General features: G+C 54.2%; 2 protein-coding genes across 2 annotated transcripts; one reads left to right on the plus strand and one right to left on the minus strand.

Annotated features, from left to right (window-relative positions):
• Nucleotides 1–11188: 11188 nt before the first annotated feature.
• adprhl1 (ADP-ribosylhydrolase like 1) lies at nt 11189–221484 on the plus strand. Its single transcript, XM_087992419.1, has 7 exons — nt 11189–11453; nt 100562–100726; nt 100830–100955; nt 208500–208640; nt 214249–214376; nt 219974–220106; nt 221106–221484. Exons 1-7 carry the CDS (start codon nt 11240–11242, stop codon nt 221267–221269), a joined length of 1071 nt encoding a protein of 356 aa, XP_087848545.1. The 5' UTR covers nt 11189–11239; the 3' UTR covers nt 221270–221484.
• A 2591-nt stretch (nt 221485–224075) lies between these two features.
• LOC122547860 (pleckstrin homology-like domain family B member 2) lies at nt 224076–241844 on the minus strand. The gene is made up of 5 exons (XM_087993092.1): nt 241704–241844; nt 238102–238248; nt 230193–230412; nt 228521–228606; nt 224076–225512 (listed from the first exon to the last, which is right to left on the minus strand). The coding sequence occupies exons 1-5, from the start codon at nt 241758–241760 to the stop codon at nt 225372–225374; spliced, it is 651 nt and encodes a 216-aa protein (XP_087849218.1). The 5' UTR covers nt 241761–241844; the 3' UTR covers nt 224076–225371.
• Nucleotides 241845–254277: the final 12433 nt, after the last annotated feature.

Raw genomic sequence — 254277 nt, forward strand, 5'->3', positions numbered from 1 at the left:
TGAAACAGCCCACTTTCACATACAGCAAGATTTGGAAAACATCCAAGCTTGGCTTTAAAGTGGCAAATATCTTTCACATCACGCAAGTGCCAGGCAATGATCATTTCCAAATTGCAGATCCTATGAAGGAAATTTTCCCTTAACATTTTTTGGCATGGAATTCTGATATTAACAAGTCCATTAAAGCGGTCCATTGGTGGAAAATCCCATTCAAAACTATATACTGTTTATTAAACTACAGACAGTGAATGTAGAAGTGATGAAATTGTTGGGGCAGTGCATTGCCAGTGCACCGCAGAACAAAAGGATCACTCCAAATACTATTAATAACCATTACAAGGACATTATATGCAGTGAAACATAATCCACATATTTAATTAAATAAAAGCAAAATCTGTGAATGCTGGATAACTGAAAGAAACACAGGGAATGCTAGAGAAACTCAACAGGTCTGGGTGCATGTGTGGAGAGTGAGACAGAATTAACATGAAGAACTAAAGAATCTGAAAAAGAGTCATTTTGGACTGAACAGGTTTCCTCTATTCTTTTTTCCACAGCTGATGCCAAACCAGCATTCTCTACATTTGTTCCATGTATTTTCAATTGCTTGGTAATGACTGATCAGGAATGCAAACAAGAAATGAGGAATGGGTAATAAACGCTTTGGAAATCGTAAATTAGCCGCATCATCTGAAGCTCGAGTGGAATAATCCAGGGCATGGTTTGACTTTCTGTGACTAATTTGAGTCACCCAGTGATATATTAAACATTCCCAATGGAAATCTCGAGTGAGACAATTAAATTGCACTTTCATAGACACGAACAATAGGCAATGAGCAAGCTAGATGACATAATCTTTCTATTCATCATTTCATATTGCAGAATATCTTGAAGAAAATGTTGCAGTCAAATCCAGTGAACTGATCCAAAGACAGGAACAGCAGTGCAGAAGATTGAGTGGAAAATGGAATCAGGCAGTCTTACTTACAGCATTGATGCTACTGAAGGGTATTATGATATTTACAGTCAGAATATGAGACCTTGACAGATTTTCAATCTACTTGGTGAGGTGAATTTGGCACCAAGTGCAAAGATATTAAGAATGGAAGGAAACAGGTTAAGTAATCAGATACTGATACAAGGTGACTGAAATTGCAATGGTTTTTTTGTTTTATTGTATCATGTAATGTGGGTGTCACTGTCAGAGCCACCATTTGTTACTCACCCATAGTTGGCCTTAAATTGTATGGCTTGCTCGGAAACTTCAGGATGCAGCTAGGATTTAATTACATTGCTGTAGGTCTGGAGTTGCATATAGGTCAGACTGACCCATTATAACATGAAGCACATATCACATTTCTTTGCTATCCCCCAACTTCACAGACTCTTTAGCCCTGGAATGGCAGCGTGCTTAACCAGAAAGCAGATGTTTGGATATTAACAAGATCAGTACTGGGAATTGGTTCCAGCAAGTCTGAGAGGGAACACAATGGTCGAACAGAGGGAGGTGCTGGAGATTTTTGAACTGTTTTCAACTAGGATTTTCTCAGAAAAGGATTCTGGCTGGTGGTGCTACAGCAGAAGGTTCGGAGGCTCCCTGCCTAACCTCCCATTATTAGCTGTTGCAAGTTCTTCAGAATTAACTGCAAAAGGTGCCATTGATCGACGATATCAGAAAATCAATCAAGGGACAATCCTGTGTACCTGTGAAGCAGCACATCACAGGACCTGCTTAAGAATTCTGGCCAGTTTTGTTGTTTTCATTTTTAAAACAAAATCCCTGTGTGTCTTTAGGTGTGAATGGGCCTGAAAACAAAGGTTATTGTGTTTAAATCATAGGCATCAATTAGATTACTTGGTTGCTTAGCTTTGCTCTGTTTAAAATACTATATTAATAATTGAGTCATAGAATTGTACAGCACAGAAACAGACCCTTTGGTCCAGTTCGTGCATGCTGACCAGATATCCTAAATCAATGTAATCCCATTTGCCAGCATTTGACCCATATACCACTATTGTAAACCATCCTATTCATATTCATAGTATGGCTCAATGGTTAGCACTGCTGCCTCACAGTGCTAGGGTCCCAGGTTTGATTCCAGCCTCGTATGACTGTCTGTGTGGACATTATCCCTGTGTCTGCGTGGGTTTCCTCCAGGTGCTTTGGTTTCTTCCCACAATCCAAAGATGTGCAGGTCAGGTGAATTGGCCGTGCTGAATCGACCATAGTGTTAGGGGCATTAGTCAGAGGGAAATAGGACTGGGTGAGTTACTCTTCGGAGGGTCGGTGTGGACTGGTTAGGCCGAAGGCCTGTTTCCACACTGTAGGGAATCTAATCTAATCATATACTCATCCAGATAGCTTTTAAATGTTATAATTATATCAGCCTCCACCACCTAACAGCTCTAGCACCTAATGAGCTCTAACAGCTCATTCCATTCATGCACACTGGTTTAAGCTATAAACATGGTGTCTAGAATCACTTATTCATAAAGTCTGGGACTGCTTATTCAAATGTATGATTAGGAACCATTTGGTTCCATTTTAGGGTCTTTGAAGGTTTTAACCCTCCTGTGTTGTGAATATAGAGATAAGGAGTGTGATTTGCCTTTGCTGTCCACCTCTGTCTTATAACACAACAGAAGTATTGTTCACCACTAATAGGATGCTGCTGTCAAGTCAAGAAGGCATTCTTCCTGTCTCAGTACTGACCAATATTGGCTATGAATTTCACTGCTGGTGTGATGACACATACTCAAAGACTGGTTGATCATAACAAATACTACTGACCATACCTGAACACTTTTGCTTGAAAAACTCAAAACGGTATCCACCATTAGATGTGATGCTGCAATTCGGCAACATTTGGCAAATAATCCTGACCTTGCTAAGAATTGCACAGATAACCAATGTAGGATTGTCAGTCGGGCTTGCAATATTTCACACCCACGGACACTGGAAGCTACATATGTTGTTACATGGCCCTCTTCTTTGCAGACATTAAGAATAGATATATTATATATATATACTGCGCATGTTTGAATTGGACAAAACAGGTGACAGCCATTTCCTAGTACATTTCTCAGTCTTGGCCAATCAGAGTAAACTTGCCTGGTTTAGCTTTTTTTATAAATATTTTTATTAGAAATTTAACATTTTTACAAGTTTACAAAAATAAACAAAACTAAATCAAATATATAATAGCCAAAATTTAACAAAAAATAAAAAAAAAACGAAAAAGAAAAAAAAAAACAAAACTCAACTATCTACTAACCTAACCTACAACTAACCAGAGTGTATATTTAAGTCTCTTACATGCTCGGAATGTGTTAACATCAGATGTAATAAAACCCGTATCCGTGCGGGATTCCTCTCCGAAGGGCCCCCAGACCAGCCAGGTTCGTAATCTCAATTAAATAAAAGCACTTGTTAGGATAGCCGAGATATCTGTATTTATATAATTCAAAAGGGCTGCCAAATTTTATAAAATAATTCAGTCTTTCGGTGCACCATATTTGTAAGGAAGTCAAGGGGAATACATTCCATAATTAATCTGTGCCAATTTGAAAGTCCAGGAGAGCCCTCAGCCACCCAGTTCACCAAAATATTTTTCCTTGCACAGAAAGAGAGAATAGAAAATAGTCTCTTCCCGTGCATATCCAGGGAGGGAAAGTTCGAAAAGCCCAAAAGGAGAGATACAGGGTCTACTTTAATTTCCATTCCTAAAATTTCTGTCAGGGTACTTGCTACTTTAGTCCAATATCTACGGATCTTATGACAGGTCCATAGGCAATGTACAAGAGTGCCCACCTCTATTTTACATTTGGGACACATTGGAGGTGCTCCTGCCTTAAATCTTGCCAGTCGAACCGGTGCTATATGGGCCCTATGAAGTATCTGCAGCTGGATAGCCTGGGTTCTGTTACAGATAGTAATTCTTCTAGAGTTTTCCCAAATATCATTCCACGTTTCTGTGGAGATTTCTAGTCCCAAATCCTGATCCCATGTTTTAAGCAGATTATCCATATCTCCCGATACTTCATCATGTAGTAAATGATAAATAGTACTGACGGAAGATACCCTCACTGGTCGTAGGACACTACATTCTCTATCTGATTTATAAATACTATCTAATAACGTAGTCTTCTTCTGTATATAATCTCGAATTTGGAAGTATGGAAAGAGGTCTCCATTAGGTAATCCGAATTTCTGACGCAGCTGTTCAAAAGACATCAGGACCCCATCCTTAAATAGGTCCCCTAGACATGAGATACCCCTGGATCTCCAGAGTTTAAAAGTGGCATCTGTAAATCCCGGTTGTAATCCCCATGCTCCCACTATCGGTGCATAGGGGGATGTTTTATGTGAATTGCCCTCATTTTGCAGCATTATATTCCAAGCCTTGATTGTATTTAGTATTATAGGGTTTTTACAGTGATCTGTAATGATTTTCCTCTTGTCTGAAAATAAAAGGTTAATAAGTGGGTATTTTACTTGAGAGGCCTCGATGTCCAACCAGATTGATTGTGGATCAGACAAGACCCAATCAGCTATGTAACTTAATAGGGAACTTAACTGATATTTCCTAAAGTCTGGGAAGTCCAATCCTCCCCTTGTCTGTGGAAGCTGTAGCTTCTTCAGCTTAATGAGGGGCCGTCTATGATTCCAGATAAAGGAACCCAGCCAGCCATATAATTTACGTAGAGCCGTCCTCGGCAGCATTACCGGAAGCATTCTCATAGGGTATAGGAGAGGGGCAGGACATTCATTTTGATTAGTGCTATTCTACCCAGCCAGGAAATTGGAAGGTCTCCCCATCGCTGGAGGTCCTGCCTTATCCTTTCCAGTAAATGCACAAACTTAGCCTTATACAACTGACCAAATACTGGGGTAATAAAAATGCCTAAATATAAGAAGCCCTCCAGGGACCCAACGAAAGGGAAAATTGGATCCGTCCACTAAGTGGGGTATCATAGCAAGGCCACCCATTGGCATAGCCTCCGATTTTGAAAAATTAATTTTATAGCCTGAGAATGCGCTAAATGTATAAATAACTTGGATTAAGTGAGGTACGGACATCAGAGGGTTACTGAGGAATAGAAGAACATCATCTGCATAAAGGGTAATTTTATGTTTACCTGTACCAATCCTCGGGGCCGTTATATTAGGATCAGCCCGTATAGCTTCTGCTAGTGGTTCAATTATTAGCGTAAATAACAATGGCGAGAGGGGACATCCCTGACGGCAGCCCCTACCCACACTGAAGCTATCTGAACCTAATCCATTGGTAACAACAACTGCTTTGGGATCACTATACAATGTTGAGACCCATTTGGTAAACACCTTTCCAACGCCAAACCTTTCCAATGTTAAAACAAATATGACCATTCAACCCTATCAAATGCCTTTACCGCGTCTAATGAAACCACTACTCCTGGTATCTTTCCCTGATGGCAGGCTTGAATCAAATTCAAAACCCTTCTAATATTATTGGATGATCTACGGCCCTTAATAAACCCCGTCTGATCCTCCTTTATGATATGTGGCAGTACCCTTTCTAGTCTCAATGCTAACGTTTTAGAAAGGATTTTAAAATCTACATTTAGCAAGGATATTGGTCTGTATGACGCACAATCTTCTGGATCCTTTCCTTTTTTAAGGATAAGAGAGATATTTGCCTCTTTCAGCGAAGGCAGGAGACAGCCCTGACTATATGCATAGTTATACATGTCCATAAGTGGACCAGCCAATATTTCTGTAAATTCTTTATAGAATTCAGCTTGAAAACCATCTGGGCCCGGTGCCTTACCGCTCTGAAGTTGCCTGATTGCATCAAGTATTTCTTGGGCTGTTAGAGGAGCATTTAGGACCGATACCTGTTCTGGAGTTAGGCCTGGAAAGGTCAAATTTTTAAAAAATGATTGCATCCTCCTAGTCCTGTCTTCACAATCCTGCGATTTATATAACTCAGAATAAAATTCTCTAAAGATCGCATTAATCTTTTTATGATCATGAGTCAGAATGCCCGTACTTTCCTTGATAGACGTAATAATCTGAGATGCCTTTTTTTTCTTTGCAAGAAATGCTAAGTATCTACCCGGTTTGTCGCCATATTCATATAAATTTTGTTTTGCAAATAATATTTCCCTCTTAGCCGTTTGAGTAAGCGTAGTGTTTAGAGCTGTCCTCAGAGCCGTAATCCTTTGCAATTTAATAATAGAAGGTCTATCAGTGTATGCTGTTCCAGCTGCTTTTAAGCGAGCTTCGAGCAGACGCTGTTGTTCTCCCTTCAATTTCTTCTGGGTCGCTGAGTAGGAGATGATCAAACCTCGCGTGTAAGCTTTGATGGTCTCCCACATCATTGATGGGTTGCTAGCCGTACCTAAATTAATTTCTAAAAAAGTTTTAAATTCTTGAGAGAAGTGCTTTACAAATTTACTATCTTTCATTAGGAAGGGGTCCATACGCCAATGCCGAGGGGATGTCCCATTGTTCCTCGCCTTAGTTTCCACATATACAGCAGCGTGGTCGGAAATTGGTATACTACCTATTTTACAGGATGATATGGAATTTAAAAAAATCAAGGGGACAAAAAACATATCAATTCTGGTATGACATTTATGTGGATTGGAGTCGAAAGAAAAATCTCTGCCCTGTGGATGAAGACATCTCCACACATCTACTAATCCTAATTCTTTGTTCAGATCCATCAATTGTCTAGATCTGGGAGATACTCCTGCAGTACTCTTGGGAATCCTATCTATTTCCGGATCCATAATACAATTAAAGTCTCCCCCTATAATTGTATGACGGGCACCAAAAGCCATCAATTTTGAAAAGGCTTCCGTTATAAATTTAAAGGGGTGTGCCGGGGGCAGTACAAATTTAAAATCCCATATTCCTCTCCATTTATAAGGGCTTTAATCAAATTATATCGTCCAGATTCGTCTTTTATCTGCTTTAGGATTTTGAAAGGGAAATTCTTCCGAATAAGAATAACAACTCCCCTGCTTTTTTGAGCTAAAAGAAGAAAAAAAGGCCTGATCAAATCCACCCTGTCGTAATTTCAAGTGTTCTTTATCCAACAGGTGTGTCTCCTGTAGGAGAGCTATATCGACTCTTTCTTTCTTAAGATTTGATAATATTTTCTTCCTTTTGACTGGCGAATTCCTCCCCTTGACATTCCAGGTGCACCACTTAACCGACTGATCAACCATAATCATCCGGGCAAATCCAAGACCCCTCGGGAGGGGAAACCCTATCCAGAACATCCCGAGCATAGAGCATATAAAATTTACAAAAATAAAGGCTCTCTAATACACTCACACCAATACAATAAAAAAAACTATTTCTAAATAAAAAAAATATAAAACGTATCTAAGTGGAGATTTTCCCCCTTGTTCCCAGGGGGTGTCACTTCCTCTCCAAAAGTCCATCATATCCTCTCCCAACCAATGCCCCACCCTTGACCCAGGCGCTCCTCAATAAAATTAGGAGAATTCAGATATAATACAAAGCTCGAGTTAACAGTGAGCACCCTACCCCCACCCATACCAACACATGGATATATTTGGTAATATTAATACTATATATAAACATTTTAACAATAAAGTTACAACCTCAACAAATAATAATTCAATATACTAATACAAAATAACAAGGGAGAAACAACCCCGTTCCTAAAAACAGAGGTAAAATTGAATAAGGTAACCACCTCCCCCCACCAACATTAACCAAACCCCCCAGCTTATATATATATACACACATATATACATACATCCCACATATATACATAAAATAATAAAAGAAAACAACCCCAAGGCGGGGGAGAGAAAATCGAAATCTCTCTCCCCACCCCCCATAATAATATTAATCAGTAAAATAAGAAAACAAAATGGGGGAATATAAACCAAAGCGGGGAGAAAGGCAAACCAACATCCATTATGTCTTACAGTTTATCTAAGAGAGTCCAAGAATTCCTTAGCCTTTTCTGGCGATCTGAAGTAATACACGGATCCTTCATGGTTAAAGCGTAGCGTCGCTGGGTAGCGTAAGGGGTACTGAATATTTAAGTCCCTTAAACGCTTCTTCGCCTCGTCGAATGCCTTTCTCTTTCGGACTAGAGCTGGGGAAAAGTCCTGGAATAACATGATCTTGGATCCTTTATAGATCATAGCTTGGGGGTCTTTTCCAAGATTTCTAGAGGCTTCTAGGAGTATCTGCCTCTCCCTGTAGCTCTGCAGCTGGAACAGGACCGGGCGTGGGCGTTGGTTCGAGCCGGGCCCGCGTATTGCGACCCGGTAGGCCCATTCCACCCTTACCTGGCCTGATCCAGCTTCCAGATTTAAAAGCTGTGGCAGCCACTGCTGGAGGAATGCTGTAAGCTGACCTTCCTCTTCCCGTTCGGGAAGGCCCAGCAAACGAATATTTTTTCGGCGACCTCGATTATCGAAGTCGTCAATGTAATTCTCTAAGGTCCGGACTCGCCGTTCGAGAGTCCGGACCTGATCCACGGCTGATTGCGCTGTAGTTTCGGAGGTTGCAGCCTTTAACTCCGCCCCTCCGACTCGGCGCTCAATTTCCTGGATGTCTCAGTCGTGCTTCTGCAGCGCGGCCGAGTGTGTGTCCCATCGACTTCGGGACTCCTCAATAAAAGCGTCGATCTTCGCATCCAGTTTAGAGATGATTTCCACAAGGCTTGTCACTGTAGGTAAGTCCCCCGGGGCGGCTGTGGATGCCTCTGCTGCAGCTGGAGAGGGTGGGGGAGGGGTTCCTGCTTGCTGAGAGCTGCGGGCTCCCTTCCCTTTGGTCATTTTTGCTAAATATTAGACTGTTTAAATGTAATACTAAGCAACTAATTAAATTAAACAGCTGTTATGAATGATTTGGTGAGTGTGATGGGGGTGGGTGACCCACTTTACCCAAGTCTTGGTAAGAGCACTATAGACTCAGACTTGCTGGGTCGCCGCCATCTTGGATCCCCGCCTGGTTTAGCTTTAAACAAAGCCTGGCAGTTAACTGGCAGTTATCCTCCAAATAGTGCATTCTCCATGACAACGCCTCAACTAATCAGACTCCACTTGCCAACCAATCAGCATTCTCTTCTCGTAAAATGTAAAAAAATGTTGTCACTCTTTACACTGGTATTTCTTCAGAATTTTCCTGATGAAGTCAAGATAATGAGTTTTGACAAAGTGTGTTTTTTTTCAGTAATATTCAAAGATATTAGTGCATTAGCAACAGTTCAGAGAAGTTTTGCTAGACTATTATCTGGAATGGGTGAATATCTCATGAGGGAAGGTGGACAGGCTGGACATATAATCAGGCTATGTTGCCAATATGTTTCATTGAGCCTATATGTAGATTGAAATCACTAAGAATTTTTGTTGTATCTTTCACAAAAGCCCACATTATTTCTTCCAGATACCCCTCACGGTTACCATTCAGAGCCAATAAATTACTTCCACAAATGACTTCTTCCCTTTATTATTTCACATCCCTTTCCCAAACCATTCTGCACTTTGATCTCCATAACCAGCTGTAAGATACTCTCCAAGCCACACGACACTCTGATTTGGAAATATATCACCATTCTTTCAGTGTCAATCGGTCAAAACGCTGGAAATCCCTCCTGATCAGCACCGTGGATCTGCCTCCAGCACATGGACTGCAGTCAGTTCAAGAGGGTCGCTCACCACCACCATATCAAAGGACAGTTAGAGATGGGCGATAAATGCTGGACATTTAATGTCCAACATTCCATTAAAGAATTCGGAAGGAAAAAGAGAATGAAGTGCTGCCATGTCAGATTTTGAACGACTGAAGGGAGCAAAGTAGTTCTCACATCGGCAGTTCTCAATAACAAGGTGAAGAGAGGATGTGAGGCCACGGGGAGAGTTCCAGGTGAAGGGACGATATTGGACATGGAGGAAAGGGTCTGTTGATCAGGGTGAAGATTCCAGGTCAAAGAAGAGGCAAAGGCAATGGAGGAAGAGCTGAATGTCACACCTAATAAGAAATTAATGAAGGTGGTGAAGTAACGGCAGAAAGCCATTGGTAAGTATAAATTCTTCCGGGTCAGAAAGAGGAAGGTCAAAGGATATTGTGAATAGGGTCATGGGGTATAAAATATAAAGTAGGGTCAGAGGAAAGTGAAGAGAAAGGAAGATCCAGTGAGGGGCTTAATAGCATAGGAGCTGTTGCTGCTTTGTAAAAAGACCAAGAATGCGAAGGCATGGGTTTAAAGAGATTTTCAACAGAAGCAAATAGGATGTGAGAAAAATATTTCACACAGTGCGTAGCTATGGGTCTGGAATGCACTGGAAGTTTAGTGGAGGTATGTTCAATTGAGGCATTGAAGAGGGCATTGGATAATTATTCAGATAGAATTGGAATGAAACTGGAGCAGGATAATTTTAAGATAGAAAAATAAGATACTTTAGGTATTACAAATCTGAAATAAAGACAGAAAATGCTGAAACTATTCAGCAGGCCAGGCAACATCAGTGAAGAGGGAAGCAGCGTTAACATTTTAGGTCAGTGATCTTTAACAAGCGCTGGGAAAACTTAGCAATGTAATAATTTGCGGAAGTGCAGGGGGTAGGGTGAGCAAAGCTGTCAGACTTGCTGAGTGGAAGCGAGGTCCAATGGCAGGTGCTGGGGCAAAGAGGGTGGAAATGAGAAGTAAAGGAATTAAAGATGTGTCCAGAGGCGGTGTGAATGGTAGAATTGTGAATTGGTGCTGAAATGCTTTATTCCGTATGCTCACAGTGAATCTATTCCTTTGCAAGTTCTGATGGCCTGTGACCAATCATTGGGACATGTTCAGGATATTACGTGATGCTGAGTGAACTGATGTGTCTGTACTTGGTATTGTTCCTAATGGTCTGGCTCAAGTGGTCAAGGAACACTAAATAAAAATGAAATGACAAATAACAGTAATCCTTGATTCATGGCTTAATGTACGACTGTAGTACCATGCCACATTTGGTTTCCGAGTTGTTAAGGAATATAAAGTGTGTATAAACTAATTGTTATCTCCTGAGTTGCCATTTCCAAAAATACACCAGCAGCCTGCAAAATCCAGAGATAACAACAGCTAATCCACATAAGGTTATCATTGCCTTTGATTGAGTCACTGCATATAATCAGCTAAGCAGTAACAGAGCTGTTCCTGAGGGACTGGCTGTACTGTCTAAAGCAGTGGCCAAGGCAGGTCTCAGCACACATCCACTTACAATGGAACATTACAGGGCTGCCATGGTGCTGGGGGGAGTTGGAGATGCTCTGGGCTACAGGAAGTCCATGTGGGAGAACTGCCCTTCAGGTGTGACGATTCTAGAAGAACTGAAAGTTCTGGGTGGATTGGAAAGCATTACCTTAACAGAGGACAACTGGCCAGTCAGTGACGATACAGTTATGCACATAGTAACAGCAGAGGCACTTATATCCGGTAAGAATCTAGCAAGCGTTTGACGTTTTATTACAGTGCCGCTCTGAAGGAGTGCTGCACTGTTGGAAGAGTAAACCTGAAGGAGTGCTGCACTGTTGGAAGTGTAGCCCTGAAGGAGTACTGCTCTGTTGGAAATGGAGCCCTGAAGGAGGACTGCACTGTTGGAAGTGTAACCCTGATGGAGTACTGCACTGTTGGAAGTGTATCCCTGAAGGAGTACTGCACTGTTGGAAGTGTAGCCCTGAAGGAGTACTGCGCTGTCGAAAGTGTAGCCCTAAGGGAGTACTGCGCTGTTGGAAGTGTAGCCCTGATGGAGTACTGCGCTGTTGGAATTGTAACCCTGATGGAGTACTGCGCTGTTTGAAGTGTAGCCCTGAAGGAGTACTGCACTGTTGGAAGTGTAGCCCTAAGGGAGTACTGCGCTGTTGGAAGTGTAGCCCTGATGGAGTACTGCACTGTTGGAAGTGTAGCCCAGAAGGAGTACTGCACTGTTGGAAGTTTAGACATGAAGGGGTACTGCACTGTTGGAAGTGTAGCCCTGAAGGAGTACTGCACTGTTGGAAGTGTAACACTGAAGGAGTACTGCACTGTTGGAAGTGTAGCCCTGATGGAGTACTGCACTGTTGGAATTGTAACCCTGATGGAGTACTGCGCTGTTGGAAGTGTAACACTGAAGGAGTACTGCACTGTTGGAAGTGTAGCCCTGATGGAGTACTGCACTGTTTGAAGTGTAACCCTGATGGAGTACTGCGCTGTTGGAAGTGTAACCCTGATGGAGTACTGCACTGTTAGAAATGTAACCCTGAAGGAGCACTGCACTGTTGTTAGTGTAACCCTGATGGAGTACTGCACTGTTGGAAGTGTAGCCCTGAAGGAGTACTGCGTTGTTGGAAGTGTAGCCCTGATGCAGTACTGCTCTGTTGGAAGTGAAATCCTGATGGAGTACTGCACTGTTGGAAGTGTAACCCTGATGGAGTACTGCACTGTTCGAAGTGTAACCCTGATGGAGTACTGCGCTGTTGGAAGTGTAACCCTGATGGAGTGCTGCGCTGTTGGAAGTGTAGCCCTGATGGAGTACTGCACTGTTGGAAGTGTAACCCTGATGGAGTACTGCACTGTTGGAAGTGTAGCCCTGATGGAGTACTGCGCTGTTGGAAGTGTAGCCCTGATGGAGTACTGCACTGTTGGAAGTGTAACCCTGAAGGAGTACTGCACTGTTGGAAGTGTAACCCTGATGGAGTACTGCGCTGTTGGAAGTGTAGCCCTGATGGAGTACTGCACTGTTGGAAGTGTAGCCCTGATGGAGTACTGCGCTGTTGGAAGTGTAGCCCTGATGGAGTACTGCGCTGTTGGAAGTTTAGCCCTGAAGGAGTACTGCACTGTTGGAAGTGTAGCCCTGATGGAGTACTGCGCTGTTGGAAGTGTAGCCCTGATGGAGTACTGCACTGTTGGAAGTGTAACCCTGAAGGAGTACTGCGCTGTTGGAAGTGTAACCCTGAAGGAGTACTGCACTGTTGGAAGTTTAGCCCTGATGGAGTACTGCGCTGTTGGAAGTGTAGCCCTGATGGAGTACTGCACTGTTGGAAGTTTAGCCCTGAAGGAGTACTGCACTGTTGGAAGTGTAGCCCTGATGGAGTACTGCGCTGTTGGAAGTGTAACCCTGAAGGAGTACTGCGCTGTTGGAAGTGTAACCCTGAAGGAGTACTGCACTGTTGGAAGTTTAGCCCTGATGGAGTACTGCGCTGTTGGAAGTGTAGCCCTGATGGAGTACTGCACTGTTGGAAGTTTAGCCCTGAAGGAGTACTGCACTGTTGGAAGTGTAGCCCTGATGGAGTACTGCGCTGTTGGAAGTGTAACCCTGAAGAGTACTGCACTGTTGGAAGTTTAGCCCTGAAGGAGTACTGCACTGTTGGAAGTTTAGCCCTGATGGAGTACTGCACTATTGGAAGTGTAGCCCTGAAGGAGTACTGCGCTGTTGGAAGTGTAACCCTGAAGGAGTACTGCACTGTTGGAAGTGTAGCCCTGAAGGAGTACTGCGCTGTTGGAAGTATAACCCTGAAGGAGTACTGCACTGTTGGAAGTGTAGCCCTGAAGGAGTACTGCGCTGTTGGAAGTATAACCCTGAAGGAGTACTGCACTGTTGGAAGAGTAACCCCGAAGGAGTACTGCGCTGTTGGAAGTATAACCCTGAAGGAGTACTGCACTGTTGGAAGTGTAGCCCTGAAGGAGTACTGCGCTGTTGGAAGTATAACCCTGAAGGAGTACTGCACTGTTGGAAGTGTAACCCCGAAGGAGTACTGCGCTGTTGGAAGTGTAGCCCTGATGGAGTACTGCACTGTTGGAAGTGTAACCCTGAAGGAGCACTGCGCTGTTGGAAGTGTAGCCCTGAAGGAGTACTGCGCTGTTGGAAGTATAACCCTGAAGGAGTACTGCGCTGTTGGAAGTGTAGCCCTGATGGAGTACTGCACTGTTGGAAGTGTAACCCTGAAGGAGTACTGCGCTGTTCGAAGTGTAGCCCTGATGGAGTACTGCACTGTTGGAAGTGTAACCCTGAAGGAGTACTGCACTGTTGGAAGTGTAACCCCGAAGGAGTACTGCGCTGTTGGAAGTATAACCCTGAAGGAGTACTGCGCTGTTGGAAGTATAACCCTGAAGGAGTACTGCACTGTTGGAAGTGTAGCCCTGAAGGAGTACTGCGCTGTTGGAAGTATAACCCTGAAGGAGTACTGCACTGTTGGAAGTGTAACCCCGAAGGAGTACTGCGCTGTTGGAAGTGTAGCCCTGATGGAGTACTGCACTGTTGGAAGTGTAGCCCTGATGGAGTATTGCACTGTTGGAAGTGTAACCCTGAAGGAGCACTGCACTGTTGGAAGTGTAGCCCTGATGGAGTATTGCACTGTTGGAAGTGTAACCCTGAAGGAGTACTGCACTGTTGGAAGTGTAGCCCTGATGGAGTACTGCACTGTTGGAAGTGTAACCCTGAAGGAGTACTGCACTGTTGGAAGTGTAGCCCTGAAGGAGTACTGCGCTGTTGGAAGTATAACCATGAAGGAGTACTGCACTGTTGGAAGTGTAACCCCGAAGGAGTACTGCGCTGTTGGAAGTGTAGCCCTGAAGGAGTACTGCGCTGTTGGAAGTATAACCCTGAAGGAGTACTGCACTGTTGGAAGTGTAACCGTGAAGGAGCACTGCACTGTTGGAAGTGTAACCCTGAAGGAGCACTGCACTGTTGGAAGTGTAACCCTGAAGGAGCACTGCACTGTTGGAAGTGTAACCCTGATGGAGTACTGCACTTTTGGAAGTGTAGCACTGAAGTAGTACTGCGCTGTTGGAAGTGTAGCCCTGAAGGAGTACTGCACTGTTGGAAGTGTAGCCCTGAAGGAGTACTGCGCTGTTGGAAGTGTAGCCCTGATGGAGTATTGCACTGTTGGAAGTGTAGCCCTGATGGAATACTGCGCTGTTGGAAGTGTAGCCCTGAAGGAGTACTGCGCTGTTGGAAGTGTAGCCCTGATGGAGTATTGCACTGTTGGAAGTGTAGCCCTGATGGAGTACTGCACTGTTGGAAGTGTAGCCCTGATGGAGTACTGCGCTGTTGGAAGTGTAGCCCTGATGGAGTACTGCACTGTTGGAAGTGTAACCCTGATGGAGTACTGCACTGTTGGAAGTGTAGCCCTGATGGAGTACTGCGCTGTTGGAAGTGTAACCCCGAAGGAGTACTGCGCTGTTGGAAGTGTAGCCCTGAAGGAGTACTGCGCTGTTGGAAGTATAACCCTGAAGGAGTACTGCACTGTTGGAAGTGTAACCGTGAAGGAGCACTGCACTGTTGGAAGTGTAACCCTGAAGGAGCACTGCACTGTTGGAAGTTTAGCCCTGATGGAGTACACCACTGTTGGAAGTGTAACCCTGAAGGAGCACTGCACTGTTGGAAGTGTAACCCTGAAGGAGCACTGCACTGTTGGAAGTGTAACCCTGAAGGAGCACTGCACTGTTGGAAGTGTAACCCTGATGGAGTACTGCACTTTTGGAAGTGTAGCACTGAAGTAGTACTGCGCTGTTGGAAGTGTAGCCCTGAAGGAGTACTGCACTGTTGGAAGTGTAGCCCTGAAGGAGTACTGCGCTGTTGGAAGTGTAGCCCTGATGGAGTATTGCACTGTTGGAAGTGTAGCCCTGATGGAATACTGCGCTGTTGGAAGTGTAGCCCTGAAGGAGTACTGCGCTGTTGGAAGTGTAGCCCTGATGGAGTATTGCACTGTTGGAAGTGTAGCCCTGATGGAGTACTGCACTGTTGGAAGTGTAGCCCTGATGGAGTACTGCGCTGTTGGAAGTGTAGCCCTGATGGAGTACTGCACTGTTGGAAGTGTAGCCCTGAAGGAGTACTGCGCTGTTGGAAGTGTAGCCCTGATGGAATACTGCACTGTTGGAAGTGTAGCCCTGATGGAGTACTGCACTGTTGGAAGTGTAGCCCTGATGGAGTACTGCGCTGTTGGAAGTGTAGCCCTGATGGAGTACTGCACTGTTGGAAGTGTAGCCCTGATGGAGTACTGCGCTGTTGGAAGTGTAGCCCTGAAGGAGTACTGCACTGTTGGAAGTGTAGCCCTGATGCAGTACTGCTCTGTTGGAAGTGAAACCCTGATGGAGTACTGCACTGTTGGAAGTGTAACCCTGATGGAGTACTGCACTGTTCGAAGTGTAACCCTGATGTAGGACTGCACTGTTGGAAGTGTAACCCTGATGGAGTACTGCACTGTTGGAAGTGTAGCCCTGATGGAGTACTGCGCTGTTGGAAGTGTAGCCCTGATGGAGTACTGCGCTGTTGGAAGTGTAGCCCTGAAGGAGTACTGCACTGTTGGAAGTGTAGCCCTGATGCAGTACTGCTCTGTTGGAAGTGAAACCCTGATGGAGTACTGCACTGTTGGAAGTGTAACCCTGATGGAGTACTGCACTGTTCGAAGTGTAACCCTGATGGAGTACTGCACTGTTGAAAGTGTAACCCTGATGGAGTACTGCACTGTTGAAAGTGTAACCCTGATGGAGTACTGCGCTGTTGGAAGTATAGCCCTGAAGGAGTACTGCACTGTTGGAAGTGTAACCCTGATGGAGTACTGCACTGTTGAAAGTGTAACCCTGATGGAGTACTGCGCTGTTGGAAGTATAGCCCTGAAGGAGTACTGTGCTGTCGGAAGTGTAACCATGAAGGAGTTCTGCACTGTTGGAAGTGTAGCCCTGAAGGTGTTCTGCGCTGTTGGAAGTGTAACCCTGATGGAGTACTGCTCTGTTGGAAGTGTAACCCTGATGGAGTACTGCGCTGTTGGAAGTGTTGCCATGAAGGTGTTCTGCGCTGTTGGAAGTGTAACCCTGATGGAGTACTGCGCTGTTGGAAGTGTAACCCTGATGGAGTACTGCACTGTTGGAAGTGTAGCCCTGATGGAGTACTGTGCTGTTGGAAGTGTAGCCCTGAAGGAGTACTGCACTGTTGGAAGTGTAGCCCTGATGGAATACTGCGCTGTTGGAAGTGTAGCCCTGAAGGAGTACTGCACTTTTGGAAGTGTAGCCCTGAAGGAGTACTGCACTGTTGGAAGTGTAACCCTGATGGAGTACTGCACTGTTGAAAGTGTAACCATGATGGAGTACTGCGCTGTTGGAAGTATAGCCCTGAAGGAGTACTGTGCTGTCGGAAGTGTAACCATGAAGGAGTTCTGCACTGTTGGAAGTGTAGCCCTGATGGAGTATTGCACTGTTGGAAGTGTAACCCTGATGGAGTACTGCACTGTTGGAAGTGTAGCCCTGATGGAGTACTGCATTGTTGGAAGTGTAGCCCTGATGGAATACTGCGTTGTTGGAAGTACAGCCCTGATGGAGTACTGCGTTGTTGGAAGTGTCGCCCTGATGGAGTACTGCACTGTTGGAAGCGCAGCCCTGATGGAGTACTGCGCTGTTGGAAGTATAGCCCTGAAGGAGTACTGCACTGTTGGAAGTGTAACCCTGAAGGAGTACTGCACTGTTGGAAGTGTAGCCCTGAAGGAGCACTGCACTGTTGGAAGTGTAACCCTGAAGGAGTACTGCACTGTTGGAAGTGCAGCCCTGAAGGAGTACTGCGTTGTTGGAAGTGTAGCCCTGAATGAGTGCTGCACTGTTGGAAGTGTAACCCTGATGGAGTACTGCACTGTTGGAGTGTAACCCTGATGGAGTACTGCACTGTTGGAAGTGTAGCCCTGATGGATTACTGCGCTGTTGGAAGTGTAGCCCTGATGGAGTACTGCGCTGTTGGAAGTGTAGCCCTGATGGAGTACTGCACTGTTGGAAGTGTAGCCCTGAAGGAGTACTGCGCTGTTGGAAGTGTAGCCCTGATGCAGTACTGCTCTGTTGGAAGTGTAGCCCTGAAGGAGTACTGCGCTGTTGGAAGTGTAGCCCTGATGGAGTACTGCGCTGTTGGAAGTGTAGCCCTGAAGGAGTACTGCGCTGTTGGAAGTGTAGCCCTGATGGAATACTGCGTTGTTGGAAGTACAGCCCTGATGGAGTACTGCGTTGTTGGAAGTGTCGCCCTGATGGAGTACTGCACTGTTGGAAGCGCAGCCCTGATGGAGTACTGCGCTGTTGGAAGTATAGCCCTGAAGGAGTACTGCACTGTTGGAAGTGTAACCCTGAAGGAGTACTGCACTGTTGGAAGTGTAGCCCTGAAGGAGCACTGCACTGTTGGAAGTGCAGCCCTGAAGGAGTACTGCGTTGTTGGAAGTGTAGCCCTGAATGAGTGCTGCACTGTTGGAAGTGTAACCCTGATGGAGTACTGCACTGTTGGAGTGTAGCCCTGATGGAGTACTGCACTGTAGGATGTTTAGCCCTGAAGGAGTACTGCACTGTTGGAAGTGTAACCCCGAAGGAGTACTGCGCTGTTGGAAGTGTAGCCCTGATGGAGTACTGCACTGTTGGAAGTGTAACCCTGAAGGAGCACTGCACTGTTGGAAGTGTAACCATGAAGGAGCACTGCACTGTTGGAAGTGTAACCCTGAAGGAGCACTGCACTGTTGGAAGTGTAGCCCTGATGGAGTACTGCGCTGTTCGAAGTGTAGTGCTGAAGGGGTCCTGCACTGTTGGAAGTGAAACCCTGATGGAGTACTGCGCTGTTGGAAGTGTAGCCCTGAAGGAGTACTGCACTGTTGGAAGTGTAGCCCTGATGGATTACTGCACTGTTGGAAGTGTAGCCCTGATGGAGTACTGCGCTGTTGGAAGTGTAGACCTGATGGAGTACTGCACTGTTGGAAGTGTAACCCCGAAGGAGTACTGCACTGTTGGAAGTGTAGCCCTGATGGAATACTGCGCTGTTGGAAGTGTAGTCCTGATAGAGTACTGCACTGTTAGAAGTGTAGCCCTCATGGAGTACTGCGCTGTTGGAAGTGTAGCCCTGAAGGAGTACTGCACTGTTGGAAGTGTAGCCCTGAAGGAGTACTGCGCTGTTGGAAGTGTAGCCCTGATGGAGTACTGCACTGTTGGAAGTGTAGCCCTGATGGAGTACTGCACTGTTGGAAGTGTAGCCCTGATGGAGTACTGCACTGTTGGAAGTGTAGCCCTGATGGAGTACTGCACTGTTGGAAGTGTAGCCCTGATGGAGTACTGCACTGTTGGAAGTGTAGCCCTGATGGAGTACTGCACTGTTGGAAGTGTAGCCCTGAAGGAGTACTGCACTGTTTGAAGTGTAACCCTGATGGAGTACTGTGCTGTTGGAAGTGTAGCCCTGATGGAGTACTGCACTGTTGGAAGTGTAGCCCTGATGGAGTACTGCACTGTTGGAAGTTTAGCCCTGATGGAGTACTGCGCTGTTGGAAGTGTAGCCCTGATGGAGTACTGCGCTGTTGGAAGTGTAGCCCTGATGGAGTACTGCGCTGTTGGAAGTGTAGCCCTGATGGAGTACTGCACTGTTGGAAGTGTAGCCCTGATGGAGTACTGCACTGTTTGAAGTGTAACCCTGATGGAGTACTGCGCTGTTGGAAGTGTAGCCCTGATGGAGTACTGCACTGTTGGAAGTGTAGCCCTGAAGGAGTACTGCGCTGTTGGAAGTGTAGCCCTGAAGGAGTACTGCGCTGTTGGAAGTGTAGCCCTGAAGGAGTACTGCGCTGTTGGAAGTGTAGCCCTGATGCAGTACTGCTCTGTTGGAAGTGTAGCCCTGAAGGAGTACTGCGCTGTTGGAAGTGTAGCCCTGATGGAGTACTGCGCTGTTGGAAGTGTAGCCCTGAAGGAGTACTGCGCTGTTGGAAGTGTAGCCCTGATGCAGTACTGCTCTGTTGGAAGTGAAACCCTGATGGAGTACTGCACTGTTGGAAGTGTAACCCTGATGGAGTACTGCACTGTTCGAAGTGTAACCCTGATGGAGTACTGCACTGTTGGAAGTGTAACCCTGATGGAGTACTGTGCTGTTGGAAGTGTAACCCTGATGGAGTACTGCGCTGTTGGAAGTGTAACCATGAAGGAGTGCTGCGCTGTTGGAAGTGTAGCCCTGATGGAGTACTGCACTGTTGGAAGTGTAACCCTGATGGAGTACTGCACTGTTGAAACTGTAACCCTGAAGGAGTACTGCGCTGTCGGAAGTGTAACCATGAAGGAGTTCTGCACTGTTGGAAGTGTAACCCTGATGGTGTACTGCGCTGTTGGAAGTGTTGCCCTGATGGAGTACTGCACTGTTGGAAGTGTAGCCCTGATGGAGTTCTGCACTGTTGGAAGTATAGCCCTGAAGGAGTACTGCGCTGTTGGAAGTGTAACCCTGATGGAGTACTGCTCTGTTGGAAGTGTAACCCTGAAGGAGTACTGCACTGTTGGAAGTGTAGCCATGATGGAGGACTGCACTGTTGGAAGTGTAGCCCTGAAGGAGTGCTGCACTGTTGGAATTGTAACCCTGAAGGAGTACTGCACTGTTGGAAGTGTAGCCCTGAAGGAATACTGCACTTTTGGAAGTGTAGCCCTGAGGGAGTACTGCACTGTTGGAAGTGTAACCCTGATGGAGTACTGCTCTGTTGGAAGTGTAACCCTGAAGGAGTACTGCACTGTTGGAAGTGTAGCCATGATGGAGGACTGCACTGTTGGAAGTGTAGCCCTGAAGGAGTGCTGCACTGTTGGAATTGTAACCCTGAAGGAGTACTGCACTGTTGGAAGTGTAGCCCTGAAGGAATACTGCACTTTTGGAAGTGTAGCCCTGATGGAGTCCTGCACTGTTGGAAGTGTAGCCCTGAAGGAATACTGCACTTTTGGGAGTGTAGCCCTGAGGGAGTACTGCACTGTTGGAAGTGTAACCCTGAAGGAGTACTGCACTTTTGGAAGTGTAGCTCTGATGGAGTACTACGCTTTTGGAAGTGGAGCGCTGAACAAGTACTGCACTGTTGGAAGTGTAGCCCTGAAGGAGTACTGCACTGTTGGAAGTGTAGCCCTGATGGAGTACTGCATTGTTGGAAGTGTAGCCCTGATGGAATTCTGCGTTGTTGGAAGTACAGCCCTGATGGAGTACTGCGCTGTAGGAAGTGTAACCTTGAAGGAGTACTGCACTGTTGGAAGTGTAGCCCTGATGGAGGACTGCACTGTTGGAAGTGTAGCCCTGAAGGAGCACTGCACTGTTGGAAGTGTAGCCCAGAAGGAGCACTGCACTGTTGGAAGTGCAGTCCTGAAGGAGTTCTGCACTGTTGGAAATGTATCGCTGATGGAGTACTGCGTTGTTGGAAGTGTAGCCCTGAAGGAGAACTGCACTGTTTGAAATGTATCCCTAATGCAGGACTGCGTTGTTGGAAGTGTAGCCCTGAAGGAGTACTGCACTGTTGGAAGTGTATCCCTGATGGAGTACCGCGTTGTTGGAAGTGTAGCCCTGAAGGAGTACTGCGCTGTTGGAAGTGTATCCCTGATGGAGTACTGCGCTGTTGGAAGTGTAGCCCTGAAGGAGTACAGCACTGTTGGAAGTTTATCCCTGATGGAGTACTGCGTTGTTGGAAGTGTAGCCCTGAAGGAGTACTGCGCTGTTGGAAGTGTAACCCTGATGGAGTACTGCGCTGTTGGAAGTGCAACCTTGAAGGAGTACTGCACTGTCGGAAGTGTAGCCCTGAAGGAGTACTGCATTGTTGGAAGTGTAGCCCTGAAGGAGTACTGCACTTTTGGAAGTGTAGCCCTGAAGGAGTGCTGCACTGTTGGAAGTGTAGCCCTGAAGGAGCACTGCACTGTTGGAAGTGTAGCCCTGAAGGAGTACTGCACTGTTGGGAGTGTAGCCCTGATGGAGTACTGCGCTGTTGGAAGTGTAGCCCTGAAGGACTACTGCGCTGTTGGAAGTGTAGCCCTGAAGGAGTCCTGCACTTTTGGAAGTGTAGCCCTGATGGAGTACTGCGCTGTTGGAAGTGTAGCCCTGCAGGAGTACTGCACTGTTGGAAGTGTAGCCCTGATGGAGTACTGCACTGTTGGAAGTGTTGCCCTGATGGAGTACTGCACTGTTGGAAGTGTAGCCCTGAAGGAGTACTGCGCTTTTGGAAGTGTAGCCCTGAAGGAGTACTGCACTGTTGGAAGTGTAGCCCTGAAGGAGTCCTGCACTGTTGGAAGTGTCGCCCTGATGGTGTACTGCGCTGTTGGAAGTGTAACCCTGATGGAGTACTGCGCTGTTGGAAGTATAGCCCTGAAGGAGTACTGCACTGTTGGAAGTGTAGCCCTGAAGGAGTACTGCACTGTTGGAAGTGTAGCCCTGAAGGAGTACTGCGCTGTTGGAAGTGTAGCCCTGAAGGAGTACTGCACTGTTGGAAGTGTAGCCCTGAAGGAGTACTGCGCTGTTGGAAGTGTAGTCCTGATGGAGTACTGCACAGTTGGAAGTGTAGCCCTGATGGAGTACGGCACAGTTGGAAGTGTAGCCCTGATGCAGTACTGCACTGTTGGAAGTGTAGTCCTGATGGAGTACTGCACTGTTGGAAGTGTAGCCCTGATGCAGTACTGCACTGTTGGAAGTGTAGCCCGGAAGGAGTACTGCACAGTTGGATGTGTAGCCCTGATGGAGTACTGCACTGTTGGAAGTGTAGCCCTGATGGAGTACTGCACTGTTGGAAGTGGAGCCCTGATGCAGTACTGCACTGTTGGAAGTGTAGCCCTGATGGAGTACTGCACTGTTGGAAGTGTGGCCCTGATGGAGTACTGCACTGTTGGAAGTGTAGCCCTGAAGGAGTCCTGCACTGTTGGAAGTGTAGCCCTAAGGGAGTAATGCGCTGTTGGAAGTGTAGCCCTGAAGGAGTACTGCACTGTTGGAAGTGTAGCCCTAAAGGAGTACTGCACTTTTGGAAGTGTAGCCCTGAAGGAGTACTGCGCTGTTGGAAGTGTAACCCTGAAGGAGTCCTGCACTGTTGGAAGTGTAGCCCTGATGGAGTACTGCGCTGTTTGAAGTGTAACCCTGAAGGAGTACTGCACTGTTGGAAGTGTAGCCCTCATGGAGTACTGCGCTGTTGGAAGTGTAGCCCTGATGGAGTACTGCGCTGTTGGAAGTGTAACCCTGAAGGAGTCCTGCACTGTTGGAAGTGTAGCCCTGATGGAGTACTGCACTGTTGGAAGTGTAACCCTGAAGGAGTCCTGCACTGTTGGAAGTGTAGCCCTGATGGAGTACTGCATTGTTGGAAGTGTAGCCCTGATGGAGGACTGCGCTGTCGGATGTGTAACCTTGAAGGAGTACTGCGCTGTTGCAAGTGTAGCCCAGATGGAGTACTGCGCTGTTGGAAGTGTAGCCCTAAAGGAGCACTGCACTGTTTGAAGTGTAACCCTGAAGGAGTACTGCGCTGTTGGAAGTGTAGCCCTGATGAAGTACAGCTCTGTTGGATGTGTAGCCCGAAAGGAGTACTGCACTGTTGGAAGTGTAACCCTGAAGGAGAACTGCGCTGTTTGAAGTGTAACCCTGAAGGAGTACTGCGCTGTTGGAAGTGGAGCCCTGAAGGAGTACTGCGCTGTTGGAAGTGTAGCCCTGAAGGAGTACTTCGCTGTTGGAAGTGTAGCCCTGAAGGAGTACTGCGCAGTTGGAAGTGTAGCCCTGAAGGAGTACTGCACTGTTGGAAGTGTAGCCCTGATGGAGTACTGCGCTGTTGGAAGTGTAGCCCTGATGGAGTATTGCACTGTTGGAAGTGTAGCCATGAAGGAGTACTGCACTGTTGGAAGTGTAGCCCTGATGGAGTACTGCGCTGTTGGAAGTGTAGCCCTGATGGAGTATTGCACTGTTGGAAGTGTAGCCATGAAGGAGTACTGCACTGTTGGAAGTGTAGCCCTGATGGAGTACTGCACTGTTGGATGTGTAGCCCTGATGCAGTACTGCACTGTTGGAAGTGTTGCCCTGATGGAGTACTGCACTGTTGGAAGTGTAACCCTGATGCAGTACTGCACTGTTGGAAGTGTAGCCCTGAAGGAGTACTGCACTGTTGGAAGTGTAGCCCTGATGGAGTACTGCGCTGTTGGAAGTGTAGCCCTGATGGAGTACTGCACTGTTGGAAGTGTAGCCCTGATGGAGTACTGCGCTGTTGGAAGTGTAGCCCTGAAGGAGTACTGCACTGTTGGAAGTGTAGCCCTGATGGAGTACTGCACTGTTGGAAGTGTAGCCCTGATGGAGTACTTCGCTGTTGGAAGTGTAGCCCTGAAGGAGTACTGCACTGTTGGAAGTGTAGCCCTGATGGAGTACTGCGCTGTTGGAAGTGTAGCCCTGATGGAGTACTGCACTGTTGGAATTGTAGCCCTGATGGAGTACTGCACTGTTGGATGTGTAGCCCTGATGCAGTACTGCACTGTTGGAAGTGTTGCCCTGATGGAATACTGCACTGTTGGAAGTGTAACCCTGATGCAGTACTGCACTGTTGGAAGTGTAGCCCTGAAGGAGTACTGCACTGTTGGAAGTGTAACCCTGAAGGAGTCCTGCACTGTTGGAAGTGTAGCCCTGATGGAGTACTGCACTGTTGGAAGTGTTGCCCTGATGGAGTACTGCACTGTTGGAAGTGCAACCCTGAAGGAGTCCTGCAATGTTGGAAGTATAGCCCTGATGGAGTACTGCGCTGTTGGAAGTGTAACCCTGAAGGAGGACTGCACTGTTGGAAGTGTAACCCTGAAGGAGTACTGCACTGTTGGAAGTATAGCCCTGATGGAGTACTGCGCTGATTGAAGTGTAACCCTGAAGGAGTACTGCACTGTTGGAAGTGTAGCCCTGAAGGAGTACTGCACTGTTGGAAGTGTAGCCCTGATGGAGTATTGCACTGTTGGAAGTGTAGCCATGAAGGAGTACTGCATTGTTGGAAGTGTAGCCCTGATGGAGTACTGCGCTGTTGGAAGTGTAGCCCTGAAGGAGTACTGCACTGTTGGAAGTGTAGCCCTGATGGAGTACTGCGCTGTTGGAAGTGTAGCCCTAAAGGAGCACTGCACTGTTTGAAGTGTAACCCTGAAGGAGTACTGCGCTGTTGGAAGTGTAGCCCTGATGGAGAACAGCTCTGTTGGATGTGTAGCCCGAAAGGAGTACTGCCCTGTTGGAAGTGTAACCCTGAAGGAGTCCTGCACTGTTGGAAGTGTAACCCTGAAGGAGTACTGCACTGTTGGAAGTGTAACCTTGAAGGAGTACTGCATTGTTGGAAGTGTAGCCCTGATGGAGTACTGCGCTGTTGGAAGTGTAGCCCTGAAGGAGTACTGCACTGTTGGAAGTGTAACCTTGAAGGAGTACTGCATTGTTGGAAGTGTAGCCCTGAAGGAGTACTGCGCTGTTGGAAGTGCAGCCCTGATGGAGTACTGCACTGTTGGAACTGTAACCCTGAAGGAGTACTGCACTGTTGGAAGTTTAGCCCTGATGGAGTATTGCGCTGTTGGAAGTGTAGCCCTGATGGAGTACTGCACTGTTGGAAGGATAGCCCTGATGGAGTCCTGCACTGTTGGAAGTGTAGCCCTGATGGAGTCCTGCACTGTTGGAAGTGTAACCCTGAAGGAGTACTGCACTGTTGGAAGTTTAGCCCTGATGGAGTCCTGCACTGTTGGAAGTGTAACCCTGAAGGAGTACTGCACTGTTGGAAGTTTAGCCCTGATGGAGTATTGCGCTGTTGGAAGTTTAGCCCTGATGGAGTACTGCACTGTTGGAAGTGTAGCCCTCAGGGAGTACTGCACTGTTGGAAGGATAGCCCTGATGGAGTCCTGCACTGTTGGAAGTGTAGCCCTGAAGGAGTACTGCACTGTTGGAAGTGTAGCCCTCAGGGAGTACTGCACTGTTGGAAGTGTAGCCCTGAAGGAGTACTGCACTGTTGGAAGTGTAGCCCAGAAGGAGTACTGCGCTGTTGGAAGTGTAACCCTGAAGGAGTACTGCGCTGTTGGAATTGTAGCCCTGATGGAGTACTGCACTGTTTGAAGTGTAACCCTGAAGGAGTACTGCACTGTTGGAAGTGTAGCCCAGAAGGAGTACTGCGCTGTTGGAAGTGTAACCCTGAAGGAGTACTGCGCTGTTGGAATTGTAGCCCTGATGGAGTACTGCACTGTTGGAAGTGTAGCCCTGAAGGAGTACTGCACTGTTGGAAGTGTAGCCCAGAAGGAGTACTGCGCTGTTGGAAGTGTAACCCTGAAGGAGTACTGCGCTGTTGGAAGTGTAGCCTTGAAGGAGTACTGCACTGTTGGAAGTGTAGTCCTGATGCAGTACTGCACAGTTGGAAGTGTAGCCCTGATGGAGTACTGCACTTTTGGAAGTGTAGCCCTGAAGGAGTACTGCACTGTTGGAAGTGTAGCCCTGAAGGAGTGCTGCACTGTTGGAAGTGTAGGCCTGATGGAGTACTGCGCTGTTGGAAGTGTAGCCCTGAAGGAGTACTGCACTGTTGGAAGTGTAGCCCTGAAGGAGTACTGCGCTGTCGGAAGTGTAGCCCTAAGGGAGTACTGCGCTGTTGGAAGTGTAGCCCTGATGGAGTACTGCGCTGTTGGAAGTTTAGCCCTGATGGATAACTGCACTGTTGGAAGTGTAGCACTGAAGGAGTACTGCGCTGTCGGAAATGTAGCCCTAAGGGAGCACTGCGCTGTTGCAAGTTTAGCCCTGAAGGAGTACTGCACTGTTGGAAGTGTAGCCCTGATGGAGTACTGCACCGTTGGAAGTGTAACCTTGAAGGAGTACTGCATTGTTGGAAGTGTAGCCCTGAAGGAGTACTGCGCTATTGGAAGTGCAGCCCTGATGGAGTATTGCACTGTTGGAACTGTAACCCTGAAGGAGTACTGCACTGTTGGAAGTTTAGCCCTGATGGAGTACTGCGCTGTTGGAAGTGTAGCCCTGATGGAGTACTGCACTGTTGGAAGGATAGCCCTGATGGAGTACTGCGCTGTTGGAAGTGTAGTCCCGAAGGAGTACTGCATTGTTGGAAGTGTAGCCCTGATGGAGTACGGCGCTGTTGGAAGTGTAACCCTGAAGGAGTCCTGCACTGTTGGAAGTGTAGCCCTGATGGAGTACTGCACTGTTGGAAGTGTAACCTTGAAGGAGTACTGCATTGATGGAAGTGTAGCCCTGAAGGAGTACTGCGCTGTTGGAAGTGCAGCCATGATGGAGTACTGCACTGTTGGAACTGTAACCCTGAAGGAGTACTGCACTGTTGGAAGTTTAGCCCTGATGGAGTACTGCGCTGTTGGAAGTGTAGCCCTGATGGAGTACTGCACTGTTGGAAGTGTAGCCCTGATGGAGTACTGCACTGTTGGAAGTGTAGCCCGAAGGGAGTACTGCACTGTTGGAAGTGTAGCCCTGAAGGGGTACTGCACTGTTGGAAGTGTAGCCCTGAAGGAGTACTGCACTGTTGGAAGTGTAGCCCTCAGGGAGTACTGCACTGTTGGAAGTGTAGCCCTGAAGGAGTACTGCACTGTTGGAAGTGTAGCCCAGAAGGAGTACTGCGCTGTTACAAGTGTAACCCTGAAGGAGTACTGCGCTGTTGGAATTGTAGCCCTGATGGAGTACTGCGCTGTCGGAAGTGTAGCCCTAAGGGAGTACTGCACTGTTGGAAGTGTAACCTTGAAGGAGTACTGCGCTGTTGGAAGTGTAGCCCTGATGCAGTACTGCACAGTTGGAAGTGCAGCCCTGATGGAGTACTGCACTTTTGGAAGTGTAGCCCTGATGGAGTACTGCACTTTTGGAAGTGTAGCCCTGAAGGAGTACTGCACTGTTGGAAGTGTAGCCCTGAAGGAGTGCTGCACTGTTGGAAGTGTAGGCCTGATGGAGTACTGCGCTGTTGGAAGTGTAGCCCTGAAGGAGTACTGCACTGTTGGAAGTGTAGCCCTGAAGGAGTACTGCGCTGTCGGAAGTGTAGCCCTGATGAAGTACAGCTCTGTTGGATGTGTAGCCCGAAAGGAGTACTGCACTGTTGGAAGTGTAACCCTGAAGGAGCCCTGCACTGTTGGAAGTGTAGCCCTGATGGAGTACTGCGCTGTTTGAAGTGTAACCCTGAAGGAGTACTGCGCTGTTGGAAGTGTAGCCCTGAAGGAGTTCTGCGCTGTTGGAAGTGTAGCCCTGAAGGAGTACTTCGCTGTTGGAATTGTAGCCCTGAAGGAGTACTGCACTGTTGGAAGTGTAGCCCTGATGGAGTACTGCACTGTTGGATGTGTAGCCCTGATGCAGTACTGCACTGTTGGAAGTGTTGCCCTGATGGAGTACTGCACTGTTGGAAGTGTAACCCTGATGCAGTACTGCACTGTTGGAAGTGTAGCCCTGAAGGAGTACTGCACTGTTGGAAGGATAACCCTGAAGGAGTCCTGCACTGTTGGAAGTGTAGCCCTGATGGAGTACTGCACTGTTGGAAGTGTTGCCCTGATGGAGTACTGCACTGTTGGAAGTGTAGCCCTGATGGAGTACTGCGCTGTTGGAAGTGTAACCCTGAAGGAGTACTGCACTGTTGGAAGTGTAGCCCTGATGGAGTACTGCGCTGTTTGAAGTGTAACCCTGAAGGAGTACTGCGCTGTTGGACGTGTAGCCCTGAAGGAGTACTGCACTGTTGGAAGTGTAGCCCTGATGGAGTACTGCGCTGTTGGAAGTGTAGCCCTGATGGAGTACTGCGCTGTTGGAAGTGTAGCCCTAAAGGAGTACTGCACTGTTGGAAGTGTAGCCCTGATGGAGTACTGCGCTGTTTGAAGTGTAACCCTGAAGGAGTACTGCGCTGTTGGAAGTGTAGCCCTGAAGGAGTACTGCACTGTTGGAAGTGTAGCCCTGATGGAGTACTGCACTGTTGGAAGTGTAACCCTGAAGGAGTCCTGCACTGTTGGAAGTGTAGCCCTGATGGAGTACTGCATTGTTGGAAGTGTAGCCCTGAAGGAGTACTGCGCTGTTGGAATTGTAGCCCTGATGGAGTACTGCATTGTTGGAAGTGTAGCCCTGAAGGAGTACTGCGCTGTTGGAAGTGTAGCCCTGATGGAGTACTGCGCTGTTGCAAGTGTAGCCCAGATGGAGTACTGCGCTGTTGGAAGTGTAGCCCTAAAGGAGCACTGCACTGTTTGAAGTGTAACCCTGAAGGAGTACTGCGCTGTTGGAAGTGTAGCCCTGATGAAGTACAGCTCTGTTGGATGTGTAGCCCGAAAGGAGTACTGCACTGTTGGAAGTGTAACCCTGAAGGAGTACTGCGCTGTTTGAAGTGTAACCCTGAAGGAGTACTGCGCTGTTGGAAGTGTAGCCCTGAAGGAGTACTGCGCTGTTGGAAGTGTAGCCCTGAAGGAGTACTTCGCTGTTGGAAGTGTAGCCCTGAAGGAGTACTGCACTGTTGGAAGTGTAGCCCTGATGGAGTACTGCGCTGTTGGAAGTGTAGCCCTGATGGAGTACTGCACTGTTGGAATTGTAGCCCTGATGGAGTACTGCACTGTTGGATGTGTAGCCCTGATGCAGTACTGCACTGTTGGAAGTGTTGCCCTGATGGAGTACTGCACTGTTGGAAGTGTAACCCTGATGCAGTACTGCACTGTTGGAAGTGTAGCCCTGAAGGAGTACTGCGCTTTTTGAAGTGTAACCCTGAAGGAGTACTGCACTGTTGGAAGTGTAGCCCTGATGGAGTACTGCGCTGTTGGAAGTGTAACCCTGAAGGAGTACTGCACTGTTGGAAGTGTAGCCCTGATGGAGTACTGCGCTGTTTGAAGTGTAACCCTGAAGGAGTACAGCGCTGTTGGAAGTGTAGCCCTAAAGGAGTACTGCACTGTTGGAAGTGTAGCCCTGATGGAGTACTGCGCTGTTTGAAGTGTAACCCTGAAGGAGTACTGCGCTGTTGGAAGTGTAGCCCTGATGGAGTGCTGCACTGTTGGAAGTGTAGCCCTAAGGGAGTACTGCACTGTTGGAAGTGTAGCCCTGATGGAGTACTGCGCTGTTGGAAGTGTAGCCCTGATGGAGTACTGCGCTGTTGGAAGTGTAGCCCTAAAGGAGTACTGCACTGTTGGAAGTGTAGCCCTGATGGAGTACTGCGCTGTTGGAAGTGTAGCCCTCAGGGAGTACTGCACTGTTGGAAGTGTAGCCCTGAAGGAGTACTGCACTGTTGGAAGTGTAGCCCAGAAGGAGTACTGCGCTGTTGGAAGTGTAACCCTGAAGGAGTACTGCGCTGTTGGAATTGTAGCCCTGATGGAGTACTGCACTGTTTGAAGTGTAACCCTGAAGGAGTACTGCACTGTTGGAAGTGTAGCCCTGATGGAGTACTGCGCTGTTGGAAGTGTAGCCCTAAAGGAGCACTGCACTGTTGGAAGTGTAGTCCTGAAGGAGTACTGCACTGTTGGAAGTGTAACCTTGAAGGAGTACTGCATTGTTGGAAGTGTAGCCCTGAAGGAGTACTGCGCTGTTGGAAGTGCAGCCCTGATGGAGTACTGCGCTGTTGGAAGTGTAGCCCTGATGGAGTACTGCACTTTTGGAAGGATAGCCCTGATGGAGTCCTGCACTGTTGGAAGTGTAGCCCTGATGGAGTGCTGCACTGTTGGAAGTGTAGCCCTAAGGGAGTACTGCACTGTTGGAAGTGTAGCCCTGATGGAGTACTGCGCTGTTGGAAGTGTAGCCCTGATGGAGTACTGCGCTGTTGGAAGTGTAGCCCTAAAGGAGTACTGCACTGTTGGAAGTGTAGCCCTGATGGAGTACTGCGCTGTTGGAAGTGTAGCCCTCAGGGAGTACTGCACTGTTGGAAGTGTAGCCCTGAAGGAGTACTGCACTGTTGGAAGTGTAGCCCAGAAGGAGTACTGCGCTGTTGGAAGTGTAACCCTGAAGGAGTACTGCGCTGTTGGAATTGTAGCCCTGATGGAGTACTGCACTGTTTGAAGTGTAACCCTGAAGGAGTACTGCGCTGTTGGAAGTGTAGCCCTGATGGAGTACTGCGCTGTTGGAAGTGTAGCCCTGAAGGGGTACTGCACTGTTGGAAGTGTAGCCCTGAAGGAGTACTGCACTGTTGGAAGTGTAGCCCTCAGGGAGTACTGCACTGTTGGAAGTGTAGCCCTGAAGGAGTACTGCACTGTTGGAAGTGTAGCCCAGAAGGAGTACTGCGCTGTTGGAAGTGTAACCCTGAAGGAGTACTGCGCTGTTGGAATTGTAGCCCTGATGGAGTACTGCACTGTTTGAAGTGTAACCCTGAAGGAGTACTGCGCTGTTGGAAGTGTAGCCCTGAAGGAGTACTGCACTGTTGGAAGTGTAGTCCTGATGCAGTACTGCACAGTTGGAAGTGTAGCCCTGATGGAGTACTGCACTTTTGGAAGTGTAGCCCTGATGGAGTACTGCACTTTTGGAAGTGTAGCCCTGAAGGAGTACTGCACTGTTGGAAGTGTAGCCCTGAAGGAGTGCTGCACTGTTGGAAGTGTAGGCCTGATGGAGTACTGCGCTGTTGGAAGTGTAGCCCTGAAGGAGTACTGCACTGTTGGAAGTGTAGCCCTGAAGGAGTACTGCGCTGTCGGAAGTGTAGCCCTAAGGGAGTACTGCGCTGTTGGAAGTGTAGCCCTGATGGAGTACTGCGCTGTTGGAAGTGTAGCCCTGATGGATAACTGCACTGTTGGAAGTGTAGCACTGAAGGAGTACTGCGCTGTCGGAAATGTAGCCCTAAGGGAGCACTGCGCTGTTGCAAGTTTAGCCCTGAAGGAGTACTGCACTGTTGGAAGTGTAGCCCTGATGGAGTACTGCACTGTTGGAAGTGTAACCTTGAAGGAGTACTGCATTGTTGGAAGTGTAGCCCTGAAGGAGTACTGCACTGTTGGAAGTGTAGCCCAGAAGGAGTACTGCGCTGTTGGAAGTGTAACCCTGAAGGAGTACTGCGCTGTTGGAATTGTAGCCCTGATGGAGTACTGCACTGTTTGAAGTGTAACCCTGAAGGAGTACTGCGCTGTTGGAAGTGTAGCCCTGAAGGAGTACTGCACAGTTGGAAGTGTAGCCCTGATGAAGTACTGCACTTTTGGAAGTGTAGCCCTGATGGAGTACTGCACTTTTGGAAGTGTAGCCCTGAAGGAGTACTGCACTGTTGGAAGTGTAGGCCTGATGGAGTACTGCGCTGTTGGAAGTGTAGCCCTGAAGGAGTACTGCACTGTTGGATGTGTAGCCCTGAAGGAGTGCTGCACTGTTGGAAGTGTAGGCCTGATGGAGTACTGCGCTGTTGGAAGTGTAGCCCTGAAGGAGTACTGCACTGTTGGAAGTGTAGCCCTGAAGGAGTACTGCGCTGTCGGAAGTGTAGCCCTAAGGGAGTACTGCGCTTTTGGAAGTGTAGCCCTGATGGAGTACTGCGCTGTTGGAAGTGTAGCCCTGATGGATAACTGCACTGTTGGAAGTGTAGCACTGAAGGAGTACTGCGCTGTCGGAAATGTAGCCCTAAGGGAGCACTGCGCTGTTGCAAGTTTAGCCCTGAAGGAGTACTGCACTGTTGGAAGTGTAGCCCTGATGGAGTACTGCGCTGTTGGAAGTGTAGCCCTCAGGGAGTACTGCACTGTTGGAAGTGTAGCGCTGAAGGAGTAATGCACTGTTGGAAGTGTAGCCCTGAAGGAGCACTGCATTTTTGGAAGTGTAGCCCTGATGGAGTACTGCGCTGTTGGAATTGTTGCCCTGATGGAGTACTGCATTGTTGGAAGTTTAGCCTTCAGGGAGTACTGCACTGTTGGAAGTGTAGCCCTGAAGGAGTAATGCACTGTTGGAAGTGTAGCCCTGATGGAGTACTGCGCTGTTGGATTTGTAGCCCTGATGGAGTACTGCACTGTTGGATTTGTAGCCCTGATGGACTACTGCACTGTTGGAAGTGTAGCCCTGAAGGAGTACTGCGCTGTTGGAATTGTAGCCCTGAAGGAGTACTGCACTGTTGGAAGTGTAGCCCTGAAGGAGTACTGCGCTGTTGGAAGTGTAGCCCTGAAGGAGTACTGCGCTGTTGGAATTGTAGCCCTGAAGGAGTACTGCACTGTTGGAAGTGTAGCCCTGAAGGAGTACTGCGCTGTTGGAAGTGTAGCCCTGAAGGAGTACTGCACTATTGGAAGTGTAGCCCTGATGGAGTACTGCACTGTTGGAAGTGTAGCCCTGATGGAGTACTGCACTGTTGGAAGTGTAGCCCTGAAGGAGTACTGCGCTGTTGGAATTGTAGCCCTGAAGGAGTACTGCACTGTTGGAAGTGTAGCCCTGAAGGAGTACTGCGCTGTTGGAAGTGTAGCCCTGAAGGAGTACTGCACTATTGGAAGTGTAGCCCTGATGGAGTACTGCACTGTTGGAAGTGTAGCCATGAAGGAGTACTGCGCTGTTGGAAGTGTAGCCCAGATGGAAGACTGCGCTGTTGGAAGTGTAGCCCTGATGGAGTACTGCACTGTTGGAAGTGTAAAGCTGAAGGAGTACTGCGCTGTCGGAAGTTTAGCCCTGATGGAGAACTGCACTGTTGGACTTGTAGCCCTGAAGGAGTACTGCACTGTTGGAAGTGTAGCCCTGAAGGAGTACTGCGCTGTCGTAAGTTTAGCCCTGATGGAGTACTGCACTGTTTGAAGTGTAACCCTGAAGGAGTACTGCGCTGTTGGAAGTGTAGCCCTGAAGGAGTACTGCACTGTTGGAAGTGTAGCCCTGAAGGAGTACTGCACTGTTGGAAGTGTAGCCCTGATGGAGTACTGCACTGTTGGATGTGTAGCCCTGATGGAGTACTGCACTTTTGGAAGTGTAGCCCTGATGGAGTACTGCGCTGTTGGAAGTGTAGCCCTGAAGGAGTACTGCACTGTTGGAAGTGTAGCCCTGATGGAGTACTGCACTGTTGGATGTGTAGCCCTGATGCAGTACTGCACTGTTGGAAGTGTAGCCCTGATGGAGTACTGCACTGTTGGAAGTGTAGCCCTGATGGAGTACTGCACTGTTGGAAGTGTAACCCTGAAGGAGTACTGCACTGTTGGATGTGTAGCCCTGATGGTGTACTGCACTGTTGGAAGTGTTGCCCTGATGGAGTACTGCACTGTTGGAAGTGTAACCCTGATGCAGTACTGCACTGTTGGAAGTGTAGCCCTGAAGGAGTACTGCACTGTTGGAAGTGTAACCCTGAAGGAGTCCTGCACTGTTGGAAGTGTAGCCCTGATGGAGTACTGCACTGTTGGAAGTGTTGCCCTGATGGAGTACTGCACTGTTGGAAGTGTAACCCTGAAGGAGTCCTGCAATGTTGGAAGTATAGCCCTGATGGAGTACTGCGCTGTTGGAAGTGTAGCCCTGATGGAGTACTGCGCTGTTTGAAGTGTAACCCTGAAGGAGTACTGCACTGTTGGAAGTGTAGCCCTGAAGGAGTACTGCACTGTTGGAAGTGTAGCCCTGATGGAGTACTGCGCTGTTTGAAGTGTAACCCTGAAGGAGTACTGCGCTGTTGGAAGTGTAGCCCTGAAGGAGTACTGCACTGTTGGAAGTGTAGCCCTGATGGAGTACTGCGCTGTTGGAAGTGTAGCCCTAAAGGAGCACTGCACTGTTTGAAGTGTAACCCTGAAGGAGTACTGCACTGTTGGATGTGTAGCCCGAAAGGAGTACTGCACTGTTGGAAGTGTAACCCTGAAGAGGCCCGGAACTGTTGGAAGTGTAGCCCTGATGGAGTACTGCACTGTTGGAAGTGTAGTCCCGAAGGAGTACTGCACTGTTGGAAGTGTAACCCTGAAGGAGTACTGCGCTGTTGGAAGTGTAGCCCTGATGGAGTACTGCACTGTTGGAAGTGTAGCCCTGAAGGAGTACTGCACTGTTGGAAGTGTAACCTTGAAGGAGTACTGCATTGTTGGAAGTGTAGCCCTGAAGGAGTACTGCGCTGTTGGAAGTGCAGCCCTGATGGAGTACTGCACTGTTGGAACTGTAACCCTGAAGGAGTACTGCACTGTTGGAAGTTTAGCCCTGATGGAGTACTGCGCTGTTGGAAGTGTAGCCCTGATGGAGTACTGCACTGTTGGAAGGATAGCCCTGATGGAGTCCTGCACTGTTGGAAGTGTAGCCCTGAAGGAGTACTGCACTGTTGGAAGTGTAGCCCTAAGGGAGTACTGCACTGTTGGAAGTGTAGCCCTGAAGGGGTACTGCACTGTTGGAAGTGTAGCCCTGAAGGAGTACTGCACTGTTGGAAGTGTAGCCCTCAGGGAGTACTGCACTGTTGGAAGTGTAGCCCTGAAGGAGTACTGCACTGTTGGAAGTGTAGCCCAGAAGGAGTACTGCGCTGTTGGAAGTGTAACCCTGAAGGAGTACTGCGCTGTTGGAATTGTAGCCGTGATGGAGTACTGCACTGTTTGAAGTGTAACCCTGAAGGAGTACTGCACTTTTGGAAGTGTAGCCCTGATGGAGTACTGCACTTTTGGAAGTGTAGCCCTGAAGGAGTACTGCACTGTTGGAAGTGTAGCCCTGAAGGAGTGCTGCACTGTTGGAAGTGTAGGCCTGATGGAGTACTGCGATGTTGGAAGTGTAGCCCTGAAGGAGTACTGCACTGTTGGAAGTGTAGCCCTGAAGGAGTACTGCGCTGTCGGAAGTGTAGCCCTAAGGGAGTACTGCGCTGTTGGAAGTGTAGCCCTGATGGAGTACTGCGCTGTTGGAAGTGTAGCCCTGATGGATAACTGCACTGTTGGAAGTGTAGCACTGAAGGAGGACTGCGCTGTCGGAAATGTAGCCCTAAGGGAGCACTGCGCTGTTGCAAGTTTAGCCCTGAAGGAATACTGCACTGTTGGAAGTGTAGCCCTGATGGAGTACTGCACTGTTGGAAGTGTAACCTTGAAGGAGCACTGCATTGTTGGAAGTGTAGCCCTGAAGGAGTACTGCGCTGTTGGAAGTGCAGCCCTGATGGAGTACTGCACTGTTGGAACTGTAACCCTGAAGGAGTACTGCACTGTTGGAAGTTTAGCCCTGATGGAGTACTGCGCTGTTGGAAGTGTAGCCCTGACGGAGTACTGCACTGTTGGAAGGATAGCCCTGATGGAGTACTGCGCTGTTGGAAGTGTAACCCTGAAGGAGTCCTGCACTGTTGGAAGTGTAGCCCTGAAGGAGTACTGCGCTGTTGGAAGTGCAGCCCTGATGGAGTACTGCACTGTTGGAACTGTAACCCTGAAGGAGTACTGCACTGTTGGAAGTTTAGCCCTGATGGAGTACTGCGCTGTTGGAAGTGTAGCCCTGATGGAGTACTGCACTGTTGGAAGGTTAGCCCTGATGGAGTCCTGCACTGTTGGAAGTGTAGCCCTGAAGGAGTTCTGCACTGTTGGAAGTGTAGCCCTAAGGGAGTACTGCACTGTTGGAAGTGTAGCCCTGAAGGGGTACTGCACTGTTGGAAGTGTAGCCCTGAAGGAGTGCTGCACTGTTGGAAGTGTAGGCCTGATGGAGTACTGCGCTGTTGGAAGTGTAGCCCTGAAGGAGTGCTGCACTGTTGGAAGTGTAGGCCTGATGGAGTACTGCGCTGTTGGAAGTGTAGCCCTGAAGGAGTACTGCACTGTTGGAAGTGTAGCCCTGAAGGAGTACTGCGCTGTCGGAAGTGTAGCCCTAAGGGAGTACTGCGCTGTTGGAAGTGTAGCCCTGATGGAGTACTGCGCTGTTGGAAGTGTAACCTTGAAGGAGTACTGCATTGTTGGAAGTGTAGCCCTGAAGGAGTACTGCGCTGTTGGAAGTGCAGCCCTGATGGAGTACTGCACTGTTGGAACTGTAACCCTGAAGGAGTACTGCACTGTTGGAAGTTTAGCCCTGATGGAGTACTGCGCTGTTGGAAGTGTAGCCCTGATGGAGTACTGCACTGTTGGAAGGTTAGCCCTGATGGAGTCCTGCACTGTTGGAAGTGTAGCCCTGAAGGAGTACTGCACTGTTGGAAGTGTAGCCCTAAGGGAGTACTGCACTGTTGGAAGTGTAGCCCTGAAGGGGTACTGCACTGTTGGAAGTGTAGCCCTGAAGGAGTACTGCACTGTTGGAAGTGTAGCCCTCAGGGAGTACTGCGCTGTTGGAAGTGTAGCCCTGAAGGAGTACTGCACTGTTGGAAGTGTAGCCCTGATGCAGTACTGCACAGTTGGAAGTGTAGCCCTGATGGAGTACTGCACTTTTGGAAGTGTAGCCCTGAAGGAGTACTGCACTGTTGGAAGTGTAGCCCTGAAGGAGTGCTGCACTGTTGGAAGTGTAGGCCTGATGGAGTACTGCGCTGTTGGAAGTGTAGCCCTGAAGGAGTACTGCACTGTTGGAAGTGTAGCCCTGAAGGAGTACTGCGCTGTCGGAAGTGTAGCCCTAAGGGAGTACTGCGCTGTTGGAAGTGTAGCCCTGATGGAGTACTGCGCTGTTGGAAGTGTAGCCCTGATGGATAACTGCACTGTTGGAAGTGTAGCACTGAAGGAGTACTGCGCTGTCGGAAATGTAGCCCTAAGGGAGCACTGCGCTGTTGCAAGTTTAGCCCTGAAGGAGTACTGCACTGTTGGAAGTGTAGCCCTGATGGAGTACTGCGCTGTTGGAAGTGTAGCCCTCAGGGAGTACTGCACTGTTGGAAGTGTAGCCCTGAAGGAGTAATGCATTGTTGGAAGTGTAGCCCTGAAGGAGCACTGCATTTTTGGAAGTGTAGCCCTGATGGAGTACTGCGCTGTTGGAAGTGTAGCCCTGATGGAGTACTGCACTGTTGGAAGTTTAGCCCTGAAGGAGTACTGCACTGTTGGAAGTGTAGCCCTGATGGAGTACTGCGCTGTTGGATTTGTAGCCCTGATGGAGTACTGCACTGTTGGATTTGTAGCCCTGATGGACTACTGCACTGTTGGAAGTGTAGCCCTGAAGGAGTACTGCGCTGTTGGAATTGTAGCCCTGAAGGAGTACTGCACTGTTGGAAGTGTAGCCCTGAAGGAGTACTGCGCTGTTGGAAGTGTAGCCCTGAAGGAGTACTGCACTATTGGAAGTGTAGCCATGAAGGAGTACTGCGCTGTTGGAAGTGTAGCCCTGATGGAAGACTGCGCTGTTGGAAGTGTAGCCCTGATGGAGTACTGCACTGTTGGAAGTGTAAAGCTGAAGGAGTACTGCGCTGTCGGAAGTTTAGCCCTGATGGAGAACTGCACTGTTGGACTTGTAGCCCTGAAGGAGTAATGCACTGTTGGAAGTGTAACCCTGAAGGAGTACTGCGCTGTTGGAAGTGTAGCCCTGAAGGAGTACTGCGCTGTCGTAAGTTTAGCCCTGATGGAGTACTGCACTGTTTGAAGTGTAACCCTGAAGGAGTACTGCGCTGTTGGAAGTGTAGCCCTGATGGAAGACTGCGCTGTTGGAAGTGTAGCCCTGATGGAGTACTGCACTGTTGGAAGTGTAGCCCTGATGGAGTACTGCACTTTTGGAAGTGTAGCCCTGAAGGAGTACTGCACTGTTGGAAGTGTAGGCCTGATGGAGTACTGCGCTGTTGGAAGTGTAGCCCTGAAGGAGTACTGCACTGTTGGATGTGTAGCCCTGAAGGAGTGCTGCACTGTTGGAAGTGTAGGCCTGATGGAGTACTGCGCTTTTGGAAGTGTAGCCCTGAAGGAGTACTGCACTGTTGGAAGTGTAGCCCTGAAGGAGTACTGCGCTGTCGGAAGTGTAGCCCTAAGGGAGTACTGCGCTGTTGGAAGTGTAGCCCTGATGGAGTACTGCGCTGTTGGAAGTGTAGCCCTGATGGATAACTGCACTGTTGGAAGTGTAGCAATGAAGGAGTACTGCGCTGTCGGAAATGTAGCCCTAAGGGAGCACTGCGCTGTTGCAAGTTTAGCCCTGAAGGAGTACTGCATTGTTGGAAGTGTAGCCCTGATGGAGTACTGCGCTGTTGGAAGTGTAGCCCTCAGGGAGTACTGCACTGTTGGAAGTGTAGCGCTGAAGGAGTAATGCACTGTTGGAAGTGTAGCCCTGAAGGAGCACTGCGCTGTTGGAAGTGCAGCCCTGATGGAGTACTGCACTGTTGGAACTGTAACCCTGAAGGAGTACTGCACTGTTGGAAGTTTAGCCCTGATGGAGTACTGCGCTGTTGGAAGTGTAGCCCTGATGGAGTACTGCACTGTTGGAAGGATAGCCCTGATGGAGTCCTGCACTGTTGGAAGTGTAGCCCTGAAGGAGTACTGCACTGTTGGAAGTGTAGCCCTAAGGGAGTACTGCACTGTTGGAAGTGTAGCCCTGAAGGGGTACTGCACTGTTGGAAGTGTAGCCCTGAAGGAGTACTGCACTGTTGGAAGTGTAGCCCTCAGGGAGTACTGCACTGTTGGAAGTGTAGCCCTGAAGGAGTACTGCACTGTTGGAAGTGTAGCCCAGAAGGAGTACTGCGCTGTTGGAAGTGTAACCCTGAAGGAGTACTGCGCTGTTGGAATTGTAGCCGTGATGGAGTACTGCACTGTTTGAAGTGTAACCCTGAAGGAGTACTGCACTTTTGGAAGTGTAGCCCTGATGGAGTACTGCACTTTTGGAAGTGTAGCCCTGAAGGAGTACTGCACTGTTGGAAGTGTAGCCCTGAAGGAGTGCTGCACTGTTGGAAGTGTAGGCCTGATGGAGTACTGCGATGTTGGAAGTGTAGCCCTGAAGGAGTACTGCACTGTTGGAAGTGTAGCCCTGAAGGAGTACTGCGCTGTCGGAAGTGTAGCCCTAAGGGAGTACTGCGCTGTTGGAAGTGTAGCCCTGATGGAGTACTGCGCTGTTGGAAGTGTAGCCCTGATGGATAACTGCACTGTTGGAAGTGTAGCACTGAAGGAGGACTGCGCTGTCGGAAATGTAGCCCTAAGGGAGCACTGCGCTGTTGCAAGTTTAGCCCTGAAGGAATACTGCACTGTTGGAAGTGTAGCCCTGATGGAGTACTGCACTGTTGGAAGTGTAACCTTGAAGGAGCACTGCATTGTTGGAAGTGTAGCCCTGAAGGAGTACTGCGCTGTTGGAAGTGCAGCCCTGATGGAGTACTGCACTGTTGGAACTGTAACCCTGAAGGAGTACTGCACTGTTGGAAGTTTAGCCCTGATGGAGTACTGCGCTGTTGGAAGTGTAGCCCTGACGGAGTACTGCACTGTTGGAAGGATAGCCCTGATGGAGTACTGCGCTGTTGGAAGTGTAACCCTGAAGGAGTCCTGCACTGTTGGAAGTGTAGCCCTGAAGGAGTACTGCGCTGTTGGAAGTGCAGCCCTGATGGAGTACTGCACTGTTGGAACTGTAACCCTGAAGGAGTACTGCACTGTTGGAAGTTTAGCCCTGATGGAGTACTGCGCTGTTGGAAGTGTAGCCCTGATGGAGTACTGCACTGTTGGAAGGTTAGCCCTGATGGAGTCCTGCACTGTTGGAAGTGTAGCCCTGAAGGAGTTCTGCACTGTTGGAAGTGTAGCCCTAAGGGAGTACTGCACTGTTGGAAGTGTAGCCCTGAAGGGGTACTGCACTGTTGGAAGTGTAGCCCTGAAGGAGTGCTGCACTGTTGGAAGTGTAGGCCTGATGGAGTACTGCGCTGTTGGAAGTGTAGCCCTGAAGGAGTGCTGCACTGTTGGAAGTGTAGGCCTGATGGAGTACTGCGCTGTTGGAAGTGTAGCCCTGAAGGAGTACTGCACTGTTGGAAGTGTAGCCCTGAAGGAGTACTGCGCTGTCGGAAGTGTAGCCCTAAGGGAGTACTGCGCTGTTGGAAGTGTAGCCCTGATGGAGTACTGCGCTGTTGGAAGTGTAACCTTGAAGGAGTACTGCATTGTTGGAAGTGTAGCCCTGAAGGAGTACTGCGCTGTTGGAAGTGCAGCCCTGATGGAGTACTGCACTGTTGGAACTGTAACCCTGAAGGAGTACTGCACTGTTGGAAGTTTAGCCCTGATGGAGTACTGCGCTGTTGGAAGTGTAGCCCTGATGGAGTACTGCACTGTTGGAAGGTTAGCCCTGATGGAGTCCTGCACTGTTGGAAGTGTAGCCCTGAAGGAGTACTGCACTGTTGGAAGTGTAGCCCTAAGGGAGTACTGCACTGTTGGAAGTGTAGCCCTGAAGGGGTACTGCACTGTTGGAAGTGTAGCCCTGAAGGAGTACTGCACTGTTGGAAGTGTAGCCCTCAGGGAGTACTGCGCTGTTGGAAGTGTAGCCCTGAAGGAGTACTGCACTGTTGGAAGTGTAGCCCAGAAGGAGTACTGCGCTGTTGGAAGTGTAACCCTGAAGGAGTACTGCGCTGTTGGAATTGTTGCCCTGATGGAGTACTGCATTGTTGGAAGTTTAGCCCTCAGGGAGTACTGCACTGTTGGAAGTGTAGCCCTGAAGGAGTAATGCATTGTTGGAAGTGTAGCCCTGAAGGAGCACTGCATTTTTGGAAGTGTAGCCCTGATGGATAACTGCACTGTTGGAAGTGTAGCACTGAAGGAGTACTGCGCTGTCGGAAATGTAGCCCTAAGGGAGCACTGCGCTGTTGCAAGTTTAGCCCTGAAGGAGTACTGCACTGTTGGAAGTGTAGCCCTGATGGAGTACTGCGCTGTTGGAAGTGTAGCCCTCAGGGAGTACTGCACTGTTGGAAGTGTAGCGCTGAAGGAGTAATGCACTGTTGGAAGTGTAGCCCTGAAGGAGCACTGCATTTTTGGAAGTGTAGCCCTGATGGAGTACTGCGCTGTTGGAATTGTTGCCCTGATGGAGTACTGCATTGTTGGAAGTTTAGCCCTCAGGGAGTACTGCACTGTTGGAAGTGTAGCCCTGAAGGAGTAATGCATTGTTGGAAGTGTAGCCCTGAAGGAGCACTGCATTTTTGGAAGTGTAGCCCTGATGGAGTACTGCGCTGTTGGAAGTGTAGCCCTGATGGAGTACTGCACTGTTGGAAGTTTAGCCCTGAAGGAGTACTGCACTGTTGGAAGTGTAGCCCTGATGGAGTACTGCGCTGTTGGATTTGTAGCCCTGATGGAGTACTGCACTGTTGGATTTGTAGCCCTGATGGACTACTGCACTGTTGGAAGTGTAGCCCTGAAGGAGTACTGCGCTGTTGGAATTGTAGCCCTGAAGGAGTACTGCACTGTTGGAAGTGTAGCCCTGAAGGAGTACTGCGCTGTTGGAAGTGTAGCCCTGAAGGAGTACTGCACTATTGGAAGTGTAGCCATGAAGGAGTACTGCGCTGTTGGAAGTGTAGCCCTGATGGAAGACTGCGCTGTTGGAAGTGTAGCCCTGATGGAGTACTGCACTGTTGGAAGTGTAAAGCTGAAGGAGTACTGCGCTGTCGGAAGTTTAGCCCTGATGGAGAACTGCACTGTTGGACTTGTAGCCCTGAAGGAGTAATGCACTGTTGGAAGTGTAACCCTGAAGGAGTACTGCGCTGTTGGAAGTGTAGCCCTGAAGGAGTACTGCGCTGTCGTAAGTTTAGCCCTGATGGAGTACTGCACTGTTTGAAGTGTAACCCTGAAGGAGTACTGCGCTGTTGGAAGTGTAGCCCTGATGGAAGACTGCGCTGTTGGAAGTGTAGCCCTGATGGAGTACTGCACTGTTGGAAGTGTAGCCCTGATGGAGTACTGCACTTTTGGAAGTGTAGCCCTGAAGGAGTACTGCACTGTTGGAAGTGTAGGCCTGATGGAGTACTGCGCTGTTGGAAGTGTAGCCCTGAAGGAGTACTGCACTGTTGGATGTGTAGCCCTGAAGGAGTGCTGCACTGTTGGAAGTGTAGGCCTGATGGAGTACTGCGCTTTTGGAAGTGTAGCCCTGAAGGAGTACTGCACTGTTGGAAGTGTAGCCCTGAAGGAGTACTGCGCTGTCGGAAGTGTAGCCCTAAGGGAGTACTGCGCTGTTGGAAGTGTAGCCCTGATGGAGTACTGCGCTGTTGGAAGTGTAGCCCTGATGGATAACTGCACTGTTGGAAGTGTAGCAATGAAGGAGTACTGCGCTGTCGGAAATGTAGCCCTAAGGGAGCACTGCGCTGTTGCAAGTTTAGCCCTGAAGGAGTACTGCATTGTTGGAAGTGTAGCCCTGATGGAGTACTGCGCTGTTGGAAGTGTAGCCCTCAGGGAGTACTGCACTGTTGGAAGTGTAGCGCTGAAGGAGTAATGCACTGTTGGAAGTGTAGCCCTGAAGGAGCACTGCGCTGTTGGAAGTGCAGCCCTGATGGAGTACTGCACTGTTGGAACTGTAACCCTGAAGGAGTACTGCACTGTTGGAAGTTTAGCCCTGATGGAGTACTGCGCTGTTGGAAGTGTAGCCCTGATGGAGTACTGCACTGTTGGAAGGATAGCCCTGATGGAGTCCTGCACTGTTGGAAGTGTAGCCCTGAAGGAGTACTGCACTGTTGGAAGTGTAGCCCTAAGGGAGTACTGCACTGTTGGAAGTGTAGCCCTGAAGGGGTACTGCACTGTTGGAAGTGTAGCCCTGAAGGAGTACTGCACTGTTGGAAGTGTAGCCCTCAGGGAGTACTGCACTGTTGGAAGTGTAGCCCTGAAGGAGTACTGCACTGTTGGAAGTGTAGCCCAGAAGGAGTACTGCGCTGTTGGAAGTGTAACCCTGAAGGAGTACTGCGCTGTTGGAATTGTAGCCGTGATGGAGTACTGCACTGTTTGAAGTGTAACCCTGAAGGAGTACTGCACTTTTGGAAGTGTAGCCCTGATGGAGTACTGCACTTTTGGAAGTGTAGCCCTGAAGGAGTACTGCACTGTTGGAAGTGTAGCCCTGAAGGAGTGCTGCACTGTTGGAAGTGTAGGCCTGATGGAGTACTGCGATGTTGGAAGTGTAGCCCTGAAGGAGTACTGCACTGTTGGAAGTGTAGCCCTGAAGGAGTACTGCGCTGTCGGAAGTGTAGCCCTAAGGGAGTACTGCGCTGTTGGAAGTGTAGCCCTGATGGAGTACTGTGCTGTTGGAAGTGTAGCCCTGATGGATAACTGCACTGTTGGAAGTGTAGCACTGAAGGAGGACTGCGCTGTCGGAAATGTAGCCCTAAGGGAGCACTGCGCTGTTGCAAGTTTAGCCCTGAAGGAATACTGCACTGTTGGAAGTGTAGCCCTGATGGAGTACTGCACTGTTGGAAGTGTAACCTTGAAGGAGCACTGCATTGTTGGAAGTGTAGCCCTGAAGGAGTACTGCGCTGTTGGAAGTGCAGCCCTGATGGAGTACTGCACTGTTGGAACTGTAACCCTGAAGGAGTACTGCACTGTTGGAAGTTTAGCCCTGATGGAGTACTGCGCTGTTGGAAGTGTAGCCCTGACGGAGTACTGCACTGTTGGAAGGATAGCCCTGATGGAGTACTGCGCTGTTGGAAGTGTAACCCTGAAGGAGTCCTGCACTGTTGGAAGTGTAGCCCTGAAGGAGTACTGCGCTGTTGGAAGTGCAGCCCTGATGGAGTACTGCACTGTTGGAACTGTAACCCTGAAGGAGTACTGCACTGTTGGAAGTTTAGCCCTGATGGAGTACTGCGCTGTTGGAAGTGTAGCCCTGATGGAGTACTGCACTGTTGGAAGGTTAGCCCTGATGGAGTCCTGCACTGTTGGAAGTGTAGCCCTGAAGGAGTTCTGCACTGTTGGAAGTGTAGCCCTAAGGGAGTACTGCACTGTTGGAAGTGTAGCCCTGAAGGGGTACTGCACTGTTGGAAGTGTAGCCCTGAAGGAGTGCTGCACTGTTGGAAGTGTAGGCCTGATGGAGTACTGCGCTGTTGGAAGTGTAGCCCTGAAGGAGTGCTGCACTGTTGGAAGTGTAGGCCTGATGGAGTACTGCGCTGTTGGAAGTGTAGCCCTGAAGGAGTACTGCACTGTTGGAAGTGTAGCCCTGAAGGAGTACTGCGCTGTCGGAAGTGTAGCCCTAAGGGAGTACTGCGCTGTTGGAAGTGTAGCCCTGATGGAGTACTGCGCTGTTGGAAGTGTAACCTTGAAGGAGTACTGCATTGTTGGAAGTGTAGCCCTGAAGGAGTACTGCGCTGTTGGAAGTGCAGCCCTGATGGAGTACTGCACTGTTGGAACTGTAACCCTGAAGGAGTACTGCACTGTTGGAAGTTTAGCCCTGATGGAGTACTGCGCTGTTGGAAGTGTAGCCCTGATGGAGTACTGCACTGTTGGAAGGTTAGCCCTGATGGAGTCCTGCACTGTTGGAAGTGTAGCCCTGAAGGAGTACTGCACTGTTGGAAGTGTAGCCCTAAGGGAGTACTGCACTGTTGGAAGTGTAGCCCTGAAGGGGTACTGCACTGTTGGAAGTGTAGCCCTGAAGGAGTACTGCACTGTTGGAAGTGTAGCCCTCAGGGAGTACTGCGCTGTTGGAAGTGTAGCCCTGAAGGAGTACTGCACTGTTGGAAGTGTAGCCCAGAAGGAGTACTGCGCTGTTGGAAGTGTAACCCTGAAGGAGTACTGCGCTGTTGGAATTGTAGCCCTGATGGAGTACTGCACTGTTTGAAGTGTAACCCTGAAGGAGTACTGCGCTGTTGGAAGTGTAGACCTGAAGGAGTACTGCACTGTTGGAAGTGTAGCCCTGATGCAGTACTGCACAGTTGGAAGTGTAGCCCTGATGGAGTACTGCACTTTTGGAAGTGTAGCCCTGAAGGAGTACTGCACTGTTGGAAGTGTAGCCCTGAAGGAGTGCTGCACTGTTGGAAGTGTAGGCCTGATGGAGTACTGCGCTGTTGGAAGTGTAGCCCTGAAGGAGTACTGCACTGTTGGAAGTGTAGCCCTGAAGGAGTACTGCGCTGTCGGAAGTGTAGCCCTAAGGGAGTACTGCGCTGGTGGAAGTGTAGCCCTGATGGAGTACTGAGCTGTTGGAAGTGTAGCCCTGATGGATAACTGCACTGTTGGAAGTGTAGCACTGAAGGAGTACTGCGCTGTCGGAAATGTAGCCCTAAGGGAGAACTGCGCTGTTGCAAGTTTAGCCCTGAAGGAGTACTGCACTGTTGGAAGTGTAGCCCTGATGGAGTACTGCGCTGTTGGAAGTGTAGCCCTCAGGGAGTACTGCACTGTTGGAAGTGTAGCGCTGAAGGAGTAATGCACTGTTGGAAGTGTAGCCCTGAAGGAGCACTGCATTTTTGGAAGTGTAGCCCTGATGGAGTACTGCGCTGTTGGAATTGTTGCCCTGATGGAGTACTGCATTGTTGGAAGTTTAGCCCTCAGGGAGTACTGCACTGTTGGAAGTGTAGCCCTGAAGGAGTAATGCATTGTTGGAAGTGTAGCCCTGAAGGAGCACTGCATTTTTGGAAGTGTAGCCCTGATGGAGTACTGCGCTGTTGGAAGTGTAGCCCTGATGGAGTACTGCACTGTTGGAAGTTTAGCCCTGAAGGAGTACTGCACTGTTGGAAGTGTAGCCCTGATGGAGTACTGCGCTGTTGGATTTGTAGCCCTGATGGAGTACTGCACTGTTGGATTTGTAGCCCTGATGGACTACTGCACTGTTGGAAGTGTAGCCCTGAAGGAGTACTGCGCTGTTGGAATTGTAGCCCTGAAGGAGTACTGCACTGTTGGAAGTGTAGCCCTGAAGGAGTACTGCGCTGTTGGAAGTGTAGCCCTGAAGGAGTACTGCACTATTGGAAGTGTAGCCATGAAGGAGTACTGCGCTGTTGGAAGTGTAGCCCTGATGGAAGACTGCGCTGTTGGAAGTGTAGCCCTGATGGAGTACTGCACTGTTGGAAGTGTAAAGCTGAAGGAGTACTGCGCTGTCGGAAGTTTAGCCCTGATGGAGAACTGCACTGTTGGACTTGTAGCCCTGAAGGAGTAATGCACTGTTGGAAGTGTAACCCTGAAGGAGTACTGCGCTGTTGGAAGTGTAGCCCTGAAGGAGTACTGCGCTGTCGTAAGTGTAGCCCTGATGGAGTACTGCACTGTTGGAAGGATAGCCCTGATGGAGTCCTGCACTGTTGGAAGTGTAGCCCTGAAGGAGTACTGCACTGTTGGAAGTGTAGCCCTAAGGGAGTACTGCACTGTTGGAAGTGTAGCCCTGAAGGGGTACTGCACTGTTGGAAGTGTAGCCCTGAAGGAGTACTGCACTGTTGGAAGTGTAGCCCTCAGGGAGTACTGCACTGTTGGAAGTGTAGCCCTGAAGGAGTACTGCACTGTTGGAAGTGTAGCCCAGAAGGAGTACTGCGCTGTTGGAAGTGTAGCCCAGAAGGAGTACTGCGCTGTTGGAAGTGTAACCCTGAAGGAGTACTGCGCTGTTGGAATTGTAGCCGTGATGGAGTACTGCACTGTTTGAAGTGTAACCCTGAAGGAGTACTGCACTTTTGGAAGTGTAGCCCTGAAGGAGTATTGCACTGTTGGAAGTGTAGCCCTGAAGGAGTACTGCACTGTTGGAAGTGTAGCCCAGAAGGAGTACTGCGCTGTTGGAAGTGTAACCCTGAAGGAGTACTGCGCTGTTGGAATTGTAGCCGTGATGGAGTACTGCACTGTTTGAAGTGTAACCCTGAAGGAGTACTGCACTTTTGGAAGTGTAGCCCTGATGGAGTACTGCACTTTTGGAAGTGTAGCCCTGAAGGAGTACTGCACTGTTGGAAGTGTAGCCCTGAAGGAGTGCTGCACTGTTGGAAGTGTAGGCCTGATGGAGTACTGCGATGTTGGAAGTGTAGCCCTGAAGGAGTACTGCACTGTTGGAAGTGTAGCCCTGAAGGAGTACTGCGCTGTCGGAAGTGTAGCCCTAAGGGAGTACTGCGCTGTTGGAAGTGTAGCCCTGATGGAGTACTGCGCTGTTGGAAGTGTAGCCCTGATGGATAACTGCACTGTTGGAAGTGTAGCACTGAAGGAGGACTGCGCTGTCGGAAATGTAGCCCTAAGGGAGCACTGCGCTGTTGCAAGTTTAGCCCTGAAGGAATACTGCACTGTTGGAAGTGTAGCCCTGATGGAGTACTGCACTGTTGGAAGTGTAACCTTGAAGGAGCACTGCATTGTTGGAAGTGTAGCCCTGAAGGAGTACTGCGCTGTTGGAAGTGCAGCCCTGATGGAGTACTGCACTGTTGGAACTGTAACCCTGAAGGAGTACTGCACTGTTGGAAGTTTAGCCCTGATGGAGTACTGCGCTGTTGGAAGTGTAGCCCTGACGGAGTACTGCACTGTTGGAAGGATAGCCCTGATGGAGTACTGCGCTGTTGGAAGTGTAACCCTGAAGGAGTCCTGCACTGTTGGAAGTGTAGCCCTGAAGGAGTACTGCGCTGTTGGAAGTGCAGCCCTGATGGAGTACTGCACTGTTGGAACTGTAACCCTGAAGGAGTACTGCACTGTTGGAAGTTTAGCCCTGATGGAGTACTGCGCTGTTGGAAGTGTAGCCCTGATGGAGTACTGCACTGTTGGAAGGTTAGCCCTGATGGAGTCCTGCACTGTTGGAAGTGTAGCCCTGAAGGAGTTCTGCACTGTTGGAAGTGTAGCCCTAAGGGAGTACTGCACTGTTGGAAGTGTAGCCCTGAAGGGGTACTGCACTGTTGGAAGTGTAGCCCTGAAGGAGTGCTGCACTGTTGGAAGTGTAGGCCTGATGGAGTACTGCGCTGTTGGAAGTGTAGCCCTGAAGGAGTGCTGCACTGTTGGAAGTGTAGGCCTGATGGAGTACTGCGCTGTTGGAAGTGTAGCCCTGAAGGAGTACTGCACTGTTGGAAGTGTAGCCCTGAAGGAGTACTGCGCTGTCGGAAGTGTAGCCCTAAGGGAGTACTGCGCTGTTGGAAGTGTAGCCCTGATGGAGTACTGCGCTGTTGGAAGTGTAACCTTGAAGGAGTACTGCATTGTTGGAAGTGTAGCCCTGAAGGAGTACTGCGCTGTTGGAAGTGCAGCCCTGATGGAGTACTGCACTGTTGGAACTGTAACCCTGAAGGAGTACTGCACTGTTGGAAGTTTAGCCCTGATGGAGTACTGCGCTGTTGGAAGTGTAGCCCTGATGGAGTACTGCACTGTTGGAAGGTTAGCCCTGATGGAGTCCTGCACTGTTGGAAGTGTAGCCCTGAAGGAGTACTGCACTGTTGGAAGTGTAGCCCTAAGGGAGTACTGCACTGTTGGAAGTGTAGCCCTGAAGGGGTACTGCACTGTTGGAAGTGTAGCCCTGAAGGAGTACTGCACTGTTGGAAGTGTAGCCCTCAGGGAGTACTGCGCTGTTGGAAGTGTAGCCCTGAAGGAGTACTGCACTGTTGGAAGTGTAGCCCAGAAGGAGTACTGCGCTGTTGGAAGTGTAACCCTGAAGGAGTAATGCGCTGTTGGAATTGTAGCCCTGATGGAGTACTGCACTGTTTGAAGTGTAACCCTGAAGGAGTACTGCGCTGTTGGAAGTGTAGACCTGAAGGAGTACTGCACTGTTGGAAGTGTAGCCCTGATGCAGTACTGCACAGTTGGAAGTGTAGCCCTGATGGAGTACTGCACTTTTGGAAGTGTAGCCCTGAAGGAGTACTGCACTGTTGGAAGTGTAGCCCTGAAGGAGTGCTGCACTGTTGGAAGTGTAGGCCTGAAGGAGTACTGCGCTGTCGGAAGTGTAGCCCTAAGGGAGTACTGCGCTGTTGGAAGTGTAGCCCTGATGGAGTACTGCGCTGTTGGAAGTGTAGCCCTGATGGATAACTGCACTGTTGGAAGTGTAGCACTGAAGGAGTACTGCGCTGTCGGAAATGTAGCCCTAAGGGAGCACTGCGCTGTTGCAAGTTTAGCCCTGAAGGAGTACTGCACTGTTGGAAGTGTAGCCCTGATGGAGTACTGCGCTGTTGGAAGTGTAGCCCTCAGGGAGTACTGCACTGTTGGAAGTGTAGCGCTGAAGGAGTAATGCACTGTTGGAAGTGTAGCCCTGAAGGAGCACTGCATTTTTGGAAGTGTAGCCCTGATGGAGTACTGCGCTGTTGGAATTGTTGCCCTGATGGAGTACTGCATTGTTGGAAGTTTAGCCCTCAGGGAGTACTGCACTGTTGGAAGTGTAGCCCTGAAGGAGCACTGCATTTTTGGAAGTGTAGCCCTGATGGAGTACTGCGCTGTTGGAAGTGTAGCCCTGATGGAGTACTGCACTGTTGGAAGTTTAGCCCTGAAGGAGTACTGCACTGTTGGAAGTGTAGCCCTGATGGAGTACTGCGCTGTTGGATTTGTAGCCCTGATGGAGTACTGCACTGTTGGATTTGTAGCCCTGATGGACTACTGCACTGTTGGAAGTGTAGCCCTGAAGGAGTACTGCGCTGTTGGAATTGTAGCCCTGAAGGAGTACTGCACTGTTGGAAGTGTAGCCCTGAAGGAGTACTGCGCTGTTGGAAGTGTAGCCCTGAAGGAGTACTGCACTATTGGAAGTGTAGCCATGAAGGAGTACTGCGCTGTTGGAAGTGTAGCCCTGATGGAAGACTGCGCTGTTGGAAGTGTAGCCCTGATGGAGTACTGCACTGTTGGAAGTGTAAAGCTGAAGGAGTACTGCGCTGTCGGAAGTTTAGCCCTGATGGAGAACTGCACTGTTGGACTTGTAGCCCTGAAGGAGTAATGCACTGTTGGAAGTGTAACCCTGAAGGAGTACTGCGCTGTTGGAAGTGTAGCCCTGAAGGAGTACTGCGCTGTCGTAAGTTTAGCCCTGATGGAGTACTGCACTGTTTGAAGTGTAACCCTGAAGGAGTACTGCGCTGTTGGAAGTGTAGCCCTGATGGAGTACTGCACTGTTGGAAGTGTAGCCCTGATGGAGTACTGCACTTTTGGAAGTGTAGCCCTGAAGGAGTACTGCACTGTTGGAAGTGTAGGCCTGATGGAGTACTGCGCTGTTGGAAGTGTAGCCCTGAAGGAGTACTGCACTGTTGGATGTGTAGCCCTGAAGGAGTGCTGCACTGTTGGAAGTGTAGGCCTGATGGAGTACTGCGCTTTTGGAAGTGTAGCCCTGAAGGAGTACTGCACTGTTGGAAGTGTAGCCCTGAAGGAGTACTGCGCTGTCGGAAGTGTAGCCCTAAGGGAGTACTGCGCTGTTGGAAGTGTAGCCCTGATGGAGTACTGCGCTGTTGGAAGTGTAGCCCTGATGGATAACTGCACTGTTGGAAGTGTAGCAATGAAGGAGTACTGCGCTGTCGGAAATGTAGCCCTAAGGGAGCACTGCGCTGTTGCAAGTTTAGCCCTGAAGGAGTACTGCATTGTTGGAAGTGTAGCCCTGATGGAGTACTGCGCTGTTGGAAGTGTAGCCCTCAGGGAGTACTGCACTGTTGGAAGTGTAGCCCTGAAGGAGTAATGCACTGTTGGAAGTGTAGCCCTGAAGGAGCACTGCATTTTTGGAAGTGTAGCCCTGATGGAGTACTGCGCTGTTGGAAGTGTAGCCCTGATGGAGTTCTGCACTGTTGGAAGTTTAGCCCTGAAGGAGTACTGCACTGTTGGAAGTGTAGCCCTGATGGAGTACTGCGCTGTTGGATTTGTAGCCCTGATGGAGTACTGCACTGTTGGATTTGTAGCCCTGATGGACTACTGCACTGTTGGAAGTGTAGCCCTGAAGGAGTACTGCACTGTTGGAATTGTAGCCCTGAAGGAGTACTGCACTGTTGGAAGTGTAGCCCTGAAGGAGTACTGCGCTGTTGGAAGAGTAGCCCTGAAGGAGTACTGCACTATTGGAAGTGTAGCCATGAAGGAGTACTGCGCTGTTGGAAGTGTAGCCCTGATGGAAGACTGCGCTGTTGGAAGTGTAGCCCTGATGGAGTACTGCACTGTTGGAAGTGTAAAGCTGAAGGAGTACTGCGCTGTCGGAAGTTTAGCCCTGATGGAGAACTGCACTGTTGGACTTGTAGCCCTGAAGGGGTAATGCACTGTTGGAAGTGTAACCCTGAAGGAGTACTGCGCTGTTGGAAGTGTAGCCCTGAAGGAGTACTGCGCTGTCGTAAGTTTAGCCCTGATGGAGTACTGCACTGTTTGAAGTGTAACCCTGAAGGAGTACTGCGCTGTTGGAAGTGTAGCCCTGAAGGAGTACTGCACTGTTGGAAGTGTAGCCCTGATGGAGTACTGCACTGTTGGATGTGTAGCCCTGATGGAGTACTGCACTTTTGGAAGTGTAGCCCTGATGGAGTACTGCGCTGTTGGAAGTGTAGCCCTGAAGGAGTACTGCACTGTTGGAAGTGTAGCCCTGATGGAGTACTGCACTGTTGGATGTGTAGCCCTGATGCAGTACTGCACTGTTGGAAGTGTTGCCCTGATGGAGTACTGCACTGTTGGAAGTGTAACCCTGATGCAGTACTGCACTGTTGGAAGTGTAGCCCTGAAGGAGTACTGCACTGTTGGAAGTGTAACCCTGAAGGAGTCCTGCACTGTTGGAAGTGTAGCCCTGATGGAGTACTGCACTGTTGGAAGTGTTGCCCTGATGGAGTACTGCACTTTTGGAAGTGTAGCACTGATGGAGTACTGCACTGTTGGAAGTGTAACCCTGAAGGAGTCCTGCAATGTTGGAAGTATAGCCCTGATGGAGTACTGCGCTGTTTGAAGTGTAACACTGAAGGAGTACTGCACTGTTGGAAGTGTAGCCCTGATGGAGTATTGCACTGTTGGAAGTGTAACCCTGAAGGAGTCCTGCAATGTTGGAAGTATAGCCCTGATGGAGTACTGCGCTGTTTGAAGTGTAACCCTGAAGGAGTACTGCACTGTTGGAAGTGTAGCCCTGAAGGAGTACTGCACTGTTGGAAGTGTAGCCCTGATGGAGTACTGCGCTGTTTGAAGTGTAACCCAGAAGGAGTACTGCACTGTTGGAAGTGTAGCCCTGATGGAGTACTGCGCTGTTGGAAGTGTAGCCCTAAAGGAGCACTGCACTGTTTGAAGTGTAACCCTGAAGGAGTACTGCACTGTTGGATGTGTAGCCTGAAAGGAGTACTGCACTGTTGGAAGTGTAACCCTGATGGAGTACTGCGCTGTTGGAAGTGTAGTCCCGAAGGAGTACTGCACTGTTGGAAGTGTAACCCTGAAGGAGTACTGCGCTGTTGGAAGTGTAGCCCTGATGGAGTACTGCGCTATTGGAAGTGTAGCCCTGAAGGAGTACTGCACTGTTGGAAGTGTAACCTTGAAGGAGTACTGCATTGTTGGAAGTGTAGCCCTGAAGGAGTACTGCGCTGTTGGAAGTGCAGCCCTGATGGAGTACTGCACTGTTGGAACTGTAACCCTGAAGGAGTACTGCACTGTTGGAAGTTTAGCCCTGATGGAGTACTGCGCTGTTGGAAGTGTAGCCCTGATGGAGTACTGCACTGTTGGAAGGATAGCCCTGATGGAGTCCTGCACTGTTGGAAGTGTAGCCCTGAAGGAGGACTGCACTGTTGGAAGTGTAGCCCTCAGGGAGTACTGCACTGTTGGAAGTGTAGCCCTGAAGGAGTAATGCACTGTTGGAAGTGTAACCCTGATGGAGTACTGCGCTGTTGGAAGTGTAGCCCTGATGGAGTACTGCACTGTTGGAAGTGTAGCCCTGATGGAGTACTGCGCTGTTGGAAGTGTAGCCCTGATGGAGTACTGCGCTGTTTGAAGTGTAGCCCTGATGGAGTACTGCACTGTTGGAAGTGTAGCCCTGATGGAGTACTGCGCTGTTGGAAGTGTAGCCCTGATGGAGTACTGCACTGTTGGAAGTGTAACCCTGAAGGAGTACTGCACTGTTGGAAGTGTAGCCCTGATGGAGTACTGCGCTGTTTGAAGTGTAGCCCTGATGGAGTACTGCACTGTTGGAAGTGTAGCCCTGAAGGAGTACGGCGCTGTTGGAAGTGTAGCCCTGAAGGAGTACTGCACTGTTGGAAGTGTAGCCCTGATTGAGTACTGCACTTTTGGAAGTGTAGCCCTGATTGTGTACTGCACTTTTGGAAGTGTAGCCCTGATGGAGTACTGCGCTGTTGGAAGTGTAACCCTGAAGGAGTACTGCACTGTTGGAAGTGTAGCCCTGAAGGAGTACTGCGCTGTCGGATGTGTAGCCCTAAGGGAGTACTGCGCTGTTGGAAGTGTAGCCCTGAAGGAGTACTGCGCTGTTGGAAGTGTAGTCCCGAAGGAGTACTGCACTGTTGGAAGTGTAACCCTGAAGGAGTCCTGCATTGTTGGAAGTGTCGCCCTGATGGAGTACTGCGCTGTTGGAAGTGTAGCCCTGATGGAGTACTGCACTGTTGGAAGTGTAGCCCTGAAGGAGTACTGCACTGTTGGAAGTGTCGCCCTAAGGGAGTACTGCACTGTTGGAAGTGTAGCCCTGAAGGGGTACTGCACTGTTGGAAGTGTAGCCCTGAAGGAGTACTGAACTGTTGGAAGTGTTGCCCTCAGGGAGTACTGCACTGTTGGAAGTGTAGCCCTGAAGGAGTACTGCACTGTTGGAAGTGTAGCCCAGAAGGAGTACTGCGCTGTTGGAAGTGTAACCCTGAAGGAGTACTGCGCTGTTGGAATTGTAGCCCTGATGGAGTACTGCACTGTTTGAAGTGTAACCCTGAAGGAGTACTGCGCTGTTGGAAGTGTAGCCCTGAGGGAGTACTGCACTGTTGGAATTGTAGCCCTGAAGGAGTACTGCACTGTTGGAAGTGTAGCCCTGATGGAGGACTGCACTGTTGGAAGTGTAGCCCTGAAGGAGTAATGCACTGTTGGAAGTGTAACCCTGAAGGAGTACTGCGCTGTCGTAAGTTTAGCCCTGATGGAGTACTGCACTGTTTGAAGTGTAGCCCTGATGGAGTACTGCACTGTTGGAAGTGTAGCCCTGAAGGAGTACTGCGCTGTTGGAAGTGTAGCCCTGAAGGAGTACTGCACTGTTCGAAGTGTAGCCCTGATGGAGTACTGCGCTGTTGGAAGTGTAGCCCTGAAGGAGTACTGCACTGTTGGAAGTGTAGCCCTGAAGGAGTACTGCGCTGTCGGATGTGTAGCCCTAAGGGAGTACTGCGCTGTTGGAAGTGTAGCCCTGATGGAGTACTGCGCTGTCGGAAGTTTAGCCCTGATGGAGTACTGCACTGTTGGAAGTGTAGCCCTGATGGAGTACTGCGCTGTTGGAAGTGTTGCCCTGATTGAGTACTGCACTTTTGGAAGTGTAGCCCTGATGGAGTACTGCACTGTTGGAAGTGTAGCCCTGATGGAGTACTGCACTGTTGGAAGTGTAGCCCTGATTGAGTACTGCACTTTTGGAAGTGTAGCCCTGATGGAGTACTGCGCTGTTGGAAGTGTAGCCCTGAAGGAGTACTGCACTGTTGGAAGTGTAGCCCTGAAGGAGTACTGCACTGTTGGAAGTGTAGCCCTGAAGGAGTACTGCGCTGTCGGATGTGTAGCCCTAAGGGAGTACTGCGCTGTTGGAAGTGTAGCCCTGATGGAGTAGTGCGCTGTTGGAAGTTTAGCCCTGAAGGAGTACTGCGCTGTCGGATGTGTAGCCCTAAGGGAGTACTGCACTGTTGGAAGTGTAGCCCTGAAGGAGTACTGCACTGTTGGAAGTGTAGCCCTGAAGGAGTACTGCACTGTTGGAAGTGTAGCCCTGAAGGAGTACTGCGCTGTCGGATGTGTAGCCCTAAGGGAGTACTGCGCTGTTGGAAGTGTAGCCCTGATGGAGTAGTGCGCTGTTGGAAGTTTAGCCCTGAAGGAGTACTGCGCTGTCGGATGTGTAGTCCTGATGGAGTACTGCGCTGTTGGAAGTGTAACCCTGAAGGAGTACTGCGCTGTTGGAAAATTAGCCCTGAAGGAGTACTGCACTGTTGGAAGTTTAGCCCTGAAGGAGTACTGCACTGTTGGAAGTGTAACCCTGAAGGAGTACTGCACTGTTGGAAGTGTCGCCCTGATGGAATACAGCACTGTTGGAAGTGTAGCCATGAAGGAGTACTGCACTGTTGGAAGTGTAGCCCTGAAGGAGTACTGCGCTGTCGGAAGTGTAGCCCTAATGGAGTACTGCGCTGTTGGAAGTTTAGCCCTGAAGGAGTACTGCACTGTTGGAAGTTTAGCCCTGAAGGAGAACTGCACTGTTGGAAGTGTAACCCTGAAGGAGTACTGCGCTGTTGGAAGTTTAGCCCTGAAGGAGTACTGCACTGTTGGAAGTTTAGCCCTGAAGGAGTACTGCACTGTTGGAAGTGTAGCCCTGATGGAGTACTGCACTGTTGGAAGTGTCGCCCTGATGGAGTACAGCACTGTTGGAAGTGTAGCCATGAAGGAGTACTGCGCTGTTGGAAGTGTAGCCCTGATGGAGTACTGCGCTGTTGAAAGTGTAGTCCTGAAGGAGTACTGCACTGTTGGAAGTGTAGCTCTGAAGGAATACTGCACTGTTGGAAGTGTAGCCCTGATGGAGCACTGCGCTGTTCGAAGTGTAGTCTTGATGGAGTACTGCACTGTTGGAAGTGTAACCCTGATGGAGCACTGCGCTGTTCGAAGTGTAGTCCTGATGGAGTACTGCGCTGTTGGAAGTGTAGCCCTGAAGGAGTACTGCACTGTTGGAAGTTTAGCCCTGAAGGAGTACTGCGCTGTTGGAAGTGTAGCCTTGATGGAGTACTGCACTGTTGGAAGTTTAGCCCTGAAGGAGTGCTGCACTGTTGGAAGTGTTTTCCTGATGGAGTACTGCCCTGTTGTAAGTGTAGCCCTGAAGGAGTACTGCACTGTCTGGAAGTTTAGCCCTGAAGAAGTGCTGCACTGCAGGAATTGTAGCCCTGATGGTGTCCTGCACTGTTGGAAGGATAGCCCTGATGGAGTACTGCACTGTTGGAAGTGTAGCCCTGAAGGAGTACTGCACTGTTGGAATTGTAGCCCTGAAGGAGTACTGCACTGTTGGAAGTGTAGCCCTAAGGGAGTACTGCACTGTTGGAAGTGTAGCCCTGATGGAGACCTGCACTGTTGGAATTGTAGCCCTGAAGGAGTACTGCACTGTTGGAAGTGTAGCCCTGAAGGAGTACTGCACTGTTGGAATTGTAGCCCTGAAGGAGTACTGCACTGTTGGAAGTGTAGCCCTGATGGAGACCTGCACTGTTGGAAGTGTAGCCCTGAAGGAGTACTGCACTGTTGGAAGTGTAGCCCTGATGGAGTCCTGCACTGTTGGAAGTGTAGCCCTGAAGGAGTACTGCACTGTTGGAAGTGTAGCCCTGATGGAGTACTGCACTGTTGGAAGTGTAGCCCTGAAGGAGTACTGCACTGTTGGAAGTGTAGCCCTGAAGGAGTACTGCACTGTTGGAATTGTAGCCCTGAAGGAGTACTGCACTGTTGGAAGTGTAGCCCTAAGGGAGTACTGCACTGTTGGAAGTGTAGCCCTGAAGGAGTACTGCACTGTTGGAAGTGTAGCCCTGAAGGAGTACTGCACTGTTGGAAGTGTAGCCCTGAAGGAGTACTGCACTGTTGGAAGTGTAGCCCTGATGGAGTTCTGCACTGTTGGAAGTGTAGCCCTGATGGAGTACTGCACTGTTGGAAGTGTAGCCCTGAAGGAGCACTGCACTTTTGGAAGTGTAGCCCTGATGGAGTACTGCGCTGTTGGATTTGTAGCCCTGATGGAGTACTGCACTGTTGGATTTGTAGCCCTGATGGAGTACTGCACTGTTGGAAGTGTAGCCCTGATGGAGTACTGCACTGTTGGAAGTGTAACCCTGAACGAGTACTGCGCTGTTGGAATTGTAGCCCTGAAGGAGTACTGCGCTGTTGGAAGTGTAGCCCTGAAGGAGTACTGCGCAGTTGGAAGTGTACCCCTGAAGGAGTACTGCACTGTTGGAAGTGTAGCCCTGAAGGAGTACTGTGCTGTTGGAAGTGTAGCCCTCAGGGAGTACTGCACTGTTGGAAGTGTAGCCCTGAAGGAGTAATGCACTGTTGGAAGTGTAGCCCTGAAGGAGTACTGCACTGTCGGAATTGTAGCCCTAATGGAGTACTGCGCTGTTGCAAGTTTAGCCCTGAAGGAGTACTGCACTGTTGGAAGTTTAGCCCTGAAGGAGTACTGCACTGTTGGAAGTTTAGCCCTGAAGGAGTACTGCACTGTTGGAAGTGTAACCCTGAAGGAGTACTGCACTGTTGGAAGTGTCGCTTTGATGGAGTACTGCGCTGTCGGAAGTGTAGCCCTGATGGAGTACTGCACTGTTGGAAGTGTAGCCCTGAAGGAGTACTGCGCTGTCGGAATTGTAGCCCTAATGGAGTACTGCGCTGTTGCAAGTTTAGCCCTGAAGGAGTACTGCACTGTTGGAAGTTTAGCCCTGAAGGAGTAGTGCACTGTTGGAAGTGTAACCCTGAAGGAGTACTGCACTGTTGGAAGTGTCGCCTTGATGGAGTACACCACTGTTGGAAGTGTAGCCCTGAAGGAGTACTGCGCTGGCGGAATTGTAGCCCTAAGGGAGTACTGGCTGTTGGAAGTGTAGCCCTGATGGAGTACTGCGCTGTTGGAAGTGTAGTCCTGAAGGAGTACTGCACTGTTGGAAGTGTAGGCCTGATGGAGTACTGCACTGTTGGAAGTGTAGCCCTGAAGGAGTACTGCACTGTTGGAAGTTTAGCCCTGAAGGAGTACTGCGCTGTTGGAAGTGTAGCCTTGATGGAGTACTGCACCGTTGGAAGTTTAGTCCTGAAGGAGTTCTGCACTGTTGGAAGTTTAGCCCTGAAGGAGTGCTGCACTGTTGGAAGTGTTTTCCGGATGGAGTACTGCCCTGTTGTAAGTGTAGCCCTGAAGGAGTACTGCACTGTCTGGAAGTTTAGCCCTGATAGAGTACTGCACTGTTGGAAGTGTAGGCCTGATGGAGTTCTGCACTGTTGGAAGTGTAGCCCTGAAGGAGTACTGCACTGTTGGAAGTGTAGCCCTGATGGAGTACTGCGCTGTTGGAAGTGTAGCCCTGATGGAGTACTGCGCTGTTGGATTTGTAGCCCTGAAGGAGTACTGCACTGTTGGAAGTGTAGCCCTAAGGGAGTACTGCACTGTTTGAAGTGTAGCCCTGAAGGAGTACTGCACTGTTGGAAGTGTAGCCCTGATGGAGTACTGCACTGTTGGAATTGTAGCCCTGAAGGAGTACTGCACTGTTGGAAGTGTAGCCCTAAGGGAGTACTGCACTGTTGGAAGTGTAGCCCTGAAGGAGTACTGCACTGTTGGAAGTGTAGCCCTCAGGGAGTACTGCACTGTTGGAAGTGTAGCCCTGAAGGAGTACTGCACTGTTGGAAGTGTAGCCCTCAGGGAGTACTGCACTGTTGGAAGTGTAGCCCAGAAGGAGTCCTGCGCTGTTGGAAGTGTAACCCTGAAGGAGTACTGCGCTGTTGGAATTGTAGCCCTGAAGGAGTACTGCACTGTTTGAAGTGTAACCCTGAAGGAGTACTGCGCTGTTGGAAGTGTAGCCCTGAGGGAGTACTGCACTGTTGGAATTGTAGCCCTGAAGGAGTACTGCACTGTTGGAAGTGTACCCTAAGGGAGTACTGCACTGTTGGAAGTGTAGCCCTGAAGGAGTACTGCACTGTTGGAAGTGTAGCCCTGATGGAGTACTGCACTGTTGGAAGTGTAGCCCAGAAGGAGTCCTGCGCTGTTGGAAGTGTAACCCTGAAGGAGTACTGCGCTGTTGGAATTGTAGCCCTGATGGAGTACTGCACTGTTTGAAGTGTAACCCTGAAGGAGTACTGCGCTGTTGGAAGTGTAGCCCTGAGGGAGTACTGCACTGTTGGAATTGTAGCCCTGAAGGAGTACTGCACTGTTAGAAGTGTTGCCCTGATGGAGTACTGCACTGCTTGAAGTGTAACCCTGAAGGAGTACTGCACTGTTGGAAGTGTAGCCCTGAAGGAGTACTGCGCTGTCGTAAGTTTAGCCCTGATGGAGTACTGCACTGTTTGAAGTGTAGCCCTGAAGGAGTACTGCACTGTTGGAAGTGTAGCCCTGATGGAGTTCTGCACTGTTGGAGGTGTAGCCCTGAAGGAGTACTGCGCTGTTGGAAGTGTAGCCCTGAAGGAGTACTGCACTGTTGGAAGTGTAGCCCTGATGGAGTACTGCACTGTAGGAAGTGTAGCCCTGAAGGAGTACTGCACTGTTTGAAGTGTAACCCTGAAGGAGTACTGCGCTGTTGGAAGTGTAGCCCTGAAGGAGTACTGCACTGTTGGAAGTGTAGCCCTGATGGAGTACTGCACTGTAGGAAGTGTAGCCCTGAAGGAGTACTGCGCTGTTGGAAGTGTAGCCCTGAAGGAGTACTGCGCTGTTGGAAGTGTAGCCCTGAAGGAGTACTGCGCTGTTGGAAGTGTAGTCCTGATGGAGTACTGCACTTTTGGAAGTGTAGCCCTGATGGAGTACTGCACTGTTGGAAGTGTAGCCCTGAAGGAGTACTGCACTGTTGGAAGTGTAGCCCTGAAGGAGTACTGCACTGTTGGAAGTGTAGCCCTGAAGGAGTACTGCACTGTTGGAAGTGTAGCCCTGATGGAGTACTGCACTGTTGGATGTGTAGCCCTGATGGAGTACTGCACTTTTGGAAGTGTAGCCCTGATGGAGTACTGCGCTGTTGGAAGTGTAGCCCTGAAGGAGTACTGCACTGTTGGAAGTGTAGCCCTGATGGAGTACTGCACTGTTGGATGTGTAGCCCTGATGCAGTACTGCACTGTTGGAAGTGTTGCCCTGATGGAGTACTGCACTGTTGGAAGTGTAACCCTGATGCAGTACTGCACTGTTGGAAGTGTAGCCCTGAAGGAGTACTGCACTGTTGGAAGTGTAACCCTGAAGGAGTCCTGCACTGTTGGAAGTGTAGCCCTGATGGAGTACTGCACTGTTGGAAGTGTTGCCCTGATGGAGTACTGCACTTTTGGAAGTGTAACCCTGAAGGAGTCCTGCAATGTTGGAAGTATAGCCCTGATGGAGTACTGCGCTGTTTGAAGTGTAACACTGAAGGAGTACTGCACTGTTGGAAGTGTAGCCCTGATGGAGTATTGCACTGTTGGAAGTGTAACCCTGAAGGAGTCCTGCAATGTTGGAAGTATAGCCCTGATGGAGTACTGCGCTGTTTGAAGTGTAACCCTGAAGGAGTACTGCACTGTTGGAAGTGTAGCCCTGAAGGAGTACTGCACTGTTGGAAGTGTAGCCCTGATGGAGTACTGCGCTGTTTGAAGTGTAACCCTGAAGGAGTACTGCGCTGTTGGAAATGTAGCCCTGATGGAGTACTGCGCTGTTGGAAGTGTAGCCCTAAAGGAGCACTGCACTGTTTGAAGTGTAACCCTGAAGGAGTACTGCACTGTTGGATGTGTAGCCTGAAAGGAGTACTGCACTGTTGGAAGTGTAACCCTGAAGAGGCCCGGAACTGTTGGAAGTGTAGCCCTGATGGAGTACTGCACTGTTGGAAGTGTAACCCTGATGGAGTACTGCGCTGTTGGAAGTGTAGTCCCGAAGGAGTACTGCACTGTTGGAAGTGTAACCCTGAAGGAGTACTGCGCTGTTGGAAGTGTAGCCCTGATGGAGTACTGCGCTGTTGGAAGTGTAGCCCTTAAGGAGTACTGCACTGTTGGAAGTGTAACCTTGAAGGAGTACTGCATTGTTGGAAGTGTAGCCCTGAAGGAGTACTGCGCTGTTGGAAGTGCAGCCCTGATGGAGTACTGCACTGTTGGAACTGTAACCCTGAAGGAGTACTGCACTGTTGGAAGTTTAGCCCTGATGGAGTACTGCGCTGTTGGAAGTGTAGCCCTGAAGGAGGACTGCACTGTTGGAAGTGTAGCCCTGAAGGAGTACTGCACTGTTGGAAGTGTAGCCCTGAAGGAGGACTGCACTGTTGGAAGTGTAGCCCTGAAGGAGGACTGCACTGTTGGAAGTGTAGCCCTGAAGGAGGACTGCACTGTTGGAAGTGTAGCCCTCAGGGAGTACTGCACTGTTGGAAGTGTAGCCCTGAAGGAGTAATGCACTGTTGGAAGTGTAACCCTGATGGAGTACTGCGCTGTTGGAAGTGTAGCCCTGATGGAGTACTGCACTGTTGGAAGTGTAGCCCTGATGGAGTACTGCGCTGTTGGAAGTGTAGCCCTGATGGAGTACTGCGCTGTTTGAAGTGTAGCCCTGATGGAGTACTGCACTGTTGGAAGTGTAGCCCTGATGGAGTACTGCGCTGTTGGAAGTGTAGCCCTGATGGAGTACTGCACTGTTGGAAGTGTAACCCTGAAGGAGTACTGCACTGTTGGAAGTGTAGCCCTGATGGAGTACTGCGCTGTTTGAAGTGTAGCCCTGATGGAGTACTGCACTGTTGGAAGTGTAGCCCTGAAGGAGTACGGCGCTGTTGGAAGTGTAGCCCTGAAGGAGTACTGCACTGTTGGAAGTGTAGCCCTGATTGAGTACTGCACTTTTGGAAGTGTAGCCCTGATTGTGTACTGCACTTTTGGAAGTGTAGCCCTGATGGAGTACTGCGCTGTTGGAAGTGTAACCCTGAAGGAGTACTGCACTGTTGGAAGTGTAGCCCTGAAGGAGTACTGCGCTGTCGGATGTGTAGCCCTAAGGGAGTACTGCGCTGTTGGAAGTGTAGCCCTGAAGGAGTACTGCGCTGTTGGAAGTGTAGTCCCGAAGGAGTACTGCACTGTTGGAAGTGTAACCCTGAAGGAGTCCTGCATTGTTGGAAGTGTCGCCCTGAAGGAGTACTGCGCTGTTGGAAGTGCAGCCCTGATGTAGTACTGCACTGTTGGAACTGTAACCCTGAAGGAGTACTGCACTGTTGGAAGTTTAGCCCTGATGGAGTACTGCGCTGTTGGAAGTGTAGCCCTGATGGAGTACTGCACTGTTGGAAGTGTAGCCCTGAAGGAGTACTGCACTGTTGGAAGTGTCGCCCTAAGGGAGTACTGCACTGTTGGAAGTGTAGCCCTGAAGGGGTACTGCACTGTTGGAAGTGTAGCCCTGAAGGAGTACTGCACTGTTGGAAGTGTTGCCCTCAGGGAGTACTGCACTGTTGGAAGTGTAGCCCTGAAGGAGTACTGCACTGTTGGAAGTGTAGCCCAGAAGGAGTACTGCGCTGTTGGAAGTGTAACCCTGAAGGAGTACTGCGCTGTTGGAATTGTAGCCCTGATGGAGTACTGCACTGTTTGAAGTGTAACCCTGAAGGAGTACTGCGCTGTTGGAAGTGTAGCCCTGAGGGAGTACTGCACTGTTGGAATTGTAGCCCTGAAGGAGTACTGCACTGTTGGAAGTGTAGCCCTGATGGAGGACTGCACTGTTGGAAGTGTAGCCCTGAAGGAGTAATGCACTGTTGGAAGTGTAACCCTGAAGGAGTACTGCGCTGTCGTAAGTTTAGCCCTGATGGAGTACTGCACTGTTTGAAGTGTAGCCCTGATGGAGTACTGCACTGTTGGAAGTGTAGCCCTGAAGGAGTACTGCGCTGTTGGAAGTGTAGCCCTGAAGGAGTACTGCACTGTTCGAAGTGTAGCCCTGATGGAGTACTGCGCTGTTGGAAGTGTAGCCCTGAAGGAGTACTGCACTGTTGGAAGTGTAGCCCTGAAGGAGTACTGCGCTGTCGGATGTGTAGCCCTAAGGGAGTACTGCGCTGTTGGAAGTGTAGCCCTGATGGAGTACTGCGCTGTCGGAAGTTTAGCCCTGATGGAGTACTGCACTGTTGGAAGTGTAGCCCTGATGGAGTACTGCGCTGTTGGAAGTGTTGCCCTGATTGAGTACTGCACTTTTGGAAGTGTAGCCCTGATGGAGTACTGCACTGTTGGAAGTGTAGCCCTGATGGAGTACTGCACTGTTGGAAGTGTAGCCCTGATTGAGTACTGCACTTTTGGAAGTGTAGCCCTGATGGAGTACTGCGCTGTTGGAAGTGTAGCCCTGAAGGAGTACTGCACTGTTGGAAGTGTAGCCCTGAAGGAGTACTGCACTGTTGGAAGTGTAGCCCTGAAGGAGTACTGCGCTGTCGGATGTGTAGCCCTAAGGGAGTACTGCGCTGTTGGAAGTGTAGCCCTGATGGAGTAGTGCGCTGTTGGAAGTTTAGCCCTGAAGGAGTACTGCGCTGTCGGATGTGTAGCCCTAAGGGAGTACTGCACTGTTGGAAGTGTAGCCCTGAAGGAGTACTGCACTGTTGGAAGTGTAGCCCTGAAGGAGTACTGCACTGTTGGAAGTGTAGCCCTGAAGGAGTACTGCGCTGTCGGATGTGTAGCCCTAAGGGAGTACTGCGCTGTTGGAAGTGTAGCCCTGATGGAGTAGTGCGCTGTTGGAAGTTTAGCCCTGAAGGAGTACTGCGCTGTTGGAAAATTAGCCCTGAAGGAGTACTGCACTGTTGGAAGTTTAGCCCTGAAGGAGTACTGCACTGTTGGAAGTGTAGCCCTGATGGAGTACTGCGCTGTCGGATGTGTAGCCCTGATGGAGTACTGCGCTGTTGGAAGTGTAACCCTGAAGGAGTACTGCGCTGTTGGAAAATTAGCCCTGAAGGAGTACTGCACTGTTGGAAGTTTAGCCCTGAAGGAGTACTGCACTGTTGGAAGTGTAACCCTGAAGGAGTACTGCACTGTTGGAAGTGTCGCCCTGATGGAATACAGCACTGTTGGAAGTGTAGCCATGAAGGAGTACTGCACTGTTGGAAGTGTAGCCCTGAAGGAGTACTGCGCTGTCGGAAGTGTAGCCCTAATGGAGTACTGCGCTGTTGGAAGTTTAGCCCTGAAGGAGTACTGCACTGTTGGAAGTTTAGCCCTGAAGGAGAACTGCACTGTTGGAAGTGTAACCCTGAAGGAGTACTGCGCTGTTGGAAGTTTAGCCCTGAAGGAGTACTGCACTGTTGGAAGTTTAGCCCTGAAGGAGTACTGCACTGTTGGAAGTGTAGCCCTGATGGAGTACTGCACTGTTGGAAGTGTCGCCCTGATGGAGTACAGCACTGTTGGAAGTGTAGCCATGAAGGAGTACTGCGCTGTTGGAAGTGTAGCCCTGATGGAGTACTGCGCTGTTGGAAGTGTAGTCCTGAAGGAGTACTGCACTGTTGGAAGTGTAGCTCTGAAGGAATACTGCACTGTTGGAAGTGTAGCCCTGATGGAGCACTGCGCTGTTCGAAGTGTAGTCTTGATGGAGTACTGCACTGTTGGAAGTGTAACCCTGATGGAGCACTGCGCTGTTCGAAGTGTAGTCCTGATGGAGTACTGCGCTGTTGGAAGTGTAGCCCTGAAGGAGTACTGCACTGTTGGAAGTTTAGCCCTGAAGGAGTACTGCGCTGTTGGAAGTGTAGCCTTGATGGAGTACTGCACTGTTGGAAGTTTAGCCCTGAAGGAGTGCTGCACTGTTGGAAGTGTTTTCCTGATGGAGTACTGCCCTGTTGTAAGTGTAGCCCTGAAGGAGTACTGCACTGTCTGGAAGTTTAGCCCTGAAGAAGTGCGGCACTGCAGGAATTGTAGCCCTGATGGTGTCCTGCACTGTTGGAAGGATAGCCCTGATGGAGTACTGCACTGTTGGAAGTGTAGCCCTGAAGGAGTACTGCACTGTTGGAATTGTAGCCCTGAAGGAGTACTGCACTGTTGGAAGTGTAGCCCTAAGGGAGTACTGCACTGTTGGAAGTGTAGCCCTGATGGAGACCTGCACTGTTGGAATTGTAGCCCTGAAGGAGTACTGCACTGTTGGAAGTGTAGCCCTGAAGGAGTACTGCACTGTTGGAATTGTAGCCCTGAAGGAGTACTGCACTGTTGGAAGTGTAGCCCTGATGGAGACCTGCACTGTTGGAAGTGTAGCCCTGAAGGAGTACTGCACTGTTGGAAGTGTAGCCCTGATGGAGTCCTGCACTGTTGGAAGTGTAGCCCTGAAGGAGTACTGCACTGTTGGAAGTGTAGCCCTGATGGAGTACTGCACTGTTGGAAGTGTAGCCCTGAAGGAGTACTGCACTGTTGGAAGTGTAGCCCTGAAGGAGTACTGCACTGTTGGAATTGTAGCCCTGAAGGAGTACTGCACTGTTGGAAGTGTAGCCCTAAGGGAGTACTGCACTGTTGGAAGTGTAGCCCTGAAGGAGTACTGCACTGTTGGAAGTGTAGCCCTGAAGGAGTACTGCACTGTTGGAAGTGTAGCCCTGAAGGAGTACTGCACTGTTGGAAGTGTAGCCCTGATGGAGTTCTGCACTGTTGGAAGTGTAGCCCTGATGGAGTACTGCACTGTTGGAAGTGTAGCCCTGAAGGAGCACTGCACTTTTGGAAGTGTAGCCCTGATGGAGTACTGCGCTGTTGGATTTGTAGCCCTGATGGAGTACTGCACTGTTGGATTTGTAGCCCTGATGGAGTACTGCACTGTTGGAAGTGTAGCCCTGATGGAGTACTGCACTGTTGGAAGTGTAACCCTGAACGAGTACTGCGCTGTTGGAATTGTAGCCCTGAAGGAGTACTGCGCTGTTGGAAGTGTAGCCCTGAAGGAGTACTGCGCAGTTGGAAGTGTACCCCTGAAGGAGTACTGCACTGTTGGAAGTGTAGCCCTGAAGGAGTACTGTGCTGTTGGAAGTGTAGCCCTCAGGGAGTACTGCACTGTTGGAAGTGTAGCCCTGAAGGAGTAATGCACTGTTGGAAGTGTAGCCCTGAAGGAGTACTGCGCTGTCGGAAGTGTAGCCCTAATGGAGTACTGCGCTGTTGCAAGTTTAGCCCTGAAGGAGTACTGCACTGTTGGAAGTTTAGCCCTGAAGGAGTACTGCACTGTTGGAAGTTTAGCCCTGAAGGAGTACTGCACTGTTGGAAGTGTAACCCTGAAGGAGTACTGCACTGTTGGAAGTGTCGCTTTGATGGAGTACTGCGCTGTCGGAAGTGTAGCCCTGATGGAGTACTGCACTGTTGGAAGTCTAGCCCTGAAGGAGTACTGCGCTGTCGGAATTGTAGCCCTAATGGAGTACTGCGCTGTTGCAAGTTTAGCCCTGAAGGAGTACTGCACTGTTGGAAGTTTAGCCCTGAAGGAGTAGTGCACTGTTGGAAGTGTAACCCTGAAGGAGTACTGCACTGTTGGAAGTGTCGCCTTGATGGAGTACACCACTGTTGGAAGTGTAGCCCTGAAGGAGTACTGCGCTGGCGGAATTGTAGCCCTAAGGGAGTACTGGCTGTTGGAAGTGTAGCCCTGATGGAGTACTGCGCTGTTGGAAGTGTAGTCCTGAAGGAGTACTGCACTGTTGGAAGTGTAGGCCTGATGGAGTACTGCACTGTTGGAAGTGTAGCCCTGAAGGAGTACTGCACTGTTGGAAGTTTAGCCCTGAAGGAGTACTGCGCTGTTGGAAGTGTAGCCTTGATGGAGTACTGCACCGTTGGAAGTTTAGTCCTGAAGGAGTTCTGCACTGTTGGAAGTTTAGCCCTGAAGGAGTGCTGCACTGTTGGAAGTGTTTTCCGGATGGAGTACTGCCCTGTTGTAAGTGTAGCCCTGAAGGAGTACTGCACTGTCTGGAAGTTTAGCCCTGATAGAGTACTGCACTGTTGGAAGTGTAGGCCTGATGGAGTACTGCACTGTTGGAAGTGTAGCCCTGAAGGAGTACTGCACTGTTGGAAGTGTAGCCCTGATGGAGTACTGCGCTGTTGGAAGTGTAGCCCTGATGGAGTACTGCGCTGTTGGATTTGTAGCCCTGAAGGAGTACTGCACTGTTGGAAGTGTAGCCCTAAGGGAGTACTGCACTGTTGGAAGTGTAGCCCTGAAGGAGTACTGCACTGTTGGAAGTGTAGCCCTGATGGAGTACTGCACTGTTGGAATTGTAGCCCTGAAGGAGTACTGCACTGTTGGAAGTGTAGCCCTAAGGGAGTACTGCACTGTTGGAAGTGTAGCCCTGAAGGAGTACTGCACTGTTGGAAGTGTAGCCCTCAGGGAGTACTGCACTGTTGGAAGTGTAGCCCTGAAGGAGTACTGCACTGTTGGAAGTGTAGCCCTCAGGGAGTACTGCACTGTTGGAAGTGTAGCCCAGAAGGAGTCCTGCGCTGTTGGAAGTGTAACCCTGAAGGAGTACTGCGCTGTTGGAATTGTAGCCCTGATGGAGTACTGCACTGTTTGAAGTGTAACCCTGAAGGAGTACTGCGCTGTTGGAAGTGTAGCCCTGAGGGAGTACTGCACTGTTGGAATTGTAGCCCTGAAGGAGTACTGCACTGTTGGAAGTGTAGCCCTAAGGGAGTACTGCACTGTTGGAAGTGTAGCCCTGAAGGAGTACTGCACTGTTGGAAGTGTAGCCCTGATGGAGTACTGCACTGTTGGAAGTGTAGCCCAGAAGGAGTCCTGCGCTGTTGGAAGTGTAACCCTGAAGGAGTACTGCGCTGTTGGAATTGTAGCCCTGATGGAGTACTGCACTGTTTGAAGTGTAACCCTGAAGGAGTACTGCGCTGTTGGAAGTGTAGCCCTGAGGGAGTACTGCACTGTTGGAATTGTAGCCCTGAAGGAGTACTGCACTGTTAGAAGTGTTGCCCTGATGGAGTACTGCACTGTTTGAAGTGTAACCCTGAAGGAGTACTGCACTGTTGGAAGTGTAACCCTGATGGAGTACTGCGCTGTTGGAAGTGTAGCCCTGATGGAGTACTGCACTGTTGGAAGTGTAGCCCTGAAGGAGTAATGCACTGTTGGAAGTGTAGCCCTGATGGAGTACTGCACTGTTGGAAGTGTAGCCCTGAAGGAGTACTGCACTGTTGGAAGTGTAGCCCTGAAGGAGTACTGCGCTGTCGGATGTGTAGCCCTAAGGGAGTACTGCACTGTTGGAAGTGTAGCCCTGAAGGAGTACTGCACTGTTGGAAGTGTAGCCCTGATGGAGTACTGCGCTGTTGGAAGTGTAGCCCTGAAGGAGTACTGCACTGTTGGAAGTGTAGCCCTGATGGAGTACAGCGCTGTTGGAAGTGTAGCCCTGATGGAGTACTGCACTGTTGGAAGTGTAGCCCTGAAGGAGTACTGCACTGTTGGAAGTGTAGCCCTGATGGAGTACTGCACTGTTGGAAGTGTAGCCCTGATGGAGTACTGCACTGTTGGAAGTGTAGCCCTGATGGAGTACTGCGCTGTCGGAAGTTTAGCCCTGATGGAGTGCTGCACTGTTGGAAGTGTAGCCCTGAAGGAGTACTGCACTGTTAGAAGTGTAGCCCTGATGGAGTACTGCACTTTTGGAAGTGTAACCCTGATTGAGTACTGCACTGTTGGAAGTGTAACCCTGATGGAGTACTGCACTGTTGGAAGTGTAGCCCTGAAGGAGTACTGCACTGTTAGAAGTGTAGCCCTGAAGGAATACTGCACTGTTGGAAGTGTAGCCCTGAAGGAGTACTGCGCTGTCGGATGTGTAGCCCTAAGGGAGTACTGCACTGTTGGAAGTGTAGCCCTGATGGAGTACTGCGCTGTTGGAAGTGTAGCCCTGAAGGAGTACTGCACTGTTGGAAGTGTAGCCCTGAAGGAGTACTGCGCTGTCGGAAGTGTAGACCTGATGGAGTACTGCACTGTTGGAAGTGTAACCCTGATGGAGTACTGCACTGTTGGAAGTGTAGCCCTAAGGGAGTACTGCGCTGTTGGAAGTGTAGCCCTGAAGGAGTACTGCACTGTTGGAAGTGTAGCCCTGATGGAGTACTGCACTGTTGGAAGTGTAGCCCTGAAGGAGTACTGCGCTGTCGGAAGTGTAGCCCTAATGGAGTACTGCACTGTTGGAAGTTTAGCCCTGAAGGAGTACTGCACTGTTGGAAGTGTAACCCTGAAGGAGTACTGCACTGTTGGAAGTGTCGCCCTGATGGAGTACAGCACTGTTGGAAGTGTAGCCCTGAAGGAGTACTGCGCTGTCGGAATTGTAGCCCTAAGGGAGTACTGCGCTGTTGGAAGTGTAGCCCTGATGGAGTACTGCGCTGTTGGAAGTGTAGTCCTGAAGGAGTACTGCACTGTTGGAAGTGTAGCTCTGAAGGAATACTGCACTGTTGGAAGTGTAGCCCTGATGGAGCACTGCGCTGTTCGAAGTGTAGTCTTGATGGAGTACTGCACTGTTGGAAGTGTAGCCCTGAAGGAGTACTGCACTGTTGGAAGTTTTGCCCTGAAGGAGTACTGCGCTGTTGGAAGTGTAGCCTTGATGGAGTACTGCACTGTTGGAAGTGTAGTCCTGATGGAGTACTGCACTGTTGGAAGTGTAGCCCTGAAGGAGTACTGCACTGTTGGAAGTGTAGCCTTGATGGAGTACTGCACTGTTGGAAGTTTAGCCCTGAAGGAGTTCTGCACTGTTGGAAGTTTAGCCCTGAAGGAGTGCTGCACTGTTGGAAGTGTTTTCCTGATGGAGTACTGCCCTGTTGTAAGTGTAGCCCTGAAGGAGTACTGCACTGTCTGGAAGTTTAGCCCTGATAGAGTACTGCACTGTTGGAAGTGTAGCCCTGATGGAGTACTGCGCTGTTGGAAGTGTAGCCCTGATGGAGTACTGCACTGTTGGAATTGTAGCCCTGAAGGAGTACTGCACTGTTGGAAGTGTAGCCCTAAGGGAGTACTGCACTGTTGGAAGTGTAGCCCTGATGGAGTACTGCACTGTTGGAAGTGTAGCCGTGAAGGAGTACTGCACTGTTGGAAGTGTAGCCCTGAAGGAGTACTACGCTGTTGAAAGTGTAGCCCTGAAGGAGTACTGCGCAGTTGGAAGTGTAGCCCTGAAGGAGTACTGCACTGTTGGAAGTGTAGCCCTGAAGGAGTACTGCACTGTTGGAAGTGTAGCCCTGAAGGAGTACTGCACTGTTGGACGTGTAGCCCTGATGGAGAACTTCGCTGTTGGAAGTGTAGCCCTGATGGAGCACTGCATTTTTGGAAGTGTAGCCCTGATGGAGAACTTCGCTGTTGGAAGTGTAGCCCTGATGGAGTACTGCACTGTTGGAAGTGTAGCCCTGAAGGAGTACTGCGCTGTCGGAAGTGTAGCCCTAATGGAGTACTGCGCTGTTGGAAGTGTAACCCTGATGGAGTACTGCGCTGTTGGAAGTGTAGTCCTGAAGGAGTACTGCACTGTTGGAAGTGTAACCCTGATGGAGTACTGCACTGTTGGAAGTGTCGCCCTGATGGAGTACACCACTGTTGGAAGTGTAGCCCTGAAGGAGTACTGCGATGTCGGAATTGTAGCCCTAAGGGAGTACTCGCTGTTGGAAGTGTAGCCCTGACGGAGTACTGCGCTGTTGGAAGTGTAGTCCTGAAGGAGTACTGCACTGTTGGAAGTGTAGCTCTGAAGGAGCACTGCGCTGTTCGAAGTGTAGTCCTGATGGAGTTCTGCACTGTTGGAAGTGTAGCCCTGAAGGAGCACTGCGCTATTCGAAGTGTAGTCCTGATGGAATACTGCACTGTTGGAACTGTAGCCCTGATGGAGTACTGCACTTTTGGAAGTGTAGCCCTGATGGAGTACTGCGCTGTTGGAAGTGTATCCCTGAAGGAGTACTGCACTGTTGGAAGTGTAGCCCTGATGGAGTACTGCACTGTTGGAAGTTTAGCCCTGAAGGAGTTCTGCACTGTTGGAAGTTTTGCCCTGAAGGAGTGCTGCACTGTTGGAAGTGTTTTCCTGATGGAGTACTGCCCTGTTGTAAATGTAGCCCTGAAGGAGTACTGCACTTTTGGACGTGTAGCCCTGATGGAGTACTGCGCTGTTGGAAGTGTATCCCTGAAGGAGTACTGCACTGTTGGAAGTGTAGCCCTGATTGAGTACTCCACTTTTGGAAGTGTAGCCCTGATGGAGTACTGCACTGTTGGAAGTGTAGCCCTGAAGGAGTACTGCACTGTTGGAAGTGTAGCCCTGAAGGAGTACTGCGCTGTTGGAAGTGTAGCCCTGAACGAGTATTGCACTTTTGGAAGTGTAGCCCTGAAGGAGTATTGCGCTGTTGGAAGTGTAGCCACGATGGAGTATTGCACTGTTGGAAGTGTAGCCCTGATGTAGGACTGCACTGTTGGAAGTGTAGCCCTGAAGGAGTACTGCACTGTTGTAAATGTAGCCCTGAAGGAGTACTGCACTGTCTGGTAGTGTAGCCCTGAAGGAGCACTGCACTTTTGGAAGTGTAGCCCTGATGGAGTACTGCGCTGTTGGAAGTGTATCCCTGAAGGAGTACTGCACTGTTGGAAGTGTAGCCCTGATTGAGTACTCCACTTTTGGAAGTGTAGCCCTGATGGAGTACTGCACTGTTGGAAGTGTAGCCCTGAAGGAGTACTGCGCTGTTGGAAGTGTAGCCCTGAACGAGTATTGCACTTTTGGAAGTGTAGCCCTGAAGGAGTATTGCGCTGTTGGAAGTGTAGCCACGATGGAGTATTGCACTGTTGGAAGTGTAGCCCTGATGGAGGACTGCACTGTTGGAAGTGTAGCCCTGAAGGAGTACTGCACTGTTGGAAGTGTAGCCCTGAAGGAGTACTGCGCTGTTGGAAGTGTAGCCCTGAAGGAGTACTGCACTATTGGAAGTGTAGCCATGAAGGAGTACTGCGCTGTTGGAATTGTAGCCCTGATGGAGTACTGCACTGTTGGAAGTTTAGCCCTGAAGGAGTTCTGCACTGTTGGAAGTGTAGCCCTGATTGAGTACTGCACTTTTGGAAGTGTAGCCCTGATGGAGTACTGCACTGTTGGAAGTGTAGCCCTGAAGGAGTACTGCGCTGTTGGAAGTTTAGCCCTGAAGGAGTACTGCACTGTTGGAATTGTAACCCTGATGGAGTACTGCGCTGTTGGAAGTCTAGCCCTAAGGGAGTACTGCGCTGTTGGAAGTGTAGCCCTGATGGAGGACTGCGCTGTTGGAAGTTTAGCCCTGAAGGAGTACTGCACTGTTGGAATTGTAACCCTGATGGAGTACTGCGCTGTTGGAAGTCTAGCCCTAAGGGAGTACTGCGCTGTTGGAAGTGTAGCCCTGATGGAGGACTGCACTGTTGGAAGTGTAGCCCTGAAGGAGTACTGCGCTGTTGGAAGTGTAGCCCTGAACGAGTATTGCACTTTTGGAAGTGTAGCCCTGAAGGAGTACTGCACTGTTGGAAGTGTAACCCTGAAGGAGTACTGCGCTGTTGGAAGTGTAACCCTGAAGGAGTACTGCGCTGTTGGAATTGTAGCCCTGAAGGAGTACTGCACTGTTGGAAGTGTAGCCCTGAAGGAGTACTGCGCTGTTGGAAGTGTAGCCCTGAAGGAGTACTGCACTATTGGAAGTGTAGCCATGAAGGAGTACTGAGCTGTTGGAATTGTAGCCCTGATGGAAGACTGCGCTGTTGGAAGTGCAGCCCTGATGGAGTACTGCGCTGTTGGATGTGTAGTCCTGATGGAGTACTGCGCTGTTGGAAGTGTAGCCCTGATGGAGTACTGCGCTGTTGGAAGTTTAGCCCTGAAGGAGTACTGCACTGTTGGAAGTGTAGCCCTGAAGGAGTACTGCGCTGTTGGAAGTGTAGCCCTGAACGAGTATTGCACTTTTGGAAGTGTAGCCCTGAAGGAGTATTGCGCTGTTGGAAGTGTAGCCCTGATGGAGGACTGCACTGTTGGAAGTGTAACCCTGAAGGAGTACTGCGCTGTTGGAAGTGTAGCCCCGATGGAGTATTGCACTGTTGGAAGTGTAGCCCTGAAGGAGTACTGCACTGTTGGAAGTGTAGCCCTGATGGAGGACTGCACTGTTGGAAGTGTAGCCCTGAAGGAGTACTGCGCTGTTGGAATTGTAAGCCTGAAGGAGTACTGCACTGTTGGAAGTGTAGCCCTGAAGGAGAACTGCGCTGTTGGAAGTGTAGCCCTGAAGGAGAACTGCGCTGTTGGAAGTGTAGCCCTGAAGGAGTACTGCACTGTTGGAAGTGTAGCCCTGAAGGAGAACTGCGCTGTTGGAAGTGTAGCCCTGAAGGAGAACTGCACTGTTGGAAGTGTAGCCCTGAAGGAGAACTGCACTGTTGGAAGTGTAGCCATGAAGGAGTACTGAGCTGTTGGAATTGTAGCCCTGATGGAAGACTGCGCTGTTGGAAGTGCAGCCCTGATGGAGTACTGCGCTGTTGGATGTGTAACCCTGATGGAGTACTGCACAGTTGGAAGTGTAACCCTGAAGGAGTACTGCGCTGTTGGAAGTGTAACCCTGAAGGAGTACTGCACTGTTGGAAGTGTAGCCCTGATGGAGTACTGCACTGTTGGAAGTGGAGCCCTGAAGGATTGCTGCGCTGTTGGAAGTTTAGTCCTGAAGGAGTACTGCACTGTTGGAAGTGTAGCCCTGACGGAGTACTGCGCTGTTGGAAGTGTAGCCCTGAAGGAGTACTGCACTGTTGGAAGTGTAGCCCTGAAGGAGTACTGCACTGTTGGAAGTGTAGCCCTGAAGGAGTACTGCACTGTTGGAAGTGGAGCCCTGAAGGATTGCTGCGCTGTTGGAAGTTTAGTCCTGACGGAGTACTGCACTGTTGGAAGTGTAGCCCTGACGGAGTACTGCGCTGTTGGAATTGTAGCCCTGAAGCAGTACTGCACTGTTGGAAGTGTAGCCCTGATGGAGTACTGCACTGTTGGAATTGTAGCCCTGAAGGAGTACTGCACTGTTGGAAGTGTAGCCCTGATGGAGTACTGCACTGTTGGAAGTGTAGCCCTGATGGAGTACTGCACTGTTGGAAGTGTAGCCCTGATGGAGTACTGCACTGTTGGAAGTGTAGCCCTGATGGAGTACTGCACTGTTGGAAGTGTAGCCCTGATGGAGTACTGCACTGTTGGAAGTGTAGCCCTGAAGGAGTACTGCACTGTTGGAAGTGTAGCCCTGATGGAGTACTGCACTGTTGGAAGTGTAGCCCTGATTGAGTACTGCACTGTTGGAAGTGTAGCCCTGAAGGAGTACTGCACTGTTGGAAGTGTAGCCCTGATGGAGTACTGCACTGTTGGAAGTGTAGCCCTGAAGGAGTACTGCACTGTTGGAAGTGTAGCCCTGATGGAGTACTGCACTGTTGGAAGTGTAGCCCTGATGGAGTACTGCACTGTTGGAAGTGTAGCCCTGATGGAGTACTGCGCTGTTGGAATTGTAGCCCTGAAGGAGTACTGCACTGTTGGAAGTGTAGCCCTGACGGAGTACTGCGCTGTTGGAATTGTAGCCCTGAAGGAGTACTGCACTGTTGGAAGTGTAGCCCTGATGGAGTACTGCACTGTTGGAATTGTAGCCCTGAAGGAGTACTGCACTGTTGGAAGTGTAGCCCTGATGGAGTACTGCACTGTTGGAAGTGTAGCCCTGATGGAGTACTGCACTGTTGGAAGTGTAGCCCTGATGGAGTACTGCACTGTTGGAAGTGTAGCCCTGATGGAGTACTGCACTGTTGGAAGTGTAGACCTGATGGAGTACTGCACTGTTGGAAGTGTAGCCCTGAAGGAGTACTGCACTGTTGGAAGTGTAGCCCTGATGGAGTACTGCACTGTTGGAAGTGTAGCCCTGATGGAGTACTGCACTGTTGGAAGTGTAGCCCTGATGGAGTACTGCACTGTTGGAATTGTAGCCCTGAAGGAGTACTGCACTGTTGGAATTGTAGCCCTGATGGAGTACTGCACTGTTGGAAGTGTAGCCCTGAAGGAGTACTGCACTGTTGGAAGTGTAGCCCTGAAGGAGTACTGCACTGTTGGAAGTGTAGCCCTGAAGGAGTACTGCACTGTTGGAAGTGTAGCCCTGATGGAGTACTGCACTGTTGGAAGTGTAGCCCTGATGGAGTACTGCACTGTTGGAAGTGTCACCCTGAAGGAGTACTGCACTGTTGGAAGTGTAGCCCTGATGGAGTACTGCACTGTTGGAAGTGTAGCCCTGAAGGAGTACTGCACTGTTGGAACTGTAGCCCTAAGGGAGTACTGCACTGTTGGAAGTGTAGCCCTGATGGAGTACTGCACTGTTGGAAGTGTAGCCCTGAAGGAGTACTGCACTGTTGGAACTGTAGCCCTAAGGGAGTACTGCACTGTTGGAAGTGTAGCCCTGACGGAATACTGCACTGTTGGAATTGTAGCCCTGAAGGAGTACTGCGCTGTTGGAAGTCTAGCCCTGAAGGAGTACTGCGCTGTTGGAAGCGTAGCCCTAAGGGAGTACTGCACTGTTGGAATTGTAACCCTGATGGAGTACTGCGCTGTTGGAAGTCTAGCCCTAAGGGAGTACTGCACTGTTGGAAGTGTAGCCCTGATGGAGGACTGCACTGTTGGAAGTGTAGCCCTGAAGGAGTACTGCGCTGTTGGAAGTGTAGCCCTGAACGAGTATTGCACTTTTGGAAGTGTAGCCCTGAAGGAGTATTGCACTGTTGGAAGTGTAGCCCTAAGGGAGTACTGCACTGTTGGATGTGTAGCCCTGATGGAGTACTGCACTGTTGGAAGTGTAGCCCTGAAGGAGTACTGCACTGTTGGAACTGTAGCCCTAAGGGAGTACTGCACTGTTGGAAGTGTAGCCCTGACAGAATACTGCACTGTTGGAATTGTAGCCCTGAAGGAGTACTGCGCTGTTGGAAGTCTAGCCCTGAAGGAGTACTGCGCTGTTGGAAGTGTAGCCCTAAGGGAGTACTGCACTGTTGGAATTGTAATCCTGATGGAGTACTGCGCTGTTGGAAGTCTAGCCCTAAGGGAGTACTGCACTGTTGGAAGTGTAGCCCTGATGGAGGACTGCACTGTTGGAAGTGTAGCCCTGAAGGAGTACTGCGCTGTTGGAAGTGTAGCCCTGAACGAGTATTGCACTTTTGGAAGTGTAGCCCTGATGGAGTACTGCGCTGTTGGAAGTGTAGCCCTGAAGGAGTACTGCACTGTTGGAAGTGTAGCCCTGATGGAGGACTGCACTGTTGGAAGTGTAGCCCTGATGGAGGACTGCACTGTTGGAAGTGTAGCCCTGATGGAGTACTGCACTGTTGGAAGTGTAGCCCTGAAGGAGTACTGCACTGTTGGAAGTGTAGCCCTGATGAAGTACTGCGCTGTTGGAAGTTTAGCCCTGAAGGAGTACTGCACTGTTCGAAGTGTAGCCCTGAAGGAGTACTGCGCTGTTGGAAGTGCAGCCCTGATGGAGTACTGCACTGTTCGAAGTGTAGCCCTGAAGGAGTACTGCGCTGTTGGAAGTGCAGCCCTGATGGAGTACTGCGCTGTTTGAAGTGTAGCCCTGAAGGAGTACTGCGCTGTTGGAAGTGTAGCCCTGAAGGAGTACTGCACTGTTGGAAGTGTAGCCCTGAAGGAGTACTGCACTGTTGGAAGTGTAACCCTGAAGGAGTACAGCACTGTTCGAAGTGTAGCCCTGAAGGAGTACTGCGCTGTTGGAAGTGCAGCCCTGATGGAGTACTGCACTGTTGGAAGTGTAGCCCTGTAGGTGTACTGCGCTGTTGGAAGTCTAGCCCTAAGGGAGTACTGCACTGTTGGAATTGTAGCCCTGAAGGAGTACTGCGCTGTTGGACGTGTAGCCCTGAAGGAGTACTGCACTGTTGGAAGTGTAGCCCTGAAGGAGTACTGCGCTGTCGGAGGTTTAGCCCTGATGGAGTACTGCATTGTTGGAAGTGTAGCCCTGATTGAGTACTGCACTTTTGGAAGTGTAGCCCTGATGGAGTACTGCGCTGTTGGAAGTGTAGCCCTGAAGGAGTACTGCACTGTTGGAAGTGTAGCCCTGATTGAGTACTGCACTTTTGGAAGTGTAGCCCTGATGGAGTACTGCGCTGTTGGAAGTGTATCCCTGAAGGAGTACTGCACTGTTGGAAGTGTAGCCCTGATGGAGTACTGCACTGTTGGAAGTGTAGCCCTGATGGAGAACTGCACTGTTGGAAGTTTAGCCCTGAAGGAGTGCTGCACTGTTGGAAGTGTTTTCCTGATGGAGTACTGCCCTGTTGTAAGCGTAGCCCTGAAGGAGTACTGCACTGTCTGGAAGTGTAGCCCTGAAGGAGCACTGCACTTTTGGAAGTGTAGGCCTGATGGAGTACTGCGCTGTTGGAAGTGTATCCCTGAAGGAGTACTGCATTGTTGGAAGTCTAGCCCTGATGGAGTACTGCACTGTTGGAAGTGTAGCCCTGATGGAGTACTGCACTGTTGGAAGTTTAGCCCTGAAGGAGTTCTGCACTGTTGGAAGTGTAGCCCTGATTGAGTACTGCACTTTTGGAAGTGTAGCCCTGATGGAGTTCTGCACTGTTGGAAGTGTAGCCCTGATAGAGTACTGCACTGTTGGAAGTGTAGCCCTGATGGAGTACTGCGCTGTTGGAAGTTTAGCCCTGATAGAGTACTGCACTGTTGGAAGTGTAGCCCTGATGGAGTACTGCGCTGTTGGAAATTTAGCCCTGAAGGAGTACTGCACTGTTGGAAGTGGAGCCCTGAAGGATTGCTGCACTGTTGGAAGTTTAGTCCTGAAGGAGTACTGCACTGTTGGAAGTGTAGCCCTGATGGAGTACTGCACTGTTGGAATTGTAGCCCTGATGGAGTACTGCACTGTTGGAAGTGTAGCCCTGAAGGAGTACTGCGCTGTTGGAAGTGTAGCCCTAAGGGAGTACTGCACTGTTGGAAGTGTAGCCCGGATGGAGTACCGCACTGTTGGAATTGTAGCCCTGAAGGAGCACTGCGCTGTTGGAACTGTAGCCCTAAGGGAGTACTGCACTGTTGGAAGTGTAACCCTGAAGGAGTACTGCACTGTTGGAATTGTAGCCTTGATGGAGTACTGCACTGTTGGAATTGTAGCCCTGAAGGAGTACTGCACTGTTGGAATTGTAGCCCTGATTGAGTACTGCGCTGTTGGAAGTGTAGCCCTGATGGAGTACTGCACTGTTGGAAGTGGAGCCCTGAAGGGAGTACTGCGCTGTTGGAAGTGTAGCCCTGATGGAGTACTGCACTGTTGGAATTGTAGCCCTGAAGGAGTACTGCGCTGTTGGAAGTGTAGCCCTAAGGGAGTACTGCACTGTTGGAAGTGTAGCCCTGATGGAGTATTGCACTGTTGGAATTGTAGCCCTGAAGGAGTACTGCGCTGTTGGAAGTGTAGCCCTAAGGGAGTACTGCACTGTTGGAAGTGTAGCCCTGATGGAGTACTGCACTGTTGGAATTGTAGCCCTGAAGGAGTACTGCGCTGTTGGAAGTGTAGCCCTAAGGGAGTACTGCACTGTTGGAAGTGTAGCCCTGATGGAGTATTGCACAGTTGGAATTGTAGCCCTGAAGGAGTACTGCGCTGTTGGAAGTGTAGCCCTAAGGGAGTACTGCACTGTTGGAAGTGTAGCCCTGATGGAGTATTGCACTGTTGGAATTGTAGCCCTGAAGGAGTACTGCGCTGTTGGAAGTGTAGCCCTAAGGGAGTACTGCGCTGTTGGAAGTGTAGCCCTGATGGAGTACTGCGCTGTTGGAAGTGTAGCCCTGAAGGAGTATTGCGCTGTTGGAAGTGTAGCCCTGATGGAGTATTGCACTGTTGGAAGTGTATCCCTGAAGGAGTACTGCGCTGTTGGAAGTGTAGCCCCGATGGAGTACTGCACTGTTGGAAGTGTAGCCCTGATGGAGTACTGCACTGTTGGAATTGTAGCCCTGATGGAGGACTGCGCTGTTGGAAGTGTAGCCCTGATGGAGTACTGCACTGTTGGAAGTGTAGCCCTGAAGGAGTACTGCACTGTTGGAAGTGTAGCCCTGAAGGAGTACTGCGCTGTTGGAAGTGTAGCCCTGAAGGAGTACTGCGCTGTTGGAAGTGTAGCCCTGATGGAGTACTGCGCTGTTGGAAGTGTAGCCCTGATGAAGTACTGCGCTGTTGGAAGTGTAGCCCTGATGGAGTACTGCACTGTTGGAAGTGTAGCCCTGATGGAGTACTGCGCTGTTGGAAGTGTAACCCTGATGGAGTACTGCGCTGTTGGAAGTGTAGCCCTGATGGAGTACTGCACTGTTGGAAGTGTAGCCCTGAAGGAGTACTGCGCTGTTGGAAGTGTAGCCCTGATGGAGTACTGCGCTGTTGGAAGTGTAGCCCTGATGAAGTACTGCGCTGTTGGAAGTTTAGCCCTGAAGGAGTACTGCACTGTACGAAGTGTAGCCCTGAAGGAGTACTGCGCTGTTGGAAGTGCAGCCCTGATGGAGTACTGCACTGTTGGAAGTGTAACCCTGTAGGTGTACTGCGCTGTTGGAAGTCTAGCCCTAAGGGGGTACTGCACTGTTGGAAGTGTAGCCCTGATGGAGTACTGCACTGTTGGAAGTTTTGCCCTGAAGGAGTACTGCACTGTTGGAAGTGTAGCCCTGATGGAGTACTGCGCTGTTGGAAGTGTAGCCCTGAAGGAGTACTGCACTGTTGGAAGTGTAGCCCTGATGGAGTACTGCGCTGTTGGAAGTGTATCCCTGAAGGAGTACTGCACTGTTGGAAGTGTAGCCCTGAAGGAGTACTGCGCTGTTGGAAGTGTATCCCTGAAGGAGTACTGCACTGTTGGAAGTGTAGCCCTGAAGGAGTACTGCACTGTTGGAAGTGTAGCCCTGAAGGAGAACTGCACTGTTGGAAGTGTAGCCCTGATGGAGTACTGCGCTGTTGGAAGTGTATCCCTGAAGGAGTACTGCACTGTTGGAAGTGTAGCCCTGAAGGAGTACTGCACTGTTGGAAGTGTAGCCCTGAAGGAGTACTGCACTGTTGGACGTGTAGCCCTGATGGAGTACTGCGCTGTTGGAAGTGTATCCCTGAAGGAGTACTGCACTGTTGGAAGTGTAGCCCTGATGGAGTACTGCACTGTTGGAAGTGTAGCCCTGATGGAGTACTGCGCTGTTGGAAGTGTAGCCCTGATGGAGCACTGCACTGTTGGAAGTGTAGCCCTGAAGGAGTACTGCACTGTTGGAAGTTTTGCCCTGAAGGAGTGCTGCACTGTTGGAAGTGTTTTCCTGATGGAGTACTGCGCTGTTGTAAGTGTATCCCTGAAGGAGTACTGCACTGTTGGAAGTGTAGCCCTGATGGAGTACTGCGCTGTTGGAAGTGTAGCCCTGATGGAGTACTGCGCTGTTGGAAGTTTAGCCCTGAAGGAGTACTGCACTGTTGGAAGTGTAGCCCTGAAGGAGTACTGCGCTGTTGGAAGTGTAGCCCTGATGGAGTACTGCACTGTTGGAATTGTAACCCTGATGGAGTACTGCGCTGTTGGAAGTCTAGCCCTAAGGGAGTACTGCACTGTTGGAAGTGTAGCCCTGAAGGAGTACTGCACTGTTGGAAGTGTAGCCCTGGAGGAGGACTGCGCTGTTGGAAGTGTACCCCTGAACGAGTATTGCACTTTTGGAAGTGTAGCCCTGAAGGAGTATTGCGCTCTTGGAAGTGTAGCCCTGATGGAGGAATGCACTGTTGGATGAGTAACCCTGAAGGAGTACTGCGCTGTTGGAAGTGTAGCCCCGATGGAGTACTGCGCTGTTGGAAGTGTTGCCCTGAAGGAGTACTGCGCTGTTGGAATTGTAGCCCTGAAGGAGTACTGCACTGTTGGAAGTGTTGCCCTGATGGAGTACGGCACTGTTGGAAGTGTAGCCCTGTTGGAGTACTGCGCTGTTGGAAGTGTAGCCCTGAAGGAGTACTGCGCTGTTGGAAGTGTAGCCCTGATGGAGTACTGCACTTTTGGAAGTGTAGCCATGAAGGAGTACTGAGCTGTTGGAATTGTAGCCCTGATGGAAGACTGCGCTGTTGGAAGTGCAGCCCTGATGGAGTACTGCGCTGTTGGATGTGTAACCCTGATGGAGTACTGCACTGTTGGAAGTGTAAACCTGAAGGAGTACTGCGCTGTCGGAAGTTTCGCCCTGATGGAGTACTGCGCTGTTGGAAGTGTATCCCTGAAGGAGTACTGCACTTTTGGAAGTGTAGCCCTGATGGAGTACTGCGCTGTTGGAAGTGTATCCCTGAAGGAGTACTGCACTGTTGGAAGTGTAGCCCTGATGGAGTACTGCACTGTTGGAAGTGTAGCCCTGATGGAGTACTGCGCTGTTGGAAGTGTAGCCCTGATGGAGTACTGCACTATTGGAAGTGTAGCCATGAAGGAGTACTGAGCTGTTGGAATTGTAGCCCTGATGGAAGACTGCGCTGTTGGAAGTGCAGCCCTGATGGAGTACTGCGCTGTTGGATGTGTAACCCTGATGGAGTACTGCACTGTTGGAAGTGTAGCCCTGATGGAGTACTGCACTGTTGGAAGTTTAGCCCTGAAGGAGTTCTGCACTGTTGGAAGTGTAGCCCTGATGGAGTACTGCGCTGTTGGACGTGTAGCCCTGATGGAGTACTGCGCTGTTGGAAGTTTAGCCCTGAAGGAGTACTGCACTGTTGGAAGTGTAGCCCTGAAGGAGTACTGCGCTGTTGGAAGTGTAGCCCTGATGGAGTACGGCACTGTTGGAATTGTAACCCTGATGGAGTACTGCGCTGTTGGAAGTCTAGCCCTAAGGGAGTACTGCACTGTTGGAAGTGTAGCCCTGATGGAGGACTGCACTGTTGGAAGTGTAACCCTGAAGGAGTACTGCGCTGTTGGAATTGTAGCCCTGAAGGAGTACTGCGCTTTTGGAAGTGTAGCCCCAATGGAGTATTGCACTGTTGGAAGTGTAGCCCTGATGGAGTACTGCACTGTTGGAAGTGTAGCCCTGATGGAGTATTGCACTGTTGGAAGTGTAGCCCTGAAGGAGTACTGCGCTGTTGGAAGTGTAGCCCTGAAGGAGTCCTGCACTGTTGGAAGTGCAGCCCTGATGGAGTACTGCGCTGTTGGATTTGTAGCCCTGATGGAGTACTGCACTGTTGGAAGTGTAGCCCTGATGGAATACTGCACTGTTGGAAGTGTAACCCTGAAGGAGTACTGCGCTGTTGGAATTGTAGCCCTGAAGGAGTACTGCGCTGTTGGAAGTGTAGCCCCGATGGAGTACTGCGCTGCTGGATTTGTAGCCCTGAAGGAGTACTGCGCTGTTGGAAGTGTAGCCCTGAAGGAGTACTGCACTGTTGGAAGTGTAGCCCTGAAGGAGTCCTGCGCTGTTGGAAGTGCAGCCCTGATGGAGTACTGCGCTGTTGGAAGTGTAGCCCTGATGGAGTACTGCGCTGTTGGAAGTGTAGCCCTGATGGAGTACTGCACTATTGGAAGTGTAGCCATGAAGGAGTACTGAGCTGTTGGAATTGTAGCCCTGATGGAAGACTGCGCTGTTGGAAGTGCAGCCCTGATGGAGTACTGCGCTGTTGGATGTGTAACCCTGATGGAGTACTGCACTGTTGGAAGTGTAGCCCTGATGGAGTACTGCACTGTTGGAAGTTTAGCCCTGAAGGAGTTCTGCACTGTTGGAAGTGTAGCCCTGATGGAGTACTGCGCTGTTGGACGTGTAGCCCTGATGGAGTACTGCGCTGTTGGAAGTTTAGCCCTGAAGGAGTACTGCACTGTTGGAAGTGTAGCCCTGAAGGAGTACTGCGCTGTTGGAAGTGTAGCCCTGATGGAGTACTGCACTGTTGGAATTGTAACCCTGATGGAGTACTGCGCTGTTGGAAGTCTAGCCCTAAGGGAGTACTGCACTGTTGGAAGTGTAGCCCTGATGGAGGACTGCACTGTTGGAAGTGTAACCCTGAAGGAGTACTGCGCTGTTGGAAGTGTAGCCCTAAGGGAGTACTGCACTGTTGGAAGTGTAGCCCTGATGGAGTATTGCACTGTTGGAATTGTAGCCCTGAAGGAGTACTGCGCTGTTGGAAGTGTAGCCCTAAGGGAGTACTGCACTGTTGGAAGTGTAGCCCTGATGGAGTACTGCACTGTTGGAATTGTAGCCCTGAAGGAGTACTGCGCTGTTGGAAGTGTAGCCCTAAGGGAGTACTGCACTGTTGGAAGTGTAGCCCTGATGGAGTATTGCACAGTTGGAATTGTAGCCCTGAAGGAGTACTGCGCTGTTGGAAGTGTAGCCCTAAGGGAGTACTGCACTGTTGGAAGTGTAGCCCTGATGGAGTATTGCACTGTTGGAATTGTAGCCCTGAAGGAGTACTGCGCTGTTGGAAGTGTAGCCCTAAGGGAGTACTGCGCTGTTGGAAGTGTAGCCCTGATGGAGTACTGCGCTGTTGGAAGTGTAGCCCTGAAGGAGTATTGCGCTGTTGGAAGTGTAGCCCTGATGGAGTATTGCACTGTTGGAAGTGTATCCCTGAAGGAGTACTGCGCTGTTGGAAGTGTAGCCCCGATGGAGTACTGCACTGTTGGAAGTGTAGCCCTGATGGAGTACTGCACTGTTGGAATTGTAGCCCTGATGGAGGACTGCGCTGTTGGAAGTGTAGCCCTGATGGAGTACTGCACTGTTGGAAGTGTAGCCCTGAAGGAGTACTGCACTGTTGGAAGTGTAGCCCTGAAGGAGTACTGCGCTGTTGGAAGTGTAGCCCTGAAGGAGTACTGCGCTGTTGGAAGTGTAGCCCTGATGGAGTACTGCGCTGTTGGAAGTGTAGCCCTGATGAAGTACTGCGCTGTTGGAAGTGTAGCCCTGATGGAGTACTGCACTGTTGGAAGTGTAGCCCTGATGGAGTACTGCGCTGTTGGAAGTGTAACCCTGATGGAGTACTGCGCTGTTGGAAGTGTAGCCCTGATGGAGTACTGCACTGTTGGAAGTGTAGCCCTGAAGGAGTACTGCGCTGTTGGAAGTGTAGCCCTGATGGAGTACTGCGCTGTTGGAAGTGTAGCCCTGATGAAGTACTGCGCTGTTGGAAGTTTAGCCCTGAAGGAGTACTGCACTGTACGAAGTGTAGCCCTGAAGGAGTACTGCGCTGTTGGAAGTGCAGCCCTGATGGAGTACTGCACTGTTGGAAGTGTAACCCTGTAGGTGTACTGCGCTGTTGGAAGTCTAGCCCTAAGGGGGTACTGCACTGTTGGAAGTGTAGCCCTGATGGAGTACTGCACTGTTGGAAGTTTTGCCCTGAAGGAGTACTGCACTGTTGGAAGTGTAGCCCTGATGGAGTACTGCGCTGTTGGAAGTGTAGCCCTGAAGGAGTACTGCACTGTTGGAAGTGTAGCCCTGATGGAGTACTGCGCTGTTGGAAGTGTATCCCTGAAGGAGTACTGCACTGTTGGAAGTGTAGCCCTGAAGGAGTACTGCGCTGTTGGAAGTGTATCCCTGAAGGAGTACTGCACTGTTGGAAGTGTAGCCCTGAAGGAGTACTGCACTGTTGGAAGTGTAGCCCTGAAGGAGAACTGCACTGTTGGAAGTGTAGCCCTGATGGAGTACTGCGCTGTTGGAAGTGTATCCCTGAAGGAGTACTGCACTGTTGGAAGTGTAGCCCTGAAGGAGTACTGCACTGTTGGAAGTGTAGCCCTGAAGGAGTACTGCACTGTTGGACGTGTAGCCCTGATGGAGTACTGCGCTGTTGGAAGTGTATCCCTGAAGGAGTACTGCACTGTTGGAAGTGTAGCCCTGATGGAGTACTGCACTGTTGGAAGTGTAGCCCTGATGGAGTACTGCGCTGTTGGAAGTGTAGCCCTGATGGAGCACTGCACTGTTGGAAGTGTAGCCCTGAAGGAGTACTGCACTGTTGGAAGTTTTGCCCTGAAGGAGTGCTGCACTGTTGGAAGTGTTTTCCTGATGGAGTACTGCGCTGTTGTAAGTGTATCCCTGAAGGAGTACTGCACTGTTGGAAGTGTAGCCCTGATGGAGTACTGCGCTGTTGGAAGTGTAGCCCTGATGGAGTACTGCGCTGTTGGAAGTTTAGCCCTGAAGGAGTACTGCACTGTTGGAAGTGTAGCCCTGAAGGAGTACTGCGCTGTTGGAAGTGTAGCCCTGATGGAGTACTGCACTGTTGGAATTGTAACCCTGATGGAGTACTGCGCTGTTGGAAGTCTAGCCCTAAGGGAGTACTGCACTGTTGGAAGTGTAGCCCTGAAGGAGTACTGCACTGTTGGAAGTGTAGCCCTGGAGGAGGACTGCGCTGTTGGAAGTGTACCCCTGAACGAGTATTGCACTTTTGGAAGTGTAGCCCTGAAGGAGTATTGCGCTCTTGGAAGTGTAGCCCTGATGGAGGAATGCACTGTTGGATGAGTAACCCTGAAGGAGTACTGCGCTGTTGGAAGTGTAGCCCCGATGGAGTACTGCGCTGTTGGAAGTGTTGCCCTGAAGGAGTACTGCGCTGTTGGAATTGTAGCCCTGAAGGAGTACTGCACTGTTGGAAGTGTTGCCCTGATGGAGTACGGCACTGTTGGAAGTGTAGCCCTGTTGGAGTACTGCGCTGTTGGAAGTGTAGCCCTGAAGGAGTACTGCGCTGTTGGAAGTGTAGCCCTGATGGAGTACTGCACTTTTGGAAGTGTAGCCATGAAGGAGTACTGAGCTGTTGGAATTGTAGCCCTGATGGAAGACTGCGCTGTTGGAAGTGCAGCCCTGATGGAGTACTGCGCTGTTGGATGTGTAACCCTGATGGAGTACTGCACTGTTGGAAGTGTAAACCTGAAGGAGTACTGCGCTGTCGGAAGTTTCGCCCTGATGGAGTACTGCGCTGTTGGAAGTGTATCCCTGAAGGAGTACTGCACTTTTGGAAGTGTAGCCCTGATGGAGTACTGCGCTGTTGGAAGTGTATCCCTGAAGGAGTACTGCACTGTTGGAAGTGTAGCCCTGATGGAGTACTGCACTGTTGGAAGTGTAGCCCTGATGGAGTACTGCGCTGTTGGAAGTGTAGCCCTGATGGAGTACTGCACTATTGGAAGTGTAGCCATGAAGGAGTACTGAGCTGTTGGAATTGTAGCCCTGATGGAAGACTGCGCTGTTGGAAGTGCAGCCCTGATGGAGTACTGCGCTGTTGGATGTGTAACCCTGATGGAGTACTGCACTGTTGGAAGTGTAGCCCTGATGGAGTACTGCACTGTTGGAAGTTTAGCCCTGAAGGAGTTCTGCACTGTTGGAAGTGTAGCCCTGATGGAGTACTGCGCTGTTGGACGTGTAGCCCTGATGGAGTACTGCGCTGTTGGAAGTTTAGCCCTGAAGGAGTACTGCACTGTTGGAAGTGTAGCCCTGAAGGAGTACTGCGCTGTTGGAAGTGTAGCCCTGATGGAGTACGGCACTGTTGGAATTGTAACCCTGATGGAGTACTGCGCTGTTGGAAGTCTAGCCCTAAGGGAGTACTGCACTGTTGGAAGTGTAGCCCTGATGGAGGACTGCACTGTTGGAAGTGTAACCCTGAAGGAGTACTGCGCTGTTGGAATTGTAGCCCTGAAGGAGTACTGCGCTTTTGGAAGTGTAGCCCCAATGGAGTATTGCACTGTTGGAAGTGTAGCCCTGATGGAGTACTGCACTGTTGGAAGTGTAGCCCTGATGGAGTATTGCACTGTTGGAAGTGTAGCCCTGAAGGAGTACTGCGCTGTTGGAAGTGTAGCCCTGAAGGAGTCCTGCACTGTTGGAAGTGCAGCCCTGATGGAGTACTGCGCTGTTGGATTTGTAGCCCTGATGGAGTACTGCACTGTTGGAAGTGTAGCCCTGATGGAATACTGCACTGTTGGAAGTGTAACCCTGAAGGAGTACTGCGCTGTTGGAATTGTAGCCCTGAAGGAGTACTGCGCTGTTGGAAGTGTAGCCCCGATGGAGTACTGCGCTGCTGGATTTGTAGCCCTGAAGGAGTACTGCGCTGTTGGAAGTGTAGCCCTGAAGGAGTACTGCACTGTTGGAAGTGTAGCCCTGAAGGAGTCCTGCGCTGTTGGAAGTGCAGCCCTGATGGAGTACTGCGCTGTTGGAAGTGTAGCCCTGATGGAGTACTGCGCTGTTGGAAGTGTAGCCCTGATGGAGTACTGCACTATTGGAAGTGTAGCCATGAAGGAGTACTGAGCTGTTGGAATTGTAGCCCTGATGGAAGACTGCGCTGTTGGAAGTGCAGCCCTGATGGAGTACTGCGCTGTTGGATGTGTAACCCTGATGGAGTACTGCACTGTTGGAAGTGTAGCCCTGATGGAGTACTGCACTGTTGGAAGTTTAGCCCTGAAGGAGTTCTGCACTGTTGGAAGTGTAGCCCTGATGGAGTACTGCGCTGTTGGACGTGTAGCCCTGATGGAGTACTGCGCTGTTGGAAGTTTAGCCCTGAAGGAGTACTGCACTGTTGGAAGTGTAGCCCTGAAGGAGTACTGCGCTGTTGGAAGTGTAGCCCTGATGGAGTACTGCACTGTTGGAATTGTAACCCTGATGGAGTACTGCGCTGTTGGAAGTCTAGCCCTAAGGGAGTACTGCACTGTTGGAAGTGTAGCCCTGATGGAGGACTGCACTGTTGGAAGTGTAACCCTGAAGGAGTACTGCGCTGTTGGAATTGTAGCCCTGAAGGAGTACTGCGCTTTTGGAAGTGTAGCCCCAATGGAGTATTGCACTGTTGGAAGTGTAGCCCTGATGGAGTACTGCACTGTTGGAAGTGTAGCCCTGATGGAGTATTGCACTGTTGGAAGTGTAGCCCTGAAGGAGTACTGCGCTGTTGGAAGTGTAGCCCTGAAGGAGTCCTGCACTGTTGGAAGTGCAGCCCTGATGGAGTACTGCGCTGTTGGATTTGTAGCCCTGATGGAGTACTGCACTGTTGGAAGTGTAGCCCTGATGGAATACTGCACTGTTGGAAGTGTAACCCTGAAGGAGTACTGCGCTGTTGGAATTGTAGCCCTGAAGGAGTACTGCGCTGTTGGAAGTGTAGCCCCGATGGAGTACTGCGCTGCTGGATTTGTAGCCCTGAAGGAGTACTGCGCTGTTGGAAGTGTAGCCCTGAAGGAGTACTGCACTGTTGGAAGTGTAGCCCTGAAGGAGTCCTGCGCTGTTGGAAGTGCAGCCCTGATGGAGTACTGCGCTGTTGGAAGTGTAGCCCCGATGGAGTACTGCGCTGTTGGATTTGTAGCCCTGAAGGAGTACTGCGCTGTTGGAAGTGTAGCCCTGAAGGAGTACTGCGCTGTTGGAAGTGTAGCCCCAATGGAGTACTGCGCTGTTGGATTTGTAGCCCTGAAGGAGTACTGCGCTGTTGGAAGTGTAGCCCTGACGGAGTACTGCACTGTTGGAAGTGTAACCCTGAAGGAGTACTGCGCTGTTGGAATTGTAGCCCTGATGGAGTACTGCACTGTTGGAAGTGTAGCCCTGAAGGAGCACTGCACTTTTGGAAGTGTAGCCCTGATGGAGTACTGCGCTGTTGGAAGTGTAGCCCTGAAGGAGCAATGCACTTTTGGAAGTGTAGCCCTGATGGAGTACTGCGCTGTTGGAAGTGTAGCCCTGAAGGAGTCCTGCACTGTTGGAAGTGTAACCCTGAAGGAGTCCTGCACTGTTGGAAGTGTAGCCCTGAAGGAGTCCTGCACTGTTGGAAGTGCAGCCCTGATGGAGTACTGTACTGTTGGAAGTGTAGCCCTGATGGAGTACTGCACTGTTGGAAGTGTAACCCTGAAGGAGTACTGCGCTGTTGGAATTGTAGCCCTGAAGGAGTACTGCGCTGTTGGAAGTGTAGCCCTGAAGGAGTACTGCACTGTTGGAATTGTAGCCCTGAAGGAGTACTGCACTGTTGGAAGTGTAGCCCTGATGGAGTACTGCGCTGCTGGAAGTATAACCCTGAAGGAGTACTGCGCTGTTCGAAGTGTAGCCCTGAAGGAGTACTGAGCTGTTGGAATTGTAGTCCTGATGGAGAACTGCACTGTTGGAAGTGTAACCCTGAAGGAGTACTGCGCTGTCGGAAATGTAGCCCTGATTGAGTACTGCACTGTTGGAAGTGTAGCCCTGATGGAGTACTGCACTGTTGGAATTGTAGCCCTGAAGGAGTACTGCGCTGTTGGAAGTTTAGCCCTGAAGGAGTACTGCGCTGTTGGAAGTGTAGCCCTAAGGGAGTACTGCACTGTTGGAAGTGTAGCCCTGATGGAGTACTGCACTGTTGGAAGTGTAGCCCTGATGGAGTACTGCGCTGTTGGAAGTGTAGCCCTGATGGAGTACTGCGCTGTTGGAAGTGTAGCCCTGATGGAGTACTGCGCTGTTGGAAGTGTAGCCCTGAAGGAGTACTGCGCTGTTGGAAGTGTAGCCCTGAAGGAGTACTGCGCTGTTGGAAGTGTAACCCTGAAGGAGTACTGCGCTGTTGGAAGATTAGCCCTGAAGGAGTACTGCGCTGTTGGAAGTGTAGCCCTGATGGAGTACTGCACTGTTGGAAGTGTAGCCCTAAGGGAGTACTGCACTGTTGGAAGTGTAGCCCTGATGGAGTACTGCACTGTTGGAAGTGTAGCCCTGATGGAGTACTGCGCTGTTGGAAGTGTAGCCCTGATGGAGTACTGCGCTGTTGGAAGTTTAGCCCTGAAGGAGTACTGCACTGTTGGAAGTGTAGCCCTGAAGGAGTACTGCGCTGTTGGAAGTGTAGGCCTGATGGAGTACTGCACTGTTGGAATTGTAGCCCTGATGGAGTACTGCACTGTTGGAAGTGTAACCCTGTAGGAGTACTGCGCTGTTGGAAGTCCAGCCCTAAGGGAGTACTGCACTGTTGGAAGTGTAGCCCTGATGGAGTATTGCACTGTTGGAAGTGTAGCCCTGAAGGAGTACTGCGCTGTTGGAAGTGTAGCCCTGAAGGAGTATTGCACTATTGGAAGTGTAGCCCTGAACGAGTATTGCACTTTTGGAAGTGTAGCCCTGAAGGAGTAATGCACTGTTGGAAGTGTAGCCCTGAAGGAGTACTGCACTGTTGGAAGTGTAGCCCTGAAGGAGTACTGCGCTGTTGGAAGTGTAGCCCTGAACGAGTATTGCACTTTTGGAAGTGTAGCCCTGAAGGAGTGCTGCACTGTTGGAAGTGTAGCCCTGAAGGAGTACTGCACTTTTGGAAGTGTAGCCCTGAAGGAGTGCTGCACTTTTGAAAGTGTAGCCCTGATGGAGTACTGCACTGTTGGAAGTTTAGCCCTGATGGAGTATTGCACTGTTGGAAGTGTAGCCCTGATGGAGTACTGCACTGTTGGAAGTGTAGCCCTGATGGAGTACTGCACTGTAGGAAGTGTAACCCTGATGGAGTACTGCGCTGTTGGAAGTGTAGCCCTGATGGAGTACTGCACTGTTGGAAGTGTAGCCCTGATGGAGTACTGCACTGTTGGAAGTTTAGCCCTGATGGAGTACTGCGCTGTTGGAAGTGTAGCCCTGAAGGAGTATTGCGCTGTTGGAAGTGTAGCCCTGAAGGAGTACTGCGCTGTTGGAAGTTTAGCCCTGATGGAGTACTGCACTGTTGGAAGTTTAGCCCTGAAGGAGTATTGCGCTGTTGGAAGTGTCGCCCTGAAGGAGTACTGCGCTGTTGGAAGTTTAGCCCTGATGGAGTACTGCGCTGTTGGAAGTGTAGCCCTGAAGGAGTATTGCGCTGTTGGAAGTGTAGCCCTGAAGGAGTACTGCGCTGTTGGAAGTTTAGCCCTGATGGAGTACTGCACTGTTGGAAGTTTAGCCCTGATGGAGTATTGCACTGTTGGAAGTTTAGCCCTGAAGGAGTATTGCGCTGTTGGAAGTGTCGCCCTGAAGGAGTACTGCGCTGTTGGAAGTTTAGCCCTGATGGAGTACTGCGCTGTTGGAAGTGTAGCCCTGAAGGAGTATTGCGCTGTTGGAAGTGTAGCCCTGAAGGAGTACTGCGCTGTTGGAAGTTTAGCCCTGATGGAGTACTGCACTGTTGGAAGTTTAGCCCTGATGGAGTATTGCACTGTTGGAAGTGTAGCCCTGAAGGAGTACTGCACTGTTGGAAGTGTATCCCTGATGGAGTACTGCGCTGTTGGAAGTGTAGACCTGATGGAGTATTGCGCTGTTGGAAGTGTAGTCCTGATGGAGTACTGCACTGTCGGAAGTGTAGCCCTGATGGAGTATTGCACTGTTGGAAGTGTATCCCTGATGGAGTACTGCGCTGTTGGAAGTGTAGCCCTGATGGAGTACTGCACTGTTGGAAGTGTAGCCCTGATGGAGTACTGCGCTGTTGGAAGTGTAGCCCTGATGGAGTACTGCGCTGTTGGAAGTGTATCCCTGAAGGAGTACTGCGCTGTTGGAAGTGTTGCCCTGATGGAGTATTGCACTGTTGGAAGTGTAACCCTGATGGAGTACTGCACTGTTGGAAGTGTAGCCCTGATGGAGTACTGCACTGTTGGAAGTTGTTCCCTGAAGGAGTACTGTACTGTTGGAAGTTGTTCCCTGTTTGAGTACTGCACTGTTGGAAGTGTAGCCCTGATGGAGTACTGCGCTGTCGGAAGTGCAGTGTTGAGGTGGGCTGATGTCTGCATGGATTGATGTAAGTGGTGCCATTTTCCTTTTCAGAGAAGAGCAGGAGAATTTTGTATCCTGCCCAGTGTCCTACCCAATGTGTATCAGAACTATGTGATCACTAAATCAGGGAATCTGCCCACTTCAGGTGTACAGTTAGTGTGCCCCTTAGCTGCTGCCCTGTCATCTCCATCACTACAATAACTACACTTCCAAGTTGCTTCAATAGCTTCCAAGAGCCTTTAGCTGCCCTGATGGTTTGTAATAGTTGCTATCTAATTGCGATTTCTGTTTGTTGACAATGCATCTACTGATACCCGCCAGATGGCAGAATGCCTCCTGGTACAGCCTGGCCCGGCCCCAGCTAGGAAGCTGTGGCTGATGCCCAGTTAATTGGAGGTTCAAGTACTTGGAGGTCACTAACCGTACCATCCTGCAGCATCTTGAACCGCAGCAAACGTGGTCCTCACTTGCCTAAACCACCTGGGGGATTTGGGACTGAGAGCAGTGATACCGTAAGGAAGGGGTCACATGAAGATTTGTGTGAAAGTTCTAGTGTGATGTCCCACCGGAGTGAGACACTGTAAATTGAGCCTCATTATTCCCAGTGTTGCACCTAATGTTAATTCTTTTTTGTGTGCACAGCATCTCAATTTGTCTTACTTTTAGACTAAGGTTGATATAAAATATGAACCAGGTTCCTGTACTCAACAAGATTTTTTACTTATTATAAGTAACTGGACTATAGTAACAGATAAACAGATATAAACCATTGGGAGAAAGCAATGACTACAGATGCTGGAGATCAGAGTCCAGAGTATGGCACTGGAAAAGCACAGCAGGTCAGGCAGCATCCGAGGAGCAGGAGAATCGAGGTTTTGGGTGTAAGCCCTTCGTCAGGAACGTTGCGGGGGGGAGGGGGGAGAAGAGGGATGAGAAATTAATAGGAGGGTGGGGCTGGGGCTGGAGGAAGGTAGCTGGGAAGGTGATAGGTGGATAGAGGTGGGGGGGTGATGGTGATAGGCTGGAGAAGAGGGTGGAGCGGATAGGTGGGAAGGAAGATGGACAGGTAGGACAGGTCAAGAGGGCAATGCCGAGTTGGAGGGGTGGATCTGGGATAAGATGGTGGGGGGCGCGGGAGATGAGGAAATTGGTGAAATCGACATTGATTCTGTGTGGTTGGAAGGTCCCAAGGTGGAAGATGAGACGTTCTGCCTCAGTTGGGTGGCTAGAATTTGGCAGTGGGGGAGGCCCAGGACTTGCACGTCTTTGGTGGAGTGGAAGAAGGAGTTGAAGTGATCACCCATGGGGCGGTGGGGTTGTCTGGTACGTGTGTCCCAGAGGTGTCCCCTGAAATGTTCCGCAAGTTGGCGTCCTGTCTCCCCAGTGTAGAGGAGACCACATCGAGAGCAATGGACACAGTAGATGAGGTGTTTGGATGTGCAGGATAATGTCTGCTGAATGTGGAAGGATCTTTTGGGCCCTTGGACGAAGGGGAGGGGAGAGGTGTGGGTGTTGGTTTTACACTGCTTGTGGTGGCAAGGGAAGGTGCTGGGGTCGGGGGGTGGGTTGGTGGGGGGCATGGACCAAATGAGGGAGTCGCAGAGGGAATGGTGTCTGCGGAATGTCAATAGGGATGGGGAGGGAAATATTTTCTGGTGGTGGGGTCTGACTGTGGGTGGCGGAAATGGCAGAGGGTAATGTGCTGTATTCAGAGATTGGTGGGGTGGAAAGTGAGGACGGGGTTGGGTGGGGAAATTCTATCCCCCTTAACATGTACCATTGGCATGTAAGATTACTAACTCAGCTGACACACACACACACACACGAGGTAGAAATAAACTAGAAAGTTGGCTCGGTGATTTTTACTCCCACATTCCAATGCTGTGATTTTCAGCCAACCAGGCCCTTGATGTTCACTTGTCTTTTTCGGAAAGCTTTTGCTGGGTTTTTAAGAAGTACAGATCAAACTTGGAAAATGTCTCTGATTTGTCAGTTCGAAAGTCACAGCTCACAGCGACTGCTGCAGAAAAGCTGCAGTAATTGGTTTTCCTCAAGATTAAACTGAGCTTATTTTTATGCTGTAGAAAACAGGCTGGGTCTGCTGGGAAGGACAACAGCCTACGTCCCCTATGTCATTCTCTCTCCCCGTGTCTGTAACTTGTTTCCAGTTCCAACCTCTCCAGTTTACTGTAAACCAATCAGCTTCACTTCTGATCAACAAATCTAATCCTCATCATCTGCATATTGCTGAAACCCATAGTCACAAATAACAGAGTTCACAATAGGTATGAAATTAGACAGGCATCCTGGTAATTTTGCTTTTAAATCAATTCTACCTCCTTGCAATCCACACTTTTCAAAGACAAAAAAAAAAGACACGATTCTAACATTAGTTCCTAGCATTTGTGTGTAAGCAGTGTAAAATGGAATACAAGTTTACATTTGTTTTTAGATTAGATTACTTACAGTGTGGAAACAGGCCCTTCGGCCCAACAAGTCCACACCGAGCCAGACCCCCTACACCTAACACTAAGGGCAATTTAGCCTGGCCAATTCACCTGACCTGCACATTTTTGGACCGTGGGAGGAAACCGGAGCACCCGGAGGAAACCCACACAGACACGGGGAGAATGTGCAAACTCCACACAGACAGTTGCCTGAGGTGGGAACTGAACCCGGGTCTCTGGCGCTGTGAGGCAGCAGTGCTAACCACCGTGCCGCCGTGCCACCCTCTAATATTTATGAGCCTGCAGTGGTGGATGTCACAGATCTCAATGATTATCCGTTGCCATGGGGACCTATTGCAAGAGAGAGTGGGCAATGTTGTTATGGAGGATTGCGCAGGGCACAGGACTATTTTAACTAAGTTCCTGTTCATGTAAGCTCTGCCAAAGAGGTCAGACTTCAGAGGAGCACCTGACTGCTTCTGCTCAAACCTCACTAGCATTGAGATCTTCCAGTGATACCCTCCTTAGCGAATGATTGGCACTCCTCACACTGCGGTGGTTCAAGTTATCCCCATTGTAAAGGAATACTGTGCGGAATGCAGCAGTTTTGACCATTAGTTGACCCACTCTCACTGGACTGTGTTGCAGAAGATTGCCAGACCTCACGAGGACGAAGAACCATTTCTGGACTCTCATGCTTGTGTCTAATTGCTTTTGGTTGCATGAGTGTTCATGGAATCAAGGAATCCCTACAGTATGGAAACAGGCCCTTCAGCCCAACAGGTCCACACCGACTCTCCGAAGAGTATCCCACCCAGACCCATTCCCCTACCCTACCCTCTACACTTCCCCTGACTAATACACCCATATCCCTAAACACTATGGGCAATTTAGCATGGCCAAACTTTGGACTGTGGGAGGAAACCGGAACACCCAGAGGGATCCCACGCAGGAGGCTCATCACTTTTCATCAAAGTACCATGAACCTGGGGTGTAGGGGAGAACGCTGGTCCCTAAGGCACCACTGGCTCATTGTGTGGGGTCAAAGGTTGAAGGGAAAGTAAAGAGTGCTAGCTAGCAGTGTAAGAACATACCAGAGCAGTCACCAGGAAAGTGAGCAGAAAGTTGCTCAATGCACTGATAGCTATCAGGGGTTAAGTACGAAGAGAACGGAAACCCAAAGGTTTATGAGGGCTGCTGGTTGACTGGCTAAGAGCTGAGAACAACATGAGTACGTTCAATGGTGAGTTGGACCTGGTGGCAAAGCAGCAAGCTCCAGAGTCCTGCCTTGTTCCTCCTGGCTGGTCATAGGGACTTCATCAATTGGATTCCTTCACCAAACAGGGCATCTGTTTGATGCAGGCATGCACCGCAGATCGAATATGATGATTAATAATCTTTACTTCAGCCTGAAAGAATCACAATGAAAATTAAACACTGCTGTTGCTTTGAATGTAAAATACAAGGCCTTGGAGGTGTGGCAGCAGCGTGCAGGTCTTGGGTGAGATGGATTACAGAATGACAGTATACAGTTCTTACAACATACTTTCATTGCATACCTACAGAATCTTCACACTGGGTACAAACAGTACCTCCAAAATTCTCTCAATTTTCAAAAAGTACTTATAGAATACACCCAGTATAGTCGATTGCATCTACACTATACAGTCAGTACTTGTAGCTTTCTTAGACAATGTGCGTACATTATGGGCAAAGTATTTCACAGTTCCTCCTGAAAACCTCCACAGTCTGCAGGATACTCCCACAGTATACACATGCGTGCACCGAGTATTTGCAGTGTAATCCCACAGTATACACACAGATCACACTGTCTCCTTTCAAATTACAAGGCAGAATATAATCACAGTACACAGCCACGCAGAACATACAAACTACACCCCAGTACACCTGCAGAAAAAGGCCACAGTACACATAGTGCCTTCAGAATATTCCCTCAGCAAACACACAGCGTTAAACCTGTCCCAAGGATAGAGAATCCCGATAATACCCATGCAGTGTTGTACAGAGTATCTTCATTTCTTTTGCCTCATGTGAAATTGTACGTACGAACATTTTCATGAAATCTTTGAAAGTAAGATCATATAAATTGGGTGCAACACTAAGACCAAGGCTGATTTTTGATCTCCACTCTATTTTCTTGCCTAATCAACATGTGCCTTATTTTCCTTACAGCCCAACAATATATCAACCTCAGCCTTAAATATACACAACAACGGGACACATTGAGATCTCTTGCAATTATTTCATGATATCTTCATGACTGAATTTACACTGAATGACCATTTAAACAAAAGTGAATTGGAGGAAAAGTTGACTGGAGGAAAATATTGATGATCAAATCAATTAGAAAATGTCCCTGAGTTTTGCATATTTCTGAAAGTGTTTAACACAAATCACCTTGTTATTTTTTTGTCTGGACCACCATTGGGTAGTTCATCCTTTAAGAGCCGGGGATAGTTGGCACTCCAACAGAATGCAAGGTATTCTGTGAATTTGTGTGCACTCATTGACCTCCATCAGAATCCTGTTCTAGAGATCACTGACATTACTCAGATATGGTTCTGGGTACCCAGAATAGCACGTAGCAGATTAGAGCCCAGTGGTGATGAGTGTGAAAACTCATGTAACACAACCAAACACTGCCTTGATATATCACCCATTTAGCACAAGGCTGATTGACTGCACATTTTTATTTTCTTTAATCTTACAAGTTGGCAGTCTGTGAAACAGCCAATTAAGGAGTAGTGTAGAATATAGGAATGAGTGACCCAAAGTATCTAGGAGGAAATTCTTATTTGTGAGGGGTAATGGAGCCTTAGTTATGGCTTACTTTGGAGCCTGATCAAAGTCTTAGAGTCATAGAGCTGTATAGCATGGAAATAGACCTTTCAGTCCAACTGGTCCATGCTGACCAGATATCCTAAATTAATCTAGTCCTATTTGCCATCATTTGGCCCTAAACCCTTCCTATTCATATACCCATCCAGATGCCTTTTAAATGCTGTAATTGTATCAGCCTCCACCACATCCTCTGGCAGCTCATTCTATACACATACCACCCTTAGGTGAAAATGTTGCCCCTTAGGTCTCTTTTATATCTTTCCTCTCTCACCATAAACCTATGCCCTTTAGGTCTGGACTCCCTGACCCCAGGAAAAAGACCTTGCCTATTTATCCTATCCATGCCCCTCATAATTTTATAAACCTCTATAAGGTCACCCCTCAGCCTCCAACGCTCCAGGGAAAACAGCCCCAGCCTGTTCAGCCTCTCCCTATAGCTCAAGCCCTCTAACCTTGGCAATATTCTTGTAAGTTTTTTTCTGAACCCTTTCAAGCTTCACAACATCTTCCCGATAGGAAGGAGACCAGAATTGCACGCAATATTCCAACAGTGGCCTAACCAATGTCCTGCACAGCCACAACGTGACCTCCCAACTCCTCTACTCAATACTCTGACCAATAAAGGAAAGTAGAGTCAGTGCCTTCTTCACTATCCTATCTACCTGTGACTCCACTTTCATGGAACTATGAACCTGCACTCCAAGGTCTCTTTGTTCAGCAACACTTACCATTAAGCGTTTAAATCTTGCCCTGATTTGCCTTCGTCTACATTTGTCTATTTGTCCATTTGTTTACATTAAACTCCACCTGCCTCTCCTCAGACTATTGGCCCATTTTTTGTATTATTTGTTCACAGGACGTGGGTGACACTGACTAGGCAACATTTATTGCCCATCCTTAATAGCCCAGAGGGCAGTTAAGAGTCAACCACATTGCTGAGAGTCTGGAGTCACATGTAGGCCAGACCAGGTGAGGATGGCAGTTTCCTTCCCTAAAGGACATAAGTGAACCAGATGAGTTTTTCCAAAATCAGCAATGGATACATGGTCATCATTTGACACCTAATTCCAGTTTTTTTAAGAAATTGAATTCAAATCCCTTGATCTGCCATGGCAGGATTTGAACTCAGGTCCCCAAAACATTACCTTGGCCTCGAGATTAACAGTCCAGGAACAGTACCACTAGGCCATTGCCTCCACTGCTCTGATTAAGGTCCTGTAGTACTCTGAGGTAATCTCCTTCGTTGCCCACTACAATTCCAATTTTGGTGTCGTCTGCAAAATTACTAACCATACTTCTGAAGTTCACATCCAAATCATTTATATAAATGATGAAAAGCAGTGGATTCAGCACTGATCCTTATGGCACACTGCTGTTCACAGGCCTCCAGTCTAAAAAGCAACCCTTCACCACCATCCTCTACCTTTGAGCTAGTTCCATAGCCAAATGATTAGTTCTCCCTGTATTCCATCTCATCTAACCTTGCTAACTCGTGTACCATGTGGAACCTTATTGTACGCCTTATTGAAGTCCATGTAGATCACGTCCACCTCTCTCCCGTCATCAAACCTCTTTATTACTTCTTTAAAAAACGCAATCAAGGCGGGTAGATATGATTTCCCATACAAATACACACACTGCAGAAACCAAATTGTATATCACTGATCAACAACAATCTCACAATTTTCATTTTTCCTTGTCGACTCTTTCATTGTCATGCTCTTTGCTTGAAAACACCTCCCAGAGTTAATTTATATATCTTTATTCTTTTTGCTGCTAATTTATATTTCACATTGATTCTTTGAGTGCTGTGCATTGCTTTGAAATTGTTCAGCATTCTTGTTTTAACCCATCCATTTGCTCATTTTTCTTTACTCACTGTCACAAAGCTAGTCCCTCTTTTTTCTAAAGGCTGTTCCTTGGCTCAAGGGTACTCTGTCTTTGATTTTTTTCACAGGGGAAATAAACCAGGCTGGGCTCCGATCAGTCTGGTTTGGTACAGAGATGAAAAGGATTTTGAGAGGCCTTTTGTTTATATGTAAACAGATGAGACTTCAGGCCAAAGTGGTCATGTTTTAGAAGTGACCTGTATAATGAAAGGGGAGTGGTCAGCTCTCTTGCTGAGCAGTTTAGGTCAGTCCTGAACTGTGTGGAAACTCTCTCTTTCTCTTTCAGCCCTTCAACTTCAACCTGTAAGCATGTGTTCCATTTATACTGGGTTTTAAAGCGAGTTTGTTTATTGGGACTGTTGTGTATATTCGGAACAGCATACTTAAGTCTAGTTTGGATAGACTGAGTTCTCTGGGGTTCTTTATTCTATTCTTTGTGTTTAATTGTATAATTTTGTGGATGAATTTCTGTCTGTTTTAAAATCTAGTAGTCAACCTCACTAACTTAATCTGGATAATTTTCGCTGTACACTTACCAAAACAAATTGCAAAGTTATGGTCTGGGGCTGCCTGCTTAAGAATGTTTGAGTGGTCTGGCTGAGTCGAAAACATCTCTCATGAGATTTGGGCATTACTGGCTGCTCAGAAATTACTGCCTGTCCCGAGTTACCCCAGAGGTGGTGATGGTGAGTTGCCTTCTTGTCTATGTACTGCCGTCCGTTTTCATTCCTGTTTTCCCTTATAGCAGCTGATACAACTGAGTGTAAAATGTTGGTAATGAAAAGAGACAGGCTACATTATAGACAATAGGTGCAGGAGTAGGCCATTCAGCCCTTCGAGCCTGCACCGCCATTCAATATAATCATGGCTGATCATCCTTAATCAGTATCCTGTTCCTGCCTTATCCCCATAACCCTTGATTCCACTATCCTTGAGAGCTCTATCCAACTCTTTCTTAAATGAATCCAGAGACTGGGCCTCCACTGCCCTCTAGGGCAGAGCATTCCACACAGTCACCTCTCTCTGGGTGAAGAGGTTTCTCCTCATCTCTGTCCTAAATGGTCTACCTCGTATTTTTAAGCTGCGTCCTCTGGTTCGGCACTCACCCTTCAGCGGAAACATGTTTCCTGCTGCCAGAGTGTACAATCCTTTAATAATCTTATATGTCTCAATCAGATCCCCTCTCAGTTTTCTAAACTCAAGGGTATACAAGCCCAGTCACTCCAGTCTTTCAGTGTAAGGTAGTCCCGCCATTCCAGGAATTGACCTTGTGAACCTACGCTGCACTCCCTCAATAGCCAGAATGTCTTTCCTCAAATTTGGAGACCAGAACTGCACACAGCACTCCAGGTGTGGTAAGTGTATTTGGCATTTGGAATGCATTGAGTGACACTGTAGCGAAAGCAGGTTCAATCAAAGCATTCGATAAGGAATTGGATTATTATCCAAAAGCAAAGCACGTGCAAGGTCACGGGGAGAAGATCATGGGGGGGGGTCACCTGATAAAGTCCTCTTTTGACAATACAGTGGATCAAATGCTTCCTCCAGCACTGAAACAATTTGTTGATTCTGCGAAATGAATCGAAGCTGCTTGCATTGACATGGCACCCATAATGTGGTAGGGTGCCCTAAGGTGCGTCACAGGAGCTATTACCATATAAACGTTTACACTCAATCACCTGATACAGCATTAGGGCAGGTGACTAGAAGCCTGGTCAAAGAAAAGGGTTCTAAGAAGCAGACTGAGGGAAAGAGGCGAGGTGGAGAGGTGTAGAAGTATACAGAGGGAGTTTCAGAGTTTAAGTGCCAGACAGCTGAAAGTGCAGTCGCCAGTAGTGGGTCATTTAAATCAGGACTTGCCAGAGGAAAGCAGAGATCTTAGAGGGTTGTGAGGCTAGAGGAGATAACAGAGATGTGGTGGCCAAGGGCATGGAAGGATCCAAACATGCCTTTTTAAAAGAATGTTCAGAAACTAACTTTATCTGTACTTGAACTTCTAGATTTCTGGTCCCTTGAGGACCTTTATCGTGAAATGGTGAAAGTCTACGCTGAGATTGTTGAGAAAATCCATAAACGACGACCAGACCCAGCGACCATTGAAGGCTGCACCCAACTCAAACCCGATAACTATGCCCTGGGATGGCACACCCCTTTCAATGAGAAAGGTATGCGGTACCCACTGCAGGTGTCGTCTTGGTAATCAGGAGCAGCTCAATGTCTGACCACAGTCCTGACATTTCACCTCTCACCATTTCTGTTTTAATGAAGGGTCAGGATTTGGGGCAGCCACTAAAGCCATGTGCATCGGGATGCGGTATTGGCAACCTGAGAAACTGGACAATCTCGTGCAAGTGAGCATCGAATCAGGGCGAATGACACACAACCACCCTACAGGTAATAACGTACAAAATTGAAGTCCAATTGACTTTTCAAAATTCTTCCATCATTCGCTAAGGTCGAAACAGACCTTTCACATGAACTCTCCCATCTTCACGTTCCCCAATTCCTTCAGTTCCCCACCATCAATCAATTTCTCTCTTGAATATACTCAATAACTGAAAATCCGTGCCTCTGGGATACTGATTTTTAAAGAATCACTTCCCATTGAGAGAAGACATCTTTCCTCAATCTTCTTCTTGCCCCTCCCATTTCTACAACTCTATTACCTGACACTTCACTTTCAATTACTCCAATCTCTCAGAATGCTATATTTCCCCCTTCCGACCCCAGGTACTTGAAACTAATCACTTTCTTCAAGTCTTCAACCATAATCTCTACGCTGCCATTTTGATCCTCAAATTGACAGTCCAGAATCTGTGTCTCCAATCCACTGATTTTCTGCAGTGTTTTTCTCCAGTTCTCCAGACACTCAATCACATTCTTGTCATCCCCTCTGTATGGTTCAATGTCATCTGCATTTGCCATTGATCCTGGGACTTCTCATTTCACTTCCTTAGTTAGAATATCCAAATAATCAAGATGGAATAGGACCTCAATGCCAGTCTTTGATGTGATCTAATTCTGACTTTAAATCTTTCATTCTTCCTCCTCACTGCTTCTTATTCTTGTCTGGTACTCCTTGTACATGAACTATAATAGTCTTATGTACCTCTCGGAGGAGAATTCACAAATTCTAGCCCATCTCCAGGCTTCTTCCCTAGGCACCCAGTCATAAACCTTCTCTACATCAATAAATGCAACCTTCATGTTGCATTGACCTTCCCAAAGTTTCTCCATCACCTGACTCAATGCTTGACTAGTGTGAATCACCTCAGCTTACCTTCAGGTCTACTTAAGAGAGGATCTGTCAAAAGTGCATGATCATCTTTTGCAAGGTTTGTGAAGGTTTGTAGCTCAGGTTTAGGGTGTAGGTCTGCTCGCTGAGCTGTAGGTTTGATATCCAGACGTTTCATTACCTGGCTAGGTAACATCATCAATGGCTACCTCCAAGTGAAGCAAAGCTGTTGTCTCCTGCTTTCTATTTATATCTTTCTCCTGGATGGGGTTCCTGGGGTTTGTGGTGATGTCATTTCCTGTTCATTTTCTGAGGGGTTAATAGATGGCATCTAGATCTATGTGCTTGTTTATGGCATTGTGGTTGGAGGGCCAGGCCTCTAGGAATTCTCTGGCATGTCTTTGCTTAGCTTGTCCCAGCATAGATGTGTTGTCCCAGTCAAAATGGTGGTTTTTTTCATCCGTGTGAAGGGCTACGAGGGAGAGAGGGTCGTGTCTTTTTGTGGATAGCTGGTGTTCGTGTATCCTGGTGGCTAACTTTCTTCCTGTTTGTTCCACGTAGTGTTTGTGGCAGTCCTTACATGGAATTTTGTAGATGACGTTGGTTTTGTCCATGGGTTCTACTGGGTCTTTTAAGTTTGTTAGTTTATGTTTGAGAGTGTTGGTGGGTTTGTGTGCTACTAGGATTCCGAGGGGTCTTTATCTGTGTTTCGAAATATCGGGACCTGAAGAGAAAACTTGACAAACTCACAAACAAAGACAAAACTGATAACACAGGGGCATGGATAAAGAACTTATCAGACCGGACCCTATCAGACACAGAAGAAGCGGTACTAGTAAAAGGGTTAAATTTCAATTCAAGACGCTGACAAGCAGGATTTCCTAGCGGCATTAGAAACCACATTGAAGGACAACAATCTCACAGACAGACAGTTGCACCTACTCTGAGCCGAAAGAGGGAAGGAAACAAACTGCACACACAAGGAAAGAAAGCCCTAGAAAACCTCAAAAAAGACAAAAACATCGTTATATTACCTGCAGACAAAGGTCGGCTCACAGTCATCCTGAACAGAAGGGACTACATCGAGAAAGACAATGCACTACTCGCAGACACCAACGCCTACCAACAGGTGGTGCTAGACCCAACCCCACAAATAGGAAACAAAATGACATATCTCCGAAGAAAATTACACAATTCCGGACAATTAAACAAGACAGAATTCCAGAAAATGAAACCCGAGGGGACCAACACCCCACGATTCTATGGATTACCCAAAATCCATAAACCCGGAGCCTCCCTCAGACCTATCGTCTCACTACCCGGAACACCAACTTACAGACTGGCCAAAGAACTACATGCAAGACTGAAGTACCTAGTAGAAGAGTCACAGCACTCCATCCACTCCACCCAGGAATTCCTAAAAATCATCAAAAACACCAAAATAGAGGAAGACGAAGCAATGACCTCATTCGACGTAACAGCACTGTTCACCTCCATCAACATCGACCTGGCAAAGGAAACACTTACCGCACTTTTAGAACAGACCATCACACACACCCCAACCACCATCAATCACATTACCAACGAAAACATCATGAAGCTAGTGGACCTGTGCCTCACCACCCACTTCACTTTCAACAACATAGTCTACAAACAAACTAATGGCACACCCATGGGATCTCCGCTATCAGGATTCATAGCAGAAGCGGTAATGCAAAGACCAGAACAAACAGCCCTACCAACCATCAAACCAAAAATCTGGGTCTGCTGCGTAGATGACACCTTTGTCATCACAAAATGAAACAAGATAGAAGAGACATTCAACATCATCAACAACACCCTCACAGGCATAAAGTTCACCAAGGAGGAAGAAACCGACAACAAACTCGCATTCCTGGGCGTCACAGTCGAAAGAAAGGACAACGGAGAACTACAAACCTGTGTATACAGAAAACCGACAAACACTGACCAAATACTCAACTACACCAGCAACCATCCCAACACACACAAACGAAGCTGTATCAGAACACTATTCCAATGAGCCACCACACACTGCAGCACAGACGAACTTCGGAAAACAGAGGAGAACCACCTGTACAACGTATTCAAGAAGAACGGATCCTCAAAAAATACAGTGTGCAGATTCCTCAAGAACAAACCAGGACAAGCAGACCAAACACAGCCAGAAACCCTAACCACCTTACCATACATCAAAGAAGTCTCAGAAATGACAGCCAGACTACTAAGACCCCTCGGAATCCTAGTAGCACACAAACCCACCAACACTCTCAAACAAAAACTAACAAACTTAAAAGACCCAGTAGAACCCATGGACAAAACCAACGTCATCTACAAAATTCCATGCAAGGGCTGCCACAAACACTACGTAGGACAAACAGGAAGAAAGTTAGCCACCAGGATACACGAACACCAGCTAGCCACAAAAAGACACGACCCTCTCTCCCTCGTAGCCCTGCACACGGATGAAAAAAAACACCATTTCAACTGGGACTACACATCTATCCTGGGACAGGCTAAGCAAAGACATGCCAGAGAATTCCTAGAGGCCTGGCACTCCAATCACAACGCCATAAACAAACACATAGATCTAGATGCCATCTATCAACCCCTCAGAAAATGAACAGGAAATGACATCAGCACAAACCCCAGGATCCCCATCCAGGACAAACATATAAATAGAAAGCAGGAGACAACAGCTTCGCTTCACTTGGAGGTAGCCAATGATGATGTTACCGAGCCAGGTAATGAAACGTCTGGATATCAAACCTACAGCTCAGCGAGCAAACCTACAGTGCATGATCAATAAGTTTTGCATGATCAAGAAGGAGAAATCAAACTCATACTGAGTCAGTATGTATTCCTGGGAGTTTGGAGCAATGTGGGAATTCCGCGCAGAGGGGATGAAATGCTTTTTCGCTTGCTTTTTGGCTAATAAGTTTGTAATGTCTTTTTTATGGAATAACTTGAAGTTCAGGACTGGGGGGCCCAGCATAAGAGTAAGAGTGACATCACAGGTAAACCATAAATTCATTCGTTGGTAATAGCTGCTAATTGGATGAATCTATTATAGGTTACTTTTAGATTGGAGGTAAATAGGAGAAATATTTTACAGATGGTAATAGAAAATGAAAAGGTGAAGGACGAGGTAGGATTGCAGATTAGTGATGGAGCTGATTGTTACCAGGAAATACAAGGATAGGACAAAACGTCAAATTGTACCAAGTAAGTATAAAAGTATAAGGAAATTCAATAATAGAAAAAACTTAAAGGCTTTGTATCTTAATGCTTGAATAGATAGATGAACGGATAGCGTGGGTTACTAGGGGAAGCGAGGGAAGACATCGCTGCGCCTTTGACGATGGTCTTTGCGTCCTCACTGTCCACTTGAGTCGCCCCAGATGATTGGAGGGTGGCAAATGTTATTTCCTTGTTTAAGAAATGGAATAGGGATAATCCTGGGAATCATGTCAGTCTTAAGTCAGTGGTGGGCAAATTATTGGAGAGACAGGATTTATGATTATTTGGGAAAGCATAGTGTCATTAGAGATAGTCAGCATGGCTTTGTGAGGGGCAGGTCATGCCTCACAAACCTTATTGAATTCTTTGAGGTTGCGACAAAACACATTGATGAAGGTAAAGCAGTGGATGTGGTGGAAATGGATTTTAACAGTGCGTTTGATAATATCCCTCATGGTAGGATCATTCAGAAAATAAGGAGGATGGGATACAGGGAAATTTGGCTGTCTGAATACAGACATGGCTGGCCCATTGAAGACAGAGGGTGGTGGTAGATGGAAAGTATTCAACCCGGAGCTCGGTGACCAGTGGTGTTCCACAGGGATCTGATCTGGAATCTCTGCTGTTTGTGATTTTTACAAATGACTTGGATGAGGAACTGGAAGGGGTGGGTAATGATACTAAGATAGGTGGAGTTGTGGATAGTGTGGAGGGCTGTTGTAGGTTGCAATCAGGACATTGATAGGATGCAGAGCTGGGCTGAGAAGTGGAAGATGAAGTTCAACCTGGAAAAATGTGAACTGCTTCGTTTTGGAAGGTCAAATTTGAATGCAGATTACAGGTTTAAAGGCAGGATTCGTGGCAGTGTGGAGGAACAGCGGGATCTTGGGATCTGCGTCCCTAGATCCCTCAAGGTTGCCACCCAGGTTGACAGGGTTGTTAAGAAGCCGTATGATAGGTTGGCTTTCATTAGCAGGGGGATTGAGTTTAAGAGCCATGAGGTTATGCTACAGCTCCATAAAGCCCTGTTTAGACCACACTTGGAATATTATGTTCAGTTCTGATCGCCTCCATTACAGGAGGGATGTGGAAGCTTTAGAGAGGGTGTAGAGCAGATTTACCAGGATGCTGCTTGGACTGAAGGGCATGTCTTATGAAGAAAGCTTGAGGGAGCTAGGGCATTTCTCATTGGTGTGAAGAAGGCTGAGGGGTGACTTGATGGAGGTGTACAAGATCATGAGAGGCAGAGATGGAGTGGATAGCCAGAGACTTTTTCCCAGAGAAATGACTATCACGAGGGGGGACATAATTTTAAGGTGATTGGAGGAAGGTTTAGAGGAGATGTCAGAGATAGGTGCTTTACTCAGAGAGGATGGGTGTGTGGAATGTATTGTCAGCTGTTGTAGTCGAGTCAGATACATGAGGGACACTTAAGCAACTCTTGGCTCAGCACATGGATGATTGTAAAATGAATGATATGTTGGTGAGTTTGGTCTTAGAGGAGGATTAAAGGTCAGCACAACATCAAGGGCCTGTACTGTGCTGTACTGTTCTATATCCTATGTTCTAAGTCAAGGTAATGAATACGATCTCATAGTCATTTCAGTTCAACGGGATCAAAACTGGGAATTTAAGTGGGCTTTCCAGAGAGACAGGAAGGAAGGAAAAGGTGGTGGGGAAGCACTGTGATGAAGAGTGAAATGAGGACAGTTATGAGAGATGATCCAGGCTCTAATGATTTGCAGTCCACCGGTACAAATGTAAAACGCAGCATGGGAAAAAAGACATTGATCGGAGTTGTACATCGATCCCTAACAGTAGGCATTCCGTAGGAAAGGTGATAAAATAAACAAGTTATAGGAACATGTAAAAATATGGGTGACTTTAATCCTCATGTTGATTGGATTAATCTAATTGCAAAGAGTAGCTACAATAAATTCATAGAGTGCATTAAGGATAGTTTCTGAGAGGAATATGTCATGGAGTTGACCAGAGAGCAGGGAATCCAGGATCTGGTAATGGGTAATGAAGCAGGTTTAATAAATAATCTCAGAGTAAAAGATCCCCTAGGAAGTTGCGATCATAACATGTTAGAATTTAATATTCAGTTTGAGAGTGAGAAACTTGGATTGAAAGCATCTGTGAATAACTTAAATAAAGGGAACTACAATGAAATAAGTCTAGAGTTATCTGAAGTGGACCGAGTGGGAAGATTAGCAGGAATGACAGTAAGCAAGCTGTAGCAAACGTTTAAGGCGGTAAGTCATGACTCTCAGCAGGAAGATATCCTTGAAGGAGGAACTGTTTTAAGAGAAGGATAAACTGACCATGGCTAACCACGGAAGTTAAGGAGCATATTAAATTGAAAGAGAAAGCAATATAAGAAAGCAAAGGTGAGTGATAGCCCCAAAGACTGGGATACATTCAGAATCCAACAAAGGAGAACTAAAAAGATAATAAAAAGAAAGAAATTAAACTATGAGGGCAAACTGATGAGGAATTTAAAAATTGACAGTAAGAGCTTCTTTAAATATATAAAAAGAGAGAGGTCAATGTGAACATATTCTCCTTAGAAAATGAATCTGGAGAGACAGATTAGAAATGGCAGAGAAGTTACACAGATATTTTGCATTAGTCTTTACTGTGCAAGACACTTGGAACATCCCATTAATACTAAAGACTACAGGGGAGGGATTAAGTATCATAACCAGCACCAGGGAAGCAGAATGAGACAAACTAATTGAGCTACAGGCAGTTAAGTCCCTGCTCCTGATGGCATGAGTCCAAGTATCTGAAAAGAAATGCTATGGAAACAGTAGACGCAGCGGTTGTAATTTTCCAAAATTCCCTGGATTCTGGAGAATTACCAGAGGACTGGAAAACTGCCAATATGCCACCCGTTTGCAAGAAGGGAGGGAGGCAAAAAGTGGGTAGCTGGAGGCCGATTAGCTGAACATCTATTGTTGGAAAAATGTGGGAATCAATTATTAAGGATGAAAGAGCAGAATGTTTGGAAAATCATATTCTAATGAAGCAGAACCAGCTCGGTGCCATGAAAGGGGACTCACTTCTGACTAATTTGTTCGAGTTTGTCGAGGAAGTCTGAAGCAGAGTGGATAGATGGGAACCAGTAGGTGTTCTGGATTTGGATTTCCAGAAGATGTTCGACAAGGCACCTCACAAAAGGCTAAGTCATAAGATAAGAGCCCACGGTGTGGGAGAGAGCATATTGACATGGATGAGAATTGGCTAATAAGCAGGAATCAGCGAGTGGGGATAAGGGGTTAGTTTTCAGGTTGGTGATCTGTGACCAGTGAGACGGCAACTGTTTACAATACATATTAATGACTTGAAGGAGGAAAGCAAATGTATGCACGCCAAATTTGCTGCTAAGCAAACATAGCTGGAAAGGCAGGTTGCAAAAAGGATACAGAGAGATCGTGGTAAGTGGGAAAATGGAGTAAAATATGGAAAACGGTGAAGTTGTTCATTTTAGAAGGGAGAACAGAAGAACGGATTATTATTTAAACGGAAAGAAACAGCAGTGAGCTGCAACACAAAGGGAATTGGGGGTTACTTGTGCACGGAACAGGGGAAGCTGGCATGCAGGTGCAGCAGGGAATCAGGAAGGCCCTGATTTTTTGGAGAGTTTGGAATATACGAGGAGAGAAATCTTCCTTCAACAGCACAAGGTCACATCTGCAGAATTGTGAGCAGTTTTGGCCCCCTTATTTAAGAAAATGTTTAATTTGACTGAACGGGTTCAGTTGGATGATCCCTGCTATGGGCAATTCTCTTTTGAGCAAAAGCTAAAATGATTCGGACTCTACTCACTGGAGTTTTGAAGAATGAAAGGTGATCTCATCGAAATGTCTAGGATTCTTCAGGGCTTTAGCAGGGTAAATGCTGGGAGGATGTTTCCCTTCATGGGAGAGTCGAGGACCAGAGGGAATGGTCTCAGAATAAAGAGGCACTGATTTAAGACGGATATGAGGAGGAATTTCTGCTCTCAGAGGAGCACGAGTCTTTGGAACTCTTTGCCACAGAGGGATGGATGCTGTATGTTTCCCTCTTGTGGGAGAATCTAGAATCGGGGTTGATTTCAACATAAGGAGTATTGAATTTAGGTTGGAGATGGGGAGGGATTTCTTCTCTCAAGATGTGGTTAATGTTTGAAATCCTTATCGACAGAGAACAACAGAGATTGGGTCATTAAATTATAGCCAAAGCAGAGTAGGGTCATAAAGAACAAAGAACATTACAGCACAAGAACAGGCCGTTCGGCCCTCCAAGCCTGTGCCGATCCAGATCCTCGATCTAAACCTGTAACCGATTTTCTAAGGGTCTGTACCCTTCTGCTCCCTGCCCATTCGTGTGTCTGTCTAGATACATCTTAAATGACGCTATCGTGCCCACTTCTACCACCTCCGCTGGCAACGCATTCCAGGAGCCCACCAATCTCTGCATAAAGAACTTTCCACGCATATCTCCCCTAAACTTTACCCCTCTCACCTTGAACTCGTGACCCCTAGTAATTGAGTCCCCCCACTCTGGGAAAAAGCTTCTTGCTATCCAACCTGTCTATACCACTTATGATTTTGTAGACCTTGATCAGGTCCCCCCTCAACCTCCTTTCTAATGAAAATAACCCTAATCCACTTAACCTCTCCTCATAGCTAGCACCCTCCATACCAGGCAACATCATGGTGACCCTCCTCTGCACCCTCTCCAAAGTATCCACATCCTTTTGGAAATGTGGTGACCAGAACTGTATTCATAGACTATTGAACATTACAGCACAGTACAGGCCCTTCGGCCCTCGATGTTGTGCCAACCTGTGGAACCAATCTGAAGCCCATCTAACCTACACTATTCCATTTTTGTCCATACATCTATCCAATGACCATTTAAATGCCCTTAAAATTGGTGAGTCTACTCCTGTTATAAAACTCTTACTGTTACTGTGGCTGAACCAAAGTCCTATACAACTGTAACATGACCTGCCAACTCTTGTATTCAATACCCCGTCCGATGAAGGAAAGCATGCCATATGCCTTCTTGCCCACTCTATTGACCTGCGTTGCCACCTTCAGGGAACAATGGACCTGAACACCCAGATCTCTCTGTACATCAATTTTCCCCAGGACTTTTCCATTTACCATATAGTTTGCTCTGGAATTGGATCTTCCAAAATGCATCACCTCACATTTGCCTGGATTGAATTCCATCTGCCATTTCTCTGCCCAACTCTCCAATCTGTCTGTATTCTGCTGTATTCGCTGACAGTCCTCTTCACTATCTGCTACTCCAGCATCTGCAAACTTGCTAATCACACCACCTAAACCTTCCTCCAGATCATTTCTGTATATCACAAACAACAAGGGTTCCCAGCACAGATCCCTGTGGGACACCACTGATCACAGGTCTCCATTTTGAGAAACTCCCTTCCACTACTCCTCTCTATCTCCCTTTGCCCAACCAGTTCTTTATCCATCTAGCTAGTACACCCTGGACCCCATGCGACTTCATTTTCTCCATCGGTCTTCCAAGGGGAGCCTTATCAAACACCTTACTGAAGTTCATGTCAATAACATCCATAGCCTTTCCCTCATCAATCAACTTTTGTCACTTAAAGTCATAGTCATAGAGATGTACAGCATGAAAACAGACCCTTCTGTCCAACCCGTCCATGCCGACCAGATATCCCAACCCAATCTAGTCCCACCTGCCTGTACCCGGCCCATATCCCTCCAAACCCTTCCTATTCATATACCCATCCAAATGCCTCTTAAATGTTGTAATTGTACCAGCCTCCACCACATCCTCTGGCAGCTCATTCCATACATGTACCACCCTCTGTGTGAAAACGTTGCCCCTTAGGTCTCTTTTATATCTTTCCCCTCTCACCCTAAACCTATGCCCTCTCGTTCTGGACTCCCCAACCGTGGGGAAAAGACTTTGTCTATTTACCCAATCCTCTTCACAGAATTCTATTAAGTTGGTAAGACGTTACCTTCTCTGCACAAAACCATGTTGCCTATCACTGATAAACTCATTGTCTTCATATTGTGAATAGATCCTATCTCTCAGTATCTTCTCCAGCAGCTTCCCTACCACTGATGTCAACCTCACCGGTCTATATTTACCTGGATTATCCCTGCTACCCTTCTTAAACAAGGGGACAATATTAACAATTCTCCAGTCCTCCGGGACCTCACCCGCGTCCAAGGATGCTGCAAAGATATCTGTTAAGGCCCCAGCTATTTCCTCTCTCGCTTCCCTCGGGAACCTGGGATCAATTCCACCTGGACCTGGGGACTTGTCCACCTTAATGCCATTTGGAATACCCAACACCTCCTCCCTCCTAATGCTGACATTTCCTAGAGTAATCAAACATCTATCCCGAACCTCAACATCCGCCATGTCCCTCTTCTCGGTGAATACCGATGTAAAGTGCTCATTAAGAATCCCACCCATTTTCTCTGACTCCATGCATAACTTTCCTCTTTTGTCTTTGAGTGGCCAACCTTTTCTCTAGTTACCCTCTTGCTCCTTATCTATGAATAAAAAGCTTTAGGATTTTCCTTAACTCTGTTTGCTAAAGATATTTCATCACCCTTTTTAGCCCTCTTAATTCCTTGTTTCAGATTGGTCCTACATTCCCAATATTCTTCCAAAGCTTTGTCTGTCTTCAGTCGCCCAGACCTTATGTACACATCCTTTTACCTCTTAGCTAGTCTTACAATTCCACAGTTATCCATGATTCCCTAACCTTGCCTTTTCTATCCCTCATTTTCAGAGGAACATATCTCTCCTGAACTCTGATCAACCTCTCTTTAAAAGCCTCCCACATATCGAATGTGGATTTACCCTAAAACAACGGCTCCCAATCGATATTCCCCAGCTCCTGCCGAATTTTGGTACAGTTGGCCTTCCCCCCAATTTAGCACTCTTCCTGCAGGACCACACTCATCTTTGTCCATGAATATTCTAAAACTTATGGAATTGGGATCACTATTCCCAAAGTAATCCCTTATTGAACTTCAACCACCTGGCTGGGCCCACTCCCCAACACCAGGTCCAGTACGACCCCTTCCCAAGTTGGACTATTTACGTACTGCTCTAGAAAACCCTCCTGGATGCTCCTTACAAATTCTGCTCCATCCAGGCATCTAAAACTAAGTGAATCCCAGTCATTGTCGGGAAAATTAAAATCTCCTATCAGCATTACCCTGTTGTTCCGACATCTTTCCATAATCTGTTTACATATTTGTACCTCTATCTCTCGCTCGCTGTTGGGAGGCCTGTAATACAGCCCCAACATTGTTACTGCACCCTTCCTATTTCTGAGCTCTGCCCATATTGCCTCACTGTTCAAGTCCTCCATAGTGCCCTCCTTCAGCACAGCTGTGATATCCTCCCTGACCAGTAATGCAACTCCTCCACCCCTTTGACCTCCCTCTCTATCCACCCTGAAGCATCTATATCCTGAAGAATAGTTGCCAATCATGCCCTTCCCTCAACCAAGTCTCAGTAGTAGTAATAACATCATACTCCCAGGTACTAATCCAAGCCCTAAGTTCATCTGCCTTACCTACTACACTTCTTACATTAAAACAAATGCACCTCAGACCACCAGTCCCTCAGCATTCATTCTCTGCCTCCTGCCTACTCTCCCCCTTAGTCACACTGACTTCATTATCTTGTTCCTTACAGGCTTTAGTTACTCACTCCTTCCTGTCCACTAACCTCCTCATTTGGTTCCCATCCCCCTGCCACATTAGTTCAAACCCTCCCCATCAGCGTTAGCAAAAGTACCCCCAAGAACATTGGGTTCCAGTCCGGCCCAGGTGTAAACTGTCCAATTTGCAATAGTGCCACACCCCAGAACCGGTCCCAATGTCCCAAAACTCTGAACGCCTCCCTCCTACACCATCTCTCATGCCACACATTCATCCTGCCTATTCTTTCAACTCTACCCTGACTAGCACGGGGCACTGGTAACAATCCTGAGATTACTACCTCTGAATCTGACTTTTTAGGTTGGCTTTGAACTCCCTAAATTCTGGTTGGAGGACCTCATCCCATTTTGCACCTCTATCATTGGTGTCTATATGTATCACGACAACTGCCTGTTCACCCTCCCCCTTCAGAATGTTCGGCAATTGATCTGAGACATCTCTGACTGTGCACCTGGGAGGCATAATACCATTTTCAGTCTCATTTTCGACCATGGAACTGCCTATCTACTCCCCTTACAATTGAATCCCCTATGACTATAGCCCTTCCACTCTTTTTCCTGCCCTTCTGTACAGCATGGTTCCATGAACCTGGCTACTGCTGCCTTCCCCTGGTGAGCAATCTCCCCCAACAGTATTCAAAACGGTAGACCTGTTTTGGAGTGAGATGACTGCAGGGGACACATGCACTGCCTTCCTGCTCTTTCTCTGCCTTTTGGTCACCCATTCCCTTTCTCCCTCGGCAATCCTAATCTGCGATGTGACCAATTCACTAAATGGGCTATCCACAGCCCCATCAGGATCATGGATGGTCCAAAATGAGTCCATCTGCAGCTCCAATGCCGTCATGAGGTCTACCAGGAGCTGCAGCTGGACACAAGTCCTGAACGTGAAGGAGTCAGGGACACCAGCCCCTTCCCTGAGCTCCCACATTGAGCAAGAGGAGCATAACACGGGTCTGAGGTCACCTGCCATTTTTAATCTGAAATTTAATTTTAGTCCAACAATGATATCAAATAATAGATAAATCAAAAAGGATAAAAAAGAAAAATGTAAACTAATCACATGATAAAAAGGAAATACAAAAGCCAAACCTGACCAACACACGACAGAATGTTTTATTTTGGTGACAGGAAGAGGGAGGATGGGAGACACGACATGTATAGTGTCTCGGGTTCAGCCACGAGTCGAATATATCAGTTCACTCACCTTCCCAGAGGGACATTCGCCTGCTCCCACTCAGCTCCTCACACTCCCTGCTCCCACTCAGCTCCTCACTCTCAATGCTCCCACTCAGCTCGTCACTCTCCCCTCTCCCACTCAGCTCCTCACTCTCCCCGCTCCCACTCAGCTCCTCAATCTCCCCGCTCCCACTCAGCTACTCACTCTCCCCGCTCCCACTCAGCTCCTCACTCTCCCCGCTCCCACTCAGCTCCTCACTCTCCCCGCTCCCACTCAGCTCCTCACTCTCCTCGCTCCCACTCAGCTCCTCACTCTCCCCGCTCCTCCTCAGCACCTCACTCTCCCCTCTCCCACTCAGCCCCTCACTCTCCCCTCTCCCACTCAGCCCCTCACTCTCCCCTCTCCCACTCAGCCCCTCACTCTCCCCGCTCCCACTCAGCACCTCACTCTCCCCGCTCCCACTCAGCTCCTCACTCTCAATGCTCCCACTCAGCTCCTCACTCTCCTCAGTCCCACTCAGCTCCTCACTCTTCCCGCTCCCACTCAGCTCCTCCCTCTCCCCAATCCCACTCAGCTCCTCACTCTCCTCACTCCCACTCAGCTCCTCACTCTCAATGCTCCCACTCAGCTCCTCATTCTCCCCGCTCCCACTCAGCTCCTCACTCTCAATGCTCCCACTCAGCTCTTCACTCTCCTCACTCCCACTCAGCTCCTCACTCTACCCGCTCCCACTCAGCACCTCACTCTCCCCGCTCCCACTCAGCTCCTCACTCTCAATGCTCCCACTCAGCTCCTCACTCTCCTCACTCCCACTCAGCCCCTCACTCTCCCCGCTCCCACTCAGCCCCTCACTCTCCCCACTCCCACTCAGCACCTCACTCTCCCCGCTCCCACTCAGCTCCTCACTCTCAATGCTCCCACTCAGCTCCTCACTCTCCTCACTCCCACTCAGCCCCTCACTCTCCCCGCTCCCACTCAGCCCCTCACTCTCCCCACTCCCACTCAGCACCTCACTCTCCCCGCTCCCACTCAGCTCCTCACTCTCACTGCTCCCACTCAGCACCTCACTCTCCCCTCTCCCACTCAGCTCCTCACTCTTCCCGCTCCAAACTCAGCTCCTCCCTCTCCCCAATCCCACTCAGCTCCTCACTCTCCTCACTCCCACTCAGCTCCTCACTCTCAATGCTCCCACTCAGCTCCTCATTCTCCCCGCTCCCACTCAGCTCCTCACTCTCAATGCTCCCACTCAGCTCCTCACTCTCCCTGCTCCCACTCAGCTCCTCACACTCCCACTCCCACTCAGCTCCTCACTCTCCCCGCTCCCACTCAGCCCCTCACTCTCTCCGCTCCCACTCAGCACCTCACTCTCCCCGCTCCCACCCAGCTCCTCACTCTCAATGCTCCCACTCAGCTCCTCACTCTCCTCACTCCCACTCAGCTCCTCACTCTCCCCGCTCCCACTCAGCTCCTCACTCTCCTCACTCCCACTCAGCACCTCACTCTCCCTGCTCCCACTCAGCTCCTCACTCTCCCCAGTGGGAGAGGGGAGAGTGAGGAGCTGCGTGGGAGCAGGGAGAGTGAGGTGCTGAGTGGGAGTGAGGAGAGTGAGGAGCTGAGTGGGAGTGAGGAGAGTGAGGAGCTGAGTGGGAGCGGGGAGAGTGAGGAGCTGAGTGGGAGTGAGGAGAGTGAGGAGCTGAGTGGGAGTGGGGAGAGTGAGGAGCTGAGTGGGAGAGGGGAGAGTGAGGAGCTGAGTGGGAGTGGGGAGAGTGAGGAGCTGAGTGGTAGAGGGGAGAGCGAGGGGCTGAGAGGGAGCGGGGAGAGCGAGGAGCTGAGTGGGAGCGGGGAGAGTGAGGAGCTGAGTGGGAGAGGGGAGACTGAGGAGCTGAGGGGGAGCGGGGAGACTGAGGAGCTGCGTGGGAGCGGGGAGAGTGAGGAGCCGAGTGGGAGCGGGAAGAGTGAGGAGCTGAGTGGGAGTGGGTGTGTGAGGAGCTGAGTGGGAGAGGGGAGAGTGAGGAGCTGAGTGGGAGGGGGGAGAGTGAGGAGCTGAGTGGGAGTGGGAGTGTGAGGAGCTGAGTGGGAGCGGGGAGAGTGAGGAGCTGAGTGGGAGCAGTGAGGAGCTGAGTGGGAGCGGGGAGAATGAGGAGCTGAGTGGGAGAGGGGAGAGTGAGGGGCTGAGTGGGAGAGGGGAGAGTGAGGGGCTGAGTGGGAGCGGGGAGAGTGAGGAGCTGAGTGGGAGAGGGGAGAGTGAGGTGCTGAGTGGGAGCGGGGAGAGTGAGGAGCTGAGTGGGAGCAGTGAGGAGCTGAGTGGGAGCGGGGAGAGTGAGGAGCTGAATGGGAGCGGGGAGAGTGAGGAGCTGAGTGGGAGAGGGGAGAGTGAGGAGCTGAATGGGAGCGGGGAGAGTGAAGAGCTGAGTGGGAGAGGGGAGAGTGAGGAGCTGAGTGGGAGAGGGGAGAGCGAGGAGCTGAGTGGGAGTGGGGAGAGTGAGGAGCTGAGTGGGAGAGGGGAGAGTGAGGGGCTGAGTGGGAGAGGGGAGAGTGAGGAGCTGAGTGGGAGCGGGGAGAGTGAGGAGCTGAGTGGGAGAGGGGTGAGTGAGGAGCTGAGTGGCAGCGGGGAGAGTAAGGAGCTGAGTGGGAGAGGGGAGAGTGAGGAGCTGAGTGGGAGAGGGGAGAGCAAGGCGCTGAGTGGGAGCGGGGAGAGTGAGGGGCTGAGTGGGAGTGAGGAGAGTGAGGGGCTGAGTGGAAGCGGGGAGAGTGAGGAGCTGAGGGAGTGAGGAAAGTGAGGGGCTGAGCGGGAGCGGGGAGAGTGAGGAGCTGAGGGAGTGAGGAAAGTGAGGGGCTGAGCGGGAGCGGGGAGAGTGAGGAGCTGAGTGGGAGTGGGGAGAGTGAGGAGCTGAGTGGGAGCGGGGAGAGCGAGGAGCTGAGTGGAAGTGGGGAGAGTGAGGTGCTGAGTGGGAGTGGGGAGAGTGAGGAGCTGCGTGGGAGCGGGGAGAGCGAGGAGCTGAGTGGGAGAGGGGAGAGTGAGGAGCTGAGTGGGAGCGGGGAGAGTGAGGAGCTGAGGGAGTGAGGAAAGTGAGGGGCTGAGCGGGAGTGGGGAGAATGAGGAGCTGAGTGGGAGTGGGGAGAGTGAGGAGCTGAGTGGGAGCGCGGAGAGTGAGGAGCTGAGTGGGAGAGGGGAGAGTGAGGAGCTGAGTGGGTGTGGGGAGAGTGAGGAGCTGAGTGGGAGGGGGAGAGTGAGGGGCTGAGTGGGAGAGGGGAGAGTGAGAAGCTGAGTGGGTGCGGGGAGAGTGAGAAGCTGAGTGGGGAGAGTGAGGGGCTGAGTGGGAGAGGGGAGAGTGAGAAGCTGAGTGGGAGCAGTGAGAGTGAGGAGATGAGTGGGAACGGGGAGAGTGCGGAGCTGAGTGGGAGAGGGGAGAGTGAGGAGCTGAGTGAGAGAGGGGAGAGTGAGGTGCTGAGTGGGAGTGGGGAGAGTGAGGAGCTGAGTGGGAGTGGGGAGAGTGAGGAGCTGAGTGGGAGAGGGGAGAGTGAGGGGCTGAGTGGGAGAGGGGAGAGTGAGGAGCTGAGTGGGAGTGGGGAGAGTGAGGAGCTGAGTGGGAGAGGGGAGAGTGAGGAGCTGAGTGGGAGTGGGGAGAGTGAGGAGCTGAGTGGGAGAGGGGAGAGTGAGGGGCTGAGTGGGAGAGGGGAGAGTGAGGAGCTGAGTGGGAGCGGGGAGAGTGAGGAGCTGAGTGGGAGAGGGGTGAGTGAGGAGCTGAGTGGCAGCGGGGAGAGTGAGGAGCTGAGTGGGAGAGGGGAGAGTGAGGAGCTGAGTGGGAGAGGGGAGAGCGAGGCGCTGAGTGGGAGCGGGGAGAGTGAGGGGCTGAGTGGGAGTGAGGAGAGTGAGGGGCTGAGTGGGAGCGGGGAGAGTGAGGAGCTGAGGGAGTGAGAAAAGTGAGGGGCTGAGCGGGAGCGGGGAGAGTGAGGAGCTGAGTGGGAGTGGGGAGAGTGAGGAGCTGAGTGGGAGCGGGGAGAGCGAGGAGCTGAGTGGAAGTGGGGAGAGTGAGGTGCTGAGTGGGAGTGGGGAGAGTGAGGAGCTGCGTGGGAGCGGGGAGAGCGAGGAGCTGAGTGGGAGAGGGGAGAGTGACGAGCTGAGTGGGAGAGGGGAGAGTGAGGAGCTGAGTGGGAGTGGGGAGAGTGAGGAGCTGAGTGGGAGTGGGGAGAGTGAGGAGCTGAGTGGGAGTGGGGAGAGTGAGGAGCTGAGTGGGAGAGGGGAGAGTGAGAAGCTGAGTGGGAGAGGGGAGAGTGAGGAGCTGAGTGGGAGTGGGGAGAGTGAGGAGCTGAGTGGGAGCGCGGAGAGTGAGGAGCTGAGTGGGAGAGGGGAGAGTGAGGAGCTGAGTGGGTGTGGGGAGAGTGAGGAGCTGAGTGGGAGGGGGAGAGTGAGGGGCTGAGTGGGAGAGGGGAGAGTGAGAAGCTGAGTGGGTGCGGGGAGAGTGAGAAGCTGAGTGGGGAGAGTGAGGGGCTGAGTGGGAGAGGGGAGAGTGAGAAGCTGAGTGGGTGCGGGGAGAGTGAGGAGCTGAGTGGGAGAGGGGAGAGTGAGGTGCTGAGTGGGAGTGGGGAGAGTGAGGAGCTGAGTGGGAGAGGGGAGAGTGAGGAGCTGAGTGGGATCGGGGAGTGTGAGGAGCTGAGTCGGAGCGGGGAGAGTGAGGAGCTGAGTGGGAGAGGGGAGTGTGAGGAGCTGAGTGGTAGTGGGGAGAGTGAGGTGCTGAGTGGGAGCGGGGAGAGTGTGGAGCTGAGTGGGAGCAGTGAGAGTGAGGAGCTGAGTGGGAGTGGGGAGAGTGAGGAGCTGAGTGGGAGCAGTGAGAGTGAGGAGCTGAGTGGGAGCAGTGAGAGTGAGGAGCTGAGTGGGAGAGGGGAGAGTGAGGAGCTGAGTGGGAGAGGGGAGAGTGAGGAGCTGAGTGGGAGAGGGGAGAGTGAGGAGCAGAGTGGGAGAGGGGAGAGCGAGGAGCTGAGTGGGAGCGGGGAGAGTGAGGAGCTGAGTGGGAGTGGGGAGAGTGAGGAGCTGAGTGGGAGAGGGGAGAGTGAGGAGCTGAGTGGGAGCGGGGAGAATGAGGAGCTGAGTGGGAGCAGTGAGAGTGAGGAGCTGAGTGGGAGAGGGGAGAGTGAGGACCTGAGTGGGAGCGGGGAGAGTGAGGAGCTGAGTGGGAGCGGGGAGAGTGAGGAGCTGAGTGGGAGAGGGAGAGTGAGGAGCTGAGTGGGATCGGGGAGAGTGAGATGCTGAGTGGGAGAGGGGAGAGTGAGGATCCGAGTGGGAGCATAGAGATTGAGGAGCTGAGTGGGAGAGGGGAGAGTGAGGAGCTGAGTGGGAGCGGGGAGTGTGAGGAGCTGAGTGGGAGCGGGGAGAGTGAGGAGCTGAGTGGGAGAGGGGAGAGTGAGGAGCTGAGTGGGAGAGGGGAGAGTGAGGAGCTGAGTGGGAGAGGGGAGAGTGAGGAGCTGAGTGGGAGAGGGGAGAGTGAGGAGCTGAGTGGGAGAGGGGAAAGTGAGGAGGTGAGTGGGATCGGGGAGAGTGAGGAGCTGAGTGGGAGAGGGGAGAGTGAGGAGCTGAGTGGGAGCGGGGAGAATGAGGAGCTGAGTGGGAGGGGGGAGAGTGAGGAGCTGAGTGGGAGCGGGGAGAGTGAGGAGCTGAGTGGGAGCGGGGAGAGAGAGGAGCTGAGTGGGAGAGGGGAGAGTGAGGAGCTGAGCGGGAGCATTGAGAGTGAGGGGCTGAGTGGGAGAGGGGAGAGTGAGGAGCTGAGTGGGAGCGGGGAGAGTGAGGAGCTGAGTGGGAGAGGGGAGAGTGAGGAGCTGAGTGGGTTCGGGGAGAGTGAGGAGCTGAGTGGGAGCGGGGAGAGTGAGGAGCTGAGTGGGAGAGGGGAGAGTGAGGAGCTGAGTGGGAGCGGCGAGAGTGAGGAGCTGAGTGGGAGCGGGGAGAGAGAGGAGCTGAGTGGGAGAGGGGAGAGTGAGGAGCTGAGTGGGAGCATTGAGAGTGAGGGGCTGAGTGGGAGAGGGGAGAGTGAGGAGCTGAGTGGGAGAGGGGAGAGTGAGGAGCTGAGTGGGAGCGGGGAGAGTGAGGAGCTGAGTGGGAGAGGGGAGAGTGAGGAGCTGAGTGGGAGAGGGGAGAGTGAGGAGCTGAGTGGGAGCGGGGAGAGAGAGGAGCTGAGTGGGAGAGGGGAGAGTGAGGAGCTGAGTGGGAGCGGGGAGAGAGAGGAGCTGAGTGGGAGAGGGGAGAGTGAGGAGCTGAGTGGGAGCAGTGAGAGTGAGGGGCTGAGTGGGAGAGGGGAGAGCGAGGAGCTGGGTGGGAGCGGGGAGAGTGAGGAGCTGAGTGGGAGAGGAGAGAGTGAGGAGCTGAGTGGGAGCGGGGAGAGTGTGGAGCTGAGTGGGAGCGGGGAGAGTGAGGAGCTGAGTGTGAGCGGGGAGAGTGAGGTGCTGAGTGGGAGAGGAGAGAGTGAGGAGCTGAGTGGGAGCAGGGAGAGTGAGGAGCTGAGTGGGAGAGGGGAGAGTGAGGTGCTGAGTGGGAGAGGGGAGAGTGAGGTGCTGAGTGGGAGCGGGGGGAGTGAGGTGATGAGTGGGAGAGGAGAGAGTGAGGAGCTGAGTGGGAGCAGGGAGAGTGAGGAGTTGAGTGGGAGCGGGGAGAGTGAGGAGCTGAGTGGGAGTGGGGAGAGTGAGGAGCTGAGTGGGAGTGGGGAGAGTGAGGTGCTGAGTGGGAGTGGGGAGAGTGAGGAGCTGAGTGGGGGTGGGGAGAGTGAGGAGCTGAGTGGGAGTGGGGAGAGTGAGGAGCTGAGTGGGAGAGGGGAGAGTGAGGAGCTGAGTGGGAGGGGGAGAGTGAGGGGCTGAGTGGGAGAGGGGAGAGTGAGGAGCTGAGTGGGAGTGAGGAGAGTGAGGAGCTGAGTGGGAGCGGGGAGAGTGAGGAGCTGAGTGGGTGCGGGGAGAGTGAGGAGCTGAGTGGGAGTGGGGAGAGTGAGGAGCTGAGTGGGAGCGGGGAGAGTGAGGAGCTGAGTGGGAGCGGGGAGAGTGAGGAGCTGAGTGGGAGTGGGGAGAGTGAGGAGCTGAGTGGGTGCGGGGAGAGTGAGAAGCTGAGTGGGGAGAGTGAGGGGCTGAGTGGGAGAGGGGAGAGTGAGAAGCTGAGTGGGAGCAGTGAGAGTGAGGAGATGAGTGGGAACGGGGAGAGTGCGGAGCTGAGTGGGAGAGGGGAGAGTGAGGAGCTGAGTGAGAGAGGGGAGAGTGAGGTGCTGAGTGGGAGTGGGGAGAGTGAGGAGCTGAGTGGGAGTGGGGAGAGTGAGGAGCTGAGTGGGAGAGGGGAGAGTGAGGGGCTGAGTGGGAGAGGGGAGAGTGAGGAGCTGAGTGGGAGTGGGGAGAGTGAGGAGCTGAGTGGGAGAGGGGAGAGTGAGGAGCTGAGTGGGAGTGGGGAGAGTGAGGAGCTGAGTGGGAGAGGGGAGAGTGAGGGGCTGAGTGGGAGAGGGGAGAGTGAGGAGCTGAGTGGGAGCGGGGAGAGTGAGGAGCTGAGTGGGAGAGGGGTGAGTGAGGAGCTGAGTGGCAGCGGGGAGAGTGAGGAGCTGAGTGGGAGAGGGGAGAGTGAGGAGCTGAGTGGGAGAGGGGGAGAGCGAGGCGCTGAGTGGGAGCGGGGAGAGTGAGGGGCTGAGTGGGAGTGAGGAGAGTGAGGGGCTGAGTGGGAGCGGGGAGAGTGAGGAGCTGAGGGAGTGAGAAAAGTGAGGGGCTGAGCGGGAGCGGGGAGAGTGAGGAGCTGAGTGGGAGTGGGGAGAGTGAGGAGCTGAGTGGGAGCGGGGAGAGCGAGGAGCTGAGTGGAAGTGGGGAGAGTGAGGTGCTGAGTGGGAGTGGGGAGAGTGAGGAGCTGCGTGGGAGCGGGGAGAGCGAGGAGCTGAGTGGGAGAGGGGAGAGTGACGAGCTGAGTGGAAGAGGGGAGAGTGAGGAGCTGAGTGGGAGTGGGGAGAGTGAGGAGCTGAGTGGGAGTGGGGAGAGTGAGGAGCTGAGTGGGAGTGGGAAGAGTGAGGAGCTGAGTGGGAGAGGGGAGAGTGAGGAGCTGAGTGGGAGTGGGGAGAGTGAGGAGCTGAGTGGGAGTGGGGAGAGTGAGGAGCTGAGTGGGAGCGGGGAGAATGAGGAGCTGAGTGGGAGGGGGGAGAGTGAGGAGCTGAGTGGGAGCGGGGAGAGTGAGGGGCTGAGTGGGAGAGGGGAGAGTGAGGAGCTGAGTGGGAGCGGGGAGAGTGAGGAGCTGAGTGGGAGAGGGGAGAGTGAGGAGCTGAGTGGGTTCGGGGAGAGTGAGGAGCTGAGTGGGAGCGGGGAGAGTGAGGAGCTGAGTGGGAGAGGGGAGAGTGAGGAGCTGAGTGGGAGCGGCGAGAGTGAGGAGCTGAGTGGGAGCGGGGAGAGAGAGGAGCTGAGTGGGAGAGGGGAGAGTGAGGAGCTGAGTGGGAGCATTGAGAGTGAGGGGCTGAGTGGGAGAGGGGAGAGTGAGGAGCTGAGTGGGAGAGGGGAGAGTGAGGAGCTGAGTGGGAGCGGGGAGAGTGAGGAGCTGAGTGGGAGAGGGGAGAGTGAGGAGCTGAGTGGGAGAGGGGAGAGTGAGGAGCTGAGTGGGAGCGGGGAGAGAGAGGAGCTGAGTGGGAGAGGGGAGAGTGAGGAGCTGAGTGGGAGCGGGGAGAGAGAGGAGCTGAGTGGGAGAGGGGAGAGTGAGGAGCTGAGTGGGAGCAGTGAGAGTGAGGGGCTGAGTGGGAGAGGGGAGAGTGAGGAGCTGAGTGGGAGCGGGGAGAGTGAGGAGCTGGGTGGGAGAGGAGAGAGTGAGGAGCTGAGTGGGAGCGGGGAGAGTGTGGAGCTGAGTGGGAGCGGGGAGAGTGAGGAGCTGAGTGTGAGCGGGGAGAGTGAGGTGCTGAGTGGGAGAGGAGAGAGTGAGGAGCTGAGTGGGAGCAGGGAGAGTGAGGAGCTGAGTGGGAGAGGGGAGAGTGAGGTGCTGAGTGGGAGAGGGGAGAGTGAGGTGCTGAGTGGGAGCGGGGGGAGTGAGGTGATGAGTGGGAGAGGAGAGAGTGAGGAGCTGAGTGGGAGCAGGGAGAGTGAGGAGTTGAGTGGGAGCGGGGAGAGTGAGGAGCTGAGTGGGAGTGGGGAGAGTGAGGAGCTGAGTGGGAGTGGGGAGAGTGAGGTGCTGAGTGGGAGTGGGGAGAGTGAGGAGCTGAGTGAGAGAGGGGAGAGTGAGGTGCTGAGTGGGAGTGGGGAGAGTGAGGAGCTGAGTGGGAGAGGGGAGAGTGAGGAGCTGAGTGGGATCGGGGAGTGTGAGGAGCTGAGTCGGAGCGGGGAGAGTGAGGAGCTGAGTGGGAGAGGGGAGTGTGAGGAGCTGAGTGGTAGTGGGGAGAGTGAGGTGCTGAGTGGGAGCGGGGAGAGTGTGGAGCTGAGTGGGAGCAGTGAGAGTGAGGAGCTGAGTGGGAGTGGGGAGAGTGAGGAGCTGAGTGGGAGCAGTGAGAGTGAGGAGCTGAGTGGGAGCAGTGAGAGTGAGGAGCTGAGTGGGAGAGGGGAGAGTGAGGAGCTGAGTGGGAGAGGGGAGAGTGAGGAGCTGAGTGGGAGAGGGGAGAGTGAGGAGCAGAGTGGGAGAGGGGAGAGCGAGGAGCTGAGTGGGAGCGGGGAGAGTGAGGAGCTGAGTGAGAGTGGGGAGAGTGAGGAGCTGAGTGGGAGAGGGGAGAGTGAGGAGCTGAGTGGGAGCGGGGAGAATGAGGAGCTGAGTGGGAGCGGGGAGAGTGAGGAGCTGAGTGGGAGAGGGGAGAGTGAGGACCTGAGTGGGAGCAGTGAGAGTGAGGAGCTGAGTGGGAGAGGGGAGAGTGAGGACCTGAGTGGGAGCGGGGAGAGTGAGGAGCTGAGTGGGAGCGGGGAGAGTGAGGAGCTGAGTGGGAGAGGGAGAGTGAGGAGCTGAGTGGGATCGGGGAGAGTGAGATGCTGAGTGGGAGAGGGGAGAGTGAGGAGCTGAGTGGGAGAGGGGAGAGCGAGGCGCTGAGTGGGAGCGGGGAGAGTGAGGGGCTGAGTGGGAGTGAGGAGAGTGAGGGGCTGAGTGGGAGCGGGGAGAGTGAGGAGCTGAGGGAGTGAGAAAAGTGAGGGGCTGAGCGGGAGCGGGGAGAGTGAGGAGCTGAGTGGGAGTGGGGAGAGTGAGGAGCTGAGTGGGAGCGGGGAGAGCGAGGAGCTGAGTGGAAGTGGGGAGAGTGAGGTGCTGAGTGGGAGTGGGGAGAGTGAGGAGCTGCGTGGGAGCGGGGAGAGCGAGGAGCTGAGTGGGAGAGGGGAGAGTGACGAGCTGAGTGGAAGAGGGGAGAGTGAGGAGCTGAGTGGGAGTGGGGAGAGTGAGGAGCTGAGTGGGAGTGGGGAGAGTGAGGAGCTGAGTGGGAGTGGGAAGAGTGAGGAGCTGAGTGGGAGAGGGGAGAGTGAGGAGCTGAGTGGGAGTGGGGAGAGTGAGGAGCTGAGTGGGAGTGGGGAGAGTGAGGAGCTGAGTGGGAGCGGGGAGAATGAGGAGCTGAGTGGGAGGGGGGAGAGTGAGGAGCTGAGTGGGAGAGGGGAGAGTGAGGAGCTGAGTGGGAGAGGGGAGAGTGAGGAGCTGAGTGGGAGAGGGGAGAGTGAGGAGCTGAGTGGGAGAGGGGAAAGTGAGGAGGTGAGTGGGATCGGGGAGAGTGAGGAGCTGAGTGGGAGAGGGGAGAGTGAGGAGCTGAGTGGGAGCGGGGAGAATGAGGAGCTGAGTGGGAGGGGGGAGAGTGAGGAGCTGAGTGGGAGCGGGGAGAGTGAGGAGCTGAGTGGGAGTGGGGAGAGAGAGGAGCTGAGTGGGAGGGGGGAGAGTGAGGAGCTGAGTGGGAGAGGGGAGAGTGAGGAGCTGAGTGGGTTCGGGGAGAGTGAGGAGCTGAGTGGGAGCGGGGAGAGTGAGGAGCTGAGTGGGAGAGGGGAGAGTGAGGAGCTGAGTGGGAGCGGCGAGAGTGAGGAGCTGAGTGGGAGCGGGGAGAGAGAGGAGCTGAGTGGGAGAGGGGAGAGTGAGGAGCTGAGTGGGAGCATTGAGAGTGAGGGGCTGAGTGGGAGAGGGGAGAGTGAGGAGCTGAGTGGGAGAGGGGAGAGTGAGGAGCTGAGTGGGAGCGGGGAGAGTGAGGAGCTGAGTGGGAGAGGGGAGAGTGAGGAGCTGAGTGGGAGAGGGGAGAGTGAGGAGCTGAGTGGGAGCGGGGAGAGAGAGGAGCTGAGTGGGAGAGGGGAGAGTGAGGAGCTGAGTGGGAGCGGGGAGAGAGAGGAGCTGAGTGGGAGAGGGGAGAGTGAGGAGCTGAGTGGGAGCAGTGAGAGTGAGGGGCTGAGTGGGAGAGGGGAGAGTGAGGAGCTGGGTGGGAGCGGGGAGAGTGAGGAGCTGAGTGGGAGAGGAGAGAGTGAGGAGCTGAGTGGGAGCGGGGAGAGTGTGGAGCTGAGTGGGAGCGGGGAGAGTGAGGAGCTGAGTGTGAGCGGGGAGAGTGAGGTGCTGAGTGGGAGCAGTGAGAGTGAGGAGATGAGTGGGAGCAGGGAGAGTGAGGAGCTGAGTGGGAGAGGGGAGAGTGAGGTGCTGAGTGGGAGAGGGGAGAGTGAGGTGCTGAGTGGGAGTGGGGAGAGTGAGGAGCTGAGTGGGAGTGGGGAGAGTGAGGAGCTGAGTGGGAGCAGGGAGAGTGAGGGGCTGAGTGGGAGAGGGGAGAGTGAGGAGCTGAGTGGGAGTGGGGAGAGTGAGGAGCTGAGTGGGAGTGGGGAGAGTGAGGTGCTGAGTGGGAGTGGGGAGAGTGAGGAGCTGAGTGGGAGTGGGGAGAGTGAGGAGCTGAGTGGGAGTGGGGAGAGTGAGGAGCTGAGTGGGAGAGGGGAGAGTGAGGAGCTGAGTGGGAGGGGGAGAGTGAGGGGCTGAGTGGGAGAGGGGAGAGTGAGGAGCTGAGTGGGAGTGAGGAGAGTGAGGAGCTGAGTGGGAGCGGGGAGAGTGAGGAGCTGAGTGGGTGCGGGGAGAGTGAGGAGCTGAGTGGGAGTGGGGAGAGTGAGGAGCTGAGTGGGAGCGGGGAGAGTGAGGAGCTGAGTGGGAGCGGGGAGAGTGAGGAGCTGAGTGGGAGTGGGGAGAGTGAGGAGCTGAGTGGGTGCGGGGAGAGTGAGAAGCTGAGTGGGGAGAGTGAGGGGCTGAGTGGGAGAGGGGAGAGTGAGAAGCTGAGTGGGAGCAGTGAGAGTGAGGAGATGAGTGGGAACGGGGAGAGTGCGGAGCTGAGTGGGAGAGGGGAGAGTGAGGAGCTGAGTGAGAGAGGGGAGAGTGAGGTGCTGAGTGGGAGTGGGGAGAGTGAGGAGCTGAGTGGGAGTGGGGAGAGTGAGGAGCTGAGTGGGAGAGGGGAGAGTGAGGGGCTGAGTGGGAGAGGGGAGAGTGAGGAGCTGAGTGGGATTGGGGAGAGTGAGGAGCTGAGTGGGAGAGGGGAGAGTGAGGAGCTGAGTGGGAGTGGGGAGAGTGAGGAGCTGAGTGGGAGAGGGGAGAGTGAGGGGCTGAGTGGGAGAGGGGAGAGTGAGGAGCTGAGTGGGAGCGGGGAGAGTGAGGAGCTGAGTGGGAGAGGGGTGAGTGAGGAGCTGAGTGGCAGCGGGGAGAGTGAGGAGCTGAGTGGGAGAGGGGAGAGTGAGGAGCTGAGTGGGAGAGGGGAGAGCGAGGCGCTGAGTGGGAGCGGGGAGAGTGAGGGGCTGAGTGGGAGTGAGGAGAGTGAGGGGCTGAGTGGGAGCGGGGAGAGTGAGGAGCTGAGGGAGTGAGAAAAGTGAGGGGCTGAGCGGGAGCGGGGAGAGTGAGGAGCTGAGTGGGAGTGGGGAGAGTGAGGAGCTGAGTGGGAGCGGGGAGAGCGAGGAGCTGAGTGGAAGTGGGGAGAGTGAGGTGCTGAGTGGGAGTGGGGAGAGTGAGGAGCTGCGTGGGAGCGGGGAGAGCGAGGAGCTGAGTGGGAGAGGGGAGAGTGACGAGCTGAGTGGAAGAGGGGAGAGTGAGGAGCTGAGTGGGAGTGGGGAGAGTGAGGAGCTGAGTGGGAGAGGGGAGAGTGAGGAGCTGAGTGGGAGTGGGGAGAGTGAGGAGCTGAGTGGGAGTGGGGAGAGTGAGGAGCTGAGTGGGAGCGGGGAGAATGAGGAGCTGAGTGGGAGGGGGGAGAGTGAGGAGCTGAGTGGGAGCGGGGAGAGTGAGGAGCTGAGTGGGAGCGGGGAGAGAGAGGAGCTGAGTGGGAGAGGGGAGAGTGAGGAGCTGAGTGGGAGCATTGAGAGTGAGGGGCTGAGTGGGAGAGGGGAGAGTGAGGAGCTGAGTGGGAGCGGGGAGAGTGAGGAGCTGAGTGGGAGAGGGGAGAGTGAGGAGCTGAGTGGGTTCGGGGAGAGTGAGGAGCTGAGTGGGAGCGGGGAGAGTGAGGAGCTGAGTGGGAGAGGGGAGAGTGAGGAGCTGAGTGGGAGCGGCGAGAGTGAGGAGCTGAGTGGGAGCGGGGAGAGAGAGGAGCTGAGTGGGAGAGGGGAGAGTGAGGAGCTGAGTGGGAGCATTGAGAGTGAGGGGCTGAGTGGGAGAGGGGAGAGTGAGGAGCTGAGTGGGAGAGGGGAGAGTGAGGAGCTGAGTGGGAGCGGGGAGAGTGAGGAGCTGAGTGGGAGAGGGGAGAGTGAGGAGCTGAGTGGGAGAGGGGAGAGTGAGGAGCTGAGTGGGAGCGGGGAGAGAGAGGAGCTGAGTGGGAGAGGGGAGAGTGAGGAGCTGAGTGGGAGCGGGGAGAGAGAGGAGCTGAGTGGGAGAGGGGAGAGTGAGGAGCTGAGTGGGAGCAGTGAGAGTGAGGGGCTGAGTGGGAGAGGGGAGAGTGAGGAGCTGAGTGGGAGCGGGGAGAGTGAGGAGCTGAGTGGGAGAGGAGAGAGTGAGGAGCTGAGTGGGAGCGGGGAGAGTGTGGAGCTGAGTGGGAGCGGGGAGAGTGAGGAGCTGAGTGTGAGCGGGGAGAGTGAGGTGCTGAGTGGGAGAGGAGAGAGTGAGGAGCTGAGTGGGAGCAGGGAGAGTGAGGAGCTGAGTGGGAGAGGGGAGAGTGAGGTGCTGAGTGGGAGAGGGGAGAGTGAGGTGCTGAGTGGGAGCGGGGGGAGTGAGGTGATGAGTGGGAGAGGAGAGAGTGAGGAGCTGAGTGGGAGCAGGGAGAGTGAGGAGTTGAGTGGGAGCGGGGAGAGTGAGGAGCTGAGTGGGAGTGGGGAGAGTGAGGAGCTGAGTGGGAGTGGGGAGAGTGAGGTGCTGAGTGGGAGTGGGGAGAGTGAGGAGCTGAGTGGGAGTGGGGAGAGTGAGGAGCTGAGTGGGAGTGGGGAGAGTGAGGAGCTGAGTGGGAGAGGGGAGAGTGAGGAGCTGAGTGGGAGGGGGAGAGTGAGGGGCTGAGTGGGAGAGGGGAGAGTGAGGAGCTGAGTGGGAGTGAGGAGAGTGAGGAGCTGAGTGGGAGCGGGGAGAGTGAGGAGCTGAGTGGGTGCGGGGAGAGTGAGGAGCTGAGTGGGAGTGGGGAGAGTGAGGAGCTGAGTGGGAGCGGGGAGAGTGAGGAGCTGAGTGGGAGCGGGGAGAGTGAGGAGCTGAGTGGGAGTGGGGAGAGTGAGGAGCTGAGTGGGTGCGGGGAGAGTGAGAAGCTGAGTGGGGAGAGTGAGGGGCTGAGTGGGAGAGGGGAGAGTGAGAAGCTGAGTGGGAGCAGTGAGAGTGAGGAGATGAGTGGGAACGGGGAGAGTGCGGAGCTGAGTGGGAGAGGGGAGAGTGAGGAGCTGAGTGAGAGAGGGGAGAGTGAGGTGCTGAGTGGGAGTGGGGAGAGTGAGGAGCTGAGTGGGAGTGGGGAGAGTGAGGAGCTGAGTGGGAGAGGGGAGAGTGAGGGGCTGAGTGGGAGAGGGGAGAGTGAGGAGCTGAGTGGGAGTGGGGAGAGTGAGGAGCTGAGTGGGAGAGGGGAGAGTGAGGAGCTGAGTGGGAGTGGGGAGAGTGAGGAGCTGAGTGGGAGAGGGGAGAGTGAGGGGCTGAGTGGGAGAGGGGAGAGTGAGGAGCTGAGTGGGAGCGGGGAGAGTGAGGAGCTGAGTGGGAGAGGGGTGAGTGAGGAGCTGAGTGGCAGCGGGGAGAGTGAGGAGCTGAGTGGGAGAGGGGAGAGTGAGGAGCTGAGTGGGAGAGGGGAGAGCGAGGCGCTGAGTGGGAGCGGGGAGAGTGAGGGGCTGAGTGGGAGTGAGGAGAGTGAGGGGCTGAGTGGGAGCGGGGAGAGTGAGGAGCTGAGGGAGTGAGAAAAGTGAGGGGCTGAGCGGGAGCGGGGAGAGTGAGGAGCTGAGTGGGAGTGGGGAGAGTGAGGAGCTGAGTGGGAGCGGGGAGAGCGAGGAGCTGAGTGGAAGTGGGGAGAGTGAGGTGCTGAGTGGGAGTGGGGAGAGTGAGGAGCTGCGTGGGAGCGGGGAGAGCGAGGAGCTGAGTGGGAGAGGGGAGAGTGACGAGCTGAGTGGGAGAGGGGAGAGTGAGGAGCTGAGTGGGAGTGGGGAGAGTGAGGAGCTGAGTGGGAGTGGGGAGAATGAGGGGCTGAGTGGGAGAGGGGAGAGTGAGGAGCTGAGTGGAAGAGGGGAGAGTGAGGAGCTGAGTGGGAGTGGGGAGAGTGAGGAGCTGAGTGGGAGCGCGGAGAGTGAGGAGCTGAGTGGGAGAGGGGAGAGTGAGGAGCTGAGTGGGTGTGGGGAGAGTGAGGAGCTGAGTGGGAGGGGGAGAGTGAGGGGCTGAGTGGGAGAGGGGAGAGTGAGAAGCTGAGTGGGTGCGGGGAGAGTGAGAAGCTGAGTGGGGAGAGTGAGGGGCTGAGTGGGAGAGGGGAGAGTGAGAAGCTGAGTGGGTGCGGGGAGAGTGAGGAGCTGAGTGGGAGAGGGGAGAGTGAGGAGCTGAGTGGGAGAGGGGAGAGTGAGGAGCTGAGTGGGAGCAGTGAGAGTGAGGAGCTGAGTGGGAGTGGGGAGAGTGAGGAGCTGAGTGGGAGCAGTGAGAGTGAGGAGCTGAGTGGGAGCAGTGAGAGTGAGGAGCTGAGTGGGAGAGGGGAGAGTGAGGAGCTGAGTGGGAGAGGGGAGAGCGAGGAGCTGAGTGGGAGCGGGGAGAGTGAGGAGCTGAGTGGGAGTGGGGAGAGTGAGGAGCTGAGTGGGAGAGGTGAGAGTGAGGAGCTGAGTGGGAGCAGTGAGAGTGAGGAGCTGAGTCGGAGAGGGGAGAGTGAGGACCTGAGTGGGAGCGGGGAGAGTGAGGAGCTGAGTGGGAGCGGAGAGAGTGAGGAGCTGAGTGGGAGAGGGAGAGTGAGGACCTGAGTGGGAGCGGGGAGAGTGAGGAGCTGAGTGGGAGAGGGGAGAGTGAGGAGCTGAGTGGGAGAGGGGAGAGTGAGGAGCTGAGTGGGAGAGGGGAGAGCGAGGAGCTGAGTGGGAGCGGGGAGAGTGAGGAGCTGAGTGGGAGTGGGGAGAGTGAGGAGCTGAGTGGGAGAGGTGAGAGTGAGGAGCTGAGTGGGAGCAGTGAGAGTGAGGAGCTGAGTGGGAGTGGGGAGAGTGAGGAGCTGAGTGGGAGAGGGAGAGTGAGGAGCTGAGTGGGATCCGGGAGAGTGAGATGCTGAGTGGGAGAGGGGAGAGTGAGGATCCGAGTGGGAGCATAGAGATTGAGGAGCTGAGTGGGAGAGGGGAGAGTGAGGAGCTGAGTGGGAGCGGGGAGAGTGAGGAGCTGAGTGGGAGCGGGGAGAGTGAGGAGCTGAGTGGGAGAGGGGAGAGTGAGGAGCTGAGTGGGAGTGGGGAAAGTGAGGAGCTGAGTGGGATCGGGGAGAGTGAGGAGCTGAGTGGGAGAGGGGAGAGTGAGGAGCTGAGTGGGAGAGGGGAGAGTGAGGAGCTGAGTGGGAGAGGGGAAAGTGAGGAGCTGAGTGGGAGAGGGGAGAGTGAGGAGCTGAGTGGGAGAGGGGAGAGTGAGGAGCTGAGTGGGAGCGGGGAGAATGAGGAGCTGAGTGGGAGGGGGGAGAGTGAGGAGCTGAGTGGGAGCGGGGAGAGTGAGGAGCTGAGTGGGAGCGGGGAGAGAGAGGAGCTGAGTGGGAGAGGGGAGAGTGAGGAGCTGAGTGGGAGCATTGAGAGTGAGGGGCTGAGTGGGAGAGGGGAGAGTGAGGAGCTGAGTGGGAGCGGGGAGAGTGAGGAGCTGAGTGGGAGAGGGGAGAGTGAGGAGCTGAGTGGGTTCGGGGAGAGTGAGGAGCTGAGTGGGAGCGGGGAGAGTGAGGAGCTGAGTGGGAGAGGGGAGAGTGAGGAGCTGAGTGGGAGCGGCGAGAGTGAGGAGCTGAGTGGGAGCGGGGAGAGAGAGGAGCTGAGTGGGAGAGGGGAGAGTGAGGAGCTGAGTGGGAGCATTGAGAGTGAGGGGCTGAGTGGGAGAGGGGAGAGTGAGGAGCTGAGTGGGAGAGGGGAGAGTGAGGAGCTGAGTGGGAGCGGGGAGAGTGAGGAGCTGAGTGGGAGAGGGGAGAGTGAGGAGCTGAGTGGGAGAGGGGAGAGTGAGGAGCTGAGTGGGAGCGGGGAGAGAGAGGAGCTGAGTGGGAGAGGGGAGAGTGAGGAGCTGAGTGGGAGCGGGGAGAGAGAGGAGCTGAGTGGGAGAGGGGAGAGTGAGGAGCTGAGTGGGAGCAGTGAGAGTGAGGGGCTGAGTGGGAGAGGGGAGAGTGAGGAGCTGAGTGGGAGCGGGGAGAGTGAGGAGCTGAGTGGGAGAGGAGAGAGTGAGGAGCTGAGTGGGAGCGGGGAGAGTGTGGAGCTGAGTGGGAGCGGGGAGAGTGAGGAGCTGAGTGTGAGCGGGGAGAGTGAGGAGCTGAGTGGGAGAGGGGAGAGTGAGGTGCTGAGTGGGAGAGGGGAGAGTGAGGTGCTGAGTGGGAGCGGGGGGAGTGAGGTGATGAGTGGGAGAGGAGAGAGTGAGGAGCTGAGTGGGAGCAGGGAGAGTGAGGAGTTGAGTGGGAGCGGGGAGAGTGAGGAGCTGAGTGGGAGTGGGGAGAGTGAGGAGCTGAGTGGGAGTGGGGAGAGTGAGGTGCTGAGTGGGAGTGGGGAGAGTGAGGAGCTGAGTGGGAGTGGGGAGAGTGAGGAGCTGAGTGGGAGTGGGGAGAGTGAGGTGCTGAGTGGGAGAGGAGAGAGTGAGGAGCTGAGTGGGAGCAGGGAGAGTGAGGAGCTGAGTGGGAGAGGGGAGAGTGAGGTGCTGAGTGGGAGAGGGGAGAGTGAGGTGCTGAGTGGGAGCGGGGGGAGTGAGGTGATGAGTGGGAGAGGAGAGAGTGAGGAGCTGAGTGGGAGCAGGGAGAGTGAGGAGTTGAGTGGGAGCGGGGAGAGTGAGGAGCTGAGTGGGAGTGGGGAGAGTGAGGAGCTGAGTGGGAGTGGGGAGAGTGAGGTGCTGAGTGGGAGTGGGGAGAGTGAGGAGCTGAGTGGGAGTGGGGAGAGTGAGGAGCTGAGTGGGAGTGGGGAGAGTGAGGTGCTGAGTGGGAGTGGGGAGAGTGAGGTGCTGAGTGGCAGTGGGGAGAGTGAGGTGCTGAGTGGAAGTAGGGAGAGTGAGGTGCTGAGTGGGAGCGGGGAGAGTGAGGAGCTGAGTGGTAGCGGGGAGAGTGAGGAGCTGAGTGGGAGAGGAGAGAGTGAGGAGCAGAGTGGGAGAGGGGAGAGTGAGGAGCTGAGTGGGAGCGGGGAGAGTGAGGAGCTGAGTGGGAGAGGAGAGAGTGAGGAGCTGAGTGGGAGCGGGGAGAGTGAGGAGCTGAATGGGTGTGGGGTGAGCGAGGAGCTGAGTGGGAGTGGGGAGGTTGAGGAGCTGAGAGGAGAGGGGAGAGTGAGGAGCTGAGTGGGAGCGGGGAGAGTGTGGAGCTGAGTGGGAGAGGGGTGAGTGAGGAGCTAAGTGGGAGCGGGGAGAGTGAGGAGCTGATGGGAGTGGGGAGAGCGAGGAGCTGAGTGGGAGCGGGGAGAGTGAGGAGCTGAGTGGGAGAGGGGTGAGTGAGGAGCTAAGTGGGAGCGGGGAGAGTGAGGAGCTGATGGGAGTGGGGAGAGCGAGGAGCTGAGTGGGAGCGGAGAGAGTGAGGAGCTGAGTGGGAGTGTGGAAGTGAGCAGTTGAGTGGGGAGAGTGAGGAGCTGAGTGGGAGTGGGGAGAGTGAGGAGCTGAGTGGGGAGAGTGAGGAGCTGAGTGGGAGAGGGGAGAGTGAGTTGCTGAGTGGGAGCGGGGAGAGTGAGGAGCTGAGTCAGAGCGGGGAGAGTGAGGAGCTGAGTGGGAGCGGGGAGAGTGAGGAGCTGAGTGGGAGCAAGGAGAGTGAGGAGCTGAGAGGCAGCTGGGAGAGTGAGGAGCTGAGTGGGAGCAAGGAGAGTGAGGAGCTGAGTGGGAGCGGGGAGAGTGAGGAGCTGAGTGCGAGGGGTGAGAGTGAGGGGCTGAGTGGGAGCGAAGAGACTGAGGAGCTGATTGGGAGCGGGGAGAGTGAGGAGCTGAGTGGGAGCAAGGAGAGTGAGGAGCTGAGTGGGAGCAAGGAGAGTGAGGAGCTGAGTGGGAGCGGGGAGAGTGAGGAGCTGAGTGGGAGAGGGGAGAGTGAGGAGCTGAGTGGGAGCGGGGAGAATGAGGAGCTGACTGGGAGTGTGGACAGTGAGGGGCTGAGTGGGGAGAGTGAGGAGATGAGTGGGAGGGGGGAGAGTGAGTTGCTGAGTGGGAGCGGGGAGAGTGAGGAGCTGAGTCAGAGCGGGGAGAGTGAGGAGCTGAGTGGGAGCGGGGAGAGTGAGGAGCTGAGTCAGAGCGGGGAGAGTGAGGAGCTGAGTGGGAGTGGGGAGAGTGAGGAGCTGAGTGGGAGAGGGGAGAGTGAGGAGCTGACTGGGAGCGGGGAGAGTGAGGAGCTGAGTGGGAGTGGGGAGAGTGAGGAGCTGAGTGGGAGCGGGGAGAGTGAGGAGCTGAGTGGGAGAGGGGAGAGGGAGGGGCTGAGTGTGAGCGGGGAGAGTGAGGAGCTGAGTGGGAGAGGGGAGAGTGAGGAGCTGAGTGGGAGCGGGGAGAGTGAGGAGCTGAGTGGGAGTGGGGAGAGTGAGGAGCTGAGTGGGAGAGGGGAGAGTGAGGAGCTGACTGGGAGCGGGATGAGTGAGGAGCTGAGTGGGAGAGGGGAGAGTGAGGTGCTAAGTGGGAGTGGGGAGAGTAAGGAGCGGAGTGGGAGCGGGGAGAGTGAGGAGCTGAGTGGGAGCAGGGAGAGTGAGGGGCTGAGTGGGAGTGGGGAGAGTGAGGAGCTGAGTGGGAGCGGGGAGAGTGAGGAGCTGAGTGGGAGCGGGGAGGGTGAGGAGCTGAGTGGGAGAGGGGAGAGTGAGGAGCTGAGTGGGAGCGGGGAGAGTGAGGAGCTGAGTGGGAGAGGGGAGAGTGAGGAGCTGAGTGGGAGAGGGGATAGTGAGGAGCTGAGTGGGAGCGGGGAGAGTGAGGAGCTGAGTGGGAGCGGGGAGAGTGAGGAGCTGAGTGGGAGCGGGGATAGTGAGGAGCTGAGTGGGAGTGAGGAGAATGAGGGGCTGAGTGGGAGTGGGGAGAGTGAGGAGCTGAGTGGGAGCGGGGAGAGTGAGGGGCTGAGTGGGAGAGGGGAGAGTGAGGAGCTGAGTGGGTGTGGGGAGAGTGAGCAGCTGCGTGGGAGAGGGGAGAGTGAGGAGCTGAGTGGGAGCGGGGAGAGTGAGGGACTGAATGGGAGCAGGGAGAGTGAGGAGCTGAGTGGGAGCGGGGAGAGAGAGGAGCTGCGTGGGAGCGGGGAGAGCGAGGAGCTGAGTGGGAGAGGGGAGAGTGACGAGCTGAGTGGAAGAGGGGAGAGTGAGGTGCTGAGTGGGAGCGGGGGGAGTGAGGTGATGAGTGGGAGAGGAGAGAGTGAGGAGCTGAGTGGGAGCAGGGAGAGTGAGGAGTTGAGTGGGAGCGGGGAGAGTGAGGAGCTGAGTGGGAGTGGGGAGAGTGAGGAGCTGAGTGGGAGTGGGGAGAGTGAGGTGCTGAGTGGGAGTGGGGAGAGTGAGGAGCTGAGTGGGAGTGGGGAGAGTGAGGAGCTGAGTGGGAGTGGGGAGAGTGAGGTGCTGAGTGGGAGAGGAGAGAGTGAGGAGCTGAGTGGGAGCAGGGAGAGTGAGGAGCTGAGTGGGAGAGGGGAGAGTGAGGTGCTGAGTGGGAGAGGGGAGAGTGAGGTGCTGAGTGGGAGCGGGGGGAGTGAGGTGATGAGTGGGAGAGGAGAGAGTGAGGAGCTGAGTGGGAGCAGGGAGAGTGAGGAGTTGAGTGGGAGCGGGGAGAGTGAGGAGCTGAGTGGGAGTGGGGAGAGTGAGGAGCTGAGTGGGAGTGGGGAGAGTGAGGTGCTGAGTGGGAGTGGGGAGAGTGAGGAGCTGAGTGGGAGTGGGGAGAGTGAGGAGCTGAGTGGGAGTGGGGAGAGTGAGGTGCTGAGTGGGAGTGGGGAGAGTGAGGTGCTGAGTGGCAGTGGGGAGAGTGAGGTGCTGAGTGGAAGTAGGGAGAGTGAGGTGCTGAGTGGGAGCGGGGAGAGTGAGGAGCTGAGTGGTAGCGGGGAGAGTGAGGAGCTGAGTGGGAGAGGAGAGAGTGAGGAGCAGAGTGGGAGAGGGGAGAGTGAGGAGCTGAGTGGGAGCGGGGAGAGTGAGGAGCTGAGTGGGAGAGGAGAGAGTGAGGAGCTGAGTGGGAGCGGGGAGAGTGAGGAGCTGAATGGGTGTGGGGTGAGCGAGGAGCTGAGTGGGAGTGGGGAGGTTGAGGAGCTGAGAGGAGAGGGGAGAGTGAGGAGCTGAGTGGGAGCGGGGAGAGTGTGGAGCTGAGTGGGAGAGGGGTGAGTGAGGAGCTAAGTGGGAGCGGGGAGAGTGAGGAGCTGATGGGAGTGGGGAGAGCGAGGAGCTGAGTGGGAGCGGGGAGAGTGAGGAGCTGAGTGGGAGAGGGGTGAGTGAGGAGCTAAGTGGGAGCGGGGAGAGTGAGGAGCTGATGGGAGTGGGGAGAGCGAGGAGCTGAGTGGGAGCGGAGAGAGTGAGGAGCTGAGTGGGAGTGTGGAAGTGAGCAGTTGAGTGGGGAGAGTGAGGAGCTGAGTGGGAGTGGGGAGAGTGAGGAGCTGAGTGGGGAGAGTGAGGAGCTGAGTGGGAGAGGGGAGAGTGAGTTGCTGAGTGGGAGCGGGGAGAGTGAGGAGCTGAGTCAGAGCGGGGAGAGTGAGGAGCTGAGTGGGAGCGGGGAGAGTGAGGAGCTGAGTGGGAGCAAGGAGAGTGAGGAGCTGAGAGGCAGCTGGGAGAGTGAGGAGCTGAGTGGGAGCAAGGAGAGTGAGGAGCTGAGTGGGAGCGGGGAGAGTGAGGAGCTGAGTGCGAGGGGTGAGAGTGAGGGGCTGAGTGGGAGCGAAGAGACTGAGGAGCTGATTGGGAGCGGGGAGAGTGAGGAGCTGAGTGGGAGCAAGGAGAGTGAGGAGCTGAGTGGGAGCAAGGAGAGTGAGGAGCTGAGTGGGAGCGGGGAGAGTGAGGAGCTGAGTGGGAGAGGGGAGAGTGAGGAGCTGAGTGGGAGCGGGGAGAATGAGGAGCTGACTGGGAGTGTGGACAGTGAGGGGCTGAGTGGGGAGAGTGAGGAGATGAGTGGGAGGGGGGAGAGTGAGTTGCTGAGTGGGAGCGGGGAGAGTGAGGAGCTGAGTCAGAGCGGGGAGAGTGAGGAGCTGAGTGGGAGCGGGGAGAGTGAGGAGCTGAGTCAGAGCGGGGAGAGTGAGGAGCTGAGTGGGAGTGGGGAGAGTGAGGAGCTGAGTGGGAGAGGGGAGAGTGAGGAGCTGACTGGGAGCGGGGAGAGTGAGGAGCTGAGTGGGAGTGGGGAGAGTGAGGAGCTGAGTGGGAGCGGGGAGAGTGAGGAGCTGAGTGGGAGAGGGGAGAGGGAGGGGCTGAGTGTGAGCGGGGAGAGTGAGGAGCTGAGTGGGAGAGGGGAGAGTGAGGAGCTGAGTGGGAGCGGGGAGAGTGAGGAGCTGAGTGGGAGTGGGGAGAGTGAGGAGCTGAGTGGGAGAGGGGAGAGTGAGGAGCTGACTGGGAGCGGGATGAGTGAGGAGCTGAGTGGGAGAGGGGAGAGTGAGGTGCTAAGTGGGAGTGGGGAGAGTAAGGAGCGGAGTGGGAGCGGGGAGAGTGAGGAGCTGAGTGGGAGCAGGGAGAGTGAGGGGCTGAGTGGGAGTGGGGAGAGTGAGGAGCTGAGTGGGAGCGGGGAGAGTGAGGAGCTGAGTGGGAGCGGGGAGGGTGAGGAGCTGAGTGGGAGAGGGGAGAGTGAGGAGCTGAGTGGGAGCGGGGAGAGTGAGGAGCTGAGTGGGAGAGGGGAGAGTGAGGAGCTGAGTGGGAGAGGGGATAGTGAGGAGCTGAGTGGGAGCGGGGAGAGTGAGGAGCTGAGTGGGAGCGGGGAGAGTGAGGAGCTGAGTGGGAGCGGGGATAGTGAGGAGCTGAGTGGGAGTGAGGAGAATGAGGGGCTGAGTGGGAGTGGGGAGAGTGAGGAGCTGAGTGGGAGCGGGGAGAGTGAGGGGCTGAGTGGGAGAGGGGAGAGTGAGGAGCTGAGTGGGTGTGGGGAGAGTGAGCAGCTGCGTGGGAGAGGGGAGAGTGAGGAGCTGAGTGGGAGCGGGGAGAGTGAGGGACTGAATGGGAGCAGGGAGAGTGAGGAGCTGAGTGGGAGCGGGGAGAGAGAGGAGCTGAGGGGCAGCTGGGAGAGTGAGGAGCTGAGTGGGAGTGGGGAGAGTGAGGAGCTGAGTGGGGAGAGTGAGGAGCTGAGTGGGAGAGGGGAGAGTGAGGAGCTGAGGGGCAGCTGGGAGAGTGAGGAGCTGAGTGGGAGAGGGGAGAGTGAGGAGCTGAGTGGGGAGAGTGAGGAGCTGAGTGGGAGAGGGGAGAGTGAGGAGCTGAGGGGCAGCTGGGAGAGTGAGGAGCTGAGTGGGAGGGGGGAGAGTGAGGGGCTGAGTGGGAGCGGGGAGAGTGAGAGGCTGAGTGGGGAGAGTGAGGAGATGAGTGGGAGGGGGGAGAGTGAGGAGCTGAGTGGGAGAGGGTAGAGTGAGGAGCTGAGTGGGAGGGGGGAGAGTGAGGGGCTGAGTGGGAGTGGGGAGAGCGAGGAGCTGAGTGGGGGCGGGGAGAGTGAGGAGCCGAGTGGGAGAGGGTAGAGTGAGCAGCTGAGTGGGAGAAGGGAGAGTAAGGTGCAGAGTGGGAGAGGGGAGAGTGAGGAGCTGAGTGGGAGCAGTGAAAGTGAGGTGCAGAGTGGGAGCGGGGAGAGAGAGGAGCTGAGTGGGAGTGGGGAGAGTGAGGAGCTGAGTGGGAGTGGGAGTGTGAGGACCTGAGTGGGAGTGGGGAGAGTGAGGAGCTGAGTGGGAGTGGGGAGAGTGAGGAGCTGAGTGGGAGCGGGGAGTTTGAGGAGCTGAGTGGGAGCGGGGAGAGAGAGGAGCAGAGTGGGAGTGGGTAGAGTGAGGAGCTGAGTGGGAGAGGGGAGAGTGTGGGGCTGAGTGGGAGCGGGGAGTTTGAGGAGCTGAGTGGGAGCGGGGAGAGAGAGGAGCAGAGTGGGAGTGGGTAGAGTGAGGAGCTGAGTGGGAGAGGGGAGAGTGTGGAGCTGAGTGGGAGAGGGGAGAGTGAGGAGCTGAGTGGGAGTGAGGAGAATGAGGGGCTGAGTGGGAGTGGGGAGAGCGAGGAGCTGAGTGGGAGCAGAGAGAGTGAGGAGCTGAGTGGGAGAGGGGAGAGTGAGGAGCTGAGTGGGAGCTGGGAGAGTGAGGAGCTGAGTGGGAGTGAGGAGAATGAGGGGCTGAGTGGGAGTGGGGAGAGCGAGGAGCTGAGTGGGAGCGGGGAGAGTGAGGAGCTGAGGGAGTGAGGAAAGTGAGGGGCTGAGTGGGAGTGGGGAGAGTGAGGAGCTGAGTGGGAGCGGGGAGAGTGAGGGGCTGAGTGGGAGTGGGGAGAGTGAGGAGCTGAGTGGGAGCGGGGAGAGTGAGGAGCTGCGTGGGACTGGGGAGAGTGAGGAGCTGAGTGGGAGCGGGGAGAGTGAGGAGCTGAGTGGGACTGGGGAGAGTGAGGAGCTGAGTGGGAGCGCGGAGAGTGAGGAGCTGAGTGGGAGTGGGGAGAGCGAGGAGCTGAGTGGGAGCGGGGAGATTGAGGAGCTGAGTGGGAGCGGAGAGAGTGAGGAGCTGAGTGGGAGTGGGGAGAGTGAGGAGCTGAGTGGGAGCGGGGAGAGTGAGGAGCTGAGTGGGAGCGGGGAGTGTGAGGAGCTGAGTGGGAGCGGGGAGAGTGAGGAGCTGAGTGGGAGCTGGGAGAGTGAGGAGCTGAGTGGGCGTGGGGAGTTTGAGGAGCTGAGTGGGAGTGGGAGTGTGAGGAGTTGAGTGGGAGCAGGGAGAGAGAGGAGCTGAGTGGGAGAGGCGAGAGTGAGGAGCTGAGTGGGAGCGGGGAGAGTGAGGAGCTGTGTGGGAGTGGGAGTGTGAGGAGCTGAGTGCGAGTGGGGAGAGTGAGGAGCTGAGTGGGAGTGGGAGTGTGAGGAGCTGAGTGGGAGTGGGGAGAGTGAGGAGCTGAGTGGGAGAGGGGAGAGTGAGGAGCTGAGTGGGAGCGGGGAGTTTGAGGAGCTGAGTGGGAGCGGGGAGAGAGAGGAGCTGAGTGGGAGAGGGGAGAGTGAGGAGCTGAGTGGGAGCAGAGAGAGTGAGGAGCTGAGTGGGAGTGGGTGGAGTGAGGAGCTGAGTGGGAGCGGGGAGAATGAGGAGCTGACTGGGAGTGTGGACAGTGAGGGGCTGAGTGGGGAGAGTGAGGAGATGAGTGGGAGGGGGGAGAGTGAGTTGCTGAGTGGGAGCGGGGAGAGTGAGGAGCTGAGTCAGAGCGGGGAGAGTGAGGAGCTGAGTGGGAGCGGGGAGAGTGAGGAGCTGAGTCAGAGCGGGGAGAGTGAGGAGCTGAGTGGGAGTGGGGAGAGTGAGGAGCTGAGTGGGAGAGCGGAGAGTGAGGAGCTGACTGGGAGCGGGGAGAGTGAGGAGCTGAGTGGGAGTGGGGAGAGTGAGGAGCTGAGTGGGAGCGGGGAGAGTGAGGAGCTGAGTGGGAGAGGGGAGAGGGAGGGGCTGAGTGTGAGCGGGGAGAGTGAGGAGCTGAGTGGGAGAGGGGAGAGTGAGGAGCTGAGTGGGAGCGGGGAGAGTGAGGAGCTGAGTGGGAGTGGGGAGAGTGAGGAGCTGAGTGGGAGAGGGGAGAGTGAGGAGCTGACTGGGAGCGGGATGAGTGAGGAGCTGAGTGGGAGAGGGGAGAGTGAGGTGCTAAGTGGGAGTGGGGTGAGTAAGGAGCTGAGTGGGAGCGGGGAGAGTGAGGAGCTGAGTGGGAGCAGGGAGAGTGAGGGGCTGAGTGGGAGTGGGGAGAGTGAGGAGCTGAGTGGGAGCGGGGAGAGTGAGGAGCTGAGTGGGAGCGGGGAGGGTGAGGAGCTGAGTGGGAGAGGGGAGAGTGAGGAGCTGATTGGGAGCGGGGAGAGTGAGGAGCTGAGTGGGAGCGGGGAGAGTGAGGAGCTGAGTGGGAGAGGGGATAGTGAGGAGCTGAGTGGGAGCGGGGAGAGTGAGGAGCTGAGTGGGAGCGGGGAGAGTGAGGAGCTGAGTGGGAGAGGGGATAGTGAGGAGCTGAGTGGGAGTGAGGAGAATGAGGGGCTGAGTGGGAGTGGGGAGAGTGAGGAGCTGAGTGGGAGCGGGGAGAGTGAGGGGCTGAGTGGGAGAGGGGAGAGTGAGGAGCTGAGTGGGTGTGGGGAGAGTGAGCAGCTGCGTGGGAGAGGGGAGAGTGAGGAGCTGAGTGGGAGCGGGGAGAGTGAGGGACTGAATGGGAGCAGGGAGAGTGAGGAGCTGAGTGGGAGCGGGGAGAGAGAGGAGCTGAGGGGCAGCTGGGAGAGTGAGGAGCTGAGTGGGAGTGGGGAGAGTGAGGAGCTGAGTGGGAGAGGGGAGAGTGAGGAGCTGAGGGGCAGCTGGGAGAGTGAGGAGCTGAGTCGGAGAGGGGAGAGTGAGGAGCTGAGTGGGGAGAGTGAGGAGCTGAGTGGGAGAGGGGAGAGTGAGGAGCTGAGGGGCAGCTGGGAGAGTGAGGAGCTGAGTGGGAGGGGGGAGAGTGAGGGGCTGAGTGGGAGTGGGGAGAGTGAGAGGCTGAGTGGGGAGAGTGAGGAGATGAGTGGGAGGGGGGAGAGTGAGGAGCTGAGTGGGAGAGGGTAGAGTGAGGAGCTGAGTGGGAGGGGGGAGAGTGAGGGGCTGAGTGGGAGTGGGGAGAGCGAGGAGCTGAGTGGGGGCGGGGAGAGTGAGGAGCCGAGTGGGAGAGGGTAGAGTGAGCAGCTGAGTGGGAGCGGGGAGAGTAAGGTGCAGAGTGGGAGAGGGGAGAGTGAGGAGCTGAGTGGGAGCAGTGAAAGTGAGGTGCAGAGTAGGAGCGGGGAGAGAGAGGAGCTGAGTGGGAGTTGGGAGAGTGAGGAGCTGAGTGGGAGAGGGGAGTTTGAGGAGCTGAGTGGGAGTGGGAGTGTGAGGAGTTGAGTGGGAGCAGGGAGAGAGAGGAGCTGAGTGGGAGAGGGGAGAGTGACGAGCTGAGTGGGAGTGGGGAGAGTGAGGAGCTGAGTGGGAGTGGGAGTGTGAGGAGCTGAGTGGGAGTGGGGAGAGTGAGGAGCTGAGTGGGAGTGGGGAGAGTGAGGAGCTGAGTGGGAGAGGGGAGAGTGAGGAGCTGAGTGGGAGCGGGGAGTTTGAGGAGCTGAGTGGGAGCGGGGAGAGAGAGGAGCAGAGTGGGAGTGGGTAGAGTGAGGAGCTGAGTGGGAGAGGGGAGAGTGTGGAGCTGAGTGGGAGCAGAGAGAGTGAGGAGCTGAGTGGGAGAGGGGAGAGTGAGGAGCTGAGTGGGAGCTGGGAGAGTGAGGAGCTGAGTGGGAGTGAGGAGAATGAGGGGCTGAGTGGGAGTGGGGAGAGCGAGGAGCTGAGTGGAAGCGGGGAGAGTGAGGAGCTGAGGGAGTGAGGAAAGTGAGGGGCTGAGTGGGAGTGGGGAGAGTGAGGAGCTGAGTGGGAGCGGGGAGAGTGAGGGGCTGAGTGGGAGTGGGGAGAGTGAGGAGCTGAGTGGGAGCGGGGAGAGTGAGGAGCTGCGTGGGACTGGGGAGAGTGAGGAGCTGAGTGGGAGCGCGGAGAGTGAGGAGCTGAGTGGGAGCGGGGAGAGCGAGGAGCTGAGTGGGAGCGGGGAGATTGAGGAGCTGAGTGGGAGTGGGGAGAGTGAGGAGCTGAGTGGGGAGAGTGAGGAGCTGAGTGGGAGAGGGGAGAGTGAGGAGCTGAGTGGGAGCGGGGAGAGCGAGGAGCTGAGTGGGAGCGGGGAGATTGAGGAGCTGAGTGGGAGCGGAGAGAGTGAGGAGCTGAGTGGGAGAGGGGAGAGTGAGGTGCTGAGTGGGAGAGGGGAGAGTGAGGAGCTGAGTGGGAATGGGGAGAGTTAGGAGCAGAGTGGGAGCGGGGAGTGTGAGGAGCTGAGTGGGAGCGGGGAGAGTGAGGAGCTGAGTGGGAGCTGGGAGAGTGAGGAGCTGAGTGGGAGAGGGGAGTTTGAGGAGCTGAGTGGGAGTGGGAGTGTGAGGAGTTGAGTGGGAGCAGGGACAGAGAGGAGCTGAGTGGGAGAGGCGAGAGTGAGGAGCTGAGTGGGAGCGGGGAGAGTGAGGAGCTGTGTGGGAGTGGGAGTGTGAGGAGCTGAGTGCGAGTGGGGAGAGTGAGGAGCTGAGTGGGAGTGGGAGTGTGAGGAGCTGAGTGGGAGTGGGGAGAGTGAGGAGCTGAGTGGGAGTGGGTAGAGTGAGGAGCTGAGTGGGAGAGGGGAGAGTGAGGAGCTGAGTGGGAGCGGGGAGAGTGAGGAGCTGAGTGGGAGCGGGGAGAGAGAGGAGCTGAGTGGGAGAGGGGAGAGTGAGGAGCTGAGTGGGAGCAGAGAGAGTGAGGAGCTGAGTGGGAGAGGGGAGAGTGAGGAGCTGAGTGGGAGCGGGGAGAGTGAGGAGCTGAGTGGGAGAGGGGAGAGTGAGGAGCTGAGTGGGAGTGAGGAGAATGAGGGGCTGAGTGGGAGTGGGGAGAGCGAGGAGCTGAGTGGGAGCGGGGAGAGTGAGGAGCTGAGGGAGTGAGGAAAGTGAGGGGCTGAGTGGGAGTGGGGAGAGTGAGGAGCTGAGTGGGAGCGGGGAGAGTGAGGGGCTGAGTGGGAGTGGGGAGAGTGAGGAGCTGAGTGGGAGCGGGGAGAGTGAGGAGCTGAGTGGGAGCGGGGAGAGAGAGGAGCTGAGGGGCAGCTGGGAGAGTGAGGAGCTGAGTGGGAGTGGGGAGAGTGAGGAGCTGAGTGGGGAGAGTGAGGAGCTGAGTGGGAGAGGGGAGAGTGAGGAGCTGAGGGGCAGCTGGGAGAGTGAGGAGCTGAGTGGGAGACGGGAGAGTGAGGAGCTGAGTGGGGAGAGTGAGGAGCTGAGTGGGAGAGGGGAGAGTGAGGAGCTGAGGGGCAGCTGGGAGAGTGAGGAGCTGAGTGGGAGGGGGGAGAGTGAGGGGCTGAGTGGGAGCGGGGAGAGTGAGAGGCTGAGTGGGGAGAGTGAGGAGATGAGTGGGAGGGGGGAGAGTGAGGAGCTGAGTGGGAGAGGGTAGAGTGAGGAGCTGAGTGGGAGGGGGGAGAGTGAGGGGCTGAGTGGGAGTCGGGAGAGCGAGGAGCTGAGTGGGGGCGGGGAGAGTGAGGAGCCGAGTGGGAGAGGGTAGAGTGAGCAGCTGAGTGGGAGCGGGGAGAGTAAGGTGCAGAGTGGGAGAGGGGAGAGTGAGGAGCTGAGTGGGAGCAGTGAAAGTGAGGTGCAGAGTGGGAGCGGGGAGAGAGAGGAGCAGAGTGGGAGCTGGGAGAGTGAGGAGCTGAGTGGGAGTGGGGAGTTTGAGGAGCTGAGTGGGAGTGGGAGTGTGAGGAGTTGAGTGGGAGCAGGGAGAGAGAGGGGCTGAGTGGGAGTGGGGAGAGTGAGGAGCTGAGTGGGAGTGGGAGTGTGAGGAGCTGAGTGGGAGTGGGGAGAGTGAGGAGCTGAGTGGGAGTGGGGAGAGTGAGGAGCTGAGTGGGAGTGGGGAGAGTGAGGAGCTGAGTGGGAGTGGGAGTGTGAGGAGCTGAGTGGGAGTGGGGAGAGTGAGGAGCTGAGTGGGAGTGGGGAGAGTGAGGAGCTGAGTGGGAGAGGGGAGAGTGAGGAGCTGAGTGGGAGCGGGGAGTTTGAGGAGCTGAGTGGGAGCGGGGAGAGAGAGGAGCTGAGTGGGAGTGGGTAGAGTGAGGAGCTGAGTGGGAGTGGGGAGAGTGAGGAGCTGAGTGGGAGCTGGGAGAGTGAGGAGCTGAGTGGGAGTGGGTAGAGTGAGGAGCTGAGTGGGAGTGGGGAGTTTGAGGAGCTGAGTGGGAGCGGGGAGAGAGAGGAGCTGAGTGGGAGTGGGGAGAGTGAGGAGCTGAGTGGGAGTGGGGAGAGTGAGGAGCTGAGTGGGAGTGGGTAGAGTGAGGAGCTGAGTGGGAGAGGGGAGAGTGTGGAGCTGAGTGGGAGCAGAGAGAGTGAGGAGCTGAGTGGGAGAGGGGCGAGTGAGGAGCTGAGTGGGAGTGGGTAGAGTGAGGAGCTGAGTGGGAGAGGGGAGAGTGTGGAGCTGAGTGGGAGCAGAGAGAGTGAGGAGCTGAGTGGGAGAGGGGCGAGTGAGGAGCTGAGTGGGAGCTGGGAGAGTGAGGAGCTGAGTGGGAGTGAGGAGAATGAGGAGCTGAGTGGGAGTGGGGAGAGCGAGGAGCTGAGTGGGAGCGGGGAGAGTGAGGAGCTGAGGGAGTGAGGAAAGTGAGGGGCTGAGTGGGAGTGGGGAGAGTGAGGAGCTGAGTGGGAGCGGGGAGAGTGAGGGTCTGAGTGGGAATGGGGAGAGTGAGGAGCTGAGTGGGAGCGGGGAGAGTGAGGAGCTGCGTGGGACTGGGGAGAGTGAGGAGCTGAGTGGGAGCGCGGAGAGTGAGGAGCTGAGTGGGAGCGGGGAGAGTGAGGAGCTGAGTGGGAGCGGGGAGTTTGAGGAGCTGAGTGGGAGCGGAGAGAGTGAGGAGCTGAGTGGGAGTGGGGAGAGTGAGGAGCTGAGTGGGAATGGGGAGAGTTAGGAGCTGAGTGGGAGCGGAGAGTTTGAGGAGCTGAGTGGGAGCGGAGAGAGTGAGGAGCTGAGTGGGAGTGGGGAGAGTGAGGAGCTGAGTGGGAATGGGGAGAGTTAGGAGCTGAGTGGGAGCGGGGAGAGTGAGGAGCTGAGTGGGAACGAGGAGAGTGAGGGGCTGAGTGGGAGTGTGGAGAGCGAGGAGCTGAGTGGGAGCGGGGAGAGTGAGGAGCTGAGTGGGAGAGGGTAGAGTGAGCAGCTGAGTGGGAGCGGGGAGAGTAAGGTGCGGAGTGGGAGAGGGGAGAGTGAGGAGCTGAGTGGGAGTGGGGAGAGTGTGGAGCTGAGTGGGAGCGGGGAGAGTGAGGAGCTGAGTGGGAGCGGGGAGAGTGAGGAGCTGAGTGGGAGAGGGGAGAGTGAGGAGCTGAGTGGGAGCGGGGAGAGTGAGGAGCTGAGTGGGAGGGGGGAGAGTGTGGTGCTAAGTGCGAGCGGGGAGAGTGAGGCGCTGAGTGGGAGAGTGAAGAGTGAGGACCTGAGTGGGAGCGGGGAGAGTGAGGAGCTGAGTGGGAGGGTGGAGAGTGAGGAGCTGAGTGGGAGAGGGGAGAGTGAGGGGCTGAGTGGGAGTGGGGAGAGCGAGGAGCTGAGTGGGAGCGGGGACAGTGAGGAGCTGGGTGGGAGGGGGGAGAGTGAGGGGCTGAGTGGGAGTGGGGAGAGCGAGGAGCTGAGTGGGGGCGGGGAGAGTGAGGAGCTGAGTGGGAGAGGGGAGAGTGAGGGGCTGTGTGGGAGCGGGGAGAGTGAGGGGCTGAGTGGGAGAGGGGAGAGTGAGGGGCTGAGTGGGAGACGGGATAGTGAGGAGCTGAGTGGGAGCGGGGAGAGTGAGGAGCTGAGTGGGAGAGGGGATAGTGAGGAGCTGAGTGGGAGCGGGGAGAGTGAGGAGCTGAGTGGGAGAGGGTAGAGTGAGGAGCTGAGTGGGAGAGGGGAGAGTGAGGAGCTGAGTGGGAGCAGTGAGAGTGAGGAGCTGAGTGGGAGAGGGGAGAGTGAGGAGCTGAGTCGGAGCGGGTAGAGTGAGGAGCTGAGTGGGAGAGGGGATAGTGAGGAGCTGAGTGGGAGCGGGGAGAGTGAGGAGCTGAGTGGGAGCGGGGAGAGTGAGGAGCTGAGTGGGAGAGGGGATAGTGAGGAGCTGAGTGGGAGCGGGGAGAGTGAGGAGCTGAGTGGGAGCGGGGAGACTGAGGAGCTGAGTGGGAGAGGGGATAGTGAGGAGCTGAGTGGGAGTGAGGAGAATGAGGGGCTGAGTAGGAGTGGGGAGAGTGAGGAGCTGAGTGGGAGCGGGGAGAGTGAGGGGCTGAGTGGGAGAGGGGAGAGTGAGGAGCTGAGTGGGTGTGGGGAGAGTGAGCAGCTGCGTGGGAGAGGGGAGAGTGAGGAGCTGATTGGGAGCGGGGAGAGCGATGGACTGAATGGGAGCAGGGAGAGTGAGGAGCTGAGTGGGAGCGGGGAGAGTGAGGAGCTGAGTGGGAGCGGGGAGAGAGAGGAGCTGAGGGGCAGCTGGGAGAGTGAGGAGCTGAGTGGGAGTGGGGAGAGTGAGGAGCTGAGTGGGGAGAGTGAGGAGCTGAGTGGGAGAGGGGAGAGTGAGGTGCTGAGGGGCAGCTGGGAGAGTGAGGAGCTGAGTGGGAGAGGGGAGAGTGAGGAGCTGAGTGGGGAGAGTGAGGAGCTGAGTGGGATAGGGGAGAGTGAGGAGCTGAGGGGCAGCTGGGAGAGTGAGGAGCTGAGTGGGAGGGGGGAGAGTGAGGAGCTGAGTGGGAGCGGGGAGAGTGAGGGGCTGAGTGGGGAGAGTGAGGAGATGAGTGGGAAGGGGGAGAGTGAGGAGCTGAGTGGGAGAGGGTAGAGTGAGGAGCTGAGTGGGAGGGGGGAGAGTGAGGGGCTGAGTGGGATTGGGGAGAGCGAGGAGCTGAGTGGGGGCGGGGAGAGTGAGGAGCTGAGTGGGAGAGGGTAGAGTGAGCAGCTGAGTGGGAGCGGGGAGAGTAAGGTGCAGAGTGGGAGAGGGGAGAGTGAGGAGCTGAGTGGGAGCAGTGAAAGTGAGGTGCAGAGTGGGAGCGGGGAGAGAGAGGGGCTGAGTGGGAGCTGGGAGAGTGAGGAGCTGAGTGGGAGAGGGGAGTTTGAGGAGCTGAGTGGGAGTGGGAGTGTGAGGAGTTGAGTGGGAGCAGGGAGAGAGAGGAGCTGAGTGGGAGAGGGGAGAGTGAGGAGCTGAGTGGGAGTGGGGAGAGTGAGGAGCTGAGTGGGAGTGGGAGTGTGAGGAGCTGAGTGGGAGTGGGGAGAGTGAGGAGCTGAGTGGGAGAGGGGAGAGTGAGGAGCTGAGTGGGAGCGGGGAGTTTGAGGAGCTGAGTGGGAGCGGGGAGAGAGAGGAGCTGAGTGGGAGTGGGTAGAGTGAGGTGCTGAGTGGGAGAGGGGAGAGTGTGGAGCTGAGTGGGAGCAGAGAGAGTGAGGAGCTGAGTGGGAGAGGGGAGAGTGAGGAGCTGAGTGGGAGCGGGGAGAGTGAGGAGCTGAGTGGGAGAGGGGAGAGTGAGGAGCTGAGTGGGAGCAGAGAGAGTGTGGAGCTGAGTGGGAGCAGAGAGAGTGAGGAGCTGAGTGGGAGAGGGGAGAGTGAGGAGCTGAGTGGGAGTGGGTAGAGTGAGGTGCTGAGTGGGAGAGGGGAGAGTGTGGAGCTGAGTGGGAGCAGAGAGAGTGAGGAGCTGAGTGGGAGAGGGGAGAGTGAGGAGCTGAGTGGGAGCGGGGAGTTTGAGGAGCTGAGTGGGAGCGGGGAGAGTGAGGAGCTGAGTGGGAGAGGGGATAGTGAGGAGCTGAGTGGGAGCGGGGAGAGTGAGGAGCTGAGTGGGAGAGGGTAGAGTGAGGAGCTGAGTGGGAGAGGGGAGAGTGAGGAGCTGAGTGGGAGCAGTGAGAGTGAGGAGCTGAGTGGGAGAGGGGAGAGTGAGGAGCTGAGTCGGAGCGGGTAGAGTGAGGAGCTGAGTGGGAGAGGGGATAGTGAGGAGCTGAGTGGGAGCGGGGAGAGTGAGGAGCTGAGTGGGAGCGGGGAGAGTGAGGAGCTGAGTGGGAGAGGGGATAGTGAGGAGCTGAGTGGGAGTGGGGAGAGTGAGGAGCTGAGTGGGAGCTGGGAGAGTGAGGAGCTGAGTGGGAGCGGGGAGACTGAGGAGCTGAGTGGGAGAGGGGATAGTGAGGAGCTGAGTGGGAGTGAGGAGAATGAGGGGCTGAGTAGGAGTGGGGAGAGTGAGGAGCTGAGTGGGAGCGGGGAGAGTGAGGGGCTGAGTGGGAGAGGGGAGAGTGAGGAGCTGAGTGGGTGTGGGGAGAGTGAGCAGCTGCGTGGGAGAGGGGAGAGTGAGGAGCTGATTGGGAGCGGGGAGAGTGAGGAGCTGAGTGGGACCGGGGAGAGACAGGAGCTGAGGGGCAGCTGGGAGAGTGAGGAGCTGAGTGGGAGTGGGGAGAGTGAGGAGCTGAGTGGGGAGAGTGAGGAGCTGAGTGGGAGAGGGGAGAGTGAGGTGCTGAGGGGCAGCTGGGAGAGTGAGGAGCTGAGTGGGAGAGGGGAGAGTGAGGAGCTGAGTGGGGAGAGTGAGGAGCTGAGTGGGATAGGGGAGAGTGAGGAGCTGAGTGGGAGCGGGGAGAGAGAGGAGCTGAGGGGCAGCTGGGAGAGTGAGGAGCTGAGTGGGAGTGGGGAGAGTGAGGAGCTGAGTGGGGAGAGTGAGGAGCTGAGTGGGAGAGGGGAGAGTGAGGTGCTGAGGGGCAGCTGGGAGAGTGAGGAGCTGAGTGGGAGAGGGGAGAGTGAGGAGCTGAGTGGGGAGAGTGAGGAGCTGAGTGGGATAGGGGAGAGTGAGGAGCTGAGGGGCAGCTGGGAGAGTGAGGAGCTGAGTGGGAGGGGGGAGAGTGAGGAGCTGAGTGGGAGCGGGGAGAGTGAGGGGCTGAGTGGGGAGAGTGAGGAGATGAGTGGGAAGGGGGAGAGTGAGGAGCTGAGTGGGAGAGGGTAGAGTGAGGAGCTGAGTGGGAGGGGGGAGAGTGAGGGGCTGAGTGGGATTGGGGAGAGCGAGGAGCTGAGTGGGGGCGGGGAGAGTGAGGAGCTGAGTGGGAGAGGGTAGAGTGAGCAGCTGAGTGGGAGCGGGGAGAGTAAGGTGCAGAGTGGGAGAGGGGAGAGTGAGGAGCTGAGTGGGAGCAGTGAAAGTGAGGTGCAGAGTGGGAGCGGGGAGAGAGAGGAGCTGAGTGGGAGCTGGGAGAGTGAGGAGCTGAGTGGGAGAGGGGAGTTTGAGGAGCTGAGTGGGAGTGGGAGTGTGAGGAGTTGAGTGGGAGCAGGGAGAGAGAGGAGCTGAGTGGGAGAGGGGAGAGTGAGGAGCTGAGTGGGAGTGGGGAGAGTGAGGAGCTGAGTGGGAGTGGGAGTGTGAGGAGCTGAGTGGGAGTGGGGAGAGTGAGGAGCTGAGTGGGAGAGGGGAGAGTGAGGAGCTGAGTGGGAGCGGGGAGTTTGAGGAGCTGAGTGGGAGCGGGGAGAGAGAGGAGCTGAGTGGGAGTGGGTAGAGTGAGGTGCTGAGTGGGAGAGGGGAGAGTGTGGAGCTGAGTGGGAGCAGAGAGAGTGAGGAGCTGAGTGGGAGAGGGGAGAGTGAGGAGCTGAGTGGGAGCGGGGAGAGTGAGGAGCTGAGTGGGAGTGAGGAGAATGAGGGGCTGAGTGGGAGTGGGGAGAGCGAGAAGCTGAGTGGGAGCGGGGAGAGTGAGGAGCTGAGGGAGTGAGGAAAGTGAGGGGCTGAGTGGGAGTGGGGAGAGTGAGGAGCTGAGTGGGAGCGGGGAGAGTGAGGGGTTGAGTGGGAGTGGGGAGAGTGAGGAGCTGGGTGGGAGCGGGGAGAGTGAGGAGCTGCGTGGGACTGGGGAGAGTGAGGAGCTGAGTGGGAGCGCGGAGAGAGAGGAGCTGAGTGGGAGCGGGGAGAGTGAGGAGCTGAGTGGGAGCGGGGAGTTTGAGGAGCTGAGTGGGAGCGGGGAGAGTGAGGAGCTGAGTGGGAGCGGGGAGTTTGAGGAGCTGAGTGGGAGCGGGGAGAGTGAGGAGCTGAGTCGGAGTGGGGAGAGTGAGGAGCTGAGTGGGAGAGGGGAGAGTGAGGTGCTGAGTGGGAGCGGGGAGAGTGAGGAGCTGCGTGGGAGAGGGGAGAGTGAGGAGCTGAGTGGGAGCGGGGAGAGTGAGGAGCTGAGTGGGAGCGGGGAGAGAGAGGAGCTGAGGGGCAGCTGGGAGAGTGAGGAGCTGAGTGGGAGTGGGGAGAGTGAGGAGCTGAGTGGGGAGAGTGAGGAGCTGAGTGGGAGAGGGGAGAGTGAGGAGCTGAGGGGCAGCTAGGAGAGTGAGGAGCTGAGTGGGAGAGCGGAGAGTGAGGAGCTGAGTGGGGAGAGTGAGGAGCTGAGTGGGAGAGGGGAGAGTGAGGAGCTGAGGGGCAGCTGGGAGAGTGAGGAGCTGAGTGGGAGGGGGGAGAGTGAGGGGCTGAGTGGGAGAGGGGAGAGTCAGGAGATGAGTGGGAGCGGGGAGAGCGAGGAGCTGAGTGGGGGCGGGGAGAGTGAGGAGCTGAGTGGGAGAGGGTAGAGTGAGCAGCTGAGTAGGAGCGGGGAGAGTAAGGTGCAGAGTGGGAGAGGGGAGAGTGAGGAGCTGAGTGGGAGAGGGGAGAGCGAGGAGCTGAGTGGGAGCGGGGAGAGCGAGGAGCTGAGTGGGGGCGGGGAGAGTGAGGAGCTGAGTGGGAGAGGGTAGAGTGAGCAGCTGAGTAGGAGCGGGGAGAGTAAGGTGCAGAGTGGGAGCGGGGAGAGCGAGGAGCTGAGTGGGGGCGGGGAGAGTGAGGAGCTGAGTGGGAGAGGGGAGAGTGAGGAGCTGAGTGGGAGCAGTGAAAGTGAGGTGCAGAGTGGGAGCGGGGAGAGAGAGGAGCTGAGTGGGAGCTGGGAGAGTGAGGAGCAGAGTGGGAGCGGGGAGAGTGAGGAGCTGAGTGGGAGAGGGGAGAGTGAGGAGCTGAGTGGGAGAGGGGAGAGTGAGGAGCTGAGTGGGAGTGGGGAGAGTGAGGAGCTGAGTGGGAGTGGGGAGAGTGAGGAGCTGAGTGGGAGTGGGAGTGTGACGAGCTGAGTGGGAGTGGGGAGAGTGAGGAGCTGAGTGGGAGTGGGGAGAGTGAGGAGCTGAGTGGGAGCGGGGAGTTTGAGGAGCTGAGTGAGAGCGGGGAGAGAGAGGAGCTGAGTGGGAGTGGGTAGAGTGAGGAGCTGAGTGGGAGAGGGGAGAGTGTGGAGCTGAGTGGGAGCAGAGAGAGTGAGGAGCTGAGTGGGAGAGGGGAGAGTGAGGAGCTGAGTGGGAGCGGGGAGAGTGAGGAGCTGAGTGGGAGTGAGGAGAATGAGGGGCTGGGTGGGAGTGGGGAGAGCGAGGAGCTGAGTGGGAGCGGGGAGAGTGAGGAGCTGAGGGAGTGAGGAAAGTGAGGGGCTGAGTGGGAGTGGGGAGAGTGAGGAGCTGAGTGGGAGCGGGGAGAGTGAGGAGCTGCGTGGGACTGGGGAGAGTGAGGAGCTGAGTGGGAGCGCGGAGAGTGAGGAGCTGAGTGGAAGCGGGGAGTTTGAGGAGCTGAGTGGGAGCGGAGAGAGTGAGGAGCTGAGTGGGAATGGGGAGAGTTAGGAGCTGAGTGGGAGCGGGGAGTGTGAGGAGCTGAGTGGGAGGGGGGAGAGTGAGGAGCTGAGTGGGAGGGGGGAGAGTGAGGGGCTGAGTGGGAGCGGGGACAGTGAGGAGCTGAGTGGGAGGGGGGAGAGTGAGGAGCTGAGTGGGAGCGGGGAGAGTGAGGAGCTGAGTGGGAGCGGGGAGAGTGAGGAGCTGAGTGGGAGAGGGGAGAGTGAGGAGCTGAGTGGGAGTGGGGAGAGTGTGGAGCTGAGTGGGAGAGGGGAGAGTGAGGAGCTGAGTGGGAGCGGGGAGAGTGAGGAGCTGAGTGGGAGCGGGGAGAGTGAGGAGCTGAGTGGGAGAGGGGAGAGTGAGGAGCTGAGTGGGAGGGGGGCAGAGTGAGGAGCTGAGTGGGAGAGGGGTGAGTGAGGAGCTGAGTGGGAGAGGGGAGAGTGAGGAGCTGAGTGGGAGAGGGGAGAGTGAGGTGCTGAGTGGGAGCGGGGAGAGTGAGGAGCTGAGTGGGAGGAGGGAGAGTGAGGAGCTGAGTGGGAGAGGGGAGAGTGAGGAGCTGAGTGGGAGTGGGGAGAGTGAGGAGCTGAGTGGGAGAGGGGAGAGTGAGGAGCTGAGGGGCAGCTGGGAGAGTGAGGAGCTGAGTGGGAGGGGGGAGAGTGAGGGGCTGAGTGGGAGCGGGGAGAGTGAGGGGCTGAGTGGGGAGAGTTAGGAGATGAGTGGGAGGGGGGAGAGTGAGGAGCTGAGTGGGAGAGGGTAGAGTGAGGAGCTGAGTGGGAGGGGGGAGAGTGAGGGGCTGAGTGGGAGTGGGGAGAGCGAGGAGCTGAGTCGGAGAGGGTAGAGTGAGCAGCTGAGTGGGAGCGGGGAGAGTAAGGTGCAGAGTGGGAGAGGGGAGATTGAGGAGCTGAGTGGGAGCGGGGAGAGTGAGGAGCTGAGTGGGAGAGGGGAGAGTGAGGAGCTGAGTGGGAGCGGGGAGAGTGAGGAGCTGAGGGAGTGAGGAAAGTGAGGGGCTGAGTGGGAGTGGGGAGAGTGAGGAGCTGAGTGGGAGCGGGGAGAGTGAGGGGCTGAGTGGGAGTGGGGAGAGTGAGGAGCTGAGTGGGAGCGGGGAGAGTGAGGAGCTGCGTGGGACTGGGGAGAGTGAGGAGCTGAGTCGGAGCGCGGAGAGAGAGGAGCTGAGTGGGAGAGGGGAGAGTGAGGAGCTGAGTGGGAGCGGGGAGAGTGAGGAGCTGAGTGGGAGCGGGGAGTTTGAGGAGCTGAGTGGGAGCGGGGAGAGTGAGGAGCTGAGTCGGAGTGGGGAGAGTGAGGAGCTGAGTGGGAGAGGGGAGAGTGAGGAGCTGAGTGGGAGCGGGGAGAGTGAGGAGCTGAGTGGGAGCGGGGAGTTTGAGGAGCTGAGTGGGAGCGGGGAGAGTGAGGAGCTGAGTCGGAGTGGGGAGAGTGAGGAGCTGAGTGGGAGAGGGGAGAGTGAGGTGCTGAGTGGGAGCGGGGAGAGTGAGGAGCTGCGTGGGAGAGGGGAGAGTGAGGAGCTGAGTGGGAGCGGGGAGAGTGAGGAGCTGAGTGGGAGCGGGAGAGTGAGGAGCTGAGTGGGAGTGGGGAGAGTGAGGAGCTGAGGGGCAGCTGGGAGAGTGAGGAGCTGAGTGGGAGTGGGGAGAGTGAGGAGCTGAGTGGGGAGAGTGAGGAGCTGAGTGGGAGAGGGGAGAGTGAGGAGCTGAGGGGCAGCTGGGAGAGTGAGGAGCTGAGTGGGAGAGCGGAGAGTGAGGAGCTGAGTGGGGCGAGTGAGGAGCTGAGTGGGAGAGGGGAGAGTGAGGAGCTGAGGGGCAGCTGGGAGAGTGAGGAGCTGAGTGGGAGTGGGGAGAGTGAGGGGCTGAGTGGGGAGAGTGAGGAGATGAGTGGGAGGGGGGAGAGTGAGGAGCTGAGTGGGAGAGGGTAGAGTGAGGAGCTGAGTGGGAGGGGGGAGAGTGAGGGGCTGAGTGGGAGTGGGGAGAGCGAGGAGCTGAGTGGGGGCGGGGAGAGTGAGGAGCTGAGTGGGAGAGGGTAGAGTGAGCAGCTGAGTAGGAGCGGGGAGAGTAAGGAGCTGAGTGGGAGCAGTGAAAGTGAGGTGCAGAGTGGGAGCGGGGAGAGAGAGGAGCTGAGTGGGAGCTGGGAGAGTGAGGAGCTGAGTGGGAGCGGGGAGAGTGAGGAGCTGAGTGGGAGAGGGAAGAGTGAGGAGCTGAGTGGGAGTGGGGAGAGTGAGGAGCTGAGTGGGAGTGGGGAGAGTGAGGAGCTGAGTGGGAGTGGGAGTGTGACGAGCTGAGTGGGAGTGGGGAGAGTGAGGAGCTGAGTGGGAGTGGGGAGAGTGAGGAGCTGAGTGGGAGCGGGGAGTTTGAGGAGCTGAGTGGGAGCGGGGAGAGAGAGGAGCTGAGTGGGAGTGGGTAGAGTGAGGAGCTGAGTGGGAGAGGGGAGAGTGTGGAGCTGAGTGGGAGCAGAGAGAGTGAGGAGCTGAGTGGGAGAGGGGAGAGTGAGGAGCTGAGTGGGAGCGGGGAGAGTGAGGAGCTGAGTGGGAGTGAGGAGAATGAGGGGCTGGGTGGGAGTGGGGAGAGCGAGGAGCTGAGTGGGAGCGGGGAGAGTGAGGAGCTGAGGGAGTGAGGAAAGTGAGGGGCTGAGTGGGAGTGGGGAGAGTGAGGAGCTGAGTGGGAGCGGGGAGAGTGAGGGGCTGAGTGGGAGTGGGGAGAGTGAGGAGCTGAGTGGGAGCGGGGAGAGTGAGGAGCTGCGTGGGACTGGGGAGAGTGTGGAGCTGAGTGGGAGAGGGGAGAGTGAGGAGCTGAGTGGGAGCGCGGAGAGTGAGGAGCTGAGTGGAAGCGGGGAGTTTGAGGAGCTGAGTGGGAGCGGAGAGAGTGAGGAGCTGAGTGGGAATGGGGAGAGTTAGGAGCTGAGTGGGAGCGGGGAGTGTGAGGAGCTGAGTGGGAGCGGGGAGAGTGAGGAGCTGAGTGGGAGTGGGAGTAGTGTGGAGCTGAGTGGGTGAGGGGAGAGTGAGGAGCTGAGTGGGAGCGGGGACAGTGAGGAGCTGAGTGGGAGGGGGGAGAGTGAGGAGCTGAGTGGGAGCGGGGAGAGTGAGGAGCTGAGTGGTAGTGGGAGTAGTGTGGAGCTGAGTGGGAGAGGGGAGAGTGAGGAGCTGAGTGGGAGTGGGGAGAGTGTGGAGCTGAGTGGGAGAGGGGAGAGTGAGGAGCTGAGTGGGAGCGGGGAGAGTGAGGAGCTCAGTGGGAGCGGGGAGAGTGAGGAGCTGAGTGGGAGAGGGGAGAGTGAGGAGCTGAGTGGGAGAGGGGAGAGTGAGGAGCTGAGTGGGAGTGGGGAGAGTGAGGAGCTGAGTGGGAGAGGGGTGAGTGAGGAGCTGAGTGGGAGAGGGGAGAGTGAGGAGCTGAGTGGGAGCGGGGAGAGTGAGGAGCTCAGTGGGAGTGGGGAGAGTGAGGAGCTGAGTGGGAGAGGGGTGAGTGAGGAGCTGAGTGGGAGAGGGGAGAGTGAGGAGCTGAGTGGGAGCAGGGAGAGTGAGGAGCTGAGTGGGAGAGGGGAGAGTGAGGAGCTGAGTGGGAGTGGGGAGAGTGAGGAGCTGACTGGGAGAGGGGAGAGTGAGGAGCTGAGCAGCAGCTGGGAGAGTGAGGAGCTGAGTGGGAGGGGGGAGAGTGAGGGGCTGAGTGGGAGCGGGGAGAGTGAGGGGCTGAGTGGGAGAGGGGAGATTGAGGAGCTGAGTGGGAGCGGGGAGAGTGAGCAGCTGAGTGGGAGAGGGGAGAGTGAGGAGCTGAGTGGGAGCGGGGAGAGTGAGGAGCTGAGTGGGAGCTGGGAGAGTGAGGAGCTGAGTGGGAGCGGGGAGAGTGAGGAGCTGAGTGGGAGCTGGGAGAGTGAGGAGCTGAGTGGGAGCGGGGAGAGTGAGGAGCTGAGGGAGTGAGGAAAGTGAGGGGCTGAGTGGGAGTGGGGAGAGTGAGGAGCTGAGTGGGAGCGGGGAGAGTGAGGGGCTGAGTGGGAGTGGGGAGAGTGAGGAGCTGAGTGGGAGCGGGGAGAGTGAGGAGCTGCGTGGGACTGGGGAGAGTGAGGAGCTGAGTGGGAGCGCGGAGAGAGAGGAGCTGAGTGGGAGAGGGGAGAGTGAGGAGCTGAGTGGGAGCGGGGAGAGTGAGGAGCTGAGTGGGAGCGGGGAGTTTGAGGAGCTGAGTGGGAGCGGGGAGAGTGAGGAGCTGAGTCGGAGTGGGGAGAGTGAGGAGCTGAGTGGGAGAGGGGAGAGTGAGGAGCTGAGTGGGAGCGGGGAGAGTGAGGAGCTGAGTGGGAGCGGGGAGTTTGAGGAGCTGAGTGGGAGCGGGGAGAGTGAGGAGCTGAGTCGGAGTGGGGAGAGTGAGCAGCTGAGTGGGAGTGGGGAGAGTGAGGAGCTGAGTGGGAGTGGGGAGAGTGAGGAGCTGAGGGGCAGCTGGGAGAGTGAGGAGCTGAGTGGGAGGTGGGAGAGTGAGGGGCTGAGTGGGAGCGGGGAGAGTGAGGGGCTGAGTGGGGAGAGTTAGGAGATGAGTGGGAGGGGGGAGAGTGAGGAGCTGAGTGGGAGAGGGTAGAGTGAGGAGCTGAGTGGGAGGGGGGAGAGTGAGGGGCTGAGTGGGAGTGGGGAGAGCGAGGAGCTGAGTCGGAGAGGGTAGAGTGAGCAGCTGAGTGGGAGCGGGGAGAGTAAGGTGCAGAGTGGGAGAGGGGAGATTGAGGAGCTGAGTGGGAGCGGGGAGAGTGAGGAGCTGAGTGGGAGAGGGGAGAGTGAGGAGCTGAGTGGGAGCGGGGAGAGTGAGGAGCTGAGGGAGTGAGGAAAGTGAGGGGCTGAGTGGGAGTGGGGAGAGTGAGGAGCTGAGTGGGAGCGGGGAGAGTGAGGGGCTGAGTGGGAGTGGGGAGAGTGAGGAGCTGAGTGGGAGCGGGGAGAGTGAGGAGCTGCGTGGGACTGGGGAGAGTGAGGAGCTGAGTGGGAGCGCGGAGAGAGAGGAGCTGAGTGGGAGAGGGGAGAGTGAGGAGCTGAGTGGGAGCGGGGAGAGTGAGGAGCTGAGTGGGAGCGGGGAGTTTGAGGAGCTGAGTGGGAGCGGGGAGAGTGAGGAGCTGAGTCGGAGTGGGGAGAGTGAGGAGCTGAGTGGGAGAGGGGAGAGTGAGGAGCTGAGTGGGAGCGGGGAGAGTGAGGAGCTGAGTGGGAGCGGGGAGTTTGAGGAGCTGAGTGGGAGCGGGGAGAGTGAGGAGCTGAGTGGGAGCGGGGAGAGTGAGGAGCTGAGTGGGAGCGGGGAGAGTGAGGAGCTGAGTGGGAGAGGTGAGAGTGAGGTGCTGAGTGGGAGCGGGGAGAGTGAGGAGCTGCGTGGGAGAGGGGAGAGTGAGGAGCTGAGTGGGAGCGGGGAGAGTGAGGAGCTGAGTGGGAGCGGGAGAGTGAGGAGCTGAGTGGGAGTGGGGAGAGTGAGGAGCTGAGGGGCAGCTGGGAGAGTGAGGAGCTGAGTGGGAGTGGGGAGAGTGAGGAGCTGAGTGGGGAGAGTGAGGAGCTGAGTGGGAGAGGGGAGAGTGAGGAGCTGAGGGGCAGCTGGGAGAGTGAGGAGCTGAGTGGGAGAGCGGAGAGTGAGGAGCTGAGTGGGGCGAGTGAGGAGCTGAGTGGGAGAGGGGAGAGTGAGGAGCTGAGGGGCAGCTGGGAGAGTGAGGAGCTGAGTGGGAGTGGGGAGAGTGAGGGGCTGAGTGGGGAGAGTGAGGAGATGAGTGGGAGGGGGGAGAGTGAGGAGCTGAGTGGGAGAGGGTAGAGTGAGGAGCTGAGTGGGAGGGGGGAGAGTGAGGGGCTGAGTGGGAGTGGGGAGAGCGAGGAGCTGAGTGGGGGCGGGGAGAGTGAGGAGCTGAGTGGGAGAGGGTAGAGTGAGCAGCTGAGTAGGAGCGGGGAGAGTAAGGAGCTGAGTGGGAGCAGTGAAAGTGAGGTGCAGAGTGGGAGCGGGGAGAGAGAGGAGCTGAGTGGGAGCTGGGAGAGTGAGGAGCTGAGTGGGAGCGGGGAGAGTGAGGAGCTGAGTGGGAGAGGGGAGAGTGAGGAGCTGAGTGGGAGTGGGGAGAGTGAGGAGCTGAGTGGGAGTGGGGAGAGTGAGGAGCTGAGTGGGAGTGGGAGTGTGACGAGCTGAGTGGGAGTGGGGAGAGTGAGGAGCTGAGTGGGAGCGGGGAGTTTGAGGAGCTGAGTGGGAGCGGGGAGAGAGAGGAGCTGAGTGGGAGTGGGTAGAGTGAGGAGCTGAGTGGGAGAGGGGAGAGTGTGGAGCTGAGTGGGAGCAGAGAGAGTGAGGAGCTGAGTGGGAGAGGGGAGAGTGAGGAGCTGAGTGGGAGCGGGGAGAGTGAGGAGCTGAGTGGGAGTGAGGAGAATGAGGGGCTGGGTGGGAGTGGGGAGAGCGAGGAGCTGAGTGGGAGCGGGGAGAGTGAGGAGCTGAGGGAGTGAGGAAAGTGAGGGGCTGAGTGGGAGTGGGGAGAGTGAGGAGCTGAGTGGGAGCGGGGAGAGTGAGGGGCTGAGTGGGAGTGGGGAGAGTGAGGAGCTGAGTGGGAGCGGGGAGAGTGAGGAGCTGCGTGGGACTGGGGAGAGTGTGGAGCTGAGTGGGAGAGGGGAGAGTGAGGAGCTGAGTGGGAGCGCGGAGAGTGAGGAGCTGAGTGGAAGCGGGGAGTTTGAGGAGCTGAGTGGGAGCGGAGAGAGTGAGGAGCTGAGTGGGAATGGGGAGAGTTAGGAGCTGAGTGGGAGCGGGGAGTGTGAGGAGCTGAGTGGGAGCGGGGAGAGTGAGGAGCTGAGTGGGAGTGGGAGTAGTGTGGAGCTGAGTGGGTGAGGGGAGAGTGAGGAGCTGAGTGGGAGCGGGGACAGTGAGGAGCTGAGTGGGAGGGGGGAGAGTGAGGAGCTGAGTGGGAGCGGGGAGAGTGAGGAGCGGAGTGGCAGTGGGAGTAGTGTGGAGCTGAGTGGGAGAGGGGAGAGTGAGGAGCTGAGTGGGAGTGGGGAGAGTGTGGAGCTGAGTGGGAGAGGGGAGAGTGAGGAGCTGAGTGGGAGCGGGGAGAGTGAGGAGCTGAGTGGGAGCGGGGAGAGTGAGGAGCTGAGTGGGAGAGGGGAGAGTGAGGAGCTGAGTGGGAGGGGGGCAGAGTGAGGAGCTGAGTGGGAGAGGGGTGAGTGAGGAGCTGAGTGGGAGAGGGGAGAGTGAGGAGCTGAGTGGGAGAGGGGAGAGTGAGGTGCTGAGTGGGAGCGGGGAGAGTGAGGAGCTGAGTGGGAGCAGGGAGAGTGAGGAGCTGAGTGGGAGAGGGGAGAGTGAGGAGCTGAGTGGGAGTGGGGAGAGTGAGGAGCTGACTGGGAGAGGGGAGAGTGAGGAGCTGAGCAGCAGCTGGGAGAGTGAGGAGCTGAGTGGGAGGGGGGAGAGTGAGGGGCTGAGTGGGAGCGGGGAGAGTGAGGGGCTGAGTGGGAGAGGGGAGATTGAGGAGCTGAGTGGGAGCGGGGAGAGTGAGCAGCTGAGTGGGAGAGGGGAGAGTGAGGAGCTGAGTGGGAGCGGGGAGAGTGAGGAGCTGAGTGGGAGCTGGGAGAGTGAGGAGCTGAGTGGGAGCGGGGAGAGTGAGGAGCTGAGTGGGAGCTGGGAGAGTGAGGAGCTGAGTGGGAGCGGGGAGAGTGAGGAGCTGAGTGGGAGTGGGAGTGTGAGGAGTTGAGTGGGAGCAGGGAGAGAGAGGAGCTGAGTGGGAGAGGGGAGAGTGAGGAGCTGAGTGGGAGCAGGGAGAGTGAGGAGCTGAGTGGGAGTGGGGAGAGTGAGGAGCTGAGTGGGAGCGGGGAGAGTGAGGAGCTGAGTGGGAGTGGGGAGTGTGAGGAGCTGAGTGGGAGTGGGGAGAGTGAGGAGCTGAGTGGGAGTGGGGAGAGTGAGGAGCTGAGTGGGAGCGGGGAGTTTGAGGAGCTGAGTGGGAGCGGGGAGAGAGAGGAGCTGAGTGGGAGTGGGTAGAGTGAGGAGCTGAGTGGGAGAGGGGAGAGTGTGGAGCTGAGTGGGAGCAGAGAGAGTGAGGAGCTGAGTGGGAGAGGGGAGAGTGAGGAGCTGAGTGGGAGCGGGGAGAGTGAGGAGCTGAGTGGGAGTGAGGAGAATGAGGGGCTGAGTGGGAGTGGGGAGAGCGAGGAGCTGAGTGGGAGCGGGGAGAGTGAGGAGCTGAGGGAGTGAGGAAAGTGAGGGGCTGAGTGGGAGTGGGGAGAGTGAGGAGCTGAGTGGGAGCGGGGAGAGTGAGGGGCTGAGTGGGAGTGGGGAGAGTGAGGAGCTGAGCGGGAGCGGGGAGAGTGAGGAGCTGCGTGGGACTGGGGAGAGTGTGGAGCTGAGTGGGAGCGCGGAGAGTGAGGAGCTGAGTGGGTGCGGGGAGTTTGAGGAGCTGAGTGGGAGCGGAGAGAGTGAGGAGCTGCGTGGGAGTGGGGAGAGTGAGGAGCTGAGTGGGAGCGGGGACAGTGAGGAGCTGAGTGGGAGGGGGGGGAGTGACGAGCGGAGTGGGAGCGGGGAGAGTGAGGAGCTGAGTGGGAGCGGGGAGAGTGAGGAGCTGAGTGGGAGCGGGGAGAGTGAGGAGCTGAGTGGGAGTGGGGAGAGTGTGGAGCTGAGTGGGAGAGGGGAGAGGGTGGAGCTGAGTGGGAGCGGAGAAAGTGAGGAGCTGCGTGGGAGTGGGGAGAGTGAGGAGCTGAGTGGGAATGGGGAGAGTTAGGAGCTGAGTGGGAGCGGGGACAGTGAGGAGCTGAGTGGGAGGGGGGGGAGTGACGAGCTGAGTGGGAGCGGGGAGAGTGAGGAGCTGAGTGGGAGCGGGGAGAGTGAGGAGCTGAGTGGGAGCGGGGAGAGTGAGGAGCTGAGTGGGAGTGGGGAGAGTGTGGAGCTGAGTGGGAGAGGGGAGAGGGTGGAGCTGAGTGGGAGCGGAGAGAGTGAGGAGCTGCGTGGGAGTGGGGAGAGTGAGGTGCTGAGTGGGAATGGGGAGAGTTAGGAGCTGAGTGGGAGCGGGGACAGTGAGGAGCTGAGTGGGAGGGGGCGGAGTGACGAGCTGAGTGGGAGCGGGGAGAGTGAGGAGCTGAGTGGGAGCGGGGACAGTGAGGAGCTGAGTGGGAGCGGGGAGAGTGAGGAGCTGAGTGGGAGCGGGGAGAGTGAGGAGCTGAGTGGGAGTGGGGAGAGTGTGGAGCTGAGTGGGAGAGGGGAGAGTGAGGAGCTGAGTGGGAGCGGGGAGAGTGAGGAGCTGAGTGGGAGGGGGGAGAGTGAGGAGCTGAGTGGGAGAGGGGTGAGTGAGGAGCTGAGTGGGAGAGGGGTGAGTGAGGAGCTGAGTGGGAGAGGGGAGAGTGAGGAGCTGAGTGGGAGAGGGGAGAGTGAGGTGCTGAGTGGGAGCGGGGAGAGTGAGGAGCTGAGTGGGAGCGGGGAGAGTGAGGAGCTGAGTGGGAGAGGGGAGAGTGAGGAGCTGAGTGGGAGCGGGGAGAGTGAGGGGGTGAGTGGGGAGAGTGAGGAGCTGAGTGGGAGTGGGGAGAGTGAGGAGCTGAGTGGGAGCGGGGAGAGTGAGGGGGTGAGTGGGGAGACTGAGGAGCTGAGTGGGAGGGGGGAGAGTGTGGTGCTAAGTGCGAGCGGGGAGAGTGAGGCGCTGAGTGGGAGAGGGGAGAGTGAGGACCTGAGTGGGAGCGGGGAGAGTGAGGAGCTGAGTGGGAGAGGGGTGAGTGAGGAGCTGAGTGGGAGAGGGGAGAGTGAGGAGCTCAGTGGGAGAGGGGTGAGTGAGGAGCTGAGTGGGAGAGGGGAGAGTGAGGAGCTGAGTGGGAGAGGGGAGAGTGAGGAGCTGAGTGGGAGCGGGGAGAGTGAGGAGCTGAGTGGGAGAGGGGAGAGTGAGGAGCTGAGTGGGAGTGGGGAGAGTGAGGAGCTGAGTGGGAGTGGGGAGAGTGAGGAGCTGAGTGGGAGCGGGGAGCGTGAGGAGCTGAGTGGGATCGGGGAGAGTGAGGAGCTGAGTGGGAGTGGGGAGAGTGACGAGCTGAGTGGGAGAGGGGAGAGTGAGCAGCTGAGTGGGAGCGGGGAGAGTGAGGAGCTGAGTGGGAGAGGGGTGAGTGAGGAGCTGAGTAGGAGCGGGGAGAGTGAGGGGCTGAGTGGGAGCGGGGAGAGTGTGGAGCTGAGTGGGAGAGGGGAGAGTGAGGAGCTGAGTGGGTGCGGGGACAGTGAGGAGCTGGGTGGGAGGGGGGAGAGTGAGGGGCTGAGTGGGAGAAGGGAGAGTGTGGAGGTGAGTGGGAGCGGGGAGAGTGAGGCGCTGAGTGGAAGCGGGGAGAGTGAGGAGCTGAGTGGGAGAGGGGAGAGTGAGGAGCTGAGTGGGAGTGGGGAGAGTGAGGAGCTGGGTGGGATGGGGGAGAGTGAGGGGCTGAGTGGGAGTGGGGAGAGTGAGGAGCTGAGTGGGTGCGGGGAGACTGAGGAGCTGAGTGGGAGGGGGGAGAGTGTGGTGCTAAGTGCGAGCGGGGAGAGTGAGGCGCTGAGTGGGAGAGGGGAGAGCGAGGAGCTGAGTGGGGGCGGGGAGAGTGAGGAGCTGAGTGGGAGTGGGGAGTGTGTGGAGCTGAGTGGGAGAGGGGAGAGTGAGGAGCTGAGTCGGAGAGGGGAGAGTGAGGCGCTGAGTGGGAGAGGGGAGAGTGAGGACCTGAGTGGGAGCGGGGAGAGTGAGGAGCAGAGTGGGAGAGGGGAGAGTGAGGCGCTGAGTGGGAGAGGGGAGAGTGAGGACCTGAGTGGGAGCAGGGAGAGTGAGGAGCTGAGTGGGAGTGGGGAGAGTGAGGAGCTGAGTGGGAGTGGGGAGAGTGAGGAGCTGGGTGGGATGGGGGAGAGTGAGGGGCTGAGTGGGAGTGGGGAGAGCGAGGAGCTGAGTGGGGGCGGGGAGACTGAGGAGCTGAGTGGGAGGGGGGAGAGTGTGGTGCTAAGTGCAAGCGGGGAGAGTGAGGCGCTGAGTGGGAGAGGGGAGAGCGAGGAGCTGAGTGGGGGGCGGGGAGAGTGAGGAGCTGAGTGGGAGTGGGGAGTGTGTGGAGCTGAGTGGGAGAGGGGAGAGTGAGTAGCTTAGTGGGAGAGGGGAGAGTGAGGAGCTGAGTGGGAGTGTGGAGAGTGAGGAGCTGAGTGGGAGTGGGGAGTGTGTGGAGCTGAGTGGGAGAGGGGAGAGTGAGGAGCTGAGTGGGAGCGGGGAGAGTGAGGTGCTAAGTGGGAGTGTGGAGAGAGAGGAGCTGAGTGGGAGTGGGGAGTGTGTGGAGCTGAGTGGGAGCGGGGAGAGTGAGGGGCTGAGTGGGAGTGGGGAGAGGGAGGAGCTGAGTGGGAACGGGGAGAGTGAGGGGCTGAGTGGGAGTGTGGAGAGCGAGGGGCTGAGTGGGAGCGGGGAGAGTGAGGTGCTCAGTGGGAGGGGAGAGGGAGGAGCTGAGTGGGAGTGGGGAGAGTGTGGAGCTGAGTGGAAGAGGGGAGAGTGAGGAGCTGAGTGGGAGGGGGTAGAGTGAGGGGCTGAGTGGGTGCTGGGAGAGTGAGGAGCTGAGTGGGAGAGGGGAGAGTGAGGAGCTGAGTGGGAGCGGGGAGACTGAGGAGCTGAGTGGGAGCGGGGAGAATGAGGACCTGAGTGTGTGTGGGGAGAGTGAGGAGCTGAGTGGGAGAGGGTAGAGTGAACACCTTAGTGGGAGCGGGGAGAGTAAGGAGCTGAGTGGGAGCGGGGAGAGTGAGGAGCTGAGTGGGAGTGGGAGTGGGGAGAGTGTGGAGCTGAGTGGAAGAGGGGAGAGTGAGGAGCTGAGTGGGAGCGGGGACAGTGAGGAGCTGAGTGGGAGGGGGGAAAATGAGGGGCTGAGTGGGAGCGGGGACAGTGAGGAGCTGAGTGGGAGAGGGGAGAGTGAGGAGCTGAGTGGGAGCGGGGACAGTGAGGAGCTGAGTGGGAGGGGGGAGAGTGAGGGGCTGAGGGGGAGTGGGGAGAGTGAGGAGCTGAGTGGGAGTGGGGAGAGCGAGGAGCTGAGTGGGAGTGGGGAGAGTGTGGAGCTGAGTGGAAGAGGGGAGAGTGAGGAGCTGAGTGGGAGCGGGGACAGTGAGGAGCTGAGTGGGAGGGGGGAGAGTGAGGGGCTGAGTGGGAGCTGGGAGAGTGAGGAGCTGAGTGGGAGAGGGGAGAGTGAGGAGCTGAGTCGGAGTGGGGAGAGTGTGGAGCTGAGTGGAAGAGGGGAGAGTGAGGAGCTGAGTGGGAGCGGGGACAGTGAGGAGCTGAGTGGGAGGGGGGAGAGTGTGGAGCTGAGTGGAAGAGGGGAGAGTGAGGGGCTGAGTGGGAGCTGGGAGAGTGAGGTGCTAAGTGGGAGTGTGTAGAGAGAGGAGCTGAGTGGGAGTGGGGAGTGTGTGGAGCTGAGTGGGAGCGGGGAGAGTGAGGGGCTGAGTGGGAGCGGGGACAGTGAGGAGCTGAGTGGGAGCGGGGAGCGTGTGGAGCTGAGTGGGAGAGGGGAGAGTGAGGAGCTGAGTGGGAGTGGGGAGAGTGAGGAGCTGAGTGGAAGAGGGGAGAGTGAGGAGCTGAGTGGGAGCGGGGACAGTGAGGAGCTGAGTGGGAGGGGGGAGAGTGAGGGGCTGAGTGGGAGCTGGGAGAGTGAGGAGCTGAGTGGGAGAGGGGAGAGTGAGGAGCTGAGTTGGAGCGGGGAGACTGAGGAGCTGAGTGGGAGCGGGGAGAATGAGGACCTGAGTGGGAGAGGGGAGAGTGAGGAGCTGAGTGGGAGTGGGGAGAGTGAGGAACTGAGTGGGAGTGGGGAGACGGAGGAGCTGAGTGGGAGTGAGGAGAATGAGGGGCTAAGTGGGAGTGGGGAGAGTGAGGAACTGAGTGGGAGTGGGGAGACGGAGGAGCTGAGTGGGAGTGGGGAGAGCGAGGAGCTGAGTGGGAGCGGGGAGAGTGAGGAGCTGAGTGGGAGTGGGGAGAGTGAGGAGCTGAGTGGGAGTGGGGAGAGCGAGGAGCTGAGTGGGAGCGGGGAGAGTGAGGAGCTGAGTGGGAGAGGGGACAGCGAGGGGCTGAGTGGGAGCGGGGAGAGTGAGGAGCTGAGTGGGAGAGGGGACAGCGAGGGGCTGAGTGGGAGCGGGGAGAGTGAGGAGCTGAGTGGGAGTGGGGAGAGTGAGGAGCTGAGTGGGAGCGGGGAGAGTGAGGAGCTGAGTGGGAGCAGTGAGAGTGAGGAGCTGAGTGGGAGAGGGGAGAGTGAGGAGCTGAGTGGGAGAGGGGAGAGTGTGGATCTGAGTGGGAGCGGGGTAGTGAGGAACTGAGTGGGAGCGGGGAGAGTGAGGAGCTGAGTGGGAGGGGGGGAGAGTGAGGAGCTGAGTGGGAGAGGGGAGAGTGAGGAGCTGAGTGGGAGAGGGGAGAGTGACGTGCTGAGTGGGAGCGGGGAGAGTGAGGAGCTGAGTGGGAGCGGGGAGAGTGAGGAGCTGAGTGGGAGAGGGGAGAGTGAGGAGCTGAGTGGGAGTGAGGAGAGTGAGGAGCTGAGTGGGAGAGGGGAGAGTGAGGAGCTGAGGGGCAGCTGGGAGAGTGAGGAGCTGAGTGGGAGGGGGGAGAGTGAGGGGCTGAGTGGGAGCGGGGAGAGTGAGGGGCTGAGTGGGGAGAGTGAGGAGATGAGTGGGAGGGGGGAGAGTGAGGAGCTGAGTGGGAGAGGGTAGAGTGAGGAGCTGAGTGGGAGGGGGGAGAGTGAGGGGCGGAGTGGGAGTGGGGAGAGCGAGGAGCTGAGTGGGAGAGGGTAGAGTGAGCAGCTGAGTGGGAGCGGGGAGAGTAAGGTGCAGAGTGGGAGAGGGGAGATTGAGGAGCTGAGTGGGAGCTGGGAGAGTGAGGAGCTGAGTGGGAGCGGGGAGAGTGAGGAGCTGAGTGGGAGCTGGGAGAGTGAGGAGCTGAGTGGGAGCTGGGAGAGTGAGGAGCTGAGTGGGAGCGGGTAGAGTGAGGAGCTGAGTGGGAGCTGGGAGAGTGAGGAGCTGAGTGGGAGCGGGGAGAGTGAGGAGCTGAGTGGGAGTGGGAGTGTGAGGAGTTGAGTGGGAGCAGGGAGAGAGGGGAGCTGAGTGGGAGAGGGGAGAGTGAGGAGCTGAGTGGGAGTGGGGAGAGTGAGGAGCTGAGTGTGAGTGGGAGTGTGAGGAGCTGAGTGGGAGTGGGGAGAGTGAGGAGCTGAGTGGGAGTGGGGAGAGTGAGGAGCTGAGTGGGAGCGGGGAGTTTGAGGAGCTGAGTGGGAGCGGGGAGAGAGAGGAGCTGAGTGGGAGAGGGGAGAGTGAGGAGCTGAGTGGGAGCAGAGAGAGTGAGGAGCTGAGTGGGAGAGGGGAGAGTGAGGAGCTGAGTGGGAGCGGGGAGAGTGAGGAGCTGAGTGGGAGTGAGGAGAATGAGGGGCTGAGTGGGAGCGGGGAGAGTGAGGGGCTGAGTGGGAGTGGGGAGAGTGAGGAGCTGAGTGGGAGCGGGGAGAGTGAGGGGCTGAGTGGGAGTGGGGAGAGTGAGGAGCTGAGTGGGAGCGGGGAGAGTGAGGAGCTGCGTGGGACTGGGGAGAGTGAGGAGCTGAGTGGGAGCGCGGAGAGTGAGGAGCTGAGTGGGAGCGGGGAGTTTGAGGAGCTGAGTGGGAGCGGAGAGAGTGAGGAGCTGCGTGGGAGTGGGGAGAGTGAGGAGCTGAGAGGGAATGGGGAGAGTTAGGAGCTGAGTGGGAGCGGGGAGTGTGAGGAGCTGAGTGGGAGCGGGGCGAGTGAGGAGCTGAGTGGGAGGGGGGAGAGTGAGGAGCTGAGTGGGAGTGGGGAGAGTGAGGAGCTGAGTGGGAGCGGGGACAGTGAGGAGCTGAGTGGGAGGGGGGAGAGTGAGGAGCGGAGTGGGAGCGGGGACAGTGAGGAGCTGAGTGGGAGGGGGGAGAGTGAGGAGCTGAGTGGGAGTGGGGAGAGTGTGGAGCTGAGTGGGAGCGGGGAGAGTGAGGAGCTGAGTGGGAGAGGGGAGAGTGAGGAGCGGAGTGGGAGCGGGGATAGTGAGGAGCTGAGTGGGAGGGGGGAGAGTGAGGAGCTGAGTGGGAGAGGGGAGAGTGAGGAGCGGAGTGGGAGCGGGGATAGTGAGGAGCTGAGTGGGAGGGGGGAGAGTGAGGAGCTGAGTGGGAGAGGGGAGAGTGAGGAGCTGAGTGGGAGAGGGGAGAGTGAGGAGCGGAGTGGGAGCGGGGATAGTGAGGAGCTGAGTGGGAGGGGGGAGAGTGAGGAGCTGAGTGGGAGGGGGGAGAGTGAGGAGCTGAGTGGGAGCGGGGAGAGTGAGGAGCTGAGTGGGAGTGGGGAGAGTGTGGAGCTGAGTGGGAGCGGGGAGAGTGAGGAGCTGAGTGGGAGAGGGGAGAGTGAGGAGCGGAGTGGGAGCGGGGAGAGTGAGGAGCTGAGTGGGAGCGGGGAGAGAGAGGAGCTGAGTGGGAGAGGGGAGAGAGAGGAGCTGAGTGGGAGAGGGGAGAGAGAGGAGCTGAGTGGGAGAGGGGAGAGTGAGGGGCTGAGTGGGAGGGGGGAGAGTGAGGAGCTGAGTGGGAGAGGGGTGAGTGAGGAGCTGAGTGGGAGAGGGGAGAGTGAGGAGCTGAGTGGGAGGGGGGAGAGTGTGGTGCTAAGTGCGAGCGGGGAGAGTGAGGCGCTGAGTGGGAGAGGGGAGAGTGAGGACCTGAGTGGGAGCGGGGAGAGTGAGGAGCTGAGTGGGAGCGGGGAGAGTGAGGAGCTGAGTGGGAGAGGGGAGAGTGAGGGGCTGAGTGGGAGGGGGGAGAGTGAGGAGCTGAGTGGGAGCGGGGAGAGTGAGGTGCTGAGTGGGAGCGCGGAGAGTGAGGAGCTGAGTGGGAGCGGGGAGTGTGAGGAGCTGAGTGGGAGAGGGGAGAGTGAGGAGCTGAGTGGGAGTGGGGAGAGTGAGGAGCTGAGTGGGAGAGGGGAGAGTGAGGAGCTGAGTGGGAGTGGGGAGAGTGAGGAGCTGAGTGGGAGAGGGGAGAGTGAGGGGGTGAGTGGGGAGACTGAGGAGCTGAGTGGGAGGGGGGAGAGTGTGGTGCTAAGTGCGAGCGGGGAGAGTGAGGCGCTGAGTGGGAGAGGGGAGAGTGAGGACCTGAGTGGGAGCGGGGAGAGTGAGGAGCTGAGTGGGAGAGGGGTGAGTGAGGAGCTGAGTGGGAGAGGGGAGAGTGAGGAGCTGATTGGGAGAGGGGTGAGTGAGGAGCTGAGTAGGAGCGGGGAGAGTGAGGGGCTGAGTGGAAGCGGGGAGAGTGAGGAGCTGAGTGGGAGAGGGGAGAGTGAGGAGCTGAGTGGGTGCGGGGACAGTGAGGAGTTGGGTGGGAGGGGGGAGAGTGAGTGGCTGAGTGGGAGAAGGGAGAGTGTGGAGCTGAGTGGGAGCGGGGAGAGTGAGGAGCTGAGTGGGAGCGGGGAGAGTTAGGAGCTGAGTGGGAGAGGGGAGAGTGAGGAGCTGAGTGGGAGTGGGTGGAGTGAGGAGCTGAGTGGGAGAGGGGAGAGTGAGGAGCTGCGTGGGAGAGGGGAGAGTGAGGAGCTGAGTGGGAGCGGGGAGAGTGAGGGGGTGAGTGGGGAGAGTGAGGAGCTGAGTGGGAGCGGGGAGAGTGAGGAGCTGAGTGGGAGCGGGGAGAGTGAGGGGGTGAGTGGGGAGACTTAGGAGCTGAGTGGGAGGGGGGAGAGTGAGGAGCTGAGTGGGAGAGGGGAGAGTGAGGAGCTGAGTGGGAGCGGGGAGAGTGAGGGGGTGAGTGGGGAGAGTGAGGAGCTGAGTGGGAGCGGGGAGAGTGAGGAGCTGAGTGGGAGCGGGGAGAGTGAGGGGGTGAGTGGGGAGACTTAGGACCTGAGTGGGTGCGGGGAGAGTGAGGAGCTGAGTGGGAGAGGGGTGAGTGAGGAGCTGAGTGGGAGTGGGGAGAGTGAGGAGCTGGGTGGGATGGGGGAGAGTGAGGGGCTGAGTGGGAGTGGGGAGAGTGAGGAGCTGAGTGGGGGCGGGGAGATTGAGGAGCTGAGTGGGAGCGGGGAGAGTGAGGAGCTGAGTGGGAGAGGGGAGAGTGAGGGGCTGAGTGGGAGTGGGGAGAGGGAGGAGCTGAGTGGGAACGGGGAGAGTGAGGGGCTGAGTGGGAGTGTGGAGAGCGAGGGGCTGAGTGGGAGCGGGGAGAGTGAGGTGCTAAGTGGGAGTGGGGAGAGTGAGGAGCTGAGTGGGAGTGGGGAGTGTGTGGAGCTGAGTGGGAGAGGGGAGAGTGAGGGGCTGAGTGGGAGTGGGGAGAGGGAGGAGCTGAGTGGGAGTGGGAGTAGTGTGGAGCTGAGTGGGAGAGGGGAGAGTGAGGAGCTGAGTGGGAGTGGGGAGAGTGTGGAGCTGAGTGGAAGAGGGGAGAGTGAGGAGCTGAGTGGGAGCGGGGACAGTGAGGAGCTGAGTGGGAGGGGGGAGAGTGAGGGGCTGAGTGGGAGCTGGGAGAGTGAGGAGCTGAGTGGGAGAGGGGAGAGTGAGGAGCTGAGTGGGAGCGGGGAGACTGAGGAGCTGAGTGGGAGCGGGGAGAATGAGGACCTGAGTGGGTGTGGGGAGAGTGAGGAACTGAGTGGGAGTGGGGAGACGGAGGAGCTGAGTGGGAGTGGGGAGACGGAGGAGCTGAGTGGGAGTGAGGAGAATGAGGGGCTGAGTGGGAGTGGGGAGAGTGAGGAGCTGAGTGGGAGAGGGTAGAGTGAGCACCTTAGTGGGAGCGGGGAGAGTAAGGAGCTGAGTGGGAGCGGGGAGAGTGAGGAGCTGAGTGGGAGAGGGGAGAGTGTGGGGCTGAGTGGGAGAGGGGAGAGTGAGGAGCTGAGTGGGAGCGGGGAGAGTGAGGAGCTGATTGGGAGCTGGGAGAGTGAGGAGCTGACTGGGAGCGGGGACAGCGAGGAGCTGAGTGGGGAGAGTGAGGAGCTGAGTGGGAGAGGGGAGAGTGAGGAGCTGATTGGGAGCTGGGAGAGTGAGGATCTGACTGGGAGCGGGGAGAGCGAGGAGCTGAGTGGGAGAGGGGAGAGTGAGGAGCTGAGTGGGAGCGGGGAGAGAGAGGAGCTGAGTGGGAGAGGGGAGAGTGAGGAGCTGAGTGGGAGTGGGGAGAGTGAGGAGCTGAGTGGGAGTGGGGAGAGCGAGGAGCTGAGTGGGAGCGGGGAGAGTGAGGAGCTGAGTGGGAGTGGGGAGAGTGAGGAGCTGAGTGGGAGTGGGGAGAGTGAGGAGCTGACTGGGAGAGGGTAGAGTGAGGAGCTGAGTGGGAGTGGGGAGAGTGAGGAGCTGAGTGGGAGCGGGGAGAGTGAGGAGCTGAGTGGGATTGGGGAGAGTGAGGAGCTGAGTGGGAGAGGGTAGACTGAGGAGCAGAGTGGGAGAGGGGAGAGTGAGGAGCTGAGTGGGAGAGGGGAGAGTGAGGAGCTGAGTGGGAGCGGGGAGAGTGAGGAGCTGAGGGAGTGAGGAAAGTGAGGGGCAGAGCGGGAGCGGGGAGAATGAGGAGCTGAGTGGGAGAGGGGAGAGTGAGGAGCTGAGTGGGAGCGGGGAGAGAGAGGAGCTGAGTGGGAGCGGGGAGAGTGAGGAGCTGAGTGGGAGCGGGGAGAGTGAGGAGCTGAGGGGGAGTGGGGAGAGTGAGGAGCTGAGTGGGAGTGGGGAGAGCGAGGAGCTGAGTGGGAGCGGGGAGAGTGAGGAGCTGAGTGGGAGTGGGGAAAGTGAGGAGCTGAGTGGGAGAGGGGAGAGTGAGGGGCTGAGTGGGAGCGGGGAGAGTGAGGAGCTGAGTGGGAACGGGGAGAGTGAGGGGCTGAGTGGGAGTGTGGAGAGCGAGGAGCTGAGTGGGAGCGGGGAGAGTGAGGAGCTGAGTGGGAGAGGGGAGAGTGTGGAGCTGAGTGGGAGAGGGGAGAGTGAGGGGCTGAGTGGGAGTGGGGAGAGCGAGGAGCTGAGTGGGAGTGGGAGTAGTGTGGAGCTGAGTGGGAGAGGGGAGAGTGAGGAGCTGAGTGGGAGTGGGGAGAGTGTGGAGCTGAGTGGGAGAGGGTAGAGTGAGCAGCTGAGTGGGATCCGGGAGAATAAGGTGCAGAGTGGGAGAGGGGAGAGTGAGGAGCTGTGTGGGAGCGGGGAGAGTGAGGAGCTGAGTGGGAGCGGGGAGAGAGAGGAGCTGAGTGGGAGAGGGGAGAGTGAGGAGCTGAGTGGGAGTGGGGAGAGTGAGGAGCTGAGTGGGAGTGGGGAGAGCGAGTAGCTGAGTGGGAGCGGGGAGAGTGAGGAGCTGAGTGGGAGTGGGGAGAGTGAGGAGCTGAGTGGGAGAGGGGACAGCGAGGGGCTGAGTGGGAGCGGGGAGAGTGAGGAGCTGAGTGGGAACGGGGAGAGTGAGGGGCTGAGTGGGAGTGTGGAGAGCGAGGAGCTGAATGGGAGCGGGGAGAGTGAGGAGCTGAGTGGGAGAGGGTAGAGTGAGCAGCTGAGTGGGAGTGGGGAGTGTGTGGAGCTGAGTGGGAGAGGGGAGTGTGAGGGGCTGAGTGGGAGTGGGGAGAGCGAGGAGCTGAGTGGGAGAGGGGAGAGTGAGGAGCTGAGTGGGAGCAGTGAAAGTGAGGAGCTGACTGGGAGTGGGGTGAGTGAGGAGCTGAGTGGGAGTGGGGAGAGTGAGGAGCTGAGTGGGAGTGGGGAGAGTGAGGAGCTGAGTGGGAGAGGGGAGAGTGAGGTGCTGAGTGGGAGAGGGTAGAGTGAGGAGCTGAGTGGGAGTGGGGAGAGTGAGGAACTGAGTGGGAGTGAGGAGAGTGAGGGGCTGAGTGGGAGTGGGGAGAGTGAGGAGCTGAGTGGGAGCAGTGAGAGTGAGGTGCAGAGTCGGAATGGGGAGAGTGAGTAGCTGAGTGGGAGAGGGGAGAGTGAGGAGCTGAGTGGGAGAGGGGAGAGTGTGGATCTGAGTGGGAGCGGGGTAGTGAGGAACTGAGTGGGAGTGAGGAGAGTGAGGGGCTGAGTGGGAGTGGGAAGACGGAGGAGCTGAGTGGGAGTGAGGAGAATGAGGGGCTGAGTGGGAGTGGGGAGAGTGAGGAGCTGAGTGGGAGCAGTGAGAGTGAGGTGCAGAGTCGGAATGGGGAGAGTGAGTAGCTGAGTGGGAGAGGGGAGAGTGAGGAGCTGAGTGGGAGAGGGGAGAGTGAGGAGCTGAGTGGGAGAGGGGAGAGTGAGGAGCTGAGTGGGAGAGGGGAGAGTGAGGAGCTGAGTGGGAGTGGGGAGAGTGTGGAGCTGAGTGGGAGGGGGGCAGAGTGAGGAGCTGAGTGGGAGAGGGGTGAGTGAGGAGCTGAGTGGGAGAGGGGAGAGTGAGGAGCTGAGCAGCAGCTGGGAGAGTGAGGAGCTGAGTGGGAGGGGGGAGAGTGAGGGGCTGAGTGGGAGCGGGGAGAGTGAGGGGCTGAGTGGGAGAGGGGAGATTGAGGAGCTGAGTGGGAGCGGGGAGAGTGAGCAGCTGAGTGGGAGAGGGGAGAGTGAGGAGCTGAGTGGGAGCGGGGAGAGTGAGGAGCTGAGTGGGAGCTGGGAGAGTGAGGAGCTGAGTGGGAGAGGGGAGAGTGAGGAGCTGAGTGGGAGTGGGGAGAGTGTGGAGCTGAGTGGGAGGGGGGCAGAGTGAGGAGCTGAGTGGGAGTGGGGAGAGTGAGGAGCTGACTGGGAGAGGGGAGAGTGAGGAGCTGAGCAGCAGCTGGGAGAGTGAGGAGCTGAGTGGGAGGGGGGAGAGTGAGGGGCTGAGTGGGAGTGGGGAGAGTGAGGAGCTGAGTGGGAGAGGGGAGAGTGAGGAGCTGAGTGGGAGCGGGGAGAGTGAGGAGCTGAGTGGGAGCTGGGAGAGTGAGGAGCTGAGTGGGAGCGGGGAGAGTGAGGAGCTGAGTGGGAGCTGGGAGAGTGAGGAGCTGCGTGGGAGAGGGGAGAGTGAGGAGCTGAGTGGGAGAGGGGAGAGTGAGGAGCTGAGTCGGCGCGGGGAGAGTGAGGAGCTGAGTGGGAGTGGGTGGAGTGAGGAGCTGAGTGGGAGAGGGGAGAGTGAGGGGCTGAGTGGGAGCGGGGAGAGTGAGGAGCTGAGTCGGAGCGGGAAGAGTTAGGAGCTGAGTGGGAGCGGGGAGAGTGAGGAGCTGAGTGGGAGCAGTGAGAGTGAGGAGCTGAGTGGGAGAGGGGAGAGCGAGGGGCTGAGTGGGAGCGGGGAGAGTGAGGAGCTGAGTGGGAGTGGGGAGAGTGAGGAGCTGAGTGGGAGGGGGGTGAGTGAGGAGCTGAGTGGGAGCGAGGAGAGTGAGGAACTGAGTGGGAGTGAGGAGAGTGAGGGGCTGAGTGGGAGCGGTGAGAGTGAGGTGCAGAGTGGGAATGGGGAGAGTGAGGAGCTGAGTGGGATTGGGGTGAGTGAGGAGCTGAGTAGGAGCTGGGAGAGTGAGGAGCTGAGTGAGAGCGGGGAGAGTGAGGAGCTGAGTGAGAGCGGGGAGAGTGAGGAGCTGAGTGGGAGTGGGGAGAGTGAGGAGCTGAGTGGGAGTGGGGAGAGTGAGGTGCTGAGTGGGAGAGGGGAGAGTGAGGTGCTGAGTGGGAGAGGGGAGAGTGAGGAGCTGAGTGGGAGAGGGGTGAGTGAGGAGCTGAGTAGGAGCGGGGGGAGTGAGGAGCTGAGTGGGAGCGGGGAGAGTGAGGAGCTGAGTGGGAGTGGGTGGAGTGAGGAGCTGAGTGGGAGAGGGGAGAGTGAGGGGATGAGTGGGAGCGGGGAGAGTGAGGAGCTGAGTGGGAGCGGGGAGAGTGAGGACCTGAGTGGGAGAGGGGAGAGTGAGGAGCTGAGTGGGAGAGGGGAGAGTGAGGAGCTGAGTGGGAGCGGGGAGAGTGAGGAGCTGAGTGGGTGCGGGGAGAGCGAGGAGATGAGTGGGAGCGGGGAGAGTGAGGAGCTGAGTGGGCGTGGGGAGAGTGAGGAGCTGAGTGGGAGAGGGGAGAGTGAGGAGCTGAGTGGGAGAGGGGAGAGTGAGGAGCTGAGTGGGAGCGGGGAGAGTGAGGAGCTGAGTGGGAGCGGGGAGAGTGAGGAGCTGAGTGGGAGCGGGGAGAGTGAGGAGCTGAGTGGGAGCGGGGAGAGTGTGGAGCTGAGTGGGAGCGGGGAGAGTGAGGAGCTGAGTGGGAGAGGGGAGAGTGAGGAGCTGAGTGGGAGTGGGGAGAGTGAGGAGCTGAGTGGGAGTGGGGAGAGTGAGGAGCTGAGTGGGAGTGAGGAGAATGAGGGGCTGAGTGGGAGTGGGGAGAGCGAGGAGCTGAGTGGAAGAGGGGAGAGTGAGGAGCTGAGTGGGAGCGGGGAGAGTGAGGAGCTGAGTGGGAGGGGGGAGAGTGAGGAGCTGAGTGGAAGAGGGGAGAGTGAGGGGCTGAGTGGGAGAGGGGAGAGTGAGGAGCTGAGTGGGAGCGGGGAGACTGAGGATCTGAGTGGGAGCGGGGAGAGTGAGGACCTGAGTGGGAGTGGGGAGACGGAGGAGCTGAGTGGGAGTGAGGAGAATGAGGGGCTGAGTGGGAGTGGGGAGAGTGAGGAGCTGAGTGGGAGAGGGTAGAGTGAGCACCTTAGTGGGAGCGGGAAGAGTAAGGAGCTGAGTGGGAGCGGGGAGAGTGAGGAGCTGAGTGGGAGAGGGGAGAGTGAGGGGCTGAGTGGGAGAGGGGAGAGTGAGGAGCTGAGTGGGAGCTGGGAGAGTGAGGAGCTGACTGGGAGCGGGGAGAGTGAGGAGCTGAGTGGGAGTGGGGAAAGTGAGGAGCTGAGTGGGAGCGGGGAGAGAGAGGTGCTGAGTGGGAGCGGGGAGCGTGAGGAGCTGAGTGGGAGTGGGGAGAGTGAGGAGATGAGTGGGAGTGGGGAGAGCGAGGAGCTGAGTGGGAGCGGGGAGAGTGAGGAGCTGAGTGGTTGTGGGGAGAGTGAGGAGCTGAGTGGGAGTGGGGAGAGTGAGGAGCTGAGTGGGAGCGGGGAGAGTGAGGAGCTGCGTGGGACTGGGGAGAGTGAGGAGCTGAGTGGGAGCGGGGAGAGTGAGGAGCTGAGTGGGAGCGGGGAGAGTGAGGAGCTGAGTGGGAGTGAGGAAAGTGAGGAGCTGAGTGGGAGAGGGGAGAGTGAGGAGCTGCGTGGGAGAGGGGAGAGTGAGGAGCTGAGTGGGAGAGGGGAGAGTGAGGAACTGAGTGGGAGAGGGGAGAGTGAGGAGCTGAGTGGGAGCGGGGAGAGTGAGGAGCTGAGTGGGAGAGGGGAGAGTGAGGAGCTGAGTGGGAGTGGGGAGAGTGAGGAGCTGAGTGGGAGTGGGGAGAGTGAGGAGCTGAGTGGGAGCGGGGAGAGTGAGGAGCTGAGTGGGATCGGGGGGAGTGAAGAGCTGAGTGGGAGTGGGGAGAGTGACGAGCTGAGTGGGAATGGGGAGAGTGAGGAGCTGAGTGGGAGTGGGGAGAGTGAGGAGCTGAGTGGGAGTGGGGAGAGTGAGGAGCTGAGTGGGAGCGGGGAGAGTGAGGAGCTGAGTGGGATCGGGGAGAGTGAGGAGCTGAGTGGGAGTGGGGAGAGTGACGAGCTGAGTGGGAGAGGGGAGAGTGAGCAGCTGAGTGGGTGCGGGGAGAGTGAGGCGCTGAGTGAGAGCGGGGAGAGTGAGGAGCTGAGTGGGAGTGGGGAGAGTGAGGAGCTGAGTGGGAATGGGGAGAGTGAGGAGCTGAGTGGGAGAGGGGAGAGTGAGGAGCTGCGTGAGAAAGGGGAGAGTGAGGAGCTGAGTGGGAGCGGGGAGAGTGAGGAGCAGCGTGGGTCTGGGGAGAGTGAGGAGCTGAGTGGGAGCGGGGAGAGTGAGGAGCTGAGTGGGAGCGGGGAGAGTGAGGAGCTGAGTGGGAGTGAGGAAAGTGAGGAGCTGAGTGGGAGAGGGGAGAGTGAGGAGCTGCGTGAGAAAGGGGAGAGTGAGGAGCTGAGTGGGAGCGGGGAGAGTGAGGAGCTGAGTGGGAGCGGGGAGAGTGAGGAGCTGAGTGGGAGAGGGGAGAGTGAGGAGCTGAGTGGGAGCGGGGAGAGTGAGGTGCTGAGTGGGAGAGGGGAGAGTGAGGAGCTGAGTGGGAGAGGGAAGAGTGAGGGGATGAGTGGGAGTGGGGAGAGTGAGGTGCTGAGTGGGAGCGGTGAGAGTGAGGAGCTGAGTGGGAGCGGGGAGAATGAGGAGCTGAGTGGGAGTGGGTGGAGTGAGGAGCTGAGTGGGAGAGGGGAGAGTGAGGAGCTGCGTGGGAGAGGGGAGAGTGAGGAGCTGAGTGGGAGAGGGGAGAGTGAGGAGCTGAGTGGGAGTGGGTGGAGTGAGGAGCTGAGTGGGAGAGGGGAGAGTGAGGAGCTGCGTGGGAGAGGGGAGAGTGAGGAGCTGAGTGGGAGAGGGGAGAGTGAGGAGCTGAGTCGGCGCGGGGAGAGTGAGGAGCTGAGTGGGAGTGGGTGGAGTGAGGAGCTGAGTGGGAGAGGGGAGAGTGAGGGGCAGAGTGGGAGCGGGGAGAGTGAGGAGCTGAGTCGGAGCGGGAAGAGTTAGGAGCTGAGTGGGAGCGGGGAGAGTGAGGAGCTGAGTGGGAGCAGTGAGAGTGAGGAGCTGAGTGGGAGAGGGGAGAGCGAGGGGCTGAGTGGGAGCGGGGAGAGTGAGGAGCTGAGTGGGAGTGGGGAGAGTGAGGAGCTGAGTGGGAGTGGGGTGAGTGAGGAGCTGAGTGGGAGCGAGGAGAGTGAGGAACTGAGTGGGAGTGAGGAGAGTGAGGGGCTGAGTGGGAGCGGTGAGAGTGAGGTGCAGAGTGGGAATGGGGAGAGTGAGGAGCTGAGTGGGAGCGGGGAGAGTGAGGAGCTGAGTGGGATTGGGGTGAGTGAGGAGCTGAGTAGGAGCTGGGAGAGTGAGGAGCTGAGTGAGAGCGGGGAGAGTGAGGAGCTGAGTGAGAGCGGGGAGAGTGAGGAGCTGAGTGGGAGTGGGGAGAGTGAGGAGCTGAGTGGGAGTGGGGAGAGTGAGGTGCTGAGTGGGAGAGGGGAGAGTGAGGTGCTGAGTGGGAGAGGGGAGAGTGAGGAGCTGAGTGGGAGAGGGGTGAGTGAGGAGCGGGGGGAGTGAGGAGCTGAGTGGGAGCGGGGAGAGTGAGGAGCTGAGTGGGAGTGGGTTGAGTGAGGAGCTGAGTGGGAGAGGGGAGAGTGAGGGGATGAGTGGGAGCGGGGAGAGTGAGGAGCTGAGTGGGAGTGGGCTGAGTGAGGAGCTGAGTGGGAGAGGGGAGAGTGAGGGGATGAGTGGGAGCGGGGAGAGTGAGGAGCTGAGTGGGAGCGGGGAGAGTGAGGACCTGAGTGGGAGAGGGGAGAGTGAGGAGCTGAGTGGGAGAGGGGAGAGTGAGGAGCTGAGTGGGAGCGGGGAGAGTGAGGAGCTGAGTGGGTGCGGGGAGAGCGAGGAGATGAGTGGGAGCGGGGAGAGTGAGGAGCTGAGTGGGCGTGGGGAGAGTGAGGAGCTGAGTGGGAGAGGGGAGAGTGAGGAGCTGAGTGGGAGAGGGGAGAGTGAGGAGCTGAGTGGGAGCGGGGAGAGTGAGGAGCTGAGTGGGAGCGGGGAGAGTGTGGAGCTGAGTGGGAGCGGGGAGAGTGAGGAGATAAGTGGGAGCGGGGAGAGTGTGGAGCTGAGTGGGAGAGGGGAGAGTGAGGAGCTGAGTGGGAGCGGCGAGAGTGTGGAGCTGAGTGGGAGCGGGGAGAGTGAGGAGCTGAGTGGGAGCGGGGAGAGTGTGGAGCTGAGTGGGAGCGGGGAGAGTGAGGAGATAAGTGGGAGCGGGGAGAGTGTGGAGCTGAGTGGGAGAGGGGAGAGTGAGGAGCTGAGTGGGAGCGGGGAGAGTGAGGAGCTGAGTGGGAGCGGGGAGAGTGTGGAGCTGAGTGGGAGCGGGGAGAGTGAGGAGATAAGTGGGAGCGGGGAGAGTGTGGAGCTGAGTGGGAGAGGGGAGAGTGAGGAGCTGAGTGGGAGCGGGGAGAATGAGGAGCTGAGTGGGAGTGAGGAGAATGAGGGGCTGAGTGGGAGTGGGGAGAGCGAGGAGCTGAGTGGAAGAGGGGAGAGTGAGGAGCTGAGTGGGAGCGGGGAGAGTGAGGAGCTGAGTGGGAGGGGGGAGAGTGAGGGGCTGAGTGGGAGCTGGGAGAGTGAGGAGCTGAGTGGGAGAGGGGAGAGTGAGGAGCTGAGTGGGAGCGGGGAGACTGAGGATCTGAGTGGGAGCGGGGAGAGTGAGGACCTGAGTGGGAGTGGGGAGACGGAGGAGCTGAGTGGGAGTGAGGAGAATGAGGGGCTGAGTGGGAGTGGGGAGAGTGAGGAGCTGAGTGGGAGAGGGTAGAGTGAGCACCTTAGTGGGAGCGGGAAGAGTAAGGAGCTGAGTGGGAGCGGGGAGAGTGAGGAGCTGAGTGGGAGAGGGGAGAGTGAGGGGCTGAGTGGGAGAGGGGAGAGTGAGGAGCTGAGTGGGAGCTGGGAGAGTGAGGAGCTGACTGGGAGCGGGGAGAGTGAGGAGCTGAGTGGGAGTGGGGAAAGTGAGGAGCTGAGTGGGAGCGGGGAGAGAGAGGTGCTGAGTGGGAGCGGGGAGCGTGAGGAGCTGAGTGGGAGTGGGGAGAGTGAGGAGATGAGTGGGAGTGGGGAGAGCGAGGAGCTGAGTGGGAGCGGGGAGAGTGAGGAGCTGAGTGGGAGTGGGGAGAGTGAGGAGCTGAGTGGGAGTGGGGAGAGTGAGGAGCTGAGTGGGAGCGGGGAGAGTGAGGAGCTGCGTGGGACTGGGGAGAGTGAGGAGCTGAGTGGGAGCGGGGAGAGTGAGGAGCTGAGTGGGAGCGGGGAGAGTGAGGAGCTGAGTGGGAGTGAGGAAAGTGAGGAGCTGAGTGGGAGAGGGGAGAGTGAGGAGCTGCGTGGGAGAGGGGAGAGTGAGGAGCTGAGTGGGAGAGGGGAGAGTGAGGAACTGAGTGGGAGAGGGGAGAGTGAGGAGCTGAGTGGGAGCGGGGAGAGTGAGGAGCTGAGTGGGAGAGGGGAGAGTGAGGAGCTGAGTGGGAGTGGGGAGAGTGAGGAGCTGAGTGGGAGTGGGGAGAGTGAGGAGCTGAGTGGGAGCGGGAGAGTGAGGAGCTGAGTGGGATCGGGGAGAGTGAAGAGCTGAGTGGGAGTGGGGAGAGTGACGAGCTGAGTGGGAATGGGGAGAGTGAGGAGCTGAGTGGGAGTGGGGAGAGTGAGGAGCTGAGTGGGAGTGGGGAGAGTGAGGAGCTGAGTGGGAGCGGGGAGAGTGAGGAGCTGAGTGGGATCGGGGAGAGTGAGGAGCTGAGTGGGAGTGGGGAGAGTGACGAGCTGAGTGGGAGAGGGGAGAGTGAGCAGCTGAGTGGGTGCGGGGAGAGTGAGGCGCTGAGTGAGAGCGGGGAGAGTGAGGAGCTGAGTGGGAGTGGGGAGAGTGAGGAGCTGAGTGGGAATGGGGAGAGTGAGGAGCTGAGTGGGAGTGGGGAGAGTGAGGTGCTGAGTGGGAGAGGGGAGAGTGAGGTGCTGAGTGGGAGAGGGGAGAGTGAGGTGCTGAGTGGGAGAGTGGAGAGTGAGGAGCTGAGTGGGAGAGGGGAGAGTGAGGGGATGTGTGGGAGTGGGGAGATTGAGGTGCTGAGTGGGAGCGGGGAGATTTAGGAGCTGTGTGGGAGCGGGGAGAGCGAGGAGCTGAGTGGGAGAGGGGTGAGTGAGGAGCTGTGTGGGAGCGGGGAGAGTGAGGAGCTGAGTGGGAGAGGGGAGAGTGTGGAGCTGTGTGGGAGCGGGGAGAGTGAGGAGCTGAGTGGGAGAGGGGAGAGTGAGGAGCTGTGTGGGAGCGGGGAGAGTGAGGAGCTGAGTGGGTGCGGGGAGAGTGAGGAGCTGAGTGGGAGCGGGGAGTGTGAGGAGCTGAGTGGGTGCGGGGAGAGCGAGGAGATGAGTGGGAGCGGGGAGAGTGAGGAGCTGAGTGGGAGAGGGGAGAGTGTGGAGCTGTGTGGGAGCGGGAAGAGTGAGGAGCTGAGTGGGTGCGGGGAGAGCGAGGAGCTGAGTGGGAGGGGGGAGAGTGAGGGGCTGAGTGGGAGCTGGGAGAGTGAGGAGCTGAGTGGGAGAGGGGAGAGTGAGGAGCTGAGTGGGAGAGGGGAGAGTGAGGTGCTGAGTGGGAGCGGGGAGAGTGAGGAGCTGAGTGGGAGGGGGGAGAGTGAGGGGCTGAGTGGGAGCTGGGAGAGTGAGGAGCTGAGTGGGAGCGGGGAGACTGAGGAGCTGAGTGGGAGCGGGGAGAGTGAGGACCTGAGTGGGTGTGGGGAGAGTGAGGAACTGAGTGGGAGTGAGGAGACGGAGGAGCTGAGTGGGAGTGAGGAGAATGAGGGGCTGAGTGGGAGTGGGGAGAGTGAGGAGCTGAGTGGGAGAGGGTAGAGTGAGCACCTTAGTGGGAGCGGGAAGAGTAAGGAGCTGAGTGGGAGCGGGGAGAGTGAGGAGCTGAGTGGGAGAGGGGAGAGTGAGGGGCTGAGTGGGAGAGGGGAGAGTGAGGAGCTGAGTGGGAGCTGGGAGAGTGAGGAGCTGACTGGGAGCGGGGAGAGTGAGGAGCTGAGTGGGAGTGGGGAAAGTGAGGAGCTGAGTGGGAGCGGGGAGAGAGTGGTGCTGAGTGGGAGCGAGGAGCGTGAGGAGCTGAGTGGGAGTGGGGAGAGTGAGGAGATGAGTGGGAGTGGGGAGAGCGAGGAGCTGAGTGGGAGCGGGGAGAGTGAGGAGCTGAGTGGGAGTGGGGAGAGTGAGGAGCTGAGTGGGAGTGGGGAGAGTGAGGAGCTGAGTGGGAGCGGGGAGAGTGAGGAGCTTAGTGGGAGCGGGGAGAGTGAGGAGCTGAGTGGGAGCGGGGAGAGTGAGGAGCTGAGTGGGAGTGAGGAAAGTGAGGAGCTGAGTGGGAGAGGGGAGAGTGAGGAGCTGCGTGGGAGAGGGGAGAGTGAGGAGCTGAGTGGGAGAGGGGAGAGTGAGGAACTGAGTGGGAGAGGGGAGAGTGAGGAGCTGAGTGGGAGCGGGGAGAGTGAGGAGATGAGTGGGAGAGGGGAGAGTGAGGAGCTGAGTGGGAGTGGGGAGAGTGAGGAGCTGAGTGGGAGTGGGGAGAGTGAGGAGCTGAGTGGGAGCGGGGAGAGTGAGGAGCTGAGTGGGATCGGGGAGAGTGAGGAGCTGAGTGGGAGTGGGGAGAGTGAGGAGCTGAGTGGGAGTGGGGAGAGTGAGGAGCTGAGTGGGAGCGGGGAGAGTGAGGAGCTGAGTGGGATCGGGGAGAGTGAGGAGCTGAGTGGGAGTGGGGAGAGTGACGAGCTGAGTGGGAGAGGGGAGAGTGAGCAGCTGAGTGGGTGCGGGGAGAGTGAGGCGCTGAGTGAGAGCGGGGAGAGTGAGGAGCTGAGTGGGAGTGGGGAGAGTGAGGAGCTGAGTGGGAATGGGGAGAGTGAGGAGCTGAGTGGGAGTGGGGAGAGTGAGGTGCTGAGTGGGAGAGGGGAGAGTGAGGTGCTGAGTGGGAGAGGGGAGAGTGAGGTGCTGAGTGGGAGAGTGGAGAGTGAGGAGCTGAGTGGGAGAGGGGAGAGTGAGGGGATGAGTGGGAGTGGGGAGATTGAGGTGCTGAGTGGGAGCGGGGAGAGTTAGGAGCTGTGTGGGAGCGGGGAGAGCGAGGAGCTGAGTGGGAGAGGGGTGAGTGAGGAGCTGAGTGGGAGAGGGGAGAGTGAGGGGATGAGTGGGAGCGGGGAGAGTGAGGAGCTGAGTGGGAGAGGGGAGAGTGTGGAGCTGTGTGGGAGCGGGGAGAGTGAGGAGCTGAGTGGGAGAGGGGAGAGTGAGGAGCTGTGTGGGAGCGGGGAGAGTGAGGAGCTGAGTGGGTGCGGGGAGAGTGAGGAGCTGAGTGGGAGCGGGGAGTGTGAGGAGCTGAGTGGGTGCGGGGAGAGCGAGGAGATGAGTGGGAGCGGGGAGAGTGAGGAGCTGAGTGGGAGAGGGGAGAGTGTGGAGCTGTGTGGGAGCGGGGAGAGTGAGGAGCTGAGTGGGTGCGGGGAGAGCGAGGAGATGAGTGGGAGCGGGGAGAGTGAGGAGCTGAGTGGGAGAGGGGAGAGTGAGGAGCTGAGTGGGAGAGGGGAGAGTGCGGAGCTGAGTGGGAGCGGGGAGAGTGAGGAGCTGAGTGAGAGCGGGGAGAGTGTGGAGCTGAGTGGGATCGGGGAGAGTTAGGCGCTGAGTGGGTGCGGGGAGAGCGAGGAGATGAGTGGGAGAGGGGAGAGTGAGGAGCTGAGTGGGAGCGGGGAGTGTGAGGAGCTGAGTGGGAGCGGGGAGAGTGAGGAGCTGAGTGGGAGCGGGGAGAGTGAGGAGCTGAGTGAGAGCGGGGAGAGTGTGGAGCTGAGTGGGAGCGGGGAGAGTGTGGAGCTGAGTGGGATCGGGGAGAGTTAGGCGCTGATTGGGAGTGGGGAGTGCGAGGAGCTGAGTGGGAGCGGGGAGAGTGAGGAGCTGAGTGGGAGTGAGGAGAATGAGGGGCTGTGTGGGAGCGGGGAGAGTGAGGAGCTGTGTGGGAGCGGGGAGAGTGAGGAGCTGAGTGGGAGCGGGGAGAGTGAGGAGCTGAGTGGGAGCGGGGAGAATGAGGAGCTGAGTGGGAGAGGGGAGAGTTAGGCGCTGATTGGGAGTGGGGAGAGCGAGGAGCTGAGTGGGAGCGGGGAGAGTGAGGGCCTGAGTGGGAGCGGGGAGAGTGAGGAGCTGAGTGGGAGTGGGGAGAGTGAGGAGCTGAGTGGGAGCGGGGAGCGTGAGGAGCTGAGTGGGATCGGGGAGAGTGAGGAGCTGAGTGGGAGTGGGGAGAGTGACGAGCTGAGTGGGAGAGGGGAGAGTGAGCAGCTGAGTGGGTCCGGGGAGAGTGAGGCGCTGAGTTTGAGCGGGGAGATTGAGGAGCTGAGTGGGAGTGGGGAGAGTGAGGAGCTGAGTGGGAATGGGGAGAGTGAGGAGCTGAGTGGGAGTGGGGAGAGTGAGGTGCTGAGTGGGAGAGGGGAGAGTGAGGTGCTGAGTGGGAGAGGGGAGAGTGAGGTTCTGAGTGGGAGAGTGGAGAGTGAGGAGCTGAGTGGGAGAGGGGAGAGTGAGGAGCTGAGAGGGAGAGGGGAGAGTGAGGGGATGAGTGGGAGCGGGGAGAGTGAGGAGCTGAGTGGGAGAGGGGAGAGTGTGGAGCTGAGTGGGAGAGTGGAGAGTGAGGAGCTGCGTGGGAGAGGGGAGAGTGAGGGGCTGAGTGGGAGCGGGGAGAGTGAGGAGCTGAGTGGGAGAGGGTAGAGTGAGCAGCTGAGTGGGAGCGGGGAGAGTAAGGTGCGGAGTGGGAGAGGGGAGAGTGAGGACTGAGTGGGAGTGGGGAGTGTGTGGAGCTGAGTGGGAGAGGGGAGTGTGAGGGGCTGAGTGGGAGTGGGGAGAGCGAGGAGCTGAGTGGGAGAGGGGAGAGTGAGGAGCTGAGTGGGAGCGGGGAGAGTGAGGGGCTGAGTGGGAGCGGGGAGAGTGAGGAGCTGAGTGGGAGTGAGGATAGTGAGGGGCTGAGTGGGAGTGGGGAGAGTAAGGAGCTGAGTGGGAGCGGGGAGAGTAAGGTGCAGAGTGGGAGAGGGGAGAGTGAGGTGCTGAGTGGGAGAGGGGAAAGTGAGGGGATGAGTGGGAGCGGGGAGAGTTAGGAGCTGAGTGGGAGTGGGGTGAGTGAGGAGCTGAGTGGGAGAGGGGTGAGTGAGGAGCTGAGTGGGAGCGGGGAGAGTGAGGAGCTGAGTGGGAGTGGGGAAAGTGAGGGGCTGAGTGGGAGTGGGGAGAGTGAGGAGCTGAGTGGGAGCGGGGAGAGTGAGGGGCTGAGTGGGAGTGGGGAGAGTGAGGAGCTGAGTGGGAGCGGGGAGAGTGAGGAGCTGAGTGGGACTGGGGAGAGTGAGGAGCTGAGTGGGAGCGGGGAGAGTGAGGAGCTGAGTGGGAGCGGGGAGAGTGAGGAGCTGAGTGGGAGTGAGGAAAGTGAGGAGCTGAGTGGGAGAGGGGAGCGTGAGGAGCTGCATGGGAGAGGGGAGAGTGAGGAGCTGAGTGGGAGAGGGGAGAGTGAGGAGCTGAGTGGGAGCGGGGAGAGTGAGGAGCTGAGTGGGAGAGGGGAGAGTGAGGAGCTGAGTGGGAGCGGGGAGAGTGAGGTGCTGAGTGGGAGAGGGGAGAGTGAGGAGCTGAGTGGGAGAGGGGAGAGTGAGGGGATGAGTGGGAGTGGGGAGAGTGAGGTGCTGAGTGGGAGAGGGGAGAGTGTGGTGCTGAGTGGGAGAGGGGAGAGTGAGGGGATGAGTGTGAGCGGGGAGAGTTAGGAGCTGAGTGGGAGTGGGGTGAGTGAGGAGCTGAGTGGGAGAGCGGTGAGTGAGGAGCTGAGTGGGAGAGGGGAGAGTGAGGTGCTGAGTGGGAGAGGGGAGAGCGAGAGGCTGAGTGGGAGAGGGGAGAGTGAGGAGCTGAGTGGGAGTGGGGATAGTGAGGAGCTGAGTGGGAGAGGGCAGAGTGAGGAGCTGGTGGGAGAGGGGAGAGTGAGGAGCTGAGTGGGAGAGGGGATAGTGAGGAGCTGAGTGGGAGGGGGGAGAGTGAGGAGCTGAGTGGGAGGGGGGAGAGTGAGGAGCTGAGTGGGAGTGGGGAGAGTGAGGAGCTGAGTGGGAGCGGGGAGAGGGAAGGAGCTGAGTGGGAGAGTGGAGAATGAGGGGCTGAGTGGGAGTGGGGAGAGTGAGGAGCTGAGTGGGAGTGGGGAGAGTGAGGGGCTGAGTGGGAGAGGAGAGAGCGAGGGGCTGAGTGGGAGAGGGGAGAGTGAGGAGCTGAGTGGGAGAGGGGAGAGTGAGGAGCTGAGTGGGAGAGGGGAGAGTGAGGATCTGAGTGGGAGAGGGGAGAGTGAGGAGCTGAGTGGGAGCGGGGAGAGTGAGGAGCTGAGTGGGAAGGGGGAAGGGTGAGGAGCAGAATGGGAGAGGGGAGAGTGAGGAGCTGAGTGTGAGAGGGGAGAGTGAGGAGCTGAGTGGGAGGGGGGAGAGTGAGGAGCTGAGTGGGAGTGGGGAGAGTGAGGAGCTGAGTGGGAGCGGGGAGAGTGAGGAGCTGAGTGGGAGAGTGGAGAATGAGGGGCTGAGTGGGAGTGGGGAGAGTGAGGAGCTGAGTGGGAGTGGGGAGAGTGAGGGGCTGAGTGGGAGAGGAGAGAGCGAGGGGCTGAGTGGGAGTGGGGAGAGTGAGGAGCTGAGTGGGAGAGGGGAGAGTGAGGAGCTGAGTGGGAGTGGGTTGAGTGAGGAGCTGAGTGGGAGCGGGGAGAGTGAGGATCGAGTGGGAGCATGGAGATTGAGGAGCTGAGTGGGAGAGGGGAGAGTGAGGAGCTGAGTGGGAGCGAGGAGAGTGAGGACCTGAGTGGGAGTGGGGAGAGTGAGGAGCGAGTGGTAGCGGAGAGAGTGAGGAGCTGAGTGGGAGAGGGGAGAGTGAGGAGCTGAATGGGAGAGGGGAGAGTGAGGAGCTGAGTGTGAGCGGGGAGAGTGAGGAGCTGAGTGGGAGCGGGGAGAGTGAGGAGCTGAGTGGGAGTGGGGAGAGTGAGGAGCTGAGTGGGAGTGGGGAGAGTGAGGAGCTGAGTGGGAGTGTGGAGAGTGAGGAGCTGAGTGGGAGCGGGGAGAGTGAGGAGCTGAGTGGGAGAGGGGAGAGTGAGTAGCTGAGTGGGAGTGGGGAGAGTGAGGAGCTGAGTGGGAGTGGGGAGAGTGAGGAGCTGAGTGGGAGAGGGGAGAGTGTGGAGCTGAGTGGAAGAGGGGAGAGTTAGGCGCTGATTGGGAGAGGGGAGAGTGAGGAGCTGAGTGGGAGTGGGGAGAGTGAGGAGCTGAGTGGGAGTGTGGAGAGTGAGGAGCTGAGTGGGAGTGGGGAGAGTGAGGAGCTGAGTGGGAGTGTGGAGAGTGAGGAGCTGAGGGGGAGCGGGGAGAGTGAGGAGCTGAGTGGGAGCGGGGTGAGTGAGGAGCTGAGTGGGAGTGGGGAGAGTGAGGAGCTGAGTGGGAGAGGGGAGAGTGAGTAGCTGAGCGTGAGTGGGGAGAGTGAGGAGCTGAGTGGGAGTGAGGAGAGTGAGGAGCTGAGTGGGAGAGGGGAGAGTGAGGAGCTGAGTGGGAGTGGGGAGAGTGAGGAGCTGAGTGGGAGTGTGGAGAGTGAGGAGCTGAGTGGGAGTGGGGAGAGTGAGGAGCTGAGTGGGAGTGTGGAGAGTGAGGAGCTGAGGGGGAGCGGGGAGAGTGAGGAGCTGAGTGGGAGCGGGGTGAGTGAGGAGCTGAGTGGGAGTGGGGAGAGTGAGGAGCTGAGTGGGAGAGGGGAGAGTGAGTAGCTGAGCGTGAGTGGGGAGAGTGAGGAGCTGAGTGGGAGTGAGGAGAGTGAGGGGCTGAGTGGGAGTGGGGAGAGTGAGGAGCTGAGTGGGAGCGGGGAGAGTGAGGATCCGAGTGGGAGAGGGGAGAGTGAGGAGCTGAGTGGGCGTGGGGAGAGTGAGGAGCTGAGTGGGAGAGGGGAGAGTGAGGACCTGAGTGGGAGAGGGGAGAGTGAGGAGCTGAGTGGGAGTGAGGAGAGTGAGGAGCTGAGTGGGAGCAGGGAGAGTGAGGAGCTGAGTGGGAGAGGGGAGAGTGAGGAGCTGAGTGGGAACGGGGAGAGTGAGGTGCTGAGTGGGAGAGGGGAGAGTGAGGAGCTGAGTGGGAGCGGGGAGAGTGAGGAGCTGAGTGGGAGAGGGGAGAGTGAGGATCCGAGTGGGAGCGGGGAGAGTGAGGAGCTGAGTGGGAGAGGGGAGAGTGAGGAGCTGAGTGGGAGCGGGGAGAGTGAGGAGCTGAGTGGGAGAGGGGAGAGGGAGGAGCTGAGTGGGAGCGGGGAGAGTGAGGAGCTGAGTGGGAACGGGGAGAGTGAGGTGCTGAGTGGGAGAGGGGAGAGTGAGGAGCTGAGTGGGAGCGGGGAGAGTGAGGAGCTGAGTGGGAGAGGGGAGAGTGAGGAGCTGAGTGGGAGTGGGGAGAGTGAGGAGCTGAGTGGGAGAGGGGAGAGTGAAGAGCTTAGTGGGAGCGGGGAGAGTGAGGAGCTGAGTGGGAGTGGGGAGAGTGAGGAGCTGAGTAGGAGTGGGGAGAGTGAGGAGCTGAGTGGGAGAGGGGAGAGTGAGGGGCTGAGTGGGAGTGGGGAGAGTGAGGAGCTGAGTGGGAGAGGGGAGAGTGAGGGGCTGAGTAGGAGTGGGGAGAGTGAGGAGCTGAGTTTGAGCGGGGAGAGTGAAGAGCTGAGTGGGAGCGGGGAGAGTGAGGAGCTGAGTGTGAGCGGGGAGTGTGTGGAGCTGAGTGGGAGAGGGGAGAGCGAGGGGCTGAGTGGGAGTGGGACAGTGAGGAGCTGAGTGGGAGTGGGGAGAGTGAGGGGCTGAGTGGGGAGAGTGAGGAGCTGAGTGGGAGGGGGGAGAGTGAGGAGCTGAGTGGGAGCGGGGAGAGTTTGGAGCTGCGTGGGAATGGGGAGAGTGAGGAGCTGAGTGGGAGTGGGGAGAGTGAGGGGCTGAGTAGGGAGAGTGAGGAGCTGCGTGGGAGTGGGGAGAGTGAGGAGCTGAGTGGGAGAGGGGAGAGTGAGGTGCTGATTGGGAGCTGGGAGAGTGAGGGGCTGAGTGGGAGAGGGGAGAGCGCGGGGCTAAGCGGGAGCGGGGAGAGTGAGGAGCTGAGTGGGAGAGGGGAGAGTGAGGAGCTGAGTGGGAGAGGGGAGAGTGAGGTGCTGAGTGGGAGCTGGGAGAGTGAGGGGCTGAGTGGGAGCGGGGAGAGTTTGGAGCTGAGTGGGAGAGGGGAGAGCGCGGGGCTAAGTGGGAGCTGGGAGAGTGAGGAGCTGAGTGGGAGAGGGGAGAGGAAGGAGCTGAGTGGGAGAGGGGAGAGTGAGGAGCTGAGTGGGAGAGGGGAGAGTGAGGTGCTGAGTGGGAGCTGGGAGAGAGAGGAGCTGAGTGGGAGAGGGGAGAGGAAGGAGCTGAGTGGGAGAGGGGAGAGTGAGGAGCTGAGTGGGAGAGGGGAGAGTGAGGTGCTGAGTGGGAGCGGGGAGAATGAGGTGCTGAGTGGGAGAGGGGAGAGGAAGGAGCTGAGTGGGAGAGGGGAGAGTGAGGAGCTGAGTGGGAGAGGGGAGAGGAAGGAGCTGAGTGGGAGAGGGGAGAGGAAGGAGCTGAGTGGGAGAGGGGAGAGTGAGGTGCTGAGTGGGAGCTGGGAGAGTGAGGAGCTGAGTGGGAGAGGGGAGAGTGAGGTGCTGAGTGGGAGAGGGGAGAGGAAGGAGCTGAGTGGGAGAGGGGAGAGTGAGGAGCTGAGTGGGAGAGGGGAGAGTGAGGTGCTGAGTGGGAGCGGGGAGAGTGAGGAGCTGAGTGGGAGAGGGGAGAGTGAGGTGCTGAGTGGGAGAGGGGAGAGTGAGGAGCTGAGTGGGAGCTGGGAGAGAGAGGAGCTGAGTGGGAGCGGGGAGTGTGAGGTGCTGAGTGGGCGAGGGGAGAGTGAGGAGCTGAGTGGGAGCGGGGAGAGTGAGGAGCTGAGTGGGAGAGGGGAGAGGAAGGAGCTGAGTGGGAGAGGGTAGAGTGAGGAGCTAAGTGGGAGTGGGGAGAGTGGGGTGCTGAGTTGGAGTGGGGAGAGTGAGGAGCTGAGTGGGAGAGGGGAGAGTGAGGAGCTGAGTGGGAGCGGGGAGAGTGAGGAGCTGAGTGGGAGTGGGGTGAGTGAGGACCTGAGTGGGAGAGGGGAGAGTGAGGAGCTGAGTGGGAGCGGGGAGAGTGAGGAGCTGAGTGGGAGAGGGGAGAGTGAGGAGCTGAGTGGGAGCGGGGAGAGTGAGGAGCTGAGTGGGAGTGGGGAGAGTGTGGAGCTGAGTGGGAGTGGGGAGAGTGAGGGGCTGAGTAGGAGTGGGGAGAGTGAGGAGCTGAGTTTGAGCGGGGAGAGTGAAGAGCTGAGTGGGAGCGGGGAGAGTGAGGAGCTGAGTGTGAGCGGGGAGTGTGTGGAGCTGAGTGGGAGAGGGGAGAGCGAGGGGCTGAGTGGGAGTGGGACAGTGAGGAGCTGAGTGGGAGTGGGGAGAGTGAGGGGCTGAGTGGGGAGAGTGAGGAGCTGAGTGGGAGGGGGGAGAGTGAGGAGCTGAGTGGGAGCGGGGAGAGTTTGGAGCTGCGTGGGAATGGGGAGAGTGAGGAGCTGAGTGGGAGTGGGGAGAGTGAGGGGCTGAGTAGGGAGAGTGAGGAGCTGCGTGGGAGTGGGGAGAGTGAGGAGCTGAGTGGGAGAGGGGAGAGTGAGGTGCTGAGTGGGAGCTGGGAGAGTGAGGGGCTGAGTGGGAGAGGGGAGAGCGCGGGGCTAAGCGGGAGCGGGGAGAGTGAGGAGCTGAGTGGGAGAGGGGAGAGTGAGGAGCTGAGTGGGAGAGGGGAGAGTGAGGTGCTGAGTGGGAGCTGGGAGAGTGAGGGGCTGAGTGGGAGCGGGGAGAGTTTGGAGCTGAGTGGGAGAGGGGAGAGCGCGGGGCTAAGTGGGAGCTGGGAGAGTGAGGAGCTGAGTGGGAGAGGGGAGAGGAAGGAGCTGAGTGGGAGAGGGGAGAGTGAGGAGCTGAGTGGGAGAGGGGAGAGTGAGGTGCTGAGTGGGAGCTGGGAGAGAGAGGAGCTGAGTGGGAGAGGGGAGAGGAAGGAGCTGAGTGGGAGAGGGGAGAGTGAGGAGCTGAGTGGGAGAGGGGAGAGTGAGGTGCTGAGTGGGAGCGGGGAGAATGAGGTGCTGAGTGGGAGAGGGGAGAGGAAGGAGCTGAGTGGGAGAGGGGAGAGGAAGGAGCTGAGTGGGAGAGGGGAGAGTGAGGAGCTGAGTGGGAGAGGGGAGAGGAAGGAGCTGAGTGGGAGAGGGGAGAGGAAGGAGCTGAGTGGGAGAGGGGAGAGTGAGGTGCTGAGTGGGAGCTGGGAGAGTGAGGAGCTGAGTGGGAGAGGGGAGAGTGAGGTGCTGAGTGGGAGAGGGGAGAGGAAGGAGCTGAGTGGGAGAGGGGAGAGTGAGGAGCTGAGTGGGAGAGGGGAGAGTGAGGTGCTGAGTGGGAGCGGGGAGAGTGAGGAGCTGAGTGGGAGAGGGGAGAGTGAGGTGCTGAGTGGGAGAGGGGAGAGTGAGGAGCTGAGTGGGAGCTGGGAGAGAGAGGAGCTGAGTGGGAGCGGGGAGTGTGAGGTGCTGAGTGGGCGAGGGGAGAGTGAGGAGCTGAGTGGGAGCGGGGAGAGTGAGGAGCTGAGTGGGAGAGGGGAGAGGAAGGAGCTGAGTGGGAGAGGGTAGAGTGAGGAGCTAAGTGGGAGTGGGGAGAGTGAGGTGCTGAGTTGGAGTGGGGAGAGTGAGGAGCTGAGTGGGAGAGGGGAGAGTGAGGAGCTGAGTGGGAGCGGGGAGAGTGAGGAGCTGAGTGGGAGTGGGGTGAGTGAGGACCTGAGTGGGAGAGGGGAGAGTGAGGAGCTGAGTGGGAGCGGGGAGAGTGAGGAGCTGAGTGGGAGAGGGGAGAGTGAGGAGCTGAGTGGGAGCGGGGAGAGTGAGGAGCTGAGTGGGAGCGGGGAGAGTGTGGAGCTGAGTGGGAGAGGGGAGAGGGAGGAGCTGAGTGGGAGTGGGGAGAGTGAGGAGCTGAGTGGGAGCAGAGTGAGTGAGGAGCTGAGTGGGAGAGGGGATAGTGAGGAGCTGAGTGGGAGAGGGGAGACTGAGGAGCTGAGTGGGAGCGGGGAGAGTGAGGAGCTGAGTGGGAGTGGGGAGAGTGTGGAGCTGAGTGGGAGAGGGGAGAGGGATGAGCTGAGTGGGAGTGGGGAGAGTGAGGAGCTGAGTGGGAGAGGGGAGAGTGAGGAGCTGAGTGGGAGAGGGGAGAGTGAGGAGCTGAGTGGGAGTGGGGAGAGTGAGGAGCTAAGTGGGAGAGGGGAGAGTGAGGAGCTGAGTGGGAGTGGGGAGAGTGAGGAGCTGAGTGGGAGAGGGGAGAGTGAGGAGCTGAGTGGGAGCAGAGTGAGTGAGGAGCTGAGTGGGAGAGGGGAGAGTGAGGAGCTAAGTGGGAGAGGGGAGAGTGAGGAGCTGAGTGGGAGAGGGGAGACGGAGGAGCTGAGTGGGAGCAGAGTGAGTGAGGAGCTGAGTGGGAGAGGGGATAGTGAGGAGCTGAGTGGGAGAGGGGAGACTGAGGAGCTGAGTGGGAGCGGGGAGAGTGAGGAGCTGAGTGGGAGTGGGGAGAGTGTGGAGCTGAGTGGGAGAGGGGAGAGGGATGAGCTGAGTGGGAGTGGGGAGAGTGAGGAGCTGAGTGGGAGAGGGGAGAGTGAGGAGCTGAGTGGGAGAGGGGAGAGTGAGGAGCTGAGTGGGAGTGGGGAGAGTGAGGAGCTAAGTGGGAGAGGGGAGAGTGAGGAGCTGAGTGGTAGTGGGGAGAGTGAGGAGCTGAGTGGGAGCTGGGAGAGTGAGGAGCTGAGTGGGAGCGGGGAGAGTGAGGAGCTGAGTGGGAGCGGGGAGAGTGAGGAGCTGAGTGGGAGAGGGGAGAGTGAGGAGCTTTCTGGGAGTGGGGAGAGTGAGGGGCTGAGTGGGCGAGGGGAGAGTGAGGAGCTGAGTGGGAGAGGGGAGAGTGAGGAGCTGAGTGGGAGCGGGGAGAGTGAGGTGCTGAGTGGGAGTGGGGAGTGTGAGGTGCTGAGTGGTAGCGGGGAGAGTGAGGAGCTGAGTGGGAGCGGGGAGAGTGAGGAGCTGAGTGGGAGAGGGGAGAGTGAGGTGCTGAGTGGGAGAGGGGAGAGTGAGGAGCTGAGTGGGAGAGGGGAGAGTGAGGTGCTGAGTGGGAGCGGGGAGAGTGAGGAGCTGAGTGGGAGTGGGGTGAGTGAGGACCTGAGTGGGAGAGGGGAGAGTGAGGAGCTGAGTGGGAGCGGGGAGAGTGAGGAGCTGAGTGGGAGAGGGGAGAGTGAGGAGCTGAGTGGGAGCGGGGAGAGTGAGGAGCTGAGTGGGAGTGGGGAGAGTGTGGAGCTGAGTGGGAGAGGGGAGAGGGAGGAGCTGAGTGGGAGTGGGGAGAGTGAGGAGCTGAGTGGGAGCAGAGTGAGTGAGGAGCTGAGTGGGAGAGGGGATAGTGAGGAGCTGAGTGGGAGAGGGGAGACTGAGGAGCTGAGTGGGAGCGGGGAGAGTGAGGAGCTGAGTGGGAGTGGGGAGAGTGTGGAGCTGAGTGGGAGAGGGGAGAGGGATGAGCTGAGTGGGAGTGGGGAGAGTGAGGAGCTGAGTGGGAGAGGGGAGAGTGAGGAGCTGAGTGGGAGAGGGGAGAGTGAGGAGCTGAGTGGGAGTGGGGAGAGTGAGGAGCTAAGTGGGAGAGGGGAGAGTGAGGAGCTGCGTGGGAGTGGGGAGAGTGAGGAGCTGAGTGGGAGAGGGGAGAGTGAGGAGCTGAGTGGGAGCAGAGTGAGTGAGGAGCTGAGTGGGAGAGGGGAGAGTGAGGAGCTAAGTGGGAAGGGGAGGGTGAGGAGCTGAGTGGGAGAGGGGAGAGTGAGGAGCTGAGTGGGAGCAGAGTGAGTGAGGAGCTGAGTGGGAGAGGGGATAGTGAGGAGCTGAGTGGGAGAGGGGAGACTGAGGAGCTGAGTGGGAGCGGGGAGAGTGAGGAGCTGAGTGGGAGTGGGGAGAGTGTGGAGCTGAGTGGGAGAGGGGAGAGGGATGAGCTGAGTGGGAGTGGGGAGAGTGAGGAGCTGAGTGGGAGAGGGGAGAGTGAGGAGCTGAGTGGGAGAGGGGAGAGTGAGGAGCTGAGTGGGAGTGGGGAGAGTGAGGGGCTAAGTGGGAGAGGGGAGAGTGAGGAGCTGAGTGGTAGTGGGGAGAGTGAGGAGCTGAGTGGGAGCTGGGAGAGTGAGGAGCTGAGTGGGAGCGGGGAGAGTGAGGAGCTGAGTGGGAGCGGGGAGAGTGAGGAGCTGAGTGGGAGAGGGGAGAGTGAGGAGCTTTCTGGGAGTGGGGAGAGTGAGGGGCTGAGTGGGCGAGGGGAGAGTGAGGAGCTGAGTGGGAGCGGGGAGAGTGAGGAGCTGAGTGGGAGCGGGGAGAGTGAGGTGCTGAGTGGGAGTGGGGAGTGTGAGGTGCTGAGTGGTAGCGGGGAGAGTGAGGAGCTGAGTGGGAGCGGGGAGAGTGAGGAGCTGAGTGGGAGAGGGGAGAGTGAGGTGCTGAGTGGGAGAGGGGAGAGTGAGGAGCTGAGTGGGAGAGGGGAGAGTGAGGTGCTGAGTGGGATAGGGGAGAGTGAGGAGCTGAGTGGCAGAGGGGAGAGTGAGGAGCTGAGTGGGAGAGAGGAGAGTGAGGAGCTGAGTGGGAGCGGGGAGAGTGAGGAGCTGAGTGGGAGCGGGGAGAGTGAGGAGCTGAGTGGGAGCGGGGAGAGTGAGGAGCTGAGTGGGAGAGGGGAGAGTGAGGAGCTGAGTGGGAGAGGGGAGAGTGAGGAGCTGAGTCGGAGCGGGGAGAGTGAGGAGCTGAGTGGGAGTGGGAGTGTGAGGTGCTGAGTGGGAGTGGGGAGAGTGAGGAGCTGAGTGGGAGAGGGGAGAGTGAGGTGCTGAGTGGGAGAGGGGAGAGTGAGGAGCTGAGTGGGAGAGGGGAGAGTGAGGTGCTGAGTGGGAGAGGGGAGAGTGAGGTGCTGAGTGGGAGGGTGGAGAGTGAGGAGCTGACTGGGAGTGGGGAGAGTGAGGAGCTGAGTGGGAGTGGGGAGAGTGAGGAGCTGAGTGGGAGCGGGGAGAGTGAGGTGCTGAGTCGGAGTGGGGAGAGTGAGGAGCTGAGTGGGAGCGGGGAGAGTGAGGAACTGAGTGGGAGAGTGGAGAGTGAGGAGCTGAGTGGGATCGGGGAGAGTGAGGAGCTGAGTGGGAGCGGGGAGAGTGAGGATCCGAGTGGGAGAGGGGAGAGTGAGGAGCTGAGTGGGCGTGGGGAGAGTGAGGAGCTGAGTGGGAGAGGGGAGAGTGAGGAGCTGAGTGGGAGCGGGGAGAGTGAGGATCCGAGTGGGAGAGGGGAGAGTGAGGAGCTGAGTGGGCGTGGGGAGAGTGAGGAGCTGAGTGGGAGAGGGGAGAGTGAGGACCTGAGTGGGAGAGGGGAGAGTGAGGACCTGAGTGGGAGTGGGGAGAGTGAGGAGCTGAGTGGGAGCAGGGAGAGTGAGGAGCTGAGTGGGAGAGGGGAGAGTGAGGAGCTGAGTGGGAGAGGGGAGAGTGAGGATCCGAGTGGGAGCGGGGAGAGTGAGGAGCTGAGTGGGAGAGGGGAGAGTGAGGAGCTGAGTGGGAGCGGGGAGAGTGAGGAGCTGAGTGGGAGACGGGAGAGGGAGGAGCTGAGTGGGAGAGGGGAGAGTGAGGAGCTGACTGGGAGTGGGGAGAGTGAGGGGCTGAGTGGGAGTGGGGAGAGTGTGGAGCTGAGTGGGAGAGGGGAGAGGGAGGAGCTGAGTGGGAGTGGGGAGAGTGAGGAGCTGAGTGGGAGAGGAGAGAGTGAGGAGCTGAGTGGGAGAGGGGAGAGTGAGGAGCTGAGTGGGAGCGGGGAGAGTGAGGAGCTGAGTGGGAGAGGGGAGAGTGAGGAGCTGAGTGGGAGTGGGGAGAGTGAGGAGCTGAGTGGGAGCTGGGAGAGTGAGGAGCTGAGTGGGAGCGGGGAGAGTGAGGAGCTGAGTGGGAGCGGGGAGAGTGAGGACCTGAGTGGGAGAGGGGAGAGTGAGGAGCTGACTGGGAGTGGGGAGAGTGAGGGGCTGAGTGGGCGAGGGGAGAGTGAGGACCTGAGTGGGAGAGGGGAGAGTGAGGAGCTGAGTGGGAGCGGGGAGAGTGAGGTGCTGAGTGGGAGTGGGGAGTGTGAGGTGCTGAGTGGTAGCGGGGAGAGTGAGGAGCTGAGTGGGAGCGGGGAGAGTGAGGAGCTGAGTGGGAGAGGGAAGAGTGAGGAGCTGAGTGGGAGAGGGGAGAGTGAGGAGCTGAGTGGGAGTGAGGAGAGTGAGGGGCTGAGTTGGAGTGGGGAGAGTGAGGAGCTGAGTGGGAGCGGGGAGAGTGAGGATCCGAGTGGGAGAGGGGAGAGTGAGGAGCTGAGTGGGCGTGGGGAGAGTGAGGAGCTGAGTGGGAGAGGGGAGAGTGAGGATCCGAGTGGGAGCGGGGAGAGTGAGGAGCTGAGTGGGAGAGGGGAGAGTGAGGAGCTGAGTGGGAGCGGGGAGAGTGAGGAGCTGAGTGGGAGAGGGGAGAGGGAGGAGCTGAGTGGGAGCGGGGAGAGTGAGGAGCTGAGTGGGAACGGGGAGAGTGAGGTGCTGAGTGGGAGAGGGGAGAGTGAGGAGCTGAGTGGGAGCGGGGAGAGTGAGGAGCTGAGTGGGAGAGCGGAGAGTGAGGAGCTGAGTGTGAGTGGGGAGAGTGAGGAGCTGAGTGGGAGAGGGGAGAGTGAAGAGCTTAGTGGGAGCGGGGAGAGTGAGGAGCTGAGTGGGAGTGGGGAGAGTGAGGAGCTGAGTGGGAGTGGGGAGAGTGAGGAGCTGAGTGGGAGAGGGGAGAGTGAGGGGCTGAGTGGGAGTGGGGAGAGTGAGGAGCTGAGTGGGAGAGGGGAGAGTGTGGGGCTGAGTAGGAGTGGGGAGAGTGAGGAGCTGAGTTTGAGCGGGGAGAGTGTGGAGCTGAGTGGGAGAGGGGAGAGCGAGGGGCTGAGTGGGAGTGGGACAGTGAGGAGCTGAGTGGGAGTGGGGAGAGTGAGGGGCTGAGTGGGGAGAGTGAGGAGCTGAGTGGGAGGGGGGAGAGTGAGGAGCTGAGTGGGAGCGGGGAGAGTTTGGAGCTGAGTGGGAGTGGGGAGAGTGAGGAGCTGAGTGGGAGCGGGGAGAGTGAGGAGCTGAGTGGGAGAGGGGAGAGTGAGGTGCTGAGTGGGAGCTGGGAGAGTGAGGGGCTGAGTGGGAGAGGGGAGAGCGCGGGGCTAAGCGGGAGCGGGGAGAGTGAGGAGCTGAGTGGGAGCGGGGAGAGTGAGGGGCTGAGTGGGGAGAGTGAGGAGCTGAGTGGGAGGGGGGAGAGTGAGGAGCTGAGTGGGAGCGGGGAGAGTTTGGAGCTGAGTGGGAGAGGGGAGAGCGCGGGGCTAAGTGGGAGCTGGGAGAGTGAGGAGCTGAGTGGGAGCGGGGAGAGTGAGGTGCTGAGTGGGAGAGGGGAGAGTGAGGAGCTGAGTGGGAGCGGGGAGAGAGAGGAGCTGAGTGGGAGAGGGGAGAGGAAGGAGCTCAGTGGGAGAGGGGAGAGTGAGGAGCTGAGTGGGAGAGGGGAGAGTGAGGTGCTGAGTGGGAGCTGGGAGAGTGAGGAGCTGAGTGGGAGAGGGGAGAGTGAGGTGCTGAGTGGGAGAGGGGAGAGTGAGGAGCTGAGTGGGAGAGGGGAGAGGAAGGAGCTGAGTGGGAGAGGGGAGAGTGAGGAGCTGAGTGGTAGAGGGGAGAGTGAGGTGCTGAGTGGGAGCTGGGAGAGTGAGGAGCTGAGTGGGAGAGGGGAGAGTGAGGTGCTGAGTGGGAGAGGGGAGAGTGAGGAGCTGAGTGGGAGCGGGGAGAGAGAGGTGCTGAGTGGGCGAGGGGAGAGTGAGGAGCTGAGTGGGAGCGGGGAGAGTGAGGAGCTGAGTGGGAGAGGGGAGAGGAAGGAGCTGAGTGGGAGAGGGGAGAGTGAGGAGCCGAGTGGGAGTGGGGTGAGTGAGGAGCTGAGTGGGAGTGGGGAGAGTGAGGAGCTGAGTGGGAGAGGGGAGAGTGAGGAGCTGAGTGGGAGCGGGGAGAGTGAGGAGCTGAGTGGGAGAGGGGAGAGTGAGGAGCTGAGTGGGAGCGGGGAGAGTGAGGAGCTGAGTGGGAGTGGGGAGAGTGTGGAGCTGAGTGGGAGAAAGGAGAGGGAGGAGCTGAGTGGGAGTGGGGAGAGTGAGGAGCTGAGTGGGAGCAAAGTGAGTGAAGAGCTGAGTGGGAGAGGGGAGAGTGAGGAGCTGAGTGGGAGCAGAGTGAGTGAGGAGCTGAGTGGGAGAGGGGATAGTGAGGAGCTGAGTGGGAGAGGGGAGAGTGAGGAGCTGAGTGGGAGCGGGGAGAGTGAGGAGCTGAGTGGGAGTGGGGAGAGTGTGGAGCTGAGTGGGAGAGGGGAGAGGGATGAGCTGAGTGGGAGTGGGGAGAGTGAGGAGCTGAGTGGGAGAGGGGAGAGTGAGGAGCTGAGTGGGCGAGGGGAGAGTGAGGAGCTGAGTGGGAGTGGGGAGAGTGAGGAGCTGAGTGGGAGAGGGGAGAGTGAGGAGCTGAGTGGGAGTGGGGAGAGTGAGGAGCTGAGTGGGAGCTGGGAGAGTGAGGAGCTGAGTGGGAGCGGGGAGAGTGAGGAGCTGAGTGGGAGCGGGGAGAGTGAGGAGCTGAGTGGGAGAGGGGAGAGTGAGGAGCTTACTGGGAGTGGGGAGAGTGAGGGGCTGAGTGGGCGAGGGGAGAGTGAGGAGCTGAGTGGGAGAGGGGAGAGTGAGGAGCTGAGTGGGAGCGGGGAGAGTGAGGTGCTGAGTGGGAGTGGGGAGTGTGAGGTGCTGAGTGGTAGCGGGGAGAGTGAGGAGCTGAGTGGGAGCGGGGAGAGTGAGGAGCTGAGTGGGAGAGGGGAGAGTGAGGTGCTGAGTGGGAGAGGGGAGAGTGAGGAGCTGAGTGGCAGAGGGGAGAGTGAGGAGCTGAGTGGGAGAGGGGAGAGTGAGGAGCTGAGTGGGAGCGGGGAGAGTGAGGAGCTGAGTGGTAGCGGGGAAAGTGAGGAGCTGAGTGGGAGCGGGGAGAGTGAGGAGCTGAGTGGGAGCGGGGAGAGTGAGGAGCTGAGTGGGAGAGGGGAGAGTGAGGAGCTGAGTGGGAGAGGGGAGTGTGAGGAGCTGAGTGGGAGCGGGGAGAGTGAGGAGCTGAGTGGGAGTGGGAGTGTGAGGTGCTGAGTGGGAGTGGGGAGAGTGAGGAGCTGAGTGGGAGAGGGGAGAGTGAGGTGCTGAGTGGGAGAGGGGAGAGTGAGGAGCTGAGTGGGAGAGGGGAGAGTGAGGTGCTGAGTGGGAGAGGGGAGAGTGAGGAGCTGAGTGGGAGAGGGGAGAGTGAGGTGCTGAGTGGGAGGGTGGAGAGTGAGGAGCTGAGTGGGAGTGGGGAGAGTGAGGAGCTGAGTGGGAGCGGGGAGAGTGAGGAGCTGAGTGGGAGCGGGGAGAGCTAGGTGCTGAGTCGGAGTGGGGAGAGTGAGGAGCTGAGTGGGAGCGGGGAGAGTGAGGAGCTGAGTGGGAGAGGGGAGAGTGAGGAGCTGAGTGGGATCGGGGAGAGTGAGGAGCTGAGTGGGAGCGGGGAGAGTGAGGTGCTGAGTCGGAGTGGGGAGAGTGAGGAGCTGAGTGGGAGCGGGGAGAGTGAGGAGCTGAGTGGGAGTGTGGAGAGTGAGGAGCTGAGTGGGAGCGGGGAGAGTGAGGAGCTGAGTGGGAGCGGGGAGAGTGAGGATCCGAGTGGGAGAGGGGAGAGTGAGGAGCTGAGTGGGCATGGGGAGAGTGAGGAGCTGAGTGGGAGAGGGGAGAGTGAGGAGCTGAGTGGGAGCGGGGAGAGTGAGGATCCGAGTGGGAGAGGGGAGAGTGAGGAGCTGAGTGGGCGTGGGGAGAGTGAGGAACTGAGTGGGAGAGGGGAGAGTGAGGACCTGAGTGGGAGAGGGGAGAGTGAGGACCTGAGTGGGAGTGGGGAGAGTGAGGAGCTGAGTGGGAGCAGGGAGAGTGAGGAGCTGAGTGGGAGAGGGGAGAGTGAGGAGCTGAGTGGGAGCGGGGAGAGTGAGGATCCGAGTGGGAGCGGGGAGAGTGAGGAGCTGAGTGGGAGAGGGGAGAGTGAGGAGCTGAGTGGGAGCGGGGAGAGTGAGGAGCTGAGTGGGAGAGGGGAGAGGGAGGAGCTGAGTGGGAGCAGAGTGAGTGAGGAGCTGAGTGGGAGAGGGGATAGTGAGGAGCTGAGTGGGAGAGGGGAGAGTGAGGAGCTGAGTGGGAGCGGGGAGAGTGAGGAGCTGAGTGGGAGTGGGGAGAGTGTGGAGCTGAGTGGGAGAGGGGAGAGGGAGGAGCTGAGTGGGAGTGGAGAGAGTGAGGAGCTGAGTGGGAGAGGGGAGAGTGAGGAGCTGAGTGGGAGAGGGGAGAGTGAGGAGCTGAGTGGGAGCGGGGAGAGTGAGGAGCTGAGTGGGAGAGGGGAGAGTGAGGAGCTGAGTGGGAGTGGGGAGAGTGAGGAGCTGAGTGGGAGCTGGGAGAGTGAGGAGCTGAGTGGGAGCGGGGAGAGTGAGGAGCTGAGTGGGAGCGGGGAGAGTCAGGACCTGAGTGGGAGAGGGGCGAGTGAGGAGCTGAGTGGGAGCGGGGAGAGTGAGGAGCTGAGTGGGAGCGGGGAGAGTGAGGAGCTGAGTGGGAGCGGGGAGAGTGAGGAGCTGAGTGGGAGCGGGGAGAGTGAGGACCTGAGTGGGACCGGGGAGAGTGAGGAGCTGAGTGGGAGCGGGGAGAGTGAGGAGCTGAGTGGGAGCGGGGAGAGTGAGGAGCTGAGTGGGAGCGGGGAGAGTGAGGAGCTGAGTGGGAGAGGGGAGAGTGAGGAGCTGAGTGGGAGAGGGGAGAGTGAGGAGCTGAGTGGGAGTGGGGAGAGTGAGGAGCTGAGTGGGAGCTGGGAGAGTGAGGAGCTGAGTGGGAGCGGGGAGAGTGAGGAGCTGAGTGGGAGCGGGGAGAGTGAGGAGCTGAGTGGGAGAGGGGAGAGTGAGGAGCTGAGTGGGAGCGGGGAGAGTGAGGAGCTGAGTGGGAGAGGGGAGAGGGAGGAGCTGAGTGGGAGCGGGGAGAGTGAGGAGCTGAGTGGGAACGGGGAGAGTGAGGTGCTGAGTGGGAGAGGGGAGAGTGAGGAGCTGAGTGGGAGCGGGGAGAGTGAGGAGCTGAGTGGGAGAGCGGAGAGTGAGGAGCTGAGTGTTAGTGGGGAGAGTGAGGAGCTGAGTGGGAGAGGGGAGAGTGAAGAGCTTAGTGGGAGCGGGGAGAGTGAGGAGCTGAGTGGGAGTGGGGAGAGTGAGGAGCTGAGTGGGAGTGGGGAGAGTGAGGAGCTGAGTGGGAGAGGGGAGAGTGAGGGGCTGAGTGGGAGTGGGGAGAGTGAGGAGCTGAGTGGGAGAGGGGAGAGTGAGGGGCTGAGTAGGAGTGGGGAGAGTGAGGAGCTGAGTTTGAGCGGGGAGAGTGTGGAGCTGAGTGGGAGAGGGGAGAGAGAGGGGCTGAGTGGGAGTGGGACAGTGAGGAGCTGAGTGGGAGTGGGGAGAGTGAGGGGCTGAGTGGGGAGAGTGAGGAGCTGAGTGGGAGGGGGGAGAGTGAGGAGCTGAGTGGGAGCGGGGAGAGTTTGGAGCTGAGTGGGAGTGGGGAGAGTGAGGAGCTGAGTGGGAGCGGGGAGAGTGAGGAGCTGAGTGGGAGAGGGGAGAGTGAGGTGCTGAGTGGGAGCTGGGAGAGTGAGGGGCTGAGTGGGAGAGGGGAGAGCGCGGGGCTAAGCGGGAGCGGGGAGAGTGAGGAGCTGAGTGGGAGCGGGGAGAGTGAGGGGCTGAGTGGGGAGAGTGAGGAGCTGAGTGGGAGGGGGGAGAGTGAGGAGCTGAGTGGGAGCGGGGAGAGTTTGGAGCTGAGTGGGAGAGGGGAGAGCGCGGGGCTAAGTGGGAGCTGGGAGAGTGAGGAGCTGAGTGGGAGCGGGGAGAGTGAGGTGCTGAGTGGGAGAGGGGAGAGTGAGGAGCTGAGTGGGAGCGGGGAGAGAGAGGAGCTGAGTGGGAGAGGGGAGAGGAAGGAGCTGAGTGGGAGAGGGGAGAGTGAGGAGCTGAGTGGGAGAGGGGAGAGTGAGGTGCTGAGTGGGAGCTGGGAGAGTGAGGAGCTGAGTGGGAGAGGGGAGAGTGAGGTGCTGAGTGGGAGAGGGGAGAGTGAGGAGCTGAGTGGGAGAGGGGAGAGGAAGGAGCTGAGTGGGAGAGGGGAGAGTGAGGAGCTGAGTGGTAGAGGGGAGAGTGAGGTGCTGAGTGGGAGCTGGGAGAGTGAGGAGCTGAGTGGGAGAGGGGAGAGTGAGGTGCTGAGTGGGAGAGGGGAGAGTGAGGAGCTGAGTGGGAGCTGGGAGAGAGAGGAGCTGAGTGGGAGCGGGGAGTGTGAGGTGCTGAGTGGGCGAGGGGAGAGTGAGGAGCTGAGTGGGAGCGGGGAGAGTGAGGAGCTGAGTGGGAGAGGGGAGAGGAAGGAGCTGAGTGGGAGAGGGGAGAGTGAGGAGCCGAGTGGGAGTGGGGTGAGTGAGGAGCTGAGTGGGAGTGGGGAGAGTGAGGAGCTGAGTGGGAGAGGGGAGAGTGAGGAGCTGAGTGGGAGCGGGGAGAGTGAGGAGCTGAGTGGGAGAGGGGAGAGTGAGGAGCTGAGTGGGAGCGGGGAGAGTGAGGAGCTGAGTGGGAGTGGGGAGAGTGTGGAGCTGAGTGGGAGAAAGGAGAGTGAGGAGCTGAGTGGGAGTGGGGAGAGTGAGGAGCTGAGTGGGAGCAGAGTGAGTGAAGAGCTGAGTGGGAGAGGGGAGAGTGAGGAGCTGAGTGGGAGCAGAGTGAGTGAGGAGCTGAGTGGGAGAGGGGATAGTGAGGAGCTGAGTGGGAGAGGGGAGAGTGAGGAACTGAGTGGGAGCGGGGAGAGTGAGGAGCTGAGTGGGAGTGGGGAGAGTGTGGAGCTGAGTGGGAGAGGGGAGAGGGATGAGCTGAGTGGGAGTGGGGAGAGTGAGGAGCTGAGTGGGAGAGGGGAGAGTGAGGAGCTGAGTGGGAGAGGGGAGAGTGAGGAGCTGAGTGGGAGTGGGGAGAGTGAGGAGCTGAGTGGGAGAGGGGAGAGTGAGGAGCTGAGTTGGAGTGGGGAGAGTGAGGAGCTGAGTGGGAGCTGGGAGAGTGAGGAGCTGAGTGGGAGCGGGGAGAGTGAGGAGCTGAGTGGGAGCGGGGAGAGTGAGGAGCTGAGTGGGAGAGGGGAGAGTGAGGAGCTTACTGGGAGTGGGGAGAGTGAGGGGCTGAGTGGGCGAGGGGAGAGTGCGGAGCTGAGTGGGAGGGGGGAGAGTGAGGAGCTGAGTGGGAGCGGGGAGAGTGAGGTGCTGAGTGGGAGTGGGGAGTGTGAGGTGCTGAGTGGTAGCGGGGAGAGTGAGGAGCTGAGTGGGAGCGGGGAGAGTGAGGAGCTGAGTGGGAGAGGGGAGAGTGAGGTGCTGAGTGGGAGAGGGGAGAGTGAGGAGCTGAGTGGGAGAGGGGAGAGTGAGGTGCTGAGTTGGATAGGGGAGAGTGAGGAGCTGAGTGGCAGAGGGGAGAGTGAGGACCTGAGTGGGAGAGGGGAGAGTGAGGAGCTGAGTGGGAGCGGGGAGAGTGAGGAGCTGAGTGGGAGCGGGGAGAGTGAGGAGCTGAGTGGGAGCGGGGAGAGTGAGGAGCTGAGTGGGAGAGGGGAGAGTGAGGAGCTGAGTGGGAGAGGGGAGTGTGAGGAGCTGAGTGGGAGCGGGGAGAGTGAGGAGCTGAGTGGGAGTGGGAGTGTGAGGTGCTGAGTGGGAGTGGGGAGAGTGAGGAGCTGAGTGGGAGAGGGGAGAGTGAGGTGCTGAGTGGGAGAGGGGAGAGTGAGGAGCTGAGTGGGAGAGGGGAGACTGAGGTGCTGAGTGGGAGAGGGGAGAGTGAGGAGCTGAGTGGGAGAGGGGAGAGTGAGGTGCTGAGTGGGAGGGTGGAGAGTGAGGAGCTGAGTGGGAGTGGGGAGAGTGAGGAGCTGAGTGGGAGCGGGGAGAGTGAGGAGCTGAGTGGGAGCGGGGAGAGCGAGGTGCTGAGTCGGAGTGGGGAGAGTGAGGAGCTGAGTGGGAGCGGGGAGAGTGAGGAGCTGAGTGGGAGAGGGGAGAGTGAGGAGCTGAGTGGGATCGGGGAGAGTGAGGAGCTGAGTGGGAGCGGGGAGAGTGAGGTGCTGAGTCGGAGTGGGGAGAGTGAGGAGCTGAGTGGGAGCGGGGAGAGTGAGGAGCTGAGTGGGAGTGTGGAGAGTGAGGAGCTGGGTGGGAGCGGGGAGAGTGAGGAGCTGAGTGGGAGCAGGGAGAGTGAGGATCCGAGTGGGAGAGGGGAGAGTGAGGAGCTGAGTGGGCATGGGGAGAGTGAGGAGCTGAGTGGGAGAGGGGAGAGTGAGGAGCTGAGTGGGAGCGGGGAGAGTGAGGATCCGAGTGGGAGAGGGGAGAGTGAGGAGCTGAGTGGGCGTGGGGAGAGTGAGGAACTGAGTGGGAGAGGGGAGAGTGAGGACCTGAGTGGGAGAGGGGAGAGTGAGGACCTGAGTGGGAGTGGGGAGAGTGAGGAGCTGAGTGGGAGCAGGGAGAGTGAGGAGCTGAGTGGGAGAGGGGAGAGTGAGGAGCTGAGTGGGAGCGGGGAGAGTGAGGATCCGAGTGGGAGCGGGGAGAGTGAGGAGCTGAGTGGGAGAGGGGAGAGTGAGGAGCTGAGTGGGAGCGGGGAGAGTGAGGAGCTGAGTGGGAGAGGGGAGAGGGAGGAGCTGAGTGGGAGCAGAGTGAGTGAGGAGCTGAGTGGGAGAGGGGATAGTGAGGAGCTGAGTGGGAGAGGGGAGAGTGAGGAGCTGAGTGGGAGCGGGGAGAGTGAGGAGCTGAGTGGGTGTGGGGAGAGTGTGGAGCTGAGTGGGAGAGGGGAGAGGGAGGAGCTGAGTGGGAGTGGAGAGAGTGAGGAGCTGAGTGGGAGAGGGGAGAGTGAGGAGCTGAGTGGGAGAGGGGAGAGTGAGGAGCTGAGTGGGAGCGGGGAGAGTGAGGAGCTGAGTGGGAGAGGGGAGAGTGAGGAGCTGAGTGGGAGTGGGGAGAGTGTGGAGCTGAGTGGGAGAGGGGAGAGGGATGAGCTGAGTGGGAGTGGGGAGAGTGAGGAGCTGAGTGGGAGAGGGGAGAGTGAGGAGCTGAGTGGGAGAGGGGAGAGTGAGGAGCTGAGTGGGAGTGGGGAGAGTGAGGAGCTGAGTGGGAGAGGGGAGAGTGAGGAGCTGAGTGGGAGTGGGGAGAGTGAGGAGCTGAGTGGGAGCTGGGAGAGTGAGGAGCTGAGTGGGAGCGGGGAGAGTGAGGAGCTGAGTGGGAGCGGGGAGAGTGAGGAGCTGAGTGGGAGAGGGGAGAGTGAGGAGCTTACTGGGAGTGGGGAGAGTGAGGGGCTGAGTGGGCGAGGGGAGAGTGCGGAGCTGAGTGGGAGGGGGGAGAGTGAGGAGCTGAGTGGGAGCGGGGAGAGTGAGGTGCTGAGTGGGAGTGGGGAGTGTGAGGTGCTGAGTGGTAGCGGGGAGAGTGAGGAGCTGAGTGGGAGCGGGGAGAGTGAGGAGCTGAGTGGGAGAGGGGAGAGTGAGGTGCTGAGTGGGAGAGGGGAGAGTGAGGAGCTGAGTGGGAGAGGGGAGAGTGAGGTGCTGAGTTGGATAGGGGAGAGTGAGGAGCTGAGTGGCAGAGGGGAGAGTGAGGACCTGAGTGGGAGAGGGGAGAGTGAGGAGCTGAGTGGGAGCGGGGAGAGTGAGGAGCTGAGTGGGAGCGGGGAAAGTGAGGAGCTGAGTGGGAGCGGGGAGAGTGAGGAGCTGAGTGGGAGCGGGGAGAGTGAGGAGCTGAGTGGGAGAGGGGAGAGTGAGGAGCTGAGTGGGAGAGGGGAGTGTGAGGAGCTGAGTGGGAGCGGGGAGAGTGAGGAGCTGAGTGGGAGTGGGAGTGTGAGGTGCTGAGTGGGAGTGGGGAGAGTGAGGAGCTGAGTGGGAGAGGGGAGAGTGAGGTGCTGAGTGGGAGAGGGGAGAGTGAGGAGCTGAGTGGGAGAGGGGAGACTGAGGTGCTGAGTGGGAGAGGGGAGAGTGAGGAGCTGAGTGGGAGAGGGGAGAGTGAGGTGCTGAGTGGGAGTGTGGAGAGTGAGGAGCTGGGTGGGAGCGGGGAGAGTGAGGAGCTGAGTGGGATCGGGGAGAGTGAGGAGCTGAGTGGGAGCGGGGAGAGTGAGGAGCTGAGTGGGAGTGTGGAGAGTGAGGAGCTGGGTGGGAGCGGGGAGAGTGAGGAGCTGAGTGGGATCGGGGAGAGTGAGGAGCTGAGTGGGAGCGGGGAGAGTGAGGTGCTGAGTCGGAGTGGGGAGAGTGAGGAGCTGAGTGGGAGCGGGGAGAGTGAGGAGCTGAGTGGGAGTGTGGAGAGTGAGGAGCTGGGTGGGAGCGGGGAGAGTGAGGAGCTGAGTGGGAGCAGGGAGAGTGAGGATCCGAGTGGGAGAGGGGAGAGTGAGGAGCTGAGTGGGCATGGGGAGAGTGAGGAGCTGAGTGGGAGAGGGGAGAGTGAGGAGCTGAGTGGGAGCGGGGAGAGTGAGGATCCGAGTGGGAGAGGGGAGAGTGAGGAGCTGAGTGGGCGTGGGGAGAGTGAGGAACTGAGTGGGAGAGGGGAGAGTGAGGACCTGAGTGGGAGAGGGGAGAGTGAGGACCTGAGTGGGAGCAGGGAGAGTGAGGAGCTGAGTGGGAGAGGGGAGAGTGAGGAGCTGAGTGGGAGCGGGGAGAGTGAGGATCCGAGTGGGAGCGGGGAGAGTGAGGAGCTGAGTGGGAGTGGGAGTGTGAGGTGCTGAGTGGGAGTGGGGAGAGTGAGGAGCTGAGTGGGAGAGGGGAGAGTGAGGTGCTGAGTGGGAGAGGGGAGAGTGAGGAGCTGAGTGGGAGAGGGGAGACTGAGGTGCTGAGTGGGAGAGGGGAGAGTGAGGAGCTGAGTGGGAGAGGGGAGAGTGAGGAGCTGAGTGGGAGCGGGGAGAGTGAGGAGCTGAGTGGGAGTGGGGAGAGTGTGGAGCTGAGTGGGAGAGGGGAGAGGGAGGAGCTGAGTGGGAGTGGAGGGAGTGAGGAGCTGAGTGGGAGAGGGGAGAGTGAGGAGCTGAGTGGGAGAGGGGAGAGTGAGGAGCTGAGTGGGAGCGGGGAGAGTGAGGAGCTGAGTGGGAGAGGGGAGAGTGAGGAGCTGAGTGGGAGTGGGGAGAGTGAGGAGCTGAGTGGGAGCTGGGAGAGTGAGGAGCTGAGTGGGAGCGGGGAGAGTGAGGAGCTGAGTGGGAGCGGGGAGAGTCAGGACCTGAGTGGGAGAGGGGCGAGTGAGGAGCTGAGTGGGAGCGGGGAGAGTGAGGAGCTGAGTGGGAGCGGGGAGAGTGAGGAGCTGAGTGGGAGCGGGGAGAGTGAGGAGCTGAGTGGGAGCGGGGAGAGTGAGGACCTGAGTGGGACTGGGGAGAGTGAGGAGCTGAGTGGGAGAGGGGAGAGTGAGGAGCTGAGTGGGAGAGGGGAGAGTGAGGAGCTGAGTGGGAGAGGGGAGAGTGAGGAGCTGAGTGGGAGTGGGGAGAGTGAGGAGCTGAGTGGGAGCTGGGAGAGTGAGGAGCTGAGTGGGAGCGGGGAGAGTGAGGAGCTGAGTGGGAGCGGGGAGAGTGAGGACCTGAGTGGGAGAGGGGAGAGTGAGGAGCTGAGTGGGAGCGGGGAGAGTGAGGAGCTGAGTGGGAGCGGGGAGAGTGAGGAGCTGAGTGGGAGAGGGGAGAGTGAGGAGCTGAGTGGGAGTGGGGAGAGTGAGGAGCTGAGTGGGAGCTGGGAGAGTGAGGAGCTGAGTGGGAGCGGGGAGAGTGAGGAGCTGAGTGGGAGCGGGGAGAGTGAGGACCTGAGTGGGAGAGGGGAGAGTGAGGAGCTGAGTGGGAGCGGGGAGAGTGAGGAGCTGAGTGGGAGCGGGGAGAGTGAGGAGCTGAGTGGGAGAGGGGAGAGTGAGGAGCTGAGTGGGAGCGGGGAGAGTGAGGAGCTGAGTGGGAGCGGGGAGAGTGAGGACCTGAGTGGGACTGGGGAGAGTGAGGAGCTGAGTGGGAGCGGGGAGAGTGAGGAGCTGAGTGGGAGCGGGGAGAGTGAGGAGCTGAGTGGGAGCGGGGAGAGTGAGGAGCTGAGTGGGAGAGGGGAGAGTGAGGAGCTGAGTGGGAGAGGGGAGAGTGAGGAGCTGAGTGGGAGCGGGGAGAGTGAGGTGCTGAGTGGGAGCGGGGAGAGTGAGGAGCTGAGTGGGAGCGGGGAGAGTGAGGAGCTGATTGGGAGAGGGGAGAGTGAGGAGCTGAGTGGGAGAGGGGAGAGTGAGGTGCTGAGTGGGAGAGGGGAGAGTGAGGAGCTGAGTGGGAGAGGGGAGAGTGAGGTGCTGAGTGGGAGAGGGGAGAGTGAGGAGCTGAGTGGGAGAGGGGAGAGTGAGGTGCTGAGTGGGAGAGGGGAGAGTGAGGAGCTGAGTGGGAGAGGGGAGAGTGAGGAGCTGAGTGGGAGAGGGGAGAGTGAGGAGCTGAGTGGGAGCGGGGAGAGTGAGGAGCTGAGTGGGAGCGGGGAGAGTGAGGTGCTGACTGGGAGTGGGGAGAGTGAGGGGCTGAGTGGGAGAGGGGAGAGTGAGGAGGTGAGTGGGAGCGGGGAGAGTGAGGTGCTGAGTGGGAGTGGGGAGTGTGAGGTGCTGAGTGGTAGCGGGGAGAGTGAGGAGCTGAGTGGGAGTGGGGAGAGTGAGGTGCTGAGTTGGAGCGGGGAGAATGAGGAGCTGAGTGGGAGTGGGGAGAGTGAGGTGCTGAGTGGGCGAGGGAAGAGTGAGGAGCTGAGTGGGAGAGGGGAGAGTGAGGTGCTGAGTGGGAGCGGGGAGAGTGAGGAGCTGAGTGGGAGTGGGGAGAGTGAGGTGCTGAGTGGGCGAGGGGAGAGTGAGGAGCTGAGTGGGAGAGGGGAGAGTGAGGAGCTGAGTGGGAGAGGGGAGAGTGAGGTGCTGAATGGGAGCGGGGAGAGTGAGGAGCTGAGTGGGTGAGGGGAGAGAGAGGATCTGAGTGGGAGAGGGGAGAGTGAGGAGCTGAGTGGGAGAGGGGAGAGTGAGGTGCTGAGTGGGAGAGGGGAGAGTGAGGGGCTGAGTGGGAGAGGGGAGAGTGAGGGGCTGAGTGGGAGCGGGGAGAGTGAGGAGCTGAGTGGGAGCAGGGAGAGTGAGGTGCTGAGTGGGAGAGGGGAGAGTGAGGAGCTGAGTGGGAGAGGGGTGAGTGAGGAGCTGAGTGGGAGAGGGGAGAGTGAGGTGCTGAGTGGGAGAGGGGAGAGTGAGGGGCTGAGTGGGAGCGGGGAGAGTGAGGTGCTGAGTGGGAGAGGGGAGAGTGAGGGGCTGAGTGGGAGCAGGGAGAGTGAGGTGCTGAGTGGGAGAGGGGAGAGTGAGGAGCTGAGTGGGAGAGGGGTGAGTGAGGAGCTGAGTGGGAGAGGGGAGAGTGAGGAGCTGAGTGGGAGAGGGGAGAGTGAGGGGCTGAGTGGGAGCAGGGAGAGTGAGGTGCTGAGTGGGAGAGGGGAGAGTGAGGAGCTGAGTGGGAGAGGGGTGAGTGAGGAGCTGAGTGGGAGAGGGGAGAGTGAGGAGCTGAGTGGGAGAGGGGTGAGTGAGGAGCTGAGTGGGAGAGGGGAGAGTGAGGAGCTGAGTGGGACAGGGGAGAGCGAGGAGCTGAGTGGGAGCGGGGAGAGTGAGGAGCTGAGTGGGAGAGGGGAGAGTGAGGTGCTGAGTGGGAGAGGGGAGAGTGAGGTGCTGAGTGGGAGCGGGGAGAGTGAGGAGCTGAGTGGGAGAGGGGAGAGTGAGGAGCTGAGTGGGAGAGGGGAAAGTGAGGTGCTGAGTGGGAGCGGTCAAACTCAGGGATTTCCTTGAAGGTTTGTGTGAAAACCTGGTCCCTGACTTTTTTTCCTGAATGGTTGGTTTTTATGGCTTGTTCCTCTCCTTCTCCATCCCCCCAGCACAGGGAATGCTACTGTAGAACATGCCAATGCAGGAATGGACCATTCAGCCCATTGTGCTGAACTAGCTCTTCTAACAATGGGAGAGATTATAAGGTGCATCTTAAAAAGAACATCAGAAGTTAAATATAGCAGTACGAGTTAGCCTATTCACCCTTGTGCCTTCTCTGTATTTATAAAATCATGGTCCTCGCTATCGCCGCTCCCACTGAGAGTGGAGTTGAGACCACAACCCAACTGACCACTGAAGTCTGTCATCCCTAGTGTTACCAGGGTAAATCTCTGAGGTCCATTGAACTTTATTTTTATAATTTATTTCTATAACCTATGATAGGTTCTAGGACGAAATTATAAAAATAAATTATTTATCTCATTACTGCTCTAATTTATTTTTGTTTCTGACGAATTTGATCTGTCGTACCTGTACCTCGGTACCTTTGGTCCTAAGATGGCTCTGTAATGCAGTGACTGTTAGCTTTTCATTTGAGGACATGTGACAATAAAGCCAATTCAATTCAGTTCAGTTTTCCGAGCTCTCTTAATCTTTTCCCAAGTTGAGAATTGGGTATAAAACCTCAGCAAAGGTCTACACCATGGGTTTTTCTCCTTTACAAACAGAAATCCACTTCTGTTCGGTCATTTTTCACAGAATGGACTTTCACCGTCTGTTGATCATCGTCTCTCCCCCTCTCTCTCTCTCTTCCTACTCACGGCAGGTTTCCTGGGGTCACTGTGCACCGCTCTTTTTGCATCCTACGCTGTGCAACGCAAGCCCACGGCAGAGTGGGGAAGGGAGATGTTAAAGGTTGTGGCTGTCGCTGAGGCTTACTGCAGGAAAACCATTCGTCACATGTCAGGTGAGAATTTTACAGTGGGGGCTGGGGGAGGAGGATTACCAGAAACATCTGACTTGGTGATCAGGAAGGTGTGTGTCCTTTTGTCCATTGCACATGGGATTTGAAGTAAGTTCCCAGGATGTGAATACGATGCTGTGTTCCCGTCATTTCAGCAGTAGAGAACAACATCCTGCATTTACATAGCCCCTTCAACACAGGAAACCATTCCCTGCGCTTCTCAGGTGGGTAATTAAAGATTGACTCTGAGCCAAATAATCATAGAGTCATAGAGATGTACAGTACAAAAACAGACCTTTCGGTCCAACCCGTCCATGCCGACCAGATATCCCAACCCAATCTAGCCCCACCTGCCAGCACCCGGCCCATATCCCTCCAAACCCTTCCTATTCATATACCCATCCAAATGCCTCTTAAATGTTGCAATTGTACCAGCCTCCACCACTTCCTCTGGCAGCTCATTCCATACACGTACCACCCTCTACGTGAAAAAGTTGCCCCTTAGGTCTCTTTTATATCTTTCCCCTCTCACCCTAAACCTATGCCCTCTAGTTCTGGACTCCCTGACCCCAGGGAAAAGACTTTGACTATTTATCCTATCCATGCCCCTCATAATTTTGTAAACCTCTATAAGGTTTATTCTTGATGTCACAAGGAATTAAGGGCTACGGGGAGAATGCGGGTAAGTGGAGTTGAAATGCCCATCAGCCATGATTGAATGGCGGAGGGGACTCGATGGGCCAAATGGCCTTACTTCAACTCATATGTCTTATGGTCTTATGGTCTAAGGTCACCCCTCAGTCTCCGACGCTCCAGGGAAAACAGCCCCAGCCTGTTCAGCCTCTCCCTGTAGCTCAAATCCTCCAACCCTGGCAACATCCTTGTAAATCTTTTCTGAACCTTTTCAAGTTTCACAACATCTTTCCGATAGGAAGGAGACCAGAATTGCACGCAATATTCCAACAGTGGCCTAACCAACATCCTGTACAGCCGCAACATGACCTCCCAACTCCTGTACTCAATACTCTGACCAATAAAGGTCATGGGATCTGTAACTACAATCAGTAGCAACTTACTCAAGTAACGTAAATTCAGAGGATACAGAAGTTCTGAAGAACAGTCACTGGACCTAAAACGTTGCTTTGTCTCCACAGATTCTGCCAGACCTGCTGAGTTTCTTTAGCAGTTTCTGCTTTTGTGATGACAATTTTAAAATTGATACATTGCCAAACTAGGAACGTATGGCTGAGTTAGGGGGAGATTTTCCCATAGTCACTGAATTACTAGTGGGCGGCACGGTAGTACAGTGGTTAGCACTGCTGCCTCACAGCGCCAGAGACCCGGGTTCAATTCCCGCCTCAGGCGACTGACTGTGTGGAGTTTGCACATTCTCCCTGTGTCTGCGTGGGTTTCCTCCGGGTGCTCCGGTTTCCTCCCACAGTCCAAAGATGTGCAGGTCAGGTGAATTGGCCATGCTAAATTGCCCGTAGTGTTAGGTAAGGGGTAAATGTAGGGGTATGGGTGGGTTGCGCTTCGGTGGGTCGGTGTGGACTTGTTGGGCCGAAGGGCGTGTTTCCACACTGTAAGTAATCTAATCTAATTACATTTTCCAGATAATGCCCTGGACACCATCAACCCCACCCCACCGGCAGGACAGATCCAGCAGAGGTGGTGGCACAGTGGTTTACTGTCAGAAGGAAGTTGACCTGGTCTAAATTTAAACAAAATTTGGAATTTAACTGTTAGTCATCATCTTCCCATTTCATTTTCCATGTTATTACTAGCTGGAAGTCAATAGTATGAATAAAACAATCAAGTTTGATGGTCAGGAGGAATGGGGAAATAGGCAAGAGTGAAATAGAAATAGATAGGGAGTGAGTGAGGGCCAGGAATATTCAAACAGAGTGAGAGGGAGGGTCAAGGATGCTGTGACTGTCAAGAGTCAGGTCACAGAAAGTATACCAGGACCAATACACAAGCAAATCTGGAGGAGTGGTTTCAGAAGCTACCACTGGGCTGTTCAACTGGAAGCTGGCTGCACATAGGAAGGTCTGTCCTGAACCTAGAACCAAATGCTGGTGAAATTATTATCAAATGGAAAACGAAGCACCGAATTTGCCTGTGGAGGTGATCTCCTACATTCTGCATTTCCTGTCTATGTCTGACAGGAAGGAAGCATCTTTGGTGAGCAAAGCTTGGTACACTGCCTTTCTGGACCAAAGTCTCCAGAGCAATGTTTTCTATCACCTCCAAGGGTAGGTATGTTAGGAATAAAAGAATGACTAGGGTAGGAATAGGTCCAGTCAAGGATAGTAGTGGGAAGTTGCGTGTGGAGGTGGAAGAGATTGGGGAGACACTGAATGAATACTTTTCTTCAGTATTTACTCAGGAACAGGGCATTGTCGTCGATGTGAATACTGAGTCACAAATAAGTAGAATGGATGGCTTTGAGGTATGTAGAGAAGAGGTGTTGGAAATCCTGGAAAAGGTGAAAATAGATAAGTCCCCTGGGCCTGATGGCATTTATCCTAGGATTCTCTGGGAAGCAAGGGAGGAGATTGCAGAGCCATTGGCCTTGATTTTTATGTCCTCTTTGTCTACTGGAGTAGTGCCAGAAGACTGGAGGATAGCAAATGTGGTTCCCTTGTTCAAAAAGGGGAGTAGGGATAACCCTAGTAACTATAGGCCGGTGAGTCTCACTTCTGTTGTGGGCAAAATCTTAGAGAGAATTGTAAGGGATAGGATTTATGCACATCTGGATAGGAATAATGTGATCAAGGATAGTCAGCATGGTTTTGTGAAGGGCAGGTCGTGCCTCACAAACCTTATTGAATTCTTTGAAAAGGTGACAAAGGAGGTTGATGAGGGGAAAGCGGTAGATGTGGTATATATGGATTTTAGTAAGGCGTTTGATAAGGTTCCCCATGGTAGGCTACTGCAGAAAATACGGAGATATGGCATTGAGGGTGAGTTGGAGGTTTGGATTAGGAATTGGCTGGATGGAAGAAGACAGAGGGTAGTAGTTGATGGCAAAGTTTCTTCATGGAGTGCCGTCACTAGCGGTGTTCCGCAAGGATCTGTTTTGGGACCATTGCTGTTTGTCATTTTTATAAATGACCTGGAAGAGGGGTTAGAAGGTTGGGTGAGCAAGTTTGCGGATGATACGAAAGTCGGAGGAGTTGTTGACAGTGAGGAAGGATGTGGCAGGTTACAGCAGGATATAGAGAAGCTGCAGAGCTGGGCAGAAAGGTGGCAAATGGAATTCAATGTAGCTAAGTGTGAGGTGATTCACTTTGGGAAGAATAACAAAAAGATGGGGTACTGGGTTAATGGTCGGATACTTGGTAGTGTGGATGAGCAGAGGGATCTTGGTGTCCATGTACACAGATCTCTGAAAGTTGCCACCCAGGTAAATAGTGCGGTGAGGAAGGCATATGGCGTACTGGCTTTTATTGGTAGAGGAATTGAGTTCCGGAGTCCTGAGGTCATGATGCAGTTGTATAAGACTCTGGTGCGGCCGCATCTGGAATATTGTGTGCAGTTTTGGTCGCCATACTATAGGAAGGATGTGGAGGCACTGGAACGGGTGCAGAGGAGGTTTACCAGGATGTTGCCTGGTATGGAAGGAAGATCGTATGAGGAAAGACTGAGACACTTGGGGCTGTTTTCATTAGAGAAAAGAAGGTTTAGGGGTGACTTGATTGAGGTGTACAAGATGATTAGGGGGTTAGATAGGGTTGACAGTGTGAACCTTTTCCCGCGTATGGAGTCGGGTATTACAAGGGGGCATAGCTTTAAATTAAGGGGGGTAGATATAGGACTGAAGTTAGGGGTAGGTTCTTCACTCAGCGAGTCGTAAGTTCATGGAATGCCCTGCCAGTAGCAGTGGTGGACTCTCCCTCTTTATGGGCATTTAAGCGGGCATTGGATAGGTATATGGAGGATAGTGGGTTAGTATAGGTTAGGTGGGCTTGGATCGGCGCAACATCGAGGGCCAAAGGGCCTGTACTGCGCTGTATTCTTCTATGTTCTATGTTCTATGTTCTAAGTAAAGACTATCAGAATATCGTTCAATTTTCGCCCAAACTGGAAAATGATACTAACATCAAACTAATACAGTTGAGTCTGCAAAACCTGTTCATGTTCTGATTTGGAGGAGCCGGTGTTGGACTGGGGTGTACAAAGTTAAAAATCACACAACACCAGGTTATAGCTGAGACATCCACCTGATGAAGGAGCGTCGCTCCGAAAGCTAGTGCTTCCAAATAAACCTGTTGGACTATAACCTGGTGTTGTGTGATTTTTAATGCTGTCCATGTTTCATTTCAATAACCTATTTGTAATGAGGATCAGTTTATTTTCAGTATTCCCCATAAAAGGGGCAGGTTATGACAGTTGCCCCACTGAAGACTTGGTTACCAGTAAGTACTTTTGCAGATCTCGAATAGATCAGTGGGAGAGATCTCAAAGCCCAGTTCTCAGTATGAGACACCTGGATAGATGTACAACTGCAGTATGAAGGCCTAAGGAAGATATGCAGCTTTGACAAGGCAACGCCTAGGATCAGTTGAGGAGAAATTGAGAAAATACTACAAAGATGACTGATGCAGTTACTGAAGTTTTTTCATCTTGCACCCATCAGGACAAATATAAGAATACCAAGCTTCAAGCCATTACCTTTTCCATGGTAACTCCTTGGTCAATCAGAATTAATTTTCCAACCCAATCTATACTCCTATCTCCTGTCACTTGGCTTGTTATAATCATTTAAAGTTCGGCATGCTTGCATTTGTCCTGACAAAACGTTCCAACACGTCTCCCTTTTTAAGCAATAGAGGAACCTCGATTACCCGGCATTCGATTATCCGAATATTGGATTATCCGGCAAGGTCCCGATGCTTGGCTAAACTATGTTATCCAGAATTTGATTAACTAAACAAAATATTCCCCATCCGTGTCCTTCGGATAATCGAGGTTCCTCTGTAAACAACGAAATTATAGTGTGGAGAATTATTGTCCACCTATCAATGTGCTGGCAAAACTCAAAACACATTAGATTTGATTCCGTGATTGGACAACGCTTGCTAAATGATTGAGAGTGTACTATGAAATATGCAATTTTAGGTTGTCACTTAAGCTTACAGTTCGGTGCACTTGAGTGTACTGAACGCTCCACAGGTTAACACACAAAGCTTTTGTTCTTTGCAGACAGAAAGAACACATGCAAACATTACATCTGCTTCAACAAAACAGGTGACAGCCACTCACTAGTTTATTCCTCAGGGCAATAACTTGGTCAATCAGCGTCAACCTACCTGGTATAAATTTAAACAAAACTTGGAATTTAACTGTTAGTCATCATCTTCCCATTTCATTTTCCATGGCAACCCATCTACCGATTAGAGTCCATTTACCAACCAATCAGCATTCCCTTCCCACATGATGGCTCCCTTTAATCTTGGTATTCTTGCTAATAGTCCTGATGAGCACAACAGAAGTTTTTTTTTAAAACAAATGTATTCTCTTTTTGGCAACAATTATTTTCTTTAGAAGTTCAGGAGCATCCTGAAACTGTAAGAATTGACTCAATAAGGTGCACTTTTTGCCTTAGAATACCAACAGAATTGGTTCTATTTTGAAACCAAATGGCAGACATATTTGGAAGAAAGAGGAATTTCACAGGAAGGGCAGAACACGCCGACCTTCCCGAAGAACTATGACGCAGAAAAAAGAGATCAGGTTGGTGCGCTGGGGCTCATAATCCTGAATTAAAACTCCGTCTGCCATTCTGAAGATTTATGGGGCTAAATTCAATAGAGGGAAGGCTAACCAACCAGTTTGTCAGAGTGCTTTCCAGCATTTCGGTTTATGAGATTGTCCCTAACATTGCACACTTTGGGTATAGAGGACCACTGTGGCTGCCTGCTGGAGTAGACCGACCCTGCGTTGTTATGGGCCAGAGATAGAGTTACTACAACGCAACAGCATGAGAATGTCGATGCCACAGGTTTTAAGGCACACTGGTGGAAAGCAGTGGCACCTTCTCTCAGTTGGCACACCTGTACATGTAAGAATCTAGCACATTTGACACCGGGAAACCAATTGTGGGAGAATTTGACCAAAATTGAAACAAACCCGTGTGGAAGCCATTTTTGTCCCTAGCCAGCTTTCCTTTTTTATTTATTCCTCAGCCTTAGTGTCCTCACACTGTTTCTCCTGTTCCCTTTTTTTTTGTCATCTACCCATTCACACTCAGCTTTTAACATCTCTCAGCTTTTGAGAGCTCCATCTGCTGTACAAATCTCTGTCCCCCCCATCACATGCATTGTTCCTTCAACTGGCCAGTAAGATATCTTTCCATTTAGTATCGGCTTTATCCTTCCATCCTTTAATGAATAATTAATCAATGCAGCCATGCTTCAAATATATAATTTAGTTAAATATTGTGAAACTGAAAGCACGAAGATAGATCCAAAAATGGCTTCCACACACTTGTGAGTCAATTTTGGTCAAATTCTCCCACACTAAGATTGTTAGATTTCATTTGTGTGCAGTGAAAGGGTAGATTTGGGACCAGCGGTCTGGACTGAGTTGATTCATGAGCAATGGCACAGTGGAATGGTTGGTACAGTTTCTGAGCTTTGGAAAGGTCTAGGTTAAATGGTTTAGTATCTGTGCTCTGGGATTGTTGAAGATGCATCATTAGTTCAAGGTGGTTTGGTATCTCAGTTCTGGTAAGTTGGTTGTCTTGTTAATGGGATGGAAATGTGTTGCTGGAAAAGTGCAGCAGCAACACATTTCCATCTCTGATCTCCAGCATCTGCAGACCTCACTTTCTCCTGTCTTGTTAATGGGGTCAGTCAGTAAGTGTGCTACGTAACAACAGAACAAAAAATAGGTAGAGATCTCATATATGAGTAATACCGGATAAGTCAGATCCCAGAATGAAACCTGTCATCATTGATCATGTGTTTAAATTGGTTGCCATGGCGGTTAGTTACTGAAATTTAACTAGACAAGGCTGAAGATGGTCCTGAACAAATGAATTGTACAAAAAATACAAGCCTATATATAAAAAGCAGCAGTTAGAAAAATCCTAATGCAAACATCATAACAAGGTTTCAATGTCTTTTGCAACATTATCCTTTTATTCCTATCTCAACTCTTCAAGTTCTTACCAAATTGATTCCTCACTGTTTCTTGGTCTTGGTCTGTGGAAACAATTTTATGATTTGCTCTGAGTCCTCTACCCTGATGCCTTTAAACTTTTTCAGTCCTTGATGATTTCTATCTGAACTCTCCTGTTTGGAAGCTGCATCATCTATAGCACTTTGGCCACAGCGAGTCGCACACCTGAGCGAAAACCTCGATTCTCTGACTGGGAGAAACTTGCTCTCCCTTCGGAACTAAACACAGAAACTAAACTAATGGCGTTTCATCTGTCGTAAACTCAGCAATATAAATATTCCATCCATTAACACTGTAGGGGTTCTGCCAGGCACCATGTGCTCTGGGGATTAGTGCAACTAGGTCACTATTCCAAAAAAAAAGCCTGTTTGAAGAAAAACACTTTCACAAAACTGCCCCTCCGCTAACTGCCTTTGTTTTAAAATCCAAAATATAATAAATAGTGTGCACCATTCATCATATTTTAAACTAAAAATATCACTCATGGGATGTGGATGCCATTGGCTGTAGCAATATGTATTGTCCATGAGAAGATGGTGGTGAACTGCCATCTGGAACCACTGCAGTCCGTGTGCTGTAGGTTAACCCACAATGGCCTTAGGGAGGGAATTCCAGGACTTTGACCCAGCAACAGTGAAGAAACACTGATAGATTGCCAAGCCAGGATGGTGAGTGGCTTGAAAGGGAACCTGAGGTTGGTGGTTAGATTAGATTAGATTGCCTACAGTGTGGAAACAGGCCCTTCGGCCCAACCAGGCCACACCGACCCTCTGAAGAGTAACCCACCCAGACCCATTTCTCTCTGACTAATGCACCTACCACTACGGGTAATTTAGCATGGCCAATTCACCCTAACCTGCACATCTTTGGACTGTGGGAGGAAACCGGAGCACCCGGAGGGAACCCACGCAGACACAGGGAGAATGTGCAAACTCCACACAGACAGTCGCCCGAGGCTGGAATCGAACCTGGGATCCTGGTGCACTGAGCTACCATGCCGCCCCAGGTGTTCCCAGGTTTCTGCTGCCCTTGTCCTTGTAGTGGTTGTGGGTTTGTCTACAGATGGGGATCAAGGACAAAATCTGGGAGCTTCTCACCAACCCGTGTAGCAGGAAGTGCTTCCTTCTCAGTCACAGCAAATCTCCCAGTTTCTGTCAGTCAGTGGATACAGAGTCTTTGTTTCCTATCCATCAGTGTTTGAGAGAGTGTGGCTCCAGCTCAGTAGAAGATACATCTGTAGCAATGATAATGGGCAACTCTGTGTCATAGATAACCAGTGATTTAGGGTGCAGGTTTGCTCACTGAGCTGTAGGTTTGATATCCAGACGTTTCATTACCTGGCTCGGTAACATCATCAGTGGCTACCTCCAAGTGAAGCGAAGCTGTTGTCTCCTGCTTTCTATTTATATGTTTGTCCTGGATGGGGTTCCTGGAGTTTCCTGTTCATTTTCTGAGGGGTTGATAGATGGCATCTAGATCTATGTGTTTGTTTATGGCGTTGTGGTTGGAGTGCCAGGCCTTTAGGAATTCTCTGGCATGTCTTTGCTTAGCCTGTCCCAGGATAGATGTGTTGTCCCAGTTGAAATGGTGGTTTTATTTCATCAGTGTGAAGTCTATGAGGGAGAGGGGGTGGTGTCTTTTTGTGGCTAGCTGGTGTTCGTGTATCCTGGTGGCTAACTTTCTTCCTGTTTGTCCTACGTAGCGTTTGTGGCAGCCCTTGCATGGGATTTTGTAGATGACGTTGGTTTTGTCCATGGGTTGTACTGGGCCTTTTAAGTTTGTTAGTTCTTGTCATAAGCAGTGATGTCAACATCTCTTTGACTTTCCTGAAATGTCTTTGTTGTTCTTCCTGCCAGCACCTTGTAGTTTCTTCTAACAGCTGGTGTTATGGCTCATTGACAATAGCTGCCCATCAATCTCTGGAACAGACGTGGACCATTCAGCCCATCAAGTCTGCTCCTCGTGTTCCAAAGAGCTGGAAACTGGATGCACCCACCATATGCCAAAGGAAATTTATAGCCCAGTTGTGAGAAACTACATTTGCTAGTGTGTGTAAGTGGCCAGGTGGGTTTCAGACACTGAATATTATCTGGGTGCCTTTTAAATATGGCGCCCAGATATTGGAGCTCAGCAGGTTTCAGAACTTTTATCGATAAAAGCTTACCATGCACTTGCAATGAAATCACACAGGAAAACTTAACTTGTCTCCAAAGAAAGTCCTTCCTACATTTCAGGCCCATCAAGACACTTAGCTTCAGAAGAGAAAGTTCCTCTCAAGTTTTTCTATAATATGTCTTATAACCTTCAGAGTTCTGTCCATGCACTATTTATTGATCTTATTAAATGGCTGGAGGGATTTGGAGGGCTGAATAGTTCCCAATTCTTGTATTTTTGTCTCTCTTTTCTGTACTCATCCACACCGGTAGCAAGCCATGCAGACCGGTGGGCAACACATTTTAGCATCAGAGTTTCTTTTACCTGCACTTGAACTAGCCCATCCCTGATCACTAACCAAATCCCACCCATTATCGAAAGGATGTGATTGTACTCAGAGTCAGAATGTCACTTCTCTAATATCTGCATCTCAAACTCCATCTCACCAAGCCAGAGCTGAAGAGTTGTAAACACTTGATTAGATGTAACTGAGTGGAATCACATTTGGTTGCAATTAGCTGGCGTGGGATCTTCTCTTGGATGGTTACAGCTGATCCTTTGCTCACCTGTGCTCAGGAATAATCGCTTTGGTTGGTTTGATATCTGTGTGATCTGGGAGGATCAAGTGGATTGACTCACATCTGTTGTGTATTGGTTGGACCTTGTTGGTTTGTATTTGTGGAGAAAGTGAGGACTGCAGATGCTGGAGATCAGAGCTGAAAATGTGTTGCTGGAAAAGCGCAGCAGGTCAGGCAGCATCCAGGGAACAGGAGAATCGACGTTTCGGGCATAAGCCCTTCTTCAGGTGTGTCTGGTGCAGAGCAATGGGTTGGGATCTGTGCTCATCTCTGGCCCTGGCTAACTGAGTTAGTATCTTTACTCTGGGAGAGTCAGGGCCCAGTGCTCTCCGATTTTCATTGGTTTGATAATTGTGCTCAGGCATTGCCATTTCCGGCTTGCATTTTCCTCTCCCCTTCCAGCATTGTGAAAGGATTATTCCTATTTCAACACCTTGAACAATCTCTCCCAAAACCTATCCCCCCTCTCATGCCAACAGCCTCCCTTTCACTGCTTCTCTTTCTAGTGCATGGCTCCTTTAAGGGGAAGCATATGGTATCCACCACTCATAACCCAGTTCTCATCTACATTGTGGAGACTAACTGCAGACTAGCCGACATGAGTGATCCTGACCTTCCTCATTGCTGCACTCCCACCTGGATCTCCTTATTCTCAGCTTCCCATATTCGGCTGAACACCCTGCAGGGTGATAACCTGAACCCCACCCCCCACCCAGAGTCAAAGCCAGTGGATTAAAGTCCAGCTTTGACCAGTTGGTGGTGCCACTGAGTACGTACCTTCCAGCCACTCCTACAATCAAGTGAGCTCCTCTGGATTGAGTCTGTAAGCTCAAAAGAAAGATGTGGAGATACTGGGCAAGTCTGTGTCTACAGATCCGCCGAGGCTAGACAAAAGAAAAAGACAAATGGAGGGGACCCATCACAGAGAGACGATCAATACAGGAAGGGTGGTTTATGGATTATAAACCCAATTTGACTGGTATTAGATGAGGAAACTCTGGCTTACTGCCTATAGTGGGAAGGATCAGGTTATTGGTCAGTCAGCCTGTGCCTTCAGCTGGACAAATGCAGCAAACAAGGTACTGACCTGACAAGGCCTGCTGTCCTCTATGGGAGCATGAGACTTACCTGTCCCTTTTCTGCTCCCTTTTGCCTTACACCATCTCCTGCCTTCTCACCACCTATTTCCTCCCTCTTTCTACATTACCTCTTTTCTTGCTTCTGAACTTGCTTAAAACCTGCCCGGATTTTGACTGTCCCTTTTGAGTATTTTAAGCATTTTCTCCTTAGATTTCCAATGTCTGTTGGGTTTGCATTCTCATAAAATTTAACAAAGTTAGAAGGGACTGACAGAATAAATGATGTAAATTAAGACTCTTAGACAAAAGAATAACACCTAGTGAAATTAATCCAAAGGTCTACAAGGAATGGAGTTCAGAAGGTGTTGGTGGGAGGAGAGGGCACGATGCGCCAATGATCGCCTACGATGCCCTCCTCTTCGCTGGCAGTGACTGGACTGAACTATGTCATCACGCCATGTTTCACGGGGGTAAGTACAACTGCACATTATTTGCCTTGAGATTTGGATTCAACAGGTCAGCACAGAATGGCTGAGATAGAGGACTGAGGTGGCCTTGGACAGATGGGGCCATCCGACAGAGAGGTTAAACGTTGAAAATGTTAAACTGTCAGCTTGGCACATTGAGCTCAGAAAGCAATTAAGGATGTTGATCAGCTTTTAGTGGGAGCCTGTTTAGATGCCATTCATTTAGATTGTGGCTGGTTGATGCCCCCGTTCCATTGATCCAGCGTTGTGATATCATCCTGACGCTCTCACCAAATATAACTCAGCACCCTTTCTCGCAAAAGCTCCAAGCATCCACACCCCTTTTTGAGGGAGACGGTTCCAAATTTTCACCACTCCTGTGTGATTCCCCCTCCTGATCGGTTTCATTTGAGTTTTATCCTGCTTTCATCCCTGCACTCCTCCTCCAGAGGGTATCATTCCTCTCCATCTATCCTCCCAAAATCCTTTAAGCAACTTGTACATTTCGATTGGAGCAGCCCTCAATTTGCTTTATGCAAGTCGGTGTGACATAAGTTTATTGAACCTAGCTTCATAATGTAGCCCTGGTGAATCAGTCCAAGACCCTCTTCTTCCAAGGCGTCCCTGATATCCAGTGCCCAGAACTGAACCCACAGCTCTAGAAACATGGTCTCTGGGACTTCAGGATTTCTCCTGGTGCCTTGTGTGCTACATCCAATAAACCTCTGGGTGTGTAAAGGGTGTTTTAACTTCAGAGTCTCTGTGCATAGTATGCGAGGAGATCATGTAGTACGTGGTGTCTTCAGAGCCTTTTCTAGTAAACAAACATCAATATGCAAGTAAGATCTGTATTATCCACCAATTTTGCATCCTTAACCAACGATTAGATTTGCTACTGTATATGGCACCTTCCTGTGCACTAACTGGTTGCCATGTGAAGCAGCACAACACTTTGGAATGAGCTAAGGAGAAGCACTTTACCTCATATTTTTATATCAACAGGTGAGAGTGGGGCCACTGGATCAATTGCTGGCTGTCTCTACGGCCTCCTTTATGGAATGGCAAACATCCCCAAAGGCTTATACAAGAATTTGGAGTTCAGGGAGAGACTGGAGGGGCTTGCAGAAGAACTGTACAAAGCAGCAAATGACAGCAAAACCCCTTGAGAGGTACAAGGGGGCAAAACCAGGTCACAACATTTCAGATTTCCTGTCATCTGTAAAGTTACTGAATGAACCACGAATAATAAATGGATACCGCGACAGATGTAAAAGATAACTCACAGTGAGCACAGCTCTGTGACTTGATGATAAAATTATATAGGCAAAAGTGAGGACTGCAGATGCTGGAAAAGCACAGCAGGTCAGGCAGCATCCGAGGAGCAGGAAAATCAATGTTTCGGGCAAAAGCCCTTCATCAGGAATAGAGGCAGGGAGCCTGCAGAGTGGAGAGATAAATGAGAGGAGGGTGGGGATGGGGAGAAAGTAGCATAGAGTACAATAGGTGAGTGGGGGAGGGGATGGAGGTGATAGGTCAGGGAGGAGGGTGGGGGAAGGTAGCAAAGAGGTAGAGGGGAGGGAGGTGTCAGAGATGGTCAGTTCCAACCTTCCAGCTCAGCACCATCCCCATGACCTGTCCTACCTGCCAATCTCCCTTCCCACCTATTTGCTCCACCCTCCCCTCTGAGCTATCACCTTCATCCCCACCCCCATTCACCTATTGTACTCTTTGCTACCTTCCCCCACCCTCCTCCCTGACCTATCACCTTCATCCCCACCCCCATTCACCTATTGTACTCTTTGCTACCTTCCCCCACCCTCCTCCCTGACCTATCACCTCCATCCCCCCCCCCTTTCACCTATTTTACTCTATGTTGCCTTCTCCCCAGCCCCACCCCATTTATCTCTCCACTCTGCAGGCTCCCTGCCTCTATTCCTGATGAAGGGCTTTTGCCCGAAATGTCGATTTTCCTGCTCCTCGGATGCTGCCTGACCTGCTGTGCTTTTCCAGCACCACTCCAATAAAATTACATACTTCATCATATATTTTGAACACAAATCGCCTCAGGGTCTCCCTTGCTTGGACCCAGATGTTCAGCGTTTTTGGTTTTGTTTCTAATTGGAATTTCAGATGAACCGCAATTGATATCACGCTAAGATTTGAGGGAAACACCAAGCAAATTTCACGCTACAATATTTCCAAAATGCCTTAGTACGTATAGTGTATTATCTAATATCTATTAATGTATCCTTCTGTCATGTCCACCTTCTAATACTATGAAAGTGTATACTTTAAAATAAATGTAGGTGGATTTTGACAGTGTACGTGTCATGTGTAATTTCCTCTATTAAGCATCGAAGTACGTTGTAGGATGGTGAGTTATAATCCCAGCTCCTCCGTTGGTGCTCCCCATCATACCTCCACCATACTGCATATACCTACTGAATGGCAACATGTAATATTCATGTTTAAAACAAAAACGGGCTTTAACCACAGGGCCTCCTGAACTGTGGGTTGCAAACTGTTGGGGGCAAATATTCAAGGCAGCAATGGGTGCCAAAAGCTGAGTGAGCCCCTTCAAATCTGAATTTGTTCTGTAAACTGGGCCTAGCCTTGAGGCTTGGTTCTGTGATGAAAGATCCTGTGTGAATGAGTAGGTGCTCTCTAACGTTTAAAAAAAAATCTGCCAATGGAACAGATCATTCTTTCTGCTGACCCCTGCTGTCACCCCCCCACCCACACCTCACCAGAGTCATGGCTACTCTCAAACACCAACATAGGGTCACAGTGGGGACAAGGTTTGGAAAACGGCGAGGACAGTTTCCATAAACTTGGCTTGGCAATACCTTTAGTTTAGAAAACTGCAAGTTGATGTAACTGGATGGGCTTAGAACACCAGAGAATGATGAGGGAGGGGACAGGGAAGTCCAGAAGAAAAAAAGCCAGCAACAAAACAAGGGTTCGGTGGTTCAGGGATGATGGCGAGAGGCACTTTGTCAAAGAGCAATGGAAATCTGGAACTTTCTCCATCACCCTACAGCAGCAGCAACCCCCCCCCCCCCCCCACCGGATAGGCAAGATACTGACTAAGCATTATTTAAGGGGAGGCAATGGCTTTGTGGTATTATTGCTAGACTATTAATCGAGATACCCAGGCATTGTCCTGGGAACCTGGGTTCAAACTTTGCTATGGCAGATGGTGGAATGTGAATTCAATAAAAATCTGAAATTAAGAGTCAAACGTTGACCATTAGACCCTTTGTCAATTGTCAGAAAAATCCATCTTGTTCACCAATATCCTTTAGAGAAGGAAACTGTTGTTCTTACCTCGTCTGGCCCATGTGTGACTCCAGACCCACAGCAATGTGGATGATTCTCAAATACCCTGAGGGCAATTAGGGATAGGCAATAAATTCTGACCTAATTTGAATGAATTTTTAAAAAAGTGTTACAGGCCCAAGAATGCACATTGCTAATAGTGACTGAAACTGGTTTACTCTGGTGTGGCAATGTACTGGTTGTGGGGAGAACTTCACCTTATGTAGATATTTAGGTTTAGCAACACAGTTCAACCTCCACTCCATCCACCATGACCATGGTTACAGTATGCTGTCTCCCTCTAACCTCCATCAGCTGACGGTTAAAGGCAGCAGGCATATGGGCACACTATTACCCTCAGGTTGTCCTCCCAAGTGGCATCCTTTGCCGAGACGGATGTGTGTCAGCCATTTCTTCAATGTCTTCAAGCTCCCGCCCTGTGCAGGTACTGTGGCTGTCCCTACACCAAATGAACTGCAGCAAACTTAAAGAGAAGGCACCACACCATTCGAATGGGAATGTTATGATGGGGCTTTGCCAGTGATGCTCATATCTTGAGAATGCATATTAGAATCACAGTATTAGCATTTCAAGCAGCAGGTTTTACAGCACTCTCTATTCCTTAACTAAACAGCAGTAAACATGACTCAGAAGGAAGTATTCATTTTTTATTCAAACTTATAGATTCCTTGCAAGATGTCATTTTATATCATACATTTTAAATAGGAAAATAATCCAAACTGTGTAGCATATAAAATTCCGTACATATTTGTAATCCTTACATATACTATTAAAATAATACTGAATAAATATTGAACATATATGCATGTAGAGAGATAGCTGATAAACTGACTGATCCATTAACAGCAGCCACACTAAGCTGATTATGATATAGGTGGGATCTTATGTCACAAACCTTTGGCAATTTTACATGTTTTGCCTGAAAAGTGCGCTTTCCACCATCAGACTTTGATTGCTGTGTGTTTAAATCTCCTGAATTTACCAAACGTCTGAGCTCTCTGCTGTGTAACTGACTTTAGTGCTTGTAACAGCTTCTTCCCCTGATAGACTTGCCTTTTTCAGAGGAATCCATCTCAATGTACTTGCACCAGTATTTTCAGGCCAAGAGAAAGATCAGCACTGGCCAGAGGTCACAGTGTCACTGCTGGTGGGCAATCCAAAGGATTACTTTCATCATCTGACTCTAATGAGCACCGCGAGCCATTTGTCATTTTTAAAAGAAATCATTATTGGGGAAACAAAGTCTGTGCTTACTGTGTGCACACACCATCTCGCAATGCAGTTCTAACTGCATTGTTCTTGGTCATGTTATATCCTGGCAATTTCACTTGAAGGGCCGATGTACTGTTGACAGGAACCCAGTTTACTCAGGGGCCTGGAGTCTGATTGGAGATTACAAGAGGAAAGGCTGACCTTGCAAGCGGAGGTTATAAATCGAAATATATAAACACGATCTTATTCTGTATAACGTAGACCAGCTAACCATTTTAATACTGTATCAAAAATACAAGAATGTCCTTTGAATACTGTTGAGCCACTTTAAAGCTGGATCATCATCTTTTGGGTCTTGTGAAGGGCACTCAAGAGCCCAGGGGAGATTACTCAGAAGGCATGCTCACACACCTGGGCACCAAAACACACACCTGAGGCACAAATACTTGGCACTGAGACAGATACCTGGGCACATATACCTGGCACATACATACACTTGCCAACAGCTGCACTGGATCTGCTACCAGCAGAAACTCTCAGCAATGTCAGTAAAATAATTTGTTAGTTTAATGATTAAAACTGTATAATTGTCAAAACCTTCAAGATAACATAAAGCCATGGCAGTGGTTTGGAGGGTGATTCTCATTTCATATACATATATATAAATATATATAAACTTTGCATGCTAAATGAGGTTACAGTGATATGAAGTTCTCCCTAAACCATGAACTGTGTATAACCTTCAGCCCCTGTCACAATGACATCCATCCAAATTCTCATGGTCTCAGGCGACGGTGCAACCATGTAGAAGATTCGGTCTCTTGTCTTCACACTGAAGGTGAGCAGGGGATTGGGACTCTGAAACAATGTACAAAGTTCAAAGCACGATGACTAAGAGGCTTATCAGCCTGCAACGTTTCCACATTACACAGAATCTATACTGAGGTGATATTCCAACGGAATCTCTCTATTCCCGTCCTCAAAAGGACAGCCTGTCACTCTGACATTCACTGTCCTGTCAGCACATTCCAGAACCCAAGCAATTATCCGACCCTGCCCTTGTTATTATTCTGTTGCTTGGTTTTCTGGCAGTGCTTCACAGGGAGAGCTTTAAATAATAGTTTTTGAAGATATATATCAACTGTCCAGACAGGAGGTCAGGGCAGGGTCATGACCCACACCCCCAACGAGACAGGAGGTCAGGGCAGGGTCATGATCCACACCCCCAACGAGACAGGAGGTCAGGGCAGGGTCATGATCCACACCCCCACCGAGACAGGAGGTCAGGGCAGGGTCATGACCCACACCCCCACCTAGACAGGAGGTCAGGGCAGGGTCATGACCCACACCCCCACCGAGACAGGAGGTCAGGGCAGGGTCATGACCCACACCGAGACAGGAGGTCAGGGCAGGGTCATGACCCACACCCCCACCTAGACAGGAGGTCAGGGCAGGGTCATGATCCACACCCCCAACGAGACAGGAGGTCAGGGCAGGGTCATGACCCACACCCCCACTGAGACAGGAGGTCAGGGCAGTGTCATGACCCACACTCCCACCGAGACAGGAGGTCAGGGCAGGGTCATGGCCCACACCCCCACCTAGACAGGAGGTCAGGGCAGGGTCATGATCCACACTCCCAACGAGACAGGAGGTCAGGGCAGGGTCATGACCCACACTCCCACTGAGACAGGAGGTCAGGGCAGGGTCATGACCCACACCCCCACTGAGACAGGAGGTCAGGGCAGGGTCATGGCCCACACCCCCACCGAGACAGGAGGTCAGGGCAGGGTAATGACCCACACCCCCACCGAGACAGGAGGTCAGGGCAGGGTCATGACCCACACTTCCTCCGAGACAGGAGGTCAGGGCAGGGTCATGACCCCCACCCCCACCGAGACAGGAGGTCAGGGCAAGGTCATGACCCACACCCCCACCTAGACAGGAGGTCAGGGCAGGGTCATGACCCACACTCCCACCTAGACAGGCAGTCAGGCAGGGTCATGACCCACACCCCCACCTAGACAGGAGGTCAGGGCAAGGTTATGACCCACACTCCCACCTAGACAGAAGTTCGGGGCAGGGTCATGACCCACTCTCCCACCTAGACAGGAGGTCAGAGCAGAGTCATGACCCACACTCCCAACTAGACAGAAGTTCAGGGCAGGGTCATGACCCACACCCCCACCTAAACAGGAGGTCAGGGCAGGGTCATGACCCACACCCCCTCCTCGACAGGAGGTCAGGACAGGGTCATGACCCACACTCCCACCTAGACAGGAGGTCAGGGCAGGGTCATGACCCACACTCCCACCTAGAAGGAGGTCAGGGCAGGGTCATGACCCACATTCCCACTGAGACAGGAGGTCAGGGCAGGGTCATGACCCACACCCCCACCTAGAAGGAGGTCAGGGCAGGGTCATGACCCACACCCCCACCTAGACAGGCGGTCAGGGCAGGGTCATGACCCACACTCCCACCTAGACAGGAGGTCAGGGCAAGGTTATGACCCACACTCCCACCTAGACAGAAGTTCAGGGCAGGGTCATGACCCACACCTCCACCGAGACAGAAGTTCGGGGCAGGGTCATGATCCATACTTTCACCTCGACAGGAACTTAGTACGAAGGGAATCAACAGTGCATGTTCTGCACCCTCATCACCCACCCGCAGGCCTCAAGCTCACTGAATACACTGGGAGCAACTGAAAAAGAAAGCCACCCGTTTTACTTCCAGAACGTGTGTCCCATTCGCTTCCTCCTTTAATAGTAACAACAGATTGGCCTTGGACGAGGTTACCATGACAGTGTTGTAGACCCCAGTAACACCCAGTCCCCCAGAGTACATGTACTTCACCAATGTGTCTACTGAAGAAACATCTGCAGTAATAATGAATGCGAACTGGATGCTGGCCCAGGGAACTGAGTATAAAGGGAGGAAGGTTCGCTACAACTAAACCAGACCCTAGTCAAACCACAGCTGGAAAACTGTCAACAATTTTGTGTTGCGGATCTGAGGGAAGATATTGGCGGCAGTCCTGTGAAGGTTCATTTGGGCTGATACAGGTATGGAATGATTATATTACAAGGAGAGGTTGAATATGTTTGGCCTGTACTCATTGGCGTTTAAAAGAATGAGAGGCAACCTTATTAAACCTAAAAGATTCTTAGGCAACTTGTCCAGGTAGATGTAGGTAGGACTGTCTCGGACCAGAGGACATAATCTCACCATGGGGAGTCATACATTTAAGACAGAGATGAGAAGGAATTTCTTCTTTCAGAGGGTAGTGAATCTGTGGAATTCTTTACCACAAAGGGCCGTAGAGGCTGGGTCAGTAAGTATATTCAAGGCTGAGACAGACAGATGTTTACTCAGAAAGAGAATCAAAAGTTATGGGGTAAGGCAAGGAAGTGGAGTTGAGGACTCATGATCTCACTGAGTGGCAAAGCAGACTTGACGGGCTGAATGGCCTACTTCTGTCCCTCCATCTTACACAGGTTTACTCACGCTGCTCCTCTATCACGTCACAGTCAAAGCAGCTGCACTCTGACTTACTACTTACAGCAGCCTGCAGTCGGTACTCAGTACACTGTGTCACTCCCTTCCATTACAGGGCATTAAAAGGACCTTCAGCACATGAATTATCTTTATCTATAAATCAGGATGTGAGCTGCTGAGTGAGCAGAGTTATGAAGCCTGGATTAAAAAGAGGTTCGGCATGTTAATGTACAACGTTGAATCAAGGTGAGTGAATCCCCCATGTGAGAGGAATGGTGATAATGAGAATGGTAGCACTGTTTGCTTCAGTTTGTCACATTTGGATTTGTACATGAGCACAGGTTAGAACCTGACACTGTATTAATTACCTTGTGTGCATTCTTCAAATGGTCATAATAGACCTCCTCGATTGCCTGAAAGTATATCACTCCTTTCAATTTGGTTTCATGTTTATCTGCAGAGAAAGAGGGAGATGGGCTCATCAATGTTGTTAATCCTGAGACATGAACACATCAGGATTTACCTTCACAGAGAGCTCAAGGAGGTCAACCATCTCTCATTGACAGCAGCGATCCCTGACACTTCTCCCTCACTCACTAACCCCCCCACCCCCACCCTCCCCTTCACATGCCCCCTCTCATTCTTAAATATTGACACTCTCCAATAGTCCAACTCATTACAGTCTGCACCACAGCATTCCCAATCTCCACCTGAACCTAGTGTTAACACTGTCCATCCTCTAGAAACACCACCCACACCTCCTCCCCAACCACCCTGAACCATCACTCACACATCCTGCCTGGTGAAGTCACTCACACCCCCAACCTCCCCCAGAAACATCACTCACCACCACTACCACTCCACTCAACATGTCACTCACATCTCCCCCTAACCCCCCCCGCCCCCCCCACCACCAGCAACCCCCCCCACACACCCCCCCCCCCCCCCCCGATCCCATAAACATCACTCACCTGATTCCTTCCCAGAAACCTCACTCAGAGCCCTCCAACCCCCGGCAACCTCACTCAGACCCAGGGGAAGGGTCCTTTTTGGCATTGGGGGCTGTTGCTGATGAGTAAAGGGAGTGGTGCCATTACAAACAGAAACACCAGCAAAAAGGGGAGCAGCTCCAGATCGAGGGGTGGCTGTGGGCCTGGATTGGGAAACACTGGCTTTTCCGGCTGGGTTTGGGTATCTCCACTCTCTTCCAGCTCCGGATAAGTGGGCAGGACCAGGATAGTGCGGCAGAATGGAGCTCCTGGAAGAACAGGGTGAGTGAGCTGGACAATGGTGACATGTTCCTGGGAGACTCGGTGAAATGATTCAAATGAAAGCAAAATACTGTGGATGCTGCAGATTTAAAATAACAACAAAGGGCTGGAGAAACTCAGCAGGTCTGACAGCGTCTGTGAACAAAGAAACAAAATGAGCATTTCAAGCCCGAAATGCTTCATCTTCAGAACGCAGTTCTGAAAAATCGACATTTCCAACTGGAAGTGTTAACTCTGTCTCTCCCTCCACAGATGCAGCCGACCTACTGACTTTCTCCTGCTCTTTCTGATGATATTAAAGGTCATTCCCACGCTGGGGCTAGTGATGTGATCATAGGAGCTGCTGGATTGCTATACAAGCCCCACAGGGATGTGGGCTCATCCTACACAATGTGGTTGAGCCCAGCTCTGGGCAACTCACCCAGGACCAAGATCAAGAGCAATTGAGATGAAGATTTTCAGCAGGATGGTACCAGTGATGTGGAGCGATGAGGACGAGGAACTGGGCTGTATATCTGACTACAACCTTCTCTGCTTTGAGGAGGACACAATATGTGCCCAAAATCTTGCTTAATTCGGATCAAGTACAGAGGTGAAACTGCTTCCAGTGGCAAGTAGGATCGATGAGCAGAAGGCACAGATTTAAAGGGACCTGCAAAATTGCAGAAGGTGACATGTGGGAATATTTCCTCTAAGCCTCATAAGTGAGGGAATGAATGGCCTCAGTTTATAAAGAGGAGTCCATACAATGTTGCTGGGAGCCCCCTACCTGCATAATAGGACAGAGTCCGTTTGTTACGGTCAAAGACAAACCAACGCTTCTTCCAGGTTTTAATTTTGCCGCCCATTTTGATCAAGAAGCCTCTACATGTCTTCTCCGTCAGGGACACGTGGTAGCAGGTCTCCACGTTGTGCCCAGCTGTTTCGATGTGGGTTCGCAGGTCAAAGTCTTCCTTTCTGACCGGGAGGTAGCGGGTCAGAGGTCGGGCCTGCAAGGAGAGTATCCAAAAACATCAACCCTCATTACATCTACACTCATCCACTGCGGCTTTTGTTTTGCACCTTTGCTGGAAGAGAATATTCCCAAAAGGCTTTCTGCAGGAGCAAAGTAGGAAGATAACAGGTCAGATAACCTAAAGTTTGTGCAAAGAGGCAGAATTGTCTTAAAAGAGGGATAGAACCGGAAATAACTCTGTCCCTTAGGGCCCAGACAACTGAAGATGCAGTCACTAAAGGTGGAGGAATTAAAATCAGGGAAACACAACAGGCCAGAGTTCGAGAACATCAGATACCTCAGAGAGTTAATGCAGATGTTGCTGCCCCACCTCCGTTTTGTGCTGGGTGGTAGTGTGGTTTCTGGATGGATCACATTCTGTTGCTTGGATAAACTGGAAGCTCATCACGTGCTGGCCAGGGTAGAAATGAAAGAATAGGCAGGTTCAACACGTGGCTTGAGGGATGGTGTAGGAGGGAGGGCTTCAGATTTGTGGAACGTTGGGACCGGTTCTGGGGAAGGTGGGACTATTACAAATTGAATGGACTACGCCTGAACCAGGCTGGAACTGACGTCCTTGGGGGGAGTTTTGGCGACTGCTGCTGTGGAGGGTTTAAACTAATGTGGCACAGGGGCTGGGAACCAGAAGAGAAGACTCGTAGACAGCGAGGTGGAGACTGGAGACTGTAAGGATCATGAAGTTAGCATTACCAAGGGGAAGAGAAGGCAGACAGCAGATGAACTCAAAGGAACTGGTGGTCTGAAGTTTAATGCAAGGAGTATAGTGGGTAAGGCAGACAAACTTAGGGCTTGGATTGGTGCCTGGGAGTATGACGTTATTGCGATCACAGAGACTTGGGTGAAGGAAGGACATGACTGGCAAGTAAACGTTCCAGGATATAGATGCTTCAAACAGGACAGGGAAGGAAGTAAAGTTGGGGGGATGGTTGCATTGCTGGTCAGGAATGATATCACGGCTGTGCTAAAGGAGGACACTATGGAGGACTTGAGCAGTGAGGTATTATGGGTAGAGCTGAAAAATAAAGGTGCAGTTACATTGTTGGGGCTGTACTACAGGCCTCCCAATTGTGAGCGTGAGGTAGAAGAACAAATGGGTAAACAGATTATGGAAAGATGTAGAGGCAACAGAGTGGTGGTGATGGGAGATTTTAATTTTCCCAACATTGCATCAGAGGCCTGGATGGGGCAGAATTTGTAAGGAGCATCCAGGAAAGTTTTCTAGAGCAGTATGTCATTGAGTCCAATGAGGGAAGAGGCCATATGGGACCTGATATTGGGAAATGAGCCCAGGCCAGGTGGTAGAAGTTGCGGTGGGGGATTTTTTTGGGAACAGTGACCACAATTCTGTAAGTTTTAGAATACTCGTAGACAAAGATGAGAGTGGTCCTAAGGGAAGAGTACTAAACTGGGCCAAGGCCAATTACATCAAAATTAGGCAGGAGCTGGGAAATGTGGATTGGACACAGCTATTTGAAGGGAAGTCTACATTTGAGATGTGGGAGGCTTTCAAAGATAGTGCAGGACAGGCATGTCCCGTTGAAAACAAGGGATAGGAAGGGCAAGATTCGTGAACCATGGATGACGGGAGAAATTGTACGACTAGCCAAGAGGAAAAGGGAAGCGCACATAAGGTCTAGGCAGCTAAGAACAGAATGGGCCCTGGAGGAATATTGAGAGAGTAGAACAAGTCTTAAACGAGGAATCAAGCAGGCTAAAAGGGCTCATGAAATAGCTTTAGTGAGCAGAATTAAGAAGAATCCCAAAGCATTTTATTCTTATATAAGAAGCAAGTGGGTAACTAGAGAAAGGGTTGGTCCATTAAAGGATAATGAAGGAAGGCTATGTGCCGAACCTGAGAGAATGGGTGAGATTCTGAATGATTACTTTGCATCAGTGTTCAATGAGGAGAGGAACATGATGAATCTTGAGATTAGATATAGAAGTTTGATTAGTCTGGATCATGTTGACATAAGTAGGGGAGATGTGTTGGGTAGGCTGGAGGTTATTAAGGTGGACAAATCCCCAGGACCGGATGGGATCTATCCCAGGTTGCTGAGGGAGGCGAGAGAGGAAATAGCTGGGGCCCTGACAGATATCTTTGTGACATCCTTAAATACAAGTGAGGTGCCAGAGGACTGGAAGATTGCTAATGTTTGTACCCTTGTACAAGAAGGGTAGTAGGGATATTCCAGTTAACTACAGACCAGTGAGCCTGACATAGGTGATGGGAAAGTTGCTGGAGAAGGTACTGCGATATAAGACCTATTTATATTTGTAAACGATTGGGCTTATCAATGATAGGCAACATGGTTTTTTGCAGGAGAGATTGTGCCTTACCAACTTAATAGAGTTCTTTGAGGAAGTGAGCAAGTTGATAGATGAAGGAAGGGCTGTAGATGTCATATAAATGGACTTTAGTAAGGCTTTGATAAGGTTCCCCATGGTAGACTAATGGAGAAAGTGAAGTCACATGGTGTGCAAGGTGTTCTGGCTAGGTGGGTAAAGAACTGGCTGAGCAACGGGAGACAGAGTGTAGTAGTTGAAGGGAGTTTCTCGAAATGGAGAAAGGTGACCAGTGGTGTTCCACACCAGGTCAGTGCTGGGGCCACTGTTGTTTGTGATATACACAAATGATCTGGAAGAGGGCACTGTTGGTATGATCAGCAAGTTTGCAGATGACACGAAGATTGGTGGAATAGCAGAAAGCATAAGGGACTGTCAAAGAATACAGGAGGATGTAGATAGACTGGAGAGTTGGGCGGAAAAGTGGCAGATGGATTTCAATCCAGACAAATGTGAGGTGATGCATCTTGAGAGGTCTAATTCTACAGCGAGCTATACTGTAAATGGAAGAGCCTTGGGAAAAGTTGATGAGCAGAGAAAACTGGGAGTGCAGGTCCATTGTACCCTGATGGTCGCTGCACAGGCGGATAGGGTGGTCAAGAAGGCATATAGTATGCTTGCCTTCATTGGACAGGGTATTGAGTATAAAAGCTGGCAGGTCATGTTAAAATTGTACAAGACTTTGGTTCGGCCGTATTTAGAATACTGTGCACAGTTCTGGTCACCACATTACCAAAAGGAAGTGGATGCTTTGGAGAGGGTGCAGAGAAGGTTAATGAGGATGTTGCCTGGTATGGAAGGTGCCAGCTATGAAGAGAGATTGAGTAGGATTGTTTTCATGAGAAAAAAGGAGATTAAGGGGGGACCTGATTGAAGTCTACAAAATCATGAAGAGTATGGACAGGGTGGATAGAGATAAGCTTATTCCCAGGGATCCAATAATGGGAAGTCACATATTCAAGGGGAGAGGAGAAAAGCTTAAGGGGATACACGTGGAAAGCACTTCACACAGAGGGTGGTAGGTGCCTGGAACGTGTTGCCAGCAGAGGTAGAAGAGGCAGGCATGGTAGATTCATTTAAGGTGCGTCTGGACAGATACGTGAGTAGGTGGGGAGTAGAGGGATATAGATCCTTAGGAATTGGGCGACAGGTTTAGACAGCGGATTTGGATCGGCTCAGGCTTGGAGGGCCGAAGGGCCTGTTCATGGGCCGTAAATTTTCTTTGTTCTTTGTGATCGAGCATTTTTAGAACCACAGGATCCCCACAGTGCAGACAGAGGCCATTCAGCCTATCAAGTCTGCACTGACCCTCCGAAGGGCAGCCCACCCTATTGCCAGAACGCCATCTTCACTACACTTAATCCACTTTGCCTGTAGAACCCTGAACACTACGGGCAATTTAGCATGGCCAAGCCACATAATCTGCACATCTTTGGAATGTGGGAGGAAACCGGAGCACCCGGAGGAAACCCACGCAGACACGGGGAGAATGTGAAACTACATGCAGACAGTTGCTCAAGGCTGGAATCGAACCCAGGTCCCTGGTGCTGTGAAGCAACAGTGCCATTTCAACTTGTGTTGTTAACATTTCAACAGCTTTGCAAAACCTTGTCCCAACTTTTTCCATCACCCCCTCCCACCAGCACTGAACAGAATGCAGGAGCATGGGGTACATTTACCAGCAATGATACCTGGGGAGGGCCAGTTATACAAACCCAGGGGCTTGTATTCCTTGGAATTTGAATGGCCAGGGGTGGTGAGATTTGAGGTCTTGAAGATAATTTGATGGGATGAATAGTAAACCAGAAAGGAGCAGGAACCAGATCCAACTATATAAGTAAGTTTGGAAATATCCCAAACATTGCTGGGTGCCTTGGTAAAAAGTGACAAAGGAGGCATTAAATTGCATTTCATGATAATAATTATTAATAGTAAATAAATCGTAAAATTTATGAATGAAAGCTGCATTTGTAGCCAATGCCACTAGGTGGAGCACCATACCCACATGCGCAAAATTGGAGCAACAGCTGGTGATAACCTGATAGTATGAATAATATTTTTCTAATACTTAATGCTACATCAGCTAACCACCTCCTTTCCTCTCTTTACTTTAGATAACAGATTTTAAACAATGAGCTGTGTTGGTATCAGGTCAGGACAGTACTGTGTGCGTAAGAATGCCCCACTTTGGGGCTGAAGAGTCTCTGCACACTAACTGAAATTTGACATTTGGATAGCCAATCTAATCCAGTGGGCTAACTGATGGGTTCAGCCTGGGCTGCAGATTTTACCATGTGAACTTAAAACCTTGGTGAAATACATGTTTCTAGCAATCATAACGGCGGCACGGTGGCAGTGGGTGGCACGGTGGCACAGTGGTTAGCACTGCTGTCTCACAGCGCCAGAGACCCGGGTTCAAGTCCCGCCTCAGGTGACTGACTGTGTGGAGTTTGCACATTTTCCCCGTGTCTGTGTGGGTTTCCTCCGGGTGCTCCGGTTTCCTCCCCCAGTCCAAAGATGTGCAGGTCAGGTGAATTGGCCAGGCTAAATTGCCCATAGTGTTAGGTAAGGGGTAAATGTAGGGGTATGGGTGGGTTGCGCTTCGGCGGGTCGGTGTGGACTTGTTGGGCCGAAGGGCCTAATGTAATCTAATCTAATCATAACATGCTGTTAAAACTTGCCAAAGGGGTTAATTAAAAACTATGTATTATAAGTAATTCAAATATTTTGCGAATGTGCCCAAAGATCTCCTACCATCAAATGCTTCACCACAGTATTGTGATCAGTTGAAACTACACTTTGGGAAGATAGCGTTAAGTACCTTCTGCATTGACCGGAGTTTCAGTTTAGTGCTCCATTCCAAACTTGGTGAAAAAACATTACTTTCTCTTCTGTGCTGTGAGGTCATGATGTGCAGATGGATCACAGTGGCCATTTTCAATGGCAGCGTTCATCTCCCATGTGGGAATGCACTGGCATATTCATGAATATATGCCTATCAATTAAGTGCATCCAAGAAAAGCTGGTATACGGCTCAGTGGCTGGCACTGCTGTCTCACAGCGCCAGGGACCCGGGTTCAATTCCAGCCTTGGTGACTGTCTGTGTGGAGTTTGCACATTCTCCCCGTGTCTGTGTGGGTTTCCTCCCACAATCCAAAGATGTGCAGGTCAGGTGGATTAGTCATTGTAAATGCGGGGATGGGGGTGGACCTGGGGGTGGGGTGGGGATTACTCTTTGGATTGGTTGAATAGATTCTTTGGTTCGACATTGCTATGTAGGATTGCCAATAATGAGGAAAATTGATGGAACTAAAGAGTGACCATGGAATTGAAGGCAAATTACTGAAATGGCTGGTTGAGCAATAGGCAACAGAAAGTAAGGAAAATGGGAAGGCATTCAAATTGACAATGAAGTGACCAGTGGTGTTCCACAAGGATCTGTGTGAGAGTCACAATTATTTATATAATTTATTAACAATTTGGATAGTGGCATAAGAAGTGATATGTCCAATGTTTTGGATGATACTGGTGCTAGGTGGCATTGTAGACAGTGAAGGTGACAGCATAAAATTACAAAGGAATGTTGATAGCTTGGGTGAATGGGAAAAATGGAGTTCAATGCAAGCAAATGAGAGGTTATCCACTTCAGAATGGATCAGAATAGACCAAGATACTTTCTTGATGAAATTAAATACAGAGATGTCCAAACAGACATGGGGTTTTGTGGTGTACAGATCTTTAAAAAAAAAACAAGCAAGTTAATGGAATTCTGGCCTTTAGTTAAAGAGGATTGAAGGAGAAAGATGCAGGAGTCATACAAAACTCTGGTTCGAGCCCACTTGGAGTATTGTGAGCCGATCTACGCACCACACCTTAGGAAGGATAATTAGCATTACAGGGACTACAATGTAGGTTTATAAGAATGATGTCAGGATTTCAGGGGTTATGACAAGAGATTAGACATATTAGGACTGTTTTCACTAGAATTTATAGGGTAAAGCAATGATCTGGTGGCAGTCTTCAAGGAAAAGACAGGGTCGATAAAAATAAAGTACTTCGACTCGTTGGAAATTATAGAACTGGGGGCACGGTCTGCGGATTGGGGCCAGATCATTCAGGAGAGATGGTAATGAAGCACTTCTGCACAAAGGGTGGTAAATGATTGGAACTCTCTTCCACAATTGACAATGGTTGCTGGATCAGTTGGTAATTTTAAATAGATAATACTTTGTTAAGCAAATGTTTCAAGGAGTATTGGCCAAAGGAGTTTGATGAATGGTGAAACAAGCTCAAGAAGCTGAATGGAATACTTCTGTTCTGATTATGACATGATCACATTATCACAGACGATGGTCAGGAATGAATTCCTCATAGTCCTGCTTCTCAAATGTTCAGGAATAATAGAGAAGGGAAGAGGACAGGTTGTGGCAGGATGCCCTTTAGTTACCAACAGTTGATGGGGGCTAATATGACGAGGTGGCAATGTTAATCCAGAGTAATGCTTGAGAAATGGAGATTCAAATCCCACCCACTGCATCTGGTGGTATTCAAACGTAACTAACAAAAGTTAGTGTTATAAAGGTCACCTCAGTGATGGTGACCATTAAATTATCATTCACTGTCATTAAAAGAAGCCCATCTGGTTCACAAAGGTCCTTTAGGGAGGGAAATCTGCCAGCCTTACTTGGTCTGGCCTACAATTCCTTAGCTCGTAGAATTGTCTGCCACTGAAAGCTTTCAAGGAGGTATAGTTTAGCTTAGATTAGATTCCCTACAGTGTGGAAACAGGCCCTTCGGCACAACCAGTCCACACCGACCCTCCGAAGAGTAACCCACCCAGACCCATTTCCCTCTGACTAAAGCACCTAACACGATAGGCAATTTAGCATGGCCAATTCACCTGACCTGCACATCTTTGGACTGTGGGAGGAAACCGGAGCACCCAGAGGAAACCCATGCAGACACTGGGAGAATGTGCAAACTCCACACAGGAAAGTCGCCTGAGGCCGGAATTGAACCTGGGACCCTGGTGCTGTGAGGCAGCAGTGCTAACCACTGAGCCACCTTGCCACCTTCTTAGCACCTTGAAGAGATCAAAGGGTATGGGGTGAAAGCAGGAACAAGGTACTGAGTTGGCTGATCAGTGATAATCATATTGTTATAATGCAGATCAAACTCAACAAGAATATGGAAAAGGGACAGACCTCTCAACCTGTCCAGCCTTATCCCCCCTTCAAGATCATGGCTGACCATCAGCCACTTTTCTGCACTACCTCTATCTTGCAATGGAGTTTAAATAGCCCTTAAATTTCTTAAATACCTGCGATCGCTGTTTCTCTCGCATTTTCACTTCCTTCTCGATGAGCTGTTGCCTGCGTGCTGTCTCCTCCTGTAGCCTCTTCTCCAGCTGTTCCCTGCGATTCCTCTCCTCCTGCAGAGCTTGTTTCTTGGCTTCCATCTCTCGCTCCTCAAACAGAAAACATCACTTTAACCGGACAAAAGAGAGCTTCGCCCTTCCCCGTGAAGTTTATAACAGAAACAGTAAACATCTGCAGTGCAACACGAGAGGGTTAGAACTCAACTGCCAGGCAATAATCTTCCTCTGCCACCTACATTCAACTATCAAGGGACAAAATGTGAATGATACATTACCTCAGGTCACTCACGCACCTGAATCCAGCTTGGAATTCTGCTGTCATCTTTTAAAATTCATTCCCCACCTACTCTGTGGGTCTAAACCCACAGCCCCTCTTCCAAAGGAGCAATAATCCCCCCCATGAGCCAAATAATAACCCTTTGAGGCACAATAACCTGCCACTCCCAAAAGTAGGACATAATCTTCGTTAGACTCGGTGAGGAAATTCCCGGGTTTAGGAGCGCGGCAGCCACTGAAGGGCACGGCCGCCAATGGCCAACTCATGGAAGCGGGGAGATGGGTAAAGAGGCCAGAATTGGAAAATTCCGATATCTCAGAGGGCTGCTGGAACTGGAGGAAGCTACAGAGGAAGTGAGGGGCAAGACTATTTGAAAATGAAAGGATGAGAATTTTAAATCGGCAGCATTGCCTGGCCAAGGGCCAATGCAGGTCATTCAGCACAAGGGTTTAGGGGAGAACAGGGCTTGGGTCTGACTTCGGATATAAGTGGATAGCTCAGGTTTACCACAAACAAAAACACTTCATTTTGTCACAGGAGATTACAACAAAATGAAATTCAAGTTTTAAAAATCATTTTTCCTGAGCTTACTTTAATCAAGAATATTATATCTTGCAGGGAAAGAGGTTGTCAGTGAATGTCAGAAAGATACAGATACACTTGTCATCCATGGAACAACACGTATATTGCAAGCTGTTTAAAAATTATACTTGCCCTTCTTATTTTAAAAGAAATGAATTTTGCTGGACTTCAAAATGTTTATGGAAGTGTTTAAAACTGCTACAGCAGATCACATTATCCACAAGTTGGCAAAAGTTCCAGAAACTTCCAGCACGACAATTATAAGGATAAAACTGATGCGATTACCTAAGGGAATATTACATTTCCTAATTGCATGCACATTGAAAACAAAGTGAGACAATGAGAGGTTCGACCCATTGTAACCAATTCTGAACCAAATACAGAGGTTTATTAAAACTCATTATGCCTGCAGAGGTGTTAAATACTACCACCTATTTCAAGTGTTTAATGGGTTTGGAGCGGAGGGATAGAAACTGACATGTTAATGTTAACTTCCCAGGCTTGGCAATGAACAGCATCGCAGTAACAAACCTGCTCTGAACTTTGGAAAGTGCACCAACACATCTCTGAGCTCTTGAGGCAGTCTGATTTCACTAGCCAAGATAGAAAGACTCCAGACTAACAGTGAGGCCTACCTTACAGATAAAACCTCAAAGCCTGATTTCTCAGACAATTCCAATGTTGACCCAAAAAGTAAACCAGATCCAACTCCACAAACATCACCTTGCTACCTCAGCTCCATTTTGAAGTTTGCCTTCAGTGGTCTGGACTGATCCGAACTGTGAATCCTGATTGCAGGAGAACCTTCACTGGGCTCTGATTCATGTGAATTGCATTTTTTTTAAAATGATATTCATAGACATAAAACACTCTCCATTCCGACATCTTTCTCATGTGTGGCTGAAGTCACAAACACCACTCCAGGTACAAATGTGTCACCGAGTAATGCACCTGGTGTAACTTGGCGAGAACTTGCTGTGTGTCACTTGACTTCAACAAGTCTGGGCTGGAAATGTGTTGCTGGAAAAGCGCAGCAGGTCAGGCAGCATCCAGGGAACAGGAGAATCGACATTTCGGGCATAAGCCCTTCTTCAGGAATGGGGAAAGTTTGTCCAGCAGGCTAAGATAAAAGGTAGGGAGGAGGGACTTGGGGGAGGGGCGTCGGAAATGTGATAGGTGGAAAGAGGTCAAGGTGAGGGTGATAGGTCAGACTGGGGTGGGGCGGAGAGGTCAGGAAGAAGATCTCAGGTTAGGAAGGCGGTGCTGAATTTGATGGATTTGACTGAGACAGGGTGGGGGAAGGGGAAATGAGGAAACTGGTGAAATCCGAGTTCATCCCTTGTGGTTGGAGGGTTCCTAGCCGGAAGATGAGGCGTTCTTCCTCCAACCGTCGTTTTGTTGTGGTCTGACGATGGAGGAGTCCAAAAACCTGCATATCCTTGGTGGAGTGGGAGGGGGAGTTGAAATGTTGAGCTACAGGGTGGTTGGGTTGGTTGGTCCGGGTGTCCCAGAGGTGTTCTCTCAAACGTTCCGCAAGTAGCCGGCCTGTCTCCCCAATATAGAGGAGGCCACATCGGGTGCAGAGGATGCAATAGATGATGTGTGTGGAGGTGCAGGTGAATCTGTGGCGGATATGGAAGTTTCCTTTGGGGCCTTGGAGGGAGGTGAAGGGGGAGGTGTGGGCGCAAGTCTTGCACCTCCTGCGGTTGCAGGGGAAGGTGCCGGGAGTGGAGGTTGGGTTGGTGGGGGGTGTGGATCTGACGAGGGAGTCACGGAGGGAGTGGTCTTTACGGAAAGCTGATAGGGGAGGGGAGGGAAATATATTCCTGGTGGTGGGGTCCGTTTGGAGGTAGCGGAAATGACGGCGGATGATGCGCTGTACATGGAGATTGGTGGGGTGGTAGGTGAGGACCAGTGGGGTTCTGTCCTGGTGGCGGTTGGAGGGGTGGGGCTCAAGGGCGGAGGAGCGGGAAGTGGAAGAGATGCGGTGGAGGGCATCGTCGACCACGTCGGGGGGGAAATTGCGGTCCTTGAAGAAGGAGGCCATCTGGGTTGTGCGTTTTTGGAACTGGTCCTCCTGGGAGCAGATGCGGCGGAGACGAAGGAATTGGGAGAATGGGATGGCGTTTTTACAGGGGGCAGGATGGGAGGAGGTGTAGTCCAGGTAGCTGTGGGTGTCGGTCGGTTTGTAGTAGATGTCCGTGTTGATTCGGTCAAATCCATCGAATTCAGCACCGCCTTCCTAACCTGAGATCTTCTTCCCGACCTCTCTGCCCCCACCCCAGTCTGACCTATCACCCTCACCTTGACCCCTTTCCACCTATCACATTTCCGACGCCCCTCCCCCAAGTCCCTCCTCCCTACCTTTTATCTTAGCCTGCTGGACAAACTTTCCCCATTCCTGAAGAAGGGCTTATGCCCGAAACGTCGATTCTCCTGTTCCCTGGATGCTGCCTGACCTGCTGCGCTTTTCCAGCAACACATTTCCAGCTCTGATCTCCAGCATCTGCAGACCTCACTTTCCCTTCAACAAGTCTGGGTTTGGGAAACTCACCACAGCCTTTTGACAGGTTTCAAAAACAGAAGGCAATGAGGTGAAAGGAGTTCCGTCTGTCTGTCAGTCTGCCCGATATGCTGTCACAGTCAGACTAATTGCAGCAAATCAATGAAGTAGCCAAGAACTCACTTTGCTTTCAATGAGCCAGGCCTTTTCTGCTTGGGCTTCCTTCAGCAAGCGTTCCATCTCTTCAAGCTTGGCAACGTTAAACGTGCTGGCACTGTGCAGAAATACAGAGGGAAGAAGTACACTATTATGACTTTCACATTGAAGACTCAGGTATATTGTTCAAGTTTGCACTAATTTCAACTTTATTACAAAGTCGACCACATCTTCATCTAGTACCATAAACTCATTTATAAACCGAATGGTAGTATCTATTTGTTAGCGAGCGTCGTTGTTGGTCAGCCCAGCCAGGCTGAGGACCATGCAGGATTTCCCAGATCGCTACTCTAAATAAATCACTTAGCCCACAATCAGCTTGTGTTACACAGAACATGATTCACGCCAGTTACGGAGCTGAGCAGTCACACATCAGGCAGATGTAAAAATAGTCCGACATGTGTAAACAGCGAAGCAGCAAACAGGTAATACACTTCCACATGAAAACCTGTAAAACCTAGAAGTGGAGAGACAAACAGGAAGATAAAAAAAAGGTCTAGATGTTAAACTATAAACTAAGTGTCCCAAAGATCGGTTCTGGGTGTTATACTGAGTGGTGTCTCAGTGATCGGTGCTGGGTGTTACACCGAATGCAGTGTCTCAGTGATCGGTGCGGGGTGTTATACTGAGTGCAGTGTCTCAGTGATCGGTGCTGGGTGTTATACTGAGTACAGTGTCTCAGTGATCGGTGCTGGGTGTTATACTGAGTACAGTGTCTCAGTGATCGGTGCGGGGTGTTATACTGAGTGCAGTGTCTCAGTGATCGGTGCGGGGTGTTATACTGAGTGCAGTGTCTCAGTGATCGGTGCGGGGTGTTATACTGAGTGCAGTGTCTCAGTGATCGGTGCGGGGTGTTATACTGAGTACAGTGTCTCAGTGATCGGTGCTGGGTGTTATACTGAGTGCAGTGTCTCAGTGATCGGTGTGGGGTGTTATACTGAGTGCAGTGTCTCAGTGATCGGTGCTGGGTGTTATACTGAGTGCAGTGTCTCAGTGATCGGTGCGGGGTGTTATACTGAGTACAGTGTCTCAGTGATCGGTGCGGGGTGTTATACTGAGTGCAGTGTCTCAGTGATCGGTGCGGGGTGTTATACTGAGTGCAGTGTCTCAGTGATCGGTGCGGGGTGATATACTGAGTGCAGTGTCTCAGTGATCGGTGCTGGGTGTTATACTGAGTGCAGTGTCTCAGTGATCGGTGCGGGGTGTTATACTGAGTGCAGTGTCTCAGTGATCGGTGCTGGGTGTTATACTGAGTGCAGTGTCTCAGTGATCGGTGCGGGGTGTTATACTGAGTGCAGTGTCTCAGTGATCGGTGCGGGGTGTTATACTGAGTACAGTGTCTCAGTGATCGGTGCTGGGTGTTATACTGAGTGCAGTGTCTCAGTGATCGGTGTGGGGTGTTATACTGAGTGCAGTGTCTCAGTGATCGGTGCTGGGTGTTATACTGAGTGCAGTGTCTCAGTGATCGGTGCGGGGTGTTATACTGAGTACAGTGTCTCAGTGATCGGTGCTGGGTGTTATACTGAGTGCAGTGTCTCAGTGATCGGTGCGGGGTGTTATACTGAGTGCAGTGTCTCAGTGATCGGTGCGGGGTGATATACTGAGTGCAGTGTCTCAGTGATCAGTGCTGGGTGTTATACTGAGTGCAGTGTCTCAGTGATCGGTGCGGGGTGTTATACTGAGTGCAGTGTCTCAGTGATCGGTGCTGGGTGTTATACTGAGTGCAGTGTCTCAGTGATCGGTGCGGGGTGTTATACTGAGTGCAGTGTCTCAGTGATCGGTGCGGGGTGTTATACTGAGTGCAGTGTCTCAGTGATCGGTGCTGGGTGTTATACTGAGTGCAGTGTCTCAGTGATCGGTGCTGGGTGTTATACTGAGTGCAGTGTCTCAGTGATCGGTGCGGGGTGTTATACTGAGTGCAGTGTCTCAGTGATCGGTGCTGGGTGTTATACTGAGTACAGTGTCTCAGTGATCGGTGCGGGGTGTTATACTGAGTGCAGTGTCTCAGTGATCGGTGCTGGGTGTTATACTGAGTACAGTGTCTCAGTGATCGGTGCGGGGTGTTATACTGAGTGCAGTGTCTCAGTGATCGGTGCTGGGTGTTATACTGAGTACAGTGTCTCAGTGATCGGTGCTGGGTGTTATACTGAGTACAGTGTCTCAGTGATCGGTGCTGGGTGTTATACTGAGTGCAGTGTCTCAGTGATCGGTGCGGGGTGTTATACTGAGTACAGTGTCTCAGTGATCGGTGCGGGGTGTTATACTGAGTGCAGTGTCTCAGTGATCGGTGCGGGGTGTTATACTGAGTGCAGTGTCTCAGTGATCGGTGCTGGGTGTTATACTGAGTACAGTGTCTCAGTGATCGGTGCTGGGTGTTATACTGAGTACAGTGTCTCAGTGATCGGTGCTGGGTGTTATACTGAGTGCAGTGTCTCAGTGATCGGTGCGGGGTGTTATACTGAGTGCAGTGTCTCAGTGATCGGTGCGGGGTGTTATACTGAGTGCAGTGTCTCAGTGATCGGTGCTGGGTGTTATACCGAGTGCAGTGTCTCAGTGATCGGTGCGGGGTGTTATACAGAGTACAGTGTCTCAGTGATCGGTGTGGGGTGTTATACTGAGTGCAGTGTCTCAGTGATCAGTGCTGGGTGTTATACTGAGTACAGTGTCTCAGTGATCGGTGCGGGGTGTTATACTGAGTACAGTGTCTCAGTGATCGGTGCTGGGTGTTATACTGAGTACAGTGTCTCAGTGATCGGTGCTGGGTGTTATACTGAGTGCAGTGTCTCAGTGATCGGTGCGGGGTGTTATACTGAGTGCAGTGTCTCAGTGATCGGTGCGGGGTGTTATACTGAGTGCAGTGTCTCAGTGATCGGTGCTGGGTGTTATACCGAGTGCAGTGTCTCAGTGATCGGTGCGGGGTGTTATACTGAGTACAGTGTCTCAGTGATCGGTGTGGGGTGTTATACTGAGTGCAGTGTCTCAGTGATCAGTGCTGGGTGTTATACTGAGTACAGTGTCTCAGTGATCGGTGCGGGGTGTTATACCGAGTGCAGTGTCTCAGTGATCGGTGCGGGGTGTTATACTGAGTACAGTGTCTCAGTGATCGGTGCGGGGTGTTATACTGAGTACAGTGTCTCAGTGATCGGTGCTGGGTGTTATACTGAGTGCAGTGTCTCAGTGATCGGTGCTGGGTGTTATACTGAGTGCAGTGTCTCAGTGATCGGTGCGGAGTGTTATACTGAGTACAGTGTCTCAGTGATCGGTGCGGGGTGTTATACTGAGTACAGTGTCTCAGTGATCGGTGCGGGGTGTTATACTGAGTACAGTGTCTCAGTGATCGGTGCGGGGTGTTATACTGAGTGCAGTGTCTCAGTGATCGGTGCGGGGTGTTATACTGAGTACAGTGTCTCAGTGATCGGTGCTGGGTGTTATACTGAGTGCAGTGTCTCAGTGATCGGTGCGGGGTGTTATACTGAGTGCAGTGTCTCAGTGATCGGTGCGGGGTGTTATACCGAGTGCAGTGTCTCAGTGATCGGTGCGGGGTGTTATACCGAGTACAGTGTCTCAGTGATCGGTGCGGGGTGTTATACTGAGTACAGTGTCTCAGTGATCGGTGCGGGGTGTTATACTGAGTACAGTGTCTCAGTGATCGGTGCTGGGTGTTATACTGAGTGCAGTGTCTCAGTGATCGGTGCGGGGTGTTATACTGAGTACAGTGTCTCAGTGATCGGTGCTGGGTGTTATACTGAGTACAGTGTCTCAGTGATCGGTGCGGGGTGTTATACTGAGTGCAGTGTCTCAGTGATCGGTGCTGGGTGTTATACTGAGTACAGTGTCTCAGTGATCGGTGCGGGGTGTTATACTGAGTACAGTGTCTCAGTGATCGGTGCTGGGTGTTATACTGAGTGCAGTGTCTCAGTGATCGGTGCTGGGTGTTATACTGAGTGCAGTGTCTCAGTGATCGGTGCGGGGTGTTATACTGAGTACAGTGTCTCAGTGATCGGTGCGGGGTGTTATACTGAGTACAGTGTCTCAGTGATCGGTGCGGGGTGTTATACTGAGTACAGTGTCTCAGTGATCGGTGCTGGGTGTTATACTGAGTACAGTGTCTCAGTGATCGGTGCGGGGTGTTATACTGAGTACAGTGTCTCAGTGATCGGTGCGGGGTGTTATACTGAGTACAGTGTCTCAGTGATCGGTGCTGGGTGTTATACTGAGTACAGTGTCTCAGTGATCGGTGCGGGGTGTTATACCGAGTGCAGTGTCTCAGTGATCGGTGCGGGGTGTTATACTGAGTGCAGTGTCTCAGTGATCGGTGCGGGGTGTTATACTGAGTGCAGTGTCTCAGTGATCGGTGCGGGGTGTTATACTGAGTACAGTGTCTCAGTGATCGGTGCGGGGTGTTATACTGAGTGCAGTGTCTCAGTGATCGGTGCGGGGTGTTATACCGAGTGCAGTGTCTCAGTGATCGGTGCTGGGTGTTATACTGAGTACAGTGTCTCAGTGATCGGTGCGGGGTGTTATACTGAGTGCAGTGTCTCAGTGATCGGTGCGGGGTGTTATACTGAGTACAGTGTCTCAGTGATCGGTGCTGGGTGTTATACTGAGTACAGTGTCTCAGTGATCGGTGCGGGGTGTTATACTGAGTGCAGTGTCTCAGTGATCGGTGCGGGGTGTTATACTGAGTACAGTGTCTCAGTGATCGGTGTGGGGTGTTATACTGAGTACAGTGTCTCAGTGATCGGTGCGGGGTGTTATACCGAGTACAGTGTCTCAGTGATCGGTGCGGGGTGTTATACTGAGTGCAGTGTCTCAGTGATCGGTGCGGGGTGTTATACTGAGTGCAGTGTCTCAGTGATCGGTGCTGGGTGTTATACCGAGTACAGTGTCTCAGTGATCGGTGCGGGGTGTTATACTGAGTGCAGTGTCTCAGTGATCGGTGCGGGGTGTTATACTGAGTGCAGTGTCTCAGTGATCGGTGCGGGGTGTTATACTGAGTACAGTGTCTCAGTGATCGGTGCGGGGTGTTATACTGAGTACAGTGTCTCAGTGATCGGTGCTGGGTGTTATACCGAGTACAGTGTCTCAGTGATCGGTGCGGGGTGTTATACTGAGTGCAGTGTCTCAGTGATCGGTGCGGGGTGTTATACTGAGTGCAGTGTCTCAGTGATCGGTGCTGGGTGTTATACTGAGTACAGTGTCTCAGTGATCGGTGCGGGGTGTTATACCGAGTACAGTGTCTCAGTGATCGGTGCGGGGTGTTATACTGAGTACAGTGTCTCAGTGATCGGTGCTGGGTGTTATACTGAGTACAGTGTCTCAGTGATCGGTGCGGGGTGTTATACCGAGTACAGTGTCTCAGTGATCGGTGCGGGGTGTTATACTGAGTACAGTGTCTCAGTGATCGGTGCGGGGTGTTATACTGAGTACAGTGTCTCAGTGATCGGTGCGGGGTGTTATACCGAGTACAGTGTCTCAGTGATCGGTGCGGGGTGTTATACTGAGTACAGTGTCTCAGTGATCGGTGCTGGGTGTTATACTGAGTACAGTGTCTCAGTGATCGGTGCGGGGTGTTATACCGAGTACAGTGTCTCAGTGATCGGTGCGGGGTGTTATACTGAGTACAGTGTCTCAGTGATCGGTGCTGGGTGTTATACTGAGTACAGTGTCTCAGTGATCGGTGCGGGGTGTTATACCGAGTACAGTGTCTCAGTGATCGGTGCGGGGTGTTATACTGAGTACAGTGTCTCAGTGATCGGTGCTGGGTGTTATACTGAGTACAGTGTCTCAGTGATCGGTGCTGGGTGTTATACTGAGTACAGTGTCTCAGTGATCGGTGCGGGGTGTTATACTGAGTACAGTGTCTCAGTGATCGGTGCTGGGTGTTATACTGAGTACAGTGTCTCAGTGATCGGTGCGGGGTGTTATACCGAGTACAGTGTCTCAGTGATCGGTGCGGGGTGTTATACTGAGTACAGTGTCTCAGTGATCGGTGCTGGGTGTTATACTGAGTGCAGTGTCTCAGTGATCGGTGCGGGGTGTTATACTGAGTACAGTGTCTCAGTGATCGGTGCGGGGTGTTATACTGAGTACAGTGTCTCAGTGATCGGTGCGGGGTGTTATACTGAGTACAGTGTCTCAGTGATCGGTGCGGGGTGTTATACTGAGTACAGTGTCTCAGTGATCGGTGCGGGGTGTTATACTGAGTACAGTGTCTCAGTGATCGGTGCGGGGTGTTATACTGAGTGCAGTGTCTCCGTGATCGGTGCGGGGTGTTATACTGAGTACAGTGTCTCAGTGATCGGTGTGGGGTGTTATACTGAGTGCAGTGTCTCAGTGATCGGTGCGGGGTGTTATACTGAGTGCAGTGTCTCAGTGATCGGTGCTGGGTGTTATACTGAGTACAGTGTCTCAGTGATCGGTGCGGGGTGTTATACTGAGTGCAGTGTCTCAGTGATCGGTGCGGGGTGTTATACTGAGTGCAGTGTCTCAGTGATCGGTGCGGGGTGTTATACTGAGTGCAGTGTCTCAGTGATCGGTGCGGGGTGTTATACCGAGTGCAGTGTCTCAGTGATCGGTGCGGGGTGTTATACTGAGTACAGTGTCTCAGTGATCGGTGCGGGGTGTTATACTGAGTACAGTGTCTCAGTGATCGGTGCGGGGTGTTATACTGAGTGCAGTGTCTCAGTGATCGGTGCGGGGTGTTATACTGAGTGCAGTGTCTCAGTGATCGGTGCGGGGTGTTATACCGAGTGCAGTGTCTCAGTGATCGGTGCGGGGTGTTATACTGAGTACAGTGTCTCAGTGATCGGTGCGGGGTGTTATACTGAGTGCAGTGTCTCAGTGATCGGTGCGGGGTGTTATACCGAGTGCAGTGTCTCAGTGATCGGTGCGGGGTGTTATACTGAGTGCAGTGTCTCAGTGATCGGTGCTGGGTGTTATACCGAGTACAGTGTCTCAGTGATCGGTGCGGGGTGTTATACTGAGTGCAGTGTCTCAGTGATCGGTGCGGGGTGTTATACTGAGTACAGTGTCTCAGTGATCGGTGCGGGGTGTTATACTGAGTACAGTGTCTCAGTGATCGGTGCGGGGTGTTATACTGAGTGCAGTGTCTCAGTGATCGGTGCGGGGTGTTATACTGAGTACAGTGTCTCAGTGATCGGTGCGGGGTGTTATACTGAGTGCAGTGTCTCAGTGATCGGTGCGGGGTGTTATACTGAGTGCAGTGTCTCAGTGATCGGTGCGGGGTGTTATACTGAGTACAGTGTCTCAGTGATCGGTGCGGGGTGTTATACCGAGTACAGTGTCTCAGTGATCGGTGCTGGGTGTTATACTGAGTACAGTGTCTCAGTGATCGGTGCGGGGTGTTATACTGAGTACAGTGTCTCAGTGATCGGTGCGGGGTGTTATACTGAGTACAGTGTCTCAGTGATCGGTGCGGGGTGTTATACTGAGTACAGTGTCTCAGTGATCGGTGCTGGGTGTTATACTGAGTACAGTGTCTCAGTGATCGGTGCGGGGTGTTATACTGAGTACAGTGTCTCAGTGATCGGTGCGGGGGTGTTATACTGAGTACAGTGTCTCAGTGATCGGTGCGGGGTGTTATACTGAGTACAGTGTCTCAGTGATCGGTGCGGGGTGTTATACCGAGTACAGTGTCTCAGTGATCGGTGCGGGGTGTTATACTGAGTACAGTGTCTCAGTGATCGGTGCGGGGTGTTATACTGAGTACAGTGTCTCAGTGATCGGTGCGGGGTGTTATACTGAGTACAGTGTCTCAGTGATCGGTGCGGGGTGTTATACTGAGTACAGTGTCTCAGTGATCGGTGCGGGGTGTTATACTGAGTGCAGTGTCTCCGTGATCGGTGCGGGGTGTTATACTGAGTACAGTGTCTCAGTGATCGGTGTGGGGTGTTATACTGAGTGCAGTGTCTCAGTGATCGGTGCTGGGTGTTATACTGAGTGCAGTGTCTCAGTGATCGGTGCTGGGTGTTATACTGAGTACAGTGTCTCAGTGATCGGTGCGGGGTGTTATACTGAGTACAGTGTCTCAGTGATCGGTGCTGGGTGTTATACTGAGTACAGTGTCTCAGTGATCGGTGCGGGGTGTTATACTGAGTACAGTGTCTCAGTGATCGGTGCTGGGTGTTATACTGAGTACAGTGTCTCAGTGATCGGTGCGGGGTGTTATACCGAGTACAGTGTCTCAGTGATCGGTGCGGGGTGTTATACTGAGTACAGTGTCTCAGTGATCGGTGCGGGGTGTTATACTGAGTACAGTGTCTCAGTGATCGGTGCGGGGTGTTATACTGAGTACAGTGTCTCAGTGATCGGTGCTGGGTGTTATACTGAGTGCAGTGTCTCAGTGATCGGTGTGGGGTGTTATACTGAGTACAGTGTCTCAGTGATCGGTGCGGGGTGTTATACTGAGTACAGTGTCTCAGTGATCGGTGCGGGGTGTTATACTGAGTACAGTGTCTCAGTGATCGGTGCTGGGTGTTATACTGAGTACAGTGTCTCAGTGATCGGTGCGGGGTGTTATACCGAGTGCAGTGTCTCAGTGATCGGTGCGGGGTGTTATACTGAGTGCAGTGTCTCAGTGATCGGTGCTGGGTGTTATACTGAGTACAGTGTCTCAGTGATCGGTGCTGGGTGTTATACTGAGTACAGTGTCTCAGTGATCGGTGCTGGGTGTTATACTGAGTACAGTGTCTCAGTGATCGGTGCTGGGTGTTATACCGAGTACAGTGTCTCAGTGATCGGTGCGGGGTGTTATACTGAGTGCAGTGTCTCAGTGATCGGTGCGGGGTGTTATACTGAGTACAGTGTCTCAGTGATCGGTGCTGGGTGTTATACTGAGTACAGTGTCTCAGTGATCGGTGCTGGGTGTTATACTGAGTACAGTGTCTCAGTGATCGGTGCGGGGTGTTATACTGAGTACAGTGTCTCAGTGATCGGTGCGGGGTGTTATACTGAGTGCAGTGTCTCAGTGATCGGTGCTGGGTGTTATACTGAGTACAGTGTCTCAGTGATCGGTGCTGGGTGTTATACTGAGTACAGTGTCTCAGTGATCGGTGCGGGGTGTTATACTGAGTGCAGTGTCTCAGTGATCGGTGCTGGGTGTTATACCGAGTACAGTGTCTCAGTGATCGGTGCGGGGTGTTATACCGAGTGCAGTGTCTCAGTGATCGGTGCGGGGTGTTATACTGAGTACAGTGTCTCAGTGATCGGTGCGGGGTGTTATACTGAGTACAGTGTCTCAGTGATCGGTGCGGGGTGTTATACTGAGTACAGTGTCTCAGTGATCGGTGCGGGGTGTTATACTGAGTGCAGTGTCTCAGTGATCGGTGCGGGGTGTTATACTGAGTGCAGTGTCTCAGTGATCGGTGCGGGGTGTTATACTGAGTGCAGTGTCTCAGTGATCGGTGCGGGGTGTTATACTGAGTACAGTGTCTCAGTGATCGGTGCGGGGTGTTATACTGAGTACAGTGTCTCAGTGATCGGTGCGGGGTGTTATACCTGAGTGCAGTGTCTCAGTGATCGGTGCGGGGTGTTATACTGAGTACAGTGTCTCAGTGATCGGTGCGGGGTGTTATACCTGAGTGCAGTGTCTCAGTGATCGGTGCGGGGTGTTATACCGAGTGCAGTGTCTCAGTGATCGGTGCGGGGTGTTATACTGAGTGCAGTGTCTCAGTGATCGGTGCGGGGTGTTATACTGAGTGCAGTGTCTCAGTGATCGGTGCTGGGTGTTATACTGAGTGCAGTGTCTCAGTGATCGGTGCGGGGTGTTATACTGAGTGCAGTGTCTCAGTGATCGGTGCGGGGTGTTATACTGAGTGCAGTGTCTCAGTGATCGGTGCGGGGTGTTATACCTGAGTACAGTGTCTCCGTGATCGGTGCGGGGTGTTATACTGAGTGCAGTGTCTCAGTGATCGGTGCGGGGTGTTATACTGAGTGCAGTGTCTCAGTGATCGGTGCGGGGTGTTATACAGAGTGCAGTGTCTCAGTGATCGGTGCGGGGTGTTATACTGAGTACAGTGTCTCAGTGATCGGTGCTGGGTGTTATACTGAGTGCAGTGTCTCAGTGATCGGTGCGGGGTGTTATACTGAGTACAGTGTCTCAGTGATCGGTGCGGGGTGTTATACTGAGTACAGTGTCTCAGTGATCGGTGCGGGGTGTTATACTGAGTGCAGTGTCTCAGTGATCGGTGCGGGGTGTTATACCTGAGTGCAGTGTCTCAGTGATCGGTGCGGGGTGTTATACTGAGTACAGTGTCTCAGTGATCGGTGCGGGGTGTTATACTGAGTACAGTGTCTCAGTGATCGGTGCGGGGTGTTATACTGAGTACAGTGTCTCAGTGATCGGTGCGGGGTGTTATACTGAGTACAGTGTCTCAGTGATCGGTGCTGGGTGTTATACTGAGTGCAGTGTCTCAGTGATCGGTGCGGGGTGTTATACTGAGTACAGTGTCTCAGTGATCGGTGCGGGGTGTTATACTGAGTGCAGTGTCTCAGTGATCGGTGCGGGGTGTTATACTGAGTGACAGTGTCTCAGTGATCGGTGCTGGGTGTTATACTGAGTACAGTGTCTCAGTGATCGGTGCGGGGTGTTATACTGAGTGCAGTGTCTCAGTGATCGGTGCGGGGTGTTATACTGAGTGCAGTGTCTCAGTGATCGGTGCTGGGTGTTATACTGAGTACAGTGTCTCAGTGATCGGTGCGGGGTGTTATACTGAGTGCAGTGTCTCAGTGATCGGTGCGGGGTGTTATACTGAGTGCAGTGTCTCAGTGATCGGTGCGGGGTGTTATACTGAGTGCAGTGTCTCAGTGATCGGTGCTGGGTGTTATACTGAGTACAGTGTCTCAGTGATCGGTGCGGGGTGTTATACTGAGTACAGTGTCTCAGTGATCGGTGCTGGGGTGTTATACTGAGTACAGTGTCTCAGTGATCGGTGCGGGGTGTTATACTGAGTGCAGTGTCTCAGTGATCGGTGCTGGGTGTTATACCGAGTGCAGTGTCTCAGTGATCGGTGCGGGGTGTTATACTGAGTGCAGTGTCTCAGTGATCGGTGCGGGGTGTTATACTGAGTGCAGTGTCTCAGTGATCGGTGCGGGGTGTTATACTGAGTGCAGTGTCTCAGTGATCGGTGCGGGGTGTTATACTGAGTGCAGTGTCTCAGTGATCGGTGCTGGGTGTTATACTGAGTGCAGTGTCTCAGTGATCGGTGCGGGGTGTTATACTGAGTACAGTGTCTCAGTGATCGGTGCGGGGTGTTATACTGAGTACAGTGTCTCAGTGATCGGTGCTGGGTGTTATACTGAGTGCAGTGTCTCAGTGATCGGTGCTGGGTGTTATACTGAGTGCAGTGTCTCAGTGATCGGTGCGGGGTGTTATACTGAGTGCAGTGTCTCAGTGATCGGTGCGGGGTGTTATACTGAGTGCAGTGTCTCAGTGATCGGTGCGGGGTGTTATACTGAGTGCAGTGTCTCAGTGATCGGTGCGGGGTGTTATACTGAGTGCAGTGTCTCAGTGATCGGTGCTGGGTGTTATACTGAGTACAGTGTCTCAGTGATCGGTGCGGGGTGTTATACTGAGTAGCAGTGTCTCAGTGATCGGTGCGGGGTGTTATACTGAGTGCAGTGTCTCAGTGATCGGTGCGGGGTGTTATACTGAGTACAGTGTCTCAGTGATCGGTGCGGGGTGTTATACTGAGTGCAGTGTCTCAGTGATCGGTGCTGGGTGTTATACTGAGTGCAGTGTCTCAGTGATCGGTGCGGGGTGTTATACTGAGTGCAGTGTCTCAGTGATCGGTGCGGGGTGTTATACTGAGTACAGTGTCTCAGTGATCGGTGCTGGGTGTTATACTGAGTACAGTGTCTCAGTGATCGGTGCGGGGTGTTATACTGAGTGCAGTGTCTCAGTGATCGGTGCGGGGTGTTATACTGAGTAGCAGTGTCTCAGTGATCGGTGCTGGGTGTTATACTGAGTGCAGTGTCTCAGTGATCGGTGCGGGGTGTTATACTGAGTGCAGTGTCTCAGTGATCGGTGCGGGGTGTTATACTGAGTACAGTGTCTCAGTGATCGGTGCGGGGTGTTATACTGAGTACAGTGTCTCAGTGATCGGTGCTGGGTGTTATACTGAGTGCAGTGTCTCAGTGATCGGTGCTGGGTGTTATACTGAGTGCAGTGTCTCAGTGATCGGTGCGGGGTGTTATACTGAGTACAGTGTCTCAGTGATCGGTGCGGGGTGTTATACTGAGTACAGTGTCTCAGTGATCGGTGCTGGGTGTTATACTGAGTACAGTGTCTCAGTGATCGGTGCTGGGTGTTATACCTGAGTGCAGTGTCTCAGTGATCGGTGCGGGGTGTTATACTGAGTGCAGTGTCTCAGTGATCGGTGCTGGGTGTTATACTGAGTACAGTGTCTCAGTGATCGGTGCGGGGTGTTATACTGAGTACAGTGTCTCAGTGATCGGTGCGGGGTGTTATACTGAGTGCAGTGTCTCAGTGATCGGTGCGGGGTGTTATACTGAGTGCAGT

This window comes from Chiloscyllium plagiosum, unplaced genomic scaffold (genome assembly GCF_037043375.1).
Source record: "Chiloscyllium plagiosum isolate Xiang-an unplaced genomic scaffold, Cpla_swu_hap1 HiC_scaffold_12, whole genome shotgun sequence".
Lineage (NCBI taxonomy): Eukaryota > Metazoa > Chordata > Chondrichthyes > Orectolobiformes > Hemiscylliidae > Chiloscyllium > Chiloscyllium plagiosum.

Bases quoted from the DNA above. Each gene is read 5' to 3' on its own strand.
- LOC122547860 (XM_087993092.1), bottom strand. From the start codon at position 241,760: ATGGAACGCTTGCTGAAGGAAGCCCAAGCAGAAAAGGCCTGGCTCATT. The intron at 230,413-238,101 runs GTATTTAAGAAA...CTCTCCTTGCAG, and splicing joins GAGAGAAACAGCGATCGCAG to GCCCGACCTCTGACCCGCTA. The intron at 228,607-230,192 runs GTAGGGGGCTCC...CTTTCTCTGCAG, and splicing joins GACTCTGTCCTATTATGCAG to ATAAACATGAAACCAAATTG.
- adprhl1 (XM_087992419.1), top strand. From the start codon at position 11,240: ATGGAACATTACAGGGCTGCCATGGTGCTGGGGGGAGTTGGAGATGCT. The intron at 214,377-219,973 runs GTTGGTGCGCTG...ATTAATCCAAAG, and splicing joins ACGCAGAAAAAAGAGATCAG to GTCTACAAGGAATGGAGTTC. The intron at 220,107-221,105 runs GTAAGTACAACT...TTATATCAACAG, and splicing joins TCACGCCATGTTTCACGGGG to GTGAGAGTGGGGCCACTGGA.